Genomic DNA, 204,925 nt, shown 5'->3' with positions numbered 1-204,925 from the left:
AAAACCCGATGTGTGTACCCAGGAGTGTAAGGATAAACCCATTCAGAGGGGAGAGTTCCTTGCAGGAGAAGTGCATAAGAGGGCTTAAGTAAAAGTGGTGCGTGTTCAACTGCTGCAGGAGCACATTCATAGAATCATAGAATCATTTAGGTTGGAAAAGACCCTTGGGATCATCGAGTCCAACCATCAACTCCACTCTACAAAGTTCTCCCTTACATCATATCCCTTAACACCACATCTAAACAAGTCTTAAACACATCCAGGGATGGTGACTCCACCACCTCCCTGGGCAGCCTATTCCAGTGTCTGACCACTCTTTCTGTGAAGAATTTTTTCCTAATGTCCAGCCTCAACCTACCCTGCTGCAGCTTGAACCCATTCCCTCTTGTTCTATCGCTAATTACCTGTGAGAAGAGACCAGCACCAATCTCTCTACAATGTCCTTTCAAGCAGGTGTAGAGAGCGATGAGGTCTCCCCTCAGCCTCCTCTTCCTCAAACGGAACAGTCCCAGCTCCTTCAATCGCTCCTCGTAAGATTTATTCTCCAGGCCCTTCACCAGCTTCGTTGCCCTCCTCTGCACTCGCTCCAGCACCTCGATATCTCTCTCATATTGAGGTGCCCAGAACTGGACACAATACTCAAGGTGTGGCAAGGCAGGGGCAAGGCATGTAGGGAATGGCAGTATGTTTTATTACATCAACTAATATATTTGGTGAAAAAAATATGCAAGCCCTTCTCCACATCTAATACAGTGCTTCCCACTATCTTTATGAGAGGGTGTCTTGTATGTGTACTTATACTTAGAAATACATAAGCATAACAGCAACAGATGAGACATATGTGTGTGTGTACACTTGAGTGTGCAAGGGAGGAAAAAGAAATAAAAAGAGAGAGCTGTACATTCTTTCATCCAGCAACATAAAATTTGATGGTTGCCACTTTGGCTTTATGACCATCACTACTAGGTATTAGACACATGTCTATGCCTCATTCTAAGACAGACACTAAGACAGAAAAACATCCATTACCATCTCTCATTGCCAACAATCCCACTGTGATCCTGACTCAGTGCTGGCCCAAAAGGAAGAGAAACGCTTCTACAGGCAGCAGGTAGCATCCGGTGAAATGGTTAAAGCCACAGTTCAGAGTTCATTCACAAACCTTCCAACAAGCATATCCACCAATTTGAACGCCATCCTTTCTTACTTCTTGAGTCTTCTAACTCCATAGGATCACTACAGTTTCTGAGATGTCATTTGCTGAGTAAGACTCAGCAAATCCTTATTGCTTGCTACCTCCTCCACTTGAACTCTGCCTCCTCTTCCTGTTTGTGAATCCTCAAAGAACCATGCAAATGAACCCATGACATCACAGCGTGCTTCCCTGGCAACAAATACCATGTCATACCTGCTTGTCCATCAGCAGGGTTGGGTAAGAATAAGAATTGATGAGTACTAAAAGAGGAAGTGCGTGGAAAGACCTGCAATCAGAAAAGCTGGGTTTAACATGAGTGAAAGATAAACCTCTCTTTAATAAAGTGTTCAGCCAATGCATCCAAAGGAGCTACTCCTTGAAGAGCCCCAGTGACTCCTCAAGTAAAATTAAATATTATTTCCGCTTTGCCCTTGATCCTTTCAGTGGCCCTGAAATACAGACATCTTGATTGCTCAAGACCAGTGGTACAAGATAGGGACGTTTCCTGCTGTAACCACTAGATAACACTCCTAACAATGTAGGAAACACAGACAGTTTGTGATTTTGTATCTAGTCTTACGTTCATTCTTCAGCAATCTTGCATCAAACACTTACCTGTAGCTGGCCGTTTATCCACACAAGACAGAAACCCTCCCTCAGCCAACAAGAGCAGGTGGAATAAGGACATCAGTCCAGAACAATGGCATCAGCACAGGACAAGACAGGCTGTCCTCTCTTTCTCTCAAAAAGCAGCCCCCTCACACCCACTACAGCACCCATCTCATGACTAAGCTCAGATCTGCTCCACAGTCACTGAAGTGTAGGCTTCCCAAGCAGAGTTTCTTTTATCCCATGAGCTCCTGAAAGATGCTTGCAGGCATTTTTTTGTAAGTAATTGATGAGTTGGGAACCTCTCAGGATAAGGAAGAACTGCTGCAGCCAATGCCTTCTAAGGTTGGGCTATCTAATTTTAAAACCTTATACATTATTTTGGACAAACATGATAAAATGAAACAATCTGTTATTTCTTCTACTCACATGCCAGACAAACACAGTGCAATCCAAGTTTGTCCTGTCCATGTGAAGAAGTACTTCTCCTTCACAATGAGATGACAATAAATGTCTTCGTTTTCATGAGTCGATAACGTGAAGATTTTAGGTGAGATGAGGAAGCCCAAACAGGACTCAAATAAAACTGGGACAAGGGGGAAAAATTCTCTCCCTGCTGCTATGAAACACTGGGGGGTGGGAATTTTCTAGCTTAAGCAAAATCCTCTGAGGGGCAAAAAGAGCAAAAACATATCTTCTTTCCACTTAGTGAACGCTATTTTTGACAAAAGCCTTTTAGCCTGTGTTTAATGATAGGTGCAGTGTATCTCCAGGGCAAGCTTAAAGCATTGCTTTTGACCTTTAAAGCTCTATATGCTCCTTTTTCCAAAGTTAATAGGCATTATACATCCACGCTATTTAAGTACTTTCCGAAAATCCTACTGGGTACCTATCTTGGAAAATCCAACCCTAACTAAGTTTTGAAAACCCAACCCTAAGTGGCTTGGATCTCATCAGCTGTTTTCTCAAAGGAGGTTAAGCCAATACTGACTCCCAACCTCACAAGCATGACCACAATGAAATAGCAGGCAGGGCTCTGCCCTACGCTGCTTGCAGGGCTGTGTCCTCCTACGTGCCTGCCCTCCAGACCCAGGGAAAGGCCCTGTGAGACTGGCAGCAGGCCTGTTTTGTCCAGTTACAGATTCCGCACCCATCACTGTGTATCAAGGCATATTCTTACATTTCCTGAGCTCAGTCTAGGCTTCAAGACAGGCAAGTTGGAAAGCTAGACAAATGCATGTATTCGAAAAAGGGACAGCAAAAAAATGGAAAGCAGTTCCCCTTCTATAGCCTGGCCCCTGTGTCCCAGAGCAAATACAAAGCTTGCTTTAGGGCACCATATAAATTGGTATTATAAATTCAGATGGCGCACCAGGGAGTGCCTCATTCTGTATGATTGGAGTCATTCTCAGGAGCAGTTCAGGCACTCAGCCTGCCACATGCGACTGCTGCCCCAAGGGCTGCCATTACAGATGCATTATTACAAAGCGCTGCAATAAAGCATGAACTAAAACAACTTCATTGAAATGAAGATTAATACGGAACATGTGTTCACCTCCGTACACTCAGAAGGAACAGTCCAGCAAACACAAGCACCACAGTGCTGGGGCTGATGGGCTAGGGGAGCAACGCAACTGGCCAACCGCCGCTATTGCTGAAGGCAAGCAATACATTTCTATAGCATCTTTTAAGTGTCCACGGATGGATTTAATGCAGCAGCTGTGAAGCAGAGAGTGAGGCAAGCAAAACATGTGGAGCGCTGAAACACGCAGAAAAGTGAGCTGTATTTGAGGCAGAGAACAGAGAGATGCTTCAAACCTACAGAAGCAATACCACTAGCTGCAGAATGATCCATGCCTTTAGTTATCACAGACTTCAATGGATATTAATGGATATTCTCAGCACTACAAAGTGTCGTATCCACATGAGAGTTGCAGGGGAGAAAGATCAGCTAAGGTGATAGTTCATTCATTCCTCCCACAACCAGAATAGGATTATTCCCCACGATCTATTTGTTGGTGCCATCGCCGGCTCACTTAAACCCTCCCATGCAATACAACACTTGATACCTCCCCCTTCTGATGCCCTTTCAAAGCCTCATAAATTTCACCACTGGCATAAACTGAGGGCAATTACATTTATGTATTTCCTTGCTCAAATTAAACTCATGATACCCTGTTACGGTTTGACGGCCCAACTTTCATGCTTCTTTTTCCTGCTGTAGGTATTTCATGCTTCCTTTCCTTGAAATCAGTGTAAGGCTCCTATCAAAAGCTGGCTATGACTGCTGACAGGTCTGAGTGGATTCCCTCCTTCATTCTATCAACCAATTCATCCTTGAACTTATACTAGTAAGCACAAAGGCATCCAGGATAGACACAATCCATCACATCCAGAATAAATGACTCGGTCAATCCTAGAAGTACTCCTAGATCCCTTTGAAGTTTTCAAGACATGACCCTGCGTGAAGGCGGTGAGAGAGGGCACATCAGGTCCTCCTACTAAGAAAAAAAACCAAACAAACCACTGGGGGAGGGGACATGGCATTTCATGACAGAAAAAGAAAGGCTGAAGTTGTAATATAGCAACCAAAGTAACAGATTCATGATTAATCTCCATGATGTTATTTGGCACTTTAAGGAAAAAGCAACAACCTTTCCTCAGGGCACACCTCACTGAACACAGACTTTGACCCTTAGGAATCAAGTGCAGCAAAAGCTTTTATTTATCTTTTACTTATCTTTTAGCAGTGCTTAAGACCTCCTAGATGGTCTGTCTTTGATATAACACCCAAATAGGCACATTGTAATGGATGACACAGGTAGGGTTGGTTGGTTTGTTTAAAAAAAAAAAAGTCATGCATCTGTGTATATGGGCTGGAAGTGAGTGGGGAAAAAGGACTAATTAAAAGTAGAGAACAGATGCCCCCGTGATGCTGGCATCTCTATTGCTTTCTGTTTCTGGAATGAAAAAATCATTTGTCATAAAAATAAATGAACTGACATCAAATATTTAAATAAAAAAAAGAAAAAAGATTGAAGGGGAGATAAAAATACACAGTAAACAAGCAAAAGCTCCAGTTAGCAGGTTTGCCTTTCCTCCCCAAGCTGACTGGCACTGCACCAATGCAACTCAGAGAGAACAAGATCTGCTGCATGCAAACAATTCCTAACAGAGCTGAAACTCTGCATTGAACATGGATGAGCAAAGGTTGGGCAGCTGCCTTCAGACAAGGCTGCCACGTCACTGCCCATTCAAAGGGCAATACTGTAAAGAAATGGATATGAATTATATTATTTCACAGCAAGGTGCCATCCATTCCTCCTTGCACTGCAATTTTATATCCCAAAAATAGAGTAGCCTTCACAGCCCTCCCACAGCGCACCTCTCACACCACCACAAATACAGCTCCACAACAGTCCATTGCCATCAGTATTCCCCTGACTGAAGATGACTTAATAAAACATTCTTAGAAGCCAATCAACATGGTTTATAATTAAAAAGGAGCCAATGTTAAGCTCTGTTGAATTACTGCTTTCTCTCAGCTCTCCACACTTCTACTAAACCAGACATCACATTACATCCCGGGACGGATCTATGCTTAATGTCTAGCTCTCAATGGAGAGCTCTGCAGATTTACGAAGTGACAGGATATCTTCTACAATTTTAAAACACAACTCTACAAGCTTACAGATCTCCTAGATTTAGGCCACGTATAGAACCCAACAAAGCTCCACACACTGATGTCTCAATGCCTGCATAGACCTGATTCCCATCATGCAGAAAGATACGTGAATCCTTATGTAGGCTTAATACAGAATGACGATTACATTTCTGTAACAAGCAGATTTCTTTTAGGCAAAATGCTGTTTGGATGCCTATACTTAGCGTTGGGGGCACAGAAACTTTCTACTCTTCAGATCTAGGATCAGGATATGAACTGCAATAAAACAATGGGTGTACCTGGTTAAATGATAAGGCGGTGCCTCTCAGCATTGGCCTCTTGTAAACAGAAGTCAGAATCCTATGGGAACTGATCCTTCAACTGAAGGGCAGAAATGCAGTCAGAAGACCAACCAGGTCTGCAGTTGCTACATTTCATATTACCATCTTCATAAAAGAGAAGGTTTCCAACAGGTTCTAATTAACAAAGTTCTGCCTAGCCTGTCACTGTCTCAGCAAGAGGTCCCAGGGGTTAAGTCAAGGGGACTATTACAACCCGAACACAGGTAGGCAAGTGTCAGTCACAGATGAACTGTCTTGAACAGATTGTGCTCAACTCTATGCAAGGAGTCACAGCGATCATATAAAGCATGCTTATGATCAGCCTATGCACAGGCAAATTCATAACAATAGAAGATCCCATCCTTCCCCCCATCCAGCTACAAACCACAGCTGACTGTTAAGATACTGACCTCCAGACAGAAGACACTGATTATCTTGTACCTTTTTGCCAGGCACAATCCTAGGACTATAGCTCAATCTACTTGTGGCACTACTGATCACTGCAGAAGCCGCCATGTCACCTCTGAGTTCATCACAGTATCTGCAAGGATGGTGCAGAAAGTGCCGTATCACAAGTAAATTATTCTAGGTTTTGTCTGAAACAGAGTTTTACCGGGCTTATCAGTATAACTTCAGAAGTCTTGTTAAACAAACAGGTGTTATAATTCCTGGTGTAGATGCTTGCTGCAGAATAAAAGCTGCTTTTTTGTTTTCCTTAGCCTAAGCTCCTTCCAAAGTGATGCAAGCTGACCTGTGAAAAGTTATCTTATAAACAAACAATTAAGTTATACTAGCATATCAATTTAAGTTCACACTTATACACACCAGTATCACTTCTCCAGGCAGACAACATATTAGATAAGGGACTTTCATAGCATTACCAACAGCAAAAGGGAAAGAAGCTACATCAGATACCAGCACTGACAGAGAATTGGGGTCATCTCCCGGGTCTTGTCTTCTACCTCTGGAAGGAAACCGTGGTTTTGTGTCAAGCTGAAATGACTGAGAGCTGGAACTTGACAGTCCAGACACCTGCAACCATGTCTATAAGCTAGCCTCCTTCCCCAAGCCTCATCTTATACAACTGTAAAACAAAGAGCACCTCTTCAACCCTTCCCATGTATTTTACAAAGGTTAACTATTTAATTCTAAAGATAGCTTCTACAAACAAAAATTAATGGAACACTATACATGAAGAAATCTTTAGAAGAGACATATGAGTTACTACCCTGACTGTCAATTTTTTTAGTTTTCTTTTTTCAAGTAAGTTACTTATAGATACATGCACCAGTTTAACATGTCGTGGGCTCTTTGGCAGTTTTGGATCCAGAAGCCTGGCTACACTCCGTCTCTAAAGACCACCCCTATTAACAAAAGTTTCCCTACTGTCATACGTTCAAAGTTACTCATTCTCTCTTCCTCTATCTCAGGAAAAAAAAAAAAAATGTCTCTTGCAAGGGGCTATGATGCATCTTTAATGATGGAGCTGAGAGAAGCGCCTGCCATACAAAGAAGCTAATCAGTCAATCAAGAGCCAGCTCACCAGACAGAAGCCGTCAGTGCCTAACTGCTCTGTCTCCACCTGTCCAGGGAACAACAAAACAGCATGGGACATGCCTGACAATTGAGTGCAAAATAGCACATGTATTTATATATTTCTAAGCATTAAGGGGGCAAGTTGTGCTGCAAATTAACATTTTCAAGAATAAGAATAACAAACCCAGCTCTATACATGTACTGATGTGCATTTGAAATAAGGCCAGTGACCCTCTTATCCTTTGAAAACAGCAGCCACCCTCAGCATACAGAAGGGCAGTAGGTGAGAATTGCTATAATTAGGCTAGCTAGAAAATCCTTTGCCAACTTAAATCAGTTAAGTGAATGGTAGTTTAGAGAAGGAAATGTATCTTTTAAAATCAAAATGGGCAGAGCTACAGGAGCTGTACAGCTTTGTATTAGGAGGAGCACAAAGGGCATGGTCTTTATGTCCTAGGTCTGATACTGGCTGACTGAACAGGCTGAAGCAAACCACATTATCCTTATCTGCCTCAGTTTCCCCAGCTGGAAAAGGATAATGAAATCTATCTCGATCATAACGCGATGATTGGTTTTGCAGCTGGTTTCATTAATATTCATAAAGTGCTTGGAGACCCTTGCATGAAAATTGCTGCCCAAGTACTGACTGTTAAAACTTGCCATTTTCATAGAATCATAGAGTGGTCCATCCATCAAATCCATGTCTCTCCAATTTAGAGACAAGGATGTTGTGTGGGACAGTGTCAAATGCTTTGCAAAAGTCCAAGTAGATGACATCAGTTGCTCTTCCCGTATCTACCAACACTGTAACCCCATTGTAGAAGACCACCAAATTTGTCAGACACAATTTGCATTCAGTGAAGCCATGCTGGCTATTACCAATTGTCTCCTTATTTTCCATGTGGCTTAGTATAGTTTCCAGGAGGATCTGCTCCATGATCTTGCCGGGCACAGAGGTGAGACTGACTGGCCTGTAGTTCCCCGGGTCTTCCTTTTTTTCCACCTTTTAAAAATGTGGATTATGTTTCCCCCACACCTTCCCCCCCTTCCCCCCCCTCCCGAGTGCTCTTGTAAAGAACTTCGAATTTCTTTGCAATTCTCTTCAAACAGGTGGGTGTTTGGCAACCACGTGGCATACAAAGAGTTTATAAAAGCATCTGGTGGCTTAAAATAACGCGCACGTTATTCCGCGGCGGCGTGTGAGGCTGAAGGCAGCGCCGCGACCCGCCGGCTGATGCCGCTCTCCGTGGTGCTGAACTCCAACCGGCCTCCTGCCGTGCCCCTCGCCGCTCTGCGAGGCGCTGCCGCTCTCCGCGGTGCTGAACTCCGCCGGCTGCCTGCCGCGCCCCTCACCGCTCTGCGAGGCGCTGCCGGTGCCGCTCTCTGTGGCCCCACCTTCACGGGTAGCTGCCGTCAGCTCCCTCTCTGTAACGGGAATTTACCCCGCGTCATATCCTGGTTGGGCTGCATCGCAGAGATACTGCCAATAACCCTGCTGTGTGTCGTTGGATTATTTCAACAGCCAAACCTGACCTACCAGTCTAGATTCTGTTGCTTGATAGAGTATCCCAGCCTGCCCTCACTCACTGGCCTGATCACTCCCTGATGAGAGAGGCGGCTTAGATCATAACCAATCTATGATCTTACCAGACTTCAAAAGATGGGCATCTTTCCCTCCACTTAAGTCACAGGGAGTTCTGTGCCTGCATGGGTCTAAATCTTTCTAGGTACAGAGCACTTCAAACACAGCTTTATGCGCCCTGAGGTGTGGCCTTATTTAAAGCCTTACTCATTGTCCATTCCTATGGCAGGGAAAGGCAAGAGGAATAACTCTGTACTCTAGATCGCAAAATACAAAAAAAAAAAAAAAATTACTTGCAGGGGGGGAAGAGAGAGGGATCTCTGTGTCCCCAGATTACCTGCCTTTTCTTTTTATTCTGGGTCACCACCTATCTAGTTATTTCTATAATCACAGGGGCTTGGGCCAGCAGCAGGCCTCAGAAAAGCTGTGCAGCTCTTCTGCAGGAAACAGTCTGAAAAAGCAAGGGGAAGTGTATCTTCTCTCTTTCATCAAAAAGCAACAAAGCAACACCCAGGTGAAAGGAAGAACAGCCTTTCCAGGTGCACTCCACAAGTAGGGCTCACATTACAGGAAAACCTACCTGAGCAGAGAATCTTACTGCCAGCTAGGAGGAAGAGTGGACAGGCCAGCTGCCTAACGTACAATACCCTATACAAGAACAAACTTGATATTTTCTTCATGAAATATACAGCAAAGCAATTGGCCCCTTGTTCTGACCAATCTCTGCACTCACCCTGAACAAGGTCAGCAGCGAGGGGAAATGCCCTGTTTCCCCCCCAGGTCTTCTGAGGCTCATTTAATTACCAATTGTTTACTAACCTGGATATTTATGCCCTTTCCTTGTGGAAAAGGACAGCAACTAAAACTGTAATCTCCAGCACAAGGAGCAAACCAAACCTCCCCACTCTCGTACTTCTCTCAGGGACCAATTCTAGGCATGAAAAGGCAGCTGGGATAGTACTTCCCAGGCTCACAGAGGTGATATTAGACTGAATTCATTCATGTTTGTAAGGCTCAGATATTACAAGAATGCAGGTCATCACAAAAGCTTATCAAGAAAATTAAACATAGGGTTCTCAGTGCCCAGCTCTAATCTTAGAAACTCTCAGAATGGGGATGAGAGATAAATAAAATCATACTTGCTCTGAGGGTTAACTCAGTGTCATGGCTAAAATCCAAATTGAGTAATTACTTTCTGTCTCCTGAGTGTGCCCTTGAAGTTTCTGCTAAGCATGTGACTTCCCTTCACTTCCTGTTGCCAAGGTTTGTTACGCATGCCAAAGTATCAGCTGAACTCCCCCCCATATGACCTGACTCACTGCAGGAAGAGGAAAGGTTTGTTCATTCCCCACCCTGAAATCTTCTGATGAATGGTCTTGTTGCATTTTCATACCTGATGTAGCTCACATGAGTTCCAATGCCATTTTGTTAGGGCTGTTTCACTATTAGCAGCAATACCATATTTGCTCCATAGCACATTTTATAAATAGCTTTTCCTGGTGACAGCAATACCATGTGTGTGCCAAACCTCTAATATCCACAGCACACCTCCCTTATTTAACAGAGACGCTGAATAGGCAGAGAACGTGTTGCCTGATTGTTTTCAGCATGGGGTTTAAAGGTTAGGTTTAGCATCACTGGCATTCCCTGAACTGCAGCAAGGGCCTATAGAAACCCAAGATAAAAATCTCCTTGTGATACTAACAGAGCCATGAATTGTCTCTCACAGACACTTTTATACATCTCTTTATTGTATATTTACTTATGCCTCCTTCTTTACAGCACATTTTCTCCTAACAGGAAACATGTTTTATACCCCTCCAACATTACTCCAGAGAAACCAGGATGAAGATGAAGCAAAGACAGTATCTGCTTCTCACTGGCTGCTTGATTTTCCTGGAATGCATCCTAACCTTAGAAATGCTGGGAAGGCACCTGGTGATTAGGGTCTGCTCAGATCAGGAATACAGGAACAGAAAACCCTTAATCCATGAGATTTTAAAATGCCACTGGGGCAGGAAAAAAAAATAAAAAAAGAACCCAACACACAAACAAACAATAAACACCACCCCAAACCTGAACTCACTTCCCCCAATTAGATCCCATATCTTAATGATATACAGGAACCTTATTCAAACTGAAATAGATTACAGTTATCCACTTGAATATTCAAAAATCTTGACCCCCAAATCTCTATTCCCTTTTTCACTTCACACCCTCAACCCTGATAGCCAAGATACAATATCATCTTATAAAGTCCTGAAACTCACAAGCAGAAGGCTTCCAAAAGATCTAAAAATGCACACATCCAAACAGACTACCTTTATTTTCTGGAGGACACAAAGCAAGAGAACTTCATTCTGAAGTTAAATCAATTACCAAGGCACGTTTTTTTTTTAATCCAATATTAAGCAGCAGTAGGAAAGGTGGCTTTTCACTACCTGAAAAATAATAAAAATAATGAAGTGCAGTTCTTATAAGTGTTTTCCATCCACACAATCTGTAACCTCCATTAACAGAAGAGAGGTCTGTCTTCTAATGTGCGATTCCAAAATGCTGAAACTCCATTTAGCTTTAATAAAGTTGTGGACAACAAAACAAAAATCAGTCCAGGTCCGTCTGATAGTATTTTGCTATACTAAGGGCAAGGGCCTTCATCCATACCAGAAAAGAAGCCAACCGCCACATGTAACTTGGCATTCCCAATGACTTCACACTTGAGCTCATGCACCAGCTAAACAGGAGGATGCTCACCTGCTCCTGAAGGAGCAAGATGAGCAAGGTACTTGAAATCAACCCTTCTGAACATCGGCAAAGCAACAACTGCAAAAGACCAATCAACATGCTTGAATTTCTTACTTGCAGGAACAGCTACAAAGGCAGAAGAGATAGCTAGTTCTCTGTGGCTCTTGGAAGTCTTCAACTGAAACCAGTCAAGGGAGACATTATCTGGACTGTTAAGTCTCTATGGTGTCAAGTAGTGACTGAAAGATGGATACTGCTAGTGACTAACCACAATGATTCAGGAGATACATAACCAGCTGACTCCAACACCTCAGCAGGAAGTCCTACTTCTCTGAATTGCATCTACTTTTTAATAACTTCACCCCCAGGTCAAGATGCCTGTTCATGCAGTCCAGACCCACTGCTGTCACCTGTGAAAATGAAAGCCATCTCCACAGGAAATGTGGGACATCCCACACAGATGAAGTCCTTTGGCAGTGAGAGTAGAAATGCTCAGATGTTCTAGGACAATAAAGCACAATGACAACACAGACTAACATGGAACACTCTCTCTAAGAGAACATTTTGCCGCTTTACACCTTTTTTTTCCTATTTGCAATACAATCCAGAGTCCACAATCTCAGTAAATGACCGTTTTCCATGCTTGACTCAGACCAGCTACAGAAATGAAAAGGCAGGAGCTACCTAAAGAGTGACATAAGCGAATGAGCCATCTGATGACTGCTTACTAAAAGAGAACAAGGAACCTCGTGATCCCCCCTCCTCCAGTTTTGACACTGTACTATACAGAAGGATAGGATAATAAAGTCATAGCACTGCACACTTAGAGGATTGATGTAAAATCCTGCAAGACATCATACACTCTGTTCATACAGGATAGCTCTCGAAGTAGCTAAAATGGGCTTCATCCTTGCTTTGTTCCCTACATTGCCTTATCTCCCCTGTTGGACTTTGCCTCAGTGAACTCCCATTGTTCACAGCAGAACATGAAGGTTGATGAATTTATCCTCACATTACTCTCTGGAAGGCAGAGAAGTGTCAACTTCTCATCTGCAAAAGGGTGATAATTAAATGCTGAGAGAATAAATGACTTGCACAAGGTCACTTGGGAAGTATGTGGCAGAGCTGAAAATTAAATGCAGATCTCCAGAGCTGCAGGTCAAGGCCCAGAACACAAAATCTTTCTGCCCTGCTGGCACAGTGAAGATCAGACTCCCAGCATATCATAAGGCACTCTGGAGGAATGTGTGTGTTACAGGGGAAGAATTGAACTTCTTGTGTGCAGTTTATCTGTAGGAAGAATTGGATAAATTTCAAAGAATCAGGTAAATATCAGAGATCAAGAAAACAAGCAAGCAATAGAGAATCTACCTGAAGAGCTACAAAATGCCTTTTCAACACCTTGTATAAGGCAAAGATGCCCTTGTAGGCTGCTTCTATCGGACACACTACTAGTCCAGGGGAAGGTCTGACATCAACACCATGTTTAATGTGCAGAAGTCACAAAATGCTGCCATGGAGTTATCTTTCCAATTTAACATAAGACTTGTTAGCAGATTAAAGATTTTAGTAGTGCTACAGACTGTGTCAGGGTTACAGTTTATGTATCTGCACCTTCTTGTCTTCTTCCTTGCTATGCAAACCCCTGCTAAGCACCCTCTTTTAATCTTCCTTCTTTCATTTGCAGATGCTTCCCGCTGATCCATATGATCAGACCTATCCCCTTCCATCCATATAACATGTTTACTTCATATCTCTCCCTAAAAAGCTTTCTACCCTAGGGCTTTCAAAAGGAAACAATCATCTTAGCTAGTAGTTACATGGGCCCTCCTTCTTGTGCTCTTTGAAGCTAGAAGTGACACCATGCATATTCCCACTGTCTCCACAGAACTGGAGGGGACATGTAGGGGCAGTGTAACCCATGAAGTCTCCTTGGTAAAGCAATAGGCTGTCAGGAAGATAGCAGGGCAGCAGCATAAGACTGAGCAGCCAAGGCACCAAGAGGGGAGCAGGTAAAAGAAATGGTGAAGAGCTGGGAAAGGAAGGAAGAAACTCATCCAGGGGGAGACCTGCACCAGCTGAGTCCCAGCCCCATCTTTGATTTCAGAACAACCAGGCAAAACACAACAGTATTCCGTGATTCCTTGATTGTTGGAGCTGCTTTTTGAGAGGTATCAGTACCATCATAGATTTTAGTGGCCCTGCCCATTATTAATCCCAAGTGTCTGCCTCATCTCAGCATTGACTCTTCCTCACATCTAATGCATGTAGCTATGTTGCTTTGCTGCTGCCCGAGTTCTGTTGTGAAGTCCCAGAGTGGCCCTTGTTCTTAATGTGTGCACAGAAGAAAGCAGATGGGTAAAGCTTAACTCTGACAATAACAATAATAGTTGGGCTAATAATAATAAATCAAATGCTGTCACTACAGTTCTAGCAATTTCTACCAATTTCACAAAATTTGTGTTTGTATTCAAAAAAACTCAATTCACAAAGTTGTGGCATTAATTCCCAGTTTCACCTGGACAGCTCAGCTTTTCATATTATATCCCAATTTCCACATAACGTTACAGTGTTTCATCAGACAAAATATTTGGAAAAAATTCTACCGATAATATTTTTATTCCAGACACACTCCCCAGTCAAAATAAGTGGTTTTTTTTAAAGCAATATAAGCATTCATGGTCAGGAGAAGTATCCTGAGTAAAGAAAAAGATCAAATGGCCATAAGTTATAGCCCAAAGGGGATTTTAACAACCACAGTTCAATTTTATTAGTAAATTAAAGTATATAAGAAAGTTTTCACCCCGAAACAATGCAATTATTGCTCTGAAATAACTGAAAACCACCAAATCTTTATGTTCCTGAACCAAAAAACACCTGTTGCTTAATGCTCTTAACCCGGTCACTAGAAGGTGTAATCAATTATAACTTTGGAATTACAATCAAGTTATGATCATCCCAAAGACTTTATTCATCCTAAAGAGCATCTGCAGATGAGACATCCGACCACCCTCTGTTCTTGTCTGAATATTGCAAAGTGTCCATAGACAAAACTCTGCTTTACTGGCACTGAAAAGTACATGCTGCTGCCCTGTCTTGCTCCTGCATTCATGTAGAGATTTTGGTTAAAAAGAACAAACAAAGTCAATATTCCTCAAGCTCTTTTTGCCCTGTTCTTGAAGGATGTGTATGTTGGTACATGAGGATGATCTCAGACATTTTTATTAACATCTCAGCAGTACAGCACTGTATCCCTATCAGTTCTATGTAACCACCGCACACTGACTCCAACTGATTACATCTGTTTACAGTGCCTATACACAGATAACTTTAGAGATCTTACAGACAAGAACTGCCAATGTCCCAAAGGTGATCAGTGGATTTTGCTGCTAAAATCAAAGCCACATACCCCCCTCACAGCAACATCTCTGCTAATGAGAAGGGGAAGAAAGGCTCACCAGGCTGGTATCATTAGGGAACACACACACACACACCCCTTAACAAACATTTCCTTTTTGTCTTTCTTCGTTCTCCTCCAAATCCACTGCTTTTTGCCCTAAGAGTCAAATTTCTATAGGACAGCTATCCAAAACAAATAGAAAAAGCTAAATTCACTAAGACTAGATCAGCAGCTAGGTCATGACTAATAATCTCCACAGAAGAAAACCAAAATACTTTCAGTATTGGTAGGGGAAATATGGAAGTGAGGACTGGGGTAAGGGCTCAGATGCAGCAGATCTCTGTGCACAAGCCACAAGTGACAGCTCTGGTTGCCCCACTACAGACACTACCCCATTGGATCTTACAGCCATGACTGACAGTATTAATAAAATGGGACATCCTCCCCTGCAGGCTGCTACTCTAACTCTCCTCTGAGCAACAATATGCATACCATAACGGGGCAGCCTAAACATTATCAAGAGCAGAGCTGTGGGAGCGAGCCTGAGAGACCACCAGATATGAGGCAATGCAGTGCCCTGCTCAGTTTAGGAAGAAGTATTCCCAAGCATGTGAAACAGACCCAGAATGCCCCTGCACAGCAGATGTACCCTGCATGGACAGACTGATTTTGCAACCATGAACACACTTACGCTGTGATAAAAGGAGGGAGATGCTGCAGATGGGGAAACAAAGTCTCTGCATTTCCGTGGAACATTAGTTTGAGGGGTCCCGCAGGGCAGGATGCATCGTTTTCAACCTGTCAACCCCAAACGTGCAAGGCATTGTGTGACAAAGACCCCAAGATTAGGCACATAAAAATGATTAACTTTCAAATCCTTGGGGTTTCTCCCCTTGGTGTAAATAGCTCTTCCTGTTGCTGCAGCTTCATTTTTCTTTGCATTCGAGGGAAACAGACTTTGGTGACTCCGGCAAAAGAACACCAAACTTTGGATGGCAGTCAGAGCTTTGAAACCAAAGTGAGCAATGCCCTTGCAAAATTAAGTACAACTGAGAAGCCCAAGCAGAGCCACAGCCCCCTTTTCTTTTGTAATCTTGCCTTCAACTTGCTCAGCCTTCCTAGAGAGGAGAGAAGGCACACAATGATGGCTTCACCATGGTCTTTGCTAGGATTGGCAGCTTCATGCTACATGAATACCACCTCCCTCTCTCCCTGATCTCCCACTTTTTACCCTCTGGTTAAACATTGTCCCTGCTCTCCCCATCACACTCTCTCTCAGATGCACTTCACCATCTCAGCCTTTTTCCCACCTTTTGTCACCTTCTGCCCTCCATACAAGCCCATTCCCAGCTGCTCCCACCTACATATCTCTTTGCTCTCCCACTTCTCAGCCTTAACCCCTCTCTTTCTAACTCTTTAGCCCTAACACCTTTCTCTGCTCTCCTCATGCCCACAGCTGTAATCCTATTCACTGTCTTCCTCCTCCCTTCAGCTGTACTCCATTCCTCAATGCTCTTGCTCTCTCAGCCCCTGCTCCCATCCCCACACCTCAGTTTCCTTCCTCAGTTCCCATGCAGGTACTTGTCAGGTTCTCCCCACTTCACCCTGGGGTTGTCCCTCCCACTAGGCCCACTTTGCTGCCCTTTGTTTACACACAGTCAGGTCTTCCCTCCCTAGCTTTGCTTCTAGATCTACCACGTTTAGAGAGCCACTGTGACCTACTTAGGTTCCCTGACCTAGTTATAGCAGAAATACCAATTCTACACACTTGAGAGAAAAGGGCAGCAAGAGGAGGGAAATATTATCATTATTGTTTGAAATGAAAGCAAACCCACCAGCACAGGGCTGCTGAGTTATTCCAGCTCTGGCCATTCCTCAGGGAAGTAAGATCAGCAGTTCATTTGATATTGCAATGCCAGTGTGGCCATGGATCATCCAACTCTAGAAGTTACCTGGAAAGATGGTCTGCAGTCTCTTGCCAGAATCCCGTTTTCTTTTATTTTCCTTATTCCAGCCTCTCTCTGCCTGGCCTTGCTCACCTAGGGCTTGTCTTCAGCTCCACCCACGTATTTCACAGCAAATCTGGTTTTGCCCACTGCTCTCACCAGTCCTCCTTGCCTGTGAATCCAGGCTACAACAGCAGCCCCTGTTTGCTTAAGAACAGCATTTTTTGTAGCTGAGCTTCATTTAGAAATCAAGTAATGCTCCACATCTGTTTGGATGACCCCCTCAGCCCTTTTATCCTACTTCAGCTATTGTCACAGCTGTCTTCTCTCTTCCCTTCCCCTCCCACCTATGCCATTCATCCACCTTGCTTCTCCACCTGGCTTGGTATTGTAGTGCTGCCCCCTCTTTTCTTTACCAGCTCTGGGGGTGGTGTCAGCAGTGGCAACACTGACACTGAGCTAGTAAACCTGACTGGAGGCAGCAGACGTTCTCCAGAACTAGTCAGCAATCTTTGGGTTAGCGATACCCATTCACTTGAGTGCTGTATACTGTGCTTGTGGCTGGTAACCACTGGTCTGTGATAGCTGGGTCCATGATTTGCTCCCAGCTTGCCTTTTATTTTAGTCACTGTTAACGGATTTCCCTGTAGGGGAGTAGGAGTCATATTGGCCCTGTAGTTCTGTGAATGAGTTCATTAAATCAAATGATGTCTCCTTGCAGCTGATCGTTTCTGGTGCTGATCCTCACTGTATAAGGACACTGGAAGCAGCCTGCCCTGCACCCTGAGCTCACAAGGTACTCCCACCACCACTACAAATCCTGCCAAATATTTCAGCAGTGGCTCCCCCTCCATTGCCAAAGACCCATCAGAAATATGTAGCTGAGTGCACTGTAGCTATCCCACAATTCCATTACATGTATTTGTACAGACATGAGAGTGTAGTTCAAACTGCATCTACTGTGTGAAACAGTCAGTTTTCAGTGTCAGCCACGGGTGGTCACTAGTCATTCTGCATCCATTTACTGTGATTTTGTACCTTTTAGCCAGCTTCAGCATAAAACACACTTTTTGTCTATTGATTTCCTGGGTCACGCACTAATCTACTGTGCCAATGGCTTTGGAAATTTACTGTGGAGCCCCCAAATCCCTATGTTGTCATCAACCACTGCCTGCTAAATGTGCACTTGTGGATATATTAAGCTACAGTTTGGGTTTCTGCATTTTCTTTGTAACTGATTTCTCAGATCTGCCCCCCTACCTGTTAGTTTTCTGCTTCTCATTGTGCTTTATCTACATTTGGGCATGGTCTTACATAGGCACTGCTAACCCATGAGAAGTTCAGCCATCCTCGGTTGTGACTAACAGCATCACTTGCCTCTCTGCTGCATCTCCCTATACAGCTACATTCCCACCAGCCAGTCCAGCCACAGGCCCCCACACCACCCCGATAACGCCTCTCTCCCCTGACCTGCATTGCATCACGTTTAGTAAAATCAATGCTGTATTTTTCTAGCATGCAGGACTGACACAAAGAGTCTGTGATTTCCTCAAGTCCGGAATCGTGAATACACTGAGAAAGTGGCTCACACCTATAGTCATGGGCACGAATACCGTGTGTTAGCATCACCCCTACCTCCATTTATAGAGTACCAAAAAGGGGTAACAGGACTGAAAAAGGACACAGTTGTGCCAGCACCAGCTATGTGCAGAGGATCCCTGACAGTTTCTCAAGACAATATATAAAATCAATGAATTAAGACAATTCCAGACATGCTGATTATGTTTGCCATTGCAATTTCTGATGGGATTTTCAAATGTCTGAGCATTCTCTACCTGGCGTGTGTCAGCCACACTTCACCGCTGCCTTTATGTTATTAGGATTGACAGCCACTCAGTTTAAATGGAGGTTAGGATTGAAATCCTGTTTGCTTATCTCTGCCTTTGTATCTTGTTTGTTTCCGTTCATTACAGAGAAATCCTCCTTTTCATAAAGCCCCTTTGAATACCTCAGCAAACATGCAAACACAATGCTAAATGCATTAACTGGGAAGTACTGGGGTCTGAAGCCCGCCTGAATAGATGCTCCTGGATCGATCAGCTCTTTGTACCAACACCAATAGTCTTGAGTTCCTCACAATCTTTCTGGGGGTTCAGCACAGGTCCAGTGGCATCCTGGGTATAACTCTTTCCTTTCAGGAAAGGCAGAAGGGGAGAAGAATATGTGGTCTGTAAGAGGTAGCCAGTTACTCAGTAATACTATGAACCGCTACTGGATTTTAACACACGGCAATGGCAAGGGAGTGGGTGTGTCACAATTGCAGATTATTATGCCATATTTTGCCATCTTTTACCTTTTCCTCTCCTCCATTTTCTGATTAATAGGCATATGTGGGGAACTGTCATTTTGTTCTTTTGAAAGGTGTTTGGGGCCTCTCTCATGTGCATAGAGAGAGCCTAGTAGAGTGGCACTCAGGTCCCAGAATGAGACCCCTGAGATGTTACTGCAATATCAATAATAGCAATAATGTTCTTCCATCTTTGGGTCCTTACAGCATGTTTTCCAGACATGAATTTAGCCTTCAAACATCCCCTGTCGGTTGTTGATATTGTCATATTATCCATCTATGTTATACCAGTTATTTTAGTATCTAGTTCATTGTAAAGCTGAGACACCTGAAGCAGAGACTAAAGCATCCCTACACCACAGCACCTTGCACAACCAGAAAAAACTCCGTGTCCACACTGGCACTGAGCACCCCAGTTCATACATCCAGCTGGCTGGGAGAGTTTATGAACTGGGCTGCAGCGCCCTGCTGTGGAACTGGAGCCACGCTCTCCACAGAGCTCTTCTCTGCCCCAGACCAAGCAGCACAGGCCAGCAGTGCTTTTGGTGGCTCTATGCCCAACAACCCAGACAGCGGAGAACTGCCCTCAGAGAAACACACACACTAGCAGGAAGCAGCAGAGGCAGAGGAGGCATTATGATTCCAGGACCAAAGACGGGCAGTGGGATGCCCTCTGCTACTTGAAACTTTTTCTGTAGACCAAGAGCAGTGTGGGAAAGACCATGTAATTTTCTTCATGGCAGTGGAACCCTTGACCTTTGCCAATATGGACAAGGAAATTACTACAGTGCATTACAGTTTGTGAGGGCTTTGACACGCTGGGAACAGGATGAGACACCAGTCAGGTGACTCCCGAACCAGTCATTCATTCTAATGGAGTCTACAATAACAGCTGGGCCTAGGCAAGCCTTGTCTCAGGCCACTCATATTTCTTGTGGGAATATAGTAAGGATAGAAACCTTCACCGGAGCCACCAGGTTAAACATACAGTCTCACCCTGTGCTAATATGGGTGACAGACCAGAAATTCAGCTTTTCAGGAAAAAGGAAGAGAACAGTGTCTCCGGTTTGCTTAGCACCATGATGGTAAGTCAGATACACAGGTGCCTACTATGACTGGAGGCATATTCCACATGCCAAATGCCCACATATGATGGTATCAGCCCTAGCAGAAAACAATTTGAAAACAATTTTGCCTCAAACTACACAAAAGGAGGTGGTTAATGACAGAGAATAAAACAGCCCACCACAAGGAAGTATACTTGTACTTCCACTACTTAACAGGTATACAAAGAGTCAAAGATTAAGTACACAGCCAGCATAGGTACTGCTATTGAAACAAACCTGCTCTGTAAACAGACGACTTTATCTAAACCAAACCCACATCAATGTTGATGCTCTCTAGGTCTTTGATTACTAATAAACACTAATTATGCACCAATCTGTCTAGCATGCGAGTCTCTTTTACTTTTTAAAGCTAATAAACAATTTTCTGTAAGCCAGAATGTGGCACAAGCCACTCACACGAGGAACCCAGACCGATAGGAGTGACAGTCTAGTGCATATTGTTTTCTAAAGTGCGTGTGAAGCAGGTAAAGTGTAAATTTAGTGCTTACAGTAATATAGCTCATAAATCCTATCTGCAGGCTCACCCAGTGACACTGAACTTGCTTGCTTTCTTCCAGCAGCTGAATATGCACATCTGTCTCAGAAAGACTGGCACATGCTAAAAAGCTAGAAACTGCACTGAATGAAAACTGTCGGTGCATCATTTGATGTCACACACCAACTAGTGTGAACAATTCATACACACCTGCCTGGACTGGGCCACTGGACATAAGGAAAGCAGTTCCAGGCAATATACAGAAGTCACGTAACAAACCAAAAACGTGTGTCATTCAGGATGTAGACACACCGCAGCTGTTGGCCAACTGAAATGCCCCAAAAGCTTTCTTGCTACAACAGCTATTTAAAAGCCCAAGAACGGCCACACAACTGGAAACATGCCATTCACAATTCAATGTGTTTAATGAGGGCCTGGTAATGAGCACCAATGCTGCCTAGGGGCATGGGAATAGAATAACTAAACTAGAGATTTTGAATCTTTTTTGTATAAGAGTAGGCATAACAAAGCTGTTACACGAAGAAGGGACTACTCTAACAGAAAAGGCACATATGAGTGTAGGAAAACAAAGGTGATAGTCTGTGAGCTCCAGGAGGAGCTGCAGAACACAGAAGACCCAGACATAGTTACTCATCAGATCGTATAATTTCCTAGCTTTGACATATTATATGGTTGTGGAGGAAGGATACAAAAATCAGTTGCTTGTACTTTGCACAAGAAGTAATTGATGACGTGTGTGGTCAAGCTAGAAGACATGACCTTGCATTTCAAAAGGAACCAGGACAGACACAGACCAGCTTGGATTTTACCTTGAGTAGTCCCTCCAACCTTGATCAGCCATCTTGATCATTCTTGAAGTTCTCTTTCTTCTACATATTAATGTCTTGATGATGAAAAGTGACAAGCTGCCTGATGAATAAAAGCAAAAGAGCAGATCCCATCAGAGCAGAAGGAAAGATGCCTGTTAACTGCCCATTTCCCATGTCTGAGGGTAAAAACTCACCCTCAAAGTGGTTAATTTCTATCTGCTGACAGAGGCACTTTGGTGTCCTGGGCAAAAACAGTTTACTGTTTTGGGGGCGGCGGTGGGTGTTCCACCAATGTAATTTACCAACAATGAACAAAGTTCTAATTATTGATTCTGGTACCGAAACAAATGAACAGGCACACAGGGAAAACACTCCTTGGCTCTGCCAAACCTTTCTTCCCTACTTTCTGCTCCCCAATCCCCTTCCCACACTCTGTCCCTCTGACAGGGACTGCCCCTGAGCCCAGGAAAATGCGGTCAGTGCCTTGTGCCTTCTCCACCAGCGGCAGCAGCAGCTGCCCCTTCAGAGCCGCACCTCCCAGCCCCATCCGGGCTGGCTGCCTCAGCCGCTGCTCTCCTCTCCCCGCCTGCTCCAGCGTGGTCCTTGTCTCCAGCCTCCTCTCCCCATCCCGCTTTGCCCTCCCTGTTCCCTGAGCAGGGCACTCACGGCGCTTTCTAAAATATGCTTTCACAGAGATGCCACAAAGTCCCATCGGGCTGGCTCAGAGTCGCTGCCGCCTCCCCTCAGGGCCAAGCCTCGTCCTGCCCTGGGGCTGCCTCAGAGCTGGCTGGAACCGGCTGGGACCGGTAACAGGGCAGACCTGCCTCCACCCACAGGGGGCGCCCTGCAGGCCCCCACCACCCCCTGGGGAGTGGCCGCCTCCCGCGAGGACCAGCCCACCAGGGGAGGCCTGCAGGCCTCAGGGAAGAGGGCTGCTACCGTGGGCCCCTCTCCTGAGCCCTTGGCGACCGGCCACCCTGCCCGGTCCCTTCCCGCCCAGCCGGGGGTCCCTGCGGGCAGCTGCTGGCCCCCGCAGACCCGCACCCCTCTTGCCCCCTCAGGCCTCAGCAGCTCCCGGTCCCCCGCAGCCGCCTGCGTGGGTGACAGCGCGATGGATTCCAGGAGCGGCCCCCTGGGCCACCGGTCACTCCTGCTTTGACTGATACATACATTTTCTGCTTATTATATGTATATATTGGTTTTCAGGGGGGGAAGCATTTATTGCTTTTAGCACACTTAGGAGTTTAAATAAAAACAAATATATCTATATTGACTGTAGTTATTATGCTTGGTTTCATACAGCGTAAGTGGTTCAAATAAAAATAGATTGGTTGGAGTGAATGTGCATCAGTTCCAATAATAACACAGGCAGCTTCAAGAAGCATATAAGTTTCATTTAATGTGCACTGGGCTTACAAAGAAGAGGGAAGAAACATTGGTTTAGAACAGCTTTTAGTCTACATTTTCTGTCTAAAGGCTTCTGCATTTACCAGATTTCTGAAACAGAATGAGAGTCCATAAACAAGAGGAGAGAGGGGTTTATTAGGAGGCCCAGAGGGGTATTACAAAAGGGAGAAAGTGATCTACAATAAAGCATGACTGAGGTAAAAATTCCCAACTATATTACCTCTCAACAGTCAGTCCCCTATGTGTGGTATTATCTCCCCACAGGAAGGCTGGGCTTCAAGCGGGAGCAAACAAAAACGTGGTATAACAAAGGATTGTGGGTTTTGAGAAAACCATACTAGCCGAGGGCCAGTTTTCAAAGGCAAAATTACGAACAAATAGGAACCGGGAGCTTAACAACCTTTTTGGTTCTAGGCCATAAGCCTCAAGAAAAGACCATAGGAAACTAGTGTGGTGGAGGAGTGGGGGTGCCTTGGGCAGGATGCTGCCAGGCTTTCTGCCGCCGGTGTTATGAATCCAGCAGCTACTATAATCGTAACAGCTCCAGGGCAGAAAAGGAAAAGACATCTCTTTGAGATACCAGACGTTCTATGGAAAGCATCCGGGAAACCATCTTGGAGGCAGTGATTCATTTCTAGGAAAGGCTGCTGATGGTGAAGGGATCCTGCACCTCTGTTCCCCAAGATGATGAGACAGAGCAAAGCTGGGACTGTAATTAAAGAGCAAATATTGAAAAGAGACTCTTCAGATCTACGTCGACTCACAACAGACTCTTAAAGCCATGGATTTACACAATGGACTCCAGTCATGATGGAGATCTGCAACAGACTTACCCTGGGTAGTGCAGGAGGCATATTTTGGGGGCAAGAAGCCATTTGGAAGGTACCAAAGACAAAGGCCCTTATTTTGTGGTCTTTGAGTCTATGTGTTTTACCTAGTTCCCTCTTCACTCCTCGTATTTCTTCTATGTCCAGCAGAAAGGAGGACACTGCCTCTATGTTGGAACGTCCTGCTTCAGCATGGCCTGTGATGATGACCTACACACTCACACCTGATGGCAATGCAGAAGGATTTTTCATGGAATTAGAAACATACCAGAGGAGAATGCTCTCACTGTGCCTTTAGGATGGGTCTTTGAGAAAAAGGGTGGGATCCCATCTCCCACCAAAAACCCCTGGAAGTTCCCAGTTCTGAGGCCATCTGTCCCCCATGGGACCATCTGTTCCCAGTGAGCAATACCCCAGGAGAGTGTGTTTATTAAGACTAGCAGATTGAAGCTTGGCAGGGTCTGCAAGAAAGCAACAGGAGGCCTTTAAATGCAGACTTTCTATTTGCAGTATGTGAAGCGTGCATGTGTGTGTTTCCTTCAACCACCCATATACCACAGGGGAAAGCATTCACAAACAGAACCCAAAAATAGATGAAATTGTGTGACTCACAGCCCTGCCACCCTGAGTTGTATGCTCACCAGAAATCCCAGGCAAAGCAGTGTTAGGTGCTACACACCCTCCACGCTCACAGCTACAAGTGACCCCAAAGTAAAACCTATTCTATATACATATAACAATACATCATGTGCTAAAGGCATCTCACTCAACAGTGCTCTTACCTCCAAATGGGCACTGCTCCAACACCACGCTAAAAGGGTTTGGTTCTGCTGGCTGCGCAGGTCTTCTGGTAAGAAACAGTGGAGAGGACCAGCTCCCTCTGGTGTGCAAAGCACAGGCCTGGATGCCTGCAAGGATTAAGGCATGACACGTAAATATAGAAATATTGACACCACTGTCCTTGGCCACATTTCTGTTTCCCTGGGAGTTTCAACTAAGAAAGCTATTCTTTACTTCTGCTCTTGAAACACATAGTGTTCAATAGTCGCCATGGGCGTCCCACCGTTTTTCATATTTCAGAGGTCACTGAATCATGTTTTTGTCTATAGAGACAAAATGGTACATGAGAATTAGCTATTTTTTCCTGGGTAATACCCACCTCCCTGTCAGATAAAGAGCAACCAGCTGAAAATTTTTTCTAGAAATATATTTCTAATAAAATTATTTTTGGCATGTTTCTTCATTTTTTTTGTAAGATTGTCCTATATTTGAATATATTTTGACCCCTACTGAAAGAACTAAAACCAATATTTCTTTTTAAGCAAGAATGAAAAAAAATTCAGATTTTCTTTGTCAAAACCCAAAAGTCCTGAAGACAAGCGTCAGTCAGAAAAGAGAAATAAAAATTTTAGCGTGGCAAAAAAGTTAATTTCATGATCAGCTCCAGCCATTCCCTTTTGCACCATGTTGGCTAGGTGGACTGTGTGATACAAATAGCAAACAGGTTTTCTGTGTGTACTCATGTCTCTCTCTAGTGGAAAGCCCTCATCACTGCACAAATACTGATAAGAGGCATGGGATCTTCAGTTCAAGCAGGGGAGACCTGCTCCCCACCGATGCCCCCTGCATCTCAGGGGCTGATGCTGCCCCATGGTTGGGGCAGAGCTTTCCTGCCTTGCATGGGAACCCATTCCTTTTGCCCCTTGCCCCCAGGCAGGGCTGTGCTATGGCTTAACATAACCACAGAGTTTTGGAGAGGGGGAGGCATTAGTTTCACACCCGGAGCTAAATCATTACCCAAAAAGTGTTGGCATTTAGGGATTTGAGTCAGATCCATTTGCACTGTGAAGAAGGACAATAATTAAGATATCTTCAATTGCCTTGTTAAATGCATTTCCAGGTAGGAGCTACGCCACAGAAAGAGAGAGGCATCATCCACATTCTCATAGCACGCCCTTGGAAACGCAGCCAAATGCCCATCAGCTACCAGCCCACTCTGCCCAAGTCCTCCTATCCCCTATGGACGGGGAGGAGATGTGCCCTGGCAGAGCCCACTGGCCTCAGCTTGCCAGTCCCTGCTCACATCCCTGTGCAGCCACCCGGAGGCTTTACTTTAAGCTGGGATGCAGCTCTTCTGAGCCCGCTGGCGGGAGGCACATGCACCCCTGACCCTTATCGCACTGCGGCCAGCGCTGCTGCAAAGCACCCGGGGCGAGCAGCGTGGGCTCCAGCAAACAGTGTCATGCTGCACGCTGGCGAGTGCCAAGCAGAGGCAGCCCGCCGAGCAGATGTCGGGCTTGCATATGGCTGGGTTTTCCTTTCCGCGGTGATGAATAAGCACCATTAGACTGGTGGAGGTGGGAGCTGTACTGCGCAGAGAGGGTGGATCATGCTTCGCCCTCTCCCTCTGCAGAGCCAAGTGCTCTCCGCTTGACAGGGAATTGTTCCCTGCATTGCTGGGCCCAGATCAAACATGCTGCCCCCATTTATTCACAAAGGGGCAGGCAGCCCTGTGTTGCATTTGCACAGGATGACTGTGGAGCACTATTAATCTGGAAGCCGTAGAGCCAGCAGAAGGCATCCAGGGGCTCTGTGGGCAGCCCGCGTTTGGGCTGGCCACAGACTGCTTTGCAACACCCAGGGACCGTCTCAACAGCAGCACCAGGATCCATCCCTGTGTTGTGTTGGGCCTGAAATCATTGCCCTAGGGAAACCATGGGCTGGGTGGAGACTGCAGGAAACCACAAGGGCTTAGCACACAGCTGGAGTGAGCAGCCTCTGACAGCACATAAGGCCCAGGCTTGCACAGGAGTACCAAGTCACTCAAGGTTTCCCTGCTGCCATGTAGTGTGATCAGGCTATCCTAGCCTCTAGGCTTCCCACTAAGCTGTTCCATCTCCTGCAGCGTTGCCTCCATTTCACAGAGGTGGAAACTGAGAAGCGCTGAAAGCAGAAAGCCTCCATTATAACTTGAGATGCCAAACTGCAAGCTGACTTGATGTGCAGATGTGCAGAGCCTTGCTAGGTCCTGCTGACGGAGTGGCATCTGCAGGTGCTCCACACTTGGCTTGTCATTAATGAGGTACTCCAAATAACTGGGCACTTTTGAAAAATCTGGCCTAAATAATGTGCCTGGGTGACACAGGCGTGTGCGAGGTGTAGCTGGGAGCAGCAGCAGTCTTCAGGCAGTTTCCCAGGTCTAACCACTGAGCCTTCTTTTCCTGTGAACCCACCTTTGACTGAAGACCTTGTTACCAGTGGTTTCGATGCTTACACTAACCTCTATGTAAATATATTAACATAGGTTCCACAATAGAGATCAGTATTGTGTTTCTAAGTAATTGTGTGCATTTCTAAGTATTTGAAACATGTTTAGAAGAGGGCAGCGGGTGCAAATGGGCAGTATGGGCACCAAGGCTCTTGAGCAAAGCAGCACCCACAGTGCCCTCAGCTTATGCTCAGCAAAGCTGAAGACTGTAATATACTTTACATGGGAGAGATTACTATCATGTATCAAACATGAGCTTTGCATCAGGGAGTAACAGGCATAAAGCTATTTACTCATTTCATTTGAGATACAACGTCAAGGTGCTACTCAAAACAAGACAAAAACATTTCAGAGAAGTCTTGAAACTCCCCTTGCCTCGTCTGTCAAAAATTGGCAGAAAATCTAAGTGGTACCTTTGATCGCCTAATTTGTAATATACCTCTAACACAGGATGACAGCAGGGACTGTCAAGGTGAGTGCCTCCTTTTTTTCAATGCAATATTTGTCTTTTACTAATAAACTAATTGATTGAGCTTGGCTGTTGGAGGCCCTGAGCTTTGTCCACAATGAACCCTGGGTGTATTTAATACCTATCAGCTACAGGTCAAAAATAAAAGGTATTTTATTTCCTCCTTTCCTTCCCTGTCAGAATGATTTTGAAGTGATGGGTTTAAAGGCCCACATCACTTTTTGTTTCCTAAACAATCATTTCCCCACGTTCTTTCAGTTACACTTTATCTCCAGCAGGATCTAAGTAGTAGCTATCGAGCCTGACTTTAAGTCTCGTCCAGCCCTAGCTTTCCCTGTGGCCACAGAGGGAAGTCTTTAGTGCCAACCGCTCTGCCGCTTCACCTCCTAACGCAATATTATTTCATCATAACCTGTCCAGTGAGCAAATTGCCTCTTTGGCCCCCTCACCGTCTCTGCACGAGGGCTGGGCTATTGATCGTGACAGTGTGCTGGTGTGCACGGGGTGATTCCTGGAGAGGAGGAATCGATGGGAGCGTAATTGCTACCTCACCAGCAGCAACAAGGGAAGGGGGGCTGAAGCACAGCTCAGCGGCAGAAAAAAGCTGACTCTGCTTCTGGAGCATCTTCCTTCTGGCTGCAGGGTGCCCTACCATAGTGCAGGGGACACAGCTCTGCCAGGGGAACAGGCAGCAGTTATTCCCACGGCAGTGATTTTGCAGCTGCTTATGGAGAAGCAGAGAGCTGCAGAGAAGGGCAGAGAATGGATGAGGGCTTTGTATCTAGAAAGGAGGCACCAAGGGAAGGGTTGGTGGAGACAGTGCTGTGGAGCTGCGGGTCGGTTACTCCTCCAAGGTTCGTGTGCATTGCAATCACAGGAAATAGGTCTGGAAGGGAGACTTCAAAGGTTGTATAATCCATCCCCCAGCCCCAAGGCATGACCGATGTACACTATTGCAAGGCTGCAACTCTGGCTTAGGACAGCATATAATGGTATAAAATGGACCAGAAACCAGTATTCTTATGTTTAATCAAGACTGCAGGCTTCAAAGACTGTAGCATGCAGAGTGACCAAAATCATGACAACATATTACATGTTGGAGAGGTTCGTTTTATAGGCAGCACCTCTGCATTAAAGAAAACACAGGAATCTTCATATTTAATGGGTCCATTGGTCCATCTTATTCATATCTTCCATGTTCATAAGTACCAGATGTTTGAGAGGAAACTTCAATCAACAAGCAAAGAATAACTTTCACAAGTTGCCTCTCAGAAAATTCTTTCTTAACACCAAACAACAGCTAACTGGTGCATATTTTTGATATACTGTGACTGCAAATATTTCTATTCTCCAGACAGGCAACTAATGCCTTTTGGTGTTCTGCTAAATTCTTGCTCAGATCCTTGATAGCTAAACAGCTGAATGTCAGTAACTCAGAGCTGTCCTGGTGTATAAAATAAGGATTAGTTCTCTGATGACTTGGAAGGGGAAGAATTCACAGTGCTGATCAGAGCAATGACAGCGACTCCGTGGTAATGCTGGAGGTGTCATTTCTCCCCATTGTGCCTCAGTTTCCCCACCAAATAAATAAGAAAAACAATGCTTATTGGTTAAATAGAGATGCTCAAATTGGTTAAGTTCTAATAAACACAAAAAACTGATTTTACTATCCAAATTAATATAAATGACAACAATTTTTTCCAGAAAGGCCTGAGATGAGACGTCAACCAAAGAAGGAGCTGATTCCATTCTGGGTATGGCTGTATTACAACATATCAAAAAGAAGTTCTACTCAAGGAGAAGTGAATGGCCTTTGGAAAAGACTGCTTTTCCTTGCATAGTAGGTATCATGAGCTAATTAAGTGAAACTGTTGGCTGGGTTTTAGTTTTTCTCATTTATTGTCATATTTATCCTCCTAATTTTCATCCCCGCCTATCATCAGACAAGTCTCACTCAATAAATAACAATAATGCTAAGCATTTAATACAGGGCTCTCCAAGTCCTTCATGCTAATGGACAGTGTCTTATTCTCGCCACTGGGCAAAGAGGGAAACTAAGGCATGCACAGAGATAAAATATCCATTTGACAGTGAAGGCAAACATGGAGTCCAACAATGTAGGGAGATTTATTTGGGTACTATTTCTGAACTGCTATGAAGATGAAAAGTCCTAGATGTTATCCTTTTTCATACAATGCTTGGCTCATTGGCTTCAATTTCAAAGACTCTTGAGAAGGCAGTGGCTGCAAGCAGTGGCTCCTGCACTCTGCACCACTGCCACCTCTGCTGAGCTTCCCAAATACAGGTGCAAACTCACACCTGCCAAACATGTCAAACTCTGGAGAAACTTCGCTACAGACAACTCCAGCACATCCCCTACGTCAGAGACACCAGCTGCGCCAGCCATGAGTATGATAGCTTCTCCTCCCCACTTAGCACTTTTCCACACATTGGCTTGGATGTTAGTACAGCTCAAGGAGAAACTTTGACATGGTGCTCCCGTTGCATCCATATTTGTGGGTGACTCTCCATCACTGACACGGACTGCTGTTGCACTTCCAGCTTTACAGACTCATCCAGGGAGTAAATGCAGGTGATTTATTGTCTGAACACCTGGTGACAGCTGGGTGCTCTCATGCACTTACACAGCCAGGGACAGAGTATTTTTTCTCACCTCCAATCAATCAACAAAAGCCTCAGCTACAGGCTCACACCAGTGCCCCAGACAGGAGCAATGGTGGTGGCAGAACAGGGCACCGAGGTACAGGCAGGACTGTGAAAACAACTTCTTTGCTCAGTGTACTCCCACAGCGAGCAGTGATTGGGGTCACAGCATGGACTTGGAGTATCCTGCACATTAGGTCTCCTGGGGCCAAAATAAAGCTAGATTTAAACTTCTTCAGAGTATAGTGTTATACCCGAGGATTTGATCTCAGCCTGCTTTTGTCAGCACTTACAGTCATCAGATTTTTGACTGCAACCACTGGGGCATTTCCATATCTGAAAAACCTTACCCAAGCTCTGTATAAACTGCTGCTGTGTTCAGTGCCTCAGTGGTGTATTTTCCAGACTTTGCCTCAGAGATAGGTGTAAGCCCAGGGGAGCTTTCTCTGGAAGTCAGGCCTTGCAGGAATCAAAGCCTGCTTTCAGAAGTCGGGTACACTGAGGCTAAGTCACACCCACTTGCTTCGCTGTTTTTAATTCCATTGCAATGTCACAAGTTAATTTCTACCAGATTGATGATGCAAAATCATTATAATTAGCAGCACAATGCCAAAACTCTGAGGCTAGAGCATTATAGCAGCTCTCAGATCTGTATGGAAAAACATGTCTTCAAAATTCAACAGTGATCTCACACCAGCAAGCAGACATCCAGCCGGCCGAGGGCCTGAATTGACAGCCCTTTTTGTTTCTGATGCACATTACTGCTTTTCTCACAAGTACCATCCCAACTTTTCAGAGCTACATGTATTGCAGGCGCCAACATTTGCTGTAAGTGCTGCCTTTGTCACCCTGGCAGGGACTGGACAGGAAAGAGCCAACACGTTGGTGGTATCTCCAGCTCCACTTGCAAGAGGCAACACTAGAAGTCCTGCCACAGAGCATCAGGCTTGGCAGAGGGCAGGGAAGCATTGTTGGCCTCTAACCACCCACGGTGGGAGACACAGAAGCAGCTAAGCAAAGAAGGCCAATATTGACACAACAGTGTGGGCTGAAGGAATGCACCAAAACTCAGGTCTCGGCAGCCCAGCTTGTTTCCAAACTAAAGTGCAAGTCCAGAAAAAAACAGGACCCAGCCAAATTTGAGCTCTGTCATTCCCCTGCTGGAGAGCCTGTCTGCAGTACAGCTCGCTCCACACATGCTGGAAAAGAAAGAAAAAAATTGCACATGGACTCTTACATGAGGTTTCGAGGCCTTCTGTCTCTTCACTTGTCACCTCACATCGTCCTAGGGACTGGCACACTGTATCTCCATATGTGGAGATAGCGTAGAGATGCAAAGTCACTTGCTAAGAAAGATTTAACTCCCCACCTTCCTCAAGCTTCATCCAAGTCTGGCACAGACAGCAGCAGGGAGGGGAAGGAGGCATGCATGTCACTTCATGTTTTGATCAAAGATTCAAGTTTGTTACTGATTCATCCAAGCCCTTTTACCTCCCTCCCACCCCTGAATTCTTCCCAGCATCACTGACTCTGTCTCTGGTACTTATACATCAAGCCAAAGGATTTCCTCCTCAAAACTGTGTGCTGTGAGAAAGCAAAGGCAATGTATCGCTCTGAGAAACTCTGTGTTTTCCATCACACACTGGCCTCCTGCCTTCAGGCTGAGCTTGCAGCAGAGAACGAATTTGTCATCGCTTGTAAACGAAGTGCTTTAATGCAGACACCACCGAGAGAGAATAAACACAAACTGCAGCGCTGTTTCACAGTTACTTCTCTGATGTTCCCAACAGTATGTAGCGCTCACGTGGTGCTTTGTCTCCTAAGATCTCAAAGCAGCAGACTTGCTGTCAACTTGATCGTGAAAAGGGCTTCTCCCCACACCTCAGTCCCTGAATGAGATTAACAGCTTAGAACAGACTTCAGAAAAGAGCAATCAATGATGATGGGACTGAAGGAGCTGATTTATAAGTTAAAATAAAATGAGCTTGAAATAGCTGTAAAGCTCACTTAGTGTACCCATGCTACAAGATGTTTGTGATAGCAATTAATAATATTACCATTAACTAACCATACATTATACATAATAACCATATGATAGCAAAATAAAAAGACAATCACCTCCAAATCTTGGCAGACTCTCTGAAGAAGAGATAAGGTGTTATAGGAGGTTAAATCTAAATGGAAAAGAACAAAAAGAAGCTCATAAACCTAGGATGAATATTAGCATATATTTATTGGAAATTCATCTAGTACAGGAATCAGAATTGGAGCACTTATTTCCTTTTCTTGCTCCAAGTTGTTATAGTTTCTAAAGCTAAATACCGAGAAAGATGCCAATGGCAAAACAACTCCCCAGGCTGGAGGGGACTGTATCCTTTACCCATTGATAGGGTGACCAAGCTGCATCGGTCTTCTAGTGAAACCAAGCATAATTCTTCATGGAGATTTGGCAATGGTCTCATACTCAATGTCACATCATGTTTAGAGAAAAAATCCAAATCGATTGCTATTCATATATCAGATGGGCAAACAGACACCAGCTGCAGTGTCGCCCACTTACTCTGAATTAGCAACGACTGTATTGCAATTCAGCCTTTGAGCTTTTCTAAAATACAAGCAGGGAGAGACCATCATAATGTCTGTGATAATGACTGGGTGTGTGGATCATGGAGCTGAAAATTATTTCTCCTAAACTCCTTTCTTAGAAGAGGACATGTTCAGATTTGGCTGGTTGTCTGAAACTGTGCCTGTGTTCATTCATGTCTGCTACCTATCCACTTTGTGCACTGGGACATATTACCATGCTGATTTCAGTTCGACAATATCACATCAAAGAGAGAAAAATCACACCACAACCTTAAACTAACCTTCCACTATACATTATTTAGTAATTTAATAACAATTATAATCTTGAAATTACAATTATACCACATAGAAGCCTGGATAAAAATACCAATTTGATTGCACACTCAAAATACATCCACTTTTCAGAAACACAAACAAGTTTCTATTATAGATCAGTGTTACGGGCTGGATTCTCACCTAGCATAACCTGGTAACACCACTGTGCTGCACCAATTTATATCTACTGCAGAAGATGTAGCCCAGTGACTTTAAAATAATTAGATCAGCAATTCCATCCGCAGCGCTTAGCAGAACCGTACACAGGTATATATTACACGTGTCCGCTCACTGTGGGTTATGTATTTATAGAGCAAGCTAACTGAAAGGAGTTAAGACTGTGCACTGCGATGCATTCAGTCCTTTGATGTGAGCAACAGGGGTGATGGCGTTGTTTTATTGGAATCGGATATGAAGGCATGAACGTGCAGATGTGGCTAAGTATCATGACAGCTGTGCTAATACTCGGAGGCTCGCGTAGTGCAGGATGTATGAGAATTTGTGGGTTTCTTGCACTGAGAAAAGACTTTCATAAGCCTCAGCTGAAGGCTGTTGGTGTCTGAGGGCAAGGGGGGGCATACGCATGTCCATATAACATCCTTCCTTGCAGACTCCACCTGTACATAGTAAGAATGTTAGTATGTCCCCATAACTCTATGGGCTAAAGTAGCCATTTTAATGGATGCCAAGTGGATGAAAAGGAGTGCCCTGGTCTTCCACATTCAGGACTGAGCAAGACATCAGCATCCTAGCCTCACAGGAAAGCTATAGAAACAGCGGGAAGTAGCCTTTCCCTTATTCAGCTAGACAAACTGAACAAGAGAAGTCCAAGTCTGCATCTGCAGAGCAAACCTTGGCTCCAGCTCTTAGCCAGCCTCCCACTCTGCCTTCCCATTCTGCACACACAATCTAGCACCTACAAATACCTGCATAGACAAAGCTACAGCTTGTTGTATTTGTGCTGACTGCCCGACCCAGCCAAACACCCGTCTGCTCCAAGAGTGTGACCAGGTACAATCAGGAGTGCCAAGCATTGAGAGTGTAGCTTTGCATTTACATCTAATTAGCAATGCAAAGTTGTACCCGCAGCAGAGTCTGCCTAACGTACAAAAAATAAGTGGCCTATTTTTTTAATGCTCTTATTAGCACTGAATGCCTTCCCCTTCCTACCCAAACACACGGCTGGAAGACAAGGGCTCTAGCCTTCGTACATAATCAGGCAGCATCTGACCCACGCGTGCCTCCACCTCCCCCCTCCCAGTTAGTGCTTTCGTCATGCTGAGCTCCTGCGCTGTGGTTTCCAGGCGAATTTCCACTCGGTGCTCAGAGAGCTGAAACCTTTAGATTAATCCCAGATCTGTCAGCCTCCATCATTTTCAAGAAGGGCTGTGAGCTCCAGGGCACTCCGTTACTTTCTCTAGCATTGAGGAGCCTTAAGCCTCTTGCTCTCACTCTCCTGGCAGAGTGGGCAGCCCCGTTCCTCTCCCTCCCCAGCCTGAGATGACCCTGAGTCTGTGGCCAGTTTGTTTGCAGCAGGATTCTCTGTGAATCAGGTGATTAATTTCTTTCCTCTCCCTCAACGAATTTCAACTTGATCTGTGAAGATCAAGCCAGGTAGGAGCCAAACGCTGCCAGCAACCCCCTTGCTCCCTTACATGTGGCTGCCCCAGCCCCTGAACTGCAGCCGCTCTGGCTGGCACCATAATCCCACCTGTTTGCTGCAGGTGTGGAAATGAGCCTAAATACCCCACCTAGAAACTCTTTAGCCATTTCACTGATAGCTCAACGCTCCTCCTAAGCCAAACTTGAGATTTTGGTAAGATCTGGCTTTGTTTAGACTGAGCATCTCTGATTTGTCTCTTGGTGATCAACTGCCAGGGAAATTTCTTTCCACAGCTCCAGCAGACCATCATTGCCAGTTCAGCAATCATTCAGGGACTTGCATCCTTCCTTCCTGCTTACCTCGGTCTTGTTCATTTTGCTCTGCTATAGGCAGCTGCAGTGGCTGCTGACCTGAGGCTGCAGTGCCTAGGACTAGTGCCTAGGATGAGTGCCTAGGACCATACAGCATGGTCTCCAAGATCTTTGTGCTCACAAATCATGTATGAACCGTGGGGACCATGGAGAACACCTCCACCAGGCTCTTAAGCCGCTGGAGGTGCTGCATGGCTAATCCAGCACCGGCAGGACCCTTGTGAGTGGCAACCACGGCCATCTGCAGCATGCAGAAAGGAAAGAGGATTTGTAAAATTACTCACTAATGACTAAATTCTGGGCTCAGAGCTGTACAAAGCACAGGCCAAGAACTGGTCTCTACCCCACTGACCTATAGCCTGTCCCAGTCTATGGAAGTGGAATATGCTTACTCAGCCTGCAATGGCTCTGCTGGATTTCCTCCCTTTCTCTTGAGCACGGCATGGGGATAGAAACACTCTGCAGGAGGCTGAGCCCTGCAGAAGTCACCACTGGTAGAGCAAAAGGGTCCTGGTCCTGTTTGCTCGGTGTTCACTGTAGCCCTCCATCATTCTGGCTGCTGGGAGGCTGGTGTGAGGAGCTGGCCTGAACCAGAGCATGTGTACCCCTGTTTGAGCTGCCCAAAACTGTCTCAATCCCAGGGGCCAAGGCCTCCCATGTCTGCGACAGCCCCATGCTTTGACCCTGCCAATGACAGAGAAGTGCTAGACAAAGAGAAGAGCACAATGCTGAAGCCCATTGAGGAGGCAGGAAATGAAGTAGAAATATAACACGGTGAGGGGTTGAAAGGTCTGTCCCCAAGAAAAATCCTTGCAGACACTAAGAAAGCCAGATAGTGTGAGCAGAGTGGTGCTGGTAGCTACTATCCAGGACTCCAAGACTTTTTCCTGGAATTCTTCCCTTCACACAAGTGCTCTGAGATGGGCAAAGGAAACCTGGGAGAGGCACCATGTGCTGGTCACCAGGCCATGCCCCCGCCACTCAGTACCCCTAGGAGGAAAAGCAATTCTAGCCAAGGGTTTTGACAGGGAATATTTGAAGCTCCGGGTACAACCCAAGAAGAAAAGCAACACACACACTATCCAGGCTGCTGAGGAAACCATGGTTTGCTCTGACCCCAGAGGAGCTGGTGGTTACCCAGAACTGCAAGGAGGTCTCCCAGCCCACAGCCCCTACAAGCCAGCCATGGGCAGCTGCAATCCTGCCCTCCACAGCTCTGCCGTTCAGGGGCAGAAGAGCTCCTCAAGGTGCCAGGCTCACTGTTTAAGCAATTATCCTTTCTGTGAATACCTCCTACTTGTGTGTGGAAAGGGGAGATGCTCTGGTGCTGGGCACTGTGAAAAGAGTTTAACCCTTGGGCACGTAACAAATAAATCCCATTGTTCCAGCTCCCTGGCTAGCACTCCTTCCAGCCTGCGCTCCCCGAATCCCTTTCGAGAGCAGCTGAATCAATGTTTGACTTGTACAAACAGCCGCCTGACTGCAATTTGGAAGGGATTCAGATGGGGATTACGGCAAGGCAGTGGATAAAAATCTATTACATGGCAGTATTTATTCTAGATCCCTGTGGCACTCAGTGTGAACTCTGGCAGCGTCTCCTGTTCCTTATTCAGTGGCACATGTGCTGGGGATTGAGAAGAATCACTTTCGGGAGAGCGTGCTGCAGACCAGTCAGAGGAGAGGACTGGGATCCAGACTGAGTACACATTTCCAAGCCAGACTGACTTGGCTCTGCAGTGCATCCTCCCAGGGGGTGGGAACATCTTTAGTTTTGAGGAGAATTTAACACTGGTGAAATTGTATTGCTTTGATAGCCCTAAGGACCCACGCCAACTCTGGTTTACCAAAGACCAATGGCTCTGGCTCAGTGCAGCTCTATCTGAAATCAAAATCTGATCCTGCCTTCTCTCTTTGGGCACAGAAAAGATCCGAGCCCCAAGTCAGCAGTTGGAGCTCCCTGGGTGCAGGAAGCTTGCCTGATCTCGGACCACAAGAGCGATGTTGCAGCAAGCCCCACATTGCTGCTCTCTACTAGTATCCTAGGAATGAGGGGAGCCATTCAGGCAAGGGGTAATGGGGGCTGTCGGTGGCAGTCTCTGAGATGAGGTGACCCGGGAACAGGACTGCGAACAACCCACTCACTGCCTTTAGGGGTCACCACCAAACCACTGCTGTTGGCCCAGCATGGCCAAGCTAGTCAGGAGTAGCCTCCCAGGACAGGCATCTGGCCTGAATATCCTCAGTCCTTTTCCAGTATACACACAGACACACACACACACACAGAGTATGCCGGCACAAGGGAGCACAAGGAGCGCCAGGGCAGAGCGTGAGATGCTGTTGACTTAACAGGCTGTGACAAGGCTGTCCGGCAGCAAAGAGAAGCGGAGAAGCCACTGCTCTCAAAAAAGAAAGAGCTAGGGGAGGGGTCCAAAGGGACCGAATTACCCATCCCTGTCTTCGCCTTTTCTTGCGTTGAAAGTACCAAATTGTTATCTGCTGGAGGTACAACATGTGTCGAGGGAGACAGACCTCTCTACGCCAGTGCTGCAATACTTTCTCCTCAGACTGATAGTGCTAAGAGCAAAACTAGCGCTGGCCAAGCCCCCTTGCATTGCTGCCACCGACAAGGCAGCGCATGCAGGCGCCCCGCTCCCTGGCAGCAGCATTTCTGGGCTGAGCGTTGCAGAGATGACGGGAACAAATGGACTGGAGAAGGGCTGGAGGAGCCAGAGCCAGCTCGGGCAGCCCCAGTGATGAAGGACCTGCACTGAGCACAACCACAGACTTCAAAGCCCAAAATGGCCATGTCCTAAACACTTAACAACTCCCTCTGGGGACTGCTCACGTGGCTGGATCTGCGCTGGAGCCAGCCCCACGCCAGTGAATGAAGCCCTCCCATGAAGTGCCGGCACAAATACAAGGTAGCAGCGCACAAGCAGGGAGCACCACGAGCCTCCTCTTCCTCAGCTCTTCTCTGGGCTCTGCACAAGTCACTGCTCCTCCTGTACAGCTGCACAGGTGACTGCCTCAATGGACAGGCTTCAAGGTAACCAGCATTGCTGGGGCCTGGGATGCCAGGTCATTTTCCCAGCTTAGCCATTTGACCTTTTAGTTTAGATTTTGCTATCTGTAAACCAGAGATAAGCCTGACCTACAAAGGTGCTGGGAAACTTAATGAATGGAAAGCTTGCAATGTACTTTAAGATCACCAGGGAGAAGATACAAGAGACAGGGAAAATATTGCAATACATGTAACATTTTATCAGATTATAGAAATTTTAAAGTACTTGCACCAATTTTATATAAAGATGTGCTCTATCATATGTGATTTCTTACAGGACCCACACTGTATTAAAAAGAACAAAACTTCTGTAGGACAAGGTTGTAACTCACAGGTACATAGTGATACACATGAGTCCCATAGCCTCATCCCCTCCCCGTGGTCTTTTTTTCCCCCCCTCACTTCCCTCTTTCACTACAATCCACATTTCTGTTATCCCCCATTTCACCCTGTCTTCTCTGTCTGCTGTTGTGAAGTTATTGCTCGCTGGGTTTTGATTTCATGCAGAAGCCAAGAAGCGTGAGAAGGAACCTGGATCCCCAGAGGCAGCCGCACCGGGACGGCAGCATTTGCGTCTTTTCCTCCAGACGCACTGACTGCCTTTGGGAGTCGCGACAGGTCCATGAATCTGGGACTCCAGATTTATGTGTCACTTCCGTGGCTACACAGGTTTTCTGCAGGGACGAGGCTGAAGTCCTCCTCAAGGAGAGCTTCACCTTTGTGCCGCAGGAGAGCCTCCGTGCTTGCGAGTGTAATTTGGTCCATCCCAGTCCCCAGCAACCCTGGCTTACCTGAGCAAGCCTGGTTCTTTTGCCCGAAGGCAGACACTCAGGCACTACGTTATTTATTACTGCTAATGAAGTTGCTTTGTTTGTTCTGTTGCTTAGGGGAATAACTTAATGTCTCAGAATGCCCTTTAACAGTATTTGGCTTTGTTTATTAAATATTTATCTTGCAAGATAAATGTGGATAAGGGGTTCCTATCAGGATAACTTCTGGGAGGAGAGAGCATCAAGAGTCTCAGAGGGTAAAATGGGTGTAGAGATCCAGGTTGGGTTGTTGTCCAGAGCAGCACGCATCCTTCCTAACAGTGTAAAAGAGAAGCAGTTTCATCTACCTAATGCTCAGTTTCTCAGTTTATCTCCAGCAGCCAAAAGGAAGTGGATCTGACACGTTTAGGGGACTTGTGCTCGTCTTTGCCTGGGATCTGACACTCCTTCCCTCCTCCCGGTATAAAATAACTACACTTCCCAACACAGTGAAAAGGAATCCTGCAGGTTGCCGTGTTGTTCCTGTTGCTACAGGAAGGGTTTGGCAGTGCGGGAGGGGAAAGCAGGATGGCACCGGTATAGGAAGCCTTCAGCAGCAGTAGGGAAAAGGGAAGGGGAGAGAAGCAATCACAGGGATGGAGCCCAGCTAGGATTAGCCTGTTCACTGGTGAGTCTGCAGGCTGAGTACACACCTGCTGAGCCTTTCTTTGGGTAAGCAAAAGGCAGAAGAAATACCGATAAACGCAACAGGTTAAGCAGTTATGATTAGAAGTGAGCACTGTAGGCTGTCCTGAAGCTTTGCAGGGAAGTCAAGACAGCCTCCAAACCCCTCCCCGGCAATGCTAGCAGAGTTTGATGAGTCCCGGCAGTCAGTCTAAGACTCACAGGATCTAACTTACAGGGGTTTTACAAGTGTCCTGTCCAGTGGATCCTAATTCCCCTTCTCTGCCCCCGACACCCAGAGAGGAATAGGCAGGCGGGAAGTGACACTGCTCCCTTGCACAGCCGTGTTGTACAAGTCAGAGTGAAGATGCCATCTCATTTCTGCCCATGCACACGGCTGGCATTCCACTCTGGTCTTTCGGGTCGGAGCCAACTGCAGCTGTTTGCAGAGAGAGGGTCACCCCCATGGCGTCCTCCTGTGGGGAGGGTGACTCCCCTGGCCTCACTTGGCTGGAAGCAGCTGTAAGGGAGGAATAACCGTCTCTTCCTGATGTGCATGGGAATAGAGCTGAGAGGGAGTGGTGTGGATTCAGCCTCCAGCCACCTGCTGTACAGAACGGGCAGATCATTACCCAGAGAGCTCTGTAATTTTGCTTTGCAAATGCTTGCCCACTGGCGCAGAGCCTGAGGAGGAGAAGGGGGAGAGGGAGGCTGCTCACAGCTCTGCATGCCAAAAAGGCACTTTACCACGCATGAGGCCACCAACGCTTTTGCAGTCGTGAGACCTCACAGGCTTAACCCTCTCTGCTGCTCCCCAAGCCGGGTTTTTGTAAGAGGGGAGGAAGGAGTGGCAAGAGCGGGCAGAGAAGGAAAGAATAAGCAGCTGTTGGAAGGAGAGAAGAAAGAGCGACGCAGGGAAGGGAATAGGACACAATGGCTAGGGAAAGGGGAGCATGCAGGCCATGAAGGCATGTCGAGACAGGAGTCCCTGCCAGAGTTGACAGCATGAAAGGGAGAAGACTCCATCCCCACGGTCTTCTAAGCAGGAAAGGTGTAAGCATTTTCTGGGAACTAACAGCAAGAGCAAGGAAGAGCCTGCTTGGGACTTTCTCCTAAGCTCACTAAGGCTTTGCAGAGCCTGCTTCCTGGGGAAGCCTGGCTCACACAGATAGACTGCTTGCAACTACAGCATCCTGCCATTCCTCCTGCCTCCCCCACCTCCCCACAGCTTTTAAATTTGTGGGCAAATTTCAGCTACATCTTTGACATGGCTACATCTCCATCTGGTATTATATTTTTACAAGTTTCATGAAAACAGGCAAATGGATGGCAGAGAGAAGCCAAGTTTCTATGAAGGGACGTGCTGAAGTGTGAATTCAACAGTATTGTCACCCAGCAGAGAACCCAAACAGGAGAGTGGTGCTATGAATAAGTGTCACAACAAAGTTCCAACTCCCTGAATAGTAGTTTTTTGGCCAGCAGTTGTGCAAAACCACTGAGATTTGAATAAGCCAGACCCCCAGATTCTGTTCCATACTGATAGCTGCTCTCCCTCCGGTTTTGTTTGAGTCCATTCCGCAGGGATGTCCCCTCTGAGGCGTACATCAGAGAAGGCAGCAAGTTGAACCCAGCTGGGAACAAGTGTAAACCCAAGTGCTCATCAATCATTTTCTTTGAAGTGCTCCTTGCCCTGCAACCACCGCCCCCCACACCTCCACCCACCCCCCTCCCCAGAGCCAGAAGATGGGATGGCTGTATCCTGCAGAGGATCTCTACAGAGATCTGTGCAGAGCTTCCCAGGCAGCAGTGCCTTTACTGCACCGTCTTCCATTGCACCAAGAATCGGTGCGGCTCTGGCAGAGATATGGCCTGAGAGGGTGCATGTGGCCAGGGTGCTGCACACCAGTGAGTGAAGGGCTCTAATGCTTTCCCTATTTCCCAGTTCATCTTTTGTTCTCTGCTGCTAGGTCTGTGCCCATCCAGGGAAGATGCTTTCAGTACAGAAGGGAAATAAGTCTCAATTGCTCACACCCACACGCAGCTCACACTTCCCTAGCATGCTGGGGAAGCCTGTTCTTCTGAAAGCACTTCTAGAAGTTCCTTCTACATTCAGGTAGCTCCAAAAAGGGCAACACTTCACACTTTTCAAATACCATTTCCCAGCCTTGCCTTAAGGGCTCTGGCTAAAGCAAACAATGTGCCAACAACAGAAACATCTGGGGGAAAAAAAAGTATAAATCGTAAGGGAGCAGTTCTGTGGTATCCATGGCCAGATGCTCTCCTCTTTATAACAGAGCACCTGTTTTCTACTTTGCAAGTACTCTCCATTTCTAATAGTATAAGCCACAAGAAAACTAGATCCATTTTAGCACCTGATCTATTGTAGCAGCAAACAGGCATCCCAATTCTGCTGGCACTATTATATGCTCCAGTAGCACCCATGACTTACAGGATATTTACTGGACTTAAAGTCAATTTAAGAAGCAGCAGGATAACATTTTTGCATGTAATTTGATGACATTTTGATGACTCACACCATTTTGTCACAAATTTGCATCAGCCGTTATTTTTCTAATTATTTCTAAAAGTGTGCTATGAGTTTTTCAAGCATCTAATTAGGGAATCGTTGCCCTGAAAAGCTCCAGTTTGAGCCCCTTGATCATACGCACATACATGAAGGCTTGACTTCAGCATCAAGGCTTCAGATATAAAAACAGACAAGGGACAGGCACAAATGGACAAACCCCAGGATGACTAAGGGAGCGTTCCACGTGTTGGTTGTTATGATTTATTATTTTTCTTCCCTTGCTCCTGAACTTTCCATCCAGCTCTCACCCACTCACAACATGGTGCAGCGACAGGTGAGTCTTTCCTGAGAAAGAGCTGAGAAACTGAAAACCTTAACTTTAAAATGAACGAGTCCCTTCAGTCACACTAACACTGCCCAGTGTGATGTTGGAATACAGCTGGGAATTAATGGGTCAGAACAAAAGATTTTCCCCAAACCGGAAAAAATTATGGATTGCTGTTGAATTGCTTCATTTCTTTCCTAAGTACATGAAGCAGAGTTATCATCAATAAAATTTCAAGGAAAAAAAAAAAGGCAAAAAAAAAAAAAAAGCTGAGACTTTCTATATTTAGTAGCTTCTGCATTTTGGCACATTTGCTTGCTAAAAATACCTAAATGCACTTATTGGTGGGGGGGGGGAATCAGCATTTCTGCTTTTTGCCATCCAATTATCCCAGCAACAAGAGAGGCAGACAGTTGCAATTTGAGATTCCCTGACAGTTGTCTGCTGAATGTACAGCATTGAAACGCCTGTGTTTACGGAAGAAGGCGAGGAATCCAATCCAGCAGGCTGGCCCTGGGGCTAACAGGTAGCTGAGGTGCTCGGCAGCAAACCCAGGTGTGCCAATGCTCAGCCCGGAGAGCCCGTGGCTGAGAGGTGGTGCCCACATCTCCCTCGGGCACGGCAGAGGGGGCAGGGCCACAGGCCACCAAAGCCAGCAGCAGGGCATGCACAGGGAGGGAGGGCATGCCTGGAGCAAGGTGCCTGCCCAGACTCTCAGACCAGGACAGTTCTGAGCAACCGGGATGCACAACCTGATCCCCATTCCTGGATTAGGATGCAATTTATTTCTGCAGGGAATATGGGATTATGCCTACTGTTTCTTCTAAGCACTGACCCTACATGGTGTCTGTTAGATGGCCCAGTGGCCAGCACAGGTGGGGTTGGTTGCCACAACCAGTCCCATTTCTGGCTGCACCTCTGAAGAAAGCTGCTGGTGCTGCTGCAGGATTGTGCTACCCACGTGCGTTATTAGGGAGTGCATCCTGGCTCATCCACATTACATTTTTGGACCAGGACCTACAGACAAGTTTCCTTGAATCAGTTCTTAGGTTCAACCTTCTTTGCATGCAACTGGTCACGTCAACAGGGCTTCCTGGAACTCAGCCTTCCCTTCAGTATAAATAATATAATTAGTAACTACCTCCAAACGTTAAGTGGATTTTATGAGTATACTGAAGCTGCTGAGAGCTGTTGGTTTAAAGTGCCGAGCATATCCTTTCAACACGACAGGCCCCTGAACCTAAAGTAGAAGTTATTCTTAAAAGAAGCGTAACAGCCGGTATGGATTTGCAAGAGCAGCTCTAGTCACAGTGATCTAGTTTCCTTTTCCAACGGAGTAACAGGGCTTGGGAGGCAGCGAGTGCTATGTCTCGACTCTAGCGAAGCTTTTGACATTTTGACATGTGACTCACGATATTCAAGAAAAGTTTGTCTAGGTGAACCTGCTGTGGGGTAATAACATTTGGTTAGAAAAACATTTATTGAAAACAGTTATCATTATTTCATTGCCAGATGAAAGATGTATTGAGTGGATCCTACAGGTGTTCGTTGGAGGGTCCAGCACTAGTCAATGTTTCCATTAATGACTTGGATAATGGAATAAAGAGTATACTTATTAAATCTGCAGATGACATCAAGCTGGGAGGGACTGAATACGCCAGAGGACAGAAATAGAATACAAGACAATCACAGCAAATTGGACAAATGATCTGAGAACACAAGATGAAATTCAACCAGGACATATTCATATAATTAGACTTAAGCAGGAATAATCAACTTCATAAATACAGAAAAAGGAACAGCAGGCAAGGTGGCAATTCTGCAGAAAGGGGTCTGGAAGTTAATGTACATCACAAGCTGAAAAGCAGTAAAAAACATGTCTCACCACCACAAGACAATCAAGTATCATATTCCAACACTAAGGTTAGTCTGATAGACCTGTGATGTAGGTTTTTCCCTGGAGGATTATGTCCAGTGTTGGGTGTCCTGCTCTGAGAGGCCAATCGGAGAGAGCCCAGGAGAGGAGGAGAGGAATGGTCGAACATTTAGAATCTGTGTCCGACAAGAGCATAGAGGACAGAGGCTGTCTAGATAAAGAAAGGATGACTGGGGGAGGACACTGCAACAGTTTTCAAATACCTGAACAGCTGCTACAAGGAAAAGAATAATCTGTTTTCTACGCCCATGATGAATAAGAGGCAATAAGTTTAACTTCAGCATGGAAGATTTGGGTTAATCTGTTAAGAATAGGGAAACACTGGAATAGATTGCCCAGAGCTCAGTCAGAATATCGTCAAGGGCAAAGGAGGTGCAGCTGAACGTGCCTGGGGCAAGGAGATGGAATAGATGATCTCTCAAAGTCCCTTCCAATCCTATTTCTTATAGCTTTTTTGATCAGTAGTAGCAAGTTTAAAGAGGGAACTCTCCATTCCCCCTCCCTTGTATCAGATATTTTTCACAATGAAAAGGGAGAGTTTTGAAGTTTTTACAGGGCAGCAAAACACAGGCGCACACCAGTCCTTACCCAGCTTCAGCAAATCTATTTTCTAAATACGCCAGACACACGTTTAGGTAGTCTCAACCCTATATGGAACAGAGCTTGAGACATTAATCTTTCATCAAAAAACCCACAGTCCTCTTCTAACAAGCCTGCATAACCGTTCCTCGGGGTGACTGCAGAGCCACAGAGCCCTGCGGCTCGCTGCACTTGCCTTCCTCGCTCAGTAACCCCGGCTAAGAAAAGCGTTTACATCCCAGGCTCACTGGTCTGTGCAGTCCCAAAAATAAAGAGGTTTTGGGAGTTTGATGTTTTTGTTTTAATATTTCCCAGTGGAAACTTCTCATACGTTAAATCTTACGCACTCACGCAATAAACTAAGGTCATGTCTAAAAAGATTATAAAACCCTAAAACCAGTATCAGTCTCAAACTCTGAGCATAGGACCAACAGCAACTAATGTTTGCAAAACCTGTGTTTGAAATAAACCCCTATCTTTTTATGAGAAGAGGAGAAGCACTTCTGACCAGAGCCAGAGCTGTTGCAGAACCCGTTGCATGGGCAGACTCCAGGTGTCCTGCTGGAGGGCAGAGGACACCCTTGGAAATGAGGAGGGACTACATGCTGGGAACACAGTGCCCTGCAGCTCTCCTAAGGTGAACAGGACATGGGTTATGGATGTCTATACTACCAAGAGAAGAAAAAGTGACTGCAGGACTATGATTAGCAGAAGCAGGGCAGACAAAGACATATTCCTTACTTCTTAAGTGATCATAAAACTTTCCTGGTGTTAAGATGATCAGGAGTGCATGAAACACCCCCTCCCATGCCATAGATGTGTGTCCATATGGACGCATGGCAACTCTCTCCAAATTGAGAAGGTCATGCTTCTTATTCGGTCTGCCAGTGATGAGGATAATTAATACCATTTCTTAGATCGACCATAAAGTCCCAGACCAGCACCTAGCAAAGTCAATGAGTAACGTATTTTGATGCTAAAGAGATTTTGAGAGAAACTGTCAGCTGGCCCCAGTTGTCCCAGCTCGTCCTGCGAGGCCTCAGCTGCTGCCAGGTTTTCTTCCCAGCACTCGGGCTCTGTCTGCCTGCCAAGAGGCTGGTCCTGCCAATGCTGAGCACCCCTTGCTTTTGGGGATCAATGGGAAACGAGGGCTTAGGGCGACCCCTTAGGTCAGAGCAATTTTGGTACGAGACAGAAGGATCTCCCACTGCACCTTGTCTGTGGAGATGTGGGTCCCTGCAGCCTGTCGGAGCAGCTCCGCTGCAGGGGCAGGGCACAATTACACTTTTCTTATCAAGGCGCTCAGGCGGGCAGCGGGGACCCGTGGGGCGGAGGACGGTCTCTGCGGCTGGCCATCCTTCCTCTCCCATCTCTCGCCCACGGCATCTCTGAGCGATGCTCCCATCGCTGGCTGTGCCCCTGCTGCTTGAGTTAATTACAGTAATTATACCTGCGCTCCTCAGCTCCAGCTCCCTTTTGTTGTCACTTCCCTGCCCGTTCATTTGCAAATCTAATCGCTCAGTGGATTTTTCAAAAAGAAAAAGGGTAGGGAGGGCAAAGATACAAGTGAAGAAAGAAAGTATGATTCCTGTAACAACAACACAACGGGAACTGAGAAGCCATTGAGCAGCACCAGGTGTTTTATTTAGTGCCCCTGCGAGGACCACGTGCTGCTCCGGGCTCTGACAGACAGGCCTTTGCTGAGCTAGCGTGAGGGGGAAAAAAGAAAGAATCGCATCAGCCTGCCCCAGTGCCTGCCAAATTGCCTCGATCAAGGTTCCCAGCAGAGCTCAAGATACTGTCCAGTGCTTCAGAGCAGACTTGCAGAGGGGCAGGAGAGCTTCCCCGGGCACCCAGTGCTCCCAGCACGTCTGGCATGGCAGGATGCCCACATGGGCACGGGCACCTCCAGCAACTGCTCTTCTCAGTGCTGGGTCCCACACGTTTCTCGGGTAGGTTTCACGTGGGCAAGGGGTGCTGTGATATCAGCTGTGGAAACACAAGCCTCTTTTCATGCCTGGGAGCAGAGGCTTTCCAGCGGGGACCATGGGAGAGCCACTGCTAGTGGTGAGCATGCAGATCAGGTCACCTGTCTGATAAGGACAGATTTGAGGTCGATCCTTTGAATAAAGTGGGAAAAAAAAGTGTAACCAGAAAAAAAATAGCTTCCTAGCTCTTTTCAGGTGCTCTGAAGAAAAGGAAGCAAGAAGGGGAAGCCTCTGATGTTTCCTGCCAGCTGACACTGGAACCAGTGTCATATCACTGTCACAGGGCAGCAAGGTGGAGCAGTGGGGTTTGTTCACCCAATACTGTGTATACAGTTTCAAGAAGAAAAGTACAAAACAGTGTGATTTTGTCTTTTAGGGCCAATAGATACAGTCAGTGAAACAGTGCAAGGGGTAAAGAGACACCCTGGTTGCTTTGCACTGAGCACAGCAATTATATGACACTGACCTGAAGCACCTCCACACCAGCCCTCACACCGGTTTGCCAGTGTAGCCACACATGTCTGAGCTCGTTCACGTTATCATCCTGGATGCCAGAATTTCCCACTGTGCAATGTTTTGCCACTCAGCACTAGAGCTGGTTTCTCTCATTGGCCATGCTGGAAGGGCAGCCCAGGTGGCTGTCCGCAAAAGTCCAGGAGTCTGAGAAGGTGAAGATTAAACTAACTCCTCTGATAAAGTATTAGAAGAATAGACTTTTTCTTTCTTTTTTTTTTTTTTAAGGCTGAAAATAGGTGATGTTTTTCATGATCGGAGCAGATGTTTCTTATCATAGTATGTTCGTACACAAAACATTTATTGCTTTGCATATCTGCATGGGCAAGAAAGCATTCTAGAGAATGGGGAAGAGCAAGAGGTAGAGAGACCTTCTGAACATCATGGGCAGGCAGAGAAGTAGTTAAGGAAACAGGTCAGAACTGTAAAGCATTCCTATTTTGAGGTAATATCCAACTGGAATTTTTTTGTGAAGTTAGAGCGACAAATTCATTTTAATATAACTGAAAAAAAAAAATGCAAACCACCAAAAGTAATGTCTTATTTCCAGGCAAGAAATACGAAACAAGAGTATTGCACAGATCTGAGCAACATGTAACTGCAGTGTGGCAAACTAGAGAGTCTCTAAGTCCTTTAGATGACGTGCTCAAAAGGATTTTCCATCTCCCAGGAGGCTGATTGCTGGGGGAGGAGAGAAAGGACCTGCAATTAGGTTGATTAAAATAGTGGTCCCAGTGTGGTCTGTTCTTCACTGTTGCCAGGAGACTAGAAGGCTGGGATGAACTGTTCAACCTTTTTGTAACAAAAATAGGTGTTTACTTCCACACTGTATGATCTTGGCTCTCTCCAAGGCTGCGCATTCTCTGATAGTCCTCCAGAAAAAAAAGTCCCAATCCAACTTAACTTTCTTAGACCTGTGTTAAGATGGATTTACCGTGTCCAAAACTACATCAGTTCTTCCCTGCCTCCGTCTTCCCAACCCAGTGCCCAACTCCAGGCTCTATGCTAAACATTCAGTGGCTTTTCTTTCACTTATTATAATATTAATCCTGTCTTTCCCTCCTGATCCGGACCCTAGTACCAGATAAGCAGGGGTTAACCAGTTCCAGGTTACTCGCCCCCACCACGGACATGCATCTGAAGCAAAGGCCAGCTAAGTGGCTCAGCTGGTGGGCGAGGACATTGAGATGGGCCTCCACTTGCAGGTTATTAAGTGGACATGCACCGCCTGCAGTCAGTGACTTACGCTGGAAAAATGTAAAAAGTAAAAACACTTCAGGAAACAGAGGATCTCAGTGCAGAAGCCAAGCCAGGCTGTCTTACCAACTTACTCCATTTTACCCTCCCTTTTCCCAGCTGATACAAAAGTGAAAGGAAACACTGAGTATACTGGTGGACAATGGCTATAGTCCAAAGTGAAGCCCTAGTTTCTCAAAGTCCCTTTTGGGGACCATCCTAAAGCATACTGACTGAAAAGAAAAAAAACCACACCACTCAAAGGAAAAAAAAAAAAGTCTGCAGTAGTAGCTGATCCGGAGTTAAAAGCCTGAAGATCTCCATGCATTTGAAGCATCTCTGTAGCCTGATTTAGACTATTTGCTTCAAGAGAAGTCTCATCTTTCCTAAAGCCAAGTGCATTAATGAAACTGAGCCAACGTGCCTTTTCTATGGCTTTCCCTTGTTCTGTCTGCTGCTACAGAAACCGTGCGTGCCAAGCAATGCACTTGCCTTTTAATGCCCCAATGCCAACATCCTGAGCAGGGGCCAAGGGGCTGCGATAGATGGGTGGATAGCAGGCACGACAGTTTTGGAAAGGAAGGATAGAGATGACAGTGAAGGTAGAAAACTGCAAAAATAGCCGCAAAATTAGCTCAAAGCTTAAGTCTCTGCTACAAATGCTGTAGCGTGCATGTGGGGGAAGGGAGTTTGAATGCCAAGAGAGAGGATCCTCGCTCCTGTTAACACAGCGGCAACCAGGCAATAGCTGGAAAGAGCCATTTAAACCTCCCTGTGTAGCTGTGTTGTAACACAGCACATAATCACTCATCATGCTCCTTTCCCCAGCCTGCGCAGGCTGCCTGCTGCAGGAGCTCTGCCGCGCAGCCCTCTCAGCACGGCTTGGCTGCGTGACTCCTTGGGTACCCTCCAGATCAGGCAAAAGGGATTTCACACAGTCACCAAAATGTTTTCCTGGCTAAATCCTGTCACGCACACAAGGTTTGCCTCGTCGCCACACCAAGCTCTCTGCCTCCTTGCACTTGGGTGGAGAAAGGGAAACGTAGCCTGAGAATAAGGGCAAGCAGCAGGAGCACTACCAAGAAGTCTGCTTCGGTTTCTAGTCTTCAGGCCCTTCACCAGACTCAGACTGGACACCAAGCTGTTTAGCGCTTCTCCTCCACATCTGCTCCATCACACGCACCCAGCATTGCAAACCAGGACCTCCAAAGAGGGCATGCACATCCAGGGCTCAGGTGGGAGCACCAAGGCACATTGGTGAAGGATACAAACCCACTATTATTAGCGCTAGAAAGGGAGCCCCAGGTTTCCCACCAGCATTCTAATAGAAGCATTTCTGCTGCAAAACCACCTTGGCTGGATGTCAAGGACACATTATAAAGGCAGGTCAATCCAGGTGTGAAGCAACGTAGCACAGAGATAGCATCTGGAAGATTGCCAGAAGCACAAAAACTACGATCACACCCAAGAACCTCAAAACCAGCAAGCTCACTCCGGCATTAGTAAATGAATTGCTTCCTAAAACCTCAGATGCTAATTACTTTTGTGTGTTTTAATTTTTGTACTTAGCATTCTTCTGTCCAAATTAAAGTAAATCTCATTTAATGCCCCAACACAGACAGACTCCAAGTGTCTTTTTCCTTGAAAGCTTCTCCTGCTAGTCACTACCTAGATACCGAATCAGAAGAGCGTTATTTTAACTCCGAAGTGGCTCTTGTCTTACATGTTGTGAACTGGGAAGACAGACGAAAAAATAGTGCCAGAGGATGTGTCTTCAATCCTGTCTGTCTGCAGCTATAACTATCCAGCTTCAACAAAGGCTACTGGGAGGGTTATACAGCCCAGAGAGATGCACCACTACATGTTAACAGTATCCAGCAGATGCTTCTCGGGTTCCTTTCCTGACTCTGCAGGAAGGGAGAGCTACCCATAGAGCCCGAGGGTGCTTTTCTAGCTTATCTTCAACAGTTCCTTTCTATTTACAAACCCTTCTTGGATAGCAGCCTCCTAGCCTTGCTTATACTCCTTCTGTCTTGGATATTACCCCTCTGACATTGTTTGTTTCTCAAGTTTCTAGGGGGTCCTCACAGCTAAGAGAGACATCCGCCCATCGTGGCATCTCCAGCCTGGTGGCCACACAGCATGAGGCATGGAGGAGGCCAGGGAAGGAAGGAAGGACGGACGCAACATGGGTTTTCTACAGAACCTGAAAAAGGCAGGACTTCTTTGAAGGGTCTGCACAAGCAAAAGCTGTTATTTAGCTTCTTGACAGCGAAGCAGGTGGTGAATTTGCAGAACTACTTCTCCCTCCCAAAACAGTTTTGCCACAAATTTCTGTCACTTCACAAAAGCTCTTTGCTTCCACCTTGATGACAACCTTTGCCCCTGATGGGAGGAACGGCGGATGTTTGTCTCAGCAGATAGATGGCTTTGCAGATCCAGAGGAATCGGTGAGGTTATTGAGTAGCTGACAGGGGCGGGGGATCAACAAGACCATAGGTTATCTCTGTAATAAATACAGCCTGCCACAAATCTCCATATTTAAGAGCAGCCTCTCAGGGTCAATAGGCTCAGTAGCTTTGGTCAGTCAATAAGACCCAGTATTAGCCTCAGCAGAAGCGTCAATTCCTGCATAATAAAACACGGTTTATGTTTTGAGTCTCCCAGAGACTTTTCTACTGCAAGCTTCTCCTCACAGGGCTAAATCCCTTCAAAGTCCAGGGAGAAAATAGAGGTGCTGGTGAGCCAACAGGCAGCAATGTTTTGAGCCTGTGTGAGCAATGTATTCGTGCGCAAGGTCAAAACTCCCTCGCTGACATAGGGTGAGGAGGAAAACAGGAGGTAGAGACCTCCACAGAACACAGCACCCTTCAAAAGCCTTGGCACCGCTTTGCTTTTCCCACACCTTCTCCCACCTGCCCTCACACACCATCCCAGGCCCACAACCTACACACAAAACAGGGTGAAGGTCCCCTCCTTTACTCATTGTCAGAGTCAGCTTGCAAAGTCGTCCAAGGAGAGATACATTATCATGCATTCAAAAGCCACCACCATCTCCAGAAGCAGGACCTTCCCTAGCCACCCTTCCCTTGGCAGTTTCCCAAACAGAAAAACAGGGAAATACTTGCCTTTCTCCAGGTAACCAGGCAAAACACCCCCTCCCTCCTTGGGGCAACCTCCCTGCTCCTGGCTCTGCCCCTTTCTCCCCTTCCTTCTCCACACCACCCATGTATCACACCAAACAAGCTACCAAAGCCTTCCACAGATGCACTCGTTACCTCCAGCAAGAGAAAAAGCAGCCATGACACAGAGCTACAACCTCATTACAGCTTCTAATGAGCTGACGGGAAAATATTTCTGCCTGATTAGAATTCTTAACGAGCTCCTGATTATTATGAGTGGAAGCTGGCTGGCCTCCCATTTTGTCCCATCTGTAATGGCAGGACAGCTTCTAGCATCCCCCATGTGTCTTTTCCCCCCAGCCCAGCAGGAAGAGGTATAGTCGCTCTTCACCAATCTGTACCGCACCCTGGCAACAGCAAAAGAGAAATAGGCCGGTATTTATGTATCAGCTCTTGCTGTAAATCAAGGGTTAAGCTTTCTGCTACTTGGGAAAAACCTTTCTTTAGTCACCGGCGATGTCACCAAAGACGCCAGCCAAAGGCACTGAGTCACGTTGCGCCCCAGAGACTGCTGCGGTTGGGGTTTTGAAGACCCTTTAACAAGTGCTTGAAACCAGGCTGTTCTTTTTCCATTGTATTTTACCTATTAAAAGATTGTCCCCCTCAAGCGATGCATACTGTCAGGTGATCTCACTAGCAGAGGAAATCTACAAAATATGTGTTTACAGAAGAGCATGCAGTCAAAACTGCACAGTGAGCACAGGGCTGGTGTCTCCCAAGGCATAAAGGCAGTTCAGGTGCTGCCACGCTTCCCCCAGGTGTCCTCCCTGCTGGCAGCTGCAGGGGCAGGGCAGAGAGGCCGGGAGAGGGAATATCTTGTCATCCCAAGGGGGATCCCTTCAGGGCGGGCTTGTGGTGTACCTGCAGACTGCTCTCTGAATCACATCAAGAGTTTTCTTGTCTTCTTTCAGCTTGGGACCACAGAGGTCCCCACGAGACCCTGATGCTTGCCAGCCTCCACATTCCCCCAGCACTGCAGGCCCACCAGGCAGTGGTAATCAATGGAAGGATCCAGCCCCTCTCCACCCCGCATATAAAGTCTGAGACTTTATACCATGGAATAGTCCTCCACGTTCAACTCCTGTCCAATTGTCTCCACTTCTGCCTCCAAATTCTTCAGCCAAAACCCTTGCAGCCCTCGTTCTTGACTCCTTCTCCAAAAGCCATGACAGCCAGAAGTTCCTCTCATCAAGCTATTCCTTCTTCCATAGTAACAAGCAACGTCTTTTCTCTGGCTTCCCAACAGTCCTTTACACAGACCAACACCCAGGCCAATGTGTGGGAGTGGACAGGAGAGGTTCTCCAAGCACAGCTTACCTTATAACACAACTGATGCCATGGTCACAGGCAGCATCAGTTTGAGTGGAAGAAAACAAACCCAAACAATAATTGCTCTGATTGATTAGATACTAAAGATGGAGCATACCTTTGCTGTATTTTTAAAGGCCATCTTTGGAGTTTACCTGCAGTTTACTGGAGCAACTGAACTGATCTTGGGAACTGAGATGCCTCATGTGGTCTTGGTGATTCAACTCCAGCCCACATAACTCAAGTGCCCAAGATGATGTGGTGATGTGACGGAGCCAGGTGACTCATATGACCAGGAGTGCTTGGACAGGACACCCCGGTAGCCACTGTGACTCAGTCTTTGCCACTGTTGTGTCACGAGGAATGGCTGGGCCCAGGTAGACACAGTCAATTGGTTACTCACTGTGCCCTGCACTGCTTATAAAGATAAAGGTTTCAAGGTACTCAGGAATTACTGAAAACAGGCACAGTTGCATTACGTGTAAATACACACATATATATATTTGTATATGTTAACAGAAGAGAGAGAAACTTTCTTCTTAAAAGTTTAGACCTGTTATAAACAGCAGTATGGAGTAGGAAGAAACTTAGCCAGCTGGCAAGTCTTAAATATTGTCCATTTGTGTGGCTTTTCCACCTCTCTCTGGACCAGCCAGGATGAACTACTTTTGGAGGGTGCAGTCGGGACTAGATGGAGCATTGGTCTAATCTGGCCATTAAGATTCCAGTTTAATGTTAGAAATGGTGGCTTTTAACTATGACTAGTGTTAATATTTTAATGACTTTTTCCATTCAGACATCACCATTGCATTTCAGTCTGTGTAACGCCAGATGTTCAGGGCAGGTGGTTTGTCCTTCCAGCAAAGGAGAACTAGGAGATTTGTGCCTGGAAACATTCTACGCGTTGTCTCTATACGTGCAGCCCTGGAGCAGAGGTGGTGAAAAGCCTGCAAGGGCTCTGTTGGGGACTCAGCCCAGGACTGGTGTGGATTTCCCCTTGAACGGACATTAACAGAAGACCAAGCAGCGGTGCTTACAAGGCTCTCTCTTTAGGGCTTCTGGCTCTGCCCCAAAACTTGCAAAAACCACCGTGCCGCATCACGTCCTTCCATGGCCAAACATGAGAAAAATAACTTGAAAGACTATTTGTAGTGGGATCACCCGTTGCCACATGCCTTAACAATACAAACAAATCCTGTCTCTTGCCACTAGTTATACATTTTTTAACTGAGGCATTAATACTCAGCACTTATAACACTTTTAATCCATATATATCAAAGCACTTCTGTGGAAAGAGAGACACTGTGTAGGCTGGTAGGAGCCTAGAGAGAACCTGTTAAGATTTGGTAATAGTGGCTAATACTGATCCAGTTGCAGATGTACAGAAAAGTGACAAAACCCCCTGCCTAACATGTAGTTGGTTTAGTGTGAACCCCAGAATGGCTTCCCTGGAGTAATCTAGCGTGGAGTTCAAAAACATCTTTCTGTGAGTACCATAGTATCACAGAGCTGCCTTTGTACGTTAAATTCTCCTGCTTCTAAGTGTAGTGTCCAGCAGAACCTGTTGTTTGAATCTGTGAGGCATAAAATACCTGCCTGAGCGCTTCTCATTGCCATCCCAATAGAGGCAATGAGGGCAGAGATTAAACAGCACTCTCTGCTCTCCGCTTCTCCCATTTGTAACCATGCGGCACATATTTCTGGGCAGAGGCTGCACTGTCCCACTGTGGAGAGATCCTGGGCAGCTGTTTTCCAGTGAACACGTGAGAAATCAATGACAAAATGAGGGTGTTGGTGGAGGCTGAGTCCCATCCTGCTGTAAAACACTCAGACCCCTTCTGTCCCTAGCCAAGCAAGAGCCCTTGATGTTTTGCTCTATGCTTTTATTTCCCCTTTTGCTTTTCTTCCCCTCCAAACCACTCCACTCTCTCTTAGAATTGCCCACCATCTCCTTCTCTGTCCACTGTCCATGCTCAAAGTGATTAACTCTGCCACTTTCCCTGGGTCTGTTCCTCTGAAGATTACTGTCTCGTGTTCAGAGCAGATAATCCATCAACCAAATGGCCAGCTGCCACCCAGGGGTCTGACGCAGTCCTTTGGCACTCCTGCTGGAAGGTCTCTCTGGCTGCACGGCCGGCGGAGCGTGGACAATGCAGTGCACCGGGAGCAAAACCGGCACGGGATGGAGCTTAGCGTTCCAGCCAGCACGGGCACACATCGACATGAGCACACACGTGCAGGCTCAGGCGAGCAGCTCCACAGCCTCAAATCTCAGGAGATGGCCAGAAGAAGAGCCCAGGAATGAACTAGCCATCAGGAGACATCTTGCCCGCTCTTACACTGCAGAGACCTCCCTTTAAATCGCAAGGGGGAACTCTCCTTACCAAGAGCTGGGTAGGGTTTTCAGATGACTTATGGATCCCGCACAGTGTTATTATCTGAAGCAAATGAGAAAGTGAACTGAAGCTGAACACAGTGCCCCTGCTGAGCCCACATGCCGTGGGCACACAGGGTGCCTTGAGCCCTGTTCTTGCGGTGCTGCCCGACCTCCCTGCCAGGGCTGCTGCTCCTGCAGGCCGCCTGATGGGCTGCAGCCTGCCGTGGTTAGACAGCATCTCCTTTGCCCTGCTAACGGCCCTTCTGCACACAGCGCCCAGGCCACCCTCTCATGAAGTGCGAGATGGCACCTCCTGGCCCAGTTATGCCACTGCAGTCCTGGCTTTCAACCTAGCCCTGCTAAAACGCCTCCAGCCCAACCACCGTGTCTGTCACAGCCACCTGCCCAGGCTGAGCTGAGGTCTGAGTTACGCCACTATTTAAGACCAAACTATTGTTCTTCAGAGTGATCTAAAATGCATTCAACATCCCTCTGCAGTAGGAACCATCAACAAGCAACATTGGCATCTTTACAATATGGCCCAAACCCCAGCCAGACCTCCTTCAGCCTGTCAAGATGTCTTGGAGAGGCAAACCAAGAGTGACAGAAACATCACTGCAGAGTGGGTTTCAAAGGCAGGGTCCAGCAAAAAAAGCAAGAGGGAAATGTCTCGGCACGTGGATGCGCCATGTGGTCTGCTCTGGGCGGCTGGGCACGGCCCTACAAGCTTCATGCAGCTGGGATGGGGCAACATCTGCCTCCTGGCTAAAGCAGAGAGTGAAGGGAAGCTGCCTGCCCCATGCCAGCTGGCAGTCCCTCCCCCTGCCCCCTTTGCCAGCTGTGCCACAAGGTGAGAGCACCTGGGCTGTCAGCGCAGCAGAAACTGGGGAAAAATCAGGCTGAGAAAACCAGCTGCAGGTGGGAAAAATATGGAAGAGGAGAGGCCAAACAGCGAGATGCAGGCTCCTTGCTGGGAGTGGGGCTAAGATGGCCAGGCTGCTGGCGGAGTGAATGGAGGTCTGGCTGATATAACAAGCTATTTAAGAAGTCCAGTTTCCTCTGCTTTTCAGTATCCATTCTTTCCCTTCTTTCCTTTATGTTTCCCTTGTTAGTCAGTTGTTAAGGGCAGACAGCTTACCCCATCGAGCTGCCCCGAGACGAGAGACTGGGCTGCCTGACTCCCTACCAGGTCCCTACTGACAGGCATTTATTCAAATCCTTCTCCAGTTTCAACTAAGAGAGAGGCAAAGAGATCCCAGAGATAATGAAAGTCCTTTAGATTTAATGAAAATAGGTAGGAGGACTCTCTGAGCGTCCCCACTGTGGGAGAGATTGCAGCGTGAGTTAAAATATCAAGCACCAGAAAGAAAACCTTTATGGGAGAACCCATGTAAATACCCCAGGCCAGAGGAAACACATTTAATCCTCCCCTGCACTCAGAAGGGCACTTGCAGCTGGACACGGAGCAGGGATTCAGCAGGCGATGGAAGCAGGCACAGCCCGTCATGGCTGGACCAGTGGCAGGTCTCTGCTCCCGTGGCCTCCGCGCAGAGGGAGGGCACGGCTCTCTGGAAGCGGATGCATCCGTTGCACCCCATCTGCTGTCGGGTGGATTCCCTTCCTGGCATCATTGGCGCTGAACCGTGCATTAATGTCCGGGACTGCCAAAAGTGTTTAAAAGGCCTCTCCGTCTCTCATGAAGGAAAGAGCATCCTCATCCTTCTTTACACCTGTCCAAGGAGACTGTATCCTCTAGGCTAACGATGCTGGGCCAGCTCCCTAACGAAGCCGCCCTGTGCCGCTAATGCTGCTGCATCCTCTAGGCAGAACGAGGCCAATGAGCCTGCTCTCTCTGCAAGTCTTCCCACACCCTCTCCGCAAATAAGCTCACGCCAGGTCACAGCCTGACTCCACCGCTGACTTTGCTGGCACGTGAGTGCCCGCCGGTTCCTTCAGAAGCTGCCGAACACTCTGAACCGAGCTTAATGATGGATGCGACTCTTGCCTGCTCCCTGCGGATTTTTCTGTACTCCGCTCGGGAGATCCCATTTCCCCCTCTGAAGGAAGAAGGCAGCAAATGGAAGGGCATTATCCCTCCTATTTGCACTGAAACATTGGCGGTGCCAGCACATAAAAAATAGAAGGAGCCACATACCTTCCTCTTTTAAAAGCAGAAGGGTTAGGATGCTCTCCGAGCTTAGAAACGAACTTAAGGCCAAGGCTGACATTTCAGGGATTGTTGCCAATTAACTTAATGAATAAAATTTTCCTCTTCAGCCGTGCCTCTGCGCATGCAGGAGAGGAGCCCGATAGTTTTCCCGCCCCAGTTCTGGATAATAATTTTTGCTGCATTCACTCGGAGACATCTGTCTGTTTTCATGCCTGCAGTAGAAGCTGGTGTTGGAAGTTGCATCTGCTGAGGAGCCGCTCCGCTCCCGATCCTGGGGGCTATTTCAGGGAAAAAAATACCCATTAACTGCTTACACTGGAGCACACACTTAACGAAAGCATGAGCAAAGAACATAATGATGCATCAAGCTCCGCACATAACTCATCAACTGCTGCCATGCCCGGAGAGATGGAGGGAGCGGTGGCCCACAGCAGGGTGGCTGGCTGTGCCGCGGTGGCCCGGCCGCACGGGCTGCCCAGCCCCACACCTGCGCCATGGCCTGGGCGCCACAGCTCGCTCCTGGGGCATCGCAATGCAACCGAGACCCCCAGCGTGCGCCATGGCCCCACACAGCCCCTCTTCCCGAGGGCGGCTGGGCTTTCCAGGCGGCTCTCCTTGCCTGTCCCCCGAGGGGACACGCGCTGCTGCGAACCCCCAAGGTCCTGCTCCTTCCCCGCGCACCCAAATCCACATCACGTTCACCCTCCTCCCGCTGCTGCCGAGGCCCGAGCGGCGCTTCCCAGCCTCACAAGCGGCTGTTTCACCGACCACAACTTGGAGGTGCTGAATAAAATAGCAGCGAGTTCCCAAAGCCACGACAAAAAGAGAAAGGGAGCAAGAAAGGGCTGGATGCGCCGCGTATTTCAGGGCGTCCGGATGACTGGAAACAAACCCCAAATCCCTGAAAACTCACAGAAAACAGGAACAAAGGGTGGGAGAAAACCACAGAAGCAAGGGGGAGGCGATGAGGAGAGGGGCTATTGATGTTTGAAACGGGCTTTTTAAAATGGAAGATAATGACACTGAAAATTATTCTGAGCTTTTCAAAGGCATAAATGACCAAACTGCCTCCTGACTCCTGAATTACATTATCCAGAAAGAACTTAATAGCATGTTATTATCGCTTCTCCTCGCTGACAGGATTTCGGCACTGAAAAGACAAACAAGAAGTGCATTCATAATCGCAACCGCGTTCACCTCTGCAACACGCTGGCCGCAGCTAATTTCAGGTAAGTGTCTCGGCGGCCATCCGGGGGAGCTTGGCAGCGAGGTAATTGCCTTTGTCACTGCCTGGGGGGGACCGGCTGGATGTCCCTGGGGGGCGGCTGGTGCTGAAAACCTACTGCATGGGGGTATGGGGGAGAAAGGCATGGCCTGAGCTGGCCGGTGGCAGCTGATGGGGACCTACCCCATGGGGCTGGATCCAGCGGGTCACGGGGCTCCCCATCCCCGCAGGTACCTGCAAGGGGCCCAGGGCTGTGCAGACAGCAGCAGGGTCCCCATGTTTGCTGTAGCCATGGCTCCGCTGGCCCCCTGGGACCATATAAGCACGGGAGCACAACAAGAAAAGGGGATGCAGGGACGTGCGAGGGCTGGGGAGTGAGCAAACAAGCTGGCCTGAGCCATCCAGGGACAGCCCCAACCTTTGGCATTTGTCACGTATGATTACTTTACGTGACGAGCAGCCCTGAAAGTAGCGGTGCTGGTAATTTCCAGAGACGGGCAGCCTGGCAAGCCCCTCTCCCCCCCACCCCTGCCACCCCGTCCCGTGCCCCGGTTCAGAGGTCGGAAGGCAGCTCGGTCATGTTGTGCTCCTGACCGGCCCCCATGGCCTGGCCATGCGCGGGGACAGGCATCATCCTGGTGCAAGCCAGGGATGACCCTGGCATCACACAGCGCCATTGTGCCACCATCCGAGGGGCACCCCAACACAGCAGTTCACTTTGGGCCATTCCCGAAGCCTTCCTTTTCATTTCCTTTGTGTTTTATCAGCGTGTGCCACTGCAGTCCAAAACCCCTCTCTCCCGGGAGGTGCCCCATCTCCTCCCAAAACCTCCCCCAACGGCCAGAGACAGGCCCAGCCGCAGCTACGGCAGGTCAGCGCGCAAGCCCAGCCTGGAGGGAAAGAGGCAGGGAAGGGAAAGAGGCAGGGAAGGGAAAGAGGCAGGGAAGGGAAAGAGGCAGGGAAGGGAAAGAGGCAGAGAGCCATTCCGTGGGCTCTGCTCAGCTGCCGCTGCCACAGGACACATTTGCATGGGGCCACCTGGGACACAGAGCGTGAGCCAGCCCAGCGGGGTCCCCGGGCAGAAGACTGTCCCTGCTACAGTGCCAGTGTGACAAGCTGCACAGCATTCTGTGGCCCCTGCCTGTGATTTATGTCCCAAGTTTAACAGCATTTCATTTCAGCAGCCGTGCTCCGATGTCCATAGGCCCCTGAGCAAGCGAAGGGGGTAACGGCCAGCGCTGTGCTCTGGCGCCTGCTCGCTACGCGTACAGTCGTGACTTTTTTCTTCTTGTAGCACAATACGGCAAATAAATAATCCTTCCCCACTCCCAGCTGTGGACAGAGCTCACACAGCACACCCAGAGCTACCCGTGTCACCGGGGTGGGGGTCCCCAGCCCAGCCTCGTTGGTAGGCTCCGGGAGAGGGGCTGCAGGAACACCCATTCCCATAGCAAAATTCAGGTGCTGCCAGGGACAGGACATGTGGCACAGGAGCACCCGAGCAGCTTTGCAGCCCCGTACACTCCCACAGAGGCTCCTCCAGGGTCCATCTCTTGCCTGACCACTGCTTGGCGGGGAGCGTGAACGCTGCGAACAAGGAAAACCACGAGGAGAAGAACTGGGATGGAGCATGGAGCAGTCACCAAAATAAAGGAGTTGCCTGAACCACACAACCTGGGCAGGATACGGGCTGAAGAGCAAACTGCAGGGAACAGCCCTTTGCCAGCGAGGGCTGTGAAGGCAACCTTCACAGCCTGCACAGCTCTCCCTCCCATTCCCGGGCGTCAGTAGCTCTCATTCTCTGGCCACACAACTGAACAGTCAAGTATAATTTCTCCAGGGCGAGACTCTTCCCCCATAAAACTGACTGTTCAGCCTGCCCTGCAAAGTTAGCAGTGGCACCACACTGTTAGCTGACTTCCCAAACCACATCGATCTCCTTTCTTCCCTCCGTCTTCCTCTGGGGCTCTGTCTGGCTCACACCAATGCATTTGAGGTGCGTTGATACCTCAAAGTAATTCCCCAGCCCACATCACCTCATTGCTCCACGCCGGCTGTTGCAGAACAGCTATTTCCATGCTGACCACCTGCTCCTGGTGGCTACACTGACAGGCTCACCCTGCTCCCATTTACCCGATGGTCCCACACTGCAGAGGAGCAACAGCAGTCCCAGCGCAGACTGGTGCAGCAGCGGCGTCCGTGGGACTGGCTGCCCTGTGATATATGCATCTTATATTGCCGAGTTTTCCTTTCAGCCTTATCGGCATGATGGATAGTTTAGCCATGGTGAAGTACAAGATAGTAATAACAATGGCCATGATTACTATTTTTCATATTTTCTTTAAGAGCAATATGATATTACCAGGCTTCGTGCGTGTCACTTTGTTTATTAGCTACCATTTAGTAATCTCTTCTATCTTGGCTTTATTAAAGTGGGAGGCGCTGTTAGGCTGTGGGCTGAAAGGAGAGCAGGGGCTCGCGGGACAGCCACCCTGGGGAGACGCTCGCTTGCATCCATGCTGAGCCCAGAGCTGCAGGCCCACAAACCACCGGCAGCTAAAGGTGCATTTCACATGCAGACACGTCCTGCTAGGTCAGACCCAAGTCTTGTCCCCTTCTTTGCAGTGCTCCAGCTACAGGAAGAGGCTTTGTGAGAGTTATTTATGCTCATATGTGTAAGTAAGTAAGTAGGGAAAAGTAGGCTCAGAAAAAAAAAAAAAAAAGAATCTGAATCAAATGAAAATAAAGTAAAATAAAATAGTAAAATACCAAAGCTCCTCCCTACTCCACACTACTCGTGCAGTCTGGTTGAACCGTTTTTACCAGACCACAAGAAACTGAAGTACCTGGGTTACAGCAAGCAGCTCAAGAGGGAAGCTCTGCAAAGAGCAGCCAGCAATGTGACACGGTGGCTGATCTGGAGCCCCATGGAAGATGGCAAGCAGAGTGATGCTCTCTGGGTTGCACAAGCCGACCTGGAATGGCCGTTACCCTTTGACGAGGTCACCTTGAGCTGCACAGGGTTGGTGGGAGGCGCAGGGGTCACGTCCTGCCCAGGGCTCCCTCAGGCATAGCAGCAAGCGAATGCACGGCAATGATTCCTGCAGGGAACAAAGATGCAGATAACACAGATACCCTGCAGAGAAGCGGTGACAGCTTCCCGAGTTGGCATGGGGAAGATCTCTTGGGCTGCCTGCCCTCCCGTTCCGAGGGAGACTCTCGCCAACAGGCGACTAGCTGAGCTACGCTTTGGTTGGCCAGGTCCTCAAAGCCTTCCAGGATGGAGGCCCTCTCTGCATGACATGTCCTAGCTCTGCACCACACTCCTGGTGATGAAGTTCATCCTGTGCCCAATCTAACTATCCAAGCTGTAACTTGCGGCCATGGGCCCTTGCTAAGTCACCTGGCACTGCCAGAAGGAGTTTGGCTCTATTGCCTCTCTAACTCCCTTTCAAAGAGGCGACGGCCACTATCAGCTCATCCCTTTGCTTCTTCCTTGCCAGACTAAACAAGCCCATCCCTCTTGCAGGCTATGGGCAGTAGGTCCTGGCCATGTCATGTGCCCTCCACCCGACCCAATCTAGCTTTTCAACATCCCGGTTCAACTAAGAGAACCAAAAGAGGACGCCGTTTCAGGTGTGGACTCAGCAGCACCAAGCAGAAGAGGAGAACAAGTAGCCTCACCAGCCACGCTCCTCCTGATGCAGCCCCAGACATGGTTTCCACTGCGAGCTCATGTTTACCTGGGGTCCCCCACAACCCCTTCCTGCTTCTTTTCAGCAGGGCTGCTACTCCACTAGAAGGTTTTCTTTTCAGCTGAAAGGTCCTAGTGATACCTCATGGAGTAAGATGTTAGGGGACATCACTATCACCTGTATGATGCTTGGAAAGGTTAATTTTTCTCTGAAGGGTACCTAATTAATTACAAATGTCAATCTCTCACCGGCCAGCTCTTCTACAGTCCTGGGCAGCACTTGAGCAACTGCTGGAGGAATGATGATGCCAACCTGCAGGCAACTCAGTGGGGCTGACACCCCCAGTGCCCTGGTGGAGTGGTGACCCAGGCTGTCTCTGGACCAGGAGCTTTGCATCCACTAACCCATCATCCCTGGCAGAGTGACAGCTGCTGGCTCACCGGCTGGAACTACAACCTAGAACAGGCCCTGAGTCCCGCCTGGGACAGGGAGAGGAACCACCACAGGAGAGCTCCACGGAGATAGAGCCAAAAAAAAGGCTCTGAACCGCTTCGCAGAGACCTCTGTGCCTCAGCAAGTGTCACACCACACTGCACTGGTGTGTGGGGCAGCAGGAGGAAGGGGGAACCCTTCATTGTGCCAGAGACGGCAACTCGCTGGCCACAGCATCTGCGTGACCTGTAAAACAAAAAGCAGAGAGTGCCATCCAGAAGCATTTAGAGATCCCAAGTTCACTTAGAGCCATGCTGGGTTTGGTACTTACTCCCAAAAGGCGGGGAACACCCCTTCCCTTGCCCTCCCTTTCCCCTTCCCCTTTCCACTTCCTTCCCTTTTCTCCCTTTTCCTCCCCTTCCTTTTACTTTGAGGGTGACAGATCACTGGAACAGGCTGCCCAGAGAGGTGGTGGAGTCTCCGTCTCTGGAGATACTCAAAACCCGCCTGGATGCCTTCCTGTCCAGCCTGCTCTAGGTGAACCTGCTTTGGCAGGGGGGTTGGACTAGATGATCTCCAAAGGTCCTTTCCAACCCCTACAATTCTGTGATTCCCTTTCCTTTCCTCCCCTTTCCTTAACCCTCCTCCCCTCCCATCCCCAAACCCCCAGCCCTCACTATCAAAAATCAATGGCTGCAAAGACAGAACCACTCACATCCTCCTGCTGCCTGGCTGGAGCACCAACACTGCTGCTCACTGCTGGCCATCGCCACACTGCAGCAAAGCAGCTGAGGCCGAGTCCTCTCACAAACACCAGGTGTAGGATGGCAATCGCCCCCCTGGCCGGGAACACACGAGGACCGGCGATGGGAAGGAGCAGAAAGCCTTTGGGCCTTGCAGACTCGCTCCACACGGCACTGCGCGAGGCAGCGAGCATGGACTGGTGGCAGCAGCTTGCCCCCAGAGACATCAGCTGCTGGCACCTCGCTGCCAGGGGCGCTCCCCCCTGGGGGGCTTTGGAAGTCCCAGCCCCCGGCACTGCTGCAGCCTTGCCCAAGGTACAAAGCTGCAGAGGCGTGTGGCCCGGGAGCCTGAAGCCAGGGCAGGAGGGGGACAGCAGGATCCCCTGGGGGCTGCTGCGCTCCTACAGCAATCGAGACCTTCAGCTAAGCCTGCAGGTGGGAGATGGCTCTTTGGTGCGGAGCAGAGAGCAGCCCTGCTGGTGCTTTGCTGCCGACATTAACAGGGAGGCGATGAACAAACTCACAGGCTCCAGTCGCTCCTTCCCTACTCCCCCTGCTCCACCTTATGGTTCCTCTGTTCAAATTATCAGAGGATCGGCAGCCCCAAGCAGACCTGGATCTACCCCGAGGGCTGGGAGCCTCTGAAGTATCCCTTCCACCTCCCAGCTCAGACAGCAAATTCCCTCTCCCAGTACAGAGCACGGCCCCAGCCTGCATGCTCCTTACCTCAGTGCTGGTTGTTTGCTCTCTGCCATTTGAAAGATGCAATACAGGCTTCTCGCCATCACCCAGGACAAGCACATCCCCTGGGTGAGATGGGGATGGCCACAGCTCAGGCTCCAGGGGCAGGAGAAAGCCCCAGCGTCTTGCTTCTAGAGACGAGCCAAAGAGGAAGAAATGTCTGTCACCCCCTTTCTAGCCATCCAGGTGTCAGGGTATGAAGGGGGAAGGCACTGGCTGCCCTGAGGATTGCACCCCTCCAGATATCCCTCTCTCTGCTCCTGCCTGAATGCCGGGTGTCCTGGCACAGCCTGGATGGCTCCCTGGATGCTCCAGGAGGCAGCAGCCTGCCCGCACCCCTCTGCGCTCAGGGTACAGTGGGGGAGAACGGTGCTGGGGGGATACGGAGATACACAGTGGTGGTGGGGGAAGAGCCCTGCCAAGTGGTGCGTTGGAAGGTAGCCCCGGTGACCAGGGGGGAGTCGTTTGTGAGGGGAATGACTTTGTCGCTGGCCAGGCTGCGTGCCGGCCACGGTTCATTTGCTATGGGAAGCAGGGAGTGATTCATTTGGAAGGCTTCTATGCTGTGACTGCATGAGGTTCATACGCCCCTGAGATGGCAGAGGGCACCATGCAGCCTTGATGTGCAAATCTACATCCCACCCACTTGTCATCATTAAAGCTAACTGGATGTGCTAGGTAAAGGCTATGGTGTTTAGCCTGGACTAACGCTCTCCCTGGCTTTTTCTTCAAGCTGGATATGAAAAAGCGTCTTCACTTCATACCCTAAATTCTTGCAGTTTTGCATGGCTATTTGCTATGACTGCCCCATTTTCCACCTCCAGCCAACCTAATGATGGCACATTTAAATGCTGGATGCTGGCTCCCCAACACTTCTGAGAGCGCCGAGACCCTTTAGGATGGGAGATGTTACGAGGCTACAATGTAGTGTTTCATATTACAGGAGCTGAAAGTTGCCCGTCTGTTTTGCACCTCTGTCCCCAGCTCTTACCCTCTACTTGTCGGTCTTGAGACGGAGTCGGTGGGCTCAGGAGTCTGCTGCAAGGCCAACGTGCAGTGCCTGCGCCAAACTTCAGCTGGCTGGCAGCTGAAGCCGGGCAGACAGCAGCCCCTGTGCTGCCTGCAAGCAGAGCAGCGGAGGCTGTGTTTGCTGGTGGTGAAAACACCAATAAATGCAGGTTGGAAGGAGAGGCCAAGTGCACGGGGCTAATCCAGGTTACCCATGTTTGTCAACCACAAATTGGGATGAGAAAGTGTCTTTTCAAAACCCTTTTAACACATTCACCTTTGAGAGATTTCAGCAAAAAGACAAGGCAGGAATGTTAAAGGGTCAAACTCCGGGTGTTTGCTTGTGCTTCCCTCAGGCAAACCCTCATTGATTGACTGTGGAAAGCGTGAGAGCTGAGCACAACTGAGGGAGGAGTCCCAGCGCTAACACGAAGCTGAAGCACGCAGCCTCCCGGCACAGACTAATGCCAATAGGCAAAGCTCTCCCAAATACACCCTGCGCTCTGACTGCTGCACACTGCCAAAAACAACAGTCTGAGGGGCTGCCGGTTCCCTACTGCTTTTAGAGCCAGGACCTCCCTCAGGCAGCGAGACTAGCAGTTGTGTGGTGGGATTTTTTGAGGGGGTCAAAGAACAGGTGTGGCCAAGAGTGGGCTTGGGGCTTGGCAGTCAATGTAAATGCCAGCTGCAGGGAGCCTCTCCACAACACGGGATCCTCTGGAAATGAGGGATATGACCAGGGTCTCACTGTGGGGTGAGCTTTCATGCACAGATGTTAGTGAGACTCGGACTCTGGTCGGTATATCCAGACATGGATAGGCAAAGACATTTGCAGGGGCAGCTGCACGATGAGGATGTGCAGTCGGTGACCATTGCTAGAGGGTCTCCTGGGCTTCACTGGTTGCACCAGGGCAATTTTCTGAGCGAAGCTCTGCTTGTGAGTCCAACGCGACAGGCCCACCCACACTGGCCAGCTTACAAAAGTTAAGCGCCTAAGCAAGGCACTGATTCAGCCAGACTGCTCACATGAGCAAAGATTACTCATGTACAGGCTGCAGGACCAATACTCCAGGGCCCCTATGACTCCGTGTCGACTCAGCAGTCTCGTCACTGCAATTACCACCACTCCATTCCCTGATGCCATCACACGACTCAGAAATCAGGGGAATCTCTGACCTGTCATTGCATAGGTTGGGGACAAGCTTTGTGATGACATTTGGTCTTACTGGGGTTTCTTTTTTTGCTTTTAGCAAAGATGCGAGAGCACATCGCCCCTGCTGCTTCCCCCATAGTAGGAAGGGCTCACAGAGCTAACACCAGGGTCAGGCGATTGACCACACAGGAGACCAAAAACCCACAGTCAGTAATTCCTCATCTACAACTCTGCCAATCACACACCACTTCTTGACAGTCCTGAACCAGCCAGCTGTGCCTACACTCTTGCGCATGCACACAATCGCTGTCATAAGCCACACCTCTGTAGTCACTAACTTATCATGCTTAAGCACACCTGCAGTCACGTACCTTTTCTGGACTATGTGCCTTCCCTCTCCCACACAGAGAGCAAAAGAATCGGTTCCTTGGGGACTGACACACGCACTCACCCACACTCTGCCCCCTGATTCCCTTCCCATGGAAACGGACTCACTGCAAGGTGGGGTCTTGCACCCGTATAAGCTGGGAAACTGCTTGCAAACTGGGAGACTGTGCGGTGTTCTTGCGGCTTGGTCTCAGGCACAGCCTGCTGCCTGAGTAACGACCCTCAGCTTAGCAAGCTTGCTGGCAGTTGAGGGACGTTCCCCTCCTGTCCTTCTGTCCCCTTTCACCAAAACAGTTTATGAGAAAGCTGAAATGATCTGAGCAGTCACCTCCATACACCCTTCCTGGCTACAGGAATCCTCACAAGCAGGAGGGATGTCTCCCAGGATCCCAAATATGTCTCACATAAAAGAGGCCTCTGGGTGAGACTTCACGGAAGCGGTCCCATAGCTGCAGAGTCAGAGCCACCAGACCTGTCACTTGCACCACCAAGCAAGTGGCAGGTTTTCGTCTGAGGCAGGAGCAGTGAAACGTCACAGGCAGTGACAAGGCGAAATGCCCAGTGCGTGGCACAGGGATGGTGATGTCTCACAGATGTGCTGCAGCGCAATCCCACAGGCAGGGAGGAGGCAGGCTCAGCGCGGATCTGGGTGGCAAGGAGTGGTGTGTCCTCCCAGCAGAATGACGCCCGGTCATCCATCCCATCCCAACACACATCTGATGCAGCACCAGAGGACCCTGATGTGGAAGAAACCTCTTGGGAAGAGGAAAGACCAAGAAGCCATTGCATTTGGCTCGCAATGACCTAACAGCGCTGTCTGGCATCACTCACTCAGTGGAGAAATGGAAACAGGACTGAGGTTAGAGGCAAAATCGTCATCCTGAGTACACAGCCAGGCATCCCTCTCCCAAAGGTCTTTGATACAACACATTTATTTTGCTGTGTGGCAGTACTGTACAGTACACATACATTACCAGCAGTTTCAGAGCCCTGAGTTGTCATTCCTCCTGCCTTCCCTGAATTTCAGAAAAGAGGCAAGACCATTGTCTCCTTCCCCCATTTCACCTGCAAGGAAACAGGCCAGGAAAAGTCCAAAAACAAAGAGGCACTTGCTGACAGGACTGGAGATGAACCTCAAAAAGCCCGACTCCCAGTCCACCGCTCTCACCATTAGGGCCCCTTTCCCTGGTGCTGGGAGAGGAAGTCCTAGTGCCAGCTCTCCACAAGGTCTCACTCCTCTGAGAAACTCTCTGAACACCTGAACAGAAATCAGACTAAGGAGATTTCAAAAACTAATATAAACCCTATTGGATTTTAAAGGGACTTACCACCTCTCTCTGGGGGTCTGAGAAATGCTTTGGGACATTCTAGGCAGGGTTGGGATTCTCTTAAATTCTGTAAGATTAAGAAAGAGCCAAAGAGAGGCTTTTGCTTCCTGTGTTATCCCACTGGAATCTGAGTGGAATCTCCACTGCCCAGATGGAGAAAGTACCCTGTCCTTCCTGACACATGGTATCCCACACCTCCTTTTCCTAAACCATGAAACGGCAGAGCTCCGGTACCGACTCCACCTCTCAGCGCCACATAGAAAGCTAATGCTGTAACAGGGAAGGACAGTGCAGCATGTAACATGGAACAAGACCCAAAAATAGCCCACAGGAGTCAGAATGTGCCGTGGAGAGCAGAAGGAAGGGAGGGAGCTCCTGGGCCTCTCCCACCAGTTCGTGTCAGTACGTGGAATGGTGCATCCGGCTCAGGAGAGCAATGACCCAGCTCCCCATCCGGGACCCCTTCAGCCACAGGAAGAGTTCATACAAGTTGATCTGCCACAGGCTCAGGGCTTCTGCGAGTGAGATCTGGGCCTTCCTGCAAAGCGAGTGACTCTTGCTCCTCTGGTACCTAGAATGAGAGAAACAGGCACGTTAAGATCCAGCAGGATGCAGCCTGGCGGGAAGGAGGCCTGTCTTCAGTACAACTGACCCTCCCCCAGAGGAGGGGAACATCCCACATCTGGAGAATTACCAGCAGTGGGGACCCCTGGCAGCAGGGATTTTCTCCAAGTAACATTCCTGTGGAGCTGGGGACTGCTTTCCTAGCATGAATCTGGAAGAAGAGACAGCCTGCTCCCTTGTGAGCCCAGTTCTCTCCCCACTGTGCATAGTGACCCTGGCTATGGCATCCTCTGCTTCTATGCCCAGCTTCACTTCAGCTGATAGGGATAGGTGTGCACCCCGATAGCCTTTCTTGGTAGCACACTCATCAGAGTCCAGCAATCCTGACATGCTGATTCCAGGAAAAGTAATTCACCTTTCTTTTGTAGCAGAGGTTAACGGGGTTTCATGGGTCCCTCATCAGCCAGAGATATAACTGTTATTTCTTCTGCAAGGAGGAGGAATCTGAGGCAGAAGTGCATTGACTCATAAGACTTATAGATGGAAATCACTTGCATGACTCCTGTTCCTGGCTTTTAAACATCAGCCTGATCTTCACAGTCAGCCCTAGCCCCTCAATCAGGCTGCAGAAACTGGCAGCAGTGAACTTACAGATCTTTCCTACCCACAAGTACTTCCCAGTGGTGATGCCTGTAATGGTCAGAAAGCCCCTTCTCCTCCTCTGGAGGGGCCAAACCCTAAACTCTTACCCTAAGGGCCTCCAACTCCATCCCCATCTCCAGCCTCAGAGTGGCAGACCTGTCCTCTGAAGAGGCTGATGGGCATAAGAACAGCACAGACAGAGGCTGAGACGTGTAACCGAGCAAGGGTAGGACCAGCAGATGTGCTAATCTGGGGGAGAGGTCCACAGCTAAGAGTAAGAAGTCAAAAGGTCAAGTTAGGCCTTGCCAGTGCCCTGCGTGGGGGCTCTAATAAGCCTTAACAGCACTGACTAGCCTGGGACCTCCCCCAGACTTCTGCTCTTAGGCCCAGGAGGTACAATTAATCTCAGGCCTGCACCATCAGTCCCTGCGTGAGCTAGACTGGAGAGGTAAAGGTCCCCCGCTCATGCCCTGCTATGAAGCCCCTTGACCTGGACCTCAACTGACATACTGACCTCTTGGCTTGACCTCAGCCTTGTCTTGTCACCATGGACCTACCTGACAAACACTGGACCTGATCTACAGATTGACTTTCTGGTTTGACCTTGGACCCACCCTGTCACCATGATGTTGCACTATGATATGGACTTTTGATTGGACCTGGCCACCATCTCAGGGTCTTCCCTGCTTGCCTTGCTCAGATACTGTGGAACTGGGACCTGGCTAGCCTCCTGGCCCCAGGTTACCCTCCACCCCGGGTCCTGGCCCCCAGGGACAGATAGCCCCTGCTGCTCCATGTCTGGCCTCTGGTGCTTGGAGAAGACACTCACGTGGAAACAGCTCTGATGCAGCAGCGAGACATGTTGAGGAAGGAGCTGGCACTGGCCCGTGTGTGCAGGGCTGACTCAATCCCCCTTAACAAGTCATTGGTCTTCAGCAGCAGCAGCATCTGGCGGGGGACGTTGTTGAGGAGCTGGGTGATCTGGGGTAGGTAAGCAGCGGCGTTGGAACGGATTTCCACGTCCTGTGGGCAGCGGGTCATGTCAGGGAGAAAGGAAAGAGAAGCTGAGAGTGCATGGGAAACCCAGGTCCAGATGCAGCTGAGATTTGGCAGGAGGAGATGGTGTTTTCCGGACCATGACTCTAGGCCAGAAGTTAAAGAACTCTTTGTCCTGCTTTCCTGCAGACACCTGGCTGTCCCAAGCATTCACAGCACAGTCAAAGATCACTCTTGCCATAGCCCACCTGGCCCTCAGTGAGATAAGGCCCTGTTCCCTCGCTGGCAGGATTAATGGCCTCTCAGGAGAACAGGGCACTTGCTACTATCTCAGTTCTTGGTCGCAGGCAGCCCACAGCAGCCATGTCTCATTACTGCCCCTGCAGCCTTCTGAGTCTCACCTCTCCAGCCCCAAAGCTGGAGGCATCCTACATGGTGGAAGGATCCTACAAGGACAACCAGGCTGCTCCTTGGCTTGCTGTCCCATGCAGCTGATGGCTTTATGCTATACTGATGAAGCTGTTTCCAAGGCCCATTTTAGTCCTCTGTCCTCAACACAACTCAGCAGAGGTGACAAAGCATTATGTAGTTAAGCGTCACACTAACCCAAAAGATCAAAAACTGTCATCTGTCGGATTAAGGGTCTATCTATACGCACATCCTGCCTGGCAGCAGCCAGTAGCAGACACTTAAGGAAGAGTGTAAGACCAAGGAAGACACAGGGTGATCCTTCATGTTCCTTGGTTCCCGAGCTTCCAATAAATACACTGCCCGCAGTAAGATAACAGTGATAACTGATGGGCTATAGCCTGGGCCACTTAAGATGGGCTTCCCTCCAAACATGAGCTACCATAGCCTGCAAGACAGACAGCCTCCACTCTTCTGTCTCTTTTAAGACCTGAGAGATCCCCCACCATCCCAGTAAATGTAGCACAGTGTGGTGTGGAGCTGATCCCATATGCATACCATGTCCCTACCCCTTCCTACAGAGGCCATGACATGAATCAGCAAATCCAAACAGAAGTCCCTGGAACATCTGAAATCTCCAGAATCCAGCAGGACACATGCAGAGGGCAGTAAATGACTTCTTACAGGAGGGAGGCTCCTTTGTGGGGAAGGGAAAGGACAGCTATAAAACCTTCTCTCCTCTGGAATGAGGGACAGATGGCCTATATTTCACAAAATGGGATCTCACACTCACTCTGTGAACTTCAGACTTATTATGAAGGAACAGACCTGCACAAATCAAGTGTGCAGGCTGTGGTGGTCAGAGATATATACAGCTCACACACCACCATGGTTGCTTTGCTGCTGACAAATAAATCTGTGTGTCCTCCTGCCTCCATCACTGCCCAAATGCACAAAGCTTCAGCAAGAAGACACTAAGCTCTCCTAAATGTTAAATGTTTTGTTTCATTATTTGTTGGCAGAAAATTCTTCCATTATTATCTCTTATCCCTTATCCTAGCCAGCATCACTGCACAGCCTACTTTATTTTCCACACATAGGTTTTCTTTTCCATTTCTTTTCTTTTTATTTTTAGCTCCAGCTGCTTGTCCACATCACAAAACAACCACATGATCTGTCATCAGAACTGTCATTTTCTGTCAAGGGCGAAGCCTGTGCACAGAGAAAGAAATGAGCTATGCCAAAGGACCTGAGAAAAACCCCTTGGCTGCAGTCGCTGAGGCTGCTGCAGGATGCAGCAAAACACAATCATAAAATCAGATGCGATGAGGCTACCAGCCACCCTGAGCAGTCAGCTGCCTGGCCTTGGCTTAAGGCAGGAACAACTACACCTATGGCGATCCTCACACGTTTGCCTAGCTTGCTCCTAAAACTCTCCAGAGATGTGACTCAAAGCCTCCCCAGACCATCTGCAACAGCATTTCACTGGCCTTGCTCTTAGATCTGGCTTTTCTCACGTTTAACCCCAAACTCCTTAGCTGAATTTAAACCCATTACTTCTTGACCTGTTTGCAGCAGTCTTTAACAGATTTGAAAACCACTACTACAATGCTTCCCAACCCGCGCTTTTCTGGACTTTTTCTGCCCTAACTTGCTCAGACTTACCTCATGGGTTACATCTACTTGACCAGTAGTCCTTGTAGCTTCCTTACTGGACTCACCCCAGTTTCATCAAACCTTTACTGAGATGCAGCGCCCCAGACTGGACACAGCACTACAGGTAAGATTTTGTTTCAGGAGGGATGCTTCCTTGTCTCACAGGCTCCTCTCCTGTCCATACACCCTCTCTGGCGCTCTGTGCTGGCGGAACCTGCCTACCCAGGGCTTGGCTCTTGCTGCTGATACAATCTTTCAAATTCACCTCTAAACTAAGGGCAAGCAGCAGCTCATTTCCTAATGCCACAGCAAATCTGCTCAGCTCCCCATTATGTGCTGCAGGATTATCCAGTTCCAGCATCAGTTGTGTCATGTAGGCAAAGACAACAGAGCTGGCTCTGTACATGCAATTCAACTCAATGACAAAGTTCATTAGCCCACACAAGGCACTGCGTGGCTGCAGTTACACCTCTGGCATAACCTTCACAAGCCATTTTAGGATAAACGTTGCTTATTAGCTCAGATTCAACACTGGCCTTGTAGTATTGGAGCCAGCTCTGCGTTGATTCGCTTTGGTGCCTCTGAATTTTTTTCTGGAGCTACCAGCTTCAAAACTCACCAGATCAAGCCCAGATCTGCTAGATAGTCACTATATAATTTCTGATATGCAGAAAATTAACTCAGGTAGGAAGCAATCGAATTATGGGGCGGGGGGGTCCATTACCCAAGGTATCTGACTCATTGCTATGGACAATGGCAAGCTAGTGCAGCAAACTCTGCCACATCCATGAAAATGAAACACCAACCTGAAGGAATTTCCATAAGAGAATTTTGCAGGACAATATTATAACGCTACTCAAGTGAATTTCATCCTCTCTACTACAAATGTGTGCAGATAAAAACAAACCGTAGGATACAACATGTTTCTACCTACAGACACTAGTCCATTGGCTGAATATATCACTGTATGCTCATTTCCAACAACAGTGTAGTAGGCAGGGGCTGCCACTATTCTTAAGGCAGTGTGTGCGTGTCAGGAGTGCAAGGAGGCGTGAGAAGGATCCCAGCATGTGTGGATAGGAAAGGGTGGAGAATGTAAGTGGCAATTTCCTAGATTTGTAGTGATTGAGTTGACAGGATCCACAGTTAAGCAACCTTGACTCCAACTTAATAGGGTTTCTGATTGGGAGGTAATTTCCAAGGGTTTTTAGGAGTTTGTATCAGTGCTGATAGTCATTTACATGAATAGTGATAATGCATTATCCTTCTCATGTCTTCCCACTATGCCTTTATGTCTCTTCTACCTTAACCTATCCTCCTTGATGGTTTCCTGCACAGCTGCATTCAACACTTTTTTAGGAAAAGGCTGATCTACAAATGTTTCCCCTGCCAGAACTGGTGAACACTTAGCCATTAAAATATTATACAAAATTTAAGCAGCCCATGACAAGTGAAACTGGGAAATTAAGTTCAGCCACTATAGAACACATTGCAGAAGGAGTCCTGGCTTTTTCTAGCTCAGCTATCAGTGCAGAATTTGCTACAGAGCTGCCAGGGGTTGCCCAGCATTGCTGTGGTATCAGTTGGTGCAAGTGGTTACAACAAAGAAAGGTACTCGAGGAGAAGGAAGGGCACATAGGACCTACCTCACTGGCTGAGACTGGTGACCTGTCAATGCCCCTGTTGACGGACTCCCAGGATCTGGCGGTCAGCATGCAGGCGAAGAGAGGGTACAAATCTCCTGCCCCAAGCCGCCGGCTGTACTTCTGCACTCTCTTCATATCTGCCTTGATGAGGGCCTGCCAAAGGCGGCAGTAGTCCATGCGGAATGACTCACTCAGCACCTTGGGAAGGAGACATGGCCCACAGAAGTCCATGGAGGACAGGGAACTGAGGGAGCAAGCCTTGCCCCACTAGCTGTGCCCTATCCCCCATTTCAGAGACAGGAAATATCCTTGGAGGGTTATGGGAGTAATAGGAAAGATGTATTCATATGGGCTATGGGAGGCAAGGCTGCAGCTGGGTGTGGTTTTTCAGCCTGATGCCCACAGGCAGCTTCACAAGGCCCTGGAAGCCCCCCACAGCTACATACCTGGTAGAGCCCATGGTCCAGGAGGATAATGTGGGCCTTGCCAGAGGCTGGGCATTTCTTCACTAGCACGTTGCCCGGGTGCGGGTCACAGTGCACAAAGCCATTCACAAAGATCATTTCGCTGTAGAGCTTCCCCAGGTTGCGAGAGATCTGTGAGGAGAGAGAAAATGGCCACACACTGCCACCCACAGCAGTGTGCCTGCTGGGGAGGGGAGGCAGCGCCCCTGTGCCAATACTGCAGGGAGCAAGGGTCTGGTATGTGCCGATGTCCCTGTGCAGAGCTCTTGCAGCTCCTCGCACTGACAAATGCACAGGGTGGCTGCTGGCATCTACCATGGGGTGACCCATGGCATTCAGGGAAGGATCCATGCAGGGGGCACCATGAAGGTGCTCGTGGGGTCAGGGGTTATTTAAGGACACCTGCGTGGCATAAAAAAAGAGAAAATACCTGTGGGCAGGAATAGAGTTTCTGGTAATAAGGAGGAAAGCAGACAGGGGTAGACAGGCATTCACAGGGAAGGCATGGAAAGAGCTGTTGGGGTGGGTGAGAGATCTCTTGGAGGAAGACTCAGGTGTTTCCGTCCATGAATGGCAGCAGGACCCAGCGAAGAAGGGGTGGGAGGAGACTCAGCCTGTCCATCTGCTTACCAGAACGAACATGGGTTCCCTCTCCCATCCCTCCATCACACTGTCCCCCACTTTTCCCCTTCCTTTCCTCAGACCCATGCTAATCTGATTTGCAATTTCTGTGAAGATGAAGCAGCACAGAAAGGCTGTTTAAATCATCCTGTCGCTGCTGTGTCCCTCCATGCCAGTGCTCCTTCTCACCAAGAGATGTTATTAAAGTTAAAAACCTCCTAGGAGCAAGCAAACATCCCCAGGGCCCAGAATCAATCCCTTGCCATGCACTAACACAGCAGCCTCACCCTGACATCCCACTGCTGGCCCTCCCTGCCATCAGAGAGAAGCATGGTGCTCCACAGCGGAGTGCTGAACAAGCAATTAAAAGAAAATCATTATAAATGATTCCAAGCATGTTCCCAGACACGCAGTATAAGCAGCAAAGAGGCAGCCGTCCCCATAAGCAGAGGTGGTAGAAGGGGTAACGGAGACACTAACAACAGCTTGTCCTGCAGAAAACCAGACAGCCAGGGAAGGGCTTGCTATACCCATCTCTGAAATGCAGATATCTCTGAGAAGAACATTGTTAGGAATAGAGCCCAAGTAACTACAAATGAGGGCAAAGAACGGGAATCCTTCCTGCAGCACACCCAACAGGGACAGCTGTAGGACCAGGTGGAACAACCCTGTGTCCCTCAAGTGGGATCTGGAGCCACTGCTGAATCATGGATAATGCTGCCCTCATGCAGAATCATCCACACAGGTGGTACAGCACAGCCCTGCGGTCTCCTGTAGTGCAGCTCCCCTAATGCCACACTGGTGTTATTGTAAGTACCAACTGAGGGAAATATTGTTTCCCTTCTGGATCACCAGCAGAGATCAATGAAGTCCTAGGTCTCCTAGGACCTTACAGGTCTCCTAGATCAACAAGCTTTAAAATTGGATAGGACCAAAGTACCAGGTGCTGTGACCTCCGAGAAGAGCTGAGTAGTACTTGCTGACAGTCCAAGGACATGCCAGATAGTCTGTTTTAAGCTAGTCACTCATTCACGCAGCCTCCCAGGGACCTGCACACCAAGACAAATGGAGTTGGAGATCATAACTGATCATAGCATCAACCATGACACCTGTGCACACACTGAGTGAACCGCATTTTGGCCTCTCTGCCTCAGCTCTTTGCCCTCCAGCAACCTGGAAGCGCACAGAATTACTGAAGATGAGGATTTAGGGACAATCTGGGGCACAACATGATGCCTCGTACCCATTAAACACAAGCCCAGACAAGGGCTGGCAGTTCTGAAAACCTGTTGGTTGGTCAGGGCTAAAGCCTAGAAAGCTATTAATTTGGGGCACTGGAGTATGGGCTGCTCCAAAGACAGCAGATTCTCCTTCTGTGCTGCGGTAATGGCATAGGTTGGGAAAGTCAAGCAGTTAAGAAAGTTGCCCAGAGAGGTTGTGCAAACTCCATCCTTGGAGGTTTTAAAGACCTGACTGGATAACACTCTGAGTAAGCCGGTCTGACCTCATAGCTGACCCTGCCCCAGCATGAGGTTTCACAGGCGACCTCCCAAGGTCTCTTCCAACCTCAAATATCCTAGGATCCTACAAAAACACCTCTCACCCAGTTATCCACACCACCCTCATAGCAGCACCTTATGGTATGGCTGGTGCAGGGAAGGTCTCCCCTCCTGAGTCAGCGTCAGCAGACATGTTACTAAACAGATTTGTGGTCACAGCCTTTTGAAGCCCGTGATGCAACATAAAAGAAGCTCAGGATTCATCTTCCCTCGAAAACAGGCATCAAAGCCCTGTTCAGACCCACAGGCTGGGTCATAGGTACAAGACAATCTTCACTGCAAGATCCTCATCCTCTCTCCCCTCCCCACTGTACTTATATTTACCTCTTCCCCAGCGTGCAACCTTCAGTACCTGCAGTAGTTAATTCATTGAAACTAGACTTTATGGCTTCTCTAAGAAAGAGGAATGCATTCTGTATAATTTAGTTAGCATATGGAAGATATGTTACAGGAATTTATGATATAAGCGTATAAATAGTCTTTACTTTTGGAAAAAAAAATACCCAGTGTAAGAGAGGGAGCTGTGCTACACACTAAAGTATTTCACATATGTTTGTCTGTTGACATACCTCTAAAATAGGATAAAAATTACATTAAGATAGAAAGCACCAATACTGTTGAATTCTAAACAAAAAAGGAAGGTGATATTTCTAGGGCTTACAGCGTAATATGTGAATAGCGACCTATCATTATAATTCAGACAAAAGGAGTTCATGTTTCTAGAGAAAAAATTTAGGAAAAAACCATGAAGCCTTTATACATATTAATTCTGCAGTACTGTGCCCCATCGCTATGGGCCTTTATTCCACCCTTATTGAGAAGGCCATTGGATAAGTAACATATACAGAATTCACTTCGGAAGAATGCAGTTAGGTGAAATGAGAAAACAAACGCTTGAAAACCTCTACTCAGGAGAAGGGAGGAATTCAACATGCATTTAGGCTGTTTAAGACCTTGGGGTGAAGGTGCATCGCAAATTAGACAAAAGGTTGCAGTGATTTACGGAAGCAAAGACCAAAGTAAACACACAGGCATTTTGTTATGACATGGAGAGGTCATCATTCCTCTCCCTGTTTATCATCCAACAAAACAGGGTCCTTATCATTACCAGGGTCCCCCAGCACTGTTCTGCTGCACACCGTAAAAAAATAATCATCACCCTTGGAATCCTGCATTCACTTCCAGAGACCTCATTAACAGAGAGGTGCAGACAACACAGAGTGAGTTCAGAGAAAGCAAATAAATGAGCAGGATGCAGGAGGAATTTACTTGGGAAAAAGATTAAAATAGCTGAAGATTCCAAAGTTGGTTAAGGAATGGCAGAGGAGGGGCAGTCTACCAACGTTAGAAAGTTTGAATATCAAGGAAGCAGAAGCACTTGTAGCACTGGACGTGCTACAAGAAATACGACGAGGCAGAAGGCGGTGTAATCAAGAATGGCATAATTTAGGCGTAACACATAAGAAAAAAAACCTATGTGAGCCAGCAGAGCTGAGCTTTGTACGTCACGATGGCACCAGCCTCTGGCTTTGGCCAGAGGCATGTCCTTGCTTATTGCCAGAAGGTGTGTTATTGCCCAAAACAAGTTCAATTTGTCTGTCTGTGCTGCAGGAGAACATGAAGACTGCAGCCACCAAGTGAGCCTGTGGCCTCACCAGTCAATGCAAATAGCTATTGCCACATTATGTGACATGACCATGACACTGTGTCAGGCAAACCGCACATTTTCAGCCCAATGCTTTCAGTTTGAAAAAAAACCGTAGCTGAGGAATAATCAGATTGCAGACAACAAAATGGAGAGTCAGCAGCCTGGGCAAAAACAATGGAGTGACACATACGCGTGTAACAGCCAGACTTGGAGTAACTCTTCACCAAACTAAGCACATGAAGTTCATTTTATGTACCCAATATGGCAAAGATGCCATGTGTCACAAACTATCCTACGTGTTACAAGCCAATACAGAAGAAAATAAGAATGCAGTGCTGACATTAAGGATTGTTGTTGTACAGTATCACATAGTCTCTCTATAAACTGGTTAAGTTCACTGGAAATAAGTAGAAAGCATGACTTTGGAGGCTGTTCCAAAAATTCACTCTTTAGATGGTCAGAACCTTTCCTCTAAATCCCCGACTAACTTTAATGATGTCCAGTTTAAACCATTTTCTTAGTTAACATAATCCTAGAGTTTAACTAGTTTCTTCCTTCTCCAGTATTAGTACTCCCATGTGTTCACCAGTAAGATAATTATCAGTACAATTTTTACAGGATGCTCCTTTATCTGATGCGCCCTAGGAGTCAACCCGCCTTTTACACAGTTGCACTGCACTGGAGAGACACACTTACCCTGCGACCAACTAAAAACCCAAAGTTCATTCTAATATGTCACTTCCCTCTGATAAACTCCCAGCATATTTAAGAAACTCCTCTTATTAGTTTTTAAGCACATGGCTTTTCACTTGGTATTGCTCATTTTTATCCCTTTCTATCACTTCAGTCCTCAAGGCCACCAAGTGCTATTGCTACTCTGGTCCTTCTCTACGATGACAGAACCTCCCAACTCGGTGTCATCAACAACCTCCTTCACACAGTTCTGTTTCTGTCGAGGTCGTCGCTGAATTTATTAAGTAATATCAGTTTGTAAAGCAAGCCTCACAAAACTCCACTATGGTAATTCCTCTCCACCATTGCCTCTATCAGTTTCTTACCTCCTTTGCAATTTCCTGACTAATCCCCACCTTTTTTAGTTTACCAAGTACACCTACTGCATTTCTGCCCTCTAATTCAGAGGATCCCAAGCTGCAGTATAGGTAGCAGCAGTGATATATTTCTTCTTGTACACGTACACAGCTGCAAACTGTTGCTGCCATCAGTTTTGAAAGCCTAGACAACCTGTTACCCTCACGTGATCCACGAGGAGCTACTTTTGATGAATTCATATTATATTCCCTTACCTACAGACCCATAGCAGCAAACTCCTGGGCACACACCAGCCCCTGTATGCAACTCTCCTCTCAACAAATCAGCACACCCACCTGACAAAGCAACCTGATGATAACAAAACACTGGAAAGTCCATTACAAATTAGTATCTTCACAAACACCAACACTCAATAGTTAGCGAGAAAACTCTCAGAAAGGAAAGAACGCGTGCAAATTTAAGCCTATGAGTACTCCTACAGCAAAAAGATGGCACATATATGATGTTCATGGGTAGCTGCAATGTAATAAACCAGCCTGGGTTATTCAGGGCAAGTCACTGATACTTTCCTGGCCTTGTGCGCAAGCTGGAGCGGTCCTGGCTCCATGCCTCCAACTGACATGAAGAAGAAAGTCAAAGAAAAAAAATCCTGTGACATGGTCCTGCAGAGCTGATCTCACCACCTGCCCCTGATAAGTCCCAGATGAAACTGCCTGATAGGGCATCATCCATTCCTGCCCCACCTCCATCTGTGACTGTCTCTTTAGATCAGGAGCAGATACTAGTCTCTTGCCTTAATTTGGCTGTAATATTTGCCAATTATTTTAAGAGATGGCGACACTAACTTCTATTGATCTCATTAAAAGTAAAGGTCGTTGTGCAGCTCATTTCTCAGGGCTCAATATTACCTCCTCAGGCCAAAATAATAGCATTGATTTTGGAACCTTAATCGAAGGTTAATTGGATTGAAGAGTGTATTGGGTTTTTGCTTTCTTTTGCTGTTGTTATTACAGACATCATCTAAGGGTTTGCTTAATCCTGCTAGGGCAATCCTGCCCAATTAAACTGGTGTCAAATTAGCAAAAGGTACGGATGGAGAATAGCCACAATTTGGAGCCTGCTCTGTGTCCCTGCTCTGAAATGGCTATGGTCCATAGCGGATTAGGATGGTCACACACAAGAGATCCGATTTCACACTCTGCCCTCTGTGATCCCATTGTGAGGATCAAAACACAGTGCTCTGTAATGCAGTGCTATCACTATGCGCTGATCAGGCACCAGAGGCACCAGGCACCACAGCAAGGTGATGCCTGGACACACACGATGTTATTAAGATAGAGGACCAGTTTTTAGGACTCCTGAAGCATGCTCCTAGCATGGCCCATACTCTCTACTGGGGACTGAAGAAATTATTTTACTGCTCAGTGTCCCATCTTCCATGGCATTTAAGTGGGGAGAAATATTCTGACTCATCTGCCCAGGGAACCGAGGGACTAACTTGATAAATTTCTACAGATTATCAAAATGACATAGGTAGAGAAGACCAGTCGCTGTTTATTTAATTGTTTCTTGCATCTCTGTCAGACCCAAAATGGCTACGGGGATCATTTTCCCTTGGCTTTAAATGGAGTCATATTTCCTTGGATTTAATGTAAAGCATCTTGCTGAGACTTAAGCAATTGATTGATGCTGATGCTTGAGACTGACTTTCCCTAAGAAACAGGTTCATGTGTAATGTCACTCTTTTACCTGGTGCCTTTGCACAGTTCAGAAGCTGGAAATGCTGGAGGCCACTGTTCTTGCTTACCAGCACCTTGCGAATTTTCATTAAGCTTCAGACAAGAAGTGTAGGAGAATCTGCAAGGAAACCTCTCCCCAGACTAAATTAGCAGGTGCAAAGAGCAAGAATAGCCATTTTCCCCACAAACAGTGTTCTTCTCCATGCTCCGTTTCATCTAACACTTGAGTGTTATATGCACAAATACCTGAGACATGAGAAGTTTCTACACTTGCACTGACAAAGGGATCCCACCCTGGGAAATCCCACTTAAAATTTAGCAGCTACAAGGCAGCAGCTCCTGACTTTTGGCAGAAGGGTAAATCCCACACTGAAAGCATATTTCAAGTTGCAAAGCTGTCAGCCATGAGAAGGTAGCTGGGCTCTTTATCGAGCTAAGAGATACTGTTCCAGTGCAGAACCCATTTAGTAACAGAGGGAAGCAAAAAGCCACAGTAGGATGGGGTGACAGATGGCAATAATTGCGCACAGTAGCTCATCTTAAATACCTTAGCTGTTTGCTTTCACTTCTCAGCTGGACAAAACACTTCCCTGACTTCTGAATCATCCACGGCTCATGACCAGGCTCTTAGTGAGCTGAAGTACATGGCAGCATTTCGTTTCCCTGACTCAAGTCCAAGCCAGGGCAATCATGGGGGACTCTCCACTTGGCTACCTGAGCTGGCTGGTTAGTTGGAGGCAATACAGCACATGCCACGAGCTTCACAGCTCCCACAGCCGGCTGATCCAGCAGCCTCCGTTGGAGACAAGGCAGAGCATTGACAAGGAGGGACAGGGAGGACCCATATAGCAGATCAGACATAATGTTAAGATTTGTATACAGACAAGGTCTCTCTACATGAATCGGGTAAAATCAGAATGGGTGCAAAAGGAGCAATTGTGGCATTTGGGATCTTGTTTAAAAGTCCATGCTCTAAGTAGCCTTGCTACCTTTCCTTCTCTGCTGCATACAGTATGCTAAATCATCTTGAGAGCCCCTCAGTCTATTTTCCCTCCCTCCGCTGCTCTACCCACTTCTTCCAAATGTATCTTCCCAACCAAAACTGTAAACGCCCTTGTGTCTTGAAACAGGAACAGCCCAGTTTCCAGGGAGCCCCCTTGTTAACGCTGACATGGCCTGGTCTTCCCTCAAAATTCATGCCAGCTCATTTCTTGATAACTCCCCTCTCCCGGCTTCCCTCCCACTGTCAGTATCCTAGCTGCATGCTCATCCACCGCGACACTTGCACATGAATAAGTAACTGTTCCACAGGCAGATATTTCAGTGTTTGCACTTGTCTTTAGAAATCAAAGCCTTCTCTGATTAAATGCCATTACAATCCAGCGCTTGGACGGATCCAGAGAGATTAATGTGCTTTTGGGCAGCTTTAATGATAATCCTGCTACAGATGGTATTAAGTAAATGTCAGTAACCTGGTTTGAAGGGAGCTTTCACCTCAGGGATCCTTTCCATTTAGAGGAGAGAGGCTCAGCTTGCTTTTCAAGGCTGCATTGTCACACAAGAGAAATCCTGCTTAGTGAAGACTCCTCTTCCTCCGCCCAGTAAAACAAAATGGAGTAAGATGATAGAGGGGTTGATAGATAAATAGATTGAGGTGATTTATAGGCAGCTAATGCATCTCTTGAAAGCCAGAACTGCTGTATATTATAAGCCACATCATAGTTTTGAAACCTGGGTTGCCACCCGCTCCTCATGCTCCTTCCAGGGTCTGCTGCCTTTTGCTCACTTCACCACCATGCTATGCAGTTCTTTACCCAGGGCATCAACAGCAGCAGCTGATATTGGACCTTGGTCATATCTGTCCCCATCTGCTGCACCTTGCCAGAGGAGAAGTCTGGGGTGTGCACTGCTCCTACCTCATCTTACTGTGGCCATAATAACAGATCTTTCTACTGTTGCTTTAATGGCAATCAGTAAAAGTTAATCATTAATTTTGGGGGGTGGGGAGAGAAAAGGAAGAAAGAACAGCTCAGCACAGACACCGAGAGAGTTTGCAGAAACTCAGTCCTACCACTGAGCTGAGTAACATCCCACACCTGACAGATTGCCAGAAACCTTTGAGGCTTATACTTTGCAGTAGTAGAAGTCTGTTGGCAACTTTTTAAAAATTGCATCTTAGCTATCGTTTCAGACAGCTCAGAACCAACAAAATATGTGGTTTCATTGCTGCATGGAACCTATTGTGCCAAGATGTCACAAAACAACCTTCCCAACGGCACAGATGAACAAAAAAAATGAGCTGAGTTTTCACACTAAATTTCTCATATCATGAGCAAAAGCCTCTGCAAGTTAGAAAAACTGAAATTAGCTGCTTCTCTACTTTATTTTGGCACACAGAGGCAGCAAAATATCCTACTGAAAGGCTTAAGTCATTGAATTTTCCACCCTGACTGGCTGGAGAAAGCTATGAAAGATTGCAAAGAGTGGTTTTCCCTGGGCTTCTCCAGACAACTTTGCAATATCTCCAGCAGTTTGAGAAAATTCAAAGAAGCAACTAAAGTCCCAGGGAGCTACACTATGCTAGCTACTTCGATCTCAGAATGGATCTGCTGTCCAAGAACTGTGAGGAAGCCCAGCTCAAAATCCGAATGTACACATTGCTCAAGAGTCCTCCTGCTAATGCATCAAAACCAGCCTTTCTGATGGACTGTTTCCAGAGTTGAGGAATATTCTCGGTTGTATCTGAGCACTGTGGGCTAGGTTTGACTTCTGCTTTTATAGCAGAAGGATAGGATAAACTCACTCAAAGAAACTAATCTCTTGCTTTGACCAGTTGACTTGTCCAGGTGAATGGAGATGACTACATGTTCTGCCATGGACAAGGCTTTTAAAAATCTCTCTTGATAGCAAAGTCCATGAACTACCATGTTCTCAAGAGTCACACTATGGTGCTCTTTGCAGACCAGGTGCATCGAGGCACTTACCTTGGTAAATACAAAGAAAGATCATCAGCACGAAATAAACACAGAGAAGGAATTGTGTCTACCTCTGATCAGCTGACAATGACCTCTGTGATGCCCTGATGAGAGGGAGGAGGAAAACCAGTGACCCAAATGATCCAAATTCTTCCTGATGGAGACATGAAAGGAGAGAGACTGCACTATCTACGGATGAGGTTGTATTCATTTAAGAAGTCTCTTGAATGAAAAAGGACCAGATAACTTGCAGGGAAGAGAGCACTGTTCACTATTACCCATTGACCTTGGCTTGTTCGTCACAATTACAATGGACAGTCTCAAAATCTACTTTAAGCTTAGACCTTCCTTTCACAGTTCAGTGGAGAAACACATGAAAAGGTGCCTGCCCTTCTGCCTGCAGAGGTTACTAGAAAATATCTCATTGACTTCTGCAGAGTGCAAGAGCAGAGGAAGAGGCAAAGAGAAACAGGCAGGTTACTCAGTCCTCCACCTGTAATTTGGCTGAGCTCTTCAGGCAGAGAAAGAGCTGCATGCTCATAGGGAGGCAGCTGAGAAGATACACTTCATGTTCTCTCCTTGTGGGGCGTATTTTTCCTCCCACTCACATTTTCTCTCCCTTGAGAGGTCTTTGGCATGTCTCTAACTGATGCCACATGAACTTTGCCACAGATAGAAAGGGAGCAGAGAGAGAGGAAGCGTTCAGATTTTGGGGGTAAGTGGATGGACAGATTAAGTACCACTGATTTTATGCTGTACCTCTTTGATAGCCAGTCAACCAAGTGCAGCTTTGAGGCTCATCGACAGGGCACAAGGGGAAGGGCAAGCAGCAGTGCCTCAATCAGCACTCACTGACTGGGTGGGGTGGCTTGACACACTGTCCAATGGCTCAAAACCCTTGCCCCTGGCATCTTCTCAGGCCTTCTGGGAAGTAATACCTTCTTTCCCTCAGGCATCTCTCAGCCACAGAGAATCCAGAGCGCTCTCCTGACTTCATGCCACACATACAAACTGTTTCACTCGTTGGGAAATGTAGCCTCTCTGCAGGGACAAAATCTGACAGCTGCTCAAAGAAGGACTGCGAAACTACACAGTAATGTAGGACCAGGAAGCAAAGAAGAAAACTGTTGCATCCGGAAGAAAAAGGGAGATTTTGGAAAGCAGAAGAATACAACCCAGATCAGAATATCATGCAAAGCAAAATGGCTGAGGCTCCAGCACTCTAATAACTGTGATCATATAAGACCTATGATTTATATCTGCTACATAAGGTGATAGCTGTTGGGATATAAAAGCTACATCCCATGCATTTGTCCAGGAGAAAGTTAACACAGAAGAAAGGGAGGGAAAGAAGAGAGACAAAAAGAATCAGAAACTGAAATTGTTCCTTTAGGATAACAGGAACTGCCATCTTGGAACAAACCATGGGTGTATGTAATATAATAGCATAGTCATCTTTCACTGTCTGTCTTCTTGAAGATCTCTCTAGCTGTGTCGCCTACAGGAGAGTGTTCGCCAAACGGGGTTATATACTTTTCCCAGAAGCACAAGAACTGAGCTCTCCTGTCCTGTCAGCCTTCGTTTTGCGTCAACATCAGTTGATGTCAACATCAGTTTTGCATTGCCCACCATGCCCAATTCAGAGATGGCTGAGAAACTACCTCATTCACATTGATGCCATTCCTCTCCATGTAGGCCCTGTCGTTCACCTGTCCCCCTTCCATAAACTCCATGAGAAGGACACGCCTTGTTGAGAGCTCCCAGTAGATCCTGGGGACCTGAAACAGGAACAGATGGGTTAAGTCAAACAACAGGATGGGAAAGCAAGGTGAATATATCACATGCAACCCAGAAAAGGAGTAAAATTGGAAGGGGCTGAAGTGAGGACTTGCTTTTTTTTCCTGAGTACAAGGGAGGTAAATCCATCTACCAACCTCTTCCCCAGGACAGCAGCAATGTGTGCAAGGACAACACACCAAGTCAGTGGCAGCAGGATCTGTCCTCATGCAACATTTCTGGCCACGCTCTACAAGATTTTGACCACCTCCCACTCCCACTGATGTCTGAGAGCTTTCTTATCTATCTGCTCTGCAGCTCCTCTAGCTGGGCTGTTTAACTAGTACCTAATGCAACTTTCTGAATCATCCACTCAGCTCCTTTAGACAGGAACTACATCTCGTTTGCTACGCACAGGGCCCACTTATGCAGCTCTAAAAATCATAAGCCATCGTCATAAATTGTATCTCCGCAGTGCCCCTTGGAACACAAACGCCTTTGAGCTGACAAACCCTGCATACTTAGGCCATCTGCAATTGAACTGGGAGAAAAATCAAGTGTCACAAATAAGGGGCTTGTCACAGAAACCCTGGGAGACCCTTAACTATCTTATTGCCAACTTGACACAGTAACAAGTGTAAAATGTCAAAGCACTTTTCATTCAATCTGCAGTAAATCAAGCTGAGTGAGGTACCAGTAAGAGGCCTGGTGTCACCCAGGGAGGCAGTGACGCAGGCGTCACTCAGGCTGGCTCCCCCTTTTCCAGCCTCTCTCTCCAGCCAAATTGTTGCCATGATGAAGTCCCTACTGTCAAGAGTCCTTTTGCTGAAGTTCCCTTTGTATATTCCTCACTTCACTGTACTGATGAATCTCCCAAGCTGTCCAGATTTGCCTCTGCATGGGTGAAGCCACACAGGTACATTTTACCAAAGATATAAGGGAGCTCCACCCATTGCCATCACTGTGCCCCAGGGCAGAGATACACATTTTGGATCCTGTAAAGGCAGACCCAGCTGTGCACTCCCTCTCCTCACCCGCCTGACTTGACTGTGGACTCAGGACTCGCACACTGCAAGGGTCCAGCACCTTGGGGCAGGACAGGAAGAGGTAAGAGGCATTGTCCATCTAGTGTGACTAAAGCCAGGGGAACCAGACAGGCCACTGGAGCTCTTCATAACTCCTGAACAAGCCACATTTGGTTTATACTCTGCTTGTAACTACTGACAGTGTCTCAGTCCTTCATAAACTATCTGCCTCCCCCACTGTTCCTGTCCTTGAGACACCATTTTCCCAATGTCGCCCACTTCTACCTTACCACTTTAGATCAAAGACTCTTTTGCTGAGCAATTCCAATGTCCCTCAGTCCCACCATTCAATACTCCTGGCATACTTTGCATGCTAACCTTCTGTAGACTTTGATGCCAGAGATCCACTATGAGCAAGGGGGATTCAGTTACTTGCAGTCTTCCCAGCTTCTCTGGATGTCCATTCTTTGCAGTTAGATTGGTGAGAAAGCAAACCAACTCCAAAACTAACAGTTCCCCAGCTCATCTAGCTCACTGATCCTTGCTGCCATAGATCATTTCAGATGACAGTCATTCTTGTCTCAAGATTTACAGGGGCAAGTCAGTGGGCTTGTAAAGCACTGTCGATGCTCTTGGAGATGCCTCTCTCACTCACAGCCAAATTCTTCAGTGATTTTTTTAATTACTCACAGATGTTTGGCTGTAATGCTAGTGCATGGAAACAATTTATCTCTGGCTTTAAAAGCTCAAACAGGTTCACAGCACAAAATCTACTTCTCAGCTTTCTAGCGTGTTTAGGAAAATTAATGACACAGGAGCCCAATTCTTCCGTTGCCTTTGGGTGATGAACACGTCTCTGAATTGGCAGGTCAGACGGGAGGATCCATTATTTAGCCATCTCAAGCCATTTGTTATTGTTACACATATTGATATCATGATAGCTCCTTAACCCAGTGAGAAGGTGATTGGCCGTCTCCATGGGGATTTACTTCACAGTATCCTAGTTACAGCTGCAATGGATACAGCTCTCCAAGGTGCATCACTTCTGATAAGCACCCACTCAGGAAAATCATTGGCCTTTGGCCTTCCGTAGCCCAGTGGCTTTTAGTTATCTGTGTCTATGGGAAGGCCACTGCTGCCACTGGGCTCCAAAAGGACTGCCCCAAACCTGTCCTAAAGTCGGGTGACAAAGAATTACAGCCCTTGCATAGAGGAAGCAAGGAAAAAATGGATACATCAACCTGTAAAGTCTAACAAAAAACTCACCTCATTTCAGACATCTGTCTTCCATCTTGGGACTTCTGCATAAACAGGAGGTGAAAACCTCATTTTGATGTGTGTATGCAGGAGGATCCAAAGGAGGGCGCATTTTTTGCTGATTTTGTGTATATGCAAATGCAGTTACATCACTGACTGTGCCCACAGCACTATGTGTGCTTGACCATACTTGTGTATACCCAGAAGGCACACAGTGGAGGCTTGTGCCTCTTGTATGTCAGCAAAAGAATTGTGCACGTGTGAGTTCAAAGATGTGAGCTTATGTCTTTCCAAGAATAAGATGTGTACATCTCTGGTTGTACCTGAGACATTTGTCAGTGACCTTAGTCAGTGTGCAGCAGGGGAGGTGGGGTAAGAGTGTCAGTGGGGAAAAGCACAATATGGGTGCAGTTGAGTTTGTGTACGAAGGTAACATGAATGCATTAGCCATAGATATGCATGAAGGATGTACGCTCAATTCCAGAGGGAGAATATGCTTTTTTGCAGGAAGAAAGATTCGTGTGAACATGTTTCCTCCTGAGATACACAGAGTCCCTAATCCTACTTGACATCATCAGCTTCAGTCTAGCTTTTCTGATTTATGTCTGTTTCTCGCCCTCAGTTGAGATAAAGGCCAGGAAAAGGTACCATCACATGGCTCAGCAAAGAATGGCAAATTCACAGGTCTCTGGACAAGTTCAGAAACAGTGTTTGGGAAAATGAGTAGCAGGCTCCAGAGACTGCTGGCCCCAAGCCACCACTCCTCATCCAATATACGGTCCCTACAGTAGGAAACAGACAAGGAGGAAGCATGTCTCAGAGCAGTTTCTGGTCAATATCAGCAAAGCAGTCTAGGATGAACAACACAGAGGGTCTGAACTCCACTCTCCCTCTGTATGGTTCCCCCAGGTGGTGAATGAGGTGCACAAGACGCATGAAGTGAGACCATTAATGCACATATATACATACACACACAGAAATATGTGTTCCCTCACCTTCAGGAAGTCAAAGTTCTTGAGCATATGAGCAACCTTCTCAGCGTTTCTGCCTTCATTGAGGAAATCCAGCTCCAAGGGCAGATTCTTCTTAGCTTCTTCCACCAGCCACATGAACTCAAAATCTGGAAAGATCTGCTTCACAACCAAGAGGAGAACCTGAGAACAGGGACAGAGACAATTAGCTGCATTCTGGCTCCAAAGTCACACAGCCACACACAGTGCTGTTTTGATAGGATCATTCCATGTAACTTGCAGACACAAAAAAACCAACCTGCACCCCAGGTGCTTGTAGGGTTCCTGCAGTATCATAACACAACACGTGGTGTCATGCCTTGGTTGTGCAATAGAAATTTTGGCTTGCCCTTCCACACAGGCACATCTAGGAGCTAAATGATGGCACAGACACCACAGGAAGCCCAGCTGCCTGCTGCCTAGAGGTAAGAGAACAAAGCTCTAGAGAAGGGACCACGTGGCCAGATCTTGCCAAGGGCATTGCCCAGGAGCGACTCTCTTCTGAGTCCTATAATTCTACAAGTCATCCTTTGGCTTCATTCAAACAGCCTTCAGATAATGCAGAAGAGGAACATCTAAAGTAAGACTTGTCACCTCTATGTTACCTCTTCCACTTTTGAGCAAGAATTTTGCTGGCACAGAAAATCCATTGAGCAGTTCAGAGAAGGCAGTGGAGTTGGATCCAGGTAGTAAGCTACAGATCTTTAAAGGACACTTCTGGGGGGGGGTCAGAGGGCGAGTTGCTCCTCAGTGTCAGTCACAGCCATCCTCAGCAATGCTGGGGTGGTGTTTTCTTAGTATCATATATCCACCACCTGGCATCCTCTCATTCTTAAAGGGATTAGGTACTCAGCTGCATAAGGCCTTGAAAAGCCCAGCCAAAAAGTTCCTGGAAATGTTTGCTTAAAACAGTATTTAAGGGGCAAGTGACAGGCAGTTCTTCCTGAAGAAAATCAAGATTATGCGATTGGATGGCATAATCAAAACTGCACAGCAGCCACACATGCTTTCTGTTTAAATGAAGGGCCAGTTTCTCAACCAGTGTCACAAATTTACACGAGCTGACAATTCAGACCACATCTTAAGGAAAACAATTGTTTGGCTTTTTTTAACTACTTGATTCATAAAACAAGAATAAAACATAACAATGCAAGCCACTTTGCTGTCCTTATCTTACTCTTTCTGTACATCCATCTGAAAGTGAAACCAGGCTTGTCAGTGTGTGTTCCTGGACAGTTTCCCTTTCTAGATCTCCACCGTTGAGGTGGGAATTCCTGCACTGCAGGAGGAACATATAAAGCATGCACAGAAAGCTGCTATCATTGAAATGTATGACAAAAAATAAATTTATGAACCGGCACTGCTCCTGTTCAGCTGTGTGAAAACATTTGTTCCCCACCCCTCTCTCTACTTCTCTTATCTAAATGTCAGTTCCAAACTCAATGTTCCTTTAAAAATGTAATCACCAGGCTCCAGACACTATTGAATGATTTTTCTACTGTTATATCTAGAGGCGTAAATCCTTTCGAATTTATGTCACCCAAATGAAATGTAACCAGCGATCTTCATAAACGTATACATAAACTTTATAGAGGCTGCAGGATTATTTCATTGGTGCCCGATGTGAGAAAATTCATGCATTGTTTTTTGCTTTCTTTAAATGGTCTTTTGAATCAATTTGCCAACTTGACCATCAGCAGGGACATACTTAACAAGTATTTGGCCTGTCCCTTTCCCGACGTCTGTCTAGCATATTGTCTTGAAATAAGTATTGATATAAGAAAAGCAGTGAGGTATCTCTCTCTGGACTTATCAAATGCTGTACTGATTTTTAAAGAGTCGGCACTAATGCTATGAAACCTCAAGTGAATTTAGGAATTTTCCATCTAGCTTTTCCCATTCAGATTCCTTCCCGTCAGTCTCTAAATAAGACCATCTCCATCAATATTTAAATCAACCTCCTACCTGGCTGCAATGTCTGTCTGATTCTTAAAGGACCAGAACCTCAGTGCAGCCGACACAAAAACAGTCCCACACAAGGATATGATGACGCATGTAAGCCAACACTCCACAAGAGACCCTTTAAGAACAAGACTGCATGTGTCTTGTTGAGAGGTACTTTCCCATAGCTGTGTGTACACGATAGATCTCGAGGATGACAAACTAGACTGTCTGGAGAGGAAGGACAATACTAAATTGCCAAGAGGCAATACACTGTTTCAAGTTTCCCAGGAGGATTAGTCTAAAAACAGAAGAGACAGGAATCATTCTAAAATTATTTGTTTATATTTCTCTTACCAGTATAACCAGCAATCACAGCAACATAGTATGAGAGGGGTGTTTTTCTGTGATACCCACCGTTAAAAGTGCAAATGTCCCAAGGTGGATCTAGGTCTTGGCTCATTCATACACAACCCTCTTATTGCCCTGGTCTCACAGTCTCTCATTACCTACTCATCCTTCTTCCTTGACTGCTTAGTTTCTGCCATCCTGTCCTGGGCAGGAGTGAAGGATGCCATAAGTCCCCTGAGAACTGCTGTCCATGTGATAACTCACAAAAGCAAACTCACCGGGCAGACCACTGCAGTCAGTCCTGAAAAGGACCTGAATCAAATTCAAATCTACAGCTGGACCCAAACCCAGTTTAAACAGTTCTCTGTTCTGAAACCAGTACTGAAACAGACATATCCCATCTTACTGGGACATCTTTACTGAACCCCAAAATTTCTTTCACTATGAGTTCAGAATAAATATTCAACTGTAAAATGATGTGCTTCAGCTGGTATCAGCTGTGCTTCTTCGCAGACTAGCCAGGATTGCTCAAAGCAGGGTGATTTAGCGGCTTAAGAAGCGTTAGTTATGTGCTCCTCTGAGAGGCTGCTGGCAGGATCTTTGATTCTTGATCTCCTGTGATGGAAAATGTGTGTCATTGCATCAGCAGTACCCTCTAAAAACTTATCAGACCGTCTCAGCTTAATCTTCCCTTCTTTAGTCCCGTGGACATACCTGTATGCCAATGGATGTGCACGTTACTATACTATACGTACAGATATATGCTTATTAGGAGAGCTAAAAACTTTACTGTTACCATTTACAGACCTAATCCTTCCCCTCTCCTTGACCTCAGCCCCACCTCCATTTTCTTTTCCCTACCATTCCACTGGCACCTTTGACTATTGCAATGCAGTGCAGTGCCACAGCTTTTCTCCAGTTCCTCCCTTCAATGGGCTAGACTTCGAACACTGGGAGAAGCTACAGCATTGCACTGGGAACATGAGTGACGCCTACCATTCAGAAGAGGAACAGGAGACAGACATTGAAACTCTTTTCCTAGCTGAATCCCTCATTTGTGTGTTTGCCCCTGTTAGGCGACCCTCTCCACATTTCAGTGGGTTTGTTTCCAGCATGAATCAGCTCAGCATTAAGGAGCTGACCAAGAAACAAAACTGGATCACAGCAACCTCAGACACTGTTGAATCCACACTGGAATTTTACTGAAAAAAACATGCTAATCATGGAGAATGACTTTTCCTTGGCCACACAGCCTTAAGTGCAAGGGGAACTGAGACCAGTTTAATCAACCAGTTAATGGGCACACATTAATCTGATGCCATCCACATTTACCTGTCTTCTCCTTCTGCCCTCCTTCACTCTTACCCTCTTGTTCAGTCTCTCCGTCCTCACAACCACCTACACTGCAATCCTCACCAACTTTCTGTATTATTCCCGTAAGACAGCATTTATCTCTGTGGAGGTTTCAAAGCCACAGGATGGTGTTGTTATCCCTGCTTATGCCGTGGGTGAATGTGGCCCCCTCACATTTCAATGGCAATTGCTCAGTAAGTCAAAGTCAACAGGTAGTTTTACCTCCATGAGCAAAATATCCTTGGAGCTCTGTGCTTGGACCTTTGGGTGCTGGATTTTCACTGCTACCGTTCTCCCATCCTGCAGCACTGCCTTGTGCACCTGGGCTAGTGATGCTGCTCCCAACGGAGTGTCCTCAAAACTCACGAAGAGCTCTTTTATCTGTTGGGGAGAAGAGAAAGAGGCATCAGCTTGGGTTGCCAGAGACTATCCTAAGGAAAGCCCTGTCCACAGGCCAGAGACAGCGTGTGCCAAAGTTGGTCAGGCTCAGCCCTTTCACCATTCCTCTGTCCCCTGCCTGAGCCTTGTCACTGCTTGGCCTCCCAGTGAAGCCTGCCAAGCACGGAAGCCCCCTGGACATACTCTGCTTGTGGAAACCTGTGGCAGACCGCCAGCAGCACATTTCATCTAGGACACGAAGTGGCCAGACAGCATGTGGGGGGCAGCTCCAGGCTGTCCTGAGAATGGGTTGGAGTGATTATGGTCAGCATCCTTCGTTGTTACTAGGTGCAGAAGCCAACAGCTGCCCCTTTGCATGTATTTCTTTTGCAGATTTTTAATACCACTGACCATCATGCCCTGAAACCTGACAGCACATATTCCCACGCATTACAGCAGCATCAGGTAGCTTACTGGTGAAAGTCAGCACATGACAGGGAGCAGTGGTAAGGGCTAGGTTCAGGGCAGGGGGACAAAAATTGCACTTTGCACTCCTGAGGACTTGACCTGAAAACATGTTTTATGTGATGGACTTTCTCACACCTCCAATAAAAGCAACCAGTGCTCTCAGCTCAGAAAAAGCACCAGGTGGGGACAGCAAAGCACTTTGTGGGCAGCAGAGGAAATTACCAGCAGATCTGGCTGTGACACTCAGGACTAGATTATAAGGAAAGTTGCAGATGAAGAAGTAGATTTACCAGAGGGATGTCCAGGAAGCAAAAACCTAGACAGACATGGGTGAGGCAATGGGAGATGGGCAAAGGCCCGTCTGCCCTGCATAGTACAGCACCCTGCTAGAGACTCTCAGTGCAGCACGAGGCAGCTCGGGCCCTGGAAACACCATCACCATGGTAGTGTGATTATCAGCCTGGCTGATTAGCCAGGCCCCTCCGCACAGTTAATTAGCTCAGAGGGAGTGCCAACATGGTTATGTGGCTTCAGGCACAGAGCTAGTTCACCTAATGCTAGTTGAGGGTTTCTGTCCTGCTCTGTAGAGCAAGGTGCAGACAAGCTCCAAGGTATCCAGAAGTCAGCAAAGGCAACCTGTCCCACCCTTCCCGCGGGCTGGACTGATTTCGGGGGAGCAGTTGAGAAGCCTGTAATTTATGCAGTAACAAAAAAGAAATAATGTCAGTGCATTTTTATAACCTGCTTTTTAAAAGGTAATTAAAGATGGGAGCTGCAGCGAGCTAGTAATTAAATATGAATAAAGACCTTCTAAGCAAAGTCTTCATGCAAAGCGTTAAGCGAGTATTCCTTTTGCTGACAAGGAAGAAAAATACTATACAAGGAGCAGCCTGTTCCCTCCTGCAGCTGCCAGGGAATGAGCCCCCTCCCACATCACCCTACCCCTTCTCTCCCAGCCCCTTCCACAGAAAACTATTGCCAGCAAAAAACTGGAGCATTTGCAGCAATTAGATTCCAACAGAGACTCAGCTGCCTCCAGTAATTCACTAGGAAGGTGCATTTTATTTATTTATTAAATTCCCTGTGGTCCTGGCGGCAAAATCAATTAAGTAAAACAACTGCATTTAAAAACAATTAGTTATGTGTTTTTTAATTACAGCAGGTCCATAATTCAAACCTATTGACGTTTGTGTCTCAAGACAAAAAAGGGTTTTCTCTCTTTCCCTCCTGCCCTTTCTTTTCTCTCCCACTTCTGGATTGAGATTCTCATTTCAGGCTACTATTAAAAAAGAAGCACCTACAGGATGACAGAAAGCTCAGGGGATGTGATCAAGACACAGGGACTTTTACCTTTATGCGAAGTTTGTCAATCAGCTGAACAGAGGACCCATTAATAGCAAGAGACCTAAGGTGGCCCAGGAGCATGTTGGGCTACGAGATCTTGTAAGGAAGGAAAAAATGCAGAGAACTTGCCACATGAGGTCGAGCTGGGGCTTTCTTCAACTCACCCCCCTACATGCTCATATTAAAGGGATGTACGCTTTACAGAGTAGCAGCCAATATTACTAGTCTAACTGTCATAAGGGTGGTAACATCCTCCAAAGGTTAAAGCACAGAATTGGGAGTTCACTGGCCTGAATCCAGTAAGGTACATTTATAGTAAGACTACATATAAATTGGATAAAATTCCATCTGCTCTGGATTTCAGAAGCTTTTAATTGCCTACGCTGTCAATCCAACCATTTTCACCAGTACTGAATACATGCAGGAGAAAAAAAAAAGCTGCACATACTCCCTCTGGTAGGAATAATATATAACATATTCTTGCGTGACTAAGTTTTGTAAGGAAACCTCATTTGAAGAAAGCTGCCTCTAGGAGTTCTTTGGGGCAGAAGGATTTCATTTAAAAACTTGCTATTTAAGACATGAGAGCCAGGTTAGCCGTTGTGTCCGTTAGAGCCAGCCCAGCGGCCCCGCTGCAATTCCAGGGGGAGTTTGTGTGCACCCACAGGCTGCAGGCGAGGGCAGCGAGGCGAGGGACTGCAACAAGGCCAGAGAATTGATGGCTCCTCCAGGAGCAGAAGGGTAGAGCGTGCACCGGGGGGAGGGAGCGGATCACAGCCGGGCCATTACATGAGCAGGTGTGAGGCTGAGATAAAGCAGCAGCACAATTATTGCTGGGCTCCAGGACCCCCCACTTAGCAAATCACCCTCATTCATTATGAAATTGTCCTTTCACAGCTCGCTGGAGGCAGCTAGTGGCTCTGATGCAGGCTGTGTGTCCCAGACAGGCAAAAGCGAGCGAGAGGCTGTATGACACGGAAGCACAGAAGCAGCGAGCCGGGCTCCCACACCGGGAAAAGGGAGTAGGGTCCTTCCCAAGGGAAAGCGGCTGCACCCATTTTATCAGGCAGGGAGCTCTTGGAGCAGGCTGCAGGCTCTTACTGCTCACAAGCACCCAGCTAATAAGCAGCCTTAACAAAAACTCTACCCCCCATTTTCAGGATGGATAATTAGCATGCAAAGGTCTGGGATAGTCTCAGAGCTCACCTGACATGGTATTTAAGGAACTCACAAGCTCCTTTCAGGCCACAGCTGGTCTCAAAGCACCTTATCAAACTGGCTGTTACCATCTGTAACCCTGGCACGAGATGATACAAGCATAGTTTCCAGCCAGGTTTAATAAAGGATTAGAAGTGAGAAAAGGAACTTTAGGGTTGCTCTTTCAAAGGAGCAGGACAGCCAGCTGCAGGTTGCCAGCTGTACAGGTGAGCGGTGTCCCTGCTCGCAGTGGTTCCCCTCACTCGCCTTCCGCACAGCCAGCTCCCCATCAGGCACGTGCTCAACCAGCAAACGAACGTGTCGCTGTACTTCACTGGCTGGAAAGACAGCCCTGACTGTTTTATTCTAAGGAATTAAGTTAATTTAATTTTAAATATGCAAAATCTTTTCATGATTGTTGGTATTAGTATTCACACCTCAGGGAGCTGATAAAAAAAGCTCTTCCAGGATCTATGTACTTAGACACTTATTAGTATGTATTTGTGCTGAGGTTGCACCTAGAGACCATCATTAAGCCCAGAGTGCCATTGTAGGAGGTGCACAGTGACCGCGGGCCCTGCACAAATTCACGCTTTCCAGGAGTCCCCAGTTTCACCTACAGGCCTCCTCACACGCTGAAGTGCCTTTCCAAAGCACACACTGCTCTGCCCGAGGTCTGTGGCGTACATCAGCCGATGCCACAATGCTGAGCATCAGAATGCCTCAGGTGTTTTTGTGAATCCTGTCCTTCAACACTTAGGAAGTTACTGGAAGTCAATTGGATTTAAACTCCCAAATCCTGAGTCCTTTCTGAAAGTATTACCTTACACGACCTGCCCAGCATGTTCTGAGAAGTCTTTGACAGAGCTGGGATTTAACCCAGATAGCCCAAGTTCCAGCCTGATATCTTAATCTCCAAACCATAAACATTAAATGTGTGTGTCTTGCTAGCTAATTTCTTTTGAAATATACTGCCTCTTAATCCCAACCTTTTTATATTCATGTGCTGCAGCAAATGATCAAAAATTACCACCTGGTTTCAACCTGCCCACTCCACAGAGGTCTGTTTCCCTTCCCCCTCCAGAAAAGCTTCTAACAAGGTACCGTGGAGCAGGAGCCTGTCATGGAGACCCTTCCTGGCCCAGCACTATGTAACATCATCCCAGGAGGGATGTGGTGGTTCTGCTCTGCCACAGTGAACGCAGCATATGAACAGTGGCCATGTGTCAGCAGTCTGTTCAGGACAAATTTAGGGTGCAGTGGGATGCAGGATCACTAATAGAAGGTGTCTCAACAGCCCAGCCCTGTTTAGCTGACAGACTGAGCCCCTTCCAGCACGATGCTCCAGACCTCTGTACGTGGTGCAGCCAGAATGAGGCCACCATGGGGTCTAAGTAAGAATATTTTGCATTAAAAGTCCTATCCAGGAGCTTTCCAGGAGGGTCTGGGACAGTTTTAACAATTCTGCTTTTCCACGACCACTTACAAAGAACCTTTCCTTCAACTCTGCCAGAGCTGAACCAGTTCAGTACAGGTGGTGTCAGTGAGGAGACTTTCAAATGCTCAACATTTCCCAGGGCAAGAGAGTCCTTCACCAAAGCATTTCAAAACTGCCTTCAAATATTTCCCAGGACTTCAAAGGACTCTTCAGCCTGGAAAGAGAGACAACGGGGAGGGAATGTCACAGAGCTCTATAAAAATAATTTCTGTCACGGAGAATGGGATTGGGAATGCTTGTTCACTACATAGAAGAACTCATGAGCAGCAAATTGCCAATCAACACACAAGATTACCAGATGGCAGAATTAAAACAAGCAAAAAGAAGTCTTTCCCCCACCACCACTGAGCTGTGGAACTCATTGATACAGGATGTTATGAATACCAGAAGTCCAGGTGGGTAGATAAGTCAATGAAGAAAATCCATCACAAGTTATTAAGAACCAAGATACAACCTCTGGCCCAGGAAACCTCTAACCTTCAGTTTACTGGAAGAGGGAAGATCATACCAGGTAAAGCTTAACTGTATGCCTGTCATGCTTTTATATTCGTCTCTTAGCCAACACTAGCTACAGTTGGAGGCAGAGTGGTTCTCAGGTCGGCTTCAGGTTTGAGTCTGATCTGTACCATCACCCTTACGTTCTTCAGAAGCTTTTCCCAGCAGACTGACCAGTCTTGATGACAGCAGGATGGACAATGTAGGAATTGTTTCATCTGCTGCTAGCTGGGGCCTCGGTTGCTGTTTGGCAGCCCAGAAAGTTACTTACAGAACCTGTAAATTTCTGAGAGTGCAAAGGGTATAGGAGAACCACAGCTGGAAGTTGCCCAGTCTCCAGGGTAAACCCTGAGCTCTGGTAACAGTGCATCTTCCTGAAATGTCTGTCATGTAACTTACAGGCTGTGTAAGTATGCCCATGTCATCTGGCACACCTGGGGAACATGCACGAGGAGGTGAGACCTTCTCAGACAGAGGCCATCTCCAGACACCTCACTCTGCTGCACAGCTTCACTAATCACAGATGCTCAAAATAATTCACAAAAAGGGGCCCAACGGGGATCATGCTACCCTCTTATCACCAAAAAGCAGTGCAAACTGAAACATTCAAAACCTCAACCAAAATTTCACAGCAGATCTCCTCTTCTGATCATAGCATACTGTAATTGCTCCTGAGTCTTGCATTTTGTATTTGGAGATAGGAATCTATGAGATGTCCTTCTATTTCAGAAGGGGCTGACTAGGCAACACAGGATTAACTTGAACTTCTTGCCTCCAGGATACTCATCACAGGCCATGATACAAACGGAGCTCCATTAACAATAGTATTTTTTTGTGATGGCCCAGAGCAGCTCACAGTCTCCTAGCATTTTGATGCCATGCAGCAGCAGAGGAAGATGCACATGGGGAAGTTGGTATAAATCCATTCAAGACAAAGGGACTCATACAGCTGGGAGAGAGGTCCATGGCAAAAGCTGACAGCAAGAAAGTAATTAAAGTAGGTAAATTTTGCACATCTCTGTGCTGTGATGCTCCAAGCTGAAATTCCCTTGATGAGGTGACCTGATTCATCTGTTTTTTCCACTCCTGACAGAGGCAGCACTGAACAGTCCCCTCTTAATCATGGCTCCACGGATGGCAATTTGATAAGGTGAGCTCAGTGTGCCGGAGCTTACCGAGATATACACAGGGATCGTGCTGCCTCCCAGCCAAGGCAGTGCGGGGCACTGTGATAACGGGATTTGTGAGCTTGCTGGAAAACAGACCAACACAATACCACTCTGGGAAGAGAGCAAGTTTCCCAGGGAAATTTTAGGGGCTGCAGCTGCCACCTTAACACTGCCTAGTACAATGTCCCCCTCTACTTCACCTGGCGGAATAGCTGAAGAGTTCTACGTCTGATACAGCATTTCTAAGGCTTGTGGCTCCCAGAACTTTTGGAATTCACTTTATTGACCCTAGGACCCTATTGCTCTCAAAAGTCTGAATGCCTTTGCTGGACTAGGTTTAAGGGATATGAACCTCATCCTAGGCTGCTCATCTTTTCAGGAACATACACCTAACTGTCCATGGCACCAATGACTCACTGATCCCTGCAAGTCTGCAAGACCAGAGTTCTAGGTGGGAGAAAAATGTTACCTTGGAGTAGTGTGATCTACTTCCCAGACAGCAAATGAGGTTTTTTTCCATTGTCCCAGCCTTTCTATCCCCTCTACGAAAACAAAATGTCACAGTGTTGCTCTGAGAATTATTAAGACAGCAAAAACTGAAAGATTAGATTTATCACAGTAGACAGTGGATTATGAAGAATAATTCATCAAACGTCAGAACAAACAGGCCACAATTTATAGGCGGCTTTGTTGAGTCAGTGAAATCTGATTGGACTTCTCCCCACCTAATGAATGCCAAGCCTAATTGATGGTTTCTAAATGCATCTGTCAAGAACATGTATTTATTAACTCAGTATTTTTAATAATATTGTAGATATATACAGAATAGTGGTTTTCTTCTGAACCGACTCCCTGGTGTTCATACTAAATATACATGTTAAGTGTGCATGTATATAGAGGTATACACTGCATCCAAATGAATACAGGTAAAAGGTATGTGTGTATTCTGATGCACTTAAACAATTACATATGGCTTATTACACAAAATCCCTGCATCCTTCTGTGCACAGGATGGCAAAGCAATGTGGTCCATTTCAAGGAGAGATGTGCATTAAGATGCCTGCCTAGAATTTGGAAGAGCTGAGCTCTAATATTGGCTCTCCCTGATATCCCATATGACGCTGGGCCACACCATGTCACAGAGCTCATGCATGGATGAGCAGAATTAGGACTGTACAGTCAGCTATAAATATGCCCACATCTAGTTTCTCAGGACCAAATTGATAACTTTAGTATATTTTTTTAAAACTATCTGTATAATACATATACAGCAGTTATTACACACCCAGACACAGACATGAAACTTCTTCTGCCAATGGTTTGCATTTACTCCTGGCTTGCTGATCACTGCTAACTTGGTTAATCACTGCTAACATTGCACTGCAATAGCACAAAACCAGGACTGTCCATCAACCATCAGCCTGCTTCTAGGAAAGGGCTATGAGACAGCTGGGGTATGAAGTTCATCTTTTCCTGTTATTTCTACCCGGTACCACTTTGGTACTCTCCAGCCAACTACCAACTATACCACTGAGAATCTCCACTGGGATCCTACCAACAGCACTTCCCAGTGACAAAGCCATGAATGTTACACAAAATGAACTCTGATAAAGGAAGAATCCTTGATCCCATCATCCGAACACCAAAGTTGGCTCAGTCATTCACTGCCTGATACCTAGGGTCCTGGCTATTCCCTGCTCTGCTCACCTACTGTCCTCTTTCTGTAGTCTCTTCTGGATAGAAAAGCAGTGGGAAAGCCTATATGAAGCCACTCTTGCTTTCACCTCAACCATCCACTGAGCTATACAGGAACAGTATCAGGCTACTTGCTATAGTAACTTTAACTGTTACAGAACCATACTTTGAGGAAAAGCGCATTTTATTCCGTCCCTGATGACTCCTGCTTAATAGTCTGTGCTCAGACACCCACATGATAGCTTCATTTATTTTCCTGAGTAAAGTCAAATCCTTAAGACAAAACATAACTGTCTGAGAATATCACTCATCCTGGATCAAAACCAATCTCAGTGGTGACAGCTACAACAGGCAGTAACAGCAAGGAGCAGACAGAGCTGATGTACGTCTTCTGAGACCCTACCTATGAGGTGGACCTCATCTCCCATCTGTTTGAAAGGTGAGACACTTACCTATGGCTCCCACAAACAAACAATATTCAGCCCAAGAAAAGCAAGGATTGTCATGGCCAGACTGGTACCTAACTGGCTCAGAAACATCCAACATCCTCCTGACTGGCACAAGGAGATAAATGTTTTTCATCAATTAAGGTATTGGGTGTCCTACTACCTTCCAGAGACACAGGATGCTAAGATTAACAGACTAGCTCAGCACCCTAAGAGTCAATGCTTTCTACAGTTGGAGTTCTACAGGTTTTCCATTAGCATCACCACAGCCTCTTCCATGCTTAGCTTCATTCAGCTGTTCTTTGTCCAGTTTTCCAGTGCTGGTTTCACAAAGCACTCTGAAAGCAGAGAGACTGCACATTAGACTTCTGACATAAGGCAGATATCACGCTGCATAATAGGAAAGCAGAGTCCAGACATTACCTGCAGGACTAGCACAACATCTTCTATAGCACAAGCACATGGCAAACCAGAGAGAACAAACAGCAAAGCTGGGATGTCTCAGAACAAGTCTTTAACCCACCCAGCAGTGTGAACGTTACGCCTGGTCAAAGTACTCCATTTCAGACAATGGAGATAGCTTTCCCCCACGCCTATAATCCCATGCTCAGAATTAAATTCCAAGAAGCTCTTTCTTTCCAAAATGTCCATTACCAAAGGAAAGATTTTGCTGCTGGAAGCTGCATCATAATTTTAAGCTGCAAGTCCAGTTCACTTCCCTGTAGAGAAGCTGGAAGAACCACTGAAAGCACCACTGAAATCAATGATTTCCTCAGGATTGATGATCCTGAGGTGGATCGAGAGCTGGCTGAGTGACAGAACTCAGAGGGTTGTGATCAGCGGCACAGAGTCCAGTTGGAGGCCTGTAACGAGTGGTGTCCCTCAGGGGTCAATACTTGGACCAATTTTGTTCAATATATTCATTAATGACCTAGATGAGGGGACAGAGTGTATCCTCAGCAAGTTTGCTGATGATACCAAGCTGGGAGGGGTGGCCGACACTCCAGAGGGCCGTGCTGCCATCCAGCGTGACCTGGACAGGCTGGAGAGCTGGGCAGAGAAGAACCTAATGAGGTTCAACAAAAGCAAGTGTAGGGTCCTGCACCTGGGAAGGAAGAATGCCAAACACCAGTATATGTTAGGGGCGGACATGCTGGGAAGCAGCTCTGAGGAGAAGGACCTGGGGGTCCTGGTAGACAGCAAATTATCCATGAGCCAGCAGTGTGCCCTTGTCGCCAAGAAGGCCAATGGCATCCTGGGCTGCATAGGGAAGAGTGTGGCCAGTAGGTCGAGGGAGGTCATTCTTCCCCTCTACTCTGCACTGGTGAGGCCACAACTGGAGTACTGTGTCCAGTTTTGGGCTCTCCAGTTCAAGAGGGACAGGGAACTACTGGAGCGAGTCCAGCGTAGGGCAACTAAGATGATTATGGGACTGGAGCAGCTCCCTTATGAGGAAAGGCTGAAAGAGCTGGGACTCTTTAGCCTGGAGAAGAGAAGGTTGAGGGGGGGACCTGATTAATGTTTACAAGTATCTAAAGGGTGGGTTTAAGGAGGACGGAGCCAGGCTCTTTTCAATGGTTCCCAGTGACAGGACAAGGGGCAATGGGCACAAGCTAGAACATAGGAAGTTCCGTTCAAATACACGGAAAAACTTCTTTACAGTGAGGGTGACAGAGCACCGGAACAGGCTGCCCAGGGAGGTTGTGGAGTCTCCTTCTCTGGAGGTTTTCAAGACCCGCCTGGATGCAGCCCTGAGGGATGTGCTTTAGGCAATCCTGCTCTAGCAGGGGAGTTGGACTAGATGATCTCTAGAGGTCCCTTCCAACTCTGAAGATTCCGTGATTCCTCTGAGTGATAACAAAGTACCAGTCCCTCTAACCCTGATGTGGCTGTTGAGAAAAATGTTCATTTCCTGTTTCCAGATGCAGCTGATCAGCACAATGACCTGGCTTGTTCAGCATCCCACTTCTTTCCACCTCAGAATAAACATCTTGTGCAGCTAGTCACCTTCCCATTACCCTAAACCACTTCCACAATCCAGTCTGTACATGACTGACCTCCAACAGCAGCCAGTGTTTTCTGATCCAGAGAGTCAAACCAGAGTCCACCAGCAACTACCCTTGTGTTGACAGAGACGGTGGAAAATGATAATCTCTCAAAGTCACGGTAAATAGTGTCACCACGCACTCTATTTTGAATGATACAAGCATCTTATAGTCTATGCACAGACCAAAGCAAAGCTGAGGCACGTACACACATATATTCCTGTTAACTTCCTTCCATTCCATCATGCTGAAAAAGAAAGTAGTGACTTGTGAGCTACTTATTCCCTCCAATAGTGCAGGCTATGGGGCAGATGCTCCAACCTGTTCTGTGTTCCCCGCCCTCCCCTTACACATACAAATGCTTCCCTTTATCTTAATTTGCTCTTTCATCTTGAGTGTCTGCCACTTGAACAATGCTCATTAAATTCACTCTTTTCTCTCTGTCGTTTTGGAGAAATATTACTTCACCTACATCTCCTGTTTGTGAGGAGGGAACCACACTTGTCAATCGTTCAGACAGATTGAAATCACAGTCTTTCAAGAGCACACAACTTCTCCACTCCCAGACATATTTTGTGTTTTAATTTAAAACACACTGCCTCTTTCTTTCTCTTTCTGCCCCTGCTAACAAAGGAGGCTCTCACTTGTTATACCAGTATGCAGTGAGAGCAGGGCAGAAGACAACTCTCTGCTGCCAATAAACTTCCTTCTGCATCCCATCTGCCCAAAAGGACTCTAATTCCATGGCTCAGGAGGAGCAGTAGTGGCCCCTTTCTACTGATATCTTTGAGGCTTACTGTATTCTCTGCAGCTCTTCAGTTCCCAAGCAATAGAGCTGAAAGCACTAACATCCCTGTAGTTCCTAAGGAAGGGAGCAGTTTCCTCAGTCTTCTGCTCTGTTAGTGTGTCTGAGCAGCTTCCTTATCCCTTTCCCAGCTTTCTGGAGATGTTCCACAAAGCTCTGCTCACAGACCCTACCCCCACTACTGGATCTGAATATTAGCTCACATAAAATTCCCATCTCCTTTCTGGTGACTCGTAGTTCTACATCTGCCTGCTTCTACAGCCAAACTACAATTTCAGTCTGTCTCTCAGACATCTTTCAGGTAGTCATCTCTCTGTTCACATTCAACAAAGCTAAAGCACGGTTCCTAATCTTCTCATTCAAACCATCCCTCCTGTCTCCTTTCTCATCACAACGGACAATGTCACCAACTTTCTGTCAAGCATGGCTGCAGCCTTGGCCTTGTGATCAACATTGACCTCCCTCCAGATCTCATTTCCAAGCCAGGTCTGAATCTAGTACTAGACATCGAGTACTAATGCTCACAAGTGACAGGTGACAACAATCCAACTGTTCTCCCCCTGTCCGCCGCAAAAGTTCCCATTTCTCTTGAGCCACACACATAGTAAGACACATGGGGGTCCGCAACATATCCAGAACCCCTTGATCGAATTCCTGTAGACATATTCCCAAATGACATATCACCCCTATAGAAGCCAGCAGCCTGCTGCAAAGACAGCACATTTGGAAAGAATCATCAAATCATAGAACAGCTCAGGTTAGAAGGGACCTCAAAAGAGTCCATCTGGTCTAACTTTTCATGGGAGAGGGAGCCTAGATGTGATTATCACATCTTGAAAACCCCCAGCAATGGGGACTCTACCACATCCCTGGGGAGGTGGTTCCCATGATTGATAGTTCTCAGTGTTTAAAAAAAAAAAAAAAAAAAAAAAAAAATCTTTCTTATCTCAAGATGAAACCTCTCCCAAAACGCCACAGAGAAGAAGAAATGCCACAGAGGTGGGGCCAGTTGGCACATTAAGCAAGAAGGTAAGATTTAAGAAAGTACCCAGAGGCAAATGAATTTCCAAGACCATTTTGACATCATGCATAAACACACCCCTGCCGTGCACTGGCTGAAACCTGAGTAGGAAAGGGTCAACGGACCCACAACAAATAGGCTCTATGTTAGTCACAGCCAGGCGGAGGGAGGCTCTGCCGAGGACTGCAGAGATGCCCCAAGGGCCCTGTCAGCTCTAAGCATGCACAACAGCAGCGGTCCTGTGAGAAATAACCAGCTGCCAGAGCCTGAGGATATATAGGGACCTTCGGGAACACATATCACCTGTGCCTCATCTCAAATGTCTCTGATTCAGCTTTGAAAGCCTGTGGGCTTTGAGAAGTGCATGAGAGAAGGAGTGGTGGGGGAGAAATATCTATGGGCAGGTTTATGTGGCTATGTAGAGAGCAGTTAGGGGATGTCTGGGGGCAGATGTTTGGAAGAGGTGGGCTACAAGTACCCGATCAGCAAGCAAAGCTGTGCCAGGGTTTGTGCACAGAGTCAAGGAGGAGACGTGGGGCAGTGCATTTGTGTGAACAGCTTGTGTGGGGAATGGTAGGCAAAATCCTCCATCCACTGAAAGGTAAGTGAAGAACAGGGTCAGGAGAAAAATTTGTGTGTGTGAGCAGAGGGCTGCATTGCAGGGTACTTATCTGGCAGGACACCACTGCATATATGTGAGTATATGCTACACTGACAGACCCTTCTACTCCAGCTCCTAAAACAGAGAGAGAGAGGCATACTCTTCTGAGTACTGTGTGGAATGCCTTTATGTCTCTCCTTAGAAAGGGATGAGGCAAAATCGTTTCTAGGCCTGGGACAAAGAGCAGGAACGACAGAAGGAGCATTGCACAATCCAGCAGCGTGTCACCAGGGTGTACAGAGACACTGTACAATGAAAACACACAAAGGACAAAGGCCTGTCCCAGGCAGATTCTGCCCAGCTATGTCCCTTCCTCAGACTTTGGTCATAATTACATCAATGCAAGCATGACAAAGTTTTATTGAAGCACAGCATTGCCTCCGAGTAATAGGACAGGGAAGTAGGAATGAGGATCTGAGGTGGACATGGAAGTACAAGTAGTATGGCAGATGTGGGCATCCCTGCCTGAATTCCCTTTCTTGAATTCGTATCAAGGAAGGGATATAATGAGGTCACTACATTAGAAGAAAGATGCTAAAAAGGTAGTAAAGCCCTGCCGAAGATGTAAAGCTCATAAGCCAGTTGCGTGCCTTGATGGGATACCAAAATACCAGTGCACCTGGCAGGCCAGTCAATGCAAAAGGCACAGCTGTACAGCAGTCCACACCACAGAGAACAAGGTACAGGGACTGAGGAGAAGTAGAGGTAGAATAACTTACAAAGAGATCTGGATGGAACCCTGCAGTTTGTATCCTATGCAGCCCTACTCTCAGAAAAAATGTACAGAGATCCAGAAAAGCCATTTGAGAGAGACAACTCCACAGCAAATTAAATCCACAGCTGACACTGCCAAGAGCATCACTGGCACCATGCTGGAAAGGGGTTCTATGCATCCCCTAAATGACCAGTCATACAAACCCTGGATCCCAGAGGTCTCTCTCCTCTCCAAAGAGGAAAGTCCTATGCTAAGCCAGCCACATAATTTCCTGCTTTCTTTTTGTCAATCTCTCCTCTGAACATCAACCTCTCCTTTCTTCTCCTGCCCATATTTCCCCTACTTTTCATGTATCTGCTCTGATCCATCTGCTCCTTCTACAGTTTATTTGTTATCTGTCTCTTCCTCCTCTTCCTCCCATGTTTTTTCCCTTGCCCCCAGATCTTTTTGTTGGGCTGCCAGGTCCCTGGTTTGGTGGTGTAACTCAGCTGATTTACTCTCCTTAAAGCAGTGTCTGCTCTCATGTAAATCACCCTCCAAACCCAGCCTGTGAAATGGGCTTGTTCACTAAACTCTATGAATAGGAAAGTAGGCACAGCTGGCCTATTCATAATCAACATAAAAAATAGATTAGCACTTTACAGATTAAACATTATCGTTTCAACAGTTAACATAAATCAACTACACTTACAGGCCTAGCATTGCTGCTGCCACTGCAGGGTGACAAGCGTTACAAAGGGAAGGGCTGCCAGTCTGGGGAGCAGTGGGGAAAAAGCTCGTTTGTTTTCCACCTTGAACATAAGTTCTCCTCTGGCACCCCCAGGGTGTACTACTAGAGGTTGTTACAAGGAGAAAAGTGGGACAAGGAAACAAAGGTAGGGGGTTAATTTTTATTAATTCACATACATTTCCAAGCAATCCAGCAACTCACTATTCTACAGCCAGAATCCAACTGCCCTGCTTCCCTACCTAGGGCTGATGCAGCTCAAAAACAGATGCAGCAACAGAGTCAGCCTCTGGAACAGGAACAGGACAGGGAGCCTCTAAACACTAACCGGTATCTAGCTCTGTTTCCTATAGTTCAAAATCATTGGGCTCCTGTGGATGAGGTAAAGCAGTTTGGTGGATTCTAATATAAGCAGGGGCACCCATCTCACAAAACACCTCATCATAACCCGGGGAGCCACCTCACTGAAGAAGGGATGAGGACTGAGATCCACTCCAGACATGCCCCATGGACAGCAAAGCCAGGAGAGAGTAGCCCAGATCCTGCTACTGGTCAGGCTTCACCTCCTCCTTCATTGGGTACAGGACACTAAGTCACTGGAGATGCTCAACCCAACACACTGTCATCAGCGTGCTACGGCTGTGTAGTCAACAGAGAGATAAGGCCCACAGAACCAGTGCAGTCCATACACTTCCTTTCTTCCCTGCTCACTCACTGAGAACCACAGCGTCCCAAATGTTTAGCTTGGAGCAGTCAACCTGCAGTTCCTGAGCTGGTCCTGAGGATTGCAAGGGATTGGCAAAGGCCTTTGACAGGACATCCCATTAAGAACCAGCCTCACAACTCTTTCAAACAAAAAGAAAAAAAAAAAATAAAAGAAGAGAAAGAGGTCAGTTTATGGTCCAAAGGGCAAAAGACAACCTGGGACAGGAGGTGTGGGCTTAGAGGCTTTCTTGGCAGTCAGGGCAAAGACACTAGCAGTTCACAAAGGACAAGGCACCAAAAGTTACACGGAGAGAGTTCCTTAATATAACCCCTCTTAACATGCCCTGCTAATTTTAATTGCTATAGCCTCTTTCTAGCCTTTCTTGATAAATGGGAATAACAGTTAATAGACCTGAACCAATCAGTTACATCCAATACGCTGTTTGTCAAAATTAGCTTTGTTCTCCATTCACAACTGATACCACCTCAGTTTCATTCATTATCTGAAATGAGCCAACTAATGTATATTTTCTACTAATCATCTGAAATTTGGAAAGGTTGGTGCTGAATGGCCTCTTCCAAGAACTTGCCAATTTGAGATGGAGTGGTTATGTGTGCTTTGTAAGGGAGAAGCTCATGGGTTTGCTTCAGCTGAGCTCTCCTGGCATAAGCAGTAGGTCATGTGAATTTATTGCTTCAGTTCTCACAGACAGCTTCACAGGTTCGGCTCTAAACCATGCATCCTGTAAAAGCAAAGCACTGCAAATCTTACAGAAAATACATGCAAAATGTGCTTAACATTCACAAACATAACTTGATTTCCAAAGGGAACATGACAAAAACCTCCTCTCTCTCAGGCTGGCCAGCCTAGTAGGAACTGATACACTTTGCTAACTAATAGTGGTAAGACCTTTGAGATCCCTTAGATCCCAATTTTTGCTTCATTTCTCAGAACACAAAAGCATGTTGGGTGTGAGGCTTCCCATGAGAATTTCCAGTGTTCTCACTCAAAGCAACTTTTTCATGGGGAGGAAAACCTGCAGGCACGGTTGAAGTGCTTTCTATAGCTCAGCATCCTTCCATGGAATCAGGAGCTGTCTCTCAGACAGATCCCAGAAGTGCCATAAAACAAAGCTTATTAGATCACTGTACATCTTAAAAATTCATAAAAATGCTGTGTCTATTCTGTGTGCTAGGAAAATGCAGATATGTCAAGGTCAGGCCCTCTAACTCCTTATTTCATCTTATGTCATTTGTTTCATCTACAAATAACCTATTGCCAAAAGTCGCCAGACTCACTGCATCATGTTTTCATGTTCTCAATGGGTCAAGAGCCAAGTAACCAGGCAGATGTAAAATTCTGAAAGAAAACGGGAGATACCAACCAGGCAGAATCAAGTAGGATATTAAAAGATCAGTGGGCAGGCAGAGGACAGGATTCTCTGCTCCCTCAGAGAAAAATCAGGCATACTAAACCCAGCCTGCGTCTAGATCAGAACATCAAGTAAGAATATTCTTGAGTGTATCAGCAGCAGGCTTTAAAACAGAAGCCAGTCTGTCCACACGGCAGCTCACTGTTTCTGCCCCTGCCCAGATCCTGTTGTGTCACAAATGCATAGAGATTGCTGAGCAAATGTGAGCAAACACACCATGTTCGAAAAAATAAAATCTCCATACGCAGGAAGGCCACATAAGGACTATTAATCCCGGATTTCCAGTGATTGTCTGGAACTGGAAGGGTTACCCATGTGCTGAGAGGCGGCTTCTGCTCATGGCTAGAGCGCTGCTGTGCAGCATGTCCACCACCTCCGCAGGACGTGGACACTGACCACAGCCTGACACAGCTGTGGCGTGCATTGCCAGCCAAGATTTATTTGCATCAGAGCAACACTTCAGGTGTCATCAAAACTGATAAAACTGTACTAAGTAGACCTTACCATCTACACACAAGACACTGTGAGCCAACAAATTCCGTGCAGGTATATCATACATTAACCCTCGGGTAACTAAAGAATTTGTAAATTAAAGAAAAAAATGTCACTAAGCATGCAGATCAGAACTCCTTACCAGGCCATTCCCCATTGCATTCTCCGATCTCAAATCTTTCACTTCTCTACAGAAGGCCCTCCAAAAACTCCTTCAGAAAATCCACTGTCCAACCTCCTGTATTGTAAATCTTATTAACTTGAAGGAAGCCAGAAGAGATTATCCTCTAATTTATCCACAAAACCTTCCCTCTCTTAGGCAATGGGGCTTAGAGCACCCATGAGCAGGACTCAGCCAGGAGCTGTGAGCAGAGAGAAAACCCACAGAAGGAGGGAGTACACCCTGTCCCAAAGCTCCCCTGGCAAGAAGGACACCAGGTTGTCCTTGGTGTGACACTAAGGGTCAGTAACACTGGGGCTTGCAAATGGAGTGAGCGGGGACGCAAGGGACAGAGCAAGGTGGACCACCTGAGCCACACAAGGGTCCCTGTTTGCTTTCCCCATCTGCCCTTGGCAGAGGAGCAGAGGTTCTGGGCAAACACTGGCCGCACGAGGGCTCGGTGTGGAGGCAGCCACACTGAGATCCACCAGCGACTGGGACCTCTTACCAGAGACAGGGCAGGGCGACCACGGCAGAGGCTGCAGCAGCAGCGGGACCTGCGCAGGCAGCTGCTCCTGCCTTTCAGTTGAGTAATGCGGGCCCATTTGTTCTGGGTGACATTAATGCTATTTGCCATCCATCTCAGACTCTTTAAATTACCTTTTTATGGCCAAAATCCTTTTCATAATTGATAAAAATCTCTCTTTTATATCCCAAGTTATTGAAAAAATGTGAAGTTTTTTTATTCCTCATTATAGTTTTAATACAAATATGTTTTTTATTGACGGCTGCTTGGAAGCCCTGACGGGCCAACTGAGAGAGGCTGAGAGGGGTGGGAGAAAAGCCAAATCCTCCTGTCCCACTTCCCAGCCCCTCACACCATCAGAGTAACAGGAGTGACACCACAGCCCAGCCTCCACTCTGGGGGAAATGGAGGGTGGGTAACGTCATTCAGGAGAAGGAGATTTCCTGTGATGGACACAACATCCATAGCAGGCACAAGAGGCCCTTGCTGACCTAAATCTAGTTTCCCTGTGTCTGGTAGCGATGTACATGAGGGCCAACTTCACAAGCACCCCAGCACAGCACTGCTCGAGCAGGGTCCTTAGGGACAGAACCAGGGTCACAAGCTACAGGAGATCTGGGTGTTCAGCAGAACCATTCAGCATCAGTCCCACAGCCCCCATGAGAGCAACGATGCACTGCTTGTGCCACACATCAGTGCTTGTGGGCAGAACACTTGACCACAAGGCTGTGCAACACCGGAGGAAGCAGGCACGTGTCCTTGCATCCTGGGTGGGTTAGACAACACTGCCAGCCTGGGAAGAGCCTTTCTGGGGCCATAACAGGATCTGCAGCATCGCGACCTGAAGACCTTGTGATCTATCAGGGTAAACGAACCTTCTCTAGGGCAACATATGGTGCCAGCTACCAAAAGAAGTTGCTCATATTCCCTTGGGAACAACTTGGATGCTGTAGGACATGCAGTGTAATACCCAACAGCCTATTGAAGGCCTAGCTGCTCTCCCACAGGGCTGGGCACTGTTTTAATAGTTCTGCAAATCAAAAGCAAGCATATCTCTTGCCAGAGTTTAAAATACTAATCAAGAGTTCCAGAAGGAAGGGAACCAGTTTGTCTCTCCCTTTTGCTGGCACAGCAAAGACTGCCATGCTGTACCAAGAGTGTGTACAGAAATGGGAGTAAAAAGAGGAGTCTCATCTATTCCCTCTGTGTTTTCTCAGACTCCAACAGTTCGAGGGCAGGGAAGTCTCTGGCTGTGGGGATTAGCACCTTGCTGCAGTCTCATTCTAAACCTTTTCCATGGCAGGTTCACATGGGCATACAATTTTTGTTCCTCCCTGTCAAATGGTCATGTGGCATTCCTGTGCATCATTGCAGTGACCATGCTCCCAGATGTGCATGGGTACATTTCAACAGTGGATGAATAAAGCTCACGTACCCGATCTAGAAAACACTTTGGGAACCTTCGGAGCAATTTAAGGTAGAGGGACAAAGGGCAGCATTCTATTTAGCCACAATTTTGCTGCAGGGACAATGACTTCTCAGATGAGGAGTATCTGTTTCTTAGAGCACACCATTGGTGTCATGCCAGGTAAAAAGGTAGGAATCCAAGGAGAAAAAACAGAAAGCTGGGTCCCCCAAGCATCACTATCTGTAAAAATGCATCCTGCTTCACAAACCACAGCACAGGAGGTTCCTCTACCACACGTGTTTTGCTTACAAATCACAGTCAACTCACTGATGTATCCTGCCCTGCTCAATCAATGAGTTCCACTATAGTATGGCTGCAGGAGGCTTCTTGCAAATGGCAAAATAGTCCTTGAACAACAGGTAAAAGCCGCAATTAACTGTGGATGAAAAGGATGGTCTCCTTGGAGGTGCTGGCTAATCAAGCAATTAGAAACTACTTCCCATTACCTGCACTCCCACAAAGCAGAGCTGGACTGACATCCTTCCAAATGACTATCTTTCCATCAATTTAAGCCCTTCATAAAATTTGGTTTCAGCAGAGACAAGTCTTGACCTCTGGGCTCTCCCCAGACCTTTCTCGCAGCTTCGAACAAGGCAAGCACTGGAAGCAACACATTCAATCACTACTGTGTTCGCCCTATGGCGCCTGTCTTTCCTCTCAGCCTTCCTGGAGCACAGCAAACTCACCAGCAATGGTGTAAGCATGTGTGCAGATGTGGATACCTGGGGTCCAGGCAGAGAGTTCATCAGGATTTCTTGGGATTCCTCAATTAATAGCATCTGAGACTGCTCAGCTTCAGCAGTTTCCACACATCTCTGAGACAGCTTCAACAACTGTTAGCAAGAGGCCAGAGACATGAGGGTAAGTCAAGGGGCAAGGAGGAAGGAGAGACCCTCACTCCCACCACAGGCAAGGCCAGCCCTGTGCCCTACACCAGCCCCTCGCCCCCCAGGCAAAGAGGCAACTTGGATGGACAAAGAGCATCTGTAGGAAAGACCCTGACTCAGACCATGCTGGCCTCAAGGAGATGCTAACTTTATCCTTGCCCTAACTCGCAAGCACACAACCTCAGACCAGATGTACGAGTGGGGACTGACGGGAACCTGCCAGAAAGGAGAACAGGTGGAGGAACTGGGATATTTCTAAAGGGAGAGTAGCGAGACATGCGTGGGGAGAGAATGTCTCCCACCAAGAAAAATTACCTCCAACATAAGAAAAAGCCTGGGTAGAGTATTGAGTACACAAACACACTGAGGGGGAGAATAAGGAATTCTGGGGAAAAGGTCAGAAAGTTGATTGCAAAATGCCAGTGAGTGAGGATGAGGTGGAAGCTGATGAGCAACGGGCTCTGGAAAGTGACATCTTGCTGTACACAGAAGAGGGATTACAGTGGTGCTGAGCAGGTAGAGCTATGCTGTGGCCTACTGGGATGTGCAGGTCAGATGAGTGACTGCAAACCAGGAGGTATTTTAAGACTAGAAAGAGGTAAAAGAGTGTGTTGGCATAGATAGGAGTACACAGCAAAGTCCAGAGATGTCACAGGATCTAAACTCATTATCACTGCACAGTGGCAGAGCAGTGAGATTCACAGAGCCATATAAGGACAGTACTGGAGCCAGACAACAGAAAGACACCAAGGGTTTGGAAGAGCTGCCAAGTCATTCTGCAGCCATTCAGTCCTGTGAGGAGGGATGCTCTGGAATGGCCTTGGTCAAAGCAGAGAGAAGCAGATGTACTTTTGAAGGGGGAAAAGTTTCACAAAAGCCCTATCAGTATTAGCAATGAGCGATAAACTCCTCTGAGCACCCTGTCCACAGAAATCACACACAGGAAGACCTACAGGAAGCCTTTCTAAGAGACACCAAAGGACTGTCAGGTGGAATCAGCTTGCCCAAAATCAGAGATGTCCTGGGTTCTGCACCTCTGCTCTGGGACCAAACTGGCATCACCTTCGCAGTATCCCCCTATCCCACGCCACAAGTCCATCTTCCAACACACCTGCCAGAGTGAGGAAACGTCCCTAATCCCAGTGCTGGCAAAACATTTTTTCCATCATTTCTAGTTTCTAAGCACAATGCTTTTGCACTTTTAAGGTGCAGACACTCCAAAAAATTCATCTTTCAGAGCCTCTCATCACTCTCTCTCCCTAAATTTCTGGTGTCCAAACTTCACCAGAAGTTGCCTGGCTCTGCATGCACCCTGTTGAGTTAGAGAGCTCAGTTGAACGAGCTATCTTTCCCTGTGTCATTAATAGCCCTGCAGAGAAAATTACAATTGTGGGGTAGGAAACACACTCATTTTGCATTCCTTTTCCACGCCCGACACCTTTTCACTTGCAGAACCTTGCTCAAGCAGGGAAAATGTGAATAGAGGTAGGAGACTCTTTCATTCATATCTCATCACCCATTCTTATGCACACAGCTTTTCCCAACTGATCCAAGGAATCCACCCAGAACAAGCCCTTCCTGTGGTATCTCCGCTGTCTCCCCAAAAGAATTCTACTCTGTGATCTTCCTGGTGAGCATTTCCAGGAGTCATTGTAAAGATTTCTTTGTGCAGCCTCTCCCACTGCTACTACTCGTGTTGTCCTGAGAATCCCACCCCCACCTCAACCTCTTGCATACAACACTCAAGAGAGCGATCACCTCCCACCATCACTTAGCCAAACCACTATGGCTGGGATTAGAAAGCCAGCATCTGCTCACTACTTATTATTTTTATCCCGATAATCCCTGATAGATACACAAATTCACCCTAGACTTAAAACAGGGTAACCCACTAGTCAGCATATATGATGACTCTCCTTCTGTGTCAGATCAGCACACATGCCATTAGCTCATGCGGCAGAGCTACATGCTCCAGCCATGATGCTGACCCAGAGTGAGAGTTCCCCCATCAGCAGGGTGTCACACAAGTCTGCATGGTGACAACCGAGTTGTGTTGAGCTGCTGTAAGCCCACCTCACGAGCCTCTGCCTTTGCTCAAAGATCAGTCCCATTGGCATGCTCTCCATTTACGCCAGTTTTACCACAAAACCACTCCATTTGTCAAACATCCAAGCCTCTGATAAGATTTACAAGAGTAGGTCACATCAGAAGACAGACTATTTCTAATTGACTAAAGATACAATGCTTCTATAAGCGAAATTGGCTTTTTTTGATCATCATGCCCTTTTGCAAGCTCTTGCCTAATTTGTCAGCTTGTCACATTTCTCCCTAGGTATCTCTGTTTTTCCAGTTGCTGTTTCCCCTATTTGTTCTACACTGTTCCAAACTGTATGTAATTACCTTTTGCCTGCACTTGAGATTCATCTGAGAAGCCTGCTCTTGCACCTGACAGGGGAACTGGAAGTCTTACCACTGAATTTGAGAGCAGCAGGGTCAGGCGTAGGCCTCCTGGGAAGGTTCCTTCACTGTCATTTTCTCTTTGAATTCATTTGCAAGTTCCCAGGTCTGATGCTGGCCCCAAGGGGGAAAGTTTCAGGATCCCGCTTTGCACTACCCTCTGCTCTGATGCTCCACCTTCCCATTCTGCCATCTATACTTCAGCTAAGTATATTGTATTTAGAATGTACTGAAGATGTAACTACACTGGAATTAAATTTGTTCCTGAAGTAACCCTATTAAATCCTCTGGCCGTCAGGCAAAACCAACTTCAGTGCATTAGGTTCCCCAAATCCTTTTTGCTTTTAAATACCTTGATTGGGTACTTTGTAACTAATGGAAATGGGCGTTTACCTCGGCTTTTAATACTGCCTGGATTCACCAGCTGCTTTATTTTTATACATGTCCTTCTCTTCATTTCTCTTTTACCATCGCTTTCTTTTTCTCATGAGCGTTTTCCCTCTATCCCTTTCTTCCCATTTCTACCTTTTTTTCCCCTCCCTCTCTCTGTCTCTTTAAATATTGCCCAGCGTTGCCCATGTGGGTGAAGTGAATGCTAAGAGGGAAGGCTGCCGTGGAGACTGGATTCAAGCTGCCTCACTGGAAATCAATGAGGCATGGAGGACTCGTCTAGGTCCCAAAAAGCTGAAATAAACCAGGGCGTATCCCTGGCAGCTTAACACCTACTTGAGAGAAAGGGAAAAAGGACCTACCTTTGAGCACCTGCATCAGCCTCTGAGAGATGCCACGCAAACTGAGCCTTAGGCGGCTGCTGTGGTAATTTAACAGGGGCTAACCTCGGGGTGGCTTTCCACGGCTCCTGCAGAGGGGAGATTGCAGGATAGAGGCCCGTGGAGCAGCCGGGGTCTGCAGGGAACAGCCAGCCTGCCCTGCTCCATCTGTCCACTGAGCTATGAAACACAGCTGGTACCAACCATGCTACAAGGACGCAGTGCTGAGAGAGGGAGCATCTTGCAGGTCAGGGGCTGACATTAACCCTGCCATTAAATTGCAGGGAAATATTAATTGTCATTCCTGACTAGACAATACCTGGACCCTTAAACTACACATAGGCAGACCCACCTCATCCAAATCTGCCCATAATATACTCATTAGGTACAAATACTTACACCCTGATGTTCCCCCCATACCTCCTTACCACACAGTCAGACAGCCCAGAACAACCTAAAACAGCCCCACAAACCTCTATGTACAAGCAACAAGAGATGTAGACACTACTTCCCTTCTTCAGCCTCCTGTCTTCCTCCCCCTCACATGCACGCTCTCTACCACTGCCTTTGCACACTGTTGCCTCCTGCCTCCTTCACACCATGTCAGTTGTGATCCTTGAAATGCCTCTCCTCAACCTGACCTGGAGTGTGAGGGGACCTTTTCTTCTAAGGGGCAAAGGTGCAAAATAGCAGAACACCCTCTACTGCGGTTAATTCCCTTACACCTAATGAACACAGGCACCTACCTCTGATCTCAATGCTGTGGGCTGCTGAGGGTTAATGGCGACTCCTGGGCTATTGCGTTAACTGACTGCAAGCACCAAAAGTGATTTATGTTATTATTTTCTTTGGGGGTTAATTAGGGGCTCAAGAAAGTAAAGGGCTGTCAGCGCTATCTGGAATTGGTCTAGTGCACCAAGGGGAGAGCAGTCGTCCCTCACAGAGCTCTGCTAATAGATCTTTGTCCTGAACATCAATTCCTCCAGCTCCCACTCCTCAGTGTGGCAGACGGTACTCCATCCTGACCTTCAGCAACCCTGTTAGTCTTAGCATAACCACTGGGGTACGCTGCTCTGCCGAGTCCTGCCATTTCCACCTAGCAGCTTTCACACCCTTAATCCTGTTAACATTCTCCTTTCCTAAGCCTGCTAATAATGCCCATCAATGGACAAGAAAAATTGGCATGGCAGTCTCCCAGGGGCAAGGAAGAGATATCTCCCCTTGGTATCTCTTGCAACTGAGAACCACCAGGGCCCTCCTTGCTCCTGTTTTCTTTCCTCTAGCTGCCCAGGGCTTGCTGAGGCCTGAGAAGCCAACACAGGCTCTGGCTGCCCCTACCTCTTTGCCCAGATCCTCACGGATAACTTGCTCGATCTCCTGCCTAGTGCTCTGCGGGGCCTGGCTGTGCAGCACTTTGAGGGTGCGGGTGTACTCCTCAGGCAGCAGGTAGTCAAGCGCTCCCAGGTGCTGTCCCACCTTGATGAAGGTGCCTCGGTTTGCACAGCACAGCTCCCGGAGGCGCTCAGCAGAGCGCAGGTGCACCTGCGGAGAGACCAGAACATCAGTCAAGCCCTTTTGCTGTCTGTTACATGCACATGCCCACATATGTACCTTTTATTTGTCCAGTATTTAAACAGGCCAGGGATTTCCCTTCTTGATTTTGGGCATCATCATCTATGTCAGCTAAGTATTAGGACTCTGACTTGATTTAGAGGGGCTGAACCAGATCAGGACAAGATGCTCCAGAGTATAAGGGGCTTCAGCATTTGTTTCCACAAGCACCATGATCAAGGACACCACATTAGGTTTTGGCTTTCTCCAGGGCTATATCCTTGCACAGAATAAGATGTCTAGCCATAGGGCAGCATTGGTTTGTTACTGTGATCCACCGTTACAATGCAGTGTTTGGGAACCCGTTGTCAAAAGACAAAAGTCAGGACCACAACCATGTATGTTAGGCTTGTAGTATGAGTGTGATGAATTAAAGTGAGAAGAAAGTCACAGATACCACCCCAGAAACTTCCAGGAACTTGGAAGAAGAATCTGTTAAAAATCAAAATTACAGATGTCTAACTGGCAGTGAGGAGGACAGCATGTATGCAGTCCTTCATCCTCCTCAGCTCACTCTGACAGGCTACAAGGGGAAATTACATCCCTGCAGTCCAGCCAGCTCTTGGTCTTACTGCTTACATTGCCAACAAAGTCTGCAGTGACAGTGGTTTCAGAAACTAAGCATTAGAAGACTTGCCAGTTTTGCTCACATTGACCAAAATGCAGCCATGAAAGGACGAAACCCATCACCAACCACTTGCCTGCTTTGGATTTCAGCTCCTGAGGTTCATTCCACCTATCAAGAACAGACCAGCCACCACATCCTTCAGTGACAATGATTTATTCTGCCTTTATTACTCTCACTAGAAAAGCCTCCTGCCAAGGACACAGCTATACTCAATATTCTTTAATAAGCTTCAGATAAGTTTACCCTGATACACTAACAAAATCTAAGCAAATCAATGACAAAAAATAACTCCACGCCCATCTCCTGTTGATGCCTGACACCTATCTGCATGGAGGCTCCTAATTCCTCTGGCTTCAGTGTCAGAAGTCATTGAAGGTGAAATCCTGTGTCCACAGACCTCATCTGCCCAAGATCCTGTGGTGAGGGACTCCACCAAAAGCCTCAAAGTACGTGGCAGAAAGGAACAGCACCACAAACGTGCATGAACACCACCCACACCCCCATTTAGTGGCTATCTTTGCCCACTGTGCAAAGCAGTGCCACGTCACATCACGGGACAGGGTGAGTGTCTCGCATTTAGGAATGCGTCAGGGGACAGACCAGGTGCAGAGGGAGCTGCAAGTGCACAAAACACAGGCCTGCGGGAGTGTGAGGAGAAAGCCTGATGTGCAAACGTGGATGCACACATGCACGCACACACTTTCCTGGGTGGGCGCGCACAGGCAAGCATAACTCGCGCTGGGATGGTGAGCTTCCCCCAGCAAATTGCCTGCTCAAAAGCACTCACAAATACCTAGGCAGAAAATAACATCCACACGCATGCCTGAATTCTCCCCTGTTACTGCACTGCATTTTGCACCCCAGCTGTAAAGCTCCTGCTGTAAGAAGCAAGCCTCTGCCCTGGCTGTTTCCCTGCTCTCCTCCCCTTTGTGCGGTGGGGGCAAATGCAAGCCAAAAGGGGACAAGGAAAGGAAGCTGTGAAAGAGGACAAGAAAGCAAGAAAAGCAGGGAAGGAGTAATGGGATGAAAGAGAAAGGCAGTGGGAGGGAAGGAGCCAGAGAAGTTGGGTAGTTTGTCACAGCACTGGGAGTGCAGCCCATTACAGGGAAACAGCTTTTATGCAGCTCCGATAATCGCCCGCTGCCTCCAGCCCTGGAGGAAGCCCCCCGCCAACAGCAACAGGGAAGGGGAGCGGTGGCCAGCCACCCCCCGAGATGTCGGGCAGCCACAGCCCAGGGCACTGGCGGGAAAACAGCGGCAAAGCTCCTTGCAGATGTGCTCCAAAAATCCCCAGCACTGAACATGGGCCAGCACAGGGCCCTGCAACCTCCCGCAGGCACAGCAGGAGCCCATCAAATGACTCCAGGCTGCAGCATGGCTCAGGGCAGAGCGGCAGCAAACCCTGAGGCTGTAGCACGGTGCTGGACATGAGGCCTGGCAGCCAGCCTGGGGGAGAGGTGCTGGCTGCAATGGACCTACCCACTCCACACACACAGCCAAGGGAGACGGAAAAAACGGGATGGAAAACTCATATAGCTGAAAATACAACTGGTTGTAGCCACACTTGGATGCAGGGTGTATCTTCATGTCAGTCATTGCAGAGGAGGCAGCGGAAATAGACTCTCTCTCCTCTAGCACAAGGACAGAGGAAATTTTGGCCCTCCCAAACTTACCCACCCTGTAGAGAACCCAGTTGGCCTCAGAGACACAGCAGTCCTGGCCAAGTGAGACAAAAACATCCTTACAGAGGGCTCCTAGAACAAAACAGAACAAAACCCCCAGGCACAGCATCCTCCACCATGCTCTCACAACTGGCTTGGCTAAAACTCCTAAGAGGCAGCTGCCTTGGCTGGCTGTCCAGACCAGGGAATGCCAGCTCCTGCCCCTGATAAAGAGACAGAAAACGACGATGTAACTTGTCCCAGAAGAAGGAAATTTTACAAAACTTCAGTGGGCATTAGAGGCAGAAGTACAGAATGAAGCAGGACTGTGAATGCAGCTTCCAAGTTCTCTTTTCTTATCAACCAGGTCAGGATTTTCCGCAGAAAAATGTCCGTAACACTATCTATTAATTGCCCAGATCTCCCCAAGCTAGGTCACAGTCCAGATGCAGCACTTGTTTCTCTGATAGATGACCTTCTCTGCATCACAGGCAAAATAAGAATGTCACATTCCTACTACTGTGTCCGATACTGCTCACCCAGGTTTCTGTCCTACCTTGAAGAAACTGCAGGGCAAATGGAAACCCCCAGAATGGCTCAGAGCTTTTCTCCAAGAAATCTCACGAGATATTGCTCTTTGTTGCACAAGCAATACCTTGAAGACTCTTCTTATCAGGGAAAAGAGCCTGGAACAACAGCCAGTTAGATACGGACCCGCTTGTACACATCATGCCTGGGAGCATACTGCAGAGAAAGAAGCGTTTCGTGTACCAAGGATTACCAAGAATAAGCCTCCCTCGGGAAGCGCTTCAGATCACAAATGCTGTCTGAGTGTGTATATGGTTCTTTCCTCAGTCTACATGAGCATCTCTTTCTGTCTCAAACCCCTTCCCCAAATTTCAGCAGGACTAATTCTCCATTAGCCCACAGCATGGCTATCAGACTCATGCGGTTTACTCAAACCCTGGGTAGATTGGGATTAACACTGATTATTGAAATTGTTCCATGTGGGCCATAGTGAAAGTAACAGCTCTCAGGTATGGAGAGGAAGCACCTCTGGGATGAAGCACATACTCAGCAAGCAGAGCTGCAAAGGGACATTTTTTAATTTACCCTTGATGTACAAGAAGACCTGGCTTCTCAAGTGATTTTGATGCTTTTGAAGGAGCCTTTACTCACAGAGACCTCGGCAAAGAACTGCTCTTCAGAGCATCGGACACGCAGGTGCCACAAATTGGCAGATGCTAATCTGGTCTTAAAAATAAATAAATTAATTTTGAAGAAAATAAATACCAAAGTTAAAATATACTCGTGAAAACTTGAGTATCTGGTGACAGACTTGGTGACAAAAGGGCTCAGAAAGGCCTCTAAAGACAGTAAGGTAAGTGGTGGAAGCCACTCCTCATATAAAAAATCCTTCAGAAAAGTCATTCCCACCCTGAAGGGCATACTCATAGCTGGCAAAACGTGAAATGAGGATTAGGAATGCAGAGAGAAAATTTGAAATGCAATTAGTCAAAGACATAACAAACAAGTCACAAGAAATTCCTGATGATGAATGCTGCCTCCAGGAACACTGCGAACACAGACATTTCACAAAGGACTCCAGGCTGGATTTCTCCCAGAGGACAGGGCTAGAAGGGCTGCTCCTCCTCTCGCCTCCCTACCAGAGAGCACTCCTGTACAGGTGAGCAGGAACAGCTCCACCCCACGTGGTGGCCTCTCACATCCCACCTACTCCCAACCTGAGCAAGTGAAAGGAGGCACCTTCTCCTGGTGCCAGCAATTCCCTGCATGGGGCAGAATGCTGAGGAGAAGCCTACCCATCACTGCTTACAAGAGATACACTCTCCAAGACAGTATTTCAAGAAAGACATCTCCAGAAAACACCTTGAAAACTTCAAACACATAAAAATTACAGATTAATTCAGATTAATCAAAAAATTAGATTCATTCAAATTAATTAAAAATACAGATTAATTCAAAGAGTATCTGAGATGCTAATAATCAAAAAGGGAATCGCACATTAAAACCATTAGCTTCCAGAGGACTGAAGGGGAACAAACGTTGCCCTGTTTTTAAGAAAAATCCAGAGTAATCCGGGAAATTATAGTCCTGCAAGCTTTTATTCTGTGTCAGCTAAATTAGTTGAGATAATAATTATAGAGAGTACTAAAAATCACCTAGCTAAATGTGATAGGACTGAAAAAAGCCAACAGGGATTTTGAGAGGAAAAAAAAAATCATTCTTCACCAGTCCGCTAAAATACTCTGAGCACATTAATACAATGGTCAATAGAAGAGAAAAGGGAGAGATTTATTGGGATTTTTGAGTGGCTTTCAACAAATTCCCTCACAAGGAGTGAAAAGAAAACTGAGTAATTATTGGAGAAGATGCAAGAACATCACTTGCTCGTTTTGTCCCACTCTCAGCTCTGAATTCCCTCTCTGCAACATCAAGCCCAGCACTACAGACAGCAGCAGTGGGGGACTCTCTAGTTAGGACAAGGGTGCAACATTTAGTGATGTTTCTACCACAGATTCATTTCAACCTGCTCTGAGCTCTTTTAGATGAGGTGATACTGCAGAAGCCCTGTCTACGTCAGCACCTGCAATGTTGTTACTTCCAGCGAGGCTGAACTAGCACTGGCATCGCTGAGAAACGTGATGAAAAGGGAAACAGGTCCATGTAGCGCCCACAAGGCAGAAGGGGCTCTCTACTCTAAATGGGTTGACCCGCATCACTGTCAAAACCAAACAGCAGCATGTCCCGTTACACCCATTCTTACATCAAGGTTTAATTTCCCTGCTAGTGATCTGGCAAAGGAGAGGATGGTGCCGTGACAAAAATTCCATGAGATGCAACAGAAATTATTCATCACCATGGAAAAATAAGCCCTGCCAAGACCTTACCAAAGACAGGTGGACAATCAATAGACTGGCAGATCACCCTCAGCATAGATGACTGCAAGGTTACACATATTGGAAGGTGCAATTTATCCTGCCCGCGCACACCGATGGGCTCTAAATTAACTGTAACCACCCAACACTTGCATCGCATTGTTCTGGATGGCTCAGTGAAGGCACCTGCTCAATGTACAGTGGGGGTCAGGAAAACCCAAACAAGTTGTTTGGCTGTGTTAAGAAAGGAAAAGAGAAAAACATTAAAAATATCAAAATGCCATTGTATAAATTGAAAGCACAACCTCACCTTGGATTCTGGACATCCCATCACAACAAGAGGTACAGAATAAAAAGAAGTGGACAGAGAAGGACAGGGGAAAAATGATCATGGACTTGAAAAAGTCTGTAAGAAGAAATCTGAAATGTTAGGGGACTCTTTAGATCAGAGAGAGTTGATGCATATGAGAGAAGAGTTATATGAAATCATAAAAAGAAAATCTCCCATTCCTATTTCCAGCTCTCACAAAACAGCAAGTAATAGGGCATTCCACAAAGCAACAACCTTTTTACAGTTTTTTCTACATGCCATTTTGCACAGTACAGCATTAACCAGTGGCACTCACTGTCAGAGCATAGAGAAGCCAGGAGCTTAATGGAATTCAGAAAGGCTTTAGACATTTATGATAAAACAACCATACCTGATTTTATATGGAGCTTTTCATCTCTAAAAGTGCTTTTACAAAGCTCTTTACAAAACTCAGGATGGCTATCCCCCATTTTACAGACTCATAAGAACATTACGTGTAATAAAATGTCTAAAGGGCTTTAAACACTCTTGCTCAAGGCATCAAGACAAAAATTACCCTATTGATTGGCCACAGAGAGAGACAGAATGCAAACTCAGTGCACTGATGTTCCCAGCATCATTAAAATCTTTAAAGAACCTATTTGGTGTATGCAATTCCCACATTCCAGTTAAATCGGTCACGCCTTCTGCTGGGGTTCAACCTGCTTCCAAGCATCTTCTATATTTACTAAATTACCTGCCATTTAAAGGAACTGGAACACTGGTGACAGACTCTTGCTTTCTTCTCATGGCACAGCAGAACTGCTGCTTATGGTCTTTCATATTAAATATTAAGCCTGTGGGATGCCGGGAAGTATCTTGTGGCACACAGTGAGTGGGAGCATTCCAGGCACACATGCTGTCAGTCATCCTGGATGACGCAGCCCTTCCAGGAATGCCTGCAGTAGCAGGATACTGGAATGGAAGAGCCAGGTTGTCCCTTGGACTCCATACAGAGGGAAGAGGGGTTGTCATCACACCTCTGTAGTGGGTATCCACAAAACATGGTAAGTCAGGGAGGGGAAAAAAGACATGTCAGAGAAGAAAGGAAAGGAATCTGGCCACAGTCCTTTTCTGTTCCACCCTGATAATGACAGGGCCATATGCACACAATTGGTAAAACTACGGAACAGCTTTAGATGACCCAGGACAGCACAAACCAGAAAGGAATGAAAGGACGTCCACCTCGATTTAACACAGTGAGCGACTGAAATCAAGTGCCAAGCCAAAAGATCTGTGAAGATGTTTAGGGAGGATACAGTTACTGGTGAAGCAAACAGGGTACTTTGCAGCTTTAAAAACAGCAATAGAAAACCTAGAACCCATTGCAATGACAACATAGTTGCGTCTAAGGGGCCATTATCTCTTCTTTCAACAAATCTAAATAAGCATACAGTTAATATAAGCTACTATAGCCTTCACTGACAGCATCAGCCTGGTAATCAAACTGAATGACAGCAGGGATGCTGCAGGGAGACACACAACTCTAAAAGGAATTATTATATATTTCCCCCTACTTTTTACAAAAGCTCGTTCCTAGACACACCAGATATTTCGCACTCAAATGCTTCCTTATACCAATACTAACTGGCCATACTGCTGATCACAGACAGATCCACATCTTTGAAATTGGAATAACTCCTGCTGCAATGTACCCCACTACCTAATAATTCATTATTTGTGTAAGTTATGTATAACATTCCTAAAGATTTACCTATGGGTCTCTGCCTGCCCATATGAGAGCAGGACATTCCATATGTTCCCATTAGGCAGGTATCGTTACTTTCTCAGACCTATACTTTTTAGTTAGTTGCCCTTGGTGCAAACCCTGGTTAAAAAGGCATCCCCCTAATTCTCAGTTTTGACTTCCATAGCTCAAAATAGTCCTAGCAGAGACCAAGATCCTTCAGAAGATCTGGCACAACAGTTGGTTGCCAGTGGGATAGCCAGGAAGTGAGAAAGAGAGCTTTATAGCTTGCAAAGGATAAAGGACAGAGATGATCCCCTACACTAAAGCAACAGTTTCTTAGCTTCTCAGTTTTACAAACACAGGAACGCGGAGTCAGACAACTAGCCAGATGGTCAGTGAACTCTGTACAAATGGAAGGATATACACAGTGAGACAGCTGAAATCTGGTGTTGGTGCTGGAGCTTGGTATCACCAATGCTAAAGGCAGCTGAAATTAAAGCAAACACATTTCACGATTTGTGTAAGACTTCCCTGGAGACCATGAGGGACTTTTCCAAACCTAGGCCAGCCCATTTCATGCTGAAGAGATGTACAAGTTCCCACTGTCTGAGCTGTGAGGACTCTGAATTTCCCCACACACAAGCACACACATTGACCTCCCACCTGCGCTACACACACTCCCACGCTCTTGCTGCTACTACCCCGATTCACGACATGGTTCCTAACAATCCTACAGGTGACTAAGGGGTGGCCTAGCAACAGACCGCTAGTTTGGGTTGCAGCTTGGTTCAGGAAACTTTTACGCCAGGCTGAGGTTCGTCTCTTCAGCCGGTGAACTTCCCAAGCTGCTCCGGAGAGAAGGAAGCCATGTGGCTCGATCGCAGCGCAGAGCTCCAGCAGTCACCTTGCTGAACCCTGCCCTTGCTGGCTGGTGCGTGCACAACCAGCACCGATCGCCTGCTTGTGTTCCATCTTCATTTTGCTCCAAGCTCGGTCATTTGTGCTCTGATTATCTCTCATTACTGACGACCTTGCTGTAATGAGTTTTAATCTGCCTCGTATTAATTAGAAACATTTTCATTAGCCAGCTCAATTTTAGGTAAATAGCTAATAGAAGCAACTGAGCTGCAATTAGTTATCTGTGGGGCAGTTCAGGAGGAAAATCAGAAGGGAGCAGCTGTTTCCCCTCTAGACACCTCTGTGATACAATGCACTATTCTGTCTAAGTCTCCTGAGCAGGGAGAACATGGAGCACAGGGAAGGGATGGTCAGAAACAGGCGGAAAATAACATGCTAAAATAACTGGTATGTAGCACTTCTATGGCTATAGCAGTACCTGTCTATTCTCTCCCACTAACAGTTCCAGATCAAACTGTTGAATACAGGAATCTGAGAGGCAAACTGAGTCCTTTACACCTACAGACGTCACCTCCAGCAAACAAGGTTCTGCTTGTGAAGCTGTTTTACACTGTGACTATACAACAGGTCCTTCCCACAGGCTCTCTTTTGGGGCATGTACACTTACATGAATGGTACTTACACATGAGGATAACACCAGATCAGATTTGCATGAGAAGGAAGGACCAGACCCATGTATACACAGACGTATAATACCTGCAAAGTCAGCAGATTCCCAAAAGTGCCCCCAGTGCCTTGTTGTCCTGATAGGGCTGGTATACAAAGAGATCTGCCCTGGGCTTCATTGCAGAGCACCCATGGAAGATAGAAAGTAATTCAATAGCACGGCTGCAGAAGGCACAGAGACATTTACAGAAGCCGCAGTGAAATTAGGCACGTGTCTCAATCCATTGATCACAGTGCCTGCAGCTCCTGTTACGGAGGCAGGTGAAATGATAATAAATTTGACACAGCATCCCCCAAAATCTTGCTAACAAAATTAATTCAGCTCAGCTTGGATCAGACCATGTGGGATGGCAGCGAAAACAAGCTGAGGGCTGTAAAGACACCATCTTATATGGCCTTCTGTTTAGCTGTAGGAGGGGGCTCCCAGCCATCAGTCCTATTAAGCTCTGTTTTATTTGCTATTTTCAGTTGCTATAAGGAACATGATAAACTGAGATGTGTGTTACATTCAGGAGTGTTCCCTAAACAGCAGCTGCCACGCACCCTACAGAAGCCGTAAATTACTGACTGAAGAGCAAAAGATGATGTGGTGCAGCAAAAATGACCTGAAGGGAGAACGCTCCCCAGACAGCCATGTTCACATGTAAGGAGACCCTGGGAAGGCAGCAGCATGGGAAGTGAGGGCTGGTCCTGGGCCATGGGGCAGGGTGGGGGGAAGAGGTCAAACAAGGCCACAGTAAGAATTAGCTCTCACTGAAGCTCATACAGTCATGGCTATGCACAGGGAGGCTTAGCATCAGGGAGAGGGGTGTAGAGACAGTCTCTTCACTTAAAAAAAGGTCTGAAGTCCCAGAGAGAGAAAAGAGAGCAAAATAAACAAGGAAGAGTACATCAGAAGCCACCGCAAGACAGCTGAACCGGTATTGTATATAAGAGAAAGAGCTTCACGATTGGTCTTCAATAATAAAATGAGACGGTGCCAAGAAGGCTGACCTGGTAACATTTTCCAACTACTCAAGAGGTCAGACACTGTAAACAGGAAGGGAAACATACAGGGTGTTACCAGGGTTAGTAAAGAGGTGGAAGATGAGATGAAATGAGTATCAAGGGAAGGCATTCAATGCTGAATATTCCCAGCCTTCAAAGCAAAGTGAAGGATCCTGCAGCAGGGATGAGGATGAACGTCTGACAGCCTCTTCCCTTAGTCCCCACATCCCATCCTGCAATAAAATGGAGCTGGAAAAGCCATGGACTCCACAGGAAGCACCAACAGACAGAAGATACACTGAAAGACATAATGAAAGGTGAAGTTTATCAGGACGGATGGCTCAAGCACCGAAGGAAAGATGGAGAAAGCTCAGCTAAGTCTCATCTCGTTCAGCAGCTGGGGGTCAAGACAGGGTAGCTTCACACAGTCTGCTCTCCTAGTGTGGGTGTGCAGCGAAGAAGGAAGCACAGAGGCAGCCATTGCAGCTGGAGGGGAGAAATCGTCACATCCACTTTGTCAATGCCGAAGAATCTGAGCTGACATTTTTCTCTACCCAACAGTCGAATCCCACCCTACCAGCTGCACGTCACAGCTGACCTCCAGTCAGGACCTATCTGAGTCAATGTCAGGCGATTAAACTGTGCAACAGCAGCTTCTCCCCCTTGTGCATATGCAACTTCTCTCCCAGCAGGTCACTCCAATGGCCAGGGGAGCAGAGCAAGCAGGCTCCCGCTCTTACAGCCACACAGATGGGCAGCAGCATTCAGCTTGGTCACAGAACACAGAAAGAAGGGTTTCCATTGCAGTCTCTATAGACATCTCAATACAGCCCCTTACCAAACTGACAGAGGCAGACTCCTTTCCCCTTCTTTAATCTGAGAAGCTCTGACCTTTAAAGTACAGACCCTCTTCCAGGATGCCTGAAGAGGAGAGAGACAGTAACACACGAAATACCTAGAAGTGATTAAATTGGATTGACAAGGAAGTCAGGAAAGATAACAACCATGGGATTACGCTGCCCAATTCCAAAAAACTGCAGTGACTCTCATAGCACCACATCCAACAGACGGAGAGTGGCTGTGGTGCCAGTAAGGCACCATCAATGGCAAAGCGCAGTTCTACTTTTAAAAGTGCCTGTGTTGGAAAAAAAACCCCAAAACCAAGAAATGTCCCCGTGTTACTCAGCAGGTCTGTTCCCCTCTGGGTATCAGGCAGAGTTGCTGACTTCAGTGAAAAAAAAAATATATAAATTATTATTCCAGCTTTTTCATCCAGTTAACAACACACAGCTCCACACCAAGAAAGGCAGTCAGTGTCTGTTGGCATCCCAGCTATGTCACCACAACGGGAGACTGAGCTGGTGTCTCTTTTGATTCGTGCACAATCAATAGACTTGTTAAACTGCAATTAGAAGGTCAGATCCTTCCTTGCAGCCACTCCTGTGCTTTCTCACTGAAAACAATAGGCTCCTGTAGGTGCCAGTAGAAGCAGAATTTGGAAAAAAATGGGCTTATGAGGGTGCCAGTGAAGGTGGCATTTGGTCTACTGAATCCTTACAGCTGCTAGGAACACAGGCAACAGAGAGAACCTATATTGTCTCTGAAAGTGCCACTTTAAAATAGCGTGAGATAGCAGTTTAATAAAGTAAAACATATGAATATTTGACATGGCACCACACTGAGATGAACAAAAGGAGAGCCCAGGTGAGGCCGCATGTTTGTTATTCATTATCCAGAGTAGATTACTTCTGCTCCCACAATAGGCAGAAGGAATTACCCCCAGCAGTACCAGAGGCAATTGCCTTTATTGCAGCTGGTATCACAATGAACAATATTGTACATGTCTGCCCTGCACTTGGCTGTGGCTCACCAAGGTTGTAAAGGGAATAAAACTGAGATCATCTTTATATACGATTACATATTCAACATTTTGCCCTTTCCATTGCCAGTTGTTGAGTTTTCTCTCTCATCTAAGAGATGAATGAGCCTCCACGAGGCAGGGATGCTGCATTTGTAAATGTCAAACATATTATAAGAACCTAGACTAAAATAGTCAGTAAAGCTGTTGGATGTCTTGTCTCATTCTAATTTTAAGAAAACAGAGTGTCCCTCCACCTGCAGACTCACTGTCAGCCATTGTTTTATTTACAAGGAATTGGGTGCAACAGGAAACATTATCAGTGTACAGGGAGCTGGGCACACAGTCAAGAAGAAAAGGTGCAGAAAGCCTCTACCTCCAGGTTACCTATCCCACCCACGATCAAAGTGACTGCTCAATATTTAAGAGTGGTTCAGCCTAGCACATTATAAAATACTTTTCTGCACAGTTGCCTGTGAAGGAATATCCCTACCCTTATCCCTCACCCTTCCAGTGAAGCAACTACAAATAGCAGGAAATGGGCTTTATCAAGTGGAAATCTCAGTTGGATTTTTTCTTGATTTAAAAGATGCTCATTACCACAGATCACCTATGCAAATACCCCAAGGGGCGGGGTAAGGGAAGCCTGGCCCATCACTATGCAGTTGTACCCAGTTACAACTTCTCTGTAGAGAAAACTGCAAATCGGGCAGCACGTGCCACTATTTAAAAAAGAAAGCACCATCTAGGAACCCAGAGGATCCTGTCTGAATCTCACATAAGCAAAAGTTAAGGTTCCTTTGTCAAAAGGGGAAGAATCTGGTATAAGAGGCTAACACTGGACAAGAAGAAACAAAGATGACACTGCAGTGGAAAGGACAGTCAAGAGGCAAGCTCCATTAACAGGCTAGTCAAAGATAGCTGATTTCTAACCTTGGCTAGAAGGTAAATAGTAACCTCAAGACAAAAGGCTTATCACAAAGGTAATCAGTGCATAACCTGTCAGAAAAACAATACTGTCAAAGATCCTCCAAAGAATCAGATGTTGCTGGCATAATACAATCAACTGTGGATAGTCCCAAAACAAAATTTGCATGCCAAAAAGAAACACAGAGAATTAGCACTACACAAGATGGACATGAAGCAAAGCAATGAAATCAGATACCAGTAATCCAAAAGTAATGCTCTCTATGACTTCTAGCCTCAAATATTTAATATTAAAGCATTTACATACTCCACACAGAGATACAGAGATCCCATGAAGAAGGATGAAGTCACAGTGAAATTGGGAGTTGACATCAGCAAGCAGGAGAAGACGGAAAACGGGATAAACATGGCCTTGATTCAGTCTCTGTAAAAAAGAGGAGCCTCGCTGTTCTCTCATTAAGGAGATCATGGCACAAAGAGGGCCTGTACGTTGATTACCACTGAAGTTTTGTTCCTTTCCTTGGCAGGGACAGAGTGCTGCATGTACAAGCACTTGGCTGGAGGTGGTAAAAGGGGACTCCAGTCCCAACTAGACAGATCCTTTGCTGAGTCACTACTTTCTGACAACTTGAGTGAGACATCAAAGAAGGCAAAGCTGAGAAGGTGAACAGGCCTCCTCCAGGAGCCTCTTTAAATCTACATTATGCCTATTCTGAAGCCTAAAATAGGCTCCTTTTTAATCATGTGCTCATCAGCACCTGGGATTCACTAGCATCTCACAGTAGCCAGTCAACTATGAAATACATATCTACTGCCTCTTTGAAAGCACAATTACCAAGCCTACATGAATTGCTGTCCTGACTATCCATAAACTGGGTGAGCTTCTCAACACAGCCATGAGCAATCCAGACATTTCAAACTCCTCCTCCCTTGGGCTTTGACAGAACGGTTCAGGCACAGGGAGGCAGGGTGCCTCAATCACCTCCACTACAGGAAGGCAGCCATCTATGGGCCACATCACAACAGTCCCCAGAGACCACCCCACAAGAATAATTTGTGGCTGGTAGTCTGCAACTTCCAGGGGCACACAGGCAGAGAGAACATCATTGGCCACTTGGAACTCAACTAGCACACCAGATCTGACCTCCCTGACACAGGAAACCCTTACTGGCAATAAAGCAGTCCAGATAATGACTTCATGTCTTGTTCTAAAATCCATCAAATACACAAGTCCAGCATTCCTAACTTCCAAGCCTTCATGATGCTGCTCAACCATGACCCAGACAGAAGACATTGGTCCAATACTAATCATGAAGACCTCCCCTCCATATGGCAATGCCCAGACTCAAGCTCATTTTGGCACATGGTATTAGGAAACCAAAAGATCAATAAAAGCAAGCTTGGAAACGCACTCTACACTGTAGTCCTAGTTTTGCAAATCCTCCATCTCCAACAAAATACATGTTGGCTTACAGAAAAGCACGTGTTTCTAGCAATTATACGGGAGCTGTTAGGTTTTACTATTCAGTTGCCTGAAAGAAGAAAAAGAAGTCTCCTCTGTTGGCCTATTAATCTGTCATAACGAGATTCTTCATAATTAATTTGTCCCTAACAGTTGCTTTGTAATGGTAGCGAGAGAATATTTCAGGAATGGCAATTACCTCTGGTGTCAAAATGATGAGGAAAACAAATGTTCAACCATCAACAAAATGCAGTGCCTTTTCCACTCCCACCCGATGGTGGGTGACAGCACTGCACATCAGAATTACAGTGCGGTTAATTACTAGGCATGTTGCAATTGAGAATTCATTTCCCCTCTTGAGATGAAATTTGTCGAGCAATGCAGGTGGAAGGAGGGGCATCTGCCACTGGGATGGGGATTGTGTGGGGAAGTGGTGTTATCTATACATTGCTGCTTCCTTAATTTACTACACATACAAGCAGTTATAAGCAGTGAACGCTATTTAAAGGAACTTTCCTTCATTAGCTACACATACATCCCGCCATTTCAAAGGTTTTGCAAAAGGACAGAGCTTGACTTCTTTGTTGTTGCTTTATTTAAATTTCGTATCTTTCAAATAAAAATCACATGCCTGCATTAGTCTTTCAATACTAATATGAAATACACTGGGTTTCTAGGCTGTTTCTAAATGGAAGAGTTCCTTGGGCTGTGAGCTTATTGGATTTCAGTATGTTACAGCACCTGACATCTGACTGTTTCTAGAGTGAGACTTCCAGCAATGAAGCTAAGACACACCTAGTGTGGAGCTCACCTCTCTGGGTGAGGACCAAGCTCTGCCAGAGCTGGGAATTCTACTCCAGAAAGGGACTGGGAAGTGGAAACTTGCTGGCTCGGCTGCCATTGACAAAGGCGTGCAAAGCCACAGCCTGGGAGAGCTGTCCTGCCTGGGGCTGGCAATGAATCCACCCAGCACCTGGGTCTCAGTTTTCTCTGAAAATTAAGATTGTGGCAAATCTTCACCACGTGAGTTACTAATGAATACGAGGCCAGGTGGGGTAACTCTGCACCCGATCTGCTGACAGCACGGCGGGGGCCAGGAAGGTGGCAGCCAGGGCTGGGGCACCAGTGGGGAGAGGTAAGGGCAGAGCAGGGGCAGGCTGCAGGAGATTCAGGGGAGCAGAAAGCTGATCCAGGCCTGGTACAGGATGGTAGCGCCAGTGAACAGAGAGGTCAGCTGTGCGGGGCTAGCCTGGGAAGCCGCATGCATTCAGATTTCAGTTGGGGGCATACCAGGAGAGGCGTATGCGTGAAGCTGCTTCAGCCTGCATTTTGCTCAGTCCTCAGCCACATTACCAAGCACTTGCTACCCTAAAATCAAAACATAGGTTTAAAAGAATCGAACGTCGCCCTCACTCCTGGTACAGATTCAGTCCCTAGCCTGTGGCTTTTGGGGCCAGTGGAAGTCGAGGGAAGCTGCAGTGGAGCTAACCCTGCCAGTCAGGGAGGCAGGAGCTGGTATAGCTCTTGGGAGCCCTTCACATGCATCAGGTTGCAGACACCTCTCGTCTTCAAGCTCACAGCCCAGTACAAACACCAGCTCAGAGCGAGGAAAGCACAGTTCCAGCTAACAGCCCTGCTGTTTCCCACTCGCCATTGCTCAGGAGCCATCATTTCATTATATCAACGTTCCCCAGTCAAGGATCACCACTCCATATATTGGCAGCGAATAACTCCCATTTCAGAGTGCTATAGCAAAACCCCCGCTTGCTGCAAGAAATAGAAGCAGGGAAGCTGTCCTGGAGAGGAAGAGGAGAGACAGAACAGGCAATACCAGGGCACTGCAGAGATGAAACAGCTCCTGCTGGGCTCTGGAAATGCCCAGCTGTGCTGCCTGACTGTGAACGCACAGGAAAGGGCCTGAGGGAGGAAAGTGTATCTTCCCTACTTCACACAATAGTTCTACGATAAACAAATGGGAGTGCAAAGCCTGCTGCCCTTCAGCAATCCTGCAAAAAACTTGTGTTCAGAGCAACCCTACAATAACAAACAGGCTGCACAGTTACAGAGTTCACAGGGAACTCAAGTACATTTTCAAACAGAGACTGCAGGGGCAGTAAAGACATTTCAGGAGTTGGGTTTTTTTGAAAAGCAATTCTGCTAGTGACCTTTTCAGTGAATTTAACTCTAAATTCAGCAAAGCTGGCAAGACAGTAAATGGATCCAGGCTTGGCAGGAGGCATTTCATAAAACACTGTGCATGTGTGTATGTGTGCAGGCTCACGTGCAGATTCATTGCTAACGTGGAGCTAGGAACAGAGTGGAGGCTGTATAAAGATGACCCCTGTCACTATGTTTATCTGCTCCCTGTGGGCCCCTTCCGAGTCACATCAGCTCAGAACACTGACAAAAACAAGTTGTTACTGGTGTCAGACCTGCCAAGATGATGCTGCTGCTGCTGCAGAGGAAGGAGCAGCAAGCTGCTCTGAATGGTGCACCATCAGCAGAATTTGCAGCCACTGAGACTGGACTCTCAAGTCAAAAAAGAGAAAAAAAAAACAAAACAAACCCAAAAAAAAACAACAAACAAAAAAAACCTAAACCAATTCTATGGATTCACTACTCCAAAGACATCTTTGAACCTTTGACTGTGTCTCAGAAGTGGCTACATCAACAGAAGCACTCCCACCTGAACACACAGACACATGTCTACAGGCAGACAGTTGTGCCTGTCTGGAAGTACAAAAATACAGACACGTGCTCACATCAGCAGATTTCTAGGCAGGGCACCTGAACACCTTAGTAAATAAAGTAAGGGGTAGCTTCCAAACCTGGCACTGAACTTTACATTTTGTTTTGTTCCTAGACTAAATCAGGAACTGTTCAACTCAAGAGAAACATAGCTTCCTTTTCTCTTAGTCCTCAGGGCTTCCTCAGCCTGACAGAGTCCTGCCTGGTCCTGGGGCACCAGATGAAGGAAGACAGCAGAGTTCCTTTCAGAGACACCCTTCCCTCAAGTATGCAAACAAGATGGCCCCCACATAGGTAAAAGGGTTTGCCTGGAACCCACTAAGACACCTTCAATGTTGCCAAGAAGTCCAGAGAAGTGTTTGCAAGGCGCCACCCACTACAGCAATTCCCTCAACGCTGACGTAACAGACCAAATGAAGACACTGGCTTGACAGGTAAGATAATTGTGTGCTACCCTCCAGCACATTCTTTTATCACATACACTTTGGGGAAAATGTGATAAGGTCACTGGTTTAGCAGAGCAAGTCTACAGTATTCAGTCCTGCTCTCAAATTCCAACCTGGGCTGATACATGAAACATCCTCTACACGCCACGCTAGTCTTTTCACTCCTGTGAAAAGAATACTTCCTGTATTCCTAATTTGGTGTCCTTCAAGTTGGTGTTTCATTGCAAGCTGCTACAGTAACCTTAGAAAGGGGAACCAAACCCACAATAGGGTCTTGTTAAGGACTCAAAGGACAAATAAAACAACATTTGAGAAGCCCAGTTTGCCATTGCAAGTACTGATGTGTCTCTATCCTCAAATTAATCCTTTAGGTATCTATTTTTCCTAGTCTCAGATAAGATTATTCAAATTCTTAAGCCAGCTGTCTTCCTATTCTATAAACAGGTAAAACACTGGCTACCTGTCAGCTCTACTGATTTTACAGGTGGCCTCCAACAACCGAGTCATATATACTGGCCGGTAGTTCAAGGCTACACAGTCCTTCATTAAGAACACATGCCTAATTAGAGCCTGATCCAAAGTCAACGGGACCAGCCTTAAGTTACACTCACATCCTAAGCAATTCCAGATTTTTGTTTCCTTCCCTCTTTATGCAGTCCTTCAACCCTCTGAGAAATCCTATGTGCATAGCTATTTGCACCACTCACATCTAGGGTGAAAATCTAGGCAAATAAATAAATCTCAACCATGAGCTCTTCAGAGAAGTTACCATCTCTTGACATATCTCGACTTTGCACTGCTGAGTGTTCATTCGCATTGGGACTCAAGACATAGCCCAAACACTAAATAAAACAAGATTATTTCTTCAGTTTCCATTTGCTCTTTTTATAGCGCTCCTCATGGTGCAGGCTTCTTATGGCCTACATCCTTTAATGGCTTCCTAATGGTTTCCTCACTTTACCAGTTGAGATGTTCTTCAGATATTCCTCTGGTATTATGTACCTCTTCAGCAGCTATAAGAAAGCAAAGTAATGACGTCTTCAGGGATTCAAATGAAAAGGGATAGCCCCACCTGCAGGAGAGAAGCTAAATGCTCCCAAGGCACTCAGTTTCACTCTGCTGGGGAGGAGCAAGAAAGATGCAGGACCACTCAGGTAAGTGGAGTGCCTGACACCTCACACTCACGCTTCTAGAGCGAAGCACTTCAGGAACGAGGGTGCACAGCTAGGAAAAAGTGTACAATAAATGAGGCACCGCCTCTTTCCCCACACTTCTCTCCTCCTTCCTCCTCCAAAAATGTCACAGTGAGATGGCGCATTTCTCTGAATAAATCACTGCAGAGGACTGAAGAACATCTTGTTTCATAGGCACACATCCCAGAAAAAATGGACCTTCTTAATGCTACAAAATTAAAACCTAGAGAGGCTGTGGCCATAACATTCAGCTGACACCACTCTAGAAAGCAAAAGGACGAAAAGGAAGTGTCTTATAATTATAAGATTTATTTTACAGTTTGTTATGTGTTTTCAGTGCAAAGCTTTCATGCTTTATGTGTTGGCGGGAAGTTTGCTAGACAGCAGTGCTCAAATGTAGAGTCATCAAGCCACCAGCTGGCCCTGATAGTAGCTTTTTTAGATTACATTAGCGTCGACCATGCCTTTTAGATGAAGAGATATCCTGGGGAGTACATAATAGGGCAACCAAACACGATCAGTTCAGGGACTGTGGATGGGCTGTGAAGCTCTTCACCTCTCTATTACTGGTTCCCATTTACCTTGGTGACAGAAAGTCACTGCCACCTAATGGCTATTCCGTGCCTCATAGGGAAGTTCATTTGCTGCTTCTCATCCCAGTTCACCACAGGTTGAAGCACAAGCAAAGAGAGCCACCACCGCACACACTGGCTATGGGGTAGAACAGCCCACAGACCCCATTCACAGTTGCCTTTTTGAAGGAATGCCATGGAGAGCTCCTGGGGATTTCTCTCTGCAGATGCAGTCCACCTCCATCGTGAAGAAACTCTTTTAGGACATCACTTTCTATTACTTAAAGCACACAGTGTTTTTTGGACTTTGAACTAAGTCCAAAGACAGAGGTTATTTTGTTGGTCTGAAATATCCAGAAACTATAGATTATTTTCGAAAAACACATGCATATGTACACCCACTCATTTTCTTTCCAGGATTCTTCAGTCGGGCAACTTCACTGAGCAACTTCATAGCTCATTTTGAAAACACTCACCCCACCATGAGAAGCAAACACAACAAATGCCAGGAATAGCCTCCAAGGAGCAAGAAATCGTATTCTGTATAACGATGGCACAAGGTTACAACTTCCAAATATTTGCCCAGATACTGACAGCCCAATAACCAGGAGTTTGAATGAGGAGAACATCCTCATTCTGCTCTCAAATGGAGGAAGGTTAATTAACCTCCCCAAATGGCTTTTCCATGACAAAGCAATTCAGTAGCCAACAAAGTTAATTCAAGAATGGATTCCCACTGTCTCCTGAGACACCTTGACCACAGATCCTTTCTCTCCTTCCTACCTCCTCTCCATTAAAAAAAATACCCGTATCCACATTCACAGCAGTAATCTTTTGTCTTACATCATAGGAAAACAACAAAAAAATGCTCTGCTCAAGATTTTCAACTGTGGCGACTAGTGCCAAAATCTGCAAGATGATCGACCCATTGCAATCCTCTTACTACACTGACAACTTGGACGTTCATTGATGCCAGCCCTTAAACAAACTGCATGTTGTGAGATACCTCCTGACTGACAGCAGGATCAACAGAAATTGATGCCAGCAATATAAGAAGTGTCAACCAAGACATCCAGGTGCTACAACGAGAGGCACACTGGAAATATCTCAGGGTAGGCTGACTTGAGACTGAGGAGACAAACACTCAAGGAGGCAAACACCCAAGGAGGCAGAGGAATGTCTGGGAAATGCAGCCCTCTACAGAATAAAATGGTTTGTTGAGAAAGCAATAGATAAGGAAACCGCACTGAGACGGCTGTCCTCCTTCCTCCTCTGACCCAGTAGGAGCTGGGGCAGAAATAGGAAGAAATGCCCAAGATTACACATGCAAAGATGGCTAGAGTCATTTAATGAAATAGACATGAAGTGAAGGAAGTTCATATCTCCCCTAATGCTCCTGACACTAGACCTACAGACATCCGATGTCTTGGGGGTAACCATGGCTACCACTGGCCTTGACATCAGTACACTGGCATTATCATCATATGCAGAAAAAGGGCAGACACCCCATGAAAGAATTCTTAACTCAGATGAGATGAAGCAACCACTGGGATGGACATAAAGCCTGACCACTTAAGCAAGTTTATCCCTGCTGCAGGCAAGGGCAGGAATGGAAAAGATAAAGACATTTTTTTCTCTTGACTGTTGCTGAGGAAGGCTGTGAGTGCCACCAGGAAGGTGGATTCTTGTATCTCCTGGCTGATAGAAGACCCAGACAGACGCGATGCAACCCCAGGGACACACAGTGAATTTCCAGCTACTGCTTCCCACCTCATGGAGAGTGGTAAATACACCCCCCCAATATGGTGGCCACAAGAAGGTGCTGAGAACTGAATGGCTGAGAGCATTGGCATCAAAAGCAGCCCATGAGGGACAGAAAAACAGCCAAGATTGAAGAGAATTCCTTGGAGCTAAGAGGAAACCTGGCTAAAAGCCCCGGGGGAGCCCATTTCCTTCTTAATCTGCTTTGCATTTAATTGTTTCCTAATGACTATGTCCCTGTTTGGCCACAACAGGTTCAGGGACTGGTGCTGCCACTGAGGCTTCCCATCTCTCATCTGAGGCCGTGGGTAATTTAGAGGCTCCAGTTTAATGGTTGACTGGGAATCCATGGAGAACAAGTTAAGCATTATCATTTGCACTGGAGTAGCACCCACCAGTATGCTGAGTACCAAGAGGAGATGCACAGAAAAAGTGGTTTTCTACTCCCAGCTGCAAGCCCGTCCCAGACATACATGCAGCTGCACCCCCCTACCGGAGACAGAGGCACAGCAGCTGCACCCAGACCTGCTGGCACTATCCACAGTCCCAGGGTCACCAAATCCCTGCCTCGCAGAATCTCTGTTCCAAGCAAGCACCAATGTGAGGCTGGAAACCCGTAACTAAGTCATACGCATGCTTAAAAGCAAACTCCAGACTCTTAGCATATGAGGAGGAGGTTAAGCTGGCCTCACGCAAAGGACAGAAAGCCAAGAGAACACAATGAATAGCTGGGAGTACCAGAGATCTATCCAGGATGCAGGCAAGTAGAAGCAACATCTGGATAAATATCCTTCACACACAACACTTACTTGGGAGGGCCATTCACATCCTCTTGACCCAGTCCAGTGACTAACCTTTAGTACCAATTCCAATGGGGGAACTTCTTAAAAGTTATTCTGAGCTAGTCTGAGACCAACAAAATCAGCTCCCACGCTGTTAAAAGAGCTGCAAGATGGTAAAGTCTCGGTTGCCACCCACTTAGAGCTGCACTGAGATAAAGGGTTTGGTGTACAATTGCCCAGGCCCAAAATACTCTCCCCTGCCAACCTGATGCTTTGCTAGCACAAGCACTACAGGGATGTTGCTGAGGAAGCCACAAGGGCTGTCACTGTCAGGCTTAGTGGTGGCTCTCCATAATACCTGCCAACAGCAGGACAGACCTCCAGAGGCCAATGAGTTTTGCCAACTCATTCTATGCCTGCACCTACTTTCTCCTCTCTATCTTTCAGCTCATTCCTCTTCATGCACCCAACGGCTAATGCTGGCCATGCCACAGAGTCCTCTTGTGTCATGCTGACATGCTGTGCTTGCCACGGGCTCTGGCACGCGCAGAGGCTGACTCAGCTAGTCTTGGCTGCAAAGCAGGGAGAGCACAGCTCTGCACAGCGCCAGCAAACAGCGCCCTTTCTGGCTGCTTGGGGCATGAATTGACAAACCATCAAAACCTGCATGACAGAGGTTAATGAAGCCATGGAGAGACATGGCAAAAGGTCAGGAATTTGCAAGGGCCGCTGCAAATTCCTGCCAAATGACAAGCTGTCCACAGCACTGATAACTCCGTAACTTGGGTGTCGCTCAAGAAAGCTACAAGCAGCCCTTCCGCAAACCAGGTTTCAAAGGCATGTGGCAGAGACATAGGCAGATGGAAAGTGAACTCCAGACTCCAACACATCTATCTCCAGTTTATGCCAGGGCATCAGTGCCACTCACCTTGGATGAGGAGCTACAGCAGAACAGCTTAGCATCTTTAGACAGGAGAGGATGAGAACAAGCCCATGGAAACTCTGCAAACTCTCTCAAATACTCTAAGACCACACTGATGATGATGTGGATTTTCTGCCAGAAGAATACTAAAGCATTCTTGAGTCCAATGGCACTTATTTCTACCTGGCCCACCACTGTTTCCAGCTTTAGAGTCCCTCCAGTCTGAGAGCCCCTAAGGAGCACCACCCCATGCATTACAACACCTGTGGCCTAAATCCTGCATGCACTAAGAAGAAAAAATTAGGTTAAAGACCTTACTTCATACTATGCAGACTGGCCTAATTTGGCACAAGTTATATTTCCCACTCCAAAGAGTCCCTGAGCTGGAATAGCAAAGAGACCCTGGCTACATATACCATGCGCACTCAAGTAAAACTTAGTGTCACTCACAGCTCAAGGTATTATGGAATCACGGAATTTTCAAAGTTGGAAGGGACCTTTAGAGATCATCTAGTCCAACTCCACTGCTAAAGCGGGATTGCCTAGAGCACATCACTCAGGACTGCATCCAGACGGGTCTTGAAAGTCTCCAGAGAAGGGGACTCCACAACCTCCCTGGGCAGCCTGTTCCAGTGCTCTGTCACCCTCACCGTAAAGAAGTTTTTTCTCATATTTGAGTATTGTAGGGCTGTAGGCTGAAATGAAAGGTGCAGCACAGGAGGAGGTGCAATAGGGGTGCTTATCTTACTTCTCACTAGAAATGCTTTTTCTATTCACGTTAATTAGCGATATCAAAACACAATGATATGTTTTGCAACGAGATGTGCCTTTCTTTGACCAATTCTGATTTCTTCAGAAATCTGCAAGCCTGATTGATCCCTATTGTTTCACGCAACACACTCCTTTTACTTAAATCTCTCAGCCTTCCTGTTATGGTCATTACCAACCAATAAGCAGATTAAGAAACCACTGCCAGTCCCCTCCCAGAAGCTGACCTCCACACAACCAGTCTGGGCAGCAGAAAACCAGTGACAGAGCCCAAACACATCTTATCCCATACACTGAGAACCTGAATCTTTAGTGGACATAAGTGAGCACCAGTTGCATGAGGCTACCCTTGATGAGGGATCTTCTCTGCTGGGTGCTGCAGGTCCTGCAAGAATCTCTGGTAATACGCAGCACAGTTTGTCTCTGCTGTTACCAATTTGGTAGAAGGCATATTGAATTATTAAGCTGACAGCTTGATGGTTTGCTTTACAGAATGGCTTTGGCAACACAGCCGTGCCTTGCAATTTCCAAGGAACGCAGTCCAGTGCTTTCACCCACCTGTGATTTGAGGAAGTCATACTCCTCTGATCCGTATGGGACGCTCCGAAGGGAAGTGAGATAGTCATAGGTGATAACTGCCGTCTGCAAATGAAACCAGAAACATTGAGCAAGCTCTGCAGTTATCTTGGATCACAACAACAAACATTCTGTTAGTGAGAATGTATGCAGCTTAGGTTCCAAAGTTTTGGCTCCACAGTGGAGTTTATGGTAACAGACTCATAAGAAATTAAATGAAGAGATTTAAATTTCAATGAACATTTATAGAAAGCAGTGCAGGGACCTCATTGACGTATAGCTACTAAAAATAACCAACACTTGGCACTCTCATACTATCTTCCATTTGAGAAGCTCAAAGCATTTTCATAACCTCTGCACAGCACCTTGCACAGCACACTCCCATTCTCCATCAGCTTCCACAATGAGGTCTGTTGCTAGTAACAGAGGCCATGAAGACTCTGTTTGTGCCCCACCAGTTATCCCATGCTTCATCTTCACACCTCCAACCTGCCTAACCATACTGGTGCACGGTGAGCTCAGTCTGGGTAGACGGTTCAGCAGGGAGCAGAGCGGCTGAAGACAAGCTCACCGGTTAGCACCGCTGCTTGTGCTTTGGGGGATATTCAACTGCACAAAGGACTAGAGGGATGAAGGGTGAGATGCCCAATTACAAAACAACAACATAGGGATCCAGTTAAAGCTTATTAGCTAGACATAGCCACAGACAATGGAATTAGACTCCTAAGAGCCTTAATGATTTCTGAAAATGGATATAGAGCCTTTCACGATTTTATCCTACAACTAAAGTTCCTCTCTTTCCACAGTTAGCAAACAGAATAGAAACATACGGGTCACATTCATAAAGTTTACATGGAGGGAGAGAAGGGAATGCATACCTAGATGAACCTGTCCGCTAACCCGTCATCTGAACTTCAAGATCCTTGCCATAAAGAACCATTTGCATAACTCAGATCTCAAGTCAGATTTCCTCAAACCTCCCTACTGAAGGGGTAGCATCCCATTCTGGGACAGGATACTACCCACCCCTTTCACCACAAACACGCCTAGTAAGGGCATAAAGCACAGTCAATGTAACGTGAAAGCCAGGAAGGCAAGCGGATCACATCTGGTTTGAGACGAAGTTGCTGGAACTGACAATAGGGAAACAGTCAAAAGCTCAGAGATGCATCAGAGAGGGGATCGACCTGGGAATCAGTTACAGGCAGACACACTCCTTCCTTGTGGAGGTTAGGTTATTCACATTTCCTGTTTTCCAGATTGGAAATTGAGCTTTTCAGACACTCTTGCCCCTAGTGAACTCAGGAGCTGCACAGCTACACAAAATGACATTCAGAAGAAAAATTTTCAAAGCATCTTCCCAACCTCAAAGAACAACTTTGAAGTGGAGGGAGGTTCAAATCAGCCTTGCATGAAGGCTTGAGTTGGTTCTTATTTTATCTCTGGGCCACAAGGGTAATTATTACCTCCAACTTGAAAGAAGTAGCTAACAGATTGGCCTGTATTACAGAGGAAGAGGGAATTAATTAAGCGGTTGCTAATTACATTGTAATCTTAAACACTAAATTAGTATTATGATGATCCTGATAGGCAACTCTGACATTGCCAAATCCCTGCTAGTGTCTAAGATGTATTCCATCTACTGCACAAAACATTTCTTACACATACCCAAAACAACTGGGATACCCTCAAAGAAATACAGCAAATGCACAACTGCTTTGCCACGTTTCTAATTTTACCGGAACACAGAAACTGTCTGAAATATGATGCATCCAGGCCACTGACTTCGTTCTCATCCAAGGCCTGTGCTGTTATTCATGTTACAGTGTGAGACTGAATCTCGGAGACATAAAAAGACCTACAAGATCAACCAGTGCCTCCCCTTACAAGTGTCAGATTCCTTTTTTCAATTGATCTTGTACCCAGACCAGCGTTAAACGTCCCAAAGACTTGGGCTTACGCTTTGTATCAATGAATTCTCAATACCTCACACTCTTCCACCACACCTAAACTATCCTCAGATCTCACCAGGTCATGGCACAATGTTCCCTCTGAACAGTTGTCTACCCACACATAAGCAAGAGCCAGTTGCCTAAACTGAGGCTCAAGAAGAAATTTTCTGCTAATGCACTTCATCAAGCTTCTTAGGAAAGTCTGCAAAGGACTACTGAACCAGTATGCTTAAAATACAAGCAGACTCAAATCTTTTTAATCAAACTCCGATGAAATCTGTCCAGAGTCCTGTAGTTCTACGTCAGGTTTCTTGACCTCCATGGGTTTTTTCCTCCAGGCTTTTGTTTTGTTCGCCACACCATAACTTGTCTTAAATTTTTGTCTGCTGCTGCTGAACTTAGCTCTTAAGGACTACAGCCTCTTAATTACAGCCTGCTTTTGCCTGGCTATGGTCCAATGATTAAATCAAGCATCCAGATAAGAAGCCTGGGCAGGGCTAGACTGAAGGACAGATGCTTTAGATCCATGTACATGCCACCAATATCCAGAGTCGCTTGTTTGCTACAGAGTCTCAGCCTTCATTTACAAAAAGAGCAAGCCCAAGAAGCTGAGCTGCTTAGAAATGAATGTGTCTACTTGCTCTACCAGCTTCACCCAGTCTATGGCTAAGGAATGAGGGCAGCCTGGGCTCCCAGTGCTCAGATGAGGTCTGACCGCCTTTCCAACAAGGAACGACCCCAAGCTGGGAAGGCAGAGGTCACTGATGCAGCATGACTAAAGCAGCAACCTAACCATATGTAGTCCTACATAGGAGAGGGAAGAGAGAATTCAGAGACAGAAGAATTGTGTTTGAAAAATATACAGACACAGAGATATAACCACATGCTGCCATCGCCTACAGAACACAGAACATTGGCAGCATGTTTTTGGGGGTCACTGCTTGCAACTATGGATGCGGAACCTTCTAATGCATTTGAGAGCAGGGCCAGTGAAGTGCTTTACAGTCCATGACTTGTCACTTCCCTGAGGCAGAGGACATGAAAGTCAAGCACGTCTTTAGATTTGCCAGCATCTAAACCAAAGAAAATCTCCTTTCCCCTACTTTCTATTAATCAGGAAAGTAATCTCTTACTGTCATTCAAAATGCAGACTAACTGCATAGCTTCATCACTGCCCAGTTCTCACTTATTTTTATCTTAAACAGATGATAGCCACAAAAAACACTGGCTTCAAGTGAGATTGAGAAACACTGGTCAAGCAGGCAGAACTCAAGGGCAGACTGGAGAGCCCAAACAGCCTGGAAAGCAGATTCCCCTCCAGCCACAATAACCTGTGTTCCTTCTCCACGCCTCGGTTTCCTGTGCAGTAGAAGGGAGAGAGCTGCTCCCTGCCACCAGGCAGCACTGCCTCATGGCCAGGGACAGAGCACAAAGCTTAGCACTTATTTAGCACTTATTAGCTAAGAAGGGAAGATAACATTTTGTATTTCTGCCCTCACCCTTTCAAAATAAACATTCATTTTTCACAATAGTTTATGGTGCAGCTTTCACATATAAATGGCACAGCACCTAAGCCAACCCACAGAGCTTGTTTCTTATTGCATTTGCCCCCAGGAACTGACTCCCTGTAAAACTCATTAATGAAGTGCTTAAAAGTCATAGAATATGCAGACAGACAGCTGCTTACCACTGGGAGTCTGTAAATGATGGAGATTGTGGCCTGAAGTGACACATGTATAATGCAAGTGAGGTACAGGGAGACTGATACCCCCTCCAGAGTCTCTGCTCTCCTTGTTCCTGGATGCTCATGGATTCATCAGTGAATATCCTCAAGGAGAAGGCAGCAACCCGTTTGGCTGTCAGTCTCCATTCTCACGTTTTCTGGAGCGATGACCAACGCAAGGGTCGAACAGCAGGGATGCTAGGCAGATGTAGCATTTATTTTACAAATCTGGAAACCAATCCAATCTCAGAAGTACATCATCTCCTACCCTCACTTTAACCTTGCTTTGAGAACAACCCTCAAAACACCTGCCCTCCTCTCCCCAAATCTCTCAGACTAAGGGTCACAGGGCAACGGCTATCATAACATATCAATACAACCACCACGATCCTTAAAACAAAAAGTTACAATATAAAAAATGGCATATGCAGACAAGATGGTCTGAACTAAGTCATTATTAAAGGTAGCAGGATACCGTACCTGGGTGACTGACCCTGAAGGGTCAGATGTGGGAGTCAGATGAAGATGTGGGTCCAAAGTGAGCCCTTGCTCTGAAGGTCCCACCCTGCCCAGGGAAGCAGAGACAGTTCTCTGCAGCCCAGTATCTTTGTTTCTTTCAAAACGTGCAATCAACAGCTCTGTTCTTTCTCTGCTTTTGCCTCTTTTCTCCCCACTGTGTCAACAAGTTGAAGAGCTCCCTATTGACCTTCTGACTGCCGGAGCCAGCTGCCAACTGGAAATGCAGAGAGGAAATGCAGGAAATCCCTAGTTCCTGTGAACTCCAATTACCTTACCCACTTAGGAATCTTCCTGCATATTACTAGGATAAAACTTACTGTGGCAATGGCTCGTCCCACACGAACAACTCCAAAGTCATTGGGATCCAGGAACTTGTTGCCATACAGGTAGATGCCAGAAGTGGCTGCCGCCAACGAGGCAAGTTTCAAGGCCCTTCGTGCCATGACTGATGAACCCTGCCGAGACACAAAAAAGCAACTGTAACACCTGAGTAAGACGGAGTGATCTGATGCCTGCAGCCCCAAGGAACCTGACAAGCCAAGTTTTAATTACTCCTTTGCTAATGATGCATTGCTAGCACTGGCCCCAGCCAAGAGCTCAAGCGATCACGCAGCAACCAAACACAAGCTCTGACTCCATCTCTAACTCAACAGTATCTACAGGCCACAAAGCCACAAAGCTCACTGTGCTAGACCTTGGGCACCCACAACAAAACATTTGTTCGTGGTCCCAAAGGCTTTACAAGGAGAAACAACAGGTAGACAGAGGCAAGGGAGCACGTGCTCACCAAAAGTCAATTCTGATCACAGCAATTGGCCACTTCTTCACTGCAAATGTTGTGAAGATATCACAGCATAGGCAGATTGCAAGGGAACAACAGAAGATATAAACCACCAGGGTTTAATAAGAGCTCTTGCAATGTCAAGAGCACCCAAAACCTGTTAAAAACTCTGATAGACTAGTTGTGAAAGTGCTTCACTGCTGATGAGCGGTGGGAGAAGAGGTGATGCATCCCTGGAGACTGCGTGCCACTCCCGTGGCCGGTGGCAGACAGCCACATACAACACAGGGGATGGGGGACCTTGGTCAGAGTGACCAAGAGAGACTTGTTTTCTCATCGTTACTGTCCCCTTCAAGTGCCAGGCAGGGGCTGCAGTGGTAGAACAGACATCTGCAAGAATCAACAGCCTAATCCTGGCTCTGTCACAGGCACAGCACAGGCCCGTGGCAAGACACTCCTCTCCTCGCTTATTTTTTCTCTGGAAGACAAGGGTGGGGAGTGAATGCATTTCCCACACTAAGCATTTTGCAGCACTGCATTCGTTGCTTACAGTACATAAAGTAGTGTAAACATGTAATTCATTACATGTGATATACATATGATTCTTTATGTCATTTTAGAGGATTCAGACCAGAAAAAAAAACTAAATTACAAATCAGGTATATTTTCTTTTCCCTTTGGCTGGTATTAGATAGAAAATATGATTGACCATTCTTTCTGCTTGCCCCACTAATCAAGATGCGTGGTTCACCTACTCTGCAAGTGCTCAAGAGCACCCTTGACAGAGCACGGGCTTTTACCCCATCAAGACAGAGTCCACTAATCCTCCAACTCTTAGACTTGATTGAGAAACTTTCCTACTTCTCTTTGTGAACTTTTAGCAGGGTCGGTCTGCCTCGTGCCTTTGCTCTTAGAAGCCTTGTAACCAAAAAACACATGCAGTGACATGGGTCAAGCCTTTCAAAAACAGTTCACAAGAACACAATCAGCAAAACAGGCTAATATAACACAAGAGACCTCTGTACATGAACCTTAGCTAAACTTCGTTATTTCCTTTTATTTCCTTACAAGACCTAGGTAACTTTGAGGCAGAAAAGCCAAGATATATTCTGTCAGTGCCAGTCAGAGCTGCCTGCAGCACCCCCACTCCTTCTCCTGTCAGAAGGGGCAGCTGGCTGATCAGGACACCTCCAAACCTACAATCAAACTCAGGAGAAAATAAACCTGGCCCCTTGACCGCAGCCAAATGAACATGCACTTCAAAAAAAAAAAAAAAACCAAAACCAAAAACCCTGCCCTCCTCCCCTTCCTCACTGAAATTCTAGAATTTTTGGGGCTTCTTTCAGGAGGATTGATCTCTTTTGTACAGAAATCTCTTGTATCCTTTGCCACCTTCAAAAAAACATTTTCTGCAAACCGTTTTAATTAAACCATTTCTGTTCCTTGTATGTTTTTGTAAAATTTCATTTATTGGAAAGTGAAAGGTGCAAACAGTGACTTTTTTTTAACACAGAAAATACGCCTCTCTCTCTCATTATTTTTTTCCTTCACCTTCTTTATTACTAAAAGAACATTTGCTTGAAAACAGGATGCAAGTCCATCTGTTCTTGCATCTTATTCCTACCTGAAGCTATAATCTGCAGTTCACGACACCACATCTATTGCCGTACCCGCCAGCTGTACGTCACGAACAGAAGATGGGAACTTTAGGTGGCAAATAAACAGCCACAGCAGCTGAGCTCTTCAGCAACAAAGTTCCCACTTTCATGCTTAATGTGTTGTACCCAATAAAAAAGGGAAGAATTTAAACCCCTCCAATATAAGGTACAGAAATGGAATTGTCAGAAATCCATTTCAAAGCTTTGCATCAGGTGTGGAGCAGCCTTTTCCATGTAAATGAGCCATCACCACACCCCTAGGGGCACCTCAGGGACCCTGTCAGCTGAGATACGCCTCACGATGTCACAGCCTCGCCTCGTTAAGGCCGGCGCTGATGAACCACCTCCCGCCCTTCCTTCACCCAGGCGACCCGGCTTCCTTGACTGTCGCACGACTTCCCACGCGTAAGGTGCCCTTTCCCGGCAGCCGGGCCTCTCCTCCCGCCGCCCGGGGGAGCCGGCGCGGGCGGGAGGTGACCGGATTTCTCCCGGAGCCCAGGAGGTAACACCCTGGAGGCCCAGCACCGGCCACCTGCCCCGAGGCCCAGGGAGCGCTGACCACCCCCGAGGGCCGCCGCAAAGCCCCCCGCGGCGGCCGGTACGCCCCCCGACCCCGCCGCCGCCGGAACGCAGCCCAAGGGCTCCCCCGTGAAGGACGCGAGGGGCCAGTTCCGACTGCTTTCGGTTCTCCTTCAGCCGTGCCGTGCCGTGCCTCCCGGAGCAGCCCCCGCCACCCCCGCCCCGCTCCGGCCTTCAGAAACAACCCCGGACCCGAAAAGCCCTGCGCCCCCGGGGCCTGCGCCCACGGCGGGCAACCGCCGCCTGGGCCCGGACACCCCTCGCGTGGCGGAGGGGCCGAACCGGCCCGAGGCGGCAGCGGGGAGGTGGGAGGACACCGAGGTTGCGGGTCGCTCCCCGCCGGACCCTCCGCAGCCTCCGGCGCACGGAAGCCGGCACTTACCGCCTCGCCGGCACCGCGGCACTTCAACTCCCGCGCTCCCAGCCGCCTGCTCCCCCTCCGCCTCGCGCATGGTACGGCCCTGCCCCCGCGAGGCACGCTGGGACTTGTAGTTTCCGGCCGCCGTCGCTCGCAGCGGCGGGGTCGCGGCGGGACTGCGAGGGGCGGTCCCCGGGCGAGCCCACCGGGGGAGAGGCGGGGGGAGGGGGCAGCCGGGCGGGCGCTGCGCACCGGCTGCGGGCTGCTCCCCCTCCTAGGCACAAAAGAGGAGGGGGACGGGCAGCCCCCTGCAGTTCAGTGTACAACAGGGTAACACAATCTCCCATTCGTCAGCGGGGCTCCCAACCTGGCACAGGTGCCCCAAAAAACCTGTCCCAGCATGTCCCAGATAGATACAGAGAGATATAGATATACACCTCAGAAATCATGACAGAGGGTAGAAATACCAAACTCAGATCCCAGGACGTTCCCTTTCCGTACCCATGAGAGGTGCTGGAGGGGCACTGATGCTTTTTCATCAGCTAGAAATGAGAACTGAGCTTCCCGGAAGGCCGTGGGTTTGGCCAGGGCGGTACGAACATGGTACCTCGTGAGCCTGGCTATTGCAACACACGGCGTTAGGTGTGAGCACAGTCACCTGCGCAGCTGTAGCTCATGGACTGGCAACACCGCGTCCCTTCCTGGTGTGAAGGGAGTGCTCTCACCAGAGGGCTTCTGGAAACAGTGTTGAACGCTTTTCATGGAATCATAGAATCACAGAATGGTTTGGGTTGGAAGGGACCTTAAAGATCATCTAGTTCCAACCCCACTGCCATGGGCAGGGACACCTCCCACTAGACCAGGCTGCTCAAAGCCCCATCCAGCCTGGCCTTGAACACCTCCAGGGATGGGGCATCCACATCTTCCCTGGGCAACCTGTTCCAGTGCATCACCGCCTTCATAGTGAAAAACTTCTTCCTGATAATCTAACTTAAATCTACCCTCTTCCAGTTTGAAGCCGTTACCCCTCATCCTCTCACTACACACCCTTGTAAAACGTCCCTCTCCAGCTTTCTTGTAGGCCCCCTATAAGGCTGCTATAAGATCTCCCCGGAGCCTTTTCTTCTCCAGGCTGAACAACCCCAGCTCTCTCAGCCTGACTTCATAGGAGAGGTGCTCCAGCCCTCTGATCATCTTTGTGGCCCTTCTCTGGACTTGCTCAACACAGGTCCATGTCCTTCATATGTTGGGGGCCCCAGAGCTGAACGCAGTACTCCAGGTACTCACCAGAGCAGAGCAGAGGGGCAGAATCACTCCCTCGACCTGCCGGCCATGCTTCTTTTGATGCAGCCCAGGATGCAGTTGGCTTTCTGGGTTGCGAGAGCACGTTGCTGGCTCATGTCGAGCTTCTCATCCACCAACACTCCCAAGTCCTTCTCCTCAGGGCTGCTCTCAAGCCATTCTCCGCCCAACCTGTATTTGTGCTGCTCCTGTTGAACATGAAACAGTGTTGTCCATCATGTGGTCAGATCCTCAAGCAGCATAAAATTGATAGCATACACTATGCAGCTATACTTAGCTTTTATCATTTGGTGAAATGCATACATGGCTGCCTCATATCAGCTTACATTTAAGGGTATAATCCAAAGGCCAAAGAGATGTGTATCATAAACATCTCAGAAACTGTGGTTCTCTGTCCAAAAGAATGATGCAGTACAAAAACTGTATTAATCAAGAATAAAAAAAGCTGCTGGCAACAAGGAAAAAAATTGCAGAATAAAAAAAGCTTTCTCTGCAGCTAACCTTTAGCTCCTTTGTATAAGAAATGAAAATGATAATAAACTTTACCATATTCAAGGTTCAATGCAAAACCAATCTCTTCACCAAAGTCTTCTTGCAATAAAGATTATGATAAAAGAGAAAAAGAACAAAGCAGAGAATGAACAAATGTTGCTGAATCATCATATATATTGTAAGAGAATCGTGTTCCCTGGAGCAAATACCTAGTTTGATAGTCATCCACTTGAAACTTAACATTTCTGGTTGAACTTTTCTGCTAGTGTGGAAAGAAGGAAACTCAATGTTGGTTTTGAGTCAGCATCTTTCTGATAAAGAGAAACTGCACTTCAACAACACCGGGGAACCCATAGTGGAAAAGTCTAAGTATTTGGGACAGAGTTAAGGACACAGATAACACAACTAATCCTTAATTAAAGGATGCCAGAGACCAAAACCAGAATATGACCAAAAAGATATTAATAATTCTTTGAGAGTTAAAGTTTCTGACAGGATTCAGGAAACATTGAAAAAAACCCAGGAAAGCATCACCGCACTGTGTTTCCATTCATATTTGCAGGGATACAGTTGCACCCAAAAAGGTATAGACAGGGCAAAAGGGGATCTAGAAACGCTCAGATTACAAAGCAAAAGGTCTCAGCTTCTAGAAGAAGGAGTAATAAACCAGGACATTGTGCTCAAGGAAAGATCCCGACGGCCAGCCTCTCCTCCAGGATGGCCAGATCTTTTATCCAAGCCCCTGTGGAAAGTGCTGTAAAGGTGACTTCTCCACCTTCTCCCTGGCTGTGGGAGTGGTATATTAAAGGTTTTCCTAAAAGATGAAAAAATATTGGAATTATTTGCTGGGTACCCCTTTTGTTTCCATCTGGCTCCATTTCAGTTTTGTCTTCCTTATTTGTCCCCTGCGTCAGACATGCCTGCACAAGGTGGGCTTCCTGACAAAGCAGCTACAAGTTATGAAGGGCAGAGTTAAGGGTGACCACACTGAGGATACAGGGCCCACATGGCCAGTTGCATCAGCCATATGATGGCAAAACTGGCTACAATCCCATAAATTTCTTTTCCTTCTTGGACAGATGGGAGCTTTTGAACTGATGGGGTGCACTGAAGCATCTCAGATTAGTCTTGGACCATTAATAATTGTGTAGGAAAGACTATTTGTTGGAAGGAAGCTTTACAGTTTAGAGGGTGAGGTTAAAGAGGAAGAAAATAAAAAGTGAGGGAGATGTGCATGTGATGTACTGCTGAGAAAATGAGAAAGAAATGAGCACAGGCTGAACACGAAGTAACCACTCTGATTCACAGAATACAATAAGCTTAGAAATATGGGGAAAAGATCTACTCCTGTATCTACTACAGCCTGTGGAAGCTTTGCTATAGATTTTTGTGTTTGCAAATTCATGACTTCCATGGGCCTAGGCTGATACTGGGTGTAATAGCAGGGTATCCATTTAAAGCCGCTGTGCTACTGCATATAAAAATCCAAAATAGAGACTGTAACCTCAGCACAACCACTGATTCCTGATCACAGCTTGCTGCTTCCACCCGGGATGCTTAAGACCACAGGCTATCAATCCCCTGCTTTAAACGCTAGATCACACGTGTTGGCAAAGCTCCTGGCAAAGGGAGTGGGTCAGTATCTGATCTTTGCTGGCCTCTCCTGGAAAAGCTATGGGAGGTTGCTTCAGATTAATTCTGTTCCTTGCAGCTCTCAGTTAAACAGGCTGACGCAGGGTCTGCTGTGGAGAGGGGAGGAAAAAAAAGAGGCTTTTGTAGTATAACAATGCCGTGTGCCGATGTGCAGTGGGCAATTATGTAACCAACGCTAAATCTTTCCATAATTAGAACAAGCACCTAGTTAGAGTGATCAGAGCTCTTTTGTGTGAGCCTGCACTGGGGTACGCAAGAAAGAGCCTGGCTCAAAAGAAAGATGCTGGCTTGATTTCCCTTTCCCTTTCAACTGGTGAATAAATTAAATCTCAGATTACCCCAAATTGCTGTGAAAGATGAAAAGCGAAAAGTGTTTCCTTTTCATTCTTGTTGAAGACATTTGCGTCCCAGGTGTGAATCTCATGAAATGCAGAAACAAACCCAAAGACTCAGGCCTCTCTGTCCCAAGCACCAGAGCAGGAAGAGCAGTCAGACCACCTGAATAGAGGACAGAAGGTCAGTACCACCTCTTCCTACTGGGAATCGACCTCTTTTTTTAGATTCCCTTTGATGAAAACCATGGAAAGATATCCGGAAAGTCTCACCGATACTAGACATTCCTCAGGTAAAGAAGGCGGCATGGGAAAAGACATCAAAACAGTCCCAGAAAGCAGGTGATCCTATGATTTTGTGGACCTAGAGAATTAGCTTAACAAGGAGACGTGAAAAGGTATGGGGAGAATTTGCTACCAGTGCAGTGGGAAGAACAGCTTGACCTAGCAGATCCGTCTTCACTCTTCTGATCTGTCCTGCCACTCTGTGGATGGTCAGCAACAGAAATACTGAGGCAGATCCATCTTCTGCAGCTATGAAGAAGTTCAGCTCTAAAAGCCACTGTAGTGATGCTGATTTATACAAGTTCAAGATCCGGGTAGTGGTATCTCTGCTGCTAGAGATCTGTATTTATGAAATATTTTCTGATTCTTTTCTGGTTAGTTCAGGTGACCAGAAGAAATATGACAAACACCTCTGTATAAGGGTTGACAGATGTGCAAATCAACATGGAAGACGGGAAGCAAAACAACCTACCTGGAGCTAATGCCAGAAGACAGCTTAACATACTCCACAGGTCTCCTGCTAGGCCAAACCCACCCACATTCTTGGTCCAACTTAAAATGGAGATTGGCAGATTTTGTCTTTCTATCAGCAATGGAAAGCTCAGAGCTGACTCCGGGAGCCATCCAATTTTAGAATAGGATCTTCTTACCAATCATATTGTACAGATCCAGTACTTGGATAAGACAGCTCTTGAAAGAAACGTGCCCATTGCCCCAGGCCAGTCAGTGCCCTTGAGTCAGTAGTGACCAGGGGCTGAAGGTGACAACAGAAAGTGATGTGCTGCTTGGACAGCTGGGCTTTAGGTGAGCTGCAAAATCCAATTCTACCAGTATTTTGTTCCTTCAAGGCCTTTGCTCAACCTTGTTGCCCAACTTAGACGATCACACGCCACCTCCATACCTCTCTCTTGTAATTTCCAATGGGAAAAAAATTCCTCTTCACTATGTCTACTAAAGCTGGTGATGGCTAAAGGATACTCCACTTCTTGCAGGTTGTTGGTAAGTGTCCGTAGGCCACCATGTCCTGTGTTAAAAGAAAAGATTTTTACCAGCCAGGAGTGGAATGCTTCCAGAACAATATTTGCAAAACATTCTGGAGTCTGGAAGGTGTTACAGAAGTACATGAGACCATTTTTGCCTATTGGAGAAAATGTACTTTTCTACAAAATATAACAAATAATAGAAATTAAACCAGCCTCCCTTTCAGTCATTCCAGGTAATACAGACATGGCTTGAAGAATTTGAAGATTTTTACAAAAGTACTAGTAGACCTTCTGATCTTTTCCCCCCAGCTATAATTATTCCTTCTGAATGCTGCCTGTAACCCCTAAGGGAATGTGAAATGCAGGGGTTGCTGATGTGGCTGAACCTTTCCATCTAGGTAAATCTCTTCTTTTTCGCTGTTTAGCATCTTACCTGTGGCATAATTTATCCCTTGAGTTAAGAAGTGTCATTTATTTTGATCATTTTTATCCCACAATGTGCAGTGACTGTTAGGCATACAGATATCTGATATTAACAATAGCTTATTCCATTACTTTGTATTATCATCTTCATTTGTTACAAGATATTTCACGAACCATTTAATTCTGCATTTGCAAATGTGTAAAGTGCTGAAGTAGATAAAAAAAAAAAAAAGTGCAGAGGATTTAACAGCTTAAATCTACCCCAAAAGACTCCTTGGAATACATCAGAAATATGTTCTCAAAACCAGTTGCAGTATTCGCAGTGAACTAAAGACATCCCTGCTGGCAGCCATGCCAAGGATTAACTCCTCTGCAGAGCCTGAACTCTTTTCTCACCAAACAGAGGATCATTTGGGTGTACTTGTGAAAAGTGATATATATGGAGACCTGACAGTGTTACTGTCCAGAAATATTAAGCAAAAAAGATCATGGCAGAAATAAAAAGGAACTCATCCTTCCTTCTTAGGGACAGGTTTGTATACGGGGATAATGTGTTTAAGGATCTCTGAACCATTCTTTGCCTAATGTTTCTTCTTACCAAAGCTCTGCCACAGCTGTCATCTTTGAACCATTACCGGGTCTGGTTCAGAAAAAGCACAGATCTAGGAGACAGATGAAGATGCACAAAGTTCATCAATTCACAGAGCCAGAAAAGAATATTAATGTTTCTTTTCTGATGCTATATATATTGTGGGACATTGAGTTTCGCCCAGTTATTCCTGTAAGGACCCTGGTTGCTCAGGCTTGTAATAATGAAAGCATCTCTTCCCAAGATACTTCAGCTTTGATTAGAAGATAACAAGGGATGGAAAAGTGAGCACTCCCCACAGCTTTCCAAAGGTTAATCGCTCTCATTGTAAAATATTTCTGCCTAATTTCTCATTTGAATTTCTTTAATTTCCACTTCCAGTCACTGATTCTTGTTTTGCCTTCCCCCATGAGATCAAAGAGCACTTTCAGTCTTGTATTTCTAACTTGTACAGGTACACATACCTGATGATCACACCTTTTCTCAATCTTTTTATAATGAGAAAAACATGCCAAAGGTTTTAATTTGCTCACTCAGATCACTTGTCCTTGTAATGTAATTGACAATAAGTACAGATAAATGGAGTTTACCTCATTTTAACTTGTCAATATAACATTTACCTCTTAAAAGTTCACCACAAAACAAGTTTACTTATTTCCCCTACACTCCCAATTAACACTAGCTTTATGTTATCTTTGTAGTACTCCAACCCTCTTCAATCTGCCAGCATTGAACAGAGTTGTCAATAACTCTGTCCCTCACAGTTCACCCGACTTGTACATCCACAGGCTGCACGAGGCTTTTTGTTACTTCACAGCACAAGAAATTCGTGCTAAGCTGCTTCTCTCTCATAACCTTCCTGGACCTCCACCCATGTAGCATATGTCTTCAGGTGTTGCCCAGTGCTAATTCTTTAATTAAAACGTCATAAGAAGCAGAAGACAGAAGTAATGGGAGGTGAACCAGGCCAGGGTCGAGGACAACTATGTCAATAATGTATTTCTTTGGTCTGCTGGCTAACCTAACACAAAAACTAAACTGTTTTCTCACTTCAAAAAGAAAACTGGGGGGGGGACCAAACCAAAATACCATTCTACATGGAAAAACAACAAAGTATTAGATTAGAAATTAAACACATTCTGGTTTAAAGAATTTTCCCACTTTCAAAAAAGTAAGCAGATTCAGCCTGTACTTCGCCAACAAACATTGCTTTACACCAAAGTTCAAATGGTCCATTTTGAAAATGTTAAAGTTTCAAATTTTCGAAACTTCCCCCAGTTTTTGAGTTCAGAACTTCTAAACAACTTTTTTTTTTTTAATCCCAGTAAACATTTTTGACCAATTAAACCATGTATGTAAGCATTTTTTAGGTTTGATACATGATAGATAATGCAGACAGGGACAAGAAGTTATTCACAGGTGGATTAGCAGCACGTGCATAGAAGACTTTGATAAGTTTACAGTGCCATATGGTTTTGAATAAGCTTGTACAGCCCCTTCGTACCATATGGTCCCCTCTATCCAGTGCTAAGAGCCTTACATATTCACAAAATTAGCCAACTCAGACGTCAAAATCGAACCGAAATGAAATTAAAAAGACAGAGGTTCAAGAGGATGAAAATTAAGTATTAAAGCAAGTACAAATAGCTCACTGTCTGCAAAGAGAAAGCGAGGGAGCGTGCAGTTCTAAGAACAAGCCACAAAACTGAGGAAACCAAGGAGCATCTCCCTAGTGCAGGAGATGGAGCATATTGCTCACCTACAATTTTACCTTCTAAACAATTTTGTATTGTGGCTGTCATGTAAACTGTGTTGCAAAATAGCTCACTAAATTATATATTTACCATACAGTATTAAATAATGCATCACAGCAAACAAAGAAGGAGAAACATAAAAGTAGGAGGGATAAAGGATAGTTTTTCAGCTGAGGCTAGTATAACAGCTGCAGACAGAGACCACGGCAACTTCTGACGGCAAGAGGAGGCCCCTGAATCAGGAGGCAATATTGCCAGATGTGACAACAGCAATTCTGTTGCTAAATGACTGACAGAAATGGGTAGGAGAGATGACAGATGAGTTTTGAAATTATTGATAAAGGATATATGTCAAAGTCTTGTATCTTTAGCTTTGTCTAAAGTGCTCAACAGAGGCCAGCTGTCTTGGAGAGGAGGGGAAGTTATCCGTCATTCAAAGAAGTGATGACAGAGCTGCTGTCGCCACGATGCAAAGCCAAAGTCTGATTCCCACTGGAGATGACGAGAGCTTTTGCATAGAAGGACTGCAACAGGACTGCCCTTGCCCCCTCCAAATCCACCCCATCCTAGAAATTGTAGCAGATGAATTTAGTCTGCAGAACTAGGCTGTCCTGCAGATTAAAATATGATAAGATAGACAAAATGACTAGAAGACTGCAAGACAGACATTTAGTCTGCCTTTTAGTCTTCCTGCCTCATACGGTATGATTTTTTACTTCTCATAAAAACTGTGTTTGTTTCTTATACTTTCTACTCCTTCCTTCTCTAGCCAGCTTCTGTTTCTCGTCTAGATGAACCATGCCTAGCACAATGGGACTCTTCTCCCTTTGATTCACTAGCAGTTACTATTTAATAACCAAATTTCTTTTTTTATATATAGCGCCATATACCACCACATCAAAACGAATAGCAACTTAGCTATGTAAAGCTCCACCTAGCTCCCACCACAATTCTCTGGGAAGTATTTTTCCCTAATCCACATTTTAACTATACCCTAAAGAGTGCATCTCTTGGCTTGATTTAAAAAAACTTCTATGTAACAGGGAGGTAGTGGAGTCTCCAACTCTGGAGACATTCAAAACCCACCTGGATGCGTTCCTATGTAACCTGCTCTAGGTGACCCTGCTCTGGCAGGGGGGTTGGACTAGATGATCTCCAGAGGTCCCTTCCAACTCTATGATTCTACGATTCTATTATTCTATGATACAGATACCCATTACACCTATACAGCGCAATTCTTAGCATTTAATACAAAAGGGTTCATTTTCAATCAATATATTTTTACAGCATTTTTGATCTCTCTTCTTCCTTTCTCTCTCATGTCCCAATTCAGTGATATCTAAGTAGCAGATACCAGAATAAGAAATTTTATTCCAATCCATTTGCTGTACATTTTCTGCTTTTTACTTGGACACCTTCATCAGGATGAACCATAAAGTTCATACTGAACTTGTTGGAAACCATCTGAATAGAGAGGATATTGTACCGAGCTCCCTTCTTTTTCTTTTTTTTTTCTTCCAGTTGTGCCTCAGAGATCTGTATTGGTCTTGCATTTCTGGTGCAGCCTTGTTGGGACTGCGCCATTTCTGTTGGGTCCGTCTCCTCTGTCCAAGTTTGCCAAGGCCAGCAATGCCCAAGGAGGCATCCAAGTGGGACAGACATGCAATATGGGAGCGTTATGGTTTGAAAAACTCAGAACAATTTATTGTCATTTAGACAATTATTCTGTCACCCAACAACCCCTCCCCATCTGGGAAGGGGAATTGGAAAAAACAAGGAAACCCAGGGTTGCAATGTAAACAAATTTAACAGAATAACACTAAAAAATTAACACTAATAATACTAAAGAACCAATATTGATCCCGATACCAATATAAAATATGTGAGGATTATACTCAGCCAATTCCATCAGCAGGAAGCTGTGCACTCCCTGCAATGGACAGCAAATGTGGGACACTGCTTCGGTAGGAAGGGAAGAGCTCAGGGGTTCAGCACCAAGGCAAGGAGTTCTCAGGATCACAGCCATCAAGGAAGAGAAGAAACTCCTCAGCAAACTTTCTAATTTACATTGAATGTGATGTTCATGGTATGAAATAATCCCGTCGGCCAGCTTGCGGTCAAGCGCCCGGGTCTCGCTCCTCCTTGTCCCTCCACCTGGCAAGGCTAGAAAACACTGAGACCTTGAAAACCACATAGCCTAGCTGGCTATAAAGGAAATATTTTCACAGATTCAGACACTAGAGTCTTCTAAAAGAGCAGTTTCCCCAAGCATGAGAAGAGACCTCACTGAAAAGTAAAACTGCTGAAAGAGAAATTAACCCCGTGTCGCTCAAACCGGGACAGGGAGGTGCCGCGCACGGTTGGTTGTTTGGTTGGGGCGTTCATACGACTGTGTCCCTCAGGCGGCAGATCCGGGCCCGGGGGTAGCTGCTGGGCCCGGGGGTGGCAGCAGGCCTTGAGGCCGGCCCCAACGGACGGACGGAGCCGCCGGTAGCAGCAGGCCTCGAGGCTAGCCCGGGCGGACAGAGCTGCCCTCCACAGCCCCGGGCGCCGGGAGGCGACCCCAGAGAAGGCAGAGCCCTTGGGGCGGGGCCGCTCCCTCCGCCCCTCACGGCCGCGTGCCAGGCGCCACTGGAGTAGAAAAACGACGTCTCCCATGACGCGTTGCGCTCTGCGCGCGCGTGGTCACGGGAACCGCGACGTCATCCAGACTACAACTCCCAGAGAGTCGCTGCGCCGCTCGGCGCATGCGCAGCTGCTGCCACCGCCCTTCCCCCGCCCCCGCGGCCTGGCTCCCCAGAAGACGACGGAGGCGGCAAGATGGCGCTCACCAGGTGGGTCTGGTCTGCTCCGTCTGGCTCGGTTCGGGTATCTGCTCTCCCCTTCCCCTGCCCGCGGCTTCCCAGCGGCTGTGCGAGGCTCCGGCCGACCAGAAAGGCCGCGCTCGGGGAGTGCACTGCGGGGCCGCGGCCTCTCCTGGGTGGTGGGCCCACTGGGCCGTGAGGAGGCTGGGCCGCGGCCTGGACCGGGGCGGGTCGGGGCTGGGGGAGCCGCCCTGCCCTGGCGGGACGGGGTGTTTGGCATTGCCGCGGGTTCGGGGCTTTGTCTGCCTCGCCTGTTTTCCGTGGGGAGAAGGAGCGCCTCGGCTGGAGGTGGTCGGGTCTGTGGGGTTTTGTCGGGGTTTGCTTACTGGGAGCCGGGGCGAGAGTTCTTTGTTACGAGGTGGTGCGTCTCTGGCAAGGCTCGGGGATGCAGCTTCAGTGGCCGCCCCGGAATGCCCACTCTCTCGGAGGTGGAGGCTTCCTTAAAAAATGCGTAACAGGGCCCCGTAATCTAGACCAGCTGAAAAATGGGAAGTCAAGAAATTGTGTTTCAACTAATTGGCTTTGGGTGGGAGGTACCTGGAATTACGGGGGAGCTTGCTGACAGATCTTGTTGTGGGCGTTTGCTTTGAGAGAAAGGAAGGGGGAGTCGTTGGGACGAAGGGCATGTTTTCTTTTCCTGCTCTGTAGTGGTGGAAGGAACGCACAGTGGTGTGTGACATTTCTCTTGGAGAATGAGCATTGTCACACATTCCCGTTCAAACAAGGATGCGGTACTTTTGCATCTGTAATCTCAGGAGTTACTGAACTTAGGTTGATGATCACAATATTCAAATTTCATAAACTGATTCTTAATCTGCATAGAGTGATTGTAGAGACTAATAATTTAGTAGTAGACTTGAGCATAATTGAGTGTTACTGAATGAAAGTATCAGAATTAACTTTTTATGTCTCTCTTTTTTTGGTGGCTGTCTGTGGATGTGCAGTTTTTTACCAGCTCCAACCCAGCTGTCTCAAGACCAGCTAGAACTAGAAGAAAGAGCTAGAGCTCAAAGATCTAGGCAGACTGCTCTAGTCTCATCGCGACGGGAACCTCCCCCATACGGTTACCGGAAAGGATGGATACCACGAGTGCTAGAGGTAGATATTTAAATTCACACTGTAGTAGCGTGTCTGTTAATGGCAGGAAAAAAAGTGTGTTTTCTGGAGTAGAAATAAACTCTGAGCATCTTGAGTGTAGCACAGAGTTGTGCAAAGCGTTACCACATGCAGAATTTCCATCCAGACTGATGGGTGTATTCTTGGGTGGGGGAAATTGTTCTATTCACCAGATTACTTAAAATGTTTACTGGTAAATAGGGTATTATAAGGGTTCAGAGATTGTTACGTTGTAGTATGGAAATAGGTCTATGGTCCTTTCAGTTTACAGTCTGTGAAGGCAGGGATCCTCTAGAAAGATATCTGTATTGTTCCTCTGTCGTTATTTATTAAATACATGTTCCAGATTGTAGCTGGAGTAAGTGAACATGTGTATATCAGAGAACAGAATGGTCGTGTGTGTTGTGTTTGTAGCGTAACAAAAGATAGCTGCTGGTGTTGGAGAAAAATGCTAGAGTTGGAAGGAAACTTAAAAAATTGTCAGGTATTCATTGTCTATGTGTGTTGCTGGCAAAAGGGTTTTGGACAATGTTGTGTATATTGGCCTTGCCAGCTTAACGTAATTTCAACTGGAAATGTTGAAAGGCAGAAGGGTGTATAGAGGTGTATAGCTCTGATTACAAAACTGTTTTAACACGATTTCTCACTGTGACCCGCAAAACCTTGCAGATTTTGAAATGATGTTTGACATAACATATGAGACCTGCTGTTACGAGTCAGAAGGCGGTGCTCTTGGGAGAAGGCATGCTGTTGAGGTTTTGAGAGATGATTTCATGTGTGATCCTGCATTGTCCCCAAGTGCTGTCCTTTCCTGAGCTAGTAACAGCCTTACTCATTTATGTTTGTGTCCCATTTTTGTAAAGATGGATCCAGCACTGTACCATGGGGATCCATTAGTGCTAGATAAGGTGACTTTAAATAGTAGTTCCAGTGGTTCCCTAAAATAAAACATCTTTATATGGGTTTAGCGTTTAATAAAGCATATGATGTTAAAAATTAAACCTTTATTACACCCGGTGTAGGGTTCCCTCCCTACACTGTTGATTATTAAAGTTAGTGTTTTAGTGCTTATTCTTTCTAAATGTTATCAATATAACTTCTTTTAAGAAGTCAGGTGATGAAGGTTCTCTATAAGTTTCCAGTATCACCGTGCCACAAAATGATGCACGTCTCAGACTGTTAAGGATTCCTTTCTGCCTTGTAAAAAATGGAAATTCTTCAAGAGCGATAAATGTTTCTAAAGCATAATGTTTGTCCAGTGGTCCTGGAATGCTGTCATTGTAAGAAACAAAATCTGTTCTTAATAGATCAAGAGTTACGCAAAAAAATTTGAGGAATGACTTACTTTTGTTTGGGCTAATACTTTAATATTGATTCTGTAACTAATTGTTGAATGTGGGACATCCAGTGGAATACTTTAAATAACTGAAGCTGTATTTCAGTGAGCTCTTTAAAATGGCATAAGCATGTCTTTCTTTGGAAGGAAGTGTTCTGCTTGTTTATTCCAGCCTCAGTCCAGGTTGCAGTGGTGTTAACCATTCGCTCACATGGTGAACATGGTGGGAGATTAGTCTACCTAATGAAACAAATCAAAGAGGAAGAAGAATGAATTTCTTAATCAGACTCCACATAAGTAGTGCCATTGCAACAGAGGGAGGGGGAGATGCTTGTGCTGCTTTAAGCAAATGCTTCCTCTGAAGAATTGCATTCGAAACCGTAGCCTGAAGCTGTTTTATGAATAGTACCAATTCTGTGTGCAGCCGTCTTGATACTGAATCAGGGTGGTCGTCTTTGAGAGGTCTTTTGGTTATCTGTTCATTAAATGCTTTTACAGCAACACGTTGAAGCAGAGAGGAAATAAACTTTAAGAATATTAGGCTGTTGGGCGCTGGACCAATTTTCAATGTATTCGCACATCAAAGAAAGGAAATGGGATAGCTTGGTATTCATACCGTTGTAAAGCTAGGACCTACAGGCTTTGAAAGGAGTGGAAAGCTTTTAACTTCTTCCCTTCATTATAATGTGGAAAGCAACAAATAAGGAGTAGAGATTTTAATTTAAAAGTTGCTGCTCATGTAACTTTAGTATTTCCACAGTTGCTTTATTGCAGAAAGTAAATTTTTGAAGTTCTAATTAATAACTCGCATGTGAATTAAATACTTAATCATATATTGTCTGTAGCATAGTAGTGCCTGCACATTCTAGTCAGTGATATGGGCTCTTGCTCTGTGCGGAGAATAATTATTGCAAGATGTCTCTGCATTTCAGTGTCTTTCATTTTAATAAGTGTAAGTTGTGTAGTCCATTGTTCTCTTACCAGCTAAAATAATCAGTTACTAGAGCATTCTGGCAGTGATTCATTTTGTTAAACTCAATCCACTCTTTCATTCCATTTCCCACCCGTGCAAATGCTATACCATGTTTTTGTCTTTCAGTCATTCACTACTTCTTATTTTGTGTAGGATTTTGGAGATGGGGGTGCTTTCCCAGAAATTCACGTGGCCCAATATCCATTGGATATGGGTCGAAAGAAGAAAATGTCCAATGCTTTGGCTGTTCAAGTGGATGCAGAAGGAAAAATAAAATACGATGCAATTGCTCGACAAGGACAATCAAAGGACAAGGTAATATTTCTTCAAATATGTAGACTGGCATGTATACCTGGAAAAGTTGTGTGTACACATTGCATATACTTCAACTCATTGGTCTGCCATGAGCATTTTGACAGGGATCGCTGTGATCTTCTCTGTTATGTAATTAAAAGGTAAAGCAAAAATGGTGAGAGTCTCTACACAAAGCTGACTTGATAGCTTAGCAGCTTTCGTTAGAGAGCTATCCAGTGAAGGCAAGAAACTGAAATCAGGGCTGAGCACAGGCAGCCTCATTTCAGTGTGTAGCAAGAGTGGGGGGAGACAGAAAACACAGTTCAGCTTTCACAATACCGCACCTTGTGTCTTGCTAATTTAACATTTGAAGCTTCTGTCTGCTTTCGATATTGTTGGGTGCTTTTTCTTTTTTCTTTTTTTTTCATTATTTTAATTGCAGCAGGAAGTATTGTTGGTGGCTATACTCCTAAATTTTTGTGCTAAGTTCATTGATGGCAAGATTCTCATCAAGTTTAATGGTAATCAGCTTCAGTTTTCTGTGTACAGTGGCCTTTCTAAAAACAAAGAGATGACACTTTATCCTGATGCCCTAACTGGTATCAAGGAGACTGGGTACTTGGGTCTCCTAAGTCCACTTTGAGGAGTATCTACATCTGCCTTTTCAAATGTAGCAAAGTGGACTACATTAAAACTTTAATTCTCTTAAGCAGATGTTGAAGGGTGGAAAGCTGCTGAGGCATGACAAAGTGTATGACGAGCTGCTTGTTATAGCAAGGATCTCCTCTAAAGAATAGGGTAATCCAAAGAAAATCTAAAAAGGGAGTTAACTACAAAGGGTGTTTCAGTTAATAGATATGAATAGTTATTTTCAAAATAATTTGACTTCTGCTTTAATTTAGGATGTCTTGAAAAGCTTATGGGTATGTAATATGCCCCATGTCTTACTGCAAAGGAGGAAGGGGAAAAACCTATCTAAACAGAAAAACAAAAGCTGAACTTTACCTCTCAAACGGAAAAAATAGAGTGAGCATTCTAAGGATATTAGGGAAATATTTTTTTTTTAACAGGTACATTTTTTTTGTTGTTTTAAATTGATCCTACATTTGCCAAAGTTGCAGAAGGATAGTGCCAATATGATTTTATATTTAACTAATACTCATTTGAGTGTCAAAAAAGTGTCACATGTTATATATCCTCATCCTGTGTGTCATAAATTACTGCAGTACCTTTGGAAAAAAGCAGGTTCAAATTGGGCTCCATGCTGTCATGTGGTAGAAAGTAGCCAGGCTAACCAGAAACAACAGCAGTGGCAATGTTTTTATCAAGGGAACTTTCATTGGGGTTCTGTCAGACTTTATGTAGCGTCTTGAATTATTTGTCAAGGGGAAGATGCTAAAATATTAATTACACTTAAAGAATGTTGTGAGTAAATATTTGATACTAAATAGAAATTTGACTTAGCCCAAAGCATAAAAAATAATTTGGAGCAGAAAAGTAGACAAGAAGTAATAATCCTACTGGTTTGGAGGAAGGCGTAGAGCAAATAATAAGAAAAAAAAATTAGCGTAGTTAAACCCTCATTTTTACAACTCGTCAAATGAATCTTTACCTACTTGTAGGATCAGATTTAACTTGCATATAACAGAACTGTTCAGATTGGGATTGAAGTGTATTTGAAAAAGAACTGGAAACGATCATTGACGTTAGGCAAAAATGACTAATCTTTCACTGTGCGTTATTTGGTTCAGAGTTAGGGTAATACTTAGAACAGGTAAAGTTAAATTTAAGCTGTTAACATTTGTCATATTTGATTCATGAAGATCTGTACCAGCATTCATTGACTTTCCATATGGCATCTCTAACGAAGCAGCAATGTTCACGTTTTGTAGCCATACTTACCAGGATGGAAGAGATGCGTGGCTTTTCCAAAACTGGGCTGTGTAGAACAGGAATTAGGGTTTCCTAACCCTAAAACTCTGCCTTCTGAGTCAGCTTGATTCAGATTGTATCCAGCTGGATGTAAATGCTGGGACTAAAGATAGAGTATTGTGATTCAAGGGGGAGTAAAACTGGGTGAATGGAACAACTTCACTGGATATAGCAGAACTACTATTGCTTGATTTTTTTTTTATTTTTTTTTTTTTCTTCCCCCAGGGGTGAGAAAGTATTGGCAAAGATGTCCTAGGGAGCAGTTCTTCACTAATCTATGTTGAGTTGAATAATGTGTAATATTTTTTTGTAAGAGAGAACTTTTATTAGTACAGTGTCAGTGAGATTACATACAGAAGTTTCATTATCCTGAGAGCTGCGGTCATAATTCAAATTTTTCTTCAATCTTAATACTTAGAGCTAAGTGAAAGAGATACTTAGCAGCCTGCCAGAAATGAGATGGAGTTTCTGATCCTATTCTATGAGCTACTTGTTTGGTCTGAGTTAAGGTGCAAATTTTGCTTTTGCTACAGCTTATGGATTTTTTGAAGTTGAATTTAGTATTCTGCCTTCTTGTAGAGGCGGCAGTTCCATTACTCGGACCCTATCGCTAGATGGTTTGTCAGCGGTTTCTGCTTTTGCAGTGGTTCATCTCTCTTGCAGCTGTTGCTTCGGAGAATTTTCCTTGAAAAATGCTGACATAAATGAGATACTCTGACAAGCCTCCTGTTTGGGGCTGGCAGAAAGTCTGCTAGACGTGAAATGCTGGATATCGTTGAAGAACCTGGATGCATGACCTTATGGATCCCAGGATGGAGTTCGTCTGGTTGTCCAGATGAAGGATTTTCAGCATTAAGCGTGTGGTTAGGTCTTGTGCTGCTGTTGATTATTCCAGTAATTTCTCTACTCACATGACTGAAAGCCAGGCTAAAATAATGTATCAATAATTGATATACTTTGGTGAGACTGATGCTCTGTCCCCTTATTAGGAAAATAAGGATGTATAATTGCTTCCTGTGTTGTTAGTAAGCAGAAGAGAGAGTGAAATCAAGGAATGGAACTATTAGGTCCATTACTTTTTTTCTGGCAAGGATGATTTTTCTGTGCAGGAGTTGGATTTCTTCTTAGTGGCCCAAGGCTGCAGCTTAGATGTTAAAGGAGGAAAAAAAAAGAACCACAAATCTTACCTACAGTTTTTTCTCAAGCTTGTGAATTCAATTGAAACACCTGCAGGAGAGAGTAGTTCCATTGTTGAAGGAACTCCTGTTATAGCAATGGAACAGATCAAGAGAATGTGAATATAATTAAAATAATCAAAAGTATTCTTTACTCATAAATATACCTTTCTGGTAGAGATCGGTTTGAGAGCTTGTCGCCAACTTTTTCTCTAGTGTGTGTGCCAGGCTTACAGCCAGGTAATTGTAATGACTTCTAAAATGTTATGTGCTTCATATGGAGAAACTATTGATGAGCACTGTACAGGGCTGCTCTGGATATATAGAATAAAATATGTTGAAGGGAGAGATTTGTGTGTTACAAATGAAGACGTTTCTGTCAGGACACTTGGGTCTATCAGATGTCTTGTGAAACTCTGAATGTGATTGATGACTAAATCCTACCATGAGCTACAGTATCTTACACAACTAGTTAGGTAAGATTTCTCTTTCAGGCAGCAATGGCGTGCAGATTTCTATTTGCTGCCCGTTAAGGCTGCCCCAGCCAGAGAGGGTGTCAGGTAGCTGTACCAAAAATTGAGCATTTCATTTCTGCCTAAAGGAGATTCTTTCTGCTTTTCAGCAGCAATCAAAACAAAATATCTGAAACACAGGTCGATGCTTCCTTTTAAATTTCATAGATAAAAAATGGTAGTGAATGTGAATACTACAATATCAAACAATTGCAGTCTCCTCTTGTCTTAGATTAATAAAACATCTTAACCTTACTGTTAAAATAAGGTAAATATCTAGAAAAACAACACAGTGCAACATCTTTGTCTGCCTGTCTATATCACCTCAAAAAAGGACTTCAATTAGAACATGCAACTATAGAAGTTTTTGATGGAGACAAAATTTTTTTGTATTTTCAGGCTAGTTTAATCTATATTAGGGATTTCTTCCATGTTAATGCAGCTTGCCATTTGCATGCAGTACTGAAGGGTTTAAATAGTTCATGTAGCTCATTTGTACCTCAGTGTCCTGTAGTTTTTAGAGCATCTCTTAGACTTTTCTGCTTTCTTTTTTGTCTTCTGAGATACTCTGAGCTCTTGCAGCATACTTTGTTCTTCGTGCAGCAAGGCACTTGGACTTAGAGTTAATTACCTTACAGGAACACTGCTCTTCAGATGTCCTTCATTCAGCATTTGAGGAGCTAGGATATTATTTATACTAATTCAGAGGATGAAAATTTTAGGAGTGAAGGCTGAGAAGCAGTAAATGGCTCTTGTGTGACAAATTAATGCTGAGACTAAAGGTCAGTTTCATAGCTAGACGTGCATTTTATAATAAACTTGAAATAATAGTTGTAATGACTTTTAACCCTTTGAACTAAGACTTTTTAATGTTGTTTTGTTGGACAAATGTGAAGCATTAATGCAATGTAATAATTTTTTCCCTATAGCCATCTAATAGTATTCTTTCCCTATATTTAAAATCGGGGCTTAAAGCTACTGACAGCTAGCTGCATGTTGTATGAAGACTGAAGTCCCTATATAAGGGAAAGTGTCAAGAACAGATTGCTTAAGCTTTTTTTTTTTTTTTTTTCAAGAAAATAGGAAACATAATGAAATTTTAAAAATCTAGATGCTGAAGAACACTTGTATCAAATTCTTAAGTAATCCTTGAAAAAAGAAGTACAAATGTGGATTATTCTTTTTCCTGCCTTGGGGACCCTGAAAAAGGAAAAGAGTAGGAAAGAGAAGCAGGAAACTGGTGTCTAATCCCACATCTGAGAGTGATTTACAGAATTATATTTAATCAGATTGCTTCTTTTCTTCAATTATTCCATCTATAAAACAGTTCAGAGTATACTCTTGTTCTATGGGAGTCATTGAAGAATATGTAATTGTAATGCCTTTAGAGTTGTATACCAATTTTCTTTAGTACCTAAAGTATAATCTAGGGCTGAAACATTTCCTTTGATATATGTACATTTATTCCTGTTCACCAGCATTGATTAAAATATAATGTCTTCCAGGTTATTTACAGCAAATACACAGATCTTGTGCCAAAAGAGGTCATGAATGTGGATGATCCTGAACTGCAAAGACCAGATGAGGAGGCAATTAGAGAGGTATTATATGTTATGTTATATATATATATATAATATATTATTATGTTATATGTTATATGATAGTTATCAGTGGTATATTGTATGTCTTGCATATGTGATGAGGTGCATCCTGTGGTATTTTTGTCTTCAGATAACAGAGAAGACAAGAGCAGCCTTGGAGAAATCAGTCTCTCAAAAAGTTGCAGCAGCCATGCCAGTTCGAGCAGCTGACAAACTAGCTCCTGCACAGTACATTCGGTATGTAGTGCTGGTGTATGTGTAAGGTATTGTTATATATAAAATTGATTAAAATTAGGATATTGCTTGAATTTCTGAGAACGGAAATTCCTCTTGAATTCTGTTCTTCTGGAAGTAATATGAAACTGGCTTACGTATTTTGAATTAACCCACTGATGATAACTTGGTTTGAAGTGCGTTGAAATATGTAATAACATGTCATGACTTGTGGCGCTTTGTGGAGGGGTTATTGTTTTAGCAGCAAAATATAGATTTGTCGGGGAGCACTATTAATGGTGTTGCCCTGAAAACAGACTCTTTACTGGGAGTTTCAAGTCAAGACAAGGCATGTAATAAAGTTCTTCCCTCGTATAAAATGAGCAATTGGAAAGAATTGGAATTACTAGAAGGATGATACTTATTTATGGGGATTTTCTGCTGCAAACACAGAAAAATTCCATGTAGGGTTAGACTTGGCCTGAGGTTAATTCTGAAAAAAGTATGTGAAGAGGTTTTTAATAACCAGTAAGTAGTCACCAGGGATTCACAGACATGGGTAGAGAGTATTGTGACATGCTCCATGTACTCTGTTAGTTTCTTTCTTCTACTTCAGAATCTAGGTTGAAAGAGGAGAATATAGCCCTGGGAAGATACATTCTGTCTGGTGTAATTGATTCTCTGCATTCAGTCCAGTATCCTCTGTGCAGTTACCTGCTCCTGGTGTTCACAGTGGAAAAGTCTTAAATTAGTGTGGAGGAAATGAAAACGCAGTTAGAGCAGTGAACTGAGTAAAAATGGGGTGGGCAAGGAGTATCTAGCTGTGCGCAGAGAACTGAGCGCTTTGATTGTTTTACTCAGGTACACACCATCTCAGCAAGGTGTTGCCTTCAACTCTGGAGCAAAACAGAGAGTTATTCGGATGGTGGAAATGCAGAAGGACCCTATGGAGCCTCCGAGATTCAAGTAACTATTAAAACTTGTTCATGGCAAATAGAAGATTCTGAAGTGTATTTCCATACAACATGCTGATTGTAATTGTTTTCTCAATTGTTCAGAATTAACAAGAAGATTCCGCGTGGACCACCTTCGCCTCCAGCACCTGTAATGCACTCTCCTAGTAGAAAGGTATGAAATGCCATAGCTGTTCTCAGTTTTGAATTCTAGACGAGTTCACAAATTCTAATTTGATCTAGTTCATGTCTGTGTACATTCACATTCTTTTGATGTGATGTTAAGTGATAAACTTGGTGCCTGGTGCAGTCTCTCTGGTTTTTTTCTGGGCAGTTCTGATAGTAGCTCTCTTCTTATGTACCTTGTCAAAGGTTGAGTAGATTTCCCATGTATTTTATGCACGGCTGCATTGATGGAGTTGTTTATAGCATGGATTTGTTGACTGAGGCTTTAGCCTTAGTACACTGATACTGCTTTTAGACAACACTATTAAGCTAAGCCTTAATAACACTAACTTGTGTTATTGTGTTATTAAGGATTAGCTCTCTTCTGAGAGATGGGTGTGGTGGTGGTGGTTCATCAGTTTCTTACAACTTGAGCTGTTGGCTGGGAGTTCCGGCCTGTGTGACAAAAGTTTAAGACGATGGCTGAAAAGCTGGTCATGACTTTACTCAATGTTGGCAAAGGTACTGTGCAGAAATGAACATCTTATTGCTGCAAAGAGTTGGGTTTTTTGTGGCAGTGTCCTGAACTCTTTATTCTTATTTCAATAGTTTCACAGCTGTCTTTGAGAAAGAAAACAGTATTTCCTTTTGCTGTAAATCTAAAGATGACTCTGCTTTTTCTCTTAAATCAGATGACTGTGAAAGAGCAGCAAGAGTGGAAAATTCCTCCATGCATTTCAAACTGGAAAAATGCAAAGGTAATTAAATTGTCATAAATTCACCTTTCCAATGTTGCACCATGCTGGGAGACTTCTGTGAATGATTTAAGCTTGAATAATACTGGTTTTAAACCCTTAGAGTTAGGTAAAGGGGCTGCTTCCGGCATGGAGAACAAATGATTGTACAACTCAGTTTTTTCTCTCTTTGGCATATAAGAGTTGTCAAATTGACAGCAGTATAGAACTGAGAGAGAGTATATTACTTCATAACAGACATTATGCATTTTGAGAGGAAAACTGGCATTAGTTAAAATCCCCATAATAGCGCAGTATATGGAATCTGAAACCAAAGTCTCCAGAGCTCACAAAGTAAAGCCATCTAAACTGAAAAGGGAAGGGTAATTTATAGAGAACCAAGCATGTTTCTTTTTAATACTGCAGTCCAAATTTCTGGAAAGTTCTCCGTGTTGCATTCTTTTACTAATGAGTGTTCATCACAGGTTAGCTTAGCTATTTTTATTCCTTGTTTGGGTAGGTATGTCCTGTCCCTTTTGATCTTTATCAGCCAGTGAGTTCATGTTCAGAGAGAAGGGAGAGTTTATAATTTGCTGCAGTAACTGGTCTAATCATTCTCAAACTTACCAAGCTGTTGTCATGAGGCAGCCTCTTCAAATGGAGGAAGGAAAAGCTGCGTGTTTGGATGTTGTTTTGGTTTTTTTTTCTACACCAACACAGCTGTATAACTGGGATTGCTAATTAGTAGATCAAATTTTAGGTTACAGATGCTAAAACCGAAGCAAAAATTTTGTAGAGCTCGCTAAAGAATCTTAAAATACCATCTATAAATAATTTTAAATTTCAGCTTTTGAAAGCAAAATTGGCATTTAGTGTCTCTTACTTTTGCTGGCAGCCTTGCCCCTTACTTTCTCATTTTGAATCAGCTAACCTCTTAACAGGTATGAAAACAGTTTAGGGAAAACAGTTTTTAAGCACAAATGGTAAAACAGCTCAGAGAATGGGAAAGCTGTTATCTGTCGTTCTTAACACAAAGCACAGAGTGGACCTTACCAATAAAAGATCGTTATTTGTGCTGAGATGTAACTTGAAGGGAAATTGTGATTCCAATTTGGGATTGGAGTGAAGCTCAGTGTTACCTGGAATGAAGTATGTATAAAGGAGGTCCATCGAGGTGTGTTAATGATGGGTTGTGAGTTTTGTGCGTATTTTTGTTTTCTTACACAATAAATGCAATAAAGTTTGTTATTACAAATAAGTTAGTTTCTGTGATTAACTGCCTCTCTGTTTCCATTATAGGGTTACACCATTCCGTTAGATAAGCGTCTGGCTGCAGACGGCAGAGGACTCCAGACTGTTCATATTAATGAAAACTTTGCCAAGCTTGCTGAGGCTCTCTATATAGCTGACAGAAAGGTCAGGTCGTTGTTTATACTGTTTTGTTCCATGTGGTTTTACATTCTTTTTATGCTTAATTTCCTTGAGAAAATCAACTGTGAATAGGCTATAGCTTTTTGTTTTGTCCTGCTTCTTGGCTAACATAAGACGTAAGGTCTTATCCCCAATGTCTTTGAATCAGTGGCTCGGTGTAGGTTAGATTATTGGAGGTTGTGGGTCACGTTTCTCAGCTCTAACTGCTGTGACTGTCTGGCTTTGAACTTCATGGCTTGATTCCTGCCCTTTTGACTGGATAACTCCATGACAGAAGATCTGCTTGCATCCCAGGTGCTAACTTTCTGTCTTTTTAACTGCGTTTTATGTGTGCAGGCTCGTGAGGCAGTAGAGATGCGTGCCCAGGTGGAGAGAAAGATGGCTCAGAAAGAAAAGGAGAAACATGAGGAAAAGCTACGAGAAATGGCTCAGAAAGCCAGGGAGAGAAGAGCAGGGATCAAAACCCATGTTGAAAAAGGTACATTTCTTTGTTATTAAGATGCTATGGTTTTTCTTAGCAGTCTCTGAAGTGTGGGTTTGGAGAAATAACCTGAGAAATTATAATACCTAAATATCAACTGTAATTTCTCAGCATGACATCTGTTCTTCATTTCTTCACTTGGTTAGCAAGTGAATTTGGTTAATTCACTGGCTGGTTTGATGGGATCTGGATTTGAACCTCACAGCAGTATGACAGCATATACAGGTTTAGGACGTTGTTGAGTTTCAGAGTTGTTAATGGATCAGTGAAAGTAATGGCTTTCATGGACTGTTCTAAACTAATCATTTTTTTTAGAAAAGGCTTGTTGCAGATGGAGAACAACTTTGTTTACAAGAACTAAACCATCTTTAAGGTTTCAAAGATGATAAATGCAATATTCTGTCTCTTGCACTAACCAGTCCTGCAGGACTGTAGTTCTTTTGGCCATTAGGCCCAAAACCTGCTAACCTAACTAAATCATAACCATTGTGGTGAGACTTATGTTTTGATTGAAATAATGCTTCAACGATCAAAATGCTGAACTTACAAAGCAGTTACGATCTCTCTAGAAGGTTGAGGATATGGTCATATAATGCCAAATCCAGCAGGCCGGGGACTGGCTGGCTGGAGAGCCACTCTGTTGAAAAGGACCTGAGAGTCCCAGTGGACAATATGCTAAACGTAAGCCAGCGGTGTGCCCTGGCAGCGGCAACGCGAAGGGCATACTAAGCTGCATCTGCAGGAGTGTAACCTGTAGGTCAAGGGAAGTAATCATTTCCTTTTACTGGTGACCTGTTAGACTGCATCTGGAATACTGTGTGCAGTTATGGGCCTCCAGGTACAAGACAGACATTGATAAACTGGAGTGAGTTCAGTGGAGGGCCATCAAAATGGTCAAGGGGCTAGAGTATCTGCCTAGTCAGGAAATGCTGAGAAGAAGGAAGCTTGTTGTGCCAGAAGATGTGGCCTTGGAGGGACCTAATGGGAGCTTTCCCATATCTACAAGGAGATTCTCAGAGCTCTTAGCTAAGCTGCACCTTGGAAGAATGAGAAAGTGGTCAAAAGTTGAAGCAGGAAGCTCCAACTACATGTGAGGAGAAAAATTTTCACCTTGAGGACAAGCAGCAGTGGAACAAGTTGCCCAGGGGAGGCTGGCAGTCTCTACTGTGGAGGTTCTTCCCACCTGAGTGGGCAGAGCCCTGGGCAACCTGGTTTGAATTCAGCATTGATCCTGCTTTCAGCAGGAGGTTGAACTAGAGACTCCCTTCCAACCTGAGTGATTTTCTGATATTGAGTCACAGAATGTTCTTCAAAGCACTTAGATGCCTGCGTGTTTGAATGATCTTTTTAAACTTAAGAGATAAACGTATGATATGGTGATCTGTAGGTGTTTTAGGATATCCATTCCTAGATGGACAAGTATTCTAAGTTTGTGAAAGTTTAGAAAACATAGTTGTTGGACGTATCGGCTTTAACCCTCTTGTCAAGGACAGTTAATTGGTTGTGGCATAAGGAAGCTATGGTTTCCCATGTGTTCAGTTTGTTTAAGGTGTAACATTTTAAATAGTGCTAGGGGTCACTTCTCTTCTATAAAAGAATACTGAATCGAATCACTGTGCCAATGTCTGTGGCATAGTTAATTCAAACTTCAAATATGTGTCTATAATGAGCAATCTTGCGTTTGTTCAGAGGATGGAGAAGCTAGAGAAAGAGATGAAATCAGACATGACCGGCGCAAAGAGAGACAGCATGACAGAAACCTTTCTAGGGCAGCTCCTGACAAAAGGTGAGTCACAAAAGAAAGCGGCTTTATTCCTGTACTGGCATGGGCTTCTCCACTAGGGAAACTATTACACTGGGCTTCCTTTTGCTTGATGTGGGTACCTGAATTTTGCCTTGTGGAGATATTCGCTGGTATGAAGCGCTGTTCATTCATTGTGTGAAATGGTATTACTGTGTTAGTGTACGGCAGTCCTCTCTTCTAAATTTAGAATTTTCCAGGTGAATGGAGATGGGGGGGTGTTGGTTTTGTGTGCGATTTTCTTTAGTAGCACTTTAGTATATTCAGATTTAATTAACATGTTGACAGCAAAGGTTGAAAGCTAGATCCTATAACTTCAGTGAGACCAGAGTATCAGTAGTGGCTTTGTTTCTTGAAGCTGTCCGTTTGAAGTAAGCTTAGATTTATGAGTGTAGGCTGAAGTATCTTCCTTGCCCAAGCCAGTGAGATTTCTGAGCACAAACGGTTTCCTGGAGGCTTAGAATCTCTAATATCTTAAAATTAGATTGCTTGGCCTTCCGAGTATATAATTACACTAGTTCTTGCAAAAAATAAATACGACATTTTTAGACCAAGTCAGCTTGATGTAAGTTGCAGATAGTGGAAAGCAAATTTAAATGTAATGCCCAGCTGAACATAACTTTCCCAAATGTTTCCTTTGCCAGGAGACAAATTTTAAATGTTAGCAAGTGGGGAAGGGCAACAGTCAAAATCTGGCTGGTGAGGCGTTTTGTTAGCAACTGCTACAGGATCAGGTTGCAGTTGAGCACATCAAGAAATGCGGTTTATGACCTAGTAAAACTTTTTTTTTTTTAAATTCAGGTCAAAGCTGCAGAGAAATGAGAACAGAGATATCAGTGAAGTTATTGCCCTAGGAGTACCCAACCCCAGGCCATCCAATGAACTCCAGTATGACCAGAGGCTGTTCAACCAGAGCAAGGTAAAAATACCTTTTCACAGCTGTGCAGCTTTCTGTGAGGACGTGCTCGTCCTTCTGTAGTGGCTGTGGCTAGAATACTAAAGGGACACTGTTCTCACGGTTGTTGTGGATACTCTGAAACAAGGCTCTACATAACTGGTTAGGAGATCTCCTTTATCCATACCTGATGCAACAAAAAGTGGAATATTCTGAATGTATAACTGAATTAAAATGGTTGTTGTGGTTTTTCTCACTGGGGAGTCAGGAGAAAGAAGCTGTTTTGCCTTCAAGCTGCAGTGACCCCATTTTCTTCTTTTGTATAAACGTACTGTTTGAATAAGGGAAATTTGCTCTGAGACAGAAGCAAGTAAATACTTTCTATTCCCGTTATTGCTTATGTTAAAAATCCTTCTGAAGATATAAATAGTTAACAACAACATTTATTTTCGCTGAACTTTATACTATTCAGAGATGAAAAAGTAGATTAGGCTACAGAAAGTCCCTGAATAGACCTGCAGTTTGTCAATCATTCTTTTTCATGTCCCCAGTGAAAGACCTGCAGGCAGACAGGAAAGCTGATGAATCAAAAGTGAAGAACAGGCAGGCACTTCTGCTTTCACAGTTTACATGAGGCTCTGTGTGGTTTCGATCAGTCAGCTTATATCATGTTTTCCAGAAATTCTGAATAATATCCATTCTGTATGGTTGTACTTGGCTGTTATAGACAGCTGTACTTGCAGGACAAACTGAAATGATCCATTACTCTGAAATATGAACGGTCCGTAATTCTTCCTTTTGCTTTCTGGAAGAGCAGAATTGGCCCTGACTGAAGCTTGTAATAACAATTGTGTCGTGTTGTCTGGCCTTAATCCCAGACCCAAAACCACTCATATCCTAATGGATGTGCTTGAACTCATTTGAAATCAGTAGTAAATCACACGGTACCATCTTTGTGTATCTGTGTGACACCATCTGAGGTTAAAATAAATTAGCTGAAGCTTTGCAGACTCGTTTGTGTTATGCTGCTGTTCTTCCTTCTTCACAGGGTATGGACAGTGGCTTTGCTGGAGGAGAAGATGAAATTTATAATGTTTATGACCAGCCTTGGAGAAGTGGCAAGGATATGGCCCAAAACATCTACAGGCCAAGTAAAAATGTGGATAAGGACATGTATGGTGATGATCTAGAGGCTCGAATAAAGACCAATAGGTAAGAAAATAAAATTAAGAAATACTCTTAATTAACTACTCTGGAGTTACAATCAACTGAGTATCACCTCTTCTCCTGCAGGTTTGTTCCTGACAAAGAGTTTTCTAACTCTGATCGCAACACCAGAGGGAGGGGCAGAGATGGACCTGTTCAATTTGAGGAGGATCCCTTTGGTTTGGACAAGTTTCTGGAAGAAGCTAAGCAACATGGTGGCTCTAAACGGCCATCGGATAGCAGCCGCCCAAAAGAACACGAGCATGAGAGCAAAAAGAGGAGGAAGGACTGAATGCCTCTGCTCTTGGAGAGGTAGAGGAATGGACTCCGAGCTTGGACTTCATGCAAAAAGCATTTTTAATATCAGAGGGGGAATGGCGTTTTAATGCAGCAGTTCACAACTCTTGTTGTGTGGGTATATATACACCCATTAATTCTACGTAGGACAGCTACCCCTGGAGAGTGGAGGAATGGAGACCACTTTGAAACATTTCACAAGGGAATTTAGCACTTTAGCAAGTGCTCCCACTTTGCTGATTCCCTGTTGCCCAGCATCTCAGGGTAAGAATGTAGCCCCTTCCTACAGCTTTAGTTTTTGTAGGTAGCTAAAGCTTTTACTTCATCTGTTGAAAGTTTCCTGCTGTATGTAATTATTGTCTTATGCTGTAATGGATGCTAGGGAGTTTATGATTCAGTGTTTCTTTAGTAGTGTGGCTATACAGTTTATTTGAACAAGGAGGGGAAACAGCTGGATTCTGTTTTAAAACAAATACTCATTCATAGTTTCTCAGTAATCTTTATTTTAGTTTCTTTACATTTAGTGAAATAAAGCCTCCTTCCACCGCTCACTGACTTTGATTCTTCCTTTGACTGCGTCTTCTACGGGTCTGCTGTTTGAGAGTGAGCTGAAAACAATGGAAATTATTCAAATTAGTTAGATAGGCAAGAAGGTTTGATATTTTTCATTTCTGATCTTCCAGAATATTGATATGGAAAGTGGAAGATGGGTTTATAACTGATTCAGTTTCACGAGCCATAACCACAAATGCTAAGCTCCTGACGGGAAAGCTGACTATAATTTGCGCAGCAGTTGCTAGTCCTGTGAGGCAAAATGCATCTTAAAAGCTTGTGCTTTCAAGTGGAACTAATAGAAGGTAACTGTCTAAACTGAGCCTAGAACAAAGTAGGAGGGGTGCTCATATATTTTGCTTCTAGAGAAGCCTGCATTTTTGAAGAAATGAAGAATGTTAACTACTGCCTGCCTTCTGCGTTTTATTTCACTATAAAGAAGCCTCTTAGCTCCAGCACCTCTTGGGAGAGTATCGTCCTTGAAGCCTAGGCAGTTAAGTGAACGTGGCTATCTTCCAGCTTCAAGAATAAAAAGCAGCAAAATAACTTCCAAGAAATTGACACTAAATACTCATCTATGCTGTTTCTAGTACTTGTTTTGATAATTGTGTACTGATAATATCTTGGTTATTTTCAGCCTCATTTATGAGGCATAAGCCTCTGGCCTGGCTTGTCACAGTTTAGGACTGAACTCAGCAAGCTGCTCCTTATTTTCCAATCCCATTTTCGCAGCACAGTTGTAACTCACAGGTCAAGCTTCTCTTAGGGATAGGTACTGAAGTAACCACAACCAATGAAGACTTCTGCAGTGGTATCAACTATGTCAAGCAAAATACTTCATCACAGTCAACATACTGTATCCCTGAAGTCTCTTGCCAATTCATTTTACATTGAAAGTATCAAAAGAAGAAACTAGTTGTCAGAAGGATATTGAAGAATTCTTATTAGTTATTCAAAGACAGGAACTGATCATCTCCATTTTACCAGCCTACTTGTTGCTTTTGGTTCTACTAGGTCTGAGTAAGGTCTTGTAAGTCTACGAGAAAATCCCCTTAATAAAATCTGCCCCTATTTAGTGAACGTACTAGATGCAAGTTTCTAATGACTTTGACATGAGACTTGTTAATTTATGAATGGCTTTGGGCAGCCATTGACTCACTGTCCCTTTTATCCATATTGGATGTTTCGAAAGCTGTGGGATGGCCATTTCTTTGCTGCAGTGAAGCTAGCAGACGATACAGTTGTCTGGCACTGACCCGTCAGTGAGATGGGTACTAGACCACAGGTTTTTAACCAATGGTGAACACTGCCTCTTGATACCATACACTAATGCACTGAGATTGCTACGTATTTTTTCCTTTACTAACATTTAAAGTGTTAGAGACCTTAAGTAAAAAAAAAAAACTAAACAGCTGCACTAAAACTAATTTAAAGTTATCTTGAGCACACAAAAGCAGGCAGCTGACTTTTCCTGTATAAAACAATATCTGAAGAAAAATTAAGTTTTCACTAAAGTTCAAAGCTTAGCTTTACATTCTTTGTCGTCTTCCCCCTGCCACCCAGCATCCAAATTAGCTGTTGGAACCCACCTGCAGAAACCTCTATTACAAATAATGACTAGTTGCATGGCAGTTTCTGAACAGTTTTGCTGCATTCATATTCCTTTAGCTTAGCATCGCAGGAGGTTTTGATCCCTGGTCTGTGATCTCTGTGGTATCTACATGATCTCGGACCCTAACTAGGCGAGTTGGTGGTGGTGGGGGGGGAATAAACAAAAGCATTAATGATTTAAAAAACATTAAAAGCACACTAAGTGGCAAAATGCTTAATTGCACTTGGAACAAGTGCGATGTTACTGTGTCCAACAAAAGGCAAAATTAAAGAGCTCATCTCATTACGTTACTTCATTAAAGGAAATAGCACATTACCTTGGCACCTTCAAGTATGTGGAAGTCCTTCTGAAACACATTCTGAACATCTTGTGGAGTTGAGAATTTAATCCAGCAATAACGTCTGTGAAAGCCTGTATCTTTGTCCTAGTTAGCAGTTTAAAAAAATAAAAATCCAATTACTGTAGCAAATATTCACAGAGGCTGTTAAAGACTTTCTACAGGTATTCAATTTAAGGATTCAGAAGTTATCAGAGAAATCAGCACACTTGCTGTTTCAGAAGCCTTTTTCACGCTTCATGACATTTACTGTCATTGACAGCATGCGGGGGCCTAGCAGAGGCTGTTCTCCATCCCTTTCTCTCAATTTGAGTCCTGCAGTCATTAAAAAATTCAAGATTTTAAGTTATAGTTGAAGACTGGAATAATGCATTAGCCAGTTGTTTCAAACTGCAGTAGTTATCTACTATTAAGCCAGTCACAACAGAACTGACATTTAAATGGCTGCCTGATTTGAAAATAAGCCTGCCACAGTACTTGAAAAGCATTCAGCAAGATAAAGCAGCTGGTTAAGACACTAAAAAAGCAGGCTCCAATTTGAGATTGGAGCCTGCATGGAAAAGAAAAAAAAAGTTACTTTTAAGAATAATTTACCACTCAGAAAAGACAGTTGTCAATAAATAGGAGAAAATGCAGAAAAGCCAGGATCCCAACTCTGATGCCCATCAGGGTTGACAACAGGTCTGCCACTGAATTCTCTGATCATCAGGCATGACTGCCAACACTTCCAAACACCGGTGAAGTTTTCACCCACAAGGTACTGTATGTAGTCACACTGTCTGGTTTTAGTATCCTAGTGATGTCTTAATTAGGGTGTCTTAATGCTGCTGGCAGATTTTTGTACCTCTAGTGGTTTTAAGCATTAATGAATGCTCCTAAAGTAATCACTGAATCAAAACATACACACGTGCATCAGTTCAGCTTTAATCAGTGATGGAGGCAGGTTTACAGTAAGCTGCCAGCTTTTGCAGTGAAGCAAGGCATTCTGTCCTGGGCCTGAGGAACAGAGCGTGGCAGGCAGACACCTAAGCTTCGGTGTTCAGAAATAAGCAGACTCTTTCAAACCATCTTTCTCCATTTCCAAACTAGTCCTCAACTGATAGTGAACCCATCAGCTCGCTAACTGAAGTTCACCACACGCTGAGCCTAATTTAACAGACCATTACTTGACATGGAGAAACACCAGCAGGCAGGAGAAGCTCTACTCCTTCAGCAATGATCTGCAACTTACCTAATTAGAGTGGGAAATGAAGACTTTTTTTGACTGTTCATCTCTAAGAAACTACACTAGATCCTATTATCCCTGACGTACATGCTCAGTAGATAAATAACCTAAACGGCAGAGGTGTGAAACCTGAAGAGGTTGCGGTTTGTGTTAGCTCTGCGCACTCTGGATGGGGTACGAACCCATAGATGGAAGAGACGGTAGGCTCATACCCACACTTTTAGATTTTTTAGGCCAGTGAGACCAGGTGCGTAAACACTTTATTCTTTGTCAGAAGAAAGATAATGCCATGACGGAGAAGCTCAAAGCATTTTTAGGTTAATTATTCAGAAATGGCAGCATCACCAGGATCTGAGGGATGTGCTCTCTAAAAGTCTTCCAAAGCCTGTGGAAACCACTAAACTTCAAAGAGGCCTACAGCTTGCAGACACGTGGTGGCACCTACTGGGAGAAGGGACTAAGGGTGGAGAACACCAAAAATCTGACCAGAGTACAAGTGGCTTGCTCCCAGAAAGCGGCTCCAAGGGATGGGGGGAGCTGGCTTCGTGCCAGGGCCCCAGAGGTTCTGGCAACCTAGAGGTTGCCCTGAGAGGTGGCAGAGGCCCCATCCCTGCAGACATTCAAGGCCAGGCTCGATAAGGATCTGAGCAATCTCATCTAGTTGATGTCCCTGCTTACTGCAGGGGCGTTGGACTAGATGACCTTTAAAGGCCCCTTCCAACCCAACACGCTCTATGCTTCTAACCCCACCGGGGCCCACCGAGCACCAGCCGGCGGCTCTTCCCCGTTTGACCGAAAAAACACAAACAGCATCCTAGAGAACAAGTGGGTACTCACAAACGGCAGCTGGCACCTCTGTACCGACCCGAACTGGGAGAAGTATTCCTTCAGCTCCTCTGTGGGAGAAACGCACACCTGGTTACGCGGGCCCGGTGCAGCCGCGGCCCCCACGGCCTGTGCCGGCATACGCGGCGGGGCCGCCTCCTCCCGCACCAGCCCCGATGAGGGATGAGGGAGTCGGCGCAGACTCACTGCTCGACACCGTCCAGGGAACCTCAGCCACGAAGATGTCGAACATGTCGAAGAGTCTCCTGGAGCGACGCCCTGCCGCCCGCACCGCGCTGGCCGCCGCCATCTTGGGAGCTGCGGCGGGAAGGGGGGCAGCCGGCCCCGCCCCGCCCTGCCAGCCCCGCCCTCCGCCGCTCGGCCAAAATGGCGGCGGCGGCCCTGACCCGGGAGGGCGGGGAGGACGCCTTCCGCCGGCTCTTTCGCTTCTACCGGCAACGCGACGTGTCGGACTTGCGGGGTGTGGTGGACTTCTCCGTGCCGGGGGGCCAGGTAACACTGGGCTCTTCCTGCCCGCGGCGGGCTGCGATCCGAGCTCGTCCCGCCCTCCCAGCGGTGCGGCGGCGTTTCGGCGCGGTGCTGTGGCGGTGTTGCTGCAGTCCCCGCTCTCCACCTGCTGCTTCCCCTCGTGCTCGACGCCACGTCTCTCATGCCGTCCCGTTACGGGCTATAAGGTGCTGCTGAGCCTCTTACGGGTCGCTATAACGTTTAAAAGCGAGCTGCGTGACTAGAGAGGAGCAGCTGAGGGAGGGCTGCGACTCTGAGGGGCCTGGGCCCCGCTGCCCGCCGGACCCTGCAGCAGCTCCCCAAGGGTCCCCACGGGCCGGCTGCCTGTGGGGTTACGGGACCCCGTGTGAGGGCACACGGTGCCATCCCCGCCGCCTCTGGCCAGCACGCCGCCTAGTCGCAGGTTCACCACTTCTGCTTATGTTTATTTACTCCGCATTTAATTAGCTCTTTACACCACAGTAAGCAGCCTCCAAAGCCTCTAGTTAGAACTGCTTGTTACTTCAGGGAAGCAAAGGAATATGTGAATGGCAAAAAACAAGTTTTTCTCGTGAATGGAAAAAAAAGCAAGCTTTGCTCTTGGAGCTGGCACTGTTTCCTGGGCCTACTGGTTCTTGTCTTAGTCCTGAAATATCGGGGGCAGCTGGAGGGGGAGCCGGGATCAGCTTCCTCTGCTGTGCAGTGTGTGCCCAGGGTTCTTGCTGTCTTCCCCTTGGTAAAGGTTTTTTCCCCCTTCCTTACTCCCGTATAATAAACATTTGGCTTAGCCATCAGGGCAAGTCCAGCCATTGCAGTGGATTAGGGACACGCAATCAGGATAGCAGCAGCTGTCGTGGTTAGTAGTTAACCATGTCTTGAGAAGTGATCTTTTAAACTCATCTTCTGTTTTATCACCTCACAAAAGGATAACAGCTATCTGCTGAGGTATTGTTAACCAGGGATTTTCCCTCTATGAGCCTATAGGAAAAAAGGGAGTATAGTTAAAATGAAACTTTGCCTAATTTTTTTATAGTTCAAATGCTTAGCCTTTTCTTTTTACTGTTCTTGTAGAATATATATCTTGCCATTTTTTCAGACTATAATTTTGATATTGTTAAGGGGGCACAAAATCTGATCCATATGAAACTGTTTGAGGCGTTAGCATTACACAAGGGAGTTGTTAACGTTTCAGCCTTTCTTGAGCTTGCGGCAATCCTTTTATCAAATAAAGGATTCCAGTGTTATAGCCCTTCTGGGTAATTCAAAGTACTTGAAAGCATCACAAGCATCTGTCCCATCTCCATGTCTTCTTTTTGTGCCTGTTACCTTCTAAGATCAGTTGATAGTTTACTAGTGAAAGCATCTTTTATTTGTCTTTCCCTCAGGTTAAAAACATCTGGCTTTTCTCTTTAAGAGCAGCTACAGGCCAGGCAGATTGGCCCAGATACTATTGTTCCTTTTCTCTTAGAAAACTGCTTTGAGTGATTGAGCTCTTCAGTGAAGTGTGACCTACCCCAGCTGCCCTGCTACCAGGCTTATTTAGCTGATTCAGCAAATGTAATTCTTCAGCATAGAAACAGCTCCTGTTCTCCAGAAGTCCTGGCAGCAGCTGGTGTGTAAGCAGTTTGAGAAAGCAGAGAGGTGGCAGAGTCTTAGTCAAAGGAAGAGCCTTCCTGAGGACGTTCTGCAGACAGGACTCTGACTTAAGCTCTTCCAGGCTGGCAGTCGCAAAGCTGCTTTTGGCAGAGAGCTGAAAGTGGGTGAAACTGAGCATATTTCCAGAAGCTGCTGCCCAGCACTAGTTTAGAGTTTTCTTACAAATTCTATGTACATAATTTAGACCCGTTGCTCAGAAGACGTGAACCAGAGCTGTCAGCCTGCAGAGAGACTGATTTACATATTCACCACTGCACAGTCTGCATACAAAGGCCTTAATTTCATATACACTTTAAATTGTCTTAAACAAAGTCTTGCCTGTCTCTGCTTGCTTATTCCCACTGTGTCTGGCCAGCTCTTTCTTTGGCCTGTACTTTTGCACAGCCATGTGGAGAGCTGGACTGGGAAATTAAGCCAGAGCAAAACAAACCTGCCTCTACCCTCCCCTCCCTAAGGTGGTTCCCAGTCCTAAGGGAAGAAGGGAGTGGGAACACAGTGGGAGAATTTGGCCTTTTTCCGGAAGTGTTAGCTTATTGCAGCTTAAATACATGTGACCCAAGAGAATATGTCAAGAAAATATATCTTGCTAAGCCTTGAGCTGTTGACCCTGCTGTTGGAAACAAAAGTGGCAATGTGGTATTCAGAATTTACAGAGTTTCTGCAGTCCTTCACATCAGACAACTTTGGCCACTTCATCACTGTACTACTACTCCTGTAAATTACAGATGAGAGTAGTCATCTACCCTATGGGATCATGAGCAACTTTTATTTGGAAATGTTCTTTGAAGGTATAAAGTGTCATGGGTACTAAATACTGCTCTGTAATGGAGATGGATAATTATCAGAATGTTTTGTAATTATGAGGCTGTACTGTATAAATGGTATGTATAGTGCCAAACTCTTTCTCATTGGTATAAATCATTTGTTATGAATGGAGGACATCTCTCCAAAGCCCTAAGCATTGTAAAAACTTGTAGGTACCTTTTGATTCTTGTGTTGAGTACATACTGGCTCTGTTAGCAACGTGCTCTTTTCTGGTCACAGTTGCTTAGACGATAGTTCTGTGGTACAGTTGGCATTTTCACAAGACTTACCTTGGAATATGGTAGTACTCTTTCTTATAAGTGCTATTTTTGGGTGGGTTTTGTATTTCTTCCTTCTTTTTTTTTCTTTTTTCTTTTTTTTTTTTTTTTTAACCAGATCTATTTTCTTTTGCCAGGTGTTCAGATCACAGCTCAGTATTTCTTCAGTCAGTGATCAAGATGCCTACAGAGCAGGTTTACAGCCAGTTAGCCAGTGGAAAGCCTATGGCCTCACTGGGTATCCGGGTAGGTATTTCTGATTTCAAGAAAAATTAAACACAACCTTGTTGCTTTGGATTCAGGCATCTTCTATCTTATGTTCCTTGCTTTGCCTGAAAAGATATTTTGGTTTGCCTAAATTTTAATGTTATTTTAAGTGCAGTAGGACAAGTGAGTTGGCTAAAGGGTGGGATATGAAGGTGAGTGCAGAAGGGGCAGTTGTTTCACAGTCTCTCATCATCCCTCATGAGAATGGATTCCTGTTGCCTTTGATAGAGATCTTATATTTCTATAGCATCTACTTTTTCTCGACATAAATTATGAAAATTAGATAAGTGACTGAAATACAGTAATTTCAAGGCACCTACTTGCTGATGTAAAACACTGAGTACAATAAGTGAATAAGAACCTCTTGTCCTGTTCATTAGGCAGGTTATTGCAAAAACTGAAATGGATCTTAGGTTTGCAGGTCACCTGGTAGAATCACAGAAAGATGTTATGTTGGAAGGGACCTCCAGAGGTCTAGTCCAAGTCCCCGCTTAAAGCGGGGTCAAGTTGAAAGTTAGATCAGGTTGCTCAGAGCTTTGTATGGATGAGATTTGGAAATCTTCAAAGATAGAGATTATGCATCCTCTCTGGGCACCTATTCCAGTGTTTGGCCACTCTTGTTGTGATTTTTTTCACCTTCTATCTAACCAAAATTTGCCTTGCTTTAGTTTGTGACTGTTGCCTCTCTTAATCTTGCTGTTCACCTCTGAGAAGAATCTGGCTCCATCTTCTCTATGATGCCCTGCTAGGTAGCTCGTACTAACGCAGGCCAATGTGTAATCACCTTTATTGCCGCAGGGGTACGCTACTGACATGTGCTCAATTTGTCCTCCAAGGCCCCCTCCTGCTTTGATACCGAGCTGCTTCCTGGTCCTCAGGCCGTAGTCTTGCATGGGGTTATTCTGCTGCAGGTGCATGATTATCACTGTTGAACTTCCAGAGGTTCTCGTTGGCTTGTTCCTTCAGTTTGTCCAGGTCCCTTTCAGTGGCAGCAGTAGCCTCCAGCATATCCACTGCTGCCCCAGTTTAGCATTATCCATAAGCGTGATGAGGGTAAGAGTCCTATTGTCCAGGTTGCTGATGTAGTTAGCGGTCTTCACCCCAGTATCAGCCTGAGAAATGCAGCCCATAATGACACTGGTTAGACTTTGAACCATCAAATCACTCTTCTTTAAGCCTGGTGGCCCAGCCAGCTTTTGCTCACCCTTTTAGTTTACCCATAAAATCCATGAGCCCCCAGCTTGACTCCAGTGATGCTGCAGAGGATGGACTGGAAAACTTTGCTAAAGCCAGGGTAAACGGCATCCCCTGCTCTCCCCTTGTCTGGGCATCTCACTGTAGCAGGCAGTAGGGCTGGTTAGGCAAAATTTGCCTTCAGCAAATCCATGCTGGCTGTTCCCAGCCGCCTTGTGTCTGGGAATGGCTGTTGTGAAAGTTTGCTCCATAATCTTACCAGGGGTTTTGGTAAGGCTGATGCGTTTGTAGTGTGCCAGGTCCTCTTTATTACAGGGATTTTTGTTTGATTTTTGTTTTTTCTCATGTTTTTTTTGGTTCATCGGGACTGCAGTCTGTTTCTGTGTGTGTTGCTATGAAGCCAGCCTACAATTTCTGAAACAGAGGCAGCCACACTAGCCATCTGGCATGGTTAATACACAGGGGATTGAGTAACTTTGGGAGAAAGGTTTCCACCTCTTCTTGCCTCTATAAATTTTTTGTTCCATTTACCTGTCATATTACAGCTGTCCTTGCTTGGTCTCACGTGTCATTTTATGTCTGTCTAAATGTCTTTCCTAGCAATTACATGGAGGGGAGTCACAAGTATTCCATTTAACTACATTTTTCTTCTGCTTTGTCACAGAAAAACTTCTCACTAAAATGAAAAATGAAATGCAAATGCATTAATAAATTCTCGGTCCTATTTAGAATCAAGTCATGTGTGGACAAGAATAACATTTTATCCTTTTTCGGCTACCTTTAACTGGACATCCTGAAGCACTATGAGTTATTTAACCAACTGCCCCACTAGCCCTCTAAAGTAAGTTAGAATTTCTTTAGTTTGGCAAATGGAAGGGAAGTCATTCAGTTTTGTCCCCACAGTAATCAATGAAATATAAGACTAAGGAAGCTGGGTGGATTTCTGTTGTGGTGTTCTGAGTTCTGTGAGATGTGGGTAATGCTGGTTTTGGGTCTTACTGACACAAATAGGTTTTATGAGGGGTTGTTCTTGTTGCTAGACACTTATGTGTCTTAACCTTCCTTTGAATGAAGCTGGAGAGCACTTCCACTAGGTGTAATTTAATTCCTAGTGTGCCACAAGATTTTGCTGCAGTGAGAGAATTGCATCTGCTTCCTCAAGGCAGATTCCTTCATTATACAGATCCCCAGAGAATTTGTCTTTTGCCCATTCCACTCAGACCAGCTCTTTCCAGGCCATGAGGTTCAATTGTGTTGCCTTCAAAGCTTGACTGTGGTTGTTCTTCAGTCAGCTCAGAAAGATTGCTACGAAATATATTTCTTAGTCTTCTCCCTCGTAGGTGTGATAAGTCACTGATTTCTAGCACTATTGGCCCTACCAGAAACTATTATCCTTGAACAAGGAGACCTTTTCACTCTCTACAACTACCTAAAGGAGATTGTATTGAGGTGGGGGTTGGTCTCTTCTCCCCGGTAACAAGTGATAGGACAAGAGGAAATGGCCTCAAGTTGCGCCAGGGGAGATTTAGGATGGATATTGGGTAAAATTTCTTCACTGAAAGGGTTATCAAACACGGTAACAGGCTGCCCAGGGAAGTGGTTGAGTCACCGTCCCTGGAGGTATCTAAAAGACCGGTAGATGTGGTGCTTAGGGACATGGTTCAGTGTTGGTTTTGTCAGTGTTAGGTTAATGGTTGGACTTGATGATCTTAAAGGTCCCTTCCAACCTAGACAATTCTGTGATTAGTGTAGAATTTTATAGTAAAACTCTGCAACTGTTAGAAATTCAGGGATTTCTGCCTTTCTTGACACCAGAAATGTAGCAGTAACCCACTTCTTCGTTGTTCTCGCTTTTGTAAATCTAGACTAATCTGGTTTCTTAGGAGTAAGCAATGATAGGTCTGGAGAGACATGAGCATGTTCTAAGCTTCTGATAAGAGTCATAAAATTTGGATTCTTGTTCTCAGCTATATGTGTAACTAGCCCTCCTGGCTTCAATTTCTTCATTAATACGTGGAGATAATACATACATAGTAGAGCATAATTTCATGAATTCAGTAAAGTGCTTTGAGAACCCCACATCAAAAGCTGTAGATGGGAAAGGCAATATTTTTACTCTGCTGTATGCAGAGGCTAACAGAAAGTAAATTTAACGCTTCTGGCAAAGAAACTTCTTGTAACCAGACCTATGAGAAGGCTGCCATAGTCTGAAGGTGCAGGGAATGGGGTGAAATGAATGACAGTATATTATTAATACACTGAAGGCTCTTTTTCTAACCAGTTAATTTAATCTTGTGAGGTCTGAGAGATACGCTGGCAGGGAGCTTTTTCTGTGCTTTTATTACCACTTTCATAAGGCCACAAGGCAAGTTTGTATCCTACTGAGACTCCTTGCCTTGCTTCTTCCTTTTTCATCTATTTTTGTCTCCATTTAACTCGATATGACTGAGAAGTTCAAAAAGACACAGTTCAAAAACCTTGAAACCTCCTTTTCCTTTGTTCCTCATATACCCTTATCTCTCTTTGTATGTGAAGTTTGTGTTGGCAAGTCTTACTGAATTGACTGTCTTTGAGAGAGTGCCTTGATTCTCAGAGTAGGTACAATACGGATTAATAGTATCTTCCCATCAGACACTCATTCATCAATACCGTCGACCCTGGCCTGGAAGGGAATACCCCTGGAAGGAAATCCCCCCTGGGATGCTGGGGAGAAAATTCCAGTGAAGAATCCTGTTAGCACTCCTGGTGATGGTAGATCTTACGTCAAGGACTCTTTTCTGTTAAGATATAGACCAAATCAATCCATTACATCTCTGTTAACCGTCTTATTTGGGCTGCTGCTTGAACTGTGCCTGAGGTGCCTGGCTAAATGAATGTGCAGACTAGCTACATGTTTATTTTGTTTTGTTAATTAATAATGACTGTAAACTATTTGCAGTCAGCAACAAGCAGTTCGGGATTTAATTTGACTTTCGTCCCCCTTGATGAGTATTACCATACCAAAATACAAAGATGGATACAGACAGGATGGGTGAAGCAAAGGAGTGGACAGTTTATGTTACTAGAGACCAGCTCGTGGACTGCTCTCTGCAGTTCATGACACTGAAGTAGCAATAAGAAGACAGTATGAGTTCAGAGGCAGTGACAAGGTTAGCATCTAGTAAAACTAGGCCAGAATTACTTTAACTTTGCAGGGTTCAAGAGAAAAATCTTGCTGAATCATTTCAAAATCAAATTTACTCCAAAGCAATTGGCTTTCCAAGTTCTCACTCCTTTATCTAACTGTAATCAATATGCCTTACACAGACACTTCCTTTATTGTCATTTTTTACTTAAACCAGTGTTGGTTGCCCTCCCTACCTTCTACCATTTGTATGTACTGGGAAAAAAAAACAATAGGTTTTAACTGTTCAGACCTGTTAATAGATTTAATCAGCTTGCATGAAAAGTCAGCGGTTGTACGTCTAAGGTATTTTTTCAGTACCTCTGACCCCTGACCTTTGCTCTAGTTTTATAAAAAACAGGGAAATGCCTAATCATACTTTCTCCCCACCTCCTCTCTCTTTCTCTGCGGTCAGGGTTTATTTTCATACCAAACCCTTTCATTCCGGGCTGCCAGCGTCACTGGGTGAAACAGTGTCTCAAGCTATACCCCCAGAAACCCAATGTCTGCAACCTGGACCTGCACATGGCTCCTGAGAAGACCGTTGACTTGTGGGGACAGAGCAAGGAGCAGCTGAGGTAAGTCCACAATAACCTTTAGTGGTCAAAACTAACGGAGCCAGAGGGTCTCAGCTCTGAGAAAGTCTAAGAAAAATGAGCAGGGAAGGGAAGCTGAAAAAGATTGCGTACATGCTGGCAGTATACGGATGGTGTCAGGCATGCCAAGTTAAAGATGGATTTTTCATGGCTTGATGTGCATCTTTGTTAATTCTCTGCTTTCACACTGTCAATGGGATTTTCTAGTAGCAAATTATTCCAAAGCCATCAGTCAAATGTAAAGTAGTGACCCTGGCTGATATGGTGCTTGGAAGCTTGCTAAGCTTAGCTACAAGTGGAACCATGAGGTGCCTCTAGGCCTGTTTTCCTGAGGCAAAAGGGATCCTTTCCAAACACCCCTCTAATGCTAGCTCTTCTTCCCAGTAAGCCGTCAGACCTAGTATGCTGTAACTGAAAGGCTGTTATCTGCATTATTTATTTTTTTTAACATCTCAAGTCAGATAGTTTCTGTGGTTTTCTTTTCCAGAGTATTTCTTTGGTTTGGTTAGAGTTTTGTTTTATGGGGGTTTTGTTGTTGTTTGTTTGTTTTTTTTCATTCAATCTGAGATAGTGATTAAATGTACAATTTTCATGGCAATCCTGCTTACTCTGAAAGGTTCTCGCAGGTTCAGAGTTCTGTGGCTGGTGCAGCTGCCTTTCCTCTACCTGATTTGGAAGTTAATGGAGAATTTGTCCAAGTTTTGAAGTCAAGTAGAAAGTTTTAAAGTCCAAGTTTTTTAAGACTTTTTTTTAGTCACATGTAAAAATACATACAAGATAGATGCTGTTGACAGTACACAATTTTTTTAGTTATTTGGGTATTTATCATTATCTTGTTGATTTCACTGCTCAGTTTTCCATAACAATTGTTTCATGTGATGGAGTGACCAGAGTTCCCTACAACTCTTATCTTCCACCTGTCTCTTAGTAAAATTGACATGCTGAGATTTTTCTTCAAAAGTACTCTTAACATCTACAAGATATGGAATAGCAGAAGCAAGATTTGGACTTCTAAATATTTGCACCTAGGAGAGAAGTTATGCCCCCACTTGTGTTTTCCAGACTTAGTCAGAATTAGTTACAGAAACTCAGACGCCTTTTTTGTGTTCCATCAAGGATGAAAAATTGTTCTTTGAAAGTATTGTGTGTTGTGCCCTACAGCTGAAAAAAGTGAGGTACTGTTCCAGCTTGACAGGGCTCTCCCAGCAGCACCTCCTGTGTGCACAGAGAATGATCAGAACAGAGGTTAATTTGCAGCTGAATTCAGTTCAGTTGAAAATAGCATTTGGAAGAGTGATGGCTGGCAGAAACAGTGGCAGTTTTATTAAGCGCTTGCCTGAGTCTTCAAGTGAGCAAACTGCTGTATTTGTGCTTTTACCTAGGGGACAGCGGATCAAACTAGCCAACTTGTCTAGTATCTGGAGTGAGAGCCTTTCAGGGAGGGGAGAAACAGAGTGCTTAACTAAAAAGAGGTCTACTGCCAAGATTGGACACAACTTTAATGCTTTTTAGAGCCATCAGGAAGATGTATAAATGTGCTTGGGTTGTGTCTTATCTGCTTTTTTCAGGATGCAGGAATCACAAGGTAGGGATAGTCCTTACAGTTCCTAGAAATGTACGCTATGCTCTCTTCACAAAATGGAGTTTGGGTATTTTTGTTAGTGGTGGGGACAATTAAAAGCATAAAAGGGAGTAGGGCATCCCTACAAGGGATATATATCCTTGTGTATAAGGAAAAGCGTGGGGGGATTTTATAGACGCAATCATTTACCAGTCAATAAAGAAAAAAGTGAGCTTGAGACCAGAGCCCTCCTGCTGTTCAGTCCTGTTCTCTTTCGAACGTAGTTATACCAGAAGTTCTCTGTGCTTTTTTGCATTGTTCCTAGAGATGAATAACACTGAGGCTTTCTTCTCCTTAGCAATCATATGTGAAATCATGTGCAAAATACTAAGTTCTGGGAATAAGGACCCACCGAGCATATTAGGGTTCCTGCTGTTGTGCAAACACTCTAGCACTGTAGTGACAGAAGAAGGGCACTTTCAAAAAGCATGTGCTAAAAATGTTTAATTATGAACATTAAGTTTGTCGATTGAAAGATGCAGAGGAATGAGTTTGGGGCTCTCCCTTTTCTAAATGATGTGTTACCTGCTTGTAGGCTCCATAAATTGTACCAAGTGGCATGTATTTGACTGTTACTTTGTTGCTGCATGATAGTAATTGCAGTTGCTATTAGCCTATGAGAAAGATGAAAACTGGAAAGATTACTTTCTTTCAATAATCAGTGAGCTATGAGAAATTACTAAAGGTAAAGGCCTTTTACTTCTGTTCCTGATTTAGCTTAGGAGCTATCATTACGCTATAGGTGAAGGGCAGAAACAAGCTGTGTATCCAGGTAGAAATGCACATGCGCACATTAAATGCAGATGATTGGCTAAGACTTGACCATGACAGCACAAATATGAATCTCTATATGAGAGCCAACCATCTGGTGCTACTGTTGATCATGATGTTTCGCGTACATTTCCCTTTTCTTTCTTTACCATAACACATAACTTAGTTTGAGGAAAAAAAGCTGAAATTGGTGAAATAAGTGGAGTAGAAGATAGATGTGTACCTTCCTTTTTGTATTTGTCACTAGGCTATTTTTATCTGATTTACTATAGCAATACGCCTAGTAACTTTTTAAGGACTTTTCGGTAGGCCATAGTAAAAGGCCATCCCTGAGGTCTCTTTCTGCCTTCAGCACCTTCAAGTAAGAATGTTAAATTGGTGTGTGACTTCAGATTACTGAGTCCCTCTGCATTAGGGTTGTCACTTGAGAAGAACAGTTTTTTGTCCTGTATAGCACTCTGGATAGGAGACATCTGTGATCTAGACTTCTTGACATTACAAGAAGTGCATGATCATAGCTAGAGCAGTCTTGCTTCTTACTGAACACTGAGTCAGTCCATCATGAGTCCATAAAAGTACCATGTAGTAGAACTAATGGTCCTTTGCAGTATTATGCAGCTTGATATGTTTCACTGTCAGGCAAAACATTTTCCTTCCTTGTCATTTTCCATGAAGTGCCTAGGATATTTTTTCCTTGTGTTTGCAGCCTTAGATTTTCACGGGTTCTGTTCTTTCACTTTCAGGTGCTCAAATAGTCCGTGCTTAATTCTGACTTCTAAATCTACACCAGTTCATTGTGTTGTCTCCATGTGATAACCAGTTATGTACCACGTTGAAAATACAAGCTTTCAAACTGACAGCATTTGTCAGTAGGCTATAGTTTGCACAGATGTCATGAGCTGAATTTTCAAGGTCTTTGGAGGAAAAAAATAATGCCACTGAAAATAAAAGTTTAGCATTGATAGTTTTAATAGGCTGTCATAGGGATCAGTGAATCTCATTACTGCATGCTGCACTACCACAAGCCCCCTCAGAAATTAACACACATCCTATTTCTTTCCATTTTGTCTTTGCAGAAGGAAAGGTTCCAGTAAATGGGAGCCCAGAAGCTTATTGGAGAAACTGCGCTGGGTTACCCTTGGTTACCATTATAATTGGGATACTAAGGTATTGAAATTAAATTCTTCTCCATTTTTCTTAGCTGTAAGCACTCAGAAGGGCAGACAGAGGAGGGTATCATGGAATAAAATGCTCATGATCCTACAAAACAGTCTTGAGGAAAGGCTCTAACAAACCATGCTTGTAAGAATGTTTCAATCTGTGTTAGTTTACTGTGAAGGATTTAACAACTAAAGTCCATTGCTGTGTTCTTTCCTTTGAAAGGTAACATGGTAGCATATACTCAGCTCTAGACCTGTAACTATTTCAGGGTAAGTTAGCATTTTTACCTACCAAAAGGGATGGTCACAAAAGCATCGTGAGCTACTTGCAGTGAGAATGACCTTGGTGCTTGAAGACAGCTACTTCTAAGACACTACTCCTCTTGCAAGGGGTGGGCGAGAGCAGGAAGAGGCTGCTGCTGATGTGACTTTGAACTTAAGAGTCTGAACCAGTATAGTACAGTCTCACCAACTAACAGCCGTTTTGGGGGTCCTGACCAAAATAAACTTTTTCATGAGACTGAGTCAGAGGGAGGCTGAGAAAGGATGGCAGAGCAACTATGCAGTCTTGTCAGTATATTGCAGATGCTTAACTAACTCTGCTTGCAGCCTTACATTTACCAGGTCAACCTTAATAAAAACTTGGTTATTCCCTTCCAGTCTTCTCAGAATCCCTCATAGGAGAGAGAAAAAGTAGGTTTGCAATTGATTCCTGTTTGTCTTATTTTTCGAAGAAGGAACAAAGAGGCTCGTTTCAGAGCTCTGTTGATGAGATTCAGAACTGTCTTCCCATTGGCATTTCTAGGTAGTGACCAAGTAGATCCTCAGGATGTTGGTACTAATCTTACTGACTTCAAATTTGCCATCCAGATACAATGATTAACTCCACGATTAATTAATCTCTGGCAGTCTCAGTATGGGCCCAGAATTAAATGATAAGAGGTAAACTTGCTGTGATTCTGCCAATGTTGTAGTAATTTTCCAGGCAAATATGATGTCCTTCTCCATGACTGTCAGCCAAACTTCTGAGTGCTCATTCAATGTTTGTTTCCAGTTGCATTTGCTGCTCTGATGTTCTGGGTGTGTTTGGTTTTGTTTTGTTTTTCTGCTCTCCTTCCTCCAGAAGTACTCAGCAAATCACCACACTCCTTTCCCCTCAGACCTTGCATTCCTGTCAGAACAAGTGGCCGCAGCCTGTGGGTTCCGGGGTTTCCAAGCCCAAGCAGGGATCTTGAACTACTATCATTTTGACTCTTCATTGGGAATTCATGCAGATGAGTCTGAACTAGACCATTCTCGACCCCTTTTATCATTCAGGTGAGTAGAGGAAAGCACTTGAGTGTTGTGGAAGGATAGTTGGCTTTTTTTTTTTCCTATGCTTGCATGTGGTTATAGGAAGTTGGTATGATATAGTTTGCTAATTGGGTATGTAATCTTCACTCTCTGAAGACTTGAATAGTAGGAAGCTGTAGCTCAAGGGCATGGTTTTTTCTTTGAAGACTGCTTGAATAGTATGAATGTGGCACCTGAAGTGGAAGAGCTCTTTGCACAGAGCACAGTTCTGTTCTAAAGCAGTAGAGTGGCAATTGGGTACTAGCAGGCAAGGATGCAATAGCTCAGCAGAGCTTCTGACCTGGCAGGGCAACTGCTCACACTATGCTTACCTTGAACCAGGCCTCTTAGTCTGTTTTCCATGTTGTCATTGTAAAGTTGTTACTAGGCATCCATCTGGTTTTCTAGTTTGGGCTTTCTTTTTTATAAGGGGATTTAGCTGCTAATATTTTCTTAGTGTACATATTATTGTTCTCTACCTGAATTTGTTTTCTTTCCTTTCTTCATCTTCATACCATCTCTAGTTTTGGGCAATCCTCGATATTTTTGCTTGGGGGCCTGAAGCGGGAGGAGGCCCCAACAGCAATGTTCATGCACAGTGGAGATATCATGGTGATGTCTGGCTTCAGCCGTCTGCTGTACCATGCTGTCCCCCGGGTCCTCCCCAACCCTGAAGGGACAGCTTTGCCTTCGTGCCTGGACCAAGCGCTTTCTTCAGACCTTCCTGTTGGCTCAGTCATTGAGCACAGCTCTGATGAGGATTGGCAGGTCTGTGCCAAGTACTTGCAGTCTTCCCGCATTAATATGACTATTCGGCAGGTGTTGGCTGAGGGTCAGAAATTTCCAGAGGAATCTGGGACAAATGGAAAGGGCCAAGCACCTTCTGAAGACAATCACCATCAGGAAAACAGCAGAGCCAAGAGACATAAACCAAATACAGACAGCTGAGACCGGGAGATCATGCTGACATGGACTGGACAGGCAACCTCCATGGGGAATTGGGAGCTAGTGTAATCATACGAGAAGTCATTTGTCTGTATTGGGACTAATAAACTTCTGCAGAATAAATGTAGTCCTTCTTGCTGTAAGAAATAGGCTTGGGGAGAAAAAGAATCTAAAAGGAAAAGAATGATAAGTTTGGGACTGGGACTCAGGAGATGAACTCTATTGCTGTTTTGTTGGGGATGTTTACTCGACTTATTTCCCTTTAAAATATGTGTATGTCAGACAATTTTAAGCTTGTTCAGTGATGCTCATAAAGTATTCTTAATCCTAGGGCAGAAAGTGCTAGCTAAAGATACATAATTGCTATGTGTTAAAGAATCCTATTGGGCATGCAACAAGTATGAGAATAGGCTGCTCTGAGCATGAGACCTACCTGCAGCATTTCCAAGAGAATTACCTTTCCATCAAAAATTGATTCAGTGATCAGAAACCAGCAGCTTCCTCAAGCAAAACCTGCTGTAAACCTGCTGTAGTCTTGTGCTCTCCTTTTGTCTGCTTGCACCCCCTCAGCTGCAGCAGAAACTGCTCTTATGAGTGGAACTGGACTTTTTTTTTGCATACCTCAGATTTTAGAGAGAAACAATTGGGGGCAATATCTACTCCTCCCAACAGTAAGCGTGCGACTGAGCCCTACATCCCTGTTCTTTCAAAACTGCCCCTTCTTAAGTGCCTGCGGATTGTGGTCTCCAGTCCCAAGCTAGCATCTTTAAGGAACAGAATGACTTGCACGTAGAAGCAATGAAGCTGTACATTAAGTACCAAAAAAGAAAAAAAATTAATCAGTGACTATCTCTGTCACCCAAAGATAAATATATGGAAACAAAGAAAAGCACTAGCTTTTGTGCCAGTTCCCTTTAAGACTCAGACCTTCCTATCTGCTTTTTAATGCAATTTTAATTGTTGGAGTGGAATGCACTGTCCCTGGGGTATTTTGTTGCACTTTCCCAATGAATAAACTTACTTGGTTTTTAAATTAAAGATCTCTATCAGTTTTGAGCTGGCTTTTTTCTTCTTTTCTTTTTTTTTTTCCTCCCTGTTAGTTATTTCAGTGTATTGTTAATGCTGCCGCATCCCTTGTGCTGTTCCCTCCAGGCTTCTTTTGGATCTACTGCCTCTGCCATCTGCCAGCTCTGGTGGAGGAGCCCTGCAGACTTTGCTTATGGGCAGTTCAGGGTTTGTTGGGCAGTTTCAGAGAGGTGTTGCCTGCAGTATCAAAGTCCAATTTAATATGTATGTGGCAGCTTTTCCTCATGGGGGAAAGTGTGTCTGGTCTGCTTATTTCATAGCAGGTGAATGTGTGTATGTGTGCTATTAATTCCTTATACAATACTGCAAAGATCTCCAGTAATTTAATTTCTAAAGGAATCAGATGGCGGTTTTAATATCTTATTCTATGCCAGAAATTTGTCCTTTTTGTATCCTAGGCCTGGTGTATTTACAGCTGAGCCCTGGGAGAGTGAATACTATTATGCAGAGAGGTGACAACATGACTAGAAAGGAAAGTTGATGGAGTAAGTCTCAGAAAACAGCAAAGCTCCCTGAGTGGCACCTGAAGGTGGGAAAGGGGAGAGGAGTATTTGTTTTCCTGACAGTGAGAAGGCAGACTCTCTGCTCTTCACTCCTGAGAGGAAAGCAAAAGTCTGCCACTCACCCAGCACTGAAGAGGAGAGAAGGCAGGGTCATAGAGCTAGATGGTCATGAACTGGGGCTGGTTTCTTCATGTCGCAGGCTGAGGTTTAAGTCCACGGTTCTCATTTCTTAGGCCTTCAATTAGGGATTCAATTGTTCCTGTGATTCAAGGACAAGAAACCATACTGTTTATCCTCTGCAGTTTGAAATGGTAGTAAATGCTGCAAACTGCTGATAGCAATTGGTCGTGGGGAGTATCCAGTCTGTTGAAGCCTTATGTTTAGATGTGAATGAGTTGAGAATTTGCTGAGTTACTGACTTGCAGTCAAGCTTGTTATCTAATGCTATTGTGAGTGAGAGACAGCCCTTGGCTAATTCTGTATCAGACACCCAGAAAATGAAAAGTCCATGACCTGGAAACGGGCAGATGAGAAATGACCCAGGGAAAAAAAAAAAAAGTCATCCGTGTACAAAGAGAAAAAACTAAACAGGGAGAATTTCCTGAACTGCCAGCCTAGTAGAATCATTGGTTCTGTGACCACAGAAGAGTGGAGTACAAATGAGCAAACCATGGGACTTCTGTGAACTCCGAAAACTCTGTTTCCAGAACACGATTTCAAAGAGGCACCAACAGCCCTGGGAAGAAGGCAGGGAACAGGGCTGCATCCAGTGATCCATCTGCAAGTTTTTATTGTAGGACAGAATGATGGGGAACCATTGCCCTACTCTACACAGCTCCCAGGCTGTGACATTGCACCTCATTTGTTTAGGTTTGTGATGACACAACAGGATTTTTCATAACGCTGATCAAATTTTTGTATCTAAAGGTATGACAAATACTTGCATGTGTTCATATAGGTGTGCACTGAGATAATCTCTGTGGTTTTTAATTCCTCTAAAGGAGAAGTGCTGCCCAAGGGCCACAAGCACAAAATTGCATCAGTGGCATAGGCAGCAGTCTTCTAGGATGTCCTGCTGTGCACAGCTGAGGGGAGGGACAGAAGAGGTCATCTGGACTAATTCTGCAAGAAAATTAATGTAATAAGCTGATTACAGGAAGATAATTGTGTTTAATTCAAGGCCACCTGGAAATGAAGCATATTGTTTACCACACGTACTCTGTTCATTATGTGATCTATAGGTAAAGCTAACCGTCCAACAGAGTTTAAACAATTCCTATTTTTTTTATAGTCAAGAATAAAGGAAAAATAAAATCTCCAGTTAAATCAGAATCAAAGCAGAGTGGGATGAATCCTGGAAGCAGAAGAGGGAACTGCCTGTACGAACTTGTAATTTTCAGTCCTCTTGAGAGTGCTGTGCTAGAGAAGTTCACTGTTACAAACTGGACTGCTGGCAGGTGCCCAAAACAGATTGACTGCGTGCCCTCTGCGTGCCAACCAGGCGGTAACTTACGGGCAAAGCAGCCCCTAGGGCTGTGCCTGCTGCCGGAATGATCTTAGGTATTTTTCCTTTCTTGGAGAGCTTGTTGGCATTTTTTCCTCACTGTTCCACAGCACTTATAGTAGTAAGGTGCACCTAAGCTCCTCTATTTATGCTACGTGCTCTGCTGAGCTAGTAGGTAGGGAGAAGCTAGTAGGTAGGGAATACCCAGGTAGCAGCACAGTATCGTACTGCTATAGATACAGGTCGAGGTTGAAGGTGGCTTGCATCTTACGGAGTGCAGACAAGAACTTGGATCTGCCTTCATCTATTCATATAAGTCATTCTCATTCTCTGCATCACACCTGAAGCAGGATAAATTTAACATGGAAAAGAGACTTGTCAGTGGCAAGACTTGTCTTCCGCTTAATTGGGATGCAAAATTAATTGAGCTATAATCCAGTGTGCTCTAAGCATACTTCAGTTCTGATGAAATCATAAAACTTGCCTGGGTCTGAACACATTACCTCAACAAGTTAACAGAAGTACAGGGACTGCAGAAATTAATGATCCAGAAAAATAAGTTGCTGGAGGCCTCAAAAGACCTATATATAAAAGGCCTTTTTTTGGATAATCTCTATGCAAGAAGAGACTTTGAGAGAAAACCAGTGACAGTCATCCACAGTCTGCTGATGCCTCTGCAAATCCTAATAACCAAAGCTGGTTGAAAACAATCTGTAGCATAACGCTATAGATCTGGTAAAAGAGGCACAAGATGCAGCTGACGCAAGTTTAGCACAGTACAAAATAAGTTCAGCTATTTATATTTAGCAAATGATAATCACAAATACCTTAATAAAACCATTTTCCTATGCAAAGAATTGAACGCTGACTAAGAATATGTTCATATACACTCTGGTAAAGTTGAGATGAGATAAAAGTTGCCATTGTGCAAGTTACAACTTAGCTCATACAAGCCATTTCCTTGCATCATCTTCTGACATCTGTAGTCAAAGGACCACAGAAATGGTGGTTGAAGGGACCTCTGGAGGTGTTTAGTCCGGCCTCCCCCTAGGAATAGTGCTGTTACCAATGGGCCACCCATGTGAGACTTAGAAACCTTCCATGGTGGAGACTCTACCATTTGCTTTCGGTAACCTGTGCCAGTGCTGCCCCACTCACCTTATGAAGAAATTTCACCTTACGTCCTGCCTGAGTTTCCCAAAATACAACTTGTAACTGTTCCCTCTGCCTTTTTGTTACCATCTGTTACTACCAAGAGTTTGGTTCCACTGTCTTTGTAACTCTTCTTCAAATAATTGAGGTCTACAGTTAGAACTGTGTGTGTCGTCTGTCCCCCCCCCACACCCCCTGCCAAGTCTCCTCTGTGCCACATGAAAGAACCCCAGGACCCACAACATTTCCCCATAGATCATGTGCCCTGGGCCCCTGACTTTCCTCACTAGCCCTCTTCAGCACCTTTTCCTATTTCAGGTGGTACACCACTCTCTCTGCTAGTGCTGCTTTCTGTTACAAACAGGATGCCAACAACAAATGGACTACTGAATCCTAGGTCCTATGCCCGCTAGATCCACCAAATCCACTTAAATCCACTGCATCTTAGGCTGTGGGTTTTTTTACAGTGCTTCCTAAATTAAATAATTTTTTCCTCCCATCTACATCACAATAAAACAAAAGCAGTAGTTTTGTGAGGTGCAGAATGAACGTGCCGTGGTTTCCTGTGGATTTATGTTCCTGAAAAATTGTGAGCACTCACGGAAGCTTTTCTTCCAGCTGAGCATTTGTAAGTGATTTTTTCACATGTGATCTCTCCAGTGTTTAATACATGCACGGTGCACTCTTTTCCTGAATCAGGGTATTTACAGGGTCCCTCTCCTCTAACTGGCTACCTACTAAACCTGCAGGAACTTAATTAGCTGTGAAATTTATGTCGTTTATCAAATCTAATTGAAATAAACCAACAGGTTCCAAAGTTACTGGGCAGGAGTATGAGGACACACAGAATTTAACACATGCACTAACCATGAGAACACAAGCTTTATTCCCTTAGGAAGCCAGGCTCAAAAGCCCGCTTTTATGCTCTTAATGCAGACTTGTCTGGACTTTTATAGCAGGTGCTGCTCTGAGGGGTTTTGCTCTTGGGGTCCCAGTCAAGAAAAGAACAATCTGGAATATCAGAGTAATTTTAGCCCAGTGAGCACCATCCCCATCAGGTTCTTGCTATTTTAAGTGTGCGACCCCTCTTAGGAGGAGCTGACTATGCACTGAGACTCTGAACAGGTTAATCAGCTAAATGCTTATCTCCCCAAGATGGTAAATAAGTGTCTGGAGTACAGCAGGGAGCCAGATCTGATTTTTATTCGCAGCTAGGGCTTGTATTCAGATAGGCATCACGGAAGATATCTACTACTTCCACTACACTGAGGGAGGAGGGAGGGGATAAAGTCTGGAAAAGCCAGGAGTAGCTTTCCCTCCCTGCAGAATAGAGGAGATGTTTATTCCTCTGGACAGTAAAAGTTTTAACCTTGTGGAGGCACTTCCCATCTCATTTTTCCCAAGTCAGCAGGGACTATTCTGTCTCTGACCTTTTCCTATGGTGCCATTGAATGTCCTCTTCCACAAAATGCCCATGCGTAGCGGACTCTGCCCTGAGCTCCTCTGTGTAGCCTTTCCCTTTTTGTGCCTGTAATTGCACATCTTCGCCCTGAGGTTGTGCCCTCCTTCACCATCACTCGATGCTTATTTCCTTAACTCAAGTGCTCAGTGCTGCTGGCGGGACTGAAGGGGGGCACCTGCCCACAATGCAGCTTTTCTAATCTGTTTCGTGATCTCAAAGCTCTTTCAAAAGGTAGGTCAGGACCATTACCCCTGGAAGGTCAGGAGCAACGCCAATTTATACCAAAAATGTGGGAAAAATCTAATAGAAGTAAGGTGAGGTGGCACGTGCACTTATGTGTAGATGTGGCACCTAAGGACATGGTTTAGTGGTGGACTTGGCTGTGTTAGGTTTACAGTTGGACCTGAGGGTCTTAAAGGTCTTTTCTGAAATAAATGATGCTATGATTCTATGAGGTACAACAAAACATTCTCCAAATATTCTTGTTGAAACTATGTATAGAGAGTGAAAAGTGAGTCAGCCTAAAAGACATACTGCCTCTTTCGTCTCTGATGTGGGGAAGTCAGCACTTTACATTAGCTTTTAGCTTCCTTCTAGGTGAATTTAAAACTCATTCTGTATTTACCGAGGAAGGCCAGAAGAATCAATAAAGGCCTTGGCTTTCTAGAGGTGATCATCTCACCAATCATTTCTGTCTCTGTTCTGCACTAAGGGCTTAGATAAGAAGGTTTTGTTTTTGTTTTCTTTCTCCTTAATGGATAGGTTTCTTAATTAGGATGGGGGAAAAATGACTGCAATTTTGCTGTGGCAAATTAAAACCAAAATGAGGTAGCAAAGAGCAGGGTCTGGAGGGGAGGGGGGCAATCAGAGACAGCTATTGATTTTGAAATGATGGAGGAGCCAAAGGAGAGCACACAGCCTGGAAGAGAGACTCATCTTTCAAAGCACCATTCTTGCTTAAAACCAATCAGTCCAGGCAGAAGTGTTGGTTGTGGCTGAAGCTTCAGAGTTCGCTTTGTTTCCAGACAGAATTTAAATTTTGGAATGACTGGCTGTTTCATAAAGGCATGGTTCTTTAGACAAATCTTGGGAGCGTGGAGCTAGGAATCATGGGATGGAGATGAACAAAAGTAAACCTGGGTGGAGCATTGAGAAATTCTTAGTAGTTGTGGTAACAAAAAAATGTTTGGAAATAGTTTCTTACAGGGATGAAGAAAAAGTGTCGCTGCTCACAGCCAAGGCAGGCAGAGGAAAAGGAACAAACATAAGCTGAATATAGGACGAGCACCAAGATCTAACACCCTTCTCACTCCCAGTTGTTGCACAGCATGTCCCATCTTTTCTAGAACAGAGAAAACTGATCTGGTGTTGTCTTATTTTGTCCCAGTGGCTGAAATCAAGCTCAGGTACAGTGTTCTGCCACTCCAGTCAGCACATTTGTATATACACTGGCCTTGTCCCCCTTGGCTTTTCAGAAAGCATTCCTCCAAGATTAGTCAGATGTTAGTCTGACCTTCCGTCAAATATAGCCAGCACCTGGAAAAGCTGTCAGAGAACAGCACCAGTCTTGTAATGACTGGTTTGAGTTTGTTGGCTTGTTCTCATTGCTATGATGAAACATGACTTTGCAGAAGTGCTGATTTTCAGGTCTCTATGGCAAGGGGTCAGGAAGATTTTAGCTGTACTACTGCAAATAATCTGCAGCCATTCTAAACCCAGGTAAATGCTGTGCATAAATAAGCCCCTTTTCATCCCAGACTGCTGAAAATATGCCACAGGTCCTTTTAAAGCAAGGGGTTTGTTCCGCCATGTAGGAGACCTGTCTTCTATTCTACACATTGCCATTGCTCCATCAAATCCTCATCACAATGCTGGTGACAAAATGGCATCTCTTTTGGTCCCCATATGGCTGGCAGGTTGTAGGAGATAGCGTGTCCTTGTCCACAAACCATTTTCCCCCCTCACTCTTCCTCTTGCCTCCAAGCGGTGCTAGAAGTGCAACAAAAATCTGTCCTTTCCCTGCTGCCTCCTCCATCGTTGTAGCTGAGATGCTGCCATGTCACCAGTTCCCTGCCTGAATCCCAACTGTAGGCAACACACATAATTAGCTGGCAGAGAGAGTTCTCCATCCCCTCCTAGCGCCCCATCCTCACTTGTCAGCAGCAGGAGCACACCTCTCCAACAACTGTTTCTGTGGCTGCTCCTGCCATTGACAGCTGCTGCTGGATGTCTAATACGCGTGTAGGGATATGATCTCCTCTGAGCCCTTCCTGGCCCATTGCTGTGGTTGTGGTCCAGGAGACATGCAAGTTTGGCACGCTGTTTTGATGCTTCAGCATTTACCTGGGCTGAAAGCGGAACCAGTCTGCAGACATCTCCTGGCTTGCACAGGGGCGTTACGCAGCAAGGCAAGTCTTGCATAGTCTTATCACTTTTCTAATCCACTAGCGCTACTTCTCTTCTCCTAGGGCAAAGCAAGAAGGGAGAAATTAAAGGAAAGGATCCCAGGTGAGCAAGCGTAAAGAAGCAAAGACACAGCATGCTCTTTCTGATCCCTGTGGCCTACTCACCCTGTAGCTGCAAGCATCATTGCACATTATTCTGGAACAGCAGAGGCTGCTCAATGCTGAAGGCTGCATTCCCTGGCTACACAGATCTTTAATACTTCCTTTTCCTGGAATCCCCACAA

At 45.7% G+C, this 204,925-nt stretch overlaps 4 protein-coding genes across 8 annotated transcripts in view; 2 read left to right on the top strand and 2 right to left on the bottom strand.

Moving 5' to 3' along the window:
- Positions 1-17,174, bottom strand: part of NRXN3 (neurexin 3) — a 1,053,186-nt gene extending 1,036,012 nt beyond the window's left edge. The window contains exons 1-2 of the mRNA XM_074585395.1: positions 17,025-17,174; positions 15,764-15,870 (exon numbers count right to left, since the gene is read on the bottom strand). The gene's annotated coding sequence lies outside the window, so the exon portion shown is untranslated. The remainder of the gene's footprint in view (positions 1-15,763; positions 15,871-17,024) is intronic.
- A 51,068-nt stretch (positions 17,175-68,242) lies between these two features.
- Positions 68,243-151,294, bottom strand: ADCK1 (aarF domain containing kinase 1). 5 transcript variants are annotated; one of them, XM_074585391.1, is made up of 12 exons: positions 149,917-149,997; positions 146,834-146,971; positions 142,305-142,388; positions 118,236-118,439; positions 113,506-113,616; positions 93,558-93,716; positions 89,676-89,834; positions 86,284-86,400; positions 75,013-75,162; positions 74,567-74,764; positions 70,690-70,883; positions 68,243-69,225 (listed from the first exon to the last, which is right to left on the bottom strand). In XM_074585391.1, exons 2-12 carry the CDS (start codon positions 146,957-146,959, stop codon positions 69,054-69,056), a joined length of 1,674 nt encoding a protein of 557 aa, XP_074441492.1. In that variant the 5' UTR covers positions 146,960-146,971; positions 149,917-149,997; the 3' UTR covers positions 68,243-69,053. The 5 variants fall into 5 exon arrangements, with proteins under 5 accessions (XP_074441492.1, XP_074441490.1, XP_074441491.1 ...); XM_074585389.1 differs by lacking the exons at positions 113,506-113,616; positions 149,917-149,997 and adding exons at positions 148,922-148,974; positions 149,727-149,785; XM_074585390.1 differs by lacking the exons at positions 113,506-113,616; positions 149,917-149,997 and adding an exon at positions 151,180-151,294.
- Positions 151,295-160,288: 8,994 nt separating this feature from the next.
- SNW1 (SNW domain containing 1) lies at positions 160,289-178,235 on the top strand. Its single transcript, XM_074585386.1, has 14 exons — positions 160,289-160,539; positions 161,514-161,667; positions 164,148-164,309; positions 169,413-169,508; positions 169,639-169,745; positions 170,583-170,687; positions 170,780-170,849; positions 171,532-171,597; positions 172,873-172,989; positions 173,341-173,482; positions 175,175-175,271; positions 176,088-176,205; positions 177,230-177,393; positions 177,475-178,235. Exons 1-14 carry the CDS (start codon positions 160,526-160,528, stop codon positions 177,677-177,679), a joined length of 1,617 nt encoding a protein of 538 aa, XP_074441487.1. The 5' UTR covers positions 160,289-160,525; the 3' UTR covers positions 177,680-178,235.
- A 4,168-nt stretch (positions 178,236-182,403) lies between these two features.
- Positions 182,404-197,567, top strand: ALKBH1 (alkB homolog 1, histone H2A dioxygenase). Its single transcript, XM_074585392.1, has 6 exons — positions 182,404-182,748; positions 185,618-185,726; positions 190,520-190,682; positions 194,169-194,259; positions 195,376-195,569; positions 196,109-197,567. Exons 1-6 carry the CDS (start codon positions 182,419-182,421, stop codon positions 196,530-196,532), a joined length of 1,311 nt encoding a protein of 436 aa, XP_074441493.1. The 5' UTR covers positions 182,404-182,418; the 3' UTR covers positions 196,533-197,567.
- The last annotated feature ends 7,358 nt before the right edge of the window (positions 197,568-204,925 follow it).

The sequence above is a fragment of the Larus michahellis genome, chromosome 4 (assembly GCF_964199755.1).
Source record: "Larus michahellis chromosome 4, bLarMic1.1, whole genome shotgun sequence".
Taxonomy (NCBI): domain Eukaryota; kingdom Metazoa; phylum Chordata; class Aves; order Charadriiformes; family Laridae; genus Larus; species Larus michahellis.
Note: the sequence above shows the minus strand (reverse complement) of the source record. Positions and strands in the feature narration are given on the sequence as shown.

Excerpts from the sequence above, each read along its gene's own strand:
- ADCK1 (XM_074585391.1), bottom strand. The coding sequence starts at position 146,959 with ATGGCACGAAGGGCCTTGAAACTTGCCTCGTTGGCGGCAGCCACTTCT. Across the intron at positions 93,717-113,505 it reads ACTCTCTGCCTGGACCCCAG|ATAAAAGAGCTCTTCGTGAG; the intron begins GTATCCACATCT and ends TCTCCCCAACAG. Across the intron at positions 69,226-70,689 it reads TGCATCAGAGCTGTTTCCAC|GTACCAGAGGAGCAAGAGTC; the intron begins GTGAGTGTCTTC and ends CTCTCATTCTAG.
- SNW1 (XM_074585386.1), top strand. Across the intron at positions 170,850-171,531 it reads TGCACTCTCCTAGTAGAAAG|ATGACTGTGAAAGAGCAGCA; the intron begins GTATGAAATGCC and ends CTCTTAAATCAG. Across the intron at positions 172,990-173,340 it reads TCTATATAGCTGACAGAAAG|GCTCGTGAGGCAGTAGAGAT; the intron begins GTCAGGTCGTTG and ends TTATGTGTGCAG.
- ALKBH1 (XM_074585392.1), top strand. The coding sequence starts at position 182,419 with ATGAGGGAGTCGGCGCAGACTCACTGCTCGACACCGTCCAGGGAACCT. Across the intron at positions 182,749-185,617 it reads TCTCCGTGCCGGGGGGCCAG|GTGTTCAGATCACAGCTCAG; the intron begins GTAACACTGGGC and ends TTCTTTTGCCAG. Across the intron at positions 190,683-194,168 it reads CAGAGCAAGGAGCAGCTGAG|AAGGAAAGGTTCCAGTAAAT; the intron begins GTAAGTCCACAA and ends TTGTCTTTGCAG.